The sequence below is a fragment of the Mirounga angustirostris genome, unplaced genomic scaffold, assembly GCF_029215605.1.
Source record: "Mirounga angustirostris isolate CCGP_5_RB_7025 unplaced genomic scaffold, mMirAng1.0.hap1 SCAF_1, whole genome shotgun sequence".
NCBI lineage: Eukaryota > Metazoa > Chordata > Mammalia > Carnivora > Phocidae > Mirounga > Mirounga angustirostris.
The window spans coordinates 85677435-85937567 of NW_026991709.1; the positions used below are offsets into that span (position 1 = coordinate 85677435).

General features: G+C 37.7%; 5 protein-coding genes, 2 long non-coding RNA genes and 1 other non-coding gene across 25 annotated transcripts; 4 read left to right on the forward strand and 4 right to left on the reverse strand.

The window, feature by feature from the left end:
• Positions 1-1518: 1518 nt before the first annotated feature.
• On the reverse strand, positions 1519-33234 carry MFN1 (mitofusin 1). Of its 3 annotated transcripts, XR_010409532.1 has the most exons (19): positions 32826-33231; positions 31787-31905; positions 30507-30642; positions 28978-29140; positions 26328-26452; positions 23985-24093; positions 22522-22629; positions 19575-19728; positions 19393-19460; positions 13116-13237; positions 11380-11506; positions 10989-11093; positions 10609-10711; positions 10237-10466; positions 8219-8371; positions 6612-6808; positions 3928-4062; positions 2245-2360; positions 1519-1700 (listed from the first exon to the last, which is right to left on the reverse strand). XR_010409532.1 is itself a non-coding variant. In XM_045903340.3 (18 exons), exons 2-18 carry the CDS (start codon positions 31896-31898, stop codon positions 1619-1621), a joined length of 2229 nt encoding a protein of 742 aa, XP_045759296.1. In that variant the 5' UTR covers positions 31899-31905; positions 32826-33230; the 3' UTR covers positions 1519-1618. The 3 variants fall into 3 exon arrangements, 2 of the variants coding, with proteins under 2 accessions (XP_045759296.1, XP_064441091.1); XM_045903340.3 differs by lacking the exon at positions 2245-2360 and having other exon boundaries at positions 32826-33230; XM_064585021.1 differs by lacking the exons at positions 1519-1700; positions 2245-2360; positions 3928-4062; positions 6612-6808; positions 8219-8371 and adding an exon at positions 8707-9193 and having other exon boundaries at positions 32826-33234.
• Positions 7190-8223, forward strand: LOC123863606 (NADH dehydrogenase [ubiquinone] 1 alpha subcomplex subunit 1-like). Its single transcript, XM_045903342.3, has one exon. The coding sequence runs from the start codon at positions 7369-7371 to the stop codon at positions 7579-7581; it is 213 nt and encodes a 70-aa protein (XP_045759298.1). The 5' UTR covers positions 7190-7368; the 3' UTR covers positions 7582-8223.
• Positions 33235-45498: 12264 nt separating the features above from the next.
• On the reverse strand, positions 45499-56513 carry ZNF639 (zinc finger protein 639). 15 transcript variants are annotated; one of them, XM_045903347.3, is made up of 7 exons: positions 56205-56513; positions 52157-52228; positions 51304-51366; positions 50781-50849; positions 49322-49432; positions 47134-47268; positions 45499-47020 (listed from the first exon to the last, which is right to left on the reverse strand). In XM_045903347.3, the coding sequence occupies exons 4-7, from the start codon at positions 50836-50838 to the stop codon at positions 45849-45851; spliced, it is 1476 nt and encodes a 491-aa protein (XP_045759303.1). In that variant the 5' UTR covers positions 50839-50849; positions 51304-51366; positions 52157-52228; positions 56205-56513; the 3' UTR covers positions 45499-45848. The 15 variants fall into 15 exon arrangements, with proteins under 15 accessions (XP_045759303.1, XP_045759306.1, XP_054360288.1 ...); XM_045903350.3 differs by lacking the exon at positions 56205-56513 and adding an exon at positions 55984-56133 and having other exon boundaries at positions 45499-47002; XM_054504313.2 differs by lacking the exon at positions 56205-56513 and adding an exon at positions 55984-56133.
• LOC123863608 (uncharacterized) lies at positions 56127-100328 on the forward strand. Its single transcript, XR_006795593.3, has 3 exons — positions 56127-56268; positions 98119-98272; positions 99065-100328. It is a non-coding gene; the product is annotated as an uncharacterized LOC123863608 (long non-coding RNA).
• A 24955-nt stretch (positions 100329-125283) lies between these two features.
• Positions 125284-139702, forward strand: KCNMB3 (potassium calcium-activated channel subfamily M regulatory beta subunit 3). Its single transcript, XM_045903354.3, is given in 4 exon segments — positions 125284-125767; positions 129553-129704; positions 129707-129750; positions 130926-139702. Coding segments are annotated over 4 exon segments (843 nt in total). The 5' UTR covers positions 125284-125519; the 3' UTR covers positions 131325-139702.
• PIK3CA (phosphatidylinositol-4,5-bisphosphate 3-kinase catalytic subunit alpha) lies at positions 137174-224885 on the reverse strand. Its single transcript, XM_045903352.3, has 21 exons — positions 224495-224885; positions 176339-176766; positions 175592-175801; positions 173990-174240; positions 173138-173383; positions 172335-172420; positions 158432-158537; positions 157765-157917; positions 157539-157673; positions 153518-153642; positions 152548-152629; positions 152072-152236; positions 151746-151849; positions 150170-150341; positions 147764-147870; positions 147122-147243; positions 146193-146271; positions 142421-142591; positions 141745-141862; positions 141485-141636; positions 137174-140667 (listed from the first exon to the last, which is right to left on the reverse strand). Exons 2-21 carry the CDS (start codon positions 176688-176690, stop codon positions 140397-140399), a joined length of 3207 nt encoding a protein of 1068 aa, XP_045759308.1. The 5' UTR covers positions 176691-176766; positions 224495-224885; the 3' UTR covers positions 137174-140396.
• LOC129045374 (uncharacterized) lies at positions 176863-222672 on the forward strand. Of its 2 annotated transcripts, XR_010409577.1 has the most exons (5): positions 176863-177017; positions 198318-198374; positions 199347-199400; positions 201004-201169; positions 222366-222672. It is a non-coding gene; the product is annotated as an uncharacterized LOC129045374 (long non-coding RNA). The 2 variants fall into 2 exon arrangements; XR_008505032.2 differs by lacking the exon at positions 176863-177017 and having other exon boundaries at positions 197692-198374.
• LOC123835096 (U2 spliceosomal RNA) lies at positions 190024-190219 on the reverse strand. The gene has a single exon (XR_006788649.1). It is a non-coding gene; the product is annotated as a U2 spliceosomal RNA (small nuclear RNA).
• Positions 224886-260133: the final 35248 nt, after the last annotated feature.

Genomic DNA, 260133 nt, shown 5'->3' on the forward strand with positions numbered 1-260133 from the left:
TGGATTCAGTAGGTCAGGGGGAGACCCTGCAGTATGCACTTCTCAGAAGTTCACAAGTGATGTACAGTTAATCCAGGGACCAAACTTTGACAGCCACTGTACTACTACTAAGGAGGTGATACCAAACCACGATGCTATTTCAAAAAGTTCAAGTACTTTCACATAAAGATTAAGGTCTTAAACTTGTAACCTAAATTCGCAGTACCCAGTCTTAGACATCAGTTTTTCACGTGGCAGTTGCTACCTAATTCCATTTGTTGGTAGCTTGTACTGTTTTTTGGTTATAAAGCAACAACCAAAGCTATAAACTAGTTTTTGGATTTTAATACTGTATCCCAGTATATGATCTGCATAAAAACATATTTTTGAAAGGCTTCTGTGACCTAAGTAATGTAATTTTCTCCTTAAAACATCCTGGAAAACAGTGTTGCACCTGCTATGAAAAGACTGAGTGGCATCCAGGAGCCTTGAAGGCACAAGAAAGGATATATCGAGTATTATGGATATAAAAGAACCTAACATGGTATTGCTCTGTGGAGAAGCAGAAACCATCCCTGGCCAAATGCACTGTCGTCATGCATCTAACAAGCATCTAGATGCTGCTGCTTTGGTGATCCTCAGACTACATTTTGCGTAGCAAAGCCCTAGAATGCCATTTTTTATGTTTCCAAATAAGTTTCTATTAATTTTTACACAGAAACAGACACAGTACTTGAACTCATGAACATTTCACTGTTAAAAATTTAGTATTAACAGTGCCCTGGCAAATTCATTCAATAAAAATAAAGGCCACCCAGAGGGACAGTCCAGCAGTATCCTTGGCGAATACCTTCTGAAGAATAACATTTGTTCATGACCATAACCACCGAAAATTCAGAGCTCCCATATCTTTAGCTATTTTTATCAAACTATTCCTAAAACTGAGTAGAAAGGTTTCCTTGCCCTAATCCTAGTTGAAGCGGAAAATGTTTCTTTAGAAACTATTCAGACCCCGATACTTTTATGAGAGACTTTATGATACCAAACCTTTATACTATTTTACATCAGTTTTAATGGGAAAAAAGAGGGAGTAAAAACAGTATATTAGTGGTTTACATACCTGCCAGGACGGCAAAAGTGATTGTAACTTGCATAAACAATATACTCAAGAACATTCCACACTCCTCCTTGATAGAGCAATACAGTTTATAAAACAACAAAAAACAAATGACTATTCCCATTAAGGTAGGCATCAAAAATTAGTTTTAAGATGAAAGGAGCATTCTCTAACTCCTGGATGCCAGGAAGCAGAGTTTTTCAGAATCAAAAACAAAGAGAGCCCTAATTAAGAATGAGGCCCCACCCCTCAGGGGTCACATAGTTGGTTCTGTTGCTTTTAACTAATTCATCATTTTAAACACAATTTAGCCTTTTCTTTACCCAAAATTAAAACTAAAAATACATCATAACACTCTTCAGAAATGCAAACACCCTGAGACAGATCATTACCAGAATCTACACAAGGATTTGCAATTTAGGTACAGTTAGTATAATTCATATTTAAAGTCATTTCATAAACAACTGTCCCCAGTCTTCCAAGTTCCATTTTCTCCTATGATGATCACCAAAGCAATCTCTGTTAAGATTCTTCTTCCTTGCTTGAATGTAGAAACTGCTTAGTAAAATTCTCCAGCTCATTTTCAAGTTGAACAGCTTTATTTCTAATTTAAAAAAATGAATAAAACACCAATCTAATTATCATAAAAGCCAATGAGAAAAAAATGCATTCCATCCAATCTTAAGAAAATCACTAGTCAGGTGCTGCTCTAATATCTGAACTCAGATTAAACTATTATCAACCTTTTAAGAGTATGTATATATGCTATTATAGCTTTGCTGTAAACACAGAATCCAATGTCCAGAACTTTAAAAAGGTACACTGAGATAAAAACCAAAAACTTAAGAATGAAAAGCCTAAGAGACAACGGAATCCTGTTACCTTACATGGGAGTTATATTCTAAGTCACAGTCCTAACTGTCCTTGAATTCCCCTTTAAGTTAAGCACATAGTGTAGAATAACATTTTCTGTATACATAAAGTAGCTGTCAGATGTCAAAGGACATGGTATACCAAAAGTTTTTTTAATACTAGAATCATACCTGATGCAGCCAAATACCCTAACAAGAGGAAAACAGGAACTAACACTGACAGAGGAACACAGACTGTGTCTCCCATTCTCATACTATGCCAGGGCACGCACATACTTGAATGAGCTGCTCTCTTTTCTCTTGGTCTTGTACTGTTGCTCGGTGCATATGGTCAAGGTCATATGAGTTAATGTACATATGGACTCCACTGTATGCGTCTTCAGGCAACTGTCCTGAAGCATGAGGTAAATTAAATTTTATCTGAATCTCTGAGCCTAATCTAGTAACAATGGAGGTTCTAAACATTATGGTATTTGTTATTTTAAACTTTTCTGTTAGGAAAAGGATTAGCAGATCAAAACTATTCATACTTACCCAAGTCAGTCCTGTCAAAATCAAACAGCTACAGCAGGTGCCAATAGTACCATTTACATTTTACTCTAACAAGATGAAACACTACTAAAAAAAACACCTAAGTAAAAAAAAATTCTACTAAATTTGAAAGACATTGAGATGATCTAGCTTAAAACAGGCGGAACGGAATAAAGAAATTTACTTGGGTGTGTTTGTATGTATAAGGAGGTTGGGGTCTAAGTGACAGGCGGTTGTCTTTTCCAGAGATTATGAAATTGAGGAGCGATGACAAATGTCACTGCGGATCAGATTAAGACACCGTGGATAGACTCGACTGCACGTTTTTTAGATGTATGTCCCAAAATTTAGCTCAATTTGGAGACACTGCAAGCTGCTCTTACATGGGCAACTGTATGTAGCACACGCCCTGGTAAACGGCAGCAGGAATTAACTGACGCTTACTGCTACTTGGTGAGCTAGCTAAGGGGTAAAAGCTGAAGTCAGGAACTACCAAGAAGTAGTCACCTTGGGCGCCCGGGTGGCTCAGATGGTTAAGCGTCTGTCTTCGGCTCAGGTCATGATCCCAGGGTCCTGGGATCGAGTCCCGCATCGGGCTCCCTGCTAGGCGGGGAGCCTGCTTCTCTCTCTGCCTCTGCCTCTCTGTCTCTCTGACTCTCAAGAATAAATAAATAAAACGTTTAAAAAAAAAAAAAAAAAAGAAGTAGTCACCTCATGTGACACTCCTGGTCAGGTTCCCAAAGGCAAACTTTACTTAGACCCCACAGAATCCATGAGAAGTCAATATTAAACCAAAGAATTGCGCGTTAGGATATCTTGTTTACTTCTGTTACTTCAAATTTAAGCACACCCAACAGTCCCCCAATGAAAATGGAAGTTAAGGGTCTTGAATACACAGGACTAAAAACTCACATTTTGGGGGCGCCTGGGTGGCTCGGTCAGTTGAGTGCCCAGCTCTTGCTTGGTTTTGGCTCAGGTCATGAGCTCATGGGTCCTGGGACTGAGCCCTGCATCAGGCTCCTGGCTCAGCAGAGAGTCTGCTTGAAGATTCTTTCCCTCCGCCCCACCCCCCAACTCACACAGGTGGTACAAGTGTGCAAGCACGCACCCACTCTCTAAAATAAATCTTAAAAAAAACAAAAACAAAAACCTTGCACTTTTAATTATAAAACTTCTGCTCTGAATGGGGACTAGTATGGCTTAAAGTTTTAGATAAAGATCTAAAAAATTCCTTTTAATCTTTTTAGATTTGCTTTTTCTTGTTGAAATTAGGTTTCACTGAAAATGGAAAGCATATGGAATATGGACAATAATAATTTAAGCCAATGTAGAAAGTTTTAATACAAATTCACTAGTAATTTTACATAATTATATTCAGGTAATTAGACCAATAAATGTTCGTATTATTGGGAAAAAAGGTTTAAATACCTTAAGAACTTTGAACTGTTTTGTATTTTCTCCAGCTGATCTATTTCTTTGGATAATCTAGCAATTTCTTCTTCCAGATGTCTTTGTGTAATATCAACTTGTTGGCATAGGCGAGCAAAAGTGGTTGCCATTTCCCTTAAAATAAAAAATGATTTTTTCAGCAGTCATGAATGTCTTTTAAAATGAACGAAGCTTTGGGGCGCCTGGGTGGCTCAGTTGGTTAAGCCACTGCCTTCGGCTCAGGTCATGATCCCGGAGTCCCTGGATCGAGTCCCGCGTCGGGCTCCCTGCTCAGCGGGGAGCCTGCTTCTCCCTCTGACCCTCCCCCCTCTCATGCTCTCTCTCTCTATCTCATTCTCTCTCTCAAGTGAATAAATAAAAAATCTTTTAAAAAAAATGAACGAAGCTTTAATTTAAAGCTTATATAGAAAGATTGCAAGTTTAAAATATACCTAAAACATAAGATATCAAAGAACACTGTTAAGAATGTTATGAGGGAGGGTATGGCACTTGTAGGCTTAATTTCATCTGGCCTCAAGACAAATGCTCAACAGGCAGTATCAACCTCTAATATGTGGTTGTGAATATAAATAAGCTATAAAAAGGCATGAGATGGGTGTATTTCTTCAAAAGCACAATAAGCCTCACTCGTCCCTTGTCTACAGAAATAACAATTACTGAGAACAAGCAAGAAAATTTCATGAGCTTATGTGACTTAGACAAAAAAATACTTTAAATCATAGCAATACTGAACCATGTTTCTACAACCAAAGGGCTATACTTAATTTGTGTGCCAGTTAATATGGTAGCTTTGGCAAACATGTTATTTTTGCAACTGGGAGCATGCCTAGTATGTGAGTACCTCTGGAATACGATTAACTGACTTATTTTTCTCTGCAACTATTCTCCTGTGTATATTCATATTTCCCATGGTCTTTTTTCCTATCCATTCTCAACCCATTCCACCATATATCAATATTAGACAACTTAAGCATCTTTCATTATTTTCATATTTCATTAAATCAACATTTAGCTAGTATTATTTTACCTGAGTAATTATTCAAGGCTGCCTCCATAAGGATGTAAAGTCTTCTAAGAAAGAGATCTAGTTATCTATATTTCCTACAACCACCTCTAGCATACTTATTAGCACACAGCAGGCAATTAACAAATGATCAAGTGAATAAAAAGCTTCATTAACTTTGTTTTTACATATGTAACCTCAGCTGATTTCCTTTGGAGGGCTAGGTACCTCCACTAGAGAAAAGATCTTAATATAAATAAAACCTACTGTGTAAGACAGGAGCTCAATAAATATTTGGCAAATATCCTCCAATCTGTGCCCTCATTGTTTCCATTCTCTGCAGCTCTAACTATGTCAGTACAGGCTTTGATCTTGTGTCTGAAAGTTTAATCTCCCTGCAACTCTTGTCTCCTTAGCCTAAACCATTCAATACACCATACCACTGCAGTTATTTGTTCTAGAGCTAAATGTCAAAGACATCACTCCCAGGACTCCCAAATATCCAAGCTCCTGTCCTAGTATTAGGTTTATATTCGAATGTACCCCCCTCATATACACATCTACCACACTGAAATTTTCTCATGTTTCCAAACACATTTCTTTCCCCACTATTTTCTTTCTTTTGGTTTGGGGTGTTTCCTCTGCCTACATCTTCCTATTCCACACATTTAAAACTCATTAGGCTACTCTTCCTGTGGGAAGTCTTTTTTGACCCACTATCCTTCATGATTTAAAATTCTAGAGCCTCAGGGCGCCTGGGTGGCTCAGTCGTTAAGCGCCTGCCTTCGGCTCAGGTAATGATCTCAGGGTCCTGGGATCGAGCCCCGCATCAGGCTCCCTGCTCCACGGGAAGCCTGCTTCTCCCTCTCCCTCTGTCCCTGCTTGTCTTCCCTCTCTTACTGTGTCTCTCTCTGTCAAATAAATAAATAAATCTTTAAAAAATAATAATAAAAAAATAAAATTCTAGAGCCTCGTATTATGAGGCTTACTTACCACTTACATTACTTAACACTTTTCAACTTTTATTGTAACTATGTACATGGTATTTCTTCCATTAAATCACAATCATCTTCAGCTCAGAAAACATTTTAATTCAGCTCTCAGCAGCATCCAAATATAGAGTATTATGCATTGACTTAATTGGAGTTCTATGTATTTTTATTAAATCAATGAAACAAATTTTAAGATATATAAAAGAAACTAGTGGACCCCAGTATATTATAAAATTCTCTTGAGTTCTAAAAGAATTATGCCTTTAAACTTATAAATCCGGTGGGGCACCTGGGTGGCTCAGGTCATGATCCCAGGGTCCCGGGATCGAGCCCCGTGTTGGGCTCCCTGCTCAGCGGGGAGTCTGCTTCTCCCTCTTCCTCTGCCCCTACCCCTGGCTCCTGCTCGCAAGCTCTCTTTCTCAAACAACAACAACAAAATTTAAACTTGTAACTCTGGGCTGTGACAGTAAAAATAAATTACACTCACCATCACACATTTTTGATCCCACTTGTTTGATATCATTCTGTTTTTTCACCTTGGTGGTGATTACAGAATGTGTTCACACTGTGATAATTCTTTTGAGCTATACTCTTGTTTATGCATTTTTTACACGTCATACATCAATAATCCTTAAAAACAAAAAATAAAGACACATCTTTTAACTTACTGTTGTACTTGATGGCTACAGTTTGCACTAGTGAAGCTAACAATCATCTGCAGTTTTTCAGTTGCATAGTTCACAAACTGCTGTTTAAAGGCTCTCTCCTTGGCATGCGTGGTCCACGTTAGCCTCTCGTAAAGATACAAAGCTCCATACATACTTAGTGAAACAGATATGAGTTTCCACCCTACAGTTTTCCAAATCTGTAGGAGAAATTCACAGGTTAGAGAAAGACTATCACCACTAGGGAGATTGTACGTTAAGGCATTTTAACAAATTCATCAGCTCCCCACAGATCTTTGACTCAAATCCATATTTTAAAAAAATGTATTTCCTTCTCTGTGAGAAAATCTGAAGTGGAAATCAATCAAGATGAAAAAGGAGCAGTACATAACTATCAGGCAAGAATTTTTATAACCTGCCAGACATTTGCTAAGTTGATATAATGTATCTCAAAAAGGGATGTGTATTTTTTTTAGGTCAGAGATTTTAAAAACCAAAACAAGTAAGGCCTATGTTGTTAATGATGTCAAAAAAAAACCTTTAACAGTTAAGAAAAACTACTAAAAAATAATGTTTAATACTTTCAGGCAGATCCCTTTGGTCATAAGGATTTGAATCATTCTTGTTACTCCAAAGTACAAATATCATTTCTTTATGTGCTATGAAGTGAAAACAGGAAGCATTGTTTTAAGGACTAGATGGTTGGTGGTATTTTTTTTCCCTAAAGAAGTATTTGTTGGGCTCTGGCAACCGTGCTGTGATGTCGTTCGAGATCCTGCCCGGGATCGGCGCCATGGCCGTGTGCTTGGTCATCCCCGGCATAGCCAAGGCGCACATCCACAGGTTCAGTAATGGGGGCAAAGAAAAAAGGGTTGCCTATTACCCATATCAGTGGAGTTTGATGCAAAGAGACAGGTGGGTCTCTGGAGTTAATCGTTACTATGTGTCAAAGGGTTTGGAGAATATCGATTAAGGAAGCATTTTCCTGATTGATGAAAAATAACTCAGTCATACTCATCTACCCCTTCTAGAAGGTTATGCAGTGTATGAATGTAGTACATAATAAAAACAACAAAAAAGTAGGAAAAAGGGCGCCTGGGTGGCTCAGATGGTTAAGCGTCTGCCTTCGGCTCAGGTCATGATCCCAGGGTCCTGGGATCGAGTCCCACATCGGGCTCCCAGCTCAAGGGGGAGCCTGCTTCTCCCTCTGACCCTCTCCCCTCTCATGCTGTTTCTCTCTCGCTCGCTCTCTAAAAAAATAAATAAAATCTTAAAAAAAAAAAAAAGTAGGAAAAAAAAGTATTTGTTAAAAATGTATACTGTGGTAATCATTCTGCAATATATGTATATCAAATCATTATCTTATGTGCCTAGAATACAATGTTATGTTGTTAATTATATTACAATTTTAAAATAAATAAATTTGTATTTTTAAAAACTTAAGATTAGACCTGTGAAACTCATCTTTATTCACTAATTTTAACCAACAACTTTTCATGTCATTTTATACAGTATCCTGGAAATAAAAGTAAATATACCTTTCTTTTTGTGATCTAGCAGACAGCTTTGCAAAAATTCCAATTTTAATTATACTAAAATGGACTTCTTACCACTCCTCCAACAACGATGATGCCCATAGAAGTTCTAGATGTGAGAGAAGCTAATCCTGTTACTAAGGTAACCATGAGTTCTTCCTGTGATGCATTGTCTGGCGTTGCTGGATTGGTTGGAGCAGTGGGAGTAGAGGCTAAAGATCTGGGGAGCTGATAAGGTTGGGGAAAAAAGGATTATTACAATTAAACAACTACAAATGGAATAGTTACATTTATAAAGTTCTATTGTATTTCTTGTATAATTACAGTAGTAAATCTATAAAGAGAATGACTCCAATGAGTTTACCATAAATATATGAAGAAAATAAAAATGGTCTGAAAATTATTTTCTATGATCAATACTGAACCAATGATACCATGATGATGATGAATTTTCATATTATATGATTCTACCTGTAACAGTAGGCCCTCAACTCTCAAGAGGAATTAAAGCTGTATTTTAAAATTCTCACACCAAAGACACATCCTTAAAAAAATGTATTTTTTTAAATTACTTAGAAATTAAAATCTTCTACACTTCAAAATACACTGTGTAAAAATTAAAAGATAAGCCACAGACTAGAAAAACGTACTTGGAAATCATGTATCTGACAAAGGACTTGTATCTAGAGAATATATAAAGAACTCCTACAATAAGAAGCCAAATAATACAATTAAAAATGGGCAAATGATCCTGAATAGACATTTCACAAGATATAAGAATGGCCAATACAAGCACATGAAAAGATGTTCAAAATAATTAGTCGTTAGGGAAACACAAACTGAAATTATATGAGATATCTCTTCACATCCACTAAATAAAAAAGACAGACAATAACAAGTCTTGATGAGAATGTTGAGAAACAGAACCTTAATATACTGCTGGTGGGAATGTAAAATGGTGTAGCTGCTTTGGAAAACAGTTTGGCAGTTCCTCAGAAAGTTAAACATGGAGTTACCGCATGGCCCAGCAATTTCATTCCTAGGTATATACTCAAGAGAAATGAAAACAGATGTCCACATAAAAATAGTACATGAGTGTTCATAGCAGCATTATTCATAATTGCCAAAAAGTACAAACAACTCAAGTGTCCATCAACTGAATAAAATGTGTGATATCTATAATGGAGTATTATTCACCTATAAAAAAAGGAGTACTGATAAATGCTACAACATTCATGTACCATGGTGATGAGCCTTGAAAATACTATGCTAAGTGAAAGATGCCCCAGTCACAGATGGCCATATTTTTTATTATTCCATTTATAGGAAATGTCCAGAAAGGCCAAAATATGATAGTTACAGGAAGCTGACTAGCAGCAATAGGGCTGGAGGTGGGAATGATGATTACTTGCAAATGGGCACAAGTGTACCATTTTGGGGTGACAGGTTCTTTTTTTTTTTTAAGATTTTATTTTTATTTTTCGACATAGAGAGAGACAGCGAGAGAAGGAACGCAAGCAGGGAGAGTGGGAGAAGCAGACTTCCCACCGAGCAGGGAGCCCGATGTTGGGCTCGATCCTAGGACCCTGGGATCATGACCTGAGCCGAAGGCAGCCACTTAACGACTGATCCACCCAGGTGCCCTAGGGTGACAGGTTCTAAAACTGGTTTGTGGTGGTGGTTTTACAACTCCATTGATTTTCTGAAAAAGTACTGAATTGATAAATTCAAGTTTTTTTCTAAATGCTTGCATTTACTCTAATTTAGTTGAAGTCAAAACTTCAATTCTATTTGAAAACAAAAACTTAAGGAATAAAAACCATTTCAAAAATGAATGTACAACAACCTCCAACAGTACTGAATGAAAACGCTGGAATTGCCTTTCCCTTTGCATTGTATACCTAATTCAGAAATGGTTCTACGTGATAGATATTAGCTCATAAATATGCAAATTGGACACAACGAGGTCTATTAGAGAAATCACATAAGCAAAATAAAAAAGAATCTCAACTGGTAAAATCAAAGATACATAACTGTGTAGTAGGAGCAATAACAAAATAAAAAGCTCAAAAAAAAAAAAAAAAAAAAGATACCTGGAAGATGGGTTCTGATAATCCTAGCAGCACCCTCTGGGCATTCACTGGGCCCAAGAAACGATGCACAAGGGAAGACCAGCCCAGGGAAAAACGAAATACAATATCCTCTTGAAAATCTGAACATAACTTGTGGCAATTTAGGTCATAGCTGAGATCAAATTTCTTGCAAGGAATCAGTGTATGAAGTTTATTCTGTATACCAGTTGGAAGTAATGGCTTCAAATTTTCTAGACAAAACAAAATCATGATTTTTAAGAAACAACAGTTAAATAATGTTATACATTTTATAAAACACCTAAAGGAAAATAAATCCTTTCCCAACAAAATGAATAAAAAAACCACACATGAACTTGTAGACATAAACATTACCAATAATTTCTTGCTGGGACTGAAGCATTGAAGCATTGACTTCATTGGTGCATCGATCGGCCAAATTTCTTCCCATACCATCTTCAATGTGCTTATTTAACTCCTGTTAACATGGTACATGGGCCCATTATTTTTTCTCTAGAACATGTACAAATTTTACGAAAGCTTAAAAAGTATAGTAAATGATCTTATTCTAAGAGGATAACGTTGTGTACTTTATATACAAGATAGTTTACACTTATTACAAGAGTGCACAGGAGATATGAGTTCAATCATGTACTGACTGCTATGAAGACACTAAAATGGCTAATCCACTAAATAAAAATGTAGAATAAGGTGAGAAAAACTGAGTAACTCTCTTTAACAACAATTTAACTTACATTTTTATATACTTTCAATACACTTGGAGTAGGATGAAACTCAGAACAAAATTCATCAACCAAAACAGACAGTCGACAAATTTCATCTGTCATTGCACAGGAAACCTGAAAATATAAAGTTAAAAAAATTAGACAAGATTAGCACCTACTCAACCAAATTGTAAAAAACTTAACAAAATGTGCCTTTAGGGTAACAGGGATAACATTTTTAGGATTATCAAAAATATTTTCATTTCCAGAAATTTATTTTATTTAAAGATTTTATTTTTAAGTAATCCTACACCCAATATAGGGCTCGAACTCACAACCCCAAGATCAAGAGTGGCATTCTCTACTGACTGAGCCAGTCTCTCCATTCCCAGAAATTTTAATCATAAAGTGACCAACCCACCTTGTTTGCCACCTCTTCTGTAACCGCCCTGATTTTTTTCTTAACATCCAGTGTTAAAAGGTTCATCTGGTTTCGGATAAAGTCCAGTCTATCAATTTGATCTTCCCTCTCTTCCATTGAATAAACCCTATTGTAGTATGCAGAGTAATTAATTCTCAGGATACACTGAAGTCCCAAAGCAATTAAGCTAGGGCATTCACTTATGTAATGAACCAGCTGTTAGCATGATATGCAGGGGGAAAATGAATCTTGTATTTCAACATCTAAAAGGATTCAAATAATATTTCATTTATAAAATATTTCCTAGATGACTGTATATAAACTACTTTGTCTCTCTGCACATGTGGCATCTGAATCCCACAAAGAATAAGGATTCTCCAAACACAGATATGAACAGTCACAATAAAAATCCTGACTTCATTTAATAAAAAGCCAAATCCAGCCAGCTGTTATTTTTTGTTACGGTTTCCATGACCATTCATATGCCTATCATCTGTATGGCTGGCTGTCTTTGCCCTAAAACTGCAGAACAGAGTAGTTGCAAAAGAGAAAGTACAACCCACAAAACCTAAAGTATTTACCGTCTAGCTTTTACAGAAAATTTGTCAACCACTACAGGATATAGGAAAACAAAGACCTGAGATTCTTTTAAATTATCTTTAGCTAAGAGAGTTCCAAAGACATGATTATACAAACCATCCTCAAGTCACATCTTCTTTGTGCTATGTTTAGTTCAATGTCCTGTATTTTTCAAATCAGTAATATTAAGGTCAACCTGTGGACCAAATACTCACTTTGACTACTATGATAAAGCAACTGAGCTGGAAGAGGTATAAATGACACTACACTCTCATACAGAAACAGTGCACAGGGCCTGAGATCAGACTCTGAGTTCTCACTCTTGTGTTTTATATATTACAAATTCTCTAATTTTATACATGATGCATTCCAGCAAAAGTGTCAAAATCAGGCAATAGATTTAGGTGTATTTGTTCCCTGTAAGATCAAATGCATTTAAAATTCCCAATTTAATGTCCTCAATCTCTGATACTTTGTATCTTTCCCTTGATTGGCTTAAGCCCACTAACAGTTCAGTCAAGGCTTAACATCATTACATGTGTCACATCTAATAATATCCACAACCTTGTTTTAAGTGCACCAGGTTTGTGAGAACTACCCTTTTCTTCAATGTTAGCAATTTCATGTATTTACTTTCATCTTTATAAGGTAATAAATAGAATAACAGCGCAGTACAATGACATATAGGGTAGTGCTTACCAAACTGACTTTCTGGCTGGCAGGTATTATCACCTTGTTTGCTTACCAGTTGATAAAAACCCACAACTGGCATCAAAAGAGATTTCAAGGTACCAATGTATAAATATATGAAAAATGGGTCATAGGTTGAATGCAACAAAAAAGAGGGCCACCTCCTTTGTGGACTTCTTCAAAAAATTCCACTTGAAGAAATAGTCCTTCCACTGCTTTAAAGATATTTTAAAACTATGAAGCATGTTAAAATCATAGCTCATGAGAATACTGAGTTCCGGGAAATGTAAATGATGTATTTAAGGTTATAGAATATTTATAATTTCAAATACTCATTTAAAAACATGCAAGTAGGTTGCTGACTTTAGTGTGTAAGTATTTAAAATGTAACAATTTAAGACCTCAGTCTAAGGAATTTATACTGACACGAACTGACATTTTTATTTTGCAATAAAATGAATTCATACCTTTTCTCTGCTGCTGCCACGTTTACTGAATCCATTATGTTTTTCACAGTATCTAGTATCTGTTTAGCTCTGATAGTGTGCTGTTCAAACTTTGTTTTCACTGCTGACTGCGAGATACACTCCTGCGAGGGCCCAAGCCATAACACATTACTGTAATTCCATCCCAACATTTTCAGGAATTTAAACACAAAAACTTGCTGTTTGTAATGATAACCAAAACATAAATAAGAGCAGAAAATAAACGCATGATAAACAGAACTTAAAATAACAAAGGTTAAAAAACCTACAAGAAATCAAAAGTAAAAAGGGCATTAACAGCAAGTTCATATCATCTTTGTGTAATTTTACACAGTAATGTGCAATGGTTTTTTGACTATATTTTTAAAAATAAATGAATAAATAAGCAGGGTACTGTTGTCAATGTTAAAGCTTTCTCCATTAAAATCACCAATTTTATCGGGATTGCCTTTAATCTACTCCTAGTCTGTCTTGATTTTTCTCATGCTTACAATACCTAATGAAGTTCTTAACTGAGTTATGAATTAGAATTCCACAATTTAAGAAATTAGTTGAATGACAGGATTCACACAAAGTCATTAATATTTGAACTTGAAAAATACTCTTTAGCAACAACCTACAGGATATTTTTAGAAAAAAATCTACAGCTATTTCAAAGATAATCCTGTTATTGTCCTTGCTCTATAGTTTGTGCATACAGTTCGAATGATGCCCTATCTCATTTGTTTCACCTTCAAGCTAATTATAGCTCATAAACCATTCACAGCTATACAAATCAGGTTTCACGACCAGTGTTTTGTTTTTTTTTTAAATAGAAGAGAATATATTAGAATGCGTCACATATAATAATGGATACATTTATACTATAAAATTTGTTTCAATTTCAATACATGTGCATACTACTTGTTATTTAAAATATTTACTGTGAATTCATCATTGAAAGCTCACAAAATTATTACGTTAAAACTGTCCTGTCATTCTTACTTCATAGAAAGTTAAATTCTGCACTGACATAACATCTAAAAACAACTACAAGTGTTTACAGAGGAAGGCCATCTGGTCTTCGAACAATCAAGAAATGCTTGTCTGGGTCAAAGCAGCAATAACTACAATAGGTATTTTGTAGGAAGCCACATTTATTCGCTGTGATGAATTTTTAAAAATTAGGGATATACCCTAACTCTCCATGATTTCCATGAATTCATCTTCTTGAACCTCTTTTTTATTGTAACCAGTATAAATTGTGGTAACTATCCTTCGCCACAATAAATGGCTTTCAAGCTTTAAAAGGTATTCACTTAATACTATAGTATTTGTTATACTGAAATCATTAGTATGTTACATTCATTCAATACACTATTTATAACCTAGAGCCTTCACATCTCTAAAATGATTACCTGTTCAACTCAGATAGAAAAAACTTTTAATTCTTTTGACATTTTAGCTGTCCTCTTCAGTACTTTGAGGTATGAAAAATAAAACCGACTCACTTCTTTAGCTATAGGACATGTGAGGGTAATTCATTTACTTAACAATTTATAAAGCCTTAACTCCAGCCCATTACTTTCTTTCACTGTATAGCCTAACTTTTGTTCATGGTTAAACTTATTTATACATCACTCAACATCACTAATCCTGAAGAGATTAGTTGTAGGAAGTTACTGTATTCCCCGTTCTATTTGTGCCTACAGAAAAACCACCAATAACTACACAATATTAAACAGTTAAAGTATAAACTGCTTATTTTTAACAACCAAAACAAAGCTTTGATTTTCTTTAAATAACTGTATCTCATAAACTGACAAATTAACCTCCATAAAAATGATAATAAAACCATGAAAATTTAAAAGAAAAAAAGGTTAAAAGAAATTCTATGTTCCTCGATGAAGCAGATCTAGATATCAGCAATGAAGACCCAAAATTTATAGATAACAGCACAGTATTAGAGCTAGACCAGAAAGAAAATATTTTCAAAAGTTATTAGGCAATATAAAAGTCATTCCTTATTTAAAAATATATAATCACGTCATGAATAAATATAAAGAGAATAAGCAATCTTCTTCTACTTAGCAAGTATCCCACACTGATGTTCCACTGATCACAAAAATATCAAGTCAACCTGCAAAAGAAATACTCTATTCTGAGTTGTGGGAAATGTTAATTTAAATACAGATTTTTCTTAAATTGAAGTATGTCTCAGAACCCTCACTACACTAATATGCTTATGAATCCCCATAGAGAACATACATAGTGAGCAGCAGTTTCCAGACTTACTTTATCAGGAACTCTAATTTTCCAAGGAGAAGGTTAAAATACTACATCAAACCATTTTAAATGCCATCTTGTCCGATTATCCTATAGACTATCTTAAAACTTATTAAGGATTTAGAGCCAAAACAATAATCACATCTCAGTGAAGATAGTTTTCTAACTTTCTAATAATATCTAAAGAAGCCAGCTGGTAGTTAATTACAGTTATAGATTTGTAGATATTAATATTTATGTGTAATTAAGACATAAAATGACTTTGTCAAATCCTCTTAACAGACCCCAAACATCCCATAACATGCTATTCATCACTCCCAACTTACTATTTTGAAAGATTTTAAATTGACAGGGCAGTGCAAGAAAAAATACTAATATACAATATACGTTTCCAATTTGTTTTCCTTTCCTTCTCCCTCTCCATACAGATATATCTATATAGATATACATATATTTTTATAGATATTTTTTTTTCCTGCTGAACAATTTGACAGTACTTTGCAGCCATCACAACTTTACTACTAAATATATTAACATGTGTCCCTAGGAATGGGATCATTTTCCTGTACAACCAAGAAACAATTACTGCATTCACTGGGGCAGTACTATTAACCTAACACACAGTCCATTTTCAAATTTCACCAGTTGTCCCAGAATGTCCTGTACAACAAATTCACTGACATTTTAGAGTAGAATTATTTTATACCTGTTTTCCATCTTATAATCAAATTAAAAACAGTTAATTGCCAAATATTTGAGCAAAGATATTTAGATTTCTAAATTATCTTTAGAATATACACTTGTTCAAACACAGGTTTAAAACAGTAAGAAACGTATTGACAGAATTAACACTGATTTTCTTGATTGATTTTAACAGATTTAATTTTCAAGCATTATTTAAACTTGGTACTCCAAATGTTCCTGTACTGTTTTGCTCATAAGAACCAAATGAAACCCAAAAAGTCTATGGCAAAGATCAGACCGCTAAAAATGAAAGACTTGGTACTTTCTTTTCACAAAAATTATTTTCTAAGACTCCAAAAAAAAAAGTGAATTCTAAAAACAAAGAGAAAATGTATATAAAGGACACATTCTGTGATCACAATGCAAAGAAACCAAGAAATAAATAACCAAAAGTTGGATGAAAAGAATCAAAACATCTGATTCTTTTAACTTTTTTTTTTTAAGATTTTATTTATTTATTTGACAGAGAGACACAGAGAGAGAGCACAAGTACGCAGAGAGGCAGGCAGAGGGAGAGGGAGGGCAGGCTCTCGCTGAGCAGGGAGCGCGACGCGGGGCTCGATCCCAGCACCCTGGGATCATGACCTGAGCCGAAGGCAGCCACTTAGCTAACTGAGCCACCCAAGCGCCCCCAAAACATCTGATTCTTAACAACTCCTGTATTGAATAGAAAATGCCAACAACTACAATTAAAAACTATTAAAGACAATGAAAACTAAACTGGATACCGAAACCTATGGTGTATGTCCAAAGTTACATCACAAATTCACAGACCTAAATTCTGTCCTGAAAAATAAAAAGCAAGACAATTCCACTTAAACAAAGGTATAAAAAAAGGCAGAAGAAACTATGTTTAAAGATTAACATAGAATTTAATGAATAAAAACCAAAAAATGCTGGGCGCCTGGGTGGCTCAGTTGGTTAAGCGACTGCCTTCAGCTCAGGTCATGATCCCAGGGTCCTGGGATCGAGTCCCGCATCGGGCTCCCTGCTCTGCAGGGAGCCTGCTTCTCCCTCTCCCACTCCCCCTGCTTGTGTTCCCTCTCTCGCTGTGTCTCTCTCTGTCAAATAAATAAATAAATAATCTTAAAAAAAAAACAAACAAAACACCAAAAAATGCTATTTATGAATGGAAAAATTAACCAAAGGCTGCGGCTAGGTCTTTGAAAGATAAAGCAGAGTAGTTAAATCACTGGCAAATCCAATTAAGGTTAGAATATATACACGTGTGCACAAATATGTACGTATGTCTATAAAGAACTGAGAAAGAATACAGAAGTTTTTAAAAATGAACAATTTTATCCTACTAAATTGTAAATTCTTAAAAATGTCCCAAGTTATATGAAATCTTAAATTACCAAAATTGATTTAAGAAGTAACACATTCTACTCTGGAAAAAAAGTTGAAGAGTTGTCAATGTAATCATCAAAAAATGCTTTGGCCACCAAGACAAGACTTTTTGCCCATCTGATTATTTTTTTTAGGTAAGTTCGAATAATTTCTAGCTGATTCTCATATTAAATCTATCATACTTTTAATTGAACAAACATTTCAAACTCTAAGGTCTGACATTCTCCACAACTTTATGTAAAAGCTCTTGCACATAGTTTTTTCTGTACATAATTCTTAGATTCCCAAATGAACTATTACAATAAAAAACTGCCAAGTTTCTTCTAAAAACATTAAAAAATGGTAATTCCTAGGTCTGCCTGATTATTGCCATGACTTGGGGAGCTTTGAATATATGCGGATTCCTAGGTCCATCCCAGCCCCACTCGATCGGTCTCTGGGATAATTCAGGAGTCTGCAGTTCTCTAAAGCACCTCATGTGATTCTTATGATCAGTCAAGGTTTAGGAACCAGTGCTCTACAGCACAGCTTTTACTCTTCTCATTCCCACTTCTTCAAGGAGATATTCTGTCTGGGTAGCAGGAACCAAGATGAAAGAGGTTATAAATGCGTAAGAGAACAATATGATCTGGTAGGAGAAATCAATGACAAATATCTAACACACAAAGAAAGAAGGAAAGAAAGAAAAAGTCAATAAATAAGACAAAGGGAGACAGAACAATACATCCTCTCCCCAGTATTTTCCCCATGGATGAAATAACTGAGAAAGAGTAAGGAGAGCACTGAATCTTGTGAAAGCAAAAAGGAAAGAATATAAACAATGGTCTCTGAGTGACTGGGCCTTCATGTAATCTACGGATTAGCTTGGGACAACATATGCTAATATCCCAGGGGCCTCTGACTTTAGAGAGATCTTACCAAGATAGCCACTAGTGGGCTTTCCCTTCTTTATGTTTTCATCTACATAACAGTCTATCTCCAACTCACCAAATTAAAGATGGGAGATAGCAAATGTTTAATTTAAAAAATCCTGCCAAGTACATTCAACATTCATGTCCTTACTATTAAAGCTGTTACGACTTAAAGGAAGAATAATTACAGAAAGAAGTTTTTTTAAGTTCTGAAGTCTTCGTGTTCATTCATGGGTGAAAAGGGGATATCAATCTAAGCAGAGCTAGATTAAATAGGGCTAAATAAGAGTTTGGAAATTAACATCTAAAGAACTTTTCACTCAAATGTAGGATGTTTTAATGTCTCTGAATAAAATGCCTACACCAAAATACAAAGAAGTATCCTTCCTTCCCAATGCTGCAAATACATTAGCTATTCATGTGCGCCAGTAGTTCCTACCAGATTCCTAAACTATAGGATACCCTGTATCATAATTATTTTTGTATTCTTTCATTTAGGACATTTGACATAAAATGTGGAGAATAAATAGGTGACAGCACAGTTTAAAATGTAATAAACTTTTGTCAAATGACGTTAACTACATTCTCTATCAACAGTATGGTACAAAAGAAAAAGATAATCTTCACTTTGCTCATTACCCATTCCAACAGCAATTACATTTATTTAATCTTGCTTCAAATTACTGAATAAAGAGAATTTCACTCATTGCACAACACATGCAATATCAGAAAAACAGTTTCCCATTTAAATACAACTACATAAGAAAAAATGAGAAATTACAATCTTTAATTCTCAATTCTTACGGATCATCCATTTTGCAGGGACTTCCTTTCTTCAAACTTGCTTCACTAGCTGTAGCAGTAACTATACTAAATAACAGCAAGCAAACGTTATTTGACAAAGATAAATAGTGGAAACAGAAGATTATGATCATTCTCCAACCAATGTTAGGGTTTTATATTAGTGAATACATTCACAAAATTCCTACCTCGAAGATTTGTTCAAAATTCTGAAACTCCTGTAATCTTGCCTGGAATCCTTCAGCAAGTGCCCCACCTATAATATTTACATGAAGAGTTTAAAACCTAGGATACAGCAAGGTAAGATTTCTAGCATGTTATTTCTATAACTATACTTGTATTTCAAAAGACAATCTATAATAATACATACCACCTTCTGGCATCCCCTGTGCTTTGTGCTTTCTAGCACTAAGAACTTCCTTTGCAGAAACAAAGAAAATACGATTCTGTGCCTCTAAAGGATCCACAACTTTAAGCTCCTCCACCAAGAAATGTAGACATCTTTCCATGTGCTGTCTGCGTACCTAGAGAAAACAGGGTACTGAAATAATTCTAGTAATTAAACAAATGTAACTGACAGCTATCGGCCTATACTAAACTCCATTTATAGTGATATTATAATAAGTAATAGCTCCCATATTACTTAACAAATCCAAAAATTCTAATAAATAGAATACTTTCTCTTAAAGTAATGATCCTTCTTTGACCATTTAAAATTCTGATGGGCCACCAAATACTATGCAGCCATTTTCCAACATATTGTAGACATATAATATATTAGTACTTACTGCCATGGGAAAAGGTTCTTATTTCTGTGTTATTGACATATATGACTATACTACAAAAAAGAAATGTGTATATATATCTCTGAAAATTAACAGGTGGCATGCAGGCAACAACCACAAACCAGGTGGCATTTTTATCTCTTATGCTTATTTTCCAAATTTTCTTACAACGAAGCTATTAATATCTTTGATACCAGAAAATAAGTGCTACAATTAATTTGCTACAATTAAGCTATTTTTATTGTGAAATCAGAACATAAATGTCTATTTTTCTTAAAGCACTGAGAATTAAAGTTGGGGAGAATGCATTAGCTAGGGATTAGGGTTGCAATGTTAGGTTTAAGATTAGCACTTAGGTATTAAAATTAGAACTAAGAGGGGCGGGTGCCTGGGTGGCTCAGATGGTTGAGCATCTGCCTTCGGCTCAGGTCATGATCCCAGCGCCCTGGGATCGAGTCCCGCATCGGGTTCCCTGCTCCTTGGGAGCCTGCTTCTCCCTCTGCCTCTCTCTCTGTCTCTCATGAATAAATAAATAAAATCTTTAAAAAAAAAAAGAACTAAGAGGGGCACCTGGCTGCCTCAGTCAGTACAGTATGTGACTCAATCTTGGGGTTGTGAGTTTGAGCCCCATTGTAGGGTGTACAGATTACTTCAAACTTTAAAGACATAAAAAATAGGACTAAGGGTGAAACTAGTTAGGGTTTAGTACTAGCCTCTAGGATTGTGGCTACGATAACAGACCTCTATCTTAAGACTTCAGGATATAAAACTTCATATGAAACAAAATTCCAATTTTGGGGGTGGGGGAAAGAATGAAAGCAAATAATCTAACATGTTAACAGTGATAGGATAGTGTAAATTTTAATTTTTTTTGTAAAGAAAAACTATGATCAAAATCAGAAAAAGAAGTTAATCAGGCAAATTAAATATTTTTTATAGATCACAGACCAAATTCCAGATACTCTATTCTTCTCAATTTTTTTTTTTAAAGATTTATTTATTTATTTATTTGACAGAGACAGAGACAGCGAGAGAGGGAATACAAGCAGGGGGAATGGGAGACGGAGAAGCAGGCTTCCCACAGAGCATAGAGCCCGATGTGGGGCTCAATCCCAGGACCCTGGGAACATGACCTGAGCCGAAAGCAGACACTTAACCGACTGAGCCACCCAGGTGCCCTATTCTTTTTAAAAAGAAGTTTCTAGGGACGCCTGGGTGGCTCAGATGGTTAAGCGTCTGCCTTCGGCTCAGGTCATGTTCCCAGAGTCCTGGAATCAAGTCACACATCGGGCTCCTTGCTCGGCAGGAGCCTGCTTCTCCCTCTGCCTGTCACTCCCTCTGCTTGTGCTTGCTCTCACTCTCCTTCTCTCTCTGACAAATAAAATAAAATCTTGGAAAAAAAAAAAAAGTTTCTAAAACCACCAGCATGACTAAAATTTAAAACAACCAAAAATACCAAGTGTTGGCAAGGATATATAAATCACTTGGAACTCTTAATCTGCTTGGGAGTATAAACCAGTACAAGACTTTAGAAAACTCTTGGGCTGTGTCTACTGAAACAGCATATTCTCTACCTATAGTCCAGCAATTCTACTCCTAGATATATACTCACAGATTACTGATCTCTGCAGTACTGACATTTTGAGTCAGATAAATCTTTGGTTGGGAGGGCTGTTCTGTTATGAGACTTTTAACAGCTCTTAGCCTCTACCCAACAGATGCCAGTAGCACACTCCAGAGCTGTGACAATCAAAAATATCTTCAGACATGGCCAAATATTCCCTGGAGATCAAAACTGCCCAACCCCTCAGGTTGAGAACCACTGGTATATACCCAACAGAAACATATACCTATGTGCATCAAAGAGACACATGTAAGAATATGTACAGCAGCACTACTCATAACAGCTAAATACAGGAAATTTACCCAAATGCCCATCACTAGCAGAATGAGTAAATTAAATGTAGTTATTCGAAGGCTGGAATATTGTACAGTAATGACAATGCACTTCAACTCTGCACAAGAGTATGGATGCATATCACAAATGTAATGCTGAGTAAAAGAAACGTGACACAAAAGTAGATACTGTATGATTCCACTACATAAAGTTGAACAACCAAAAAAAATAATCAAAGGTGTTAGAAGTCATGGTAAGTGCTCATTCTTGTGAGGGAGGACAGAGACTGGAAGAGGGTGCTGGGAATGTTCTCCTTCTTGAGCTGTATCCTGACACAGGTGTGTTCAATTTGTAAAATTCACTGAGCTGGACACTTAGGATCTGCACACTTTTCTGTTACGTTACACTTCAATAAAACACTTAACAAAACAGAGTTTCAATATCTAAAATGATTATATAGTACTTCTATAACAATTTTCCTCCAAAGCAGCTTAATATTCTGGTCTCTATCACATAAGCCTTTTCTCAAGTAAAAGAACAACTACTTAGGACGTTCTATTCTATAAGGTATACTGTTTTCTCAGATAATAACACACATGACTATATTTCACAACTTAAAAGAAAAAATAACTTACGTCTTCCATATATTCTGGCTCTGATGCAGAGGCATCCCAACGATTATTCAAAATGAAAATATTAGGCTTGGAAAGTCGCTCATTTACCTTGTGAAAAAACTGCTTTTCCTAAAAAACATCAAATACCCAAGAGTATGTTCACTTTTAACAGCTATTTTATATTTACATTTATAGTTGAAGCTCTAATCTAAAAGTTTGAACCATTTAGACAACAGTGATTAATACCCACTGATAAAGGATCCCAAAGCACTGAACATTACACTTCTCAAAGATGAGAAAATTAAATTATAAGAAGGCAAAACTGAAGATTTTCCTGCTCCTGCCATGAGTCTTTTCTGAAATTCAATTTAACAAATATTTATGTCTCTACTATTGTGCAGAACACAATCGATATTGGGTATTACAGTCCATATTTTCAAAAAGCTACCTCAAATCTTTCTAAAGATTTAGGCTAAGTAAATTAATAACAGTGTAAGACCTATGTACATCATAATAAGCAACAGAGAAACGTATGTGCCTTAAATGCTATAAATACATGCTATGCTTATTTAAAGGAAAGAGACACCATATCTAGCTGGAATTAGGAAAAACTCCATAAAGAAGGGAATGGTGATAAAGATGTGCTTAAAAGTACTGATAATGGCTTTCTGAAAAATAAGAAGCTGGGAGCGGGGGAAGAATTGTGGGCAAAGAATAGCATAAACAAAGACACAGAAGTCAGAATGTACATCAAAGCTTATTTATCAATATCCAAATAATGAGGTTGTTCTAAAAAAGATTTAAAACATTAATCATTTCTCATGAGATTATAAACAACTGTCCATGTTGTCACAGCAGCCTGGTCCACGTGATATAGATCAGGTTATACAAAAACGAGTAACAGTGGCAAAACAGAGGTCCTTGCTGGTAACATCTAGGTTATAATGGTGCTTGGCCACTAATATGCTTTTGAGGAATAACAGTTTTAAAAAATCATACCATAGTTTTGGATATTAGATATCTATAAACTCTGAAGTTTATGTTGGATGAGTCTGGCTCTAGACATCCTGGATAAATAATCTAATCTATTAGGTTTGACAGTGGCGTAGAACATACACAGGTAAGCTGGAACCTAGAGTGTACACACGTAAAGCTGCGAAAGGTTGACAAGACTAGAAGTATGAAAAGCCTAACAATTCTGGTGCCCATTCCTTCTGAAACTGGCAAATAACCACAATCAATGGCAACACCACACATGTGTCACACCTTGAACTTAAAGATTTACTAGAAGCTAGAGCCATCAAACCCTAGATTCCCAATGGGAACACTCAAGAAGACCAGCATCAGCTTTTCCAGTCCCATGGAAACACAAACTCCTTTGTTCACCCTGGATTCTTTTTAATCCATGATTTGGATTTCCCTCACTTTTCAGAATAGACACTCATTTCCTACCACTCAAACATAGTAATGTGATTAAATCCTACCGTGTTCATTAGTGTTGATTCAGAGTTTGCAACCAAAACGAAGACATCAGCATCTAAGCAGAACTTATCAATCCAGCTATCCAGCTCTGTAGTGACATCTGTACCTGGACTAATGGGAGTAAGAGAATACTGTATTTTATAATATTTTTTAAAAAGAAAATTTGATTACAGAAAGACATTTTTTTAAACTTTTATAAATTGAAGTCTAAAGGACAGGATTTCTACCAGTTTTTAGCACAAAGCCTAAGAGATTTACTTTTTCACCTATAAGAGAGCACTTGTGGCAAGCTGATTCTGTGTTTTATAAACTTCAATATTTATTCTGCTGACAAAGAAATCTCAGAGCCTATCCAATTGACAACAAATGCTTAAAAAAAAATAGTTTATTTACTAAAAAGAAATAAACTTGGGCGCCTGGGTGGCTCAGTCAGTTAAGGTTTGTCTTCAGCTCAGGTCACGATCCCAGGGTCCTGGGATGGAGCCCCATGTCATCAGATCCCTCAGTGGGAAACCTGCTTCTCCCTCTCCCTCCGGCTCTCCCCCCTGCTCGTGTTTTAATAAATAAATAAAATCTTTAAAATAAAAACAAATAGGGGCGCCTGGGTGGCTCAGTCGTTAAGCATCTGCCTTTGGCTCAGGTCACGATCCCAGGGTCCTGGGATCGAGCCCCGCATCAGGCTCCCTGCTTGGTGGGAAGCCTGCTTCTCCCTCTCCCACTCCCCCCTGCTTGTGTTCCCTCTCTTGCTGTATCTTTCTCTGTCAAATAACTAAATAAAAATCTTAAAAAAAATAAAATAAATAACCTTGTGATTTTTGACAAAGTAAGTAACATGGTCAATATTTTAATCTTTTAAATCCTTATGCTTTGGATGGATGAAAAGTACTAAAAAAACCAAAACCGGGGCGCCTGGGTGGCTCAGTTGGTTGAGCGACTGCCTTCGGCTCAGGTCATGATCCTGGAGTCCCGGGATCGAGTCCCGCATCGGGCTCCCTGCTCGGCGGGGAGTCTGCTTCTCCCTCTGACCTTCCCCCCTCTCATGTGCTCTCTCTCTCTCTCACTCTCTCAAATAAATGAATAAATAAAATCTTTAAAAAAAAAATAAAAAATAAAATAAAAATAAAAAAAATTAAAAAACCAAAACCAAACAGGCTAATATATAACCAAAATCAAAGGTGCAAGCAGCTGTGTCCAGTACAGCTCAGAAAATATTTAAGTGCTCATGAGCATAAATAATAAAACACCCTCTGCTAAGACCTAAGTTTAATATACTATCTATACTATAAAAATTATAGTGCAACTATCTACACACTGGCTTGATGTATCCTGTGACAATGTGGCAAGATGAGAGGCTGCGGTCATGGACATAGTCTGGCCATGAAATAAAGCAAAATTAAAAGCCCATCACCAAAACCAAAACGGTTTCCATACAACATTGAAATTTTAACCAAGAAAACAAAAGAGCATACCAAAATTTTGAAAAATCATTTAACTACCTTTTTTAGTTAAGGACATTGCTTAGCAGATGTACATTATCATTTTACTTAGCACCAATGTAGTAAAAGAACACATAATAAATGAAGACTCATCAGAAGAGTCAAAACAAAATTCCAGAAGTATTCAATTAATTCTTGAACAATGAAAAGCTATGTAAACTGTCCAGTAAGTTATTTTGGGAAACAGGTCTCAGCATAAATTTATTACTAGGGTGCCTGGGTGGCTCAGTCAGTTAAGCGCTGGACTCTTCGTTTCAGTTCAGGTTGTGATCTCAGGGTGGGGAGACCAAGCCCTGTATCAGACTCCAAACTCAGTGCCAAGTCTGCTTGAGATTCTCTCCCTCTGCCGCCCCCCTCCCCCACTGCATAAGTGTGTTCTTTCAATTCTTAAAAAAAAAAAAAAATGTATTACTAGTTAAGAAAATTTACCTAATCAGAGTTACCTACCTCGTTATCTAGAATTAGATAATCTCTAAGGCCCAGCTACTTACCCAAACTACAATCTAGAGGGGAAAAAAAGTTTCACTATCCTTGAAATTTCTCCTAATAGAATTAGACTAAGAAACTGGCACTTTATGTAACCAGTAAAAAACATAAACCAACACCTTATCTGCTCCTTAACAATCTAACAAATGAGAACAAAGCATCAACTAAACATTTAAATTTTTATGTATTATATGCTAAAGCAAGCAATACTATTTTTTAAATTTTTTTAACATATAATGTTATTATTTGTTTCAGGGATACAGGTTTGTTATTCATCAGTCTTACACAATTCACAGTGCAAGCAATACTATTCTATTGAATAAACTTTTACAAGGAGAAAATGCAATTCATATGTAATTTTACCTGTCCACTAAAACCAGGTCATCTCTCAAGAGGGCACATTTTGCCTTTGGCCAAAATACATGTACAAGACAGCCAGCTTTCAAGTCTTTGTCCATATGAAGGGCATGGGCCAGCTGATTAACTGTCTAAAGTGGAAGGGAAAGAAAAAACAAAACTCTGCTTGTAATAAAACTCAATAAAAATTAAAAACACTATGATTTGGTATATTTATTTTTGCAAAACATATACAAAAAACAGAACTTTAAATAATCTGAAATAAAACCATCTCAGCAATCTTGAGAAACTGAGTTTTAGAATTACCAAGGGGGGCGGGGGCGGGGGGGGGGGGGGGGGGAGGAGATGTCCTTAAAACAGTTTACTCATCCACTCTGCAAAAATAAGCAGAGCTGGTAACACTCTATAAATGCCCAATAAGTGAATTCTGGCAATGGAATCCTATGTAACACCTGAAATTGATATTATATGTATGAAAACAAATTTACAGTATATTAAGAGAAAAAAGGCAAGTCAAAATAGCACACATGAAACCATTTTGTTTACAAAATACAAACACATTTATCTCTATACCACAGGGAAGTTTCCACTGGCTTTAGGAAGCATGTGAGTTTTGGAGTTTCTTTTTGCCCATTTGTATTTTCTGTCTCTTCTAAAATGTACTACTCAGTAGTAAGGGGTGAAAATAGAAGAAACATTATTAAGATAGTTTAAAAACACCAGAATAATAAGACTAAAACAATACAAGAGAAGCTCAAGACATATCCTTTTAATAAAGGATTTTTCTCAGTAGGCAGTTATTTACTTACATAAGCCTGCTTGACATCAATGACTATGCCTTCTCTTTCCATTTGAATTCACTAAAATATTTCTGTTTCTCAAGATGATTTCTGACATATGCTAATTTATTAATGTGTTACTTTAATACCGTTCATGTATGTGTTAAATATACAATAGATACAAAGGGCTTAATATAAAATTAATATTCAAGGAAAGGACACCAGCACACATACAAATGAACTGTAGGGGTATCCATTTTTAAAGGGAAACATCTATTTTCAAATTGGCACAATAGTCCTGATCAGGGTTGAGGTGAATCTCCATAGTGACAATGTTAGCTAGGTTTTATTTTTGCTTGCTTTCATAAACTTTTTGATAGAATTATAAACTTGTACTAAAATCTTGATGCCTGGTCTATAAAATTAAGATAATAAAAGCACCTATCCCTGGGTGGCTCAGTTGTTAAGCATCTGCCTTCGGCTCAGGTCATGATCCCAGGGTCCTGGGATGGAGCCCCGCATCAGGTACCTGCTCCACAGGAAGCCTGCTTCCCCCTCTCCTACTCCCCCTTCCTGTGTTCCCTCTCGCTGTCTCTTTCTCTGTCAAAAAATAAATTAAAAATCTTTAAAAACAAAAACAAAAAATAAATAAAAAATAAAAGCACCTATTTGACAGAGTTGTGGTGAGGTTTGAGTTACTGTAGGTACTTAGAATACTACCTGGTACTTAGTAAGCTTATTAGCTGTTAATATTCCATTTCTTTTACTAAGTAAACTACTACAGTACAAGACTCAAAGTCTGTACCTTAAAGCAGGCCACAACTTGAGGTAAACAAATTGAAATTTTGGAGTTGGGGAGAGGAGCAAAAGAGCATGAAGGAAGTGGATTGGAAGTAGAGGGCACAGACCAAGAAAAAGGAGACGATTACTTTAAAATATCATATACATTTTACTTTAAGGATCTAAGGCCAGTTTGAATTCTGATTTGGTAAAAATCCTGATTAAGAAATAAGTGATTCCGTCATTTGTATGGGTTAAAACTTTGAAAATATTTTCTTAAGCATCACCTCCTTTATTCCTCGTAATCTGAAGGGTATTACACAAATTGAGTTACCGGAGTTAAATCAAACAGCAAACTCACAGAACAATTAACTAGACCAGTGAATTCAACTCAGTTTTGCAAAAACTAAAATGGCATGGATTTTAAACACTGAACTACTGCATTTGTGGGAGAGATCTTAAGACTTAAGAGAAACTGGGGGGGGGGGGGGGGGCGGGGAAGACTTAAGAGAAAGTGATAATACTGAGAAACACTTTTTTCCCTTCTTTTGGCTAAAGGAACCTAGTGGCACTGGGTTCCTTAAGAAATTTATGGAAGGTAGGGAATTGCCATTGGCCCTTTCTGATAAAACTGTTACATTTATTCATGAATGTGCTCATAAACGTTCCAAAGATAAAATAGTTTCAAAAGGCACAGACATGCATCAAAAACATTCCAGAGCCAAATTTTTAAACAAAGTTTTCTTTCAAAAGATGAAATTAGATTTGAGATTAAATAGCAACAATACAACTCAATAATGTTATTTTCACTGGGAACATTATTTTAAAATGTAATAAACTCTTAACTCTAATTTACTTTAAGGACAAGTTTTATTTTTCTAATAAGGTATGCTTTAAGATACATTCTTCTAATGATTTAGCTCTGAAGCAAAAACATTTTAGAGAATTCAAAATATTAGTGATGGCTTTAAAGCTACAAATAGAAACATTAATGGTTCTTCTATCTCCAGCAATGTAGACATCTTACAATTTTTTTTTAAAAAAGAACAAGGACATTATTTCAGGTACATGTGGTTGCTAATAGTCAAATATTATACCTTCACACTCTTTTTTTCATCTGATCCTTCTGTCATAAGATAGGCTTTATCTCCATCAGTTCCTTCAACACTCAGGAAGCAATTGGTTGTATGGCCAATCCCACTAGGGAGGACTTTATCCCACAACATTGCATTGATAACAGAACTCTTCCCACTGCTTGTCCTGAAGAATATATAAAATCATGAAAATAAAACATAACAGTAAAAACTTTATTCTTTCATTGGGTTGAAGGCCAACCTTTTTAGAATTCAAACTTTGTAGAAATTTCATCAGATTGCATTTTTTACAAAAAAGTTGCCAACCTGATCTACACAGATATTAGGAATGTACATATCAGAAAAATAGAGGAACACAAATCCCACCTTTCCCATATAGCTACCCTTGCCTTTTTTATCTTTCTTGCTTCTTGTGACAATTTGAAATCACAACCCCAAATTCTTCCCATCACAAGCTGTGGTCTAAAGTCCCCATCTCCTTAAATCTGGGCTGGATCTTTTTCATATCCAAAGCTATTACCTATTTCTCCTTCTCAAATAGGACAATGGAGTCATCACCTCACCAGGAGCCCTCTTCCTTCTCATTCCCACTCCACCCTAATCTGAGTTAGGGCCTATTTATGGACCTACCTCATACTACACTCTGTAAGGCCCTGAGAGTAAGGTCAAGCAGGAGAAGCAGACAAAAACAAACAAACAAACAAACAAAAATACACAAAAACCCAGCACAGCTTTGTGGAAAAGGTTTAAAGGGCATAAACAGGGCACTTTAGAAGAGAATAAATGAGAAGGAATACTTTAGATACAACGGTCAGGGAAGGTTTCTGATGTTGTAACATTTAGGATGAGATCTGAAGAGTGAGAAAGAGCCAGACATAGATAAAACAAGGCAAAGGGAATTCTAAGTATAGGAAATCACAAGTACTAAAAAAGCCCTAAGATGGGCTTAAAAGTTAGTTTAGTGAGTAAATGTTTCTGTTGATACTCAGCACATGATACGGGCCTACTCATCTGTCTTCGAATCCCTAGTGCCTAACAGAGTGCACAGTACACAGGAAGTTAACAAATGATTCTTAAATGAACATGAGCTGTGTCAGAGGTCGCTCTATCACTCCAGATAGTTATGTTAACAAATGGCGTTTCCTATTCTCCCTCTGGGAATCGTGAGGCTGAGAATCCTTTTGGAAGACACACATGATTATTAAGAGAAACTTTATAAAGTCACAAGTTATGCATATCATTTATCTGTATTTCTATTCTTTGGACTGGCTAAGAAGCTAATTTTTAGACATCAGCATCCTTAAAAAGTAAAAATACAACTGACCTTTAGAAAGTTTCATTTTATACCAAGAGCTAAAATGAACAAATGCTTTCTCATGCTAATAGCTTTAACATTTAGCAAAGGGAGAAACTCTTTGTGGCGCAAAGGGGTAGGAATACCACTTGCTGAAATATCAGAAACAAAGTTGGAGATATGACTTAGAAAAGCTGATTTCTGGAAACTACCCTTGAGAGAAACAATAAAGGATTACCTGCCAAAAAATGCCACTTTCATATGTCTCCGAGACAGCACCTCACCAATGATGGAAAGCTTGTTTCTGTAACCCTGTATTTCTATCAGATCATCCTCAGTAGCTATTTGATCAAGTTCTGGATTCCTGTATGTTGCTACAAAATTGAAATGGTGTTAGAAAAAGTGACAAAAATGAATATTGGGTTAATTATACAAGGGAATATCTAAGATATGCACACATTTCGCATATTTGGCTCTGCTCTACATTAACATGGCCATTTTGAAAAGTAAAAATGCCACAGTATCTGAATATTTGATAAAAGGTGAATGCCTTGTTGCAACAGGTCATAAGAATCCGGCCCCCAAAATATCAAAATGATTAAAAATTACAGGGGCTATCCTCAAAAAGTTTGACTCTACCAACCTACCAAATGTTTCCCCAATGTCACTGAAGTATATAGAATCCCTCGCTTTTCATTGTACCCTTGACAGTCATGTAATCTTAAGAACCAGAAAAGATTTCAACAGTTACCTCCAAAGCAGTATTCCCCAGTAAGACATCCCTCACCAACCTTGTTTGAACAGTTACACTCACTTTAAGAAAACTTTTTTGTCCCTTTCCCCCACCACATTCCAGCCTCATCTGAGAAGATAGGTCTGAGATCTAGGCTGACAGCCGACTTGGGGAAGAGATAAGTATAATGGCTTAAATGTGCGCTGCCTGATTTTTAGTCTGGGCATTTACTAGCTAGGTGATCTTGGGCAAGTTGTTTAAATTTTCTGTGCCTTGGTTTCTTCATTTTTAAAATAATTGCAATTAGGGACGCCTGGGTGGCTCAGTTAAACGTCTGCCCGTGGCTCAGGTCATGATCCCAGGGTCCCGGGACAGAGTCCCACATTGGGCTCCCTGCTCAGCGGGGAGCCTGCTTCTCCCTCTGCCTGCTGTTCCCCCTGCTTGTGCCCTCTCTCCCTCTCTGACAAATAAATAAATAAAATCTTTAAAAAATAATAAAATGTAATTGCAATTAAAATCTGTCCCAGCATTGATTTGAGGATTAAATGCATTATTAATATAATAAAGAGCCTAGTGGTATCATACATACAACCACTTATATCTTAGGTTATCAATACCACTTAATCTTCTTCCTTCGGAGGGCAGAAAAGGATTTTATTTGTTAGGGCATCTCTCCAAGAATATAGAGCAATGCCTCGTATAGGTGTTCAGTAACTAAGGGTGAAAGGATAAAGTACCTGCATATACTTTCAACCATATTCTTTTCAAAACTTAGAGAAACTAACCTTCAACAAAATGGGATCCTTCAGTAACAAACTCCAGTAACTGGTCAAAGATTGCAGTAATTGCCCTCTTGGCCAGCACAAAGTGCTTCAGTGGAGAAGCAGTTTCTGCCATTATGTTACTGGGGGAAGAAAATTAAAAGTTAGAAAAGTACAAATTAGGGGTGCCTGGGTGGGCATCCGACTCTTGGTTTCCGCTCAGGTTGTGATCTCAGGGTCCTGAGATCCAGCCCCACGTCAACCTCCATGCTGGGGGGGGGGGGGTCTGCTTTCTGCTTAAGATTCTCTCCCGGCCTTTTCCCCCCTCCCACTCTCTCCCTGTGTCTCTCTCTAAAATAAATAAATCTTTAAAAGAAAAAAGAAAAACACAAGTTAAACTATATGATAAAGACATGCAAATTAATGACACCATCCTACCACATTAACTCCCCAGGGAAATAAACTGTCAAAATACTTTTGGATAATTTTTTGAGAAATGTTTTAGACTACTTTTCAGTGACAGCCCATTAAAATAACTAACTCTACTGGCCAAAATCTTGGTTGCAATTTCTACCTATTTCCTTTTGGTGAAGATGAAACTAATAGTGGAAAACTGTAACAGGGTTAGTGAGATAAAGCAAGTTCGCAAACAAGTTTCTCAACCTGGAGCTCTGGCGGGTGGAGGTGGATACCCAGAGTGAGGAAACAAAATTCCAGAATCATAATGTAATTCCGACGTTTAAAAAAAACTAGTTCTCATCACAACAAACAAGCAGGCAAGGCTTAAAGCGAGCATGAACGCTTCCAGCCAAAGCACCAAGAACTTCAAAGAATGTAAGTTATAACAAATCTCCTTTTCTGGCAACTTCTCATGAAAAAGACACCAAACAAAAACGATTACGCGCCAGTCTACTGCCGGTATGTATGCGTGTGAAATGGAGCAGAGCGGCCACAAAAAAAAGGCCGAGCCTTCCAGAGGGTCAGGAAATGACTTGGTGAAGGAGCTGCGTGGGAAAAGCGGGGAGAGGGCAACGACCCGGTTCAACCGGCTGGGAACACCTACCTTGGGGAAAGGCCTTCCACACCGGGCGCTGGAGCCCCGCCCGCAGAGCTAGGGACCGGACCTCAAACCGGCTCGCGAGCGCCAGCCCCAGACCCGGCTCCCCAGGCCCCGGGCTCCGGCCTCGCGGGCTCCGCGGGCTCGACCCGGCCGAGGGCCCCGCTCGCAAATCCGCTCGCTAGCTCCTTTCCCGCGGACCCGCGGCGGCGCCTCGTCACAGAGCTCCGGCGCACGACTCCCCGCCCCCTGTCCCTGGCCGACGAAGGTCACCCCGAGCGAAGTGAACGGGCCGACGGCCGAGGCAGCGAGCACTCCCACTGTCCCGGCTCCAACTTGTCACCCGGCAACCGTAGACCAGCCTCAGCCCCCAGGCCTCCTCATCCTCCCAGGAGAAGCTGGGAAAAGGAGAGGAGGTGGGAGGAGTGCCAAAAGGGCGGTCACTTCCGGTTTCTTCTCCGCCCCGATTTTGTTTGGCTCCGTGGCCGGAAGTGGAGCTACGCCGGCAGCCATTTTTCTTAAGGGCAGAAGGCTGGGCTTGTTGAGGCGAGGGAATGATACCAGAATGGTTTGCGTTCTCCCCGTGTGTCGGCCTCCCGTCTCTTCTCCCATCAAAGTCTCCAAAGCTCTGCCTAGTTTAGGCATCGCAAGCTTCCACTTTAGTGAGGGAGATCTAAAAAGGAGGTGGGGTGAACTGGGACGAGGTGGGGTTTGGGCTGCCAGGCAAAAGGGATTTCTGCTTGCCGCAGCAGCCCCAATAAAGGAAAACCTCTTGACTGCTCCAGTACTCTCTTCCGTTGTGTAATTGGCTTCCTGTACTCTCTTCTGTTGTGTGATTGGTTTCCTGGGCTTGGAGTATGGCTCTGTGTGTGTGTATTGAATTAATTACTTTAGAGGTGAGACTTAGGAAATTGATACATTGTTGAGTGTTTTTCAAATTTTATACTTAAGAATCACCTGTGATCTTGTTAGACCTGGACTTGGAGTATGGCTGTGTGTGTGTGTGTGTGTGTGTGTGTTGAATTACTTTAGAGGTGAGACTTAGGAAATTGATACATTGTTGAGTGTTTTTCAAATTTTATACTTAAGAATCACCTGTGATCTTGTTAGACCTGGACTTGGAGTATGGCTGTGTGTGTGTGTGTGTGTGTGTGTGTTGAATTACTTTAGAGGTGAGACTTAGGAAATTGATACATTGTTGAGTGTTTTTCAAATTTTATACTTAAGAATCACCTGTGATCTTGTTAGACCTGGACTTGGAGTATGGCTGTGTGTGTGTGTGTGTGTGTGTGTGTGTGTGTTGAATTACTTTAGAGGTGAGACTTAGGAAATTGATACATTGTTGAGTGTTTTTCAAATTTTATACTTAAGAATCACCTGTGATCTTGTTAGACCTGGACTTGGAGTATGGCTGTGTGTGTGTGTGTGTGTGTGTGTGTGTGTTGAATTACTTTAGAGGTGAGACTTAGGAAATTGATACATTGTTGAGTGTTTTTCAAATTTTATACTTAAGAATCACCTGTGATCTTGTTAGACCTGGACTTGGAGTATGGCTGTGTGTGTGTGTGTGTGTGTGTGTGTGTGTGTGTGTTGAATTACTTTAGAGGTGAGACTTAGGAAATTGATATATTGTTGAGTGTTTTTCAAATTTTATACTTAAGAATCACTTGTGATCTTGTTAAGCTGCACATTCTAATTCACTGGGTCAGAGATGAGGCCTGAGTGTGCATTTCTAACATCCTTGGAGAGGGGCTGCTGCTGGTCTATTCCCGGCTTAACAGTTGGTCTGGAGGTTTCTTTCCAGAGCTAGTAAGTGAGATGCAGTTTTGCAAGTGAAGTCACTTCATCTTTGTGAGCTTCAGGCACTTCATCTATAAAACTGGAGTACTAATAATACCTACCTTGTAGGTTGTGAAAATTAAATGGGTCGATACTTGGCCGGTGGGAGGGTTACAGTGTGTATCAGTCAGGATTCAGAGGGCAAGAAATTTATCACAAAGAATTGTCTTCTGTGATTGTGAGGGCTGGCTAGGCAAATCCAAAATTTCTGGGGCAAGTTGTCAATAAGGGCAGAACGGAAATTCTTCTTCCTTCCTTTCTTCTTTCTTTTTTTTTTTATTAAGAGGCAAATTCAGTGGCTCTTAAAGGAGCAGAATGGAAATCCTTGGGCAGGACCTGATACTGCAGTCCACAGGCACCATTCCTTTTTAGGAAAACCTCTATTCTCCTCTTAAAGCCTTTTAACTGGTTGGGTCAAGCCTACCCACATCATCCCAAAATAATTTTCTTTACATAAAGTCAACTGCTTGTAAATATTAATCACTAATACTTTCCCAGAAACACGTAGATTAGTATTTGATTGAATAACTGGGTATTATAGCCTACTCAAGTTGACACATAAAATTGTCTATCACATTGTTATGGACTATTTGGGAAAATTATTCAAAATTTATGATGTGTGGGACGCCTGGGTGGCTCAGTCGGTTAAGCGGCTGCCTTCAGCCCGGGTCATGATCCCAGGGTCCTGGGATCGAGTCCCACATTGGGCTCCTTGCTCAGCAGGGAGCCTGCTTCTCCCTCTCTCTCCCTCTGCTTGTGCTCTGTCAAAAAAAAAAAAAAATCTTCAAAATTTATAATGTGAAGATCTTTTGACGCAGCAATTCTAGGAAAATAAGTGGACAGACACTTAGCTATAAATATATAACCAAATATAAATATATTTAAAAATACAAATAAATATTTGGTAAAATATTATTTAAAACCATGAAAAATTGTAAACAATCCAAGTGTCCCCCCAAAGGAGATGGGTTAAATAAATTATGGTATGTGGACAGTATGGAATATGATGTAGTCATTAAAGTTTGTTTTAGAAAAATACTTGACACAGATATATTCACCAGTATATAAAAATATTTTTGTAAATCGTGCAACACATATATTTTATTTCTGGATGATGATATTACATGTGATTTTTTTTACCTTCGTAGTTCTCTGTTTTCACATTTTCTATATTAAGCATGTATTTCTATATTGAGAAAAATATAAACATAGTTTTTATTTTTATTTCTTAATAAAATATATACATGTCTAGTAACAATTCTGACTGATAAGCACTACAATTTACAATGTTGTTAAGGCATTAAGCAAAGAGGAATGAAATTTTAAGGACGAATTTCAAACATCAACCAGCACGTGGAGGTTGAAAGCATTCACCACCTTTAAGATCTATTCATATGTTCATGCAACAAATACACGGATTGAAGAAGAAATCTTTTTTTTTTTTTAAGATTTTATTTATTTGATAGAGAGAGACACAGTGAGAGAAGGAACACAAGCAGGGGGAGTGAGAGAGGGAGAAGCAGGCTTCCCGCAGAGCAGGGAGCCCGATGCGGGGCTGGATCCCAGGACTCCGGGATCATGACCTGAGCTGAAGGCAGACACTTAACGACTGAGCCACCCAGGTGCCCCAGAAATCTTTTTTTTTTTTTAAGATTTTATTTATTTATTTATGAGAGAGAGAGAAACAGCATGAGAGGGGAGAGGGTCAGAGGGAGCTGAGCTGGGAGCCTGATGTGGGACTCGATCCCAGGACTCCAGGATCATGACCTGAGCCGAAGGCAGTCGCTTAACCAACTGAGCCACCCAGGCGCCCTGAAGAAGAAATCTTTTAATGTAGAAGTGTGGAACTCGAAATCTGAAGACCTCAGTTCAAATCTAGACTATGCCACTTAATAGCTATGTTAAATCCTTAACTATTCAAATCAGTTTTGAGCATAGGGAATCTCAAAAGGAGCTTTTGCTTTATTCATATTGTTTGAATTTTTAAAATCATGACGGTGTCCCTTTGTTAGTTCTGTAAGTAATAATTACATGTTTATATAATTATTGTATTTTAAAGTAAAAACGAGTTACAAATCACATAACAGACATTTTAATATAATAAGTAATAAATAATTTAATCCATTTTTTCTTTTAATGGAATAGACTTCATAGGCAAAAACCAGCAGAGTAAACATAAAGAAGAAAAGAATTAAAATATAAAGACTAAAACAAATACAGATTAACAAAAACTGAAGCGTAATTATTCAAAAAACTTATAAATTTGACATACCACTGCCAAATCTGTTCAAGAATGTCAAAAACAAGGAAGACACAAATCAAGGGGAAAATAATTCTAGATATATACCATAAAGCCAATAAATTTGAAAACTTAAATGAAGTGTAAAATTTCTGGGAAGCCATCAAATACCAAAATTATCTTAAGAATAATTGAATAAGTTAATAATCACTCAAAAAACTGAAATGGCAATTTCCAATTTAAAAGCCAGGCATAGATGATTTTAGAGGTGACTTTTTACCAAATCCTTTAAAAAGCGATTAATCTTATCTTATACAGGTTTTTGCTGAGAACAGAACAAGAGAGGAAACACCGAACTCACTTACAAGAGTAGAATAACCTTGATACCACACTGGAGAGGAGGTACAAGTAAGAAAAATTACATTTATGAATGTAGAGGCAAACATTCTCTATGAAATATTAGCTAACTGAATCCAACATTGTATTAGAAAAAAGTTTTTTTCCAAACAGGGTCTTCCTGGAAATACAAAGATAATTTAACATCTGAAAATCAACCAGGGTAATTTATTATATTAGTAGGCTAAAGAGAAATCCCACATATTTATCTTAATAGGTGCAGAAAAAGTCATTGCTTAAGTTTAATCCCTATTTAAAATAAAAGTTCTTAGAAAACTAAGAAACCTAATAAAGACTACCTACCAAAACCTACAGTAAGTAAACTTACTGGGGAAACTTTAGGAGTTTACATCTAAGACTAAAAACAAAAAAAGGAATGCCTGCTATTGTTAGTTCTGCTCATTAATAATGGAGCTAATTAGTAATAATAGTGGAAATTACAACCAAATTCTGTGATAAGAAAAAAAAACTATTAAGGACATTTAATTCCTTAAGTTTATGTCACTCAGAGCAGATTATATAATTATTTACATTAAAAATTGAGCAGGGGTGCCTGGGTGGCTCAGTCGGTTAAGTGTCTGCCTTCGGCTCAGGTCATGATCCCAGGGTCCTGGGATCGAGCCCCACATCAGGCTCCTGGCTCAGCGAGGAGCCTGCTTCTCCCTCTCCCTTTGCCTCTCTCCCTGCTCATGCTCTCTCTCTGTCTCTGTATCTCTGTGTCTCAAATGAATAAATAAAATCTTTAAAACAAAAACAAAAACAAAAACTATAAAAAAAATTGAGCAAAGATGGCTATTAGAACTAAGAAGACTAGAACCTGAAAAGGTGTCTATATACAAAATCAATGTTTATATATATATATATTTTAAAGATTTTATTTATTTATTTGACAGAGAGAGAGATAGCGAGAGAGGGGAACACAAGCAGGGGGAGTGGGTGAGGGAGAAGCAGGCTTCCTCCTGAGCAGGGAGCCTGATGCAGGGCTCAATTCCAGGACCCTGGGATCATGATCTGAGCCAAAGGCAGACGCCTAACGACTGAGCCACCCAGGCGCCCCCAAAATCAGTGTTTAAAACCAGAAGCCTTCTTATGTACCTGTAATAACCCATTAGAAAATAAGCTTGTTAAAGAAACCCAAACTGTAAAGAATCTAGGCATTGACTTAACAAAAACTACAAATGACCTTCATGAAAAAATTTAAAAGAACATTAAAAAGAGACTTGAGTAAATGGAGAAATATATGATATTTACAAAAGGAAAGATTTTAATGTTGTAAAGATGTTAATTCCCTCTAAAATGATTTAAAATTTTAATGCAATTACACCAAAGTTCAGATGGAATTGGAACTAATCCTAAATTTACATGGAAGAAGAAAAAGTCCACCAATAACTAGTACAGTTCTCTCAAAGAGTAGAGGGAATAAATTCACACTACCTGATATTAATACACATTGCAAAGCCCTAATATTTTAAGCATACTGTAACTATTTAAGCCTGGAGTACTGTTGCTAGAACAGAGGAATATAATGAGTACAGACACAGACCTATATGCCAGTTATGCCCATGGGCAGTTGATCTGTGATAAAATTGGTATGAACACTGAGGGAAGATGCATTAATTAACAAATAGTTAGGGAAATTGGCTCACTTGAATAAAACAACAACAACAACAAAACAACAACTTGAATCATACCAACAAAGAAAGAAACTCAGACCTGGACATGCAAGGTATAAACAGAAAATTATTAGGAGAAAATGTAGGAAAATAACTTTATGACATTGGGGTTAAAGAGGATTCTGTAAACAAGATGCAGAAAGCACAACTTGTAAAGGGAATATGTAATGGATCTGTCTACGTTAAAGATTTCTGTTCGGGGCGCCTGCGTGGCTCAGTCGTTAAGCGTCTGCCTTCGGCTCAGGTCATGATCCCGGGGTCCTGGGATCAAGCCCCGCATGGAGCCCCGCATGGAGCCCTGCATTAGGCTCCCTGCTCCACGGGAAGCCTGCTTCTCCCTCTTCCACTCCCCCTGCTTGTGTTCCCTCTCTTGCTGTGTCTCTCTCTGTCAAATAAATAAATAAAATCTTAAAAAAAAAAAAAAAGATTTCTGTTCAACAAAAGACATTAGTAATAGATAACAATCTGTTTTTGTTTTTTGTTTTTTTTTTGCGGTGTATGTAGGAAACAAAGGACTGATATTTAAAATTTATTAAGAACTTTCGAAAGTCAACCAGGAGAGGCAGTTCACAAAAAAGAAACCAAAATATCCCATAAGTATATTAATATATTTTCAATCTTGTTAGTAATCTGATAATGCAAATTGAAACAATAATAATGTACTACTTTATGACCCCCAGATTTACAGAAAATTAAAAAGTGGTATGATACTAATTTTTGGTGAGGATGTAGGGAAATACGATTTGCTAATGGGAATATAAACTTTAGCCATTCTGGATAATATTTTGGAAGTATTTAATCACAAGTATACTATGTGTATATGTAACTCAACCCACCCACACACCCCCAAAGAAAACCAAAACAAAGCCAAAACACCTCAACACATACAAGAATGTTCTGGTAGCCTTAACCAGTTGAGCCACCCAGGCGCCCTGTTCTGGTAGCCTTGTACATAAAACAAATACTTAGAAATGCAAAAGTCACTCAGTTTGATATTTAACTGAATTGACTTCAGAAATGTGAGAGATGAGTTTCCTGCATTATACGGTAAATCTCTTTGAGGACAAGAACCATAGTTTTTTATCCTCATATCACTGAGCACATGGCTTGATAATAGATATTCCATAGCTATTTGTTAAATTGAAGAGTAGTGAAATAGAAGTTTTTAAGGAATTGAAGAGACTTCATGGACTATTTGAGAAAAATTTAGTAACATTATGTCCACTGTTCATGGTTATAGTCATATGATTTATAGTTAGCAAACAGATTAAAAATCACTCATGTTTTGGTCCAGTACTCTCTAATCTGTCATTTACTCTCTTCAGGTGTCTAGTATAACATTCTGTGAAAAAAAAATAGGGCACATTTTAACTTTAGAATCTAAAGAAATTTTTTTAAAGAGTGATGGGGAAATTAGAAGTTCCATTTATTCTAGCTTAAAAAGCATTTGACTGGGGCATCTGGGTGGCTCAGTCAGTTAAGCGTCTGATTCTTGGTTTTAGTTCAGGTCACGGTCTCGGGGTCATGGGTTTGAGCCCTGCCTCAGGCTCTGCACTCAACATGGAGTCTTCTGGAGATTATCTCCCTCTTCTCTGCCTCTGCTCCTCCTCCTGCCTCACACGCTCCCTCTCTCTCTAAAATAAATAAAATCTTAAAAAAAAAGCATTTAACTAATGATATTAGATAACCATTTTTCTAAGCTATAAACAAGCTTAGATCAGAATTTTGTATTCTCAAATTTTAGTCTTTCATGTATCACCTACCCAGCTTTTTCCATGTCTATGTATTATTTACTTCATATTTTTCTTCAAATCAATCTTTTTTCTTAAAAAAATGAGTTTTGTCCTAAGTAAAAATATCCATGAATCAGATTTGATGTGATTAACATATAATTTATAACCATGAAAATAAAACTTGTACCACATACAATTATTTTTATATGTTGTACACTTTATGAGTCTGGATTAGATGACTTCTGAGGTCCCTCCCAGACAAACATTTCGTCATTCCAGGTTAGTTCCTATACCTCAGTATTTTAATTATTCAGTAAAGAACACTGATCAGTGCCATAAGGAACATAACCATAATCTTGTGGCCGTAAAGAAGTATTTATTAAGATCTGTGCCATGATAATCTGCTTCTTAAAATCCAAGATAGATACACCGGAATTTATAAATTCAGCGCGGCCAACTGCTGTTAGACAGGAACATATAAAATATTTATAGGGTACAGAAACCAGTGATGTGGTATATGGAGTGAGGGAAGTAAGTTATTTTAACAGTTTGGAGTATAGAAGAATTAAAGAAAACAAATTTACTCTCACCCTAATTGGGAAAACTTTAATCTTATGAAACTTTCTGGGGACTCAAAAGAGGTACAGAAGAGTTGCAAAGATGAAGGTAATCAACCACAGATTTTATTTGAGGAATATGTTTTAGAAATATGAGTAATGCCATTAAAAGAAGAGGTAACCCTAAATAAAATGAACAGGGTAGGCAGGAAAAGAGAATCAAATAGTCTCAAACTCCAGTCAATTCAAATTCAGAGCAGAATGGTGAATGGCCTTTACATAGAGGATTAAATAAAGAAAAACAATTACCCACCAGAAATTACATTTGATGGGTATGATTCCAATTCCTGCTCTCAGGTTATTCGAAAAAGAAAGGCAACTATGTTTTTTTGGTAGTGGACACTACCTGGGTGGGGTTAAAAACTAGGAAACTTTTAGTTTTCATTCAAAACATACTTTTCATTAAATTTCTCAGGGCATAAGTCATTTAGCTCAATATTTTTAGCAAGAAAAAGGCTATTCAGGTTATATTCACTTGCCTTTTTAAGACCAAAAATAACACACTTTTAAAGGTTTTGATAACAAAAATTCCTTTAAAAAACTGTCTAAATAATCATCCTTCTTAAAATGTGGGAATAATATTAGTAGATAATATAATATTCCTATGTAGCAATGTGAGAAAATTATTTATTTTTTTATTTTCATTTTTTTAAAGGATTTTAAGTAATCTCTACACCCAACATGAGGCTTGAACTCACAACCCTGAGATCAAGAGTCTCATGCTCTACTGACTGAGCCAGCTGCCCTCCAAAATTGTTTCTTTTTAGAATGAAGAAATTACTTTTCACAAATGAGATTTATTTTGGATTTGGGTAGTTACCAGTTTAACACCAAGATTACTAAGGAGAATGAACTTAAGGAAGTTGTGATGACTGATGCTTTAATACAGGAAGTCTTTATCCAGAAAATTATTTTCAATGGCTAGTATGAAGTAGGCTTCAAACAACACGGTCTTAAAATTTTTAGTTTTTAAACTTACAAATTGAACATATAACTTCATACAAATATGTAAATTACGTGACAACTTTTAGCTTTGTGAATATGTATTTTACAACACAAATGTACACATTTCTTTCTCTTTGATTTGAATGTTGTCTTAAAAGATTAATTTATGGAAAGCTAAACCAATATTAGGAGTATATGTAATTCCATAACCTAAATGCCTTGAACAAAAATTCTTGTAGATATTCTATCTTCAGTCATCAGAACTGAAAGTTACAGGCAAACTAATATATATCCCCAAATTTCATCTTAATTTATAGGAATGAGACTGTGTTAATTATAGGGTAAACCTGACCAATCAAATTGGCTTCTCCATTGGGATGTTTGGTCTAACTATTTGTTTTCACTTAAATTCTTAACGAGTATTGATTTTTTGGCAAACCAATCTGCTTCCCAAGAGGGTTGTGGCCATTTGATTTTTATTAGCTTTTTCAAATTTGTGTAAGTCATAGTGCTTTTTAGGCATTAAAATTCCATTAAAAATGAATCATAGTCATTTGGGAAACATATTAAACGTCTTGCAAAAGGTAGTAATACTGACAAAACAAGCAAAAGTAAGGTTAATGGTAAAGTGTCGGAAATTAAGTAATACAATGCTTTCCAAGTCAGATTTAAAAATTAGGAATAGTGTTAGTCTATTAAAAAAAAACAAAAACAAAAGCCCTACATATACTACACCTGCTAACAACTCAGCAATCACCTAACAACAGGCTGTGGGCCCTGTGAAATGGAGAAACTGGCTAGTATGTGATGACACACACTCAGGAAATCTAAGAGAGGTGATTTAAAATGGTAAAACTGGCAAATTTACAAGCAGGAGGAGAGGCTTTTGAGTAGTGCACAGACACTTTCAAATATTGGAGTACAGGGGAATTTGGAATTCCATAAGTAATAACTCATTGCAAGGTGAAGATAAAAAAAGTAAGAAAAAAAAATGACCCAATACTGCCAAGAATTCTTGCTGCCAAGAATTCTATTGTAGTGCTAATAAACATCACTATCAGTTATGTATTCTCAGACTTGAACTGTGCTTCCAATCACAAGAGTTCAGTGGAAATGTTTGTTTTTGAGGGGGAAAAACCCAGAAGTAGTTAGAAAAATCTCTTTTTAGTTAGGGTTGTTTTTCTGAAGAAGTTCTTTAATAAGCTAAAAATATAAACCAGCTACCCAAGCAAATTATGGTGTCATTGACTTATTTGAAAGCTGGGTCAAAGCAAAAAGTTTTTTTGTTTTTTTTAAAGATTTTATTTATTTATTTGACAGAGAAAGACACAGCAAGAGAGGGAACACAAACGGGGAGTGGGAGAGGGAGAAGCAGACTCCCTGCCGAGCAGGGAGCCCGATGAGGGGCTCGATCCAGGGACTCCAGGATCATGACCTGAGCCGAAGGCAGTCGCTTAACCAACTGAGCCACCCAGGCACCCAAAGCAAAAAGTTTTTACTGGACAAACTGTCAGTGGGATGTGGCCTCAAGATGCAGATTCATCAAAAGCACAAAATTATATGGTTCTAAAACTTGAATTAATATCTCTTGAGGTTTCCTTACAACTACTTTGATTACTAATGTGATCAAATGTAAAGCAATAAAATACAAAATTGAAAAAAACCTACCAAGGCATTAGTTTGTTTCCTAAAAATAAAATTCTTGAAGGTGTATGTATATAAAAAAGGCATAAAAACAGAATTACCAAGAAGGTAGCCGAACAGCTAGGTTAAGTAATCATGAAAAACGCCCCAAGGACAAAGCTTATATTTTAATGTAACATGGTGTAATGGAAACATTATTAGACTGGAAGCCAAATAACTTGGATCCCACCCCTGTCTGCTACAACTGGTTTTGTGACCTTGGCCTATTTCTGTAAGAAACTTAGAGAACTAGAGGATTTAGACCAGATGGTTTCTAAGATTCTAGTCCAGTTTAAACCACTCTGATATTAAGTTTTCTCAGAAACATTTCTATCGGGCGCCTGGGTGGCTCAGTTGGTTAAGCGACTGCCTTCGGCTCAGGTCATGATCCTGGAGTCCCGGGATCGAGTCCCGCATCGGGCTCCCTGCTCGGCGGGGAGTCTGCTTCTCCCTCTGACCCTCCTCCCTCTCATGTTCTCTGTCTCAAATAAATAAATAAAATCTTTAAAAAAAAAAAAAAAAAAAGAAACATTTCTATCAGGTAGCCCTGATGAATTTCTAGGAATATAATTATGCATATCTGACAATAAGAGTTAAAAATGATTGGCTTTGAAAAAACTTGTTGCTGCCACCATTCTCAAGATAGATTAAATTTCCACGGTTCTTGTAGTGGGAAAACCACAGATCATAAATTGATCTCTTCAACTATAGCAATATTCCTGAACACTGCCATTGTTAGCAGCAGTGTTTATTGGAGTTCATTGATAGACCAAATCATATCTTTGTGATACCGCTATTTAAGAAGCTGCTATTGAATTGTGGTTATGTCTCTTTCTCCCATCTCCCAATTCAAATGTTCAAGTCCTAAGCCCCAGCACCTCAAAATATGACCGTATCTGGGGACAGGATCTTTACTAGGTTAAAATAAGGTCATCAGGGTTAACCCTAATCTGGTATGACTGGTGACCTTATAAAAAAGGGAAGTTTGAGAAATAGACTTGCATACAAAGAGAACACCATGTGAATGAAAACGGCCATCTATAAGCCAAGAAGAAAGCCAGAACCCCTTATCTTCCACATCTTCCTAATTCTAGATTAATACCTCAGTGGGTTTTCGCAGTCAATAAATGATTTGACATCAGCATCTTGGGCTTACTTTGCTGTCACATAACTGAAAATGAATTGTGAAAAGGTTGAGCTATGAAATGTTACAACTGGTTTTATTGTCTAATCCCTTACCAGTTCTTCCTCACTCCCATCTTAAATCATTTAACTCACAGATTGGGGCTAAAATTGAATGAGAATTAAAAAAAAAAGAAAAAAAAAGACCGCCAACAAAACTAGATCTTCCCTTCCTACTGTAACACTTGCCTCCTAGTGTTGTTAAAAGAATTACACAGATGGAGCGTCCACCGAGTCTTGGGGATAATTCCTGATGGGGATTATCTAGGTTTGGGTTCTTAATGGGACTATCAGTGGACTTAATTGTATGGTACATTGCATTTAAGTTCTGATAATGCAGTTCTTTAATGACTTCATACATGAAAAACTGAGTTCATCTTGAGTTTAAAAAATTTAATAGCACCCATGGTTACAGAAGGAAAACTGTAGTCTAGTTTCTTTAGTACATCTGTTTCTCATCAATTCATGAAATCAGAGCTTATGTAAGAAACAAGACGACAGATAGCAAGAGTGGTTAAAACTACCATGCACTGAAAATACCACATTTAGGATACCATTATATACTGAAAAATGTAGCAATGCCAAGAAAATTGGACAATTAAAAAAATCTTACTTGTTAAAAGCAATTCTCATAAGTTATGTTTAAAATCATCCATTTTCACATCTCCAAAAAAGTCAAATTTATTATTTTACATTAACATTACGGCAGTTAAAGAAAATCATCAAGTTGTCTCATGGACTGGAAGGTGACTTATTAATTCCCTCTCATTTCCAAACCTCATCAAGCAGTCACTACATTTATGAGGTAAGTCAGCTGAATGCTTGAAATCTAGATGAATTTTAAGATCTTCAATTTGTCCGGTTGAATATTCACAGTATTGACATAAATAGATCCCTTCAGATAAATGTGAATTTAAATGTTTGCAATATTCTAGCATACTTGAAAAGCCTTTCCCACAGTCATCACAAACATGAGGAAAAATTTTAGTATGTTCAATAGCAACATGCCTATTAACATTTGTATGAAGTCTACTCCGAAAACCACATACTTGACATACAAAGAAGTTTTTACATTTGTCAAAGGTAATTTTGCTTAAGAGGCTGTACTGTCCATGTTCTCCATTGTTATACTTATCACTTAACTCAATCAATTTACATGCATGTTCATTTACCACATGGCTATGCAAGTCTTCTGGATCATTTGTTTCATGTTCACAAAACTGACACAAGTACTGTTCATCACAGCTGTGCTCCTGGAAATGTAGGTAGAGTTCACTGCTTGAGGAGAACTGTACATCGCACTGCTCACACCAATAGAGGTGGTCACTAAAATGGGTGTCTGCAATGTGCTGACTGAGGTTCTCAAAAATCACTGTTTTATAATCACAGTATTTACAAATGTAGGGATCCTCTTCATGCAGTTTGGCATGTTCAATCAAAAGCATGTTGGTAGAGAAACTTTCCTTGCATACTCGACACACATTTGAATCAGTACGCTTATGCTTCAGGATCATATGCTGCTTTAAATCAGAAAAATATTTGCTGTTGAACTCACAAAGTTCACACTTATAGAGGCCACTGCTATTGGCTCTCAGTAAAGGCCACTTCTGTTGGGCAGTCACATTCAAAGCTTGGCTCTTGTCAAGAATTTTGCAAAGTTTAGCTGGTGGCTCCTCATCAGTTTGGTCTTGGAGACTTTCCGAGGAATTGTTTTCTGTCTCTATATCATAATCTTCAGAAATTGCATGCACTTCTGCAGCAATTGGAACATCTTCAGCAGTGTGAACTTCTATAGGACTCTCCTCTTGAGTTTGTTGGTTGACTGACTCAGGTGAGTCACACTCTTCATCACAAATTTCAATATCAGCAGATTTTTCTGAAAAATATAACACGTCTATTATCACTAAATAAGACCTACTGAATAAATTGGCAAAAAATTTATTTTATCCCTTATTTTTTCATTAATCTATATAAAATAAATAAATGCTATCAACTGGCTTCCCTAACCTGTAGAAAAGGCAGTGTGGTCTAGAATTCTAAGTACAGGACTGGGAACCAGGTAGTTCTGATTTCTATTTCTGGCCTTGATTCCATCTGTAAATTTTGGCAAGTCATTTGATGTCTCTGTATCAGAATCATCATCTGTAAAAAGAGATTTGGAAAAATACTTATTATTTATATCAAAGCATTAAATATTAATTATTACTAAACAAAGCACTAAACACTTTAAATATAATTTTGAATTCCAACAGGAACTAAAGGACTCAGATTTAGCCAGGAAAAGAGATGTTATCCAACAGACACACAAAAAAACCTGTCCAAACAAGCAACTGCTTTTGCGTCTGTGCCCCATTTGGACTAGAATATACTTTTTAAAGTTACTTAGGAATTTTCAGTTTAATGAAAGTCTGAAAAAGCTTTATTCCCTCAGCCCAGACCCAGTGTTTTAAAGTTAGCATGGGGAAACTAAAATACAGGTCAGCAGAAAAAACTGGGCTTCAACATCATGTCACTGTTGTTTAAGACTTTATTTTTTAGAAGTTCTCAGAAAAAATCTGAGAAGATAGTACAAAGAATTCCTATATCCTGAATTCTCAGTTTCTCCATTCTCTTACATTACATTTCAGTATCTCCATGCTCTTAATATGATACATTTGTTCCAATTAATAACCAATACCGGTAAGATGGTATTAACTAAAGTCCATACTTAAGCAGATTTCCTTAGTTTTTACCTAATGTCCTTTTTCTGTTTCAAGATCCTAAGATTCCACATTACATTTAGATGTCACCTTTCTCTAGGATACTGTTAGCTGTGGCAGTTTCTCAGACTTTGTTTTTGATGACCATGACAGTTTTGAGGAGTAGACGTCAGGTATTTTGTAGGATACCCCATGATTAGACTGGGATTATGAGTTATTAGAGGTAGACTAGAGAGGCAAGCTGCCATTTTTAATCACATCACATCAAGTGTACATAGTACTAACATGATTTATTACTGTAGATGTTGACTGTGATCACCTGGGTGAAGTAGTATTGATCAGGTTTCTCTGCTGTAAAGTCACGCTTTTACTTTCCATACTCTATGCTTTGGAACAAACTCCCTGTATGCAGTCCTCATTTAAGGAGTGGAAAGTTATGTTCCACTTCCTTGAGGGAGGAGCCTCCACATAAATAATATGGAATTCTTCTATACAGTTTCTTCCTAATTTATTTATTCATTCAATCACATCAGTATGGACTCAGGAATATTTTATATTTTGGGTTATAATTCTTTTTTTTTCCTCAAATTGTTTCAGCTTTGGCTACTGGGAGCTTTTTTAGTTGGCTCCTGTGTTCCTTTGAAGTACCTGTATTTTGTGCGTGTGTTGAGTTCTTATTTTCTGGCACTACAAAATGCTCCAGGCTCATCTTATGTATTTCCCCGCCTCAGAACTAGAATCAGCCATTTCTCCAAGTGCTAGTTCTTTTTGTTGGAGAATGGTTTTAGAAACCAAAATCTGGGCTCACTTCTACTGGGGCGTCATTTCTTTTAGGCCCTCTCAGCTAACAGAGTAAAAACGTTTGTACACTGCTACATATACACAGACGTATCTATAAATATCTCTGTATGTAACCATCTGTGTCTCTATTAAGCCAAACATGAGTTCATAAAAATGCCTCCAACTCCTTATGCTTTTTAAAAAATTATGTTTCTGTGCCTCTGATAGGAGCTCAAGGAAATTGGCAGTTTTGATGGTTGCAAAGAAAGAAGAGAGCAAATGCAAATTTTTATCATATACCCAATTCTCTCGAAAAGACTCAATAAAAGATGCAAGACTGAAAAACACCAAATCCTTCACCCTCTGTTCCCTCCTTCCATTAGCCCTCTAGACTACAGCTGAGTGGAAGAACTGTGTTTAACACTATCCTAACCTTTCATCATAAATGCTCCTAACTCTAGGTCAGTCCTGATTTTCTACCAATTCCTTGCCACCTAAAATGGACTTAGGAGAGTGTGCTTTTTATTTATAGGTCTGAAATAATGTTAAAAATTAAAAATTCATACTTGCTTTCTTACAAAAAGCCTTATTTCCTTACATTTAAACAAACAATACTTGCCCATTTAGAAGTCATAATTTTCACTCACATTTTCAAGTAAGAAATAAAAATACATCAAAAGCAACTTAAAGGATATTTTGGAAAATACGATACATACCTTTGTTGTCAAAATATTTTAAGTCTGGTTGTCTCATAGAACAAACACTATAACAATGATCAGAAAAAATTCCATTGAATCCATCTGCAATTCTGCTTATTCCAGAAGAATCTGAACATAAGAGCAAAATTTTAAAAATTTCAAGTAAACATACATACATTTAATAACAGCCATCCCTTTATCCAACATATATAATATTTGTAAAAAATATTAATATTTCAATTCTGAAAAGATACTGACATTGAACTTCATGAAAGAACCACAAATTACATGATTTACAATACAACACTTGAAGTGCACAAAGATAGATCTGCCTTACTGTCAGAATTGCACAAATTATAAATATGTGATAAATGTATTAACTACAAAAAACAATGAATTGACTACCAAGAAGATCTGACATGTAGTGAAGAGAAAGCACAAGGCATAGGGGAAATGGTCTAAGAACAAATTAGGGCTTCTGAATAGTCATTTCAAGTCTTGTCTTGGAGGGGATGGGGGCAGTAAATCAGGCTTAATTTCCTCAGATATGAAGAATGTGTAGCTTGGGTGGGCTAGCAGGTATGCCAGAGACTGTCTCAAATATAGATATGTGAGATTAGTTACAGGTGGCCACAGAGGGACCTCTCTTTTTTTTTGCACCAATATATACTTTATTATTTTTTTAACTTAAATTCAATTAATTAACAAATAATATATTATTAGTTTCAGAGGTAGAATTCAGGGATTCATCAGTCTTATATAACACCCAGTGCTCATTATATCATGTGCCCTCCTTAATGTCCATCACCCAGTTACCCCATTCCCCACCCTCCCTCCCCTCCAGCAACCCTGTTTGTTTCCTATGATTAAGAGTCTCTTATGGTTTGTCTTCCTCTGATTTCATCTTGTTTTATTTTTCCCTCCTGTCCCCTATGCTCCTCTGTTTTGTTTCTTAAATTCCATATGAGTCTTCTTAAGACCTCTCTTATTGCCAGGATAGCAGAGCCAACCTCAACCAAAGGACCTAAAATAACACAATCAAAATAAAGTTCACATTTCTGAAAATAATGTATAGGATAAAAAATTTTTTCCCAATGATCCAAATATCTTCCAGCAAGGTTAATGTTGTGCCTTAAGGACAAGCTTGGGAATCACACAAGCAAATCTCAGTTATGCCGTATAAGCATGCAACCCTGGATATCTAATTTTAAATATCTTTCAACCTTTAAGTTGTAAGTATTAAATAATGTCCGTAAACTTCTGATGTGTGCCTAGCACATGGTAGACAATGAGGAATATATATTCAGAGGAAATTGGCAGTTTTGATGGTTGCAAACTTAAAGAGAACTTAAAGTTTTCTCTTACTTAAAAATTGACCCACATATTTAACTGTTATCTGATAATTTATGAGAAAATGGATAAGAATACAATTGCATGGGACTTAATCCACGGCCCAACTTTAAAATAATCCACTGACCTGAGTAACGAGAAGGGTGTAATGTCTTCCTTTTTCTTTTTTTAGGATATTCATTCATATCTTTTCAATCTAAAAATGGAAAAATTTAATAAAAATATCACAAATAAAGATTGTTAATATTTTATAAAAATTCCTTCTAACCAAAGAACTTACTGGTAATAAGAAATGTATGCACCACTTGAAAATCTACTTTGTAAGAGAAGTGTTAAACAATGCTTCCATTTGGGGCGCCTGGGTGGCTCAGTCAGTTAAGCGGCTGCCTTCAGCTCAGGTCATTATCCCAGGGTCCTTGGATCGAGTCCCGCATCCAGCTCCCTGCTCAGCAGAGAGCCTGCTTCTCCCTCTCCCTCTGCACCTCCCCCTGCTCATGCTCTCTCTCTTTCTGTAGCTCTCTGTCTCAAATGAATAAATAAAAAAAAATCTTAAAAAAACCCAAACACCCCCCCCCCCCCAAAAAACCCAATGCTTCCATTTATATTTGGATTTATTTTTCTGATCAAATTTAAAGGCAGGACACCAATACCTGTTTTTTTTTTTCTTGGTGATGTTGAGAAGTCCATTTCACATGTTGATGTAATTTTGAAAACTGTATAATTACAATAAATCATACTCTTAAATTACTTTTTATTAAAAAAATTGTTACGGTACCGTATTAAGAATAAGACAGGTACATTTCTTTTCCTTTTTTAAAGATTGTATTTATTTATTTGACAGGGAGAGAGAGAGCACAAGTAGGCAGACACACAGGCAGAGGGAGAGGGAGAAGCAGGCTCCCTGCTGAGCATGGAGCCCGATGCGGGACTTGATCCCAGGACCCTGGGATCATGACCTGAGTGGAAGGCAGCCGCTTAACTGACTGAGGCACCCAGGCACCCTAAGACAGGTACATTTCTTTCTTTTTTTTTTTTAATGTTTTATTTATTTATTCATGAGAGTCAGAGAGAGAGAGAGAGGCAGAGGCAGAGGGAGAAGCAGGCTCCCCACCTAGCAGGGAGCCCGATGCGGGACTCGATCCAGGACCCTGGGATCATGACCCGAGCCGAAGGCAGAGCCCAACCATCTGAGCCACCCAGGAGCCCGACAGGTACATTTCTTACAACTGGCAATATTTTGATACAGTTTTCAAGCTAAAGGTGGATATATTCCCTTAAAAAAATATTTACACAAGTCTATATTGATCCCCTGACTTCCAGAAAATATACTCATCACATAGAAGCTCAGAATATAATTTTCAAGAAAAAATCCTTTTCTTACTTACAAGATCACATTCAACATTCTATTTGGAACAGGTAGCAACTTTTGTTTAATCATTAAATGATTAAATTCCCATCGACTGTTATAAAATTGACTAATTGGTTTTACAACATTCCACTTACTTGGTATAATTCTTAATACTGCAGTGAGGAGAAATGAATTACAGGGAAGTTTTCACAGATGGTAAAAAATGCCTGTAGGAAAAACACAACAGAAGTCATATAAGCAAAAATGTAGTTCACTTCTGAGACTCAAGAATACAATGGCACCAGGTCTTTAATTAACTGCAAAGTTATATGGAATTAATTCAAGTATAAATAATCTTTTGAATATACTGTTTTAAACACTAAAAACTGATAAATATGTATACATATAAATATACATATGTCATTTCTTTATATGTGTATACATATACTATATGTTTAATAACACATATGTTTAATAATACATATTTATATGTATATGTTATGTGTATAAATTTATATTTTATGCATATATGTATATTTATATGTATATACACATGTATATATGTATATATACATAATATACATATAATACACACATATAAATACATACATGTATACATATATACATATATAAATACCTATATGCATGTGTCATTTCTTGGAAATGAATTTACCTTCTAAAGCTATAGGTATATTTTAACACCAAAATAGGAATATAAATCTGCTTATTCTGCCATAATGAAAACAAATACAATGAAAGCAAACCAAATCAGACTTCAAACTGTTTAAGTCCTTATAGATAATTTAACAATATAAGGACAGTGACCATTTATTGAACACCAATCATGTGCCAGGCTGTACACATGCTTTATCTTATTTAATCCTACAAGATGAAAAATATACAACACTCTCTCAAAATTGATTATTTACCCCTTGTTATTCATGAGGAAACTGAGGCATAGTAAAATTAAGTCAAGGCAATTCTTTTTTTTTTTTTTTTTAAAGATTTTCTTTATTTATTTGAGACAGAGAGAATGAGAGACAGAGAGCATGAGAGGGAGGAGGGTCAGAGGGAGAAGCAGACTCCCCGCCGAGCAGGGAGCCCGATGCGGGACTCAATCCCGGGACTCCAGGATCATGACCTGAGCCGAAGGCAGTCGCTTAACCAACTGAGCCACCCAGGCGCCCAAGTCAAGGCAATTCTTAATAAGTGGTAGAGTTGGAATGTGAATAAAGATCTAATTTTAAAGCACATGCTTTGGAAACAAATAGGGAGATAAAGTGATCACCCGAATTGAAGTAACAGATTAGTGTCAGAATCAGAATCACCTCTTCCATTTCAGGTTAGTGTTCTTTCATTGCAGAAGTGGGCAAGTCAGAAAAAGAAACGGACATTTTCTCCACCAGCTTTCTATGCTACTTTTCTTTTTTTGTCAAAGTGATACACATACCAGGTAGAACTTGGTATCATTACTGAGATCATCTTGTTTCTAATGGTAAGGCACCTAAGGTGCACACACTGCCTTTGCTGCTTCACTAAGTTCTGGACATATAAATTAGCACTGCAGGTGATGTGATCATCCAGTAATAAGACAGTGTTTAGTTTATTGAGCATTTTCCTCTTATTTTATTTCACAACAATCCCGTGACATACATAGAGGGGATACCACCAAACTCACTCCAATTTTACTGATGAGGAAGCATTCAGTGAAAGTCAACTCAACTAAGTGGCAGAACCAGAGCTGAAAAATCATGTCTTCTGACTCTTGAGTTTTGAACAACTAACTCTGTAAGTAATTTTCATTGCTATTCACTATTACCAGCAAGTTACATTTTCCAGTTCTTAGTCACCAAATGGGAGGAAGGGAAGGGAATCACTCAAAGAAACCAACAGCAATGAGATTTACAGAAACAGTACCTCTATATATAATGCCTTATCTAACACAAATAGCATTCCTTGAACCCTTCCCAATCAAGTGCACTCAAAAATCAAAAATTTCTTATTATGTAATAAACTAAAATCTCAAGACTTGTTCCTAATACCTCTTCTGTACACTTCCAGAATTTATACAGCCCAGAGTACTACACTTCATGTTTTAAATGTTCTAAAACTATCAGGGAGAACAATGGAAACTATCAGCCAAACATTAAAGTAGCCTCTTGCTATTTCAGAATATACTTTAAATTCTTTCCAACTTCAAGAATCAAAAAGTAAGGAAAGGAAACCACACATGGCATTAAAATTAACATTGCAAGCTGGCCTGGATTCAGACTGTCAGGTGAGAGGAATAGGATCACCTTGATCAGGAAAGGTCTGACTCCTACTTAGAGCTGAACAATATCCAAACATTTATCAGACACCCTTTCAGCATGATGCTAAGATCCTACTCAAGACCAGAAATGCTGGGGCGCCTGGGTGGCTCAGTCGTTAGGCGTCTGCCTTCGGCTCAGGTCATGGTCCCAGGGTCCTGGGATTGAGCCCCATATAGGGCTCCCTGCTCCGCGGGAAGCCTGCTTCTCCCTCTCCCACTCCCCCTGCTTGTGTTCCCTCTCTCGCTGTGTCTCTCTCTGTCAAATAAATAAATAAAATCTAAAACAAACAAACAAAACAAACAAACAAAAAAAGACCAGAAATGCTAACCATCCTTCATTTCAGCAAATATTCTTATGTGCTTTTTGTATACATAACTGCCCTGATGAAGTTTGGCTTTTTACTCAAAGAGGTCATATGAACATTGCTCACTAGTCTTCCTCTCATGGGGACAATTCTGAATCACATGCACCTTATCATTCACTCCCTCTTCCCCACTTAACAAACTACCAACGTAATACATGTCACTGCAGGGAAATTAGAAAAAAGGTTAGAAATTAATTTAAATTAATTAAATCACCTTTAATCTATTCACCCAGAAAAACCGCTGTTAACATTTTGGTATATAGACATCTAGACATTTTCCTATGCTAAGGTATACATGTATATTTTACACTTACAAAAATGACATCATGCCACATGAAAGATTAAAATTTTTCAAAAAAGCAACTTACAAAATACATACCAGCATCCTTCCACCTGTCATTTTTTTCAACAAGAATGTCTGTACAAAATGCCATATAACAGGCAATCAGTACCTATATCAAATAGATCAACATCTAAGGCCTTTCATGTAATATAAATATTCTCTAACTGGTATACAAATAAGGCAAGTATAATCAAAAGCTCCCTTTTTGCAATGAGGTTTTAAAAGCGAGTTCTTTTTCACACTCCTTTCAAATAAGTATATACTCTCCAGACTTCAAAAGAATTGAAACAGAAAAAAAATGTTTCAGGAGAGTTTTTGAACTAGAACCCACGGTACGTCCAACCTGAGTGTCAGTCTTTGCTCAAGTACAAATTTTTACCTCTCTGCAAAGAGATAAACTGCCCCGCATGACTCGCGTCCCTAGGTTGTACTAAAAGAGAAAACCCAAAGGCGTGTATGAGCCCCGAAGGACGGGCCCAGGCCACTGGCCGGGGACGAGAGCGCCAGGACGCACGCCTGCTTTCTGCGGCGGTGGCTCGCGGGCGAACGAGGGATGCGCTGCCGCGGGGTTCCCAAGCCGCTCCGCAGCGCCGGGGCCAGCCCGGCACCGACGGACGTCGAGAGCCCAGCCGCCAGCGGACACGCCGGTCAGAGGGGCCGCGCAGGAGCCCCCCGCACCCAGCAGCCTCCACGCCCGCGCCGCGCGCCGGGCCCAGGAGGGCCAGGCGACCTGCGGGGACGCCCAAACTCCGACCCCAAAGGCGCCATAAGGAAAACAGCCGCAGGGGGCCGAGACGTCCTCCGCGGAGGGGTGGCCCTGCCTCCGGGATGGGGGAGGGGCCGCTACCCCGCCAGAGAGCGGAGGCAGGGTTTCATTTTAAAAGGCGCCGTCGGGTCTTCCCTGCCCTCTCCCGTGGGAGGCTGCGTCCGCACGCCACGGGCCCGCTCCTCGCTCACGCTCACCAAGACCCCGGGGCCCGCCCGGCCAGCCCAGGCACAGCTCCGAGGCGGCGGCGGCCGAGGCGCCCGAGTGCCGGCGGAGCGGCCGCGCGGCCCTGCCGGCGGGCGGCGCCGCTGTGGCCCTCGCGCTCCCGGGCGCTGCCCCCGGGCCGGCCCTGCTCCCTCCCGCGCGCCTCACGCCCTGCCCGCCAGGCCCCAGGCCCAGGCTCGGCGGCCGCACTCACCGCCTCGCTCCGCGCCTGCGCCGCGCACCTCGGGGACCCGCCGACTGGGCGGGGAGGTGACGAGGTGAGAGTGCGGGGGGGATGGGGGGCGACAGGGGATCCAGCGGCGCGGCCACGCCGCACACCGGACCTGGGAGGGACCACCGCTCTTTGGCCCCGGGGGTGGCCCGGCGGCCCGCGCCTCCTGCTGGTACTTCTGTGCCGCCGCAGGCTTCTTCCGGCCTGGGTACGGCCTCTCCAGAGCCGAGCGGGTGATTCCACTCCCTAGAATTGCTCCCCGCATGGCCGCCGAGGGAACTTCCCCCCTCCCCCGCCCCTGCGGGCTCCCGGCCCTTCCTCTCGCCTTCAGAGAAGTGGGAGAAGCGCCGCAAGCTAGCGGCCCCTTTCCCACCCGGCTCCTCCAGGGGGCGTGCGAGAGTCGTCTTGCACGAGTTAGGCATGGCAAATGGCATTTCAACCCCCAGAGTGGCCGCTGCTTGCTGGGGACGTAAAGGGCGACGGCCGTGTTAAGGTTTTACCGAGGCCCCACCAAAGAACTACGCAGGGCTGCGATGCTGTTCACAGGGCAGGAGGGTGAGAATCTTGAAGATCGCGAGTCGTTATTAAGCTTCAGCCGGATTCCTTGATTCAAGAAATCCCGGTGGACTGAATGTAAAAGTATAGGGTATTGGATTAGATTATTTAATTCCTGTAAGGATTTAGAGCTCCTATGAGCAGATGTGGAGAGGATTAAATTGAACGAGCGTAAATAAATCTGTGAACACGGTTTCAAAAATGAACATCTCTGTACAAGGGTAGTATATGCTTAATGTTTTATAGTAAATTGAAGTTGTCAGTCCCAATTTACAAATTAGAAAAGCGAGGGTCTAAAAGACCAGGTCTTACTCATTTTTGTAACCTCAGCACCCGGGTTCAAGTAATTGTTAAATAGATGAATGGGGCCCATGTGGATTATCACGTGCTCAAGGTCACTCGGATAGTTAGGGCTGCAGTGCATGTGTTTTCATCCACATCCACTGTGCTTTTTCTGATTACCACATGCTACCCAACCAACCAAACGCTGAAGAGTAATAATCGCAGATCTTACTCCCATTCCTTCACCTTTATCCCAGAAGATAAAGCCGTATTTTAAAGAGACACCGGTTTGCGATGCTCAGTTTTTATGACCTCAACTTCTGTGTGTGTACTCGGCCCAAATAAGTGAATGTTTACGAATGCTGGCATGGCCTGAATAAAGTACGAAGAGATTTAGTGGTATATTTTAATCCTAGTATAGTTAGCACCTGCTAGCGAATAGAGAATGGACACGTGTTTGTTGAATTTATGCAAACGTATGCATGGTTCCGTCCTCTCGGCTGGTTAGGCTGTCTCCCGATGTGACACAGTGGAAGCCACAAGGGGGTGGTATGGGACCATTTTAAGTTACTGTTATGCTCATGCGTAGCCTTGTGCCAAACAAAATCTTTACATTCTAGGCTAAAGTTTTATTTCAAAACATTCGGTAGTGAGAGCAACCCCCCCCGCCCCCGCCAGCCCAGCCCATTACTTAAACAAACCCACACTATTTTCCCTTACCCAGAGAAATAATTACAAAGAGCATCACAATGTTGACATGTCCTTTAGCGTAATCACAAATCAGAGGCTACTTGACGTTCTTTGATTAGCTGGAGTAAGTTTTCCAGTTTCATTTTTGCGTCCCCCTTTTCCTTTCCTTCCTATTAACGGAGGATAATGGCTCCGGGGATGAAACCCTCAAATCTCAAAAGAGTACCGAGTTGTAGAGTTTGCTGTCTTCTAATACAATTTTGACCGAAGGGGTATTAGTCTTCATCATTTTCTCCAACTTTTTATCACACTTGTAGTATAGCTCAATTTTTTCCTGATTAGAAAAGGGATACATCTTTATCACACAATGGAGACAATAGCAAAGTATGAATTGCAAAAGAAAAAGTTATCATAATCCTACAACCCAGAGCTAACCGATGGTAACATTTTGCTCAAGGGCTGTACATTATTTTTTTTTTTAATCTGTATCCATTTAAAATTGGTTTTAAAAGTTTGGCTAGTGTTATGTTATTCTGTAGCAGCTTTTTCCCCCCACTTAATATAGCATGAATATACCTTATGCTATAAATATTAATGGCACCTTGGAATTCCACTATAAATAACCAACCATACAGTTAAATAGTGGATGAATAAGTTGTTTCTATCTTTAAAAAATGCTCTGTTAATTTGGTAAATAAAACATAGTATTCCATCATAATTTGTATTTGTTTTTTTGTGAACTTGAATATTTTCTCATGTGTTTACTGGCCACTTGTATTTCTCTTGAGAATTTTCAGTTTATGTCTTTTATCCACTTTTCTACGGGCTCTTTATCTTTTTAAAGGAAAGTTAAAATTTTGAGCTTTTTACCCGAGATACGTGTCGCATATATTTCTTTCTAGTTTGTTGTTTACTTTTCAATTTTATTAATGGTACAAATGTTTTAAATTGTTGTGAAATTAATCTTTTCTTCTACCCAATATCTGGTTGCATTTTTTACTTTAACTTTTTAGCTTATCTGGAATTTATTTTGGGGTGTGGGATGAAGAGAACTCATTCCCCTTCTGTCATAATCCTTTTTTTCTCATTTCTCTCCATCTTGTATAATAGCCTGAAATTAAATTTGTAAGGATAGCTTCATCTGATGCTCAATTAACTTCTTAAGGCATGGGTTTTCAAACTTTAACTGCATCAGAATCACCAACAGGTCTTGTCAAACTATAGATTTCTGTGCACTAGTTCCAGTTTCTAAATGGGTAAATCTGAGCTGGAGCTGAGTGATGCTGATGTTGTTGGCCCAGGATCACACTTTGAAAGTCACTATCCTAAGGCTTTCCCCACCCAAACCTACACTGGCCAGTAGCGCTTCTCACTATTCCACAGATAGGCTCTAGGTCTTTCTCACCTGTGTGTTTTAGCATGTTTTTTCCACCTGCAATGTCTTTACCTCACTTCTATCTGTAAGGTCAAGCTCACAATTTATCTCTTCTGTGAAAGCTTTGATTATCCCCAGCAGAGATCTCTGATCACTCTTCAGAGACTCCACAGTATTTAGTACATTGGTCCACCTATCACCAGAGATGCATTTACTGTGAAGGAAACAAAGCTTAAGTTTCAAGTCCCCTCAATTTCATGAACCTCTTACAAGATGAGGTATTTATAATTTGATATTCTTGTATAATTTTGTATTTAAATAAAATTTTGTATTTATAATTTTATATTCTTTTTCTTAACAATTTAAATCTCCCAATTTGCATAAGCTTCACCTCCTCACAAAAACTGTCTTCACCCCTGTTTATTATATTGTTTCTTTACAGACTTTGAATTGTGGTTTTATTATATTCCAGTCTGCTCCATCTCCCTGCTTAGCAGTGTCTTGTATAGACTCTCATTAATTTTTTAAATAAAATATTCACTGCAGGGGTGCCTAGATGGTGCAGTCGGTTAAGCGACTGACTCTTGGTTTTGGCGCGGGTCGTAGATCTCAGGGTCATGAGATCAAGCCCCGCATGGGGCTCGGCGCTCAGCCTGGAGTCTGCTTGAGAGTCTTTCTCCCCCTCTCTCTGACCCTCTCCCCTGCTCTCTTTCTCTCTCTCTCTCTCTCAAAAAAAAAAAAAAAATCACTGTGTATGGGGAGGGGGAACAAAAAAATAAAATATTCACTGCATATGTACCTTGGGTCCAGCACTATACTGGGTATTAGGGTTACAGTGTGATCAAGATAGATATAGCCCTTGCCTTGCTGCTCCTTATAATAGAGTGGGAAAAATAGCCAATTAAACAGCATGAGAATGTGATGACCAAACTTATATAAAGTAAATACAGAGTGTTATGGGAGCACATGACAGGTGGCCTAGCTTGGTCTAAGGAGGATGGGGCAGGTAAAGAGTCTAGGTATTTAACTTGTTGAATGAATTGGTAAACTCTGTCCTGGCCACTAACTTGCTAACACTAGTGCAGACCCGGCTGAGCGACATACTACTGACTCAGACATGAGGCAGCTGCATGCCATAGCCTTGAGTCAGGGACCTCACATCCCCAACAGAGACACCTGGACTCCATAATTATGAGCCACTCAGAGAGCAGACGTCCTCCAAGCAGCCAGCCCAGTGCTTTCAAAGCCAGCAAGTCTAGATCTCGCCAGCTAGTCAGCCCACTCAGACATTGATTCCTTAAAATGGAACAGAGTCTTTGGCTTTAAAAGACTTACTCCATTTTCCCTTCCTTGACCCTTATCACTGAGAGTCTACCTAGACTCTATTCTGGATCAAGTTCCCTGTTTGACTATCAAACTTATTCACTCAGTGCTGAATTTTCAATTGCTATTATTCTTTATTTTTTCTTTAACCGAATAAACGAACGAATGAATAAAATCTGACTAGACTTCCTTATTAGAATATTAATAGTAATTTCTACATATATGACACTTTTTATTTTCTAGAGTGCTGATTTTATTTTGAATGAAGGTCACATGTTGTATCTGTTTGATAGGTTTAGACTTAGACATATATACCTGCAAAGATCTGAAGCCTGAGCCATGTCAAGGGAGATTGAGATTAAAAGATGATGAAAAGGAAGCATGTCCCCAGTAAATAAGTATATTTGTTATCCCTAGGAAGAAAACGAATTGATTGTTTAGGTTTGTGGAAGGCATTACTACGGTTGCACAATATCCAGTTTCTGGTGCTCTCTGCTTTCAGGCATACAGAGGATTATACTCCCTGTACTGTTTGAGGTCAGGTAGAGTCACATGACTTGTGTGGGCCATGAAAATGCCTGTACAAGTGTTAATGTGTGACTTCTAGGTGGAGGCATTACATTTCCAGCTCCTGCTTCTCTAGCCCTCCCTTCTGTGTGTGGAGAGCTATCAGCATCCATAGCAGACCTGACATGAACAAGAAACACACTAAAGCCATTAAGAAAAGAAAAAAGATTTAAGAAGGAACATCATAACGAATGCAGGTCTTGATTTTTCTGCCTTTCGCAGATGTAAAATCCCTTTGTTTAAGAATTTTTAGGAGACTAGTTAAGATGACAGAGTATAGTAGGAGGACCCTGTGCTTGCCTCCTCCCTCAAACACACCTAGATAAATATCAAATAATTCTGAATATCCAAGAAATCAATCTGAGAACTAAACAGAACAAATTGCACAACTAGAGGGAGAGAAGAGACCACATTGTGGAAGGTAGGAGGTGTGGAGACATGATTCGGGGGAGAAAAGGTTTGAGGGTGCTGCAGGAGGGAGGGAGCCCTGATCATGGAGAGAGGAGAGAAAGCCGGGGTGGGGAGAGAGAGAGAGAAAGCAAGCAGTGCACAGGGGATCACACAAGGAAAGTGCTTTCCCAAAGCTATGGACTGGGAAAATGAGAAGGGCTGATTATCGTGAGTTTTAACAACTAGTGGAGCTCAAAAGACTGGAGTTTTAGAAGTCCATGCGGTGGCTGGTGTTGAGCTTGTTGGGGAGTGCAGTGCTCCTGTGGAGAAGGAGGGCAGGGGCCCAGGAGCAGACAGCCATAATCTGAGGATCCCCTGGGGCACACTGAGAGAGATGGTTACCCCTTCTTGGAGTACATCTAGGAGAGTTGGCATTGCCTCTCAGAGACAAAAGAGCTGGCAGGCACCATTGTGCTCCCCTGCCCCTTAAGCATAGGGGCAGAGACTCCTGCTGAGGACAGCTAACCTGGACTTAGGCACTGCACTCTAGACTCCAAGCTCCTGCATGTTGGTGCAACTGCTCTTCTGGGACAAACCAGCACCAGCCAGAGTGTGGAGAGACTCTCCACCAGAAGACCAGGACAGGTCCACACCACACCCCTGACGTTTGGAGTTTTGAAACTCAGCTGGCATACCTGAGATAAAACACATGGGCATTGCACTGCCAGGTGGGCAGATGGCCTGGACACAGACAGGGTGAAGGCAGGGATCTGAGGGAGGCCTGGGACAAATGAGGAGTGATTGTTTGCCCTTCTGTGAGGGCTTCCCAGAGAGTGGGCATGAACTCCCCTCTCTAGGGAGGACGGAGAAGACTGGTGCCATTTTTCTCCCCCACCCATCAGCACAGACAGACTTCAGCTAGCAGTACAGTGTCCACAGTAGGGGCCTGAGCTGCTTACACTGAGCCCCACCCTTCTGTGCTCTGCAGCTTCTTTTTTAATAGTGCAAGTGTGCCTGAGAGCCAGAGCAGCAGTGGGCCCCTTCCCCCAGAAGACCAGCACAAGCCCCCCTCATGCTCCAAGTCTACTGATCATAGAGTACTGCAAAGCTTCAGCTCTAGTGGAAATAGGATCAGGCCTCTTTTGACAAGGGGGTCAGGGCACACCTAGTTAAAACTCACCACACTCTGGACAAGGTCCAAACACTCCCCACTGCAGGCAAGGAGAAACTCGCAGCAGACTGACCTGAGGGATAGAGCAGCCATAGCACAGCAGCAGAATGCATGCAGCTTACACCAGAGACACTTCCTGAAGGGCCAGACCTGGGACAGTATATGACCTCTTCTTAATAAAGCCATTACTCTCAGGAGCAAGAAACATTATAACAGGCTTTCCTAATACAAAGAAGACAGAGACCTAGACAAAATGCTAAGGTGGAGGAATTCATCCTAAAAGAAAGAACAAGAGGGGCACCTGGGTGGCTTAGTTGGTTAAGTGATTGCCTTCGCCTCAGGTCATGATCCCGGAGTCCCACATTGGGCTTCCGGCTCAGCGGGGAGCCTGCTTCTCCCTCTGATCCTTTCCCTTCTCATGTTGTTTCTCTCTCTCTCTCTCAAATAAATCAATAAAATCTTAAAAAAAAAAAAAAGAAAGAAAGAACAAGAAAAGGTCATGGCCAAGGATCTAATCAAAAACAGATATTTATTTATTTGACAGAGAGAGAGAGACAGTGAGAGAGGGAACACAAGCAGGGGGAGTGGGAGAGGGAGGAGCAGGCTTCCCACTGAGTAGGGAGCCTGATGTGGGGCTTGATCCCAGGATGCTGGAATGATGAGATCATGACCTGAGCTGAAGGCAGACATTTAACGACTGAGCCACCCAGGCGCCCCCCCAAAACAGATAAAAGTAATATGTGTAATCCAGAATTTAAAACAATAATCATAACTATATTAGCTGAGCTTGAGAAAAGCATAGAAGACACCAGGGAGTCCCTTACTGCAGAGATAAAAGACCTAAAAAGTACTCAGGCCAAAATAAAAAATGCCATAACCGAGATGCAAAACTGACTGAATGTAATGACCACAAGGATGGAAGAAGTGGAGGAACGAATAAGGGATATAGAAGATAAAATTATGGAAAATAATGGAGCTGAAAAGAAGAGGGAAAGAAAAATATTGGATCATGAATGTAGACTTAGGGAATTCAGTGACACCATAAAGCATAATAACATTTGTATCATAGGGGTCCCAGAAGAAGAAGAGAGGGGAAAGGGGCAGAAGGTTTATTTGAGCAAATTATAGTCAAAAACATCCTTAATCTAGGGATGGAAACAGACCTCCAAATCCAGGAGGCACAGAGAACTCCCGTCAAAACTAACAAAAGCAGGCCAACACCAAGATATATTGTAGTAAAATTTGCAAAATATAGGATCAAGGAAAAAAATCCTAAAATCGGCAAAGGAAAAGAAATTCCTAAGTTACAAAGGAAGACAACTAAGGGTAGCAGCGGATTTTTCCACAGAAACTTGGCAGGCCAGAAGGCAGTGGCATTATATAGTCAACATGCTGAGTGGGAAAAATCTGCAGCCAAGAATACTCTATCCTGCAAGGCTGTCATTCAGCATAGAAGGAGAAATAAAGAGTTTCCCAAATAAACAAAAACTAAAGGAGTTTGTGACCACTAAACCAACCCTACAAGAAATATTAAAGGGACTCTTTGAGTGGGAAAGAAAGACCAAAAGCAGCAAAGACTAGACAGGAACAGAGAAAATCTCCAGATACAATGACTTAAGTAACACTTTAACACTAAATTCATATCTATCAATTATCACTCTGAATGTAAATGGAATAATGCTCCAATCAAAAGATACAGGGTATCCAAATGGATTAAAAAAAACCAAGACCTATCTATATGCTGCCTACAAGAAACTCATTTTAGACCTAAAGACACCTGCAGATTGAAAGTGAGAGGATAGGGAAAAATTTGTCATGCTAATGGACATCAAAGGAAAGCTGGAGTAGCCATACTTCTATCAGACAAACTAGATTTTTTTTTTAAGATTTTATTTATTTATTTGTCAGAGAGAGAGAGAGAGAGCACAAGCAGGGGGAGTGGCAGGCAGAGGGAGAAGCAGGCTCCCCACTGAGCAAGGAACCCAGATGTGGGACTCGATCCCAGGACCCTGGGATCATGACCTGAGCCAAAGGCAGACTCTTAACCAACTGAGCCACCCAGGCATCCTGAAACTAGATTTTAAACCAAAGATTGTAACAAGGGTTGAAGAAGGGCACTGTATCATAGTAAAGAGGTCTATCCAACAAGAAGATCTAAGAATTGTAAATATTTATGCCCCCAACTTGGGAGCAGCCAAATATATAAAACAATTAATAATGAACATAAAGAAACTCATTGATAATAATACAATGATAGTAGGGGACATTAACAACCCACTTACATCAATAGACAGATCATCTAAGCAGGAAATCAACAAGGAAACAATGGCTTTGAATGACACACTGGACCAGATGGAATTAACAGATACATTCAGAACATTTCATCCTAAAGCAGCAGAATACACATTCTTTTTGAGTACACATGGGACATTCTCTAGAATAGATCACATACTGAGTCACAAATCAGGCCTCAACAAACACAAAAAGATTGATATCACACCATTCATATTTTCTGACCACAACACTATGAAACTTGAAGTCAGCAACAAGAAAAGATTTGGAAAGACCACAAATACATGGAGGGTAAAGAACATCCTACTAAGGAATGAATGGGTTAACCAGGAAATTAAAGAATAAATAAAACAAATACATAGAAGAAAATGAAAATGAAAACATGACAGTCCAAAACCTTTGGGATACAGCAAAAGTGGGCATAAGAGGGAAGTATATAGCAATACAGGCCTTCTTAAGAGGCAAGAAAAGTCTCAAATGCACAACCTAATCCTACACCTGAAGGAGCTGGAAAAACAACAAATGAAGCCTAAAGTCGGCAGAAGAAGGGAAATAATAAAGACTAGAGCAGAAATAAATGATATAGATACATTCCCCCCCCCCCAGAACAAATGAATGAAACCAGGAGCTGGTTCTTTGAATTAATAAAATTTATAAACCCCTAGCCAGACTTATCAAAAAGTAAAGAAAAAGGATCCAAATAAATAAAATCATGAATAAGAGAGGAGAAATCACAACACCACAGAAATATGAACAATTATAAGAGATTATTTTGAAAAATTATATGCCAATAAATTGGGCAATCTGGAAGAAATGAATAAATTCCTAGAAATATATAAACTACCAAAACTGAAACAGGAGGAAAATTTGAACAGACTGAAAACCAGCAAAGAAATTGAATCAGTAATAAAAAATCTCCCAACAAACAAAAGTCCAGGCCAATGGCTTCCCAGGGGAATTCTACCAAACATTTAAAGAGAAAATACCCATTCTTTTCAAGCTGTTCCAAAAAATAGATCTGAAAGGAAAACTTCCAAACTCATTCTATGAGGCCAGCATTACCTTGATTCCAAAACCAGATAAAGACCCCACTAAAAAGAATTACTGGCCAATATCCCTGATGAACATGATGCAAAAATTCTCAACAAAATACTAGCAAATTGAATCCAACAGTACATTAAAAGAATCATTCACCACAATTAAGTGGGATTTATTCCTTGGCTGCAAGCGTGGCTCAATATTCACAAATCAATCAACGTGATATACCACATTAATAAAAGAAAGAATAAGAACCACATGATCCTCTCAATAGATGCAGGAAAAACATTTGACAAAGTACAACATCTGTTCTTGATAAAAACCCTCAGCAAAGTAGGGATAAAGGGAACATACCTCAGTATCCCAAATATGAAAGACCCACAGCTAATATCATCCTCAATGGGGAAAAACAGAGCTTTTCCTCTATGGTCAGAAAAAAGGGATGTCCACTCTTCACCACTATTATTTAACATAGTACTGGAAGTCCTAGCTTCAACAATCAGACAACAGAAATAAATAAAAGGCATCCAAATTGGCAAGGAAGAAGTCAAACTTTCACTATCCACAGACAACATGTTACTCTATGTAAAAAACCTGAAAGACTCCACCAAAAATTGCTAGAACTAATACATGAATTCACCAAAGTCACAGGATACAAAATTAATGTACAGACATCTGTTGCATTTCTATACACAAATAATGAAAAAGCAGAAAGAGCAATCGTGGAATCGATCCCATTTGCAATTGCACCAAAAACCATAAGATACCTAGGAATAAACCTAACCAAAAAGGTAAAAGATCTGTATGCTGAAAACTATGAAACACTTAGGAAAGAAATTGAAAATGACACAAAGAAATGGAAAAACATTCCATGCTGATGGATTGGAAGAACAAATATTGTTAAAATATCTATACTACCCAAAGCAATCTACACATTTAATGCAATCCCTATCAAAATACCACCAGCATCTTTCACAGAGCTAGAACAAACAATCCTAAAATTTGTATGGAATCACAAAAGACTCTGAATAGCAATCTTGCAAAAGAAAAGCAAAGCTGGAGGCATTACGATTCCCGGCTTCAGGCTATATTACAAAGCTGTAGTGATCAAGACAGTATGGTTCTGGCACAAAAACAGACACACAAATCAATGGAACAGAAAGGAAAACATAGAAAACCCAGAAATGGAGCCACAACTGTGTGGTTTACTAATCTTTAACAAAGTAGGAAAGAATATCCAGTGGGAAAAAGTCTCTTTAACAAATGGTGTTGGGAAACCTGGACAGTCACATGCAGAAGAATGAAACTGGACCACTTTCTTATACCATACACAAAAATAAATTCAAAATGGGTTAAGGACCTAAATGTGAGACAGGAAACCATCAAAATCCTAGAGGAGAACACAGGCAGCAACATCTTTGACCTTAGCCGTAGCAACTTCTTACTAGACACATCTCCGGAGGCAAGGGAAACAAAAGCAAAAATGAACTTAGGACATCATCAAAATAAAAAGCTTTTGCATAGTGAAGGAAACAATCAACAAAATAAAAGGCAACCTTCAGAATGGGAGAAGATATTTGCAAATGACATATGTGATTAGGGTTAGTATCCAAAACACATAAAGAACTTATCAAATTCAACACCCAAAAAAGAAGTAATCCAGTTAAGAAATGGGCAGAAGACGTGAATAGACATTTTTCCAAAGAAGACATACACATGGCTAACAGACACATGAAAAAATGCCCAACATCATTCATCATCAGGGAAATACAAATCAAAACTACAATGAGATACCACCTTGCACCTGTCAGAATGGCTAAAATTTACAACACAGGAAACAACAGATGCTTGGGAGAATGTGGAGAAAGGGGACCTTTTACACTCTTAGTGGGGATGCAAACTGCTACTGCCACTGTGGAAAACAGTATGGAGATTCCTCAAAAAGTTAAAAATAAAACTGACCTACAACCCAGCAATTGTACTACTAGGTATTTACCCAAAGGATACAAAAATACTGATTCAAAGGGATATATGCACCCTGATATTTATAGCAGCATTATTTACAATAGCCAAATTATGGAAAGAGCCCAAATGTCCATTGACTGATGAATGGATAAAGAAAAGGTGGTATATATACACACTCAGCCATAAAATTGTATCCATGTCACTTGCAATGACATGGATGGAGCTAGAGTGTATTATGCTTAGTGAAGTAAGTCAGAGAAAGACAAATACCATATGATTTCACTCATATGTGGAATTCAAGAAACAAACAGATGAATATAGAGGAAAGGAAAGAAAGAGGGAGGCAAATCATAAGAGACTCTTTTTTATTTTTTTAAAAAGATTTTATTTATTTATTTGACAGAGAGAGAGATAGCGAGAACAGGAACACAAGCAGGGGAGTGGGAGAGGGAGAAGCAGGCTTCCCGTGGAGCAGGGAGCCCAACGTGGGACTCGATCCCAGGACCCTGGGATCATGACCTGAGCTGAAGACAGACGCCTAATGACTGAGCCACCCAGGCGCCCAAGACTCTTTTTTTTTAAATTTTATTTATTTATTTGACACACACAGAGAACAAGCTGGGGGGAGCAACAGAGGAAGAGAGAGAAGGAGGCCCCCCGCTGAGCAAGAAGCCCGATGTGGTGCTCGATCCCAGGAACCCGGGATCATGACCTGAGCCAAAGGCAGACACTTAACCGACTGAGCCACCCAGGTGCCCCCATAAGAGACTCTTATCTATAAAGAACAAACTGAGGTTGATGGGGGGTGTTGGTGGGGGATGGGTTAAAATGGGTGATGGGTATTAAGGAGGCACTTGTTGTGTTGAGCACTGGGTGTTATGTGTAAGTGATGAATCACTAAATTCTACTCCTGAAGCTAATATTACACTGTATGTTAAATAACTAGAATTTAAATAAAAACTTGAAACCTTAAAAACGTATTTTTTAAAGGGATGTATCATTGATTTGCTCATAAAAATGATAAGGTTTGGTATATTTAAAGGGTAGTTTATTTAGATGAGAATCTCACTTAAATTTATTTTTTCATTTTTACTCTGCATGCTCTTTGGGTATTTTTCATAGCTTTTATAAACTTTTTCAAACATACAGTAGAGAGAATAATAAATGAACCCTCATATACTCAGCATCCCATTTTCAATAATTATCAAGCCATTCTTTACTTGCTTTCTCTCTTTTCTTTTTAAAGATTTTATTTATTTATTCATGAGAGACAGAGAGGCAGAGGGAGAAGCAGGCTCCCGAGGAGCAGGGAGCCCGATGCGGGACTCTATCTCAGGACCTTGAGATCATGACCTGAGCCAAAGGCAGACACTTAACCATCTGAGCCACCCAGGCGCCCTACTTGCTTTCTCTTTTCTCTTTTTCCTTTTGCTCTCCCACCTTCCCTTAATTCCTTTTATCCTTTTCTCTCTTATCTCAAGCATTTCAGGAAGATCACAGGTCATTTCACTTCTACATAATTCTCTATAGAATATGGACATTTTCTTACACGAACACGATGTCATTTTCACACCTAACAAGAAAGAACATTAGGGCACCTGGGTGGCTCAGTTGGTTAAGCTACTGCCTTCGGCTCAGGTCATGATCCTGGAGTCCCGGAATCGAGTCCTGCATCCGGCTCCCTGCTCGGCAGGGAGTCTGCTTCTCCCTCTGACCCTCCCCCCTCTCATGCTCACTCTCTCTCTCTCAAATAAATAAATAAATAAAATCTTTAAAAAAAAAAGAAAGAACATTAATTCCTCAATATCATCAAAAACACACATTTCTGTCTTCTATACATCATTTTTCAGTTGGTTTGTTAAAAAACAAGATCCAGACAAGGTCCATAATGAAAACTAGTTGTCATGTCTCTTTAGTCTCAGTTAAGCTAGAGAATTTCCTTCCCACATGTTTCATAGCATTGATTTATGAAAGATGAATTTATGTTTTTTACTTTCATATATTCAAATTTTGTTACAAAAAGAACTCCAAAAATTTGCACTTTAAGGAATCTTTTCTGCTCTTAGTCTTTACCAGTTTACAAAAAGCAGGCAGAGTTTCAAAACAAAATAACCAGCCTTGTGGTGAGAGAGGGGTTGGGAGAGAGGGAAATTACTGTTTTTATTAATTTATTTGGCTTCATGATATTAAGCAGATTCAGAAATCTCATTTTCCAAGGAGAAACGAAACATTATTGGGTGCAACATACATAATTCAGTCCCATTTCAGTCCCATTTTCCCAGCTTATCACTATTAACACTTCTTGCTTCTTTGGCTGCTTCATTTTTATCTCTGTAAGGACCTTTGAAAATGAAAGGTTAAATGGAAATCAAGATAAATTGAGACTGAGATTTTCAGTTCCCTATTTTGCCTTCTCCCTTATGAAAGAAATTCTGACTTGACGTGAGGCTGAACTGTGTTTTCCAGACTTCCTTGAAGATAGAGGTAGTATTAAAATACATCTGGCCTATGAGAAGTAAGAAGAGGTGGTTGTGAGGAGAAACAAGGAAAGCTTTTATTTTATTTTATTTTATTTTTTTAAAGATTTTATTTATTTATTCATGAGAGACAGAGACAGAGAGAGAGAGAAGCAGGCTCCCAAGGAGCAGGGAGCCCGATGCGGGACTCGATCCCAGGACCCCAGGATCATGACCTGAGCCGAAGGCAGACGCTTAACCATCTGAACCACCCAGGCGCCCCAAGGAAAGCTTTTAAAAAATGGAGACAAAATGGTTCACAGAGAAAGAAATAGAAATGGCCTTTAAACATATAAAAAAATGGGGCGCCTGGGTGGCTTAGATGGTTAAGCGTCTGCCTTCGGCTCAGGTCATGATCCCAGGGTCCTGGGATCGAGTCCCGCATTGGGCTCCCTGCTCCTTGGGAGCCTGCTTCTCTCTGTCTCTGTCTCTCTCTCTGTCTCTCATGAATAAATAAATAAAATCTTAAAAAAAAAACATATAAAAAATGCTCAAGTTAATTCATAACAATATAAATACAAATTAAAACTACCTCTAGCTATCATTTCTCACTGTGAGATTGGCATAAATCCAAAAATTTGCAAGTAAACTCTTTTGTAGAGGTTTGTACGGAAACAGGCAATTTCATGAATACAAAACAATACAACACCTGGGGGAAGACCTGGACAATATTAGCAAAATTACAGATAAATTTGCCGTTCAATTGATAAGTTCCACTTCTAGAAATTTACCCTTAAAACATACCAGCGCAACTATGAAGTCACATATGCACGAAGTTTGTGTGTGTGTGTGTTAGCTTTTTCCTGAGTTTCTTAAGTCATATTTGATTATTGAAGCAAAAATCATAACATTATCTGATGTGGTATGCATCGTATGTAAAGGAAATACACAAGATTACTATATTTAAAAAGTGGAGAGGGTAAAAGGACCCAAATGAAATATGGTTTCTACGTTTCCCTCAAAGTGGTAAAACATTCATACCAGTAGTCTATGGTAATTTGCATATGTATATTCTAATACACAACACTAAGAAAACCATACAATGCAATATACTAAAAAAACATTTCAAATAAATCAAGAAGAAATTCTATGTGTCCAAATAATCCGTAGGAAGGTAGGAAAAGAGAAACATAGGAATGAGAAACAGAACACAGAGCCTAGATGTCCATCAACAGATGAATGGATAAAGAAGATGTAGTATAGGGCGCCTGGGTGGCTCAGTTGGTTGAGCGACTGCCTTCGGCTCGGGTCATGATCCTGGAGTCCCTGGATCGAGTCCCGCATCGGGCTCCCTGCTCAGCAGGGAGTCTGCTTCTCCCTCTGACCCTCCCCCCTCTTATGTGCTCTCTCTCATTCTCTCTCTCTCAAATAAATAAATAAAACCTTAAAAAAAAAAAAAGAAGATGTAGTATACACACACACACAGGAATATTATGCTGCCATCAAAAATGAAAACTTGCCATTTGCAGTGAAATGGTTGGAACTAGAGGGTTATGCTAAGCAAACTAAGTCAATCAGAGAAAGACAATTATCATATGATCTCACTGATATGTGGAATTTGAGAAACAAGACAGAGGATCATAGGGGAAGAGAGGGAAAAATGAAACAAGACGAACCAGAAAGGGAGACAAACCGTAAGAGACTCTTAATCTCAGGAAACAAACTGAGGGTTGCTGGAGTGGGGGGTGGGGTGGGAGGGATGGGGTGGCTGGTAATGGACAATGGGGAGGGTATGTGCTATGGTGAGCACTGTGAATTGGGTAAGACTGTTGAATCACAGACCTGTACCTCTGAAACAAATAATACATTATATGTTAAAAAAAAAAAGAAAGAAAGAAAAAGATAGTAGGAAGGGAAAAATGAAGGGAGAAAATCGGAGGGGGAGACGAACCATGAGAGACTATGGACTCAGAAACAAACTGAGGGTTCTAGAGGGCAGGGGGGTGGCGGGATGGGTTAGCCTGGTGATGGGTATTAAAGAGGGCACGTTCTGCATGGAGCACTGGTGTTATACGCAAACAATGAATCATGGAACACTACATCAAAAATGAAACAAGATGAAACCAGAGAGGGAGACAAACCATAAGAGACTCTTAATCTCAGGAAACAAACTGAGGGTTGCTGGAGTGGTGGGGGTGGGAGGGATGGGGTGGCTGGTGATGGACACTGGGGAGGGTATGTGCTATGGTGAGCGCTGTGAATTGTGCAAGACTGTTGAATCACAGACCTGTACCTCTGAAACAAATAATACGTTATATGTTAATAATAAAAAATACATAAAAACAAATGTAAACTCCCGAAAAAAATAAATGTGGGTGGTTTTAAAAAAATAGAAATATCATTAAAAGACTGGCAGTATGGCTTCAAATTGTCTTTGATCCCTGGGGAGTGGGACGGTGGGCAAAATGGACGAAGGGGAGTGGGAGATACAGGCTTCCAGTTATGGAGTGAATAAGGCACAGGACTAAAAGGCACAGCATAGGAAATATAGTCAGTGGTACTGCGACAGTGTTGTACGGTGACAGATGGGAGCTATACTTGTGGTGAGCATAGCACACTGCGAAGAGAAGTTGAATCACTATGTTGTACACCTGAAACTAATGTAGCGTTGTGTGTCAGCTACACTAAAATAAAACAAAATTCGATCCAATAATATGCTGCTTATAAGAAACTTACTTCAAATTCAATGGCGTAAGTATAGGCTGAAAATGAAAGAGAAAGTAAAATGGCCAAAAATATTTATTTGATTTTTTTTTTATAAGCTTTTGCTGACATTATTTAGTGACGTTTCTTTCCAAATTTGTGTGGGGAGAGCAAATTCAAAATTATTATTTTCTGCCAAAGACCTTGACCCATTTTTAAATCTTTTTTTCCCAGCTTTATTGAGATACAATTGGCATATAATATTGTGTAACTTTAATGTGTACAAGATGATGATTTGCTGTATGTATATATCACAAAATGGTCACCACAAGAAGGTTAGCGAACACATCTATCACCTCACAGTTACCTTTTTTTTTTTTTGCATGTGTAGTGAGAACTTTTAAGATTTACTCTTTTAGCGACTTTCAGGTATACAATATAGTATTGTTAACTGTAGTCACCATGCTGAACATTAGATTCCCAGAACTTATTTATCTTATAAGTGACAGTTTGTACCCTTTGACCACCTTCACTACTTCCCTCACTACTTCCCCACTGGTCCCTGAAAGCATCAGTTTATTCTCTGTGTCTGTGAGTTTGGTTTTTTTAGATTCCACATATAAGTGAGATCATATAGTATTTGTCTTTCTCCATCTGACTTAATTTACTTCGTATAACACAATCAAAGTTCATCCCTGTTGTTGCAAATAGCAGGATTTCCTTCTTTTTTATGGCTGAATAATTCTTTATCCATCACCCATGGATGGACTCTTCAGTTGTTTCCAGGTCTTGGCTATTGTAAATAATGCTTCAGTGCACATGGTAGTGCAAACATCTCTTCAAGATAGTGATTTCACTTCCTTCAGATATATATACACAGAAGTGGAATTGTTGGATGAAATGATAGTTCTATTTTAAACTTTTTGAGGAACCTCCATAGTGTTTTCTGTAGTGGCTGCACCAATTTACATTCCCATGAGCAGTGTACAAGTGTTCCCATTTTTCTACATACATGTAGCCCTTGTTATGTTTTTTTGGATAATAGTTATTCTAACAGGTGCAAGGTTATAGCTCTTTGTGGTTTTGATTTACATGTCCCCGGTGATTAGTGTTATTGAGCACCTTTTCATGCACCTGTTGGCCTGTTCACATCTTTTGCCCATTTTTAAATCAGATTATTTGTTTTTTGTTATTGAGATGAATTCTGTATATATTTTGGATATTAACCCTTCAGATAGAAGGGTTTGCAAAGATTTTCTCATATTTCTTACATTTCCTTTTCATTTCATTGTTTCTTTTGCTCTGCAGAAATGTTTTAGTTTGATGTATTCCCAGTTGTTTATTTTTGCTTTCATTGCTTAGCTTTTGGTGTCATATAAAAAAAAATTATTGCTAAGACAATATCAAAGAGCTTGTTAAGGCAAGATTTCATTCTTTTTCATGGCTGAATAATACTCCATTATATATGTTTGTGTGTATATGTGTATACACACAAACATATGTATATAAAAACACACATCTTCTATATATATACCACATCTTCTTTATCCATTCATCAGTCAATGAACACTTGGGATGCTTCCCTATCTTGGCTATTGTAAATAATGTTGCTGTAAAAATAGGGGTGCATGTATTCTTTGAATTACTGTTCTTATATTCTTTGGGTAAACATCTAGTATGCAATTGCTAGATCACAAGGTAGTTCTACTATTAACTTTTTGAGGAATCTCCATACTGTTTCCTACAGTGGCAGTAGCAGTTTGCATTCCCACCAATAGTGCATGAAGGTTCCTTTTTCTCCATATCCTTGTTGATACCTGTTGTTTCCTGGGTTGTTGATGTTAGGCATTCTGACAGGTGTGAGATGATATCTCATTGTAGTTTTGATTTGCATTTCCCTGATGGTAAGTGATGATGAACATCTTTTCATGTGTCTGTTGGCCATCTGGATGTCTTCTCTGGAGAAATGTCTGTTCATGTCTTCTGCCCATTTTTTAATTGGATTATTTGTTTTTTGGGTGGTGAGTTTTATGAGTTCTTTATATGCTAGTAACTGTTTTGATTACTATAGCTTTGTAATATCATTTAAAACCAGAGTAATGCCTCCAGCTTTGTTCTTTTCTCTGAAGATTGCTTTGACTATTCAAGGTCTTGTATGGTTCCATAAAAATTTAAAATTGTTTTTTCTACTTCTGAAAAAAAATGTCATTGGAATTTCCATAGGGATTGCATTGACTCTATAGACACAGTAGATGGTTTTGGCAGTATAGACATTTTAACAACATTCTTCTGGTTCATGACCATGGGATATTTTTCCATTTATTTGTATCTTCTTCGATTCTTTTCATCAATGTCTTATAGTTTTCAGTGTTTAGATTTTTCACCTCCTTGGTTAAGTTTATTACTAAGTATTTTATTATTTTTGATGCTATTGTGAATGGGATTATTTTATTTTTCATGTTGTTCATTGTTAGTGTATAGTCTGGCTAAATGCCAATTTTTTTTAAAGATTTTATTTATTCATTCAAGACACAGAGATACAGAGAGAGAGAGAGCATGAGCAGGGGGAGAGGCAGAGGGAGAGGGAGAAGCAGGCTCCCCACCAAGCCAGGAGCCGGACGTGGGCCTCGATCCCAGGATCCTGGGATCATGACCTGAGCCGAAGGCAGACGCTTTACCATCTGAGCCACCCAGGTGCCCCCTAAATGTCAATTTTATCTTTTCAAAGAACCAACTCTTAAGTCTCATTAATCTTTTCTATTATTTTCTTATTCCCCTTTTCATTTATTTCTTCTCCAATGTTTATTATTTCATTCCTTCTGCTAATTTTGGGCTTAGTTTGTTCTTTTTGTAGTTTCTTGAGGTTAATGTCAGGTTGTTTGAGATCTTTCTTTTTCTTAATGTAGGCATTTATAGCTATAAACTTTCCTCTTAGACCTGCTTTTGTGGCATCCTGTAATTTTTGGTATGTTGTGTTTCCATTTTTGTCTCAAGATATTTTTTGATCGCTTTTGATTTCTTCTTTGATCCATTGATTGTTCAGGAATGTGTTGTTTAATATCAACATATTTGTTAGTTTCCCAACTTTTCTCTTTACTGATTTCCAGTTTCATACTATTGTGGTCAGAAAAGAGACTTCAGGGGCGCCTTGGTGGCTCAGTCGTTAAGCGTCTGCCTTCGGCTCAGGTCATGATCCCAGGGTCCTGGGATCGAGCCCCGCATCGGGCTCCCTGCTCTGCAGGAAGCCTGCTTCTCCCTCTCCCACTCCCCCTGCTTGTGTTCCCTCTCTCACTGTGTCTCTCTCTGTCAAATAAATAAATAAAATCTTAAAAAAAAAAGAGAAAGAAAAGAGACTTCATATAATTTTTATCTTCTTGTATTTGTTGAGACTTGTTTTGTGACCTAACATATGATCAATCCTAGAAAATGTCCCATTTGTACTTGGGAAGAATGTGTATCCTGCTGCTGTTGGAAAGAATGTTCTGTATATGTCTGCTAGGTCCATTTGGTGTATAATGCTCTTCAAATCTGCAGTTTCCTTTTTGATGATCTATCCTTTGTTGAGAGTGGGGTGCTAAAGTCCCATCTATTACTGCATTGCTGTTTATTTCTCTCTTTTTTTTTTTTCATTTAGTATTTGCTTTATATATTTAGGGGCTCCGATGTTGGGTGCAAGAATATTTACAATTGTTATACCTTCTTCAGGAATTGACCCCTTTATCATTTATAATGACCATCTTGTCTCTTTTGACCATTTTTAACTTAAGGTCTATTTTAGCTGAAGTCTATTCCTTCTTTCTTTTGGTTAATATTTGCTTGGAATATCTTTTTCCAGCCGTTTACTCTCAGCCTATATGTGTCCTTAAAGCTAAAATGAATCTCTTGTAGGCAGCATATCATTGGATCTAATTTTTTTTACTTTCTAAAAATTTATTTATTTGAGAGAGACAGAGCATGAGCGGGGGTTACAGGGAGGGGCAGAGGGGGAGGGAGAAGCAAACTCCCCACTGAGCAGGGAGCCAAATACAGGGCTTGATCCCAGGACCCTGAGATCATGACCTGAGCCAAAGGCAGACACTTAACTGACTAAGCCACCCAGGCACCTCTGGATCTAATTTTTTTAATCCACTCATCCATTCTATGTCTTTTTAGAGAATTTAATCTGTTTATGCTAAAGTAATTACTGAAAGGTAAGGACTTGCTATTTCCATTTTGTTAATTGTTTTCTGGTTGTTTTGTAGATCCTTTGTTCATTGCTTCCTTTCTTCTGTCTTTCTTTGTGATTTGATGAGTTTTGGTGGCAATATGCTTTTACTTCCTTATCACAGTCTTTTGTGTATCTATGATAAATTTTTCCTTTGTGGTTACCATGAGGCTTACATAAAATATCATACAATTATAACATCCTCTTTTAACCTGGTAGCTATTATTTATAGAATGCATATTAAGTGCCTGTGTTTATGCTACTCACTGGGGAATACAAAGTTGATACCCATGAAAACCTGGTAGTCTTTGGGGCTAGACAAATGTTTTCTGGGCTGGGGAGTGCAGGGTAGAAAGGGCTTCTTGGAAGATTAGCAGGAATCAGCCATGTGGTAAAGAGGGGAGAATTTGTTGGCCAGAGGGAATGCATATACAAAGGAAATGAGAAACATGTTTTGGCATTTCTGGAAGAAAAGGTTAAATTTGAAGGTGGAAGTGTTTTTAGACTGGAAAAATGGACAGGGACCAGGTATGGGAGGGTTTTGTTTGTCTTACCAAGAAGCTTAGCATTTATGCTGTGGCCAATAGGAACATATTGATAAATGGTAGCATAAATATCAGGTTTGCATTTTAGCAAGAACAGCATGGAAGAGGGGGTGCTTCCCTAGAGATAGAGAGATAAGTTAGAAGCTATTGCATCGTTCTAAGTGACAGATGATAAAGACTTTGAAACAGGGCAGGAGCATTAGGGACAGAGGAACAGAACAAATTCAAGATGTATGTAGGAGGTAAAATTGTCAGGACTTGGTGACAATAGGATGTTTGGAAGTGAGGAAGAGGGAACAGTTAGACAGAATTCCCAGTGTCTGCCTTGTGTAACTGATGGAATGGTAGATTAAATGGCATAAGCAAGGGGGAGGGGAGCAAGCCTGGTGGCAAAAAAGGATGAATTAAGTTTTGGTCTGGCTCAATGCAACATACAGTTGGAGTTTGGTCGGCAGGTCTAACACTTTGTGGAAGGACTGGCTCTGAAGATACGCACATATGGTCAGGATTCAACGCCATGGTTTACATGCCCAGCGTGGGAGATGCTAGGTCAGATTTGTTCATTCACTGATTCCTGTTTCAGTATATTTTCCTCCTTTAATACTGTCAAGAACCTGTTGCAAGTGATAGAAATCCAATTTGAAACATCTTCAGCAATAGTGTTGGTTGGCAATAAGCAGGCAAGAGATAATACAACTTGTGGCAACCTCAGAGAGAGGTCAACATTTTAGAATCTGGAAAGTAGATACCTGAGGGTTAGCTAACTTAGCAGACCACAAAAAGCTGAGTTCTGTCAACATTCACCAGAAATGACCAGCAACATACCTGGAGTTAAACAAAGTTATGTTTATTTAGTTTTCTGCAACAAGGGAGAACACACACCAGAGGAATCTTGGAAGCATCTCAGTACAGGAGAATTGGGAAGGATTCTTAGAGGGCTGGTTTGTGCTGCATGATTCTAAAGGGGGATTAGGAAAAAGGATGGGCTATAGTTGAGAAATAGGGGAATTTCAGCAATTGAATATCTTAGATATCTTTGTTCAGGAAACTGAAGGAATAAAACCAGACAGGGCACTGGTAGCAAAACAGCAGTTACAAGAAAATATTGTTAGTCATTTTTGCAGTGGTGGTATAGCTTTGTATAGAAATACTGTAGCTTTGTATAGAAATACTGTTTATGTGCTCTTGTCCAGCCCATTGGAAACATTGTTTATGTTCTGTTAGGAATATCACAGTCTGAATACCACCAGGGCTGATTTTCATTTTTCTCAAATCCAACTGCCTACAAAAGGGTAACTCCAAGAAGCAAGCCAATTTTCACAGCAGTATCCTGGAAAGGCTTGAATTAGATACAGCAGGCATAGGAATGAATGGGATTGAACATTTGAGAAAGTCTATATGAAAATGAAAGTCTACATAAGGAATCAGTTGCGGGGGGTGCTCCTGGGTGGCTCAGTTAGTAGAGTATCTGACTCTTGACTTCAGCTCAGGTCATGATCTCAGGGTTGTGAGATTGAGCCCCACGTTGGGCTCTGCACTGGGCGTGGAACCCGCTTGAGATTCTCTCTGCTTCTCCATCTGCCCCTCCCTCACTCACTCTCTCTCTCAAAAAAAAGTTAAGCTTTATTATGGACTGAATATTTGTGTCTACCACTGTCCCTGCCCCCCAAATTCATATGTTGAAATCCTAACCCCTAATGTGATGTTATTAGTAGGTGGGGCCTTTGGGAGGTGATTAGGTCATGAGGGTGGAGCCCTCATGTTTGGGATTAGTGCCCTTACAGAAGAGACCACAGAGAACTCCTTTGTCCCTTCCATCATTTGAGGACACAGTGAGAAAACAGCTGTCTCTGAACCAGGAAGCAGGCTCTCACCAGCCACCAAAACTGCCCATGTCTTGGTATTAGACTTCCCAGCTTCCAGAACTGTGAGAAATAAATATTTGTTGTTTAAAACACTCCGTCTGGGTGCCTGGGTGGCTCAGTCAGTTGAGCATCTGCCTTCAGCTCAGGTCATGATCCCAAGGTTCTGGGATCGAGTCCTGTGTGGGGATCCCTGCTCAGCAGGGAGTCTGCTTCTCCCTCTCCCTCTGCCCCTCCTCCTCGCTTGTGCCCTCTCTCTCTTTCTCTCAAATAAATAAATAAATAAAAATCTTAAAAAAAAATAGAACAGTCTATGCTATGTTTGTTATAGCAGCCTGAACAAATTAAAAAAGCCTCTAGAACTATGTCTCTACATACCAGGCTCCAATTCACTACCCCAATAGAAAACTGAGATTTTACTCTGTAGAGAGGTTGAATTAGAGAGCGTTGATTTGGGAATATGAGAAGTAGCAAAAGGAAGGGAGATTCTACTGGGAAGTGAGGGAAAGTTTGCATAATTAAGAGCTGGACTCTAGTCTCCTGCCCCAACTCAGCTGTCATAAGACTAATTTTTAGGCTTACAAATGGGAGGATTCCTCTTTTGGGGACCCAGTTAATCCAAAGAAAAAGCTTACAGATATTGGCTGTAGGGAAAGTGGGCCCCAAGGGAAGTAGCTGGGTGCCAGCCTGATCACCCTTTAGTGAAACCCACATTTAGCTTCTAACCAGCTTTTTTGGTGCCTTACTCTTAAACATGGAAAGAACCTGAGAACCATGAGAAGCTTGAGAAAAGTATTTAATATGAAAGAGAAAATGAAAAAACATTTAAAAAACCTAGAGGAAAAGAGACAATCCAAGGTGAAGATGTTATTGAATCTATACAATAAGAAAAGGGTGCTCTAAAAATGAATATTCGGTGTTCAAGAAAGAGGTTTTTGGAAATTAAAAACACATTAGCTAAGCTAAAAATTAATAGAAGCTTTGGAAGGTAGACTTCTTCAAAGTGGGGAAAAAAGAGCTAAATAAGGAGAGAAAATATAAGGAAATAGGCCCATTTTATCAGAACCCGTCTTCAAATAAAGGAATTCCCAAAAGATAGAACATAGAAAAGAGAAGAGGAAATAATCAAGGAAAAAAATACAAGAAAATTTCTCAGAAGTACACGAGTCTCCAGACTGAAAGAGTCCACTGACAGCCCAGCAAATTGAATGAACAAAAACAACACAAATCCTACACGAAGACAAAGCATTGTGAGATTTTAAAATATTAGCGTTAAAAGAAGATTCTAAAACTCTAGGGATGCCAGGGGAAGAGATCACAAACCAAGGAAAGGAAAGCGGCACCACTATAAGGCAGTGCCTTCAAAATTCCAAGGGAAAATGAAATCCAATCTCGAGTGCTATAGCTACCAGTCAAACGTGAGGGTAGAATAAACCAGCAAGACCAGCAAGAAAAGACCAGCAAGACTTCAGAATCTTTACTCCAATGTGCTCTTCTTCAGGACGCTCTGGAGATGTACTCCATGAAAACAAGGGAGTGAATCAAAAGTGGAATATGGGGGCTCCAGTAAATCAGGAACACAACATCAGAGAAAGGAGAGGGATGATGGGATGGGTGATGGGAGAGAGAATTCCCAGAGCACTGTAGCACAGCAGGCCTAGAATACAAACAACTCAGATTAGAGCAAGAAGGGGCAGAGCTTGAGACAAAAGTACATTTAAAAATAAGTAAGTAGATAAACTAGTAAATTGTTATTTTTTAAGATTTATTTATTTGAGAGAGAGCAGGGGCGGTGGGGGGGAGGGGAGGAGAGGCAGAGGAAGAGGGATTGAGCTCTGCATCCCTGCATCCCTGCTCAGCGGGGAGCCGGCTTCTCCCTCTGCCTGACACTCCCCCAGCCTGTGCTCTCTTCTCTCTCTGACAAATAATTAAGATCTTTAAAAAACAAAAACAAAAGGGTATGGAGAGGGGTGGAGGAAGGGACTGTAGTTGTATATTAGAAACCTAATAAAATGATTTAACTTTTAAAAATATATACATATATTACTTTGATAAGTAAAACATTACTTTAATAAAGACACCATAACTTATACACATGAAACTAATATAGCACTGTATGTTAATTATACTGGAATTAAAATTAGAAAAAAAAGTAAAATCAGAAAAACAAATGCAGAATTATAAAAAAAATGAAATTGGACTGGCCGATTATTTCTTATGTTTGAACACATTGAAGGAGTTTTCATAGTTCTGAGATTTTGTAATAGGTAAATAAGAAATTCCTAAGCAAATATCAATGGTTGTTATTCTAAATTAAACCCAAAGAATGCATATATAATTGTGGTACTTTTTTCTCAGCATATTATCACAGTATGTTATTCAATATCTGAGAATGTTATTTAATCATGATAATGTAAACACTGGAGAGTGAAATTTTTTAACAATGATGTAATTCTTCCAAGAAGATAAGAAGAGGTAAAAGTTATGCATAGTGAAATGAGTTTTTGAGTGCCGAGTCCTCATCCATTACAGAAAGTTAATAAATAACCTCTAAAACTGACTCAAAGATGGTAGTATAAATATATAGAAATAGGGAAGTAAAAATAGGTCAAGTAGTGAAAAGGCAGTAAGAAATGGGACTTAGAAGTGGGGCATGGTAGAGCAGGGATTGCTACTTTTCTTTTTTAAAATCTAAAGTACTATTTGATCTTTTAGGAACATATACATCTATCACTTGGATAATAATCAAAATTAAAAATCAAGTCCAATAATTGCAAGAATTAAAACAAAAATAAGTACTGAAAATAATTGAGGACTTATGTGAAAAAATCATAATAACTGAGAAAGGAAGGTAGATAGATGAAAACAACTGGAACCACAAAGTAATCTCTCTGTCCCTGTCTCTCTCTGTGTGTCTCTCTTTCTGGTCTGATGCTGTCTGTGCATCTCATTCATTTTCCCCTCACTGCAGATCAGAGTTATTGGTGCTCAGTGGGGACAGAGGGACTAGAGAGATGTGGCTCCTAGCAGTTCTGGACTCATTATTCTCATAGTTTTGCTGGTTGAGAACAAAGGATTCTTCCAACTCTTGTTAAAGAATGACTTACGCTTTTCTCTCTACAGCTCTCTTCTGTATCTGCGAAGGCTATTTTAGTGTTGGTGATTATGCAAATATTTGTAAATAAAGATTTTATTTCTTGTATTTGCAAATATATTTCATTTTCATAAGAGCTTAAAGTCTCATAATGCTTTCCAGTAATAGCTGTTGCTATTACCACTTTGGTGAGGAGATAAAAAAGAAAACGAACAAATTAGTGACAAGTTTTCTTGGACATAATAACCAAAGCACCTGCTTAAGCGGTACCACATCTTTTTAGTCTAGCAGTGCTCCTTTCTTGACAGAAGTTATTCCTTGCTATGGCTGAGATCTTGTTAGAAATGCAGAATCTCAGGCCCTAGAATCTGAGAACTGTGTCAGAATCTGATTTAATTAGCCTGGGCTATTTTTGTTTTGTTTTTAACACCCCACGTAACTAGGTTGTTAACTAACGGTCTGAACAAATCATGATTCTATTCCTGCTTATTTAATATTTGTGACTGGGTTAACAGAGTCAGTGTTTTTCAAACATTTGTGTTCATATAGGTCACCTGGGAGTCTTATTTTTTAAACTTTTTATTTTGAAATAGCTATAGATTCACAGGAAGCTGCGAAGACAGTACAGAGGGCCTGTACCTCTCACTCAGGTTCCCCCAATGGTTACATTTTGTGTAACGCTAGTATACAGTAGCCAAACCAGGAAATCCATATTGGTACAATGTGTTTATGTTGTCCCATGCCATTTTGTTACCTGTGGAGATTACTGTAACCATCGCTGCTGTATAAATGGAAGTATGGAACTATTCCAGAACCACAAAGATCTCCCCTAAGCTATCCCTTAATAATCACATGTCCCCCTTTTCCTCCACTTACCATGTAACCTCTGGCAACTAATCTGTGTTCCAGCTCTATATTTTGGCCAGGTTGAGAATGTTGTATAAATGGAATCATACAGTATGTGGCCTTTTGAGATTGGCTTTTCTCACTCTGCGTAATACCCTTGAGACCTATCCAAACTGTTGCATGAAGCAATAGTTTTTCTTACTCCTTTTTATCTTGAAATAGTTATAGATTCACAGGATATTGCAAAAACAGTACAGAGAACCCCTGTTTCCCTCAATGGTACCATCTTAGATAACTAGGTACAATATGAAAACCAGGAAACTGACATTGGTACAATCCACAGACCTTATTCAGATTTTACCAGTTTTCTGTGCACTCATTTGTGTGCATGTGTGAGTCTATATAGTTCTTTTTTAAAGATTTTATTTATTTATTTATTTATTTATTTATTTATTTATTTATTTATTTATTTGACAGAGAGAGAGAGCACAAGCAGGGGGAGCGGCAGGCAGAGGGAGAGGGAGAAGCAGGCTCCCCGCTGAGCAGAGAGCCCCATGTGGGACTGGATCCCAGGACTCTGGGATCATGACCTGAGCTGAAGGCAGACACTCAACCGACTGAGCCACCCAGGTGCCACAAGTCTATATGGTTCTATGTAATTTTTTTTTTTTTTTTTAGTGCATGGCGGGTGGGAGGGGCAGAGGGAGAGGGAGAGGATCTTAAGCAGACTCTGTGCTGAGAGAGGAACCCGATGGGGGCTCAATATCACGACCCTGAAATCATGACTTGAGGTGAAATCAAGAGTTGGATGCTTAACCGACTGAGCCACCCAGGCGTCCCTGTTCTATGCAGTTTTAACATATGTAGATTCATGTGCCCAACACCACAATCAAGGTGAAGAACTACTCCATCACCACACAGATCCCTGTGTTACCCTCTTATAGCCACACCCATCCCTCTTCCCTCTTCTACCCCATCTCTAACCCCTGGCAACCATTTATCTGTTCTCCATCCCTATAATTCTGTCATTTTTAAGAATGTCATATAAATAGAATCATGTACCTGTAACCTTTTCAGATTGACTTTTTTTCCTCCCACTCAGCATAATGCCCTTGAGATCCATTTAAGTTGTTGCTGGTATCAATAGATTGTTCCTTTTTATTGCAGAGTGGTATTCCATGGTATGGAGGTACCACAGTTTGTTTAACCATTCATGCATTACTGGACATTTTGTTGGTTTCCATTTTGGGACTATTACAAAGCAATCTACTATGAACAATCATGTACAAAAAGTGTGTTTAAAAAAAAAAAAAGCCCAGGCTGCAGACTAAATCAGGATCTCCATGGTGAAACCCAGGAATCAATTTTTAAAAAGTTTCCCAGAGAATTTCATGTGCATCAAAGATTTCTGAAGCCTAATTTGGAACTTAAAACCAAATTAAGTTTTAGAAAGCTGTAAATTCTGTAAAAATCATTTATTAGTGACAGTATCATTATTCACCTATGAGATGCTAGGCATTATACTCATTTAAACCTCTTAACAACCCTGTGGGGTGTATATTATGACTCTCTCTTTACATATGAGAAGGCTGAGGGATGGGTGAAATGGGTAGATGTGGTAAAAAGGTATAAACTTCCTTTTATGAAATAAGTTCTGGGGATGTATTGTACAGCATGGTGACTATAGTTAATCATATTGTATTGTATATTTGAAAACTGCTAAGAGAGTAGATCTTAAAAGTTCTTATCACAGGAAAAAATTTGTGACTTTGTGTGGTGATGGATGTTAACTAAATTTACTGAGGTAATCATTTTGCAATTTATACAAATGTCAAATCATTATGTGGTACACCTGAAACTGATATAATACATGTCAATTATTTCTTAAAAGAAAAAAAATCTTTCCTTAGAGATATCTGTTAAACATCCTGTATCATAAATTAATTGTGGTCCAAGAGAGAAAAATTTCAAGAGAGATTTTCTTTTCTTCTTTTAACTCAAGAAAGTATTTTAGGATAAGACTTCGAAGAACCTTACAAGGAAAAAAATCCCACAACTTATAGATTATAAAGAAAAAAGAAGGATTTGTCTTTATTTTATTTTTTTTTAAGATTTATTTATTTATTTTAGGGAAAGAGGAGAGATACAGCAGGAAGGGCCAGAGAGAGAGGGAGAGAGAGAATTCCAAGCGGACTCCCTGCTTAGCCCAGAGCCCAAGGCGGGGCTTGATCCCAGGCCCTTGAGGTCACGACCTGAGTCGAAATCATGAGTCCAGTGCTTAACTGACTGAGTCATCCAGGTGTCCCAAGAAGGATTTGTCTTTAAAACAATATCTTACACAATTTGGAGCCAAGTAAACTTAATTACCACGTGAATGATCCAGAGAGGCAAATTAATTGTAATAGGATAAATTTTGCTCTATATCCAAATTTTGGTTCTCTGTATCCATGCAACTCAAATGATATGTGGAAAAAAAAATGGAAATGATCTCTATCTGGGGATAGCCACATTCATTGAGCAAGCTACCTTACTAAAGTGTGTGGATCGGAAGGAAGTGAAGGAGATAGACTTACAAATTTCTTTGAGGAGTGCCTGAGTGGTGCAGTCGGTTAAGCAACTGACTCTTGATTTTGGCTTAGGGCTGTGGTCTCAGGGTAGTGAGATTGATCCCTGCCATGGGCTCTGTGATCAGTGGCAAGTCTGCTTAAGACTCTCTTTCCCTCTGCCTCTGCCCCTCCCCTCTGCTCTGTGTGCGTGCTCTCTCAAATTAATAAACAAATCTTAAAAAAAAAAAGAGAAATGTCTGAGTAGAATTTTTGAGAAGGCTATTATAGTGCTTGACAATACCAAATGCCAGGGATACCAAATGCCATCATGGAATGTCCACTGAATAATTCGATTAGTGGCCCATTGTCAGATGGCCTGAGGGAGAGAGAGAGAGAAAGAAAGAGAGAAAAATGATGGCTTCAGCCTGCACCTGTGAAGTTCAAAGTTTGAGCCTGCCAGATCTTCCCTTCCTGATACTCTCTGTCTTACAGATTTTGAATTTGCTTAGACAGCCCTCATAATCAAATAAGCTAATTCTTTGTGATGAATCACACACACACACACACACACACAGAGAGAGAGAGAGAGAGAGAAACAAAGGATTGAGCTGGAAACATAAGTTTTGGGAATCATGATTATAGAGATGCTTATTTTAAACCATAGATTTCACTAAATTGGTTGGGATCACCCAAGGAGAGAGTATATAGAGAAAAAATGAGAGGAACAATGATTGAGCCCTGAGTGGTCCAACATTTAAAGCTCCAACAGAGTGAGTGAAACCAGAAAAGAACACAGAAGAGGAGTGGTCCCTGAGGTAAGAGAGAGTGAGGGGAGTGTCATGTCACAGAAGCCACCAGAGTACAACTGTTTCAAGAAGGGAGAGGCCACATGAGTCTAATGCTGGTAAACTGTTCAGTAAAATAAGGTGACCATTGGATTTAATAATAACAATGACTCAGTGTTTATGTAATACATTTTGGAGAACTTTTATGAAAACTGGAATGTCAGGTTTTTCTCACATGAGTCATCGGGAGGTCATTATGGTCATTATTATCTTTTTTTTCTTAATGAGGAACCTAGGCTCAGATTTCAGGGAATTGTTCAAGCTTAAAGTAGCTGGTTATGGCAGACCTGGGTGAGAACCAGATTTCCTCATTCCAGCTCCGTTTTCTGATTCTAAATCCTGGTTGGCATAGGAATCACCTGTTGAACTTTCTAAAAATGCAGATACTCCAAACCTACCACAGAAAGGCCTCAACAAGGAACTCCGGGATAAGGGCTGGGGAATGAGCATTAAAACGAAAAGAAATCAATCCAATGAGAAGTTTTAATGAGAGGCAAGGGTTGAGGATGTTCCGTGTTCTGAGCAACCTTTCAATTAGACTTCCTAGGATTAAAGTCTATGCAGGGTTTGGGTAACCTAGTTCACAAAGCTCAGCTGAACCGTCTTTGAGTTTCCTCAGGGTGGAAATGCTAATTAACCCAACATGTTAACGCGTCAGTTCAATCTCCTAAGGTGTTTTCTTCTAATTAGTCTCCTGCTCCTGAGTGGAGAAAGCATTTCCCAAAAGATGGTTCTTTCCTTTGAAATTGAACTTCCACATTAAACTTAGTTGTCTCATCAGGTGAATTTCCATGACCAGGTCCCCCAAGTTAAGAATCATTTGGTATAAAAAATACAACTGAAGGGCATGTGCAGAGATAACTACCTAAGTTTATGAAATAAGAATGGTGTCCAAAACATGAGTTTTTTACCTATTACAAAAGAGAAAAATGTGTTTTAAAGGTAATTTATTTTTATTTTTTTATAGGTAATTTAAAACAAGGACTCAACTTGATTACATTCTGAGCTACTTTAAAAAAAATTTTAGCAACCTATGCTCACTGGGCATTTCCAGCCCTTCTGTAAGAGGTCCTGCTGTACCTCTTCTTTTTCCTGGAGTAGTCAGTCTACACTAGAGCAACCTCGGGACCAATCCTGCTTAGACATGGCACCTTAGAAGGACCCTTTTGCCTTTGCCTTTCATTCATTATTCTGCAATGTCTTTTCCCACGTCTTCCTCTAAGGGTTTTCTGCACATTAGAATCACCTGTGAGTTTTAAAAAAATTGATGCCTACGCCCCTACCTCCAGGAGTTTAATTTCCTCAACTGCTGTCTCTATTACCCTGTGTTTGGACTTGTACAGTAACCTCCCCACCTTTAGTCTTTTAGCTAACTAATCCATCCTACATATTCCTGACAAGTGAATCTTTCTAAAACCCAACTTGGTGCATTTAAAAGATTAAAGATAAAAAAAGATCTTCTGCCTCTCCTCACCATGCACAAAAGTTAACTCAAAATAGATCAAAGACTTAAATGTAGGAGCTAAAGCTATAAAATTCTTGGAGGAAAACCTATGTATAAACTTTGTGACCTTGGATTAGACAATGATTTCTTTTTTTTTTTTTAAGAGGGGTAGGGAGGAATAGGGGGAGAGGGAGAGAGGAAGAGAGAGAATCTTAAGCAGAGCCCTACGTGGAGCTGGATCTCACAACCCAGAGATCATGACCTTGAGCCAAAATCAAGAGTCTGACGCTTAACCGACTGAGCCACCCAGGCACCTAGACAATGATTTCTTAGATAGGACACCAAAAGCACAAGGAATAAAAGAAAAAATGGATAAACTGGGCATCATTAAAATAAAAAACTCCCATGTCTCAAAGACTGGAAGAAACATTTTGCAAATATACACCTGATAAGAGACTTGCACCTGGGGGCGCCTGGGTGGCTCAGTTATTAAGCGTCTGCCTTCAGCTCAGGTCATGATTCCAGGGTCCTGGGATCGAGCCCCTCATCGGGCTCCCTGCTCCGCGAGAAGTCTGCTTCTCCCTCTCCCACTCCGCCTGCTTGTGTTCCCTTGCTCTCTGTGTCTCTCTCTGTCAAATAAATAAATAAAATCTTTTAAAAAAAGAGAGACTTGCATCTGGATATATAAAGAGCTATTACAACTTAATAAAAAGATAACTCAATTTAAAATAGGCAAAGGAAGAGGCATTTCCTCTAAGAACATAGACCATGGCCAATAAGCACATGAAAAGGTGCTCAACATCAGGGAAATGAAAATCAAAATCACAATGAAATATCACTTTAACCCACTAGGATGGCGATAATAAAATAAGATAATGACAGGTGTTGGTGATAATATGGAGAAATTGGAACCCCATACATTGCTGGTGGGATTATAAAATTGTGCAATTGCTTTAGAAAATGATTTGGCAGTTCCTCAACAATTTAAACATGGAACCATAACCCAGCAATTCCACTCCTAGGTATTTATACCCAAGAGAATTGAAGACCAGCATCCACACAAAAACTTGTACCCAAATGTTCAGAGCAGCATTATATTTTTTTTAAAGATTTTTTATTCATTTATTTGACAGAGATACAGCGAGAGAGGGAACGAACACAAGCAGGGGGAGTGGGAGAGGGAGAAGCAGGCTTCCCTGCTGAGCAAGGAGCCTGATTCAGGGCTCGATCCCCAGAGCAGCATTATTTTTAATAGCCAACATGTGGAAACAATCCACATGTCCATCAACTGATGAATGGGTAAATAAAATGTGATATATCCACACAATGGAATGTTAGCAAAAAAAGAGAAATGACGTACTGATACATGCCACAACATGGATGAACTTTGAAAACATGGTAAGTGAAAGAAGCCAGTTCCAAATGACCATATGTTGTTTAATTCCATTTATGAACTGTCCCAAAGAGGCACATCTATAGAGATAGAAAGTATATTAGTGATTATCTAGGGTTGCAGGGAGAGGGGGTATTGAGGGGGTTATGGTTAGGGGTGTGGGGCTTCTTTTTAGGGCAACGAAATGTTCTAAAATTGACTGTAATGATAAATACCCAACTGTATGAATACACAACAAGCTGCTGGATTGTACATTTAAAGAAATTACCTTCTGAGTTTTTTGAATGCCTTAGCCTGGTTTTCACTATTATCTACGGTTAGGGCTTCTACTCTGTTCTAACTTTTAGTTTTATCTCCTTTTATCCTCCTCCCTGTGCTAGGTGACAGCCAAACTGGTCCTCTCCAAGTTTCTCCAACAGGTCTTGCACTCGCTTTCCTCTTGTAATGTCCCGCCTGCCCCCTTCTGCCTGCCATACTGTATCTTCCAAAGTCCACAGGAAACACCTTCTCCTCCATCTCTGCCCATCTCAATTCCCATGTGAGTTTTGCTCAATCTTCTAAGTGCTTAGTTATGGCAAAAGATGGGAAACCTTGCCTCTTCCACCTTCTTATTCCCCAGGGTATGTCTATTTAATTTCTTTCACTCTCTCTTCTTAATTATTGCAAAATATGTGAGAAATACAGTCCAAATTCCCTTGGTAAGAGGGGGAGAGTTCAAAGTACACTTTCATTTTGGGTAAGTTGTTTGTGAAAATGTTCATACGTTGGTTAGTGTGCATCTAGAAACTGACCGTCAAGGTCAGGTTGCTCCAACCAGAACATAACTGTGGGGAGAGAAACCTGGGCATGAGTCAAGATTCCAGGTGTCAGCTTATAACAAGTCCCCTCTTTCTGAAGGGAGTGAGATGGCAGGCACACAGAGACCGTTCCTCAGCGAGGAGTCCTCCCACACCATCTGCTGCTCCTGGTCACAGGAGTCCGTAGGCAGCTCCCAGACACAAGAGGAGGACTGCCCCTCGATTGCTTGCCTACAGTGTCCTCTTCTTCCTTTACTCAGGATACGAGAGGTACTTTTCCAGGTGGTGTTAATAAAGTACAAGAGGGACCTAATTATTTGTCTTTAATCACATGTTAGCTGTGAAATTAGAAATTGAAGAACGGAAACAGGAACACAAAACCCTGCTCAGGAATCAGAAAGAAAATTTGAAGTATGTCAAGTTGGGCAATTTAAGACCCCAAATTTTTACAGAAACTTGAGAATTCAAGAGTTGCTTTGGTTGAATTTCTCTTTCCATTCTAAATGTTCCTAAATTAAGATTTTGGAAAGTTATAATCTCAGGTTAAGATAATCTAAACTGAAGTTTGCCCTACATTCCATAGTATTATGCTTTTTTTCTCATTAAAAATTACTCAAGGGGTGCCTGGGTGGCTCAGTCAGTTGGGCATCTGCCTTCAGCTTGGGTCATGATCTCTGGGTCCTGGGATAGAGCCCTGCATTGGGCTCCCTGCTCAGCAGGAATTCTGCTTCTCCCTCTCCCTCTACCCCTCCCCCTGCTTATGCTCTCTTGCTCTTTCTGTCAAATAAATAAATAAAATCTTTTTAAAAAATTGCTTAAGTAATACATGGTGTAGTAAGAAATTCCATCCCTAAGGAAGCAAACATAGTTCAGTAACTGGTTTGTATGTATAGCATTTAACTTATCCTCTCTTGTGTTCTGTAAATGGAGAGGCACCATACCATGTGTAAAAAGCATGGGCTGTGGGGTCAGGCAAGGCTAAGCTCTAGGCTACTGGATGTTTTCCCTGAGGTAAATTGCTTAATCTCTCTGAGTCTGTTTCTATATCTGCCAGCCTCCTGAAAGGATGGTTTATGAGGATTAAATGAGATAATTATGATTTAGCATATAGTGTTTGGCACTTGGTTAAGTCTCAATAATTGGGAGCCAACTAGAGAAGTGCATACAAATGTTCTTTTTTACTCAGTTATAAGCCCTTTCAGGATAGCAACCAGGTTTTATTCCCACAATGCCTAACAGAGTTGAGACTCAATAAAGTTTGTTGAATGAATGAATGAGTGAGTGAATGAGTGAGTGGAGTGATCTTTATTGGAGTCCTTGATATAAATAAGCAGTAAAACTTTCAGTAGTGAGTTTTTGTTTTGCAATTTTTTTTTCTCCTGCATGGTTTTCTTTTTTCTGAAGTCAGTCTGCTTGCTTTTTCTTTTCTTTTCTTTCTTTTATTTATTTATTTTTTTTTAAGTAATCTCTACACCCAGTATGGGGCTTGAACTCAGACCCTGTGACATTAAGAGTTTCATGCTCTTCCAATTGAGCCAGCCAGGAGTTCCTGCTTGTTTGTTTTCATAGAAGATTTGATTGAAGTCTTTTTTTTTTTTTTGAATGAGGTTTTATATGCTCTGAATGCTTCACTTGCAAGTGTTCTTCCCCCACTATTTTCCCTTACTGAGGAGTGATGGAGATTTAGAGAATGCAGGGATTTATATCACAGACTTCACAGTGAAATTAACACTAGAATATTTAGGCTTCAAAGACATGGAATTAATTCTTTTTTTTATTCCGCTAAACTCTCTTTTCTTCTGCTTTTCTGTTATGTATAGATAATCTATTAGATAAAAATCATCTCTAAAGTTCTTATTTCTACTCAAAGAAAGCACTTCCCAGGTGAGAAATGGTATCCCTTAAACAATATTGTGCAGTTTTTGCCTGTTTTAAAACGGTGTATAAATCATACTGTATATATTCTTCTGTGTCTTGCTTTTCGCTCAACATTTTGTTGTAAGTCACCCATATTATTGAATGTAGTTGAAATTCATTAATTTTGTTGCTCAGTGATATTCCTGCATGAATATTCTATACGTATATATAATGCATTCTACTGAAAATAGATTCCTTCCTATGTACATTTTCATGTATATGTACATTTCATATGTATTCTGGTCTATATGTACATACTTTTTCTAGGATATATACCCAGGAACATAATTGCTACATCCCTGGGTAGGTAGATCTTCAACTTTACTAGATACTACCAAGTTGTTTCCCACAGTGATTGTACCAATTTACAATCTCACTAGCAACGTATGAATAGAGTTCCATGGGTTCTGCATCTTTATCAACATTTGGTATTTCTTTACCCTTTTCCCTTTCTTTTCCTTTCCTTCTTTTTGTAGCAATTCCAGTGTCAGTATAGTGTATATCATTGTGGTTGGAATTTGCATTTCCATGATGACTAATGAAATTTAGTACCTTTTCATTGGCAATTTGGATTTCCTGTTTTGTGAAGCATTTGTTTAAGTTTTATTCATTTTCTTTATTGAATTACATACCTTTTTCTCAGTAGATTTGGCCTGTCCTTACTTTCATGAGTAATGTAGGTGGGTGTTGACAGAGTGGAGTTTTGTGGTCATAGACAACCTTTTCGAAAACTGCCAAAAGCAGTTTAAGTTATTGGGGAAGAGGTTGTAATCAGTTCTCCTTTTTAGATGTTATCTCCAGGTGGTACATGAGCTTCTCTGTCCTTGAGCCTGGGCAAGTGACTCTCAGTAAGATTTGAGTAAGTGCCATCAAGGGAGGACTCAGGAAGGAAACTTTCCTACTCACTGCTATCAGGAGATCATTTAATGGAGGACATCAGAGGGTGTCCATTGCTTGGGGAAGGCCTCCAGTTAATTATTACCTAGAAGCTGAGAGCAGAACATGGTCCGCTCAATCCCCTAAACTGGCGAGTCCCCTTTAATCAGTGTTTTGAAAACATTTAAATTCCCATCAGACTAATTAGTTCATCTGGAAACTAATGTTTACTTGGAAATGAGCCAAATGAAGGGGATTCTTTGAAATGATTTCCTGGAGGAATGTGTCTCCCCTCTCCTTACATAAAGGTAAAGTGAAGGATAGAGAAGAAAGCAGGAGAGAGTTAACTGCAGTTTCTAACCAATAAGTTGCTGGAACATTTCTGCATGTCTTTCCAAGTTGTTTTAACAGCGTCGATGGGCTGATTCTGCAATATAATGACTGGTAGTTTCTACACGTGAACATTTTTGTCTTTCCAGGGGATCAATCTTATGAAGAGTTATTTGTTTGTTTTTAAATAATGCTTGAGCTGGTTGGAATCTTGCAAATCCTTTTTTCTCCGACAAAAATGGAATTACAGCTTTTGATAAGCTCCACAAGGGCAGGGATTTGGCTCTTTTGTATTTACCATGGTTTTTCCAGACCTAAACCTGCCATGGACAGGCACTCAAGTATTCATTGAATGAATGAATGAACGAATGATTTTCTGGCACTAGAGATGTATTGAAAGCTAATAGCCCCGTAACAGAAGGAAACAAAGATGATGCTTGTCACTATGTGAACATATGCAGGCACACACACTCACTGCTTTGATCTGACCAGGTTTATGACTTTCCAGGGAAAGAGATGCACAGCCGCCGCTCCTTTGAGGATAGTGTATATAAATAACTAATGTCCATGAAAATAGTTTTATCGTCATAAAACACAAGCAATAGACTTAAAGATAAGGTTTTGGTTCTTGAGGGCAAAAACTGCTTTCCTCTCTTCTATTTCTAAGGATCCTCTGACTTAGAAATGCCTACCATAGGCTCTGTGCATAGGAGGTTGTCAAAAAAGTGTGCAAAGGGTAAACATTGTTTCAACACAACTTACCTGGAATTGTAATTTAATTTACTGCCAATCAGCACACTTTTTGCAGCATTTTTTTGCCTGTTGGAAGTAAGCCCTGAGGCAGGAAGTGAATGGGTGGGGCAGCAGCATCTTCATCTCTGTGTTCTTAGTGTATATGGCCAGGTATATAATAGGACTCAATCACGTTGGATGAATGCATGCACCAATCCTATAGAGAGGAGTTGAGGAACAGAGGGTGATTAACTTGGAGAAGGAGAAGTCTCGGGCAGGAGACAAGATCGCTATCTTTGGATATCCGAAAGCCCAACCTGTGGCAGAAGGAGAGCAAATGAGGACACTATGTGGAAGCTTCGCATAGGCAGATTTTTGTTTGTAGCATATCCGCAGAGGAACAGCTTGATCTTCAAACCAAATGTGAACGAAAACAATTGCATTTATTTTTCCTGGAGGAATTTCCAAGGCATTTTTATGAGGCACCTCATTTCCCCCTATTACTCATTCCCTTATTTTCTCTGAGGTTCACTGTATGGGTTCCTTGATTCTGCAGGACAATTCCAGCTCTCACACAGCATATCTGCTTCCTGGAGAAAGATGATTCTCTCAGGGTCATTACATCCAGGTTTCAAGGCTTAGGATTCCATGGCTACAATCAGCTAAGAACAATGCAGTTCTTCCTTTGCCTAGAAAAATAGAGATCTAAGACATGTGGTGAGGTATAAATCAATTTCAGGACTGACTAGACCTCCAGATTGCTCCTGATGAGTATCATACTTGCTAAGGACTCCTCTTAAATCAACATGAAAAATTAGTCTCTGTAGACAGCGCTGTCTGTTGTTCTTGGTATTATTTGTGCATTACTTTGTTATTAATATGCATGGCATCTTGAATTAAATACACTAGTTTTACCTGGATTTTTGTTGGGCTGATAAGAGTCTCAATTACTGGGCTATTACACATCAATCTCTTCTGCCTTAAATTCAGACCTCATTCCTCGTTTGAAAAATACAAGTAGTATAAAAGAAATGCTATGACTTAGAGAGAGAGACCCAGAGAAGAAATAGAGAGTGTGCCAACCTGAAGTCTGCTCTGAATTCTTATATAATCTTAGGTAAATTGCCCAACTTATTAGCATCACATTCTTCTATCCATATAGTAATGTTAATAGGAGACATTTACTATATTCTTCCTGTTGAAAGATGGAAGTATGCTTAAAAAATTCTTGACATGTAATATTAAATTGCCCCTGAACATAGTGATAAAATGACTAACTTTGAAGTCATTAAGTCATATATTAAAAAAAAACAACCCTATATTCGTACTTCTGACTTTCTTTACCAACAGGGCTACATGGGACCTGGCTTGGGGGCACTCAGGGGTTGGGGTTTACAGAGTGAATCACGGTGGCTCATACTGTGTTCAACTGGATAGTGATGGGTTAGATGATTTCAGAAATATAGCCTATTGTTCTAGGTTGCTATTGTGAAAGTTCAGCTCTAAGTGCCTTCAAGCACGAATTTCAAAGACTTTAATAAGAGAGTGTGAGTTGGGCGCCTGGGTGGCTCAGTCGTTAAGCGTCTGCCTTTGGCTCAGGTCATGATCCCAGGGTCCTGGGATCGAGCCCTGCATCGGGCTCCCTGCTCCGCGGGAAGCCTGCTTCTCCTTCTCCCACTTCCCCTGCTTGTGTTCCCTCTCTCGCTGTGTCTCTCTCTGTCAAATAAATAAATAAAATCTTTAAAAAAAATATTTTTAAGAATAATATTTTGGGCGCCTGGGTGGCTCAGTTGGTTAAGCGACTGCCTTCAGCTCAGGTCATGATCCTGGAGTCCCGGGATCGAGTCCCGCATCAGGCTCCCTGCTCGGCAGGGAGTCTGCTTCTCCCTCTGACCCTCTTCCCTCTCATGCTCTCTCTATCTCATTCTCTCTCTCAAATAAATAAATAAAATCTTAAAAAAAAAAAAAAAAGAGAGTGTGAGTTATAAGCCCCACTTGCTACCTGTGTGATTTGGGGCAGCTATGAAACCTCACTGGGCCTCCGTGTCCTCATGTGAGGAATAAACACATCTATCTCCTATAGGGTTGTAAGGGTTAAATGAAATAGTACATGTAAGGTGCCAAACCAAGCGCCCGTGACCCTGTTGAAATAAATTTTCCCCAATCTTCTCTCTGATTGTGAGGAAACCAGGACATGAGGGTTTTAGCACAAGCTCTAGCTCTTTTTTTTTTTTTTAAAGATTTTATTTATTTATTTGAGAGAGAGAGAATGAGAGAGAGCGAGTACATGAGAGGGGGGAGGGTCAGAGGGAGAAGCAGGTTCCTTGCTGAGCAGGGAGCCTGATGCGGGACTCGATCCTGTGACTCCAGGATCATGACCTGAGCCAAAGGCAGTCGCTTAACCGACTGAGCCACCCAGGCGCCCAAGCTCTAGCTCTTAAAAAGAACCAAGGTGCAAAGAAGTTTAGGCGGTCACAGGAAGTGGGTGGCTTTGGAAATGCAAGTCTGCTATCCTCAGGTTTGATCCTTCATGTGATCCAGGTGCTCACTTTCTAGAGCCGTGCACACTCATTGTCTCTCCCCCTTTACTCTTGCCCTGATGGTCTTTCTAGTTAGTTGTAGTCCAGGCTTTTGAAGCTTCCTGCGCTCAGGATGTAGGAATGTTGAAAGACATAATAAGACTATTCTGGAAAGAAGACATGTCCCCTCCTTTCCTGGGTATAGCTGTAGACCATGGAGGTTCCCTAGGAAGTAGGTGAGAAAAAACACTGTAGCAGGTGCCAGGGGCATCTTTGCAGGGGCCCCTCGTGTCTCTCCACAACCCTAATCACCAACAGCGTTCCCCAAGCAGAATGATGAAAAAGAAAAAAAGGCAAAGAGTCTACACACTTTAGGAAATGGGGCAATCTGAAATGTTAAGGATAATAGATTTATGGCGCACTCTTGTTTTATTTCATCAATATTTATTCATCACAAGTTTTAATTTTATTTTGTCAATATTGATTATTCATAGTGATGAGGAAAACAAGCTCTGGGGTCAGGAAAACCTGGATTTGGATGTTAGTCACAATACTTACTACTGTAAGTAGTAAGTGACCTCCCTTCTCTGAGTCTCAATTTCCTTATGTGATGATGAGGGCTTGAGAAATGGTAGCTATTATTATTTTGATCTTGTAATATTTAAGATTATGATTTAATTATTATTTAACAAACACATAAAACTAGTCTTTTTTGGAGCAGGTTTTCATCTCTTGCCTGATTTCCGTTAGGGTTACTTTGCTTCTTTGTTTTTCTGTGTAATCTATTTACTTTGATGTGTAAAGCAAAGAATTATAATATAAATCAGGAAAGAAAATATTCTCACTTGTGACTTGTGACTCTAAATATTACCTTGTCTCAGAGGGTGCTTGTTTTAGCTACGTTGCCCCCGTGGGTGGTTGAAGTGGGATTCTTTTGTGTGTCCCCTGAGTCAGCTAAGGCATCTGACATTATCTGATGTCCTCAGCCTACTCCCCACGGCCCCAGCAGTAGAGAGACTCAAAAGGCTCTGATGAACTTGGCACTCAGGTTTCCCTTCTAGAAAATGGGGAGAAATCACCAAAGGGATTAAATTTAAAAAAACATTTAACCACCTGTTGGTTTTACTCTTTAACACCAGCCGATCAGTGGCAGAATCCTGGGAAGAAAAGGCAAAAGGAGGAATCAGTGTTTCGGATTCTTGAGTCACCTGCTCTGTGGGCTATGGAGCATCTAAAGTCAGCCCCACACATCACTACTGCCCAGGATCTGTGCTTTGGGAGTGGATCTAGAAGGTACAAAATCTTCCTTTCCTCTGGTCTGAATTGCTTTCTAAAAGCTCTTCCTAGATGCACAGGAATGTACCATGCAGGGAGGTCTTTGCCCATCCCAACCCTGGGTCTGCTGTTCCTTAACTTGGGGCGCGTGGTGGATGTCGAGCAGGATGGATTGAGCCATTTCATTACTTGAGCAGGTTCCCACGAGCCCTCGCACATACCTTTATTTCTACGCTTGTCATACGTGATTATTTTTTTATAGCTTTGTCCTCAGCAGGAAGATGAATGCCTCTGGTAATGTAAACTCCCAGGGGCACCATTCGCATGGTAGCTGGTGTGAATGGCGCCTCCTGGAGGTGTGCAGGGCACAGCCTGGGCAGGCCTTTGGCGGCTCTGCCTGGCGATGAGTTGGAGTGCTTAGTTAGTAGCCTGGCCTTGTACATCTTTTATCCTGGCATCTGGTACATGACAAATATTTGCTCACCAAACATTTTTTGAAGGAATGACACTGGCCCTACCATTTATTTTAAGTTGATGTGACCCATTTTCCTGATCCTATGATCCTATTATTATGAGCCCCCGCTTCTCCCCATCCTAAAGGATTGATGTTACTGGTGTTTTTTTGTGCATAGAGAGGTGAGCTCATGCCTGGAGGGAGCTGGGGGTATTCAGGCTGCTTGATGCCCTTGGGGTCTCTCCTGCTGGAGGGGGGGGTGGGTAGACCTCGGGGCTAGTTTGGTCCAGGCTTGACACACTTTTGATGCTGAGAAACAACTCAGTGACCTTCTGACCTCATTTTCAATGTCACAGATGTGGCCCTGGAGAAGGACCAAGTTTATATCTTCAGAATATAATAGCGCCGAGTTGGGTCACAGCTGCAGCAAAATCAGCCCGGAACAGACACACAGGATGTAAACAAAGTGGGAACGAATTCCGTCCGTTTTCCAAATTTGGAGTTTGGAGCTGAAGAGTGAGATTGTGGGTGGATGATCTGTTTTGGATTCTTCTGACTTCCTGGATTCATACTTCAGTGAGGTGAAATTCAGCCCAGAATGCTAATGGCACCAGGACGGGAAAGCCCTCGGATTGTGCCCTCACCCCTGAGTGCTCCCGTTCAGGTGGGTAAGAAGTTACAGAGCCCTCCCCCGGGGCCCAGGCTTCGGGTGGCCTGCGGGATTTTCACTTCCTCTGCTCCTCTCACCTCACACTGCCAGTCTTGTGTTGTAGGGGAAAATCAGCCACATCCTCCTATGGTTTTCAAGAAATTAAGCTTCTGAGTTCACCTGACCTGCTTCATTTTTGTTGAAAAGGAACATAAAGGCATTTAGCAAATCCTTTTGTCCTCACAAAGCCTGGCTTTCCAAATCTACTGTGTCCATCCCAAATCACATAATTGGATGTCAGAGACTGAACACTGAGTCCTTCCTCATGCCATTCCTGTTGTAAAAAAGAAGAAGAAGAAGGTAGCGGGAGGGGAAGAATGAAGCGGGGGAAATCAGAGGGGTAGACAAACCATGAGAGACGATGGACTCTGAAAAACAAACTGAGGGTTCTAGAGGGGAGGGGGGTGGGAGGATGGGTTTGCCTGGTGGTGGGTATTGAGGAGGGCACATTCTGCATGGAGCACTGGGTGTTATGCACAAACAATGAATCATGGAACACTTCATCTAAAACTAATGATGTAATGTATGGGGATTAACATAAGAATAAAAATAAAAAAACAAAAACCCTATGCCTCTTGCTCTCTGCCGAGGCGCCCCGGAATGCCTGTAGAGAGATCACGCAGGTGAAGAAGCAAAAGAGGAGCTTCCATTATTGGGTTTTCAAAACGTTTCTTGTAATAACAGAATCCATGTCAAGGCAAGGGGCTCAACAAATCCTCGGCTTCTTAGAAGACAGAAAACATTAAATGAAGGAAAAGGAAAGAGACCCAGTACCGAGTGTCAGGACGCGAGAATATGGTTTTCCTTCAAATTTCTCAGGCAGTTTGTGCTGTTGTGCTACCCCTGACCCCTTACCCGAAGCATCTCAGTTACCTCACCCGAAATGGAAGCATAGCCGGGCGCATACCAGGTTTGGAAATCCAGCTTCTGTAGTTCTCTTCCTGAGGAAGAGAAATGGAAATTCATTTAGTTTATTAATAAAGTGTTAGTAAGATTGACAGGCCCTGCTACAAAACACAGTTTGCAGTAAGTATATCTTCGCATTTGGAGCTTGCCATCCAGGCCAGGATTACGACTTGTGGGGTTTCCTTTGCAGCTCCCCCCCACTTTGTTTTTAACTTGGTGGAGAAATAGGGCCTAGATTTCTCAGCTTGGATGAATGAGATAGGGTGATCCATGAAGTTGCTGATTGTCTTTGCCCCTGTGGCTGCAAAGCTGGGCACCTAATTGTGTGCTCTGGAAATAATCATGGTGTAATATGTCCTTACAGGGGGGCCTGCTTCCTTATTGCCCAAATCACGGATGTATGATAATTTAACTTTGCCAATATTGGTAGATAGTTATGGGCTTCAGTTTATGATTAATAATTGGCACAAAGAGCAAATTTGTTTTTCTAGAAGCTTATTTGCTCCTTTGTGGATCATTAGGCATTTAAAGTGGGTTAAGCTGACATGCTCTCTTCATCATCTTTACCAGTTTGTGAATGGGTCAGGTCTTCCGTAAAGGAAAGCAGAAAATAGGAATGCTTACTTTAAATGGCTTTCTAAGTGGCTTAGAGATCGGCAGAAACTCAACTCCCTAGCATCAGCAAAAAGTGAATCTATTGGGGTGCCTGGGTGGCTCAGTTGGTTAAGCGACTGCCTTCGGCTCAGGTCATGATCCTGGAGTCCCGGGATCGAGTCCCGCATCGGGCTCCCTGCTCGGCAGGGAGCCTGCTTCTCCCTCTGACCCTCCCCCCTCTCATGTGCTCTCTCTCTCATTCTGTCTCAAATAAATAAATAAAATCTTTAAAAAAAAAAAAGTGAATCTATTTACTCATATCCGGGGAAATGTAGCCAGGAGTGGATAGCTTCAGGCACAGCTGGATCTGGGGGTTCAAACCCTATCATCCAGGCAACGTTCCTCTATCGCTTTGCCTTGTCTGTTTTACAGGCAGGTAAGATGGGTGACAATAGCCCAGGGCCCATATTCTCCAGCTTAGCAACCCTGAGTGAATATAGAACGTTTCTCTTCCATTGCCCTGACATTATTCTCAGAGAAAACACTCATTTGCTCAGGTTAGGCTTTGCATTCATCTTTGAATTCATCCCTGCGACCAGAGGGATGGTACATGTGAGCTGGACAGTCTGGACCAAGTACTCATCGCTGTGGTGGAAATGATGGGCACTAATCCCAGAAAACGTTCCTTTTGTCTAATTGGCTCTAACTTAGTCACAAGCCCACCCCTAGTCACACAACTGACCAAAGAGTGTGATGTTATTTATTTTTTTTAAAGATTTTATTTACTTACTTATCAGAGAGAGAGAGAGAGAGAGGGAGAGAGAGAGCACACATGAGAGAAAGCATGCACAAGGGGGAGAGGGGCAGAGAGAGAAGCAGGCTTCCCGCTGAGTAGGGAGCCCAGTGACGTGGGACTTGATCCCAGGACCTTGGAATCGTGACCTGAGCTGAAGGCAGATGCTCAACAGAGCCACCCAGGCGCCCCAAGAGTGTGATGTTCTGATTGGCCAAGCCTGAGTCACCTGTGTCAGGGGAGACAGAGACATAGGACAAGAACTGAGAGTGAAGGAGGTGTGGTGCCATAAGAAAATTGGGGCACCGGCAGAAGGGAGAATAGAAGTTGGCTAGCTGAAACAACAAATATTAAGAGACTTCAATAAAAGCTTGCCTTTTTAATTAATTAAATTATTTTGAAAGATTTTATTTATTTATTTGACAGACACAGCAAGAGAGGGAACACAAGCAGGGGGAGTGGGAGAGGGAATAGCAGATTCCCTGCTAAGCAGGGAGCCTGATGCGGGGCTCGGTCCCAGGACCCTCGGATCATGACCTGAGCCAAAGGCAGACGCTTAACGACTGAGCCACCCAAGTGCCCCAAAGCTTGCATTTTTTAAAAGGAAGCTCTACAAAAAAAAAAAAATAAATAAATAAAATAAAATAAAAGGAAGCTCTACACCCAATGTGGGGCTTGAACTCACGGCCCTGAGATCAGGAGTCACATGCCAGCCAGGTGCCCCAGAAGCTTGCACTTACCATTTAAAACTTTTGAGGTTGGATTTGTTTTCTTTTCTTTGCAACACTATCTTGAGACCTAAGGAAATGTAAGTTTGCCCTGACTACAAATACCTATATTAATAGAGTTGTTTTTTTGTTTTTGTTTTTGTTTTGTTTTTTACACAGTTCTTCCACTAATCCTTATAACAACCCCATGAAGCTTGTAACTGGTCTCATTCCACAGGTGAGGAAAGGAAGGTACAGAGAGGTTAAGCAACTAACCGCACACTATGCCCCAGTAACCAGAGAGGCCAGCGCTCAGACTCAGGCTGTCTGACTCTACCTCTGCCTTTTCCTCTCTGCCCCGTGAGAGAGAAAGAAGACTCAACGAAAGCAGGTCCAGTGGGAGTGGGAGCAGGGCACAGATTCAAGAGATTGTTCAGAGGAGTTAGCAGCAGGCTGTAGTGACTCACGGATGGGGGGTGAGGTAGAGGAGATGACTCAGCCTTCCAGCTTGGGTGACCGATGGAGGGGGATGTTGCTGCCATTAATTCAGATTGAGCTCACAGGCGGAGATGGTTCCCAGCCTCTCAGGTACATCCCTCTTCTCGTGTCAGTTCTTGAGCCTCCACTGATGAGACCCGGGAGTAACCATCCCCCTTTCTCCAATGCCTGCCCCTATCTGGTGGGGCTCCTTCTGCTAGCCCCGGGATCCAGTGGTCTGCCTGGATCTAGCTTTTATGAGGGTCGGATGGTCTAGCCTTTGTGTGCCTCCAGGACTCAGGTTCGGACCTAGGGCTTGATGACCCTGGGAGTGAGTCCTGGGGCTTGGGTGGCCTGAGTTTCAGAACACAGTAAGCTGCCTCACCTTCTCCTCCCTAGTCCTCATACTCTAGTGCTGCCCTGAGAACTGGTCTAATGGCTGGGCCCTGGTGTCCTGCTCAACTTTTGCAAGCCCCTTCTGTCTGCCTTTCTGGCATGTTGGTCAGGGCCGCACCTCACATGGACAAAATCCCTCTGTGACGAGCTTGACTCCTGGATATCGGCCACAGAGGGGATGCCCCAGAGTGTTGCTTTGCTTGACTATTTGCATGGCCAGGAGCCAGTAGGCTTGCCTCTTCCAACTCTGAGATCCTGCTTCCCCCACTTGGGTGTCCCGGCCATAGTCGCCAGGTTTATTCTTGTTCCTTCTGCTGACCCAACTTCCTCCCACCCTGGAGCCTTTCCCCTGGCTGTGCCCCTGCCTGCCATGCTCGGCTCCCTGGTCTCCTTGGCTTCTCTCTGCCTCGGGCCCCAGCTGACCTGCCATGTTCCCATTCAATGTGGCCTGCCCTTCTACCCGTCTCTTTCTACATCATCATCCCCATTTCTCTTTCCTCATCACATATTTGGAATTCTTTCATTTGGGTCCTTGTTTCCTATCTGTTTCCTCACTAGAATGAAAGCTCCTGGAAGGCAGGGACCTCCCCTCCTACGCTCACTGTTATATTAGAGGGTCTGGAACAGCGCCTTCTACACAGAGGTGCTCCATAAATGATTCATGGAGTGTTATTGATTCTTGATTGTTGAGACCACATCTGGTCTGGTCTATGCTGGGGAAGAAGACTTGATGGATTTTGTGCGGGCTGAGTTGGAGGGCTGGCCCCTTGGAGCTGTCCAACTCCCTCAGCCCAAACTGCCCACCTGGTCTGCCAAGCAGACTCTTAGATTCAGTTCAGAATTGTCCTCTCGAAAACCCTCCCTTGCCCTGACCTCCAAGCACTAGTCGTTCCTCTTCCTTGCTCTCTTAGTACCTCGTTTCAATCTTTAATTACACACCTTCACACAGCATTGTGTCCTTGTTTGCGTACCTATCTTTCTCCCCAGTTAGGCCGTGAGCATTTTGCCAGCAGGAATTCTGCAGGGTTTGTCTTTGGATCCCTAGTGTCTGACAAAGACTTAGAATTCAATCCCACAATTATTTGTGTGGAATAGACAAGTTGGTGGGTGCATTGGGAAACTGGATGTGTGAATCTGATATGCAGGAGTGAAGTCAGGGTGGGTGACGCAATCATTAAATTAACCAATTTAACAGCCATTTATCCAAAAACCATGCCACTAAAGAAAAAAGTCTTTGACACTTGAGCCAGTCAGTTGCAAAAGAGTTCAGATCATCCTTATTGTGTCAAGTTAAGTTTATCTGAGCCATCCTCGCATTCACATCCTGTTCACATGCTCCTATTCACAAGCCTGGGATACAAGAGGCTCTCTTGGGATAAATCCAGAGTCATGGTTCTGACGTTCTTAGCTCTTGAATGACTCTATTTTCACCTAACCTGAGTTACAGTCACTAGCTCTTGTGAGACCAGCCTCATTAATCATAATAGTATCTGTGCTGGGGAGGATGACTACTTCATCCCCCGCCCCTCCACAGGGAGACTCAATGACGTACAACATGAGGGTTAGCTCAGGCTCATTCTATTCACTTTTGATTCATTGCATCCTTTGGTCTGCTGTGTTATCACAGATTTGAGATCCACAACCATAATTCAGTTGGTAATTTTATGTAATGCCATCCCTGGGGTGAAATTTTAATTGTGAAAAAAAATTAGTTGTTTATTCACTAACCATTTGTAAGTTGTGGATTACATAGCAGGCCTTGTGCTAGGGGCTGAGGACAGGGATGTGTAAGATCAAGTCCTTGTCTTTGAGGAGCTGACAGTCTAAAGGGCAATTCAAGATAAGAGGGCAGATGATTTCAATCTGATTTGTGAGGGCCATAGTAGGGTAAAGTCTTGGGGGATGAACACAAGCGGGTCAGACAAAGGATAGGGGCAGAGAGGGAACAGCAAGAACAAAAAACAGGAAGGCATGGACACGGAGTGACATGGGACCAAAGCAAAGCAGTCTCTGGGCCATGTAAGGCTCTTGAATTTTAACCTACAGACTGAGTGTTTTCTGAAATATATTTTATTTATTTATTAAAAAAATATTTTATTTATTAATTTTTAGAGAGAGAGCGAGAGCATGCATGAGCTGGTGGGGGAGGGGCAGAGGGGGAGAAACAGAGAGAGAGAGAGAGAATCCCAAGCAGGTTCCATGCTCAGCTATGGAGCCTGACGCGGGGCTTGATCTCATGACCCTGAGATCATGACCTGAGCTGAAATCAAGGGTCAGATGCTCAACTGACTGAGCCAACCAGGCACCCCTCCAAAATACATTTTAAAGGATACTTGTTTTGTGTGATGATAATGACTTTTGCATAGTAAAAGGGTTTTATGATGAGCTACTTTGGGGGAACACTGACTTAAAAGGCAGTATTAATACTGTCCAGTTGGTACCCATTTTTCCTGAGCTCTGTGCATCATCCTGTGATAGGCAGGGGGGGACACGGGGAGAACAAGACATACTGTCCCATGCTCATGGGGCTTGCAGGCCAACGAGGAAAGTAGGAATTAAACAAATAGCTACAAATGATATGTTAAGTATTTACAAGTGAGAGAAGTCCCAGAAAGAAGAATGTGTTATAGGATACAGATAGAATGGTTAATAAGAACAAGAATTAACACTCTTTTAGCCCATGCCATGACCCAGACATTGGGTTAAAGGCTTCACAAGCATTATTACATTTAAACGAAGCTAATTGGAACAATATGCTAATGTGTGTTTTGCATTTCCTAATGCTGGACTAGTAATAGGGCATTTCCCAAGCAGATTTGACCATGAGATGTTTTTTTCATAGAACAGCCTTTCAATTCTACGGCAGATTTGGCACGGGGAGCCATTGAGGTGTTCTCAACCATGGAGAGATATGGTCAGGTTTCATTTTCCAAATGGCAGAAAACATTTACTTTGTGATCTTGGTGACTTGGAAGGCGGCAGAAATTTTAGAAAAAAGTTTAGGAATTGTCAAACTTGCCAGTAAAACAGAATTACCTTCACTTTTCAAAATACTGACCTATTAAGTCTGAGTTTCCTAAAGCAGTCTGTATTTTGTAAAGGCTCCTGGGTACACAGGAAACTGGTAACATTTGTTGCCTCTGGGGAGAGGTCTGGGCGGCTGCATGACAGGGACAGGAGGAAGACTCCTTATTGTAAAGTGGTGAGCCATGGTTACATAATACCGTTACAGAATAAATGTGTGAATTAAAAAAATCTTTATGGGTGATCCAGATGTAGACAGGATGGAGAACCACTGGTGGAATTAATTAGTGAATTCAAAACAAAATGATGTGAAACAAGTGATTAAAATTTCCTATTACAAGTAAGATGTGCTAGATAGGTTTGATCATTAACCTTAAATGACTAAAGAAAGCAACTTTCTATGACTGGGGAAGGGAAGTCAGAACATGAGGGGTTAAAGAGACAGAAAAAGGGGGAGTGGAGGCCAAAGACTAAAATTCTCTGGTGGGCAGAAACAGGTGGGCTGTCAGAACTCTGACCCTTCTACTCACTAACTGATGAGCTGTGGGACTTGGGGGACTTGGGGACTCAGTCCCCGCCCCCTCATTCCTCACTGTAACATAGGAATAATATTAGCTGCCTTACAGGGTGCTTGGAAAATCAAAGGAAACAATGAATGAAGGTTTTACACACACACACACACACACACAGCATTTAGCATAGTGCCTGGTGCAAAGTGAGAAGAGAGGGTAGACCTGGACATTTTTGTAAGGAGAATGGAAGATGGAAGTTATAAAAGTGGAGACAGATCAAGATCTTGCAGGGGATAGAGAGGGAGGCGAGCGAAAGTGCAGGCTGAGAAGGTTTCTTGGAAAGGAGGAGAACCCTTTTCCTCTGGGAGGGAAAGGAAGGAGAAGGTGGGCAGGTAAAGAGGTGGCAACAGAATTTTCAGGAGGGAGGAGGGAAGCTGAAGGAGATGAGGCAAAAAAATCTTACTCTTCATCTCTGCAAAGAAAGAGGCATGGTGGAAATTTCATAAAATGTTTCAAATACTCACAATATTTGATGCACAAAAGCCATGGTTTTTTGGTTAAAATAAATTGGCGCCAGTCTGCGTATCTGATGAAAATATAGGCAGCCTCCCTACTACGTCATCTCTCTGCTTCTTCTTTTTCAATGTGTTACCTCCAGCACAAATACCTTCAAGAGGCCATTTATTCATTCAAACCTTTTATTTTGAGCCTACTGTGTGGCAGGACCTGGAAGACCAGGGAGGTCCACACAACAAGGATAGCGCAGGGTGGTAGGGATGAGGAGGGGTGGGGAAGAAAAGCACAGCTTAGCTATTCTTATGTCCGGTGTGTGAACTTAGAAACTCAGAGAAGGCTGCGTGTTTGCAGTGCAGGAATTAGGTGGGTTTCTCTTCATATAGCACATTGAAACGGACTTATTTCCCCAAATGAGCCAATTGACATAGGGTATAAATCCACTTGAGTAGACATGTTCCATGTGGCCCAAGAAAGATGCTGGCACACTGTACCAAAAACTGTGGAAAAGAGTATGCTGAATCAAGCTTAAAAAATAATTTCTGCCACCTAATTGTCCACCTTCTTAACAAGGACAACCGTAATGTTCAGTCCCTTCAGACCCAATGCCTCCTTCATAGCAGATAACTTTCCTATTCTGAAATGAGATTCATAGAGGACATAACCTGCCAATACATTTAAAAAATAACATAATGCCCAAACTTTATTATACAGGAAAATTAAAGTTAAGTAAGTTACCATTAAATATGTGATTCTCCATGTAAATACTGAGCATGGTTACATCATAGTACAATGAAGGCCACAGAGAGTGACATCTATATGGACAACCACTGTGGACGTTGCAGCTGCAGACATAGGCCAATTGGGGGATTATATTGTATTGGTAACTCAAATACCAACTCAAACAGCTTTGCTGATGGTGATGTGATTTTCTAGACTGTGAAGAACTATTTTTTTTAAAAAAGATTTATTTATTTATTTGAGATAGAGAGAGAGAACTGGGGGAGGGGCAGAGGGAGAGGGAGAGAGAGAATCTTGAGCAGACTCCCCACTGAGTGCAGACCCTGATGCAGGGCTCAGTATCAGGACCCTGAGATCAAGGCCCTGAGATCATGACCCTGAGATCATGACCTGAGCTGAAATCAAGAGTCAGAAGCTCCATCCACTGAGCCACCCAGGCACCCCTAAGAGGTGAAGAATGTTTGATGATGTTCTGAACAAAGCAAGTACATATTTCTCTTAATTTATAGAGTAGATGCATTTTTGGAAAATTCAGTGGATATTGAAAAAAATGCAGATATACTCAAACACAGATACTGTGTGTTTATATGTAAAATGAAGTTAGGTTTTAGCTCAGATCATTATAAACAGGCTTTTCATCTACATGAATGTCTAGTGGGACATGGAAAGTTCCATGGCACTCAGGGCAATTCTTTGTTGTGTGGGACTGTCCTGCAGACTACAGGACATTGGCCACATCTGGCTGTTCACTCCAATCATGGGGACAACCAAGAAACACGCTACAGATTTCCAAAATGCCCACCAGGGGGTGGCACCGAACCACTGTGGTGGAATACGTGAATGTAGTTGAACTCTGCACTTAGGAGAGGCTCACTAAGTGTTTGTTGAATAGAATGATTACGAACCTTGCAGATCCTCACAACCATCATTTTGTTTTTCGTTTTTCCTTTTTTTTTTTTTAAAGATTTTATTTATTTATTTGACAGAGAGAGACACAGCGAGAGAGGGAACATAAGCAGGGGGAGTGGGAGAGGGAGAAGCAGGCTTCCTGTCGAGCAGGGAGCCCGATGCGGGGCTCGATCCCAGGACCCTGGGATCATAACCTGAGCCGAAGGCAGACACTTAATGACTGAGCCACCCAGGTGCCCCGACAACCATCATTTTGAACTTTAAGTCACAATGTGGAGAGGCTGTAGCTATACATGGAAGATCTAGACAAGGAGAGCCAAATGTTCTCATCTTTCAAGCCTACCCCAATGGGTTGGAAGTAGTTGCCCTCAATATCATATACAGAATAATTTTGGGGGTAGTGTCCAGCTTATTCAATCGTTTCAGCACTATTTACTGGGCATCTATGCTAGGCACTGTTCTAGGAGCTAGAGATACAGTAATGAATAAAACAGACACAGATTTGGGCCCTCATGGAGCTAACATTTTGAGCTCAGGAAGAGCTGACATTAAAGGTGTCTGCCATGAGATCAGGAACCCACTAGCCACAAGTGTGTCTTACTTGAAACAGAAGAGTTACTGGAATCACTACTAATCCAGGAACTCTCCTGGAATTTTATTTTTAAAAAATTCAGTTTCTAATACTCGTTCATTTTCCTGTCATTTGTCTTTTTCTTCTCAGAAAGAGAAATAGAAACAGAACAAAACAACCCAAACAACTTCTAGTTAATTGATAATTCTGATTGAGTTCTCGTGAACACAGTTATTCTATAATTTGTAAGGTTGTATTAGAATTAATGAAGAAATATCACTTGCCAAGAAATGGAGATTTGGTCAGGTTGGGAACAAGAATTGATTTGAAAGTAACTAGGACACCCCCAATACCTAGCAAAATTTGTGAATGTCCTCTCTGTGTGAAGACCTGGCCACCAACATTCTTGGGCAAACCTTAAGAATAAGACACATATCCCCAGCCACTGGGTGAGGACCCGCCCCATATTGGTGTGGTTTTGTGATTTGGGAGTTACTCGTCCTCTCTGAGCTCTGTGGCCTCACCTACAGGGATATGTGAAGTACTACCTCTTCGGGTCATGTGACTGAGCAAATAATGTTCCCAAAGCCCTGAGCATGATGCCTAGTGCAGGGTGATCATTACTCCCGGCAGATGCGGGGTGAGGATGGGTGGTTGGTTCTCTTCTTTCTAGGTGAGTGGGGCTGCTCACCAGCTCATGTGGGGACTTCTTACATTCTTGTAACTCCAGGAGAGGAGATCACATTTTCTTGCAAACAAACTTATGGTTTCATAGATTTCATTGAGTCTTAAAAGTAGAAAGTACATTAACTCATCTGCTCCAACCCCCACACTGTACTGAGGAATAAGCTGAGATCCAGGGAGGTTGTGTGATCTCGGACTAGACATAGTGTTTAGTTTTCTAAGGTCAGGCCTCCAAGACCTAATTAACCCATAATGTGATGTGGGGTTTTCCAGAGTATGAATGTAGGACCACCTGTATTAGAATCATATGAGGAGGGGCTCCTGGGTGGCCCAGGTGGTTGGGCATCTGCCTTTGGCTTGGGTCATGATCCCCGGGTCCTGGGATCCAGCCCCATGTTGGGGTCCCTGCTCAGCAGGGAGTCTGCTTCTCCCTCTGCCCCTCTCCCTGTTTGTGCTCTCTCTCTCATATAAATAAATTTTTAAAAATCTTTTAAAAAAAAGAATCATACGAGGAGCTTTTTAATATGCAGTTCCTGGGTCCTACACCCAAACTATTTTATCAGAATCTCTAGAGATGGCACCTGGTAACCTGCATTTCATAGCAGGCCACACTTGAAGTCAAGTACCACTCATGTAATGATCAATATTGGTCATTTATGATATTATAAAGTATGCCCATACCCAGTGCCACCTGAAGACTTGGTCACAGTGGATTCGAAATAGGAACCTAAACCTAGGGCTGTTGAACTATCTAACAATTTCAGCTATTATTTCTATTAGTTTCTGCTTCAATTATCCAGTGAGTTGTCTCTATGCCAGGATACGCTCAGTTCTGAGGCTCCTTGAAATCGCATAACTCAGTGTGGCTCTCTGCTCTTGCAAAAGCCCAAGAAATGACTCAATACATGTAAAGCCTTAGAACTGTGAGGGGCTCACACTAAGTGCTCAGTAAATGTTAATCATTAGTATTATTTCTCATTAGAGCAGGAAGAGCATCTGCAGAGAGGTGATGCTGGTTTCTCAGACATGAACTTAGATCATAGGATCAGTGTCCATTTGACTAGCAAAGATGGTTGGAGACAATCATTAAGATAAAGGAAATGGAAGATCCCATCAAGACTCTCTAAGTGCAGGGTACAGATCATACCACCTTGTTGTTTTTACCTGTGAAGAGAATGTAAGATCAGATATGACTTTACTTTTGACAGTTTAAATTGTTGTACGCATCAGCAGAAACTACTCATGTTGGAATAATGGTTCAGTTAGGGATTTATTTATTCTCCTACACACAAATACACAGAGAACACACAAGTACATAGGCTGTTGTATACTTTTTAGGTTGTTGTAAATTATTTGTGCGTGTCTCAATTTAAAAAGAGAGATACAGTGTTCATGAACACGGAGAATTTTAGCCATAAAAGAATTCTTAGCTGTCATAGGTAGTATGTAATTGAGAGAATGTGAAAAGATGAAGAAGTAGTTTCTCCAGCATGATGAAAGAGGAAGGTGGTTCTTTTTTCCTTGAGCAAAGCATTTGTTAAATGCAAAAGAAAATTACTATGGACTCTGGAACCCGGAATCCATGATGCCAGCATTTTGCAACGACATCCTCTTTCATCTATAGATCTCACAACAGTTTATAGACACTAATTAAGTCTCACTGTACTCACACACTTCACACCGAGTTTTCTTTACTTCCTTTTTACTGAGGAAAACCAAGGCAGTGAATGTTTAAAGGGTTATGTGAAGTTACAAAGCTGGGATTTGAACCCAGTATCCAAAGCTTCTGGCCCAGAGAGGAAGGGGACCCACATGGTGGGTTTGACAGTTGATTCATAGCTGATATTTTGTGGAGCAGGAAGTGATCTCTGGCAATTCTGAGAGGAAGGAAAAAGCTTGGAGCTCTGGGATGGTCTCGGGGACCAAGAGAGGGGACCAGAGATCCTGATGTGCAGCAAAGGCACATGCACTGATGCCTCTTACCACCACACTCCTTCTGCCTTACTTGCCATGATCCTGAATAGACACAGTGGGATTGCAGTTCATACTGACTACTCTAGATTTTTGAGACTGTGAGCCTTGAGGGAAGTATATGTGTGCCAGGGGGGAGTGGCCTGGTATTGGTGGGCAGAGGTGAGTCACTTACCAAGTGAAGCCGCAGTAGGAGGGAAATCAAAGGGCAACAGGTTATGTTACTCCCTCTCACTTGTCATCTTGGCCCTCTTTAAAAAGGAAGAGAAAACAAAGCACAGGCTAGGTCTGAGATCAGTCTCAGATGGCCAGGTATGACAGCTACACCTCAGACACATTCAGGCCCTGACTTGTCCAGGACCTAAAATAAATGTCTGGGTCTATTAGAACTCTTGAATGGAGACTAAAAATAATTTGAAATAACTCACTTTCTCTCTCTCTACCCTCTCGAGATGAATGTTTAAAGATCATGCAGGAGTATTTTCACATAAATGGAATAAGCATCAGAAAAGGGGGATGACCAGAAAGCCCCAGGAAAGGCAGATGCAAGTGCTGGGAGCCAAGTAGGAATCTCACAGGCTCAAAGAGTATTATGTTTCTGAGACTGAATCAAATCTGCAAAAATAGTAGCAAATTATTTACCTCTTCAAAGAGAGTTACATACCAATTTGCAGGGGAATTTATTAAAACATCTAAATCTGAAAAAGAAAGGTTATATAGATTTACAAGGCTAAGTTGCAAGTAGGGAGCAGAAGGGAAAAAAATTAGTTGCTATTAGTTTTTATTCCAAATTGCATCAGTTCCTCAGAAACAAATAGTTTATAAAGGGCTTAGTCCATAACTCTAATAGAAAAATAATACAAATCAGAAGTATATCTATCTATATATATTTCAGTAAATGATATTAAAATAGCTATAAGCAGCAGTTAATCTGGCTATATAAACATGGATATTTACAGACAAGATTATGCTTACATTCTTGCTCACACTGATGTTTTGGAAAATGGTAAGATGATATTATCTTTACTAAAACCATACAGCAAAAAAGGTCTATCTGACAATCTATTATCCAGTTTTAGTAAGCTACATTATAATGGTAATTGATGTTCATGATATGAGGGTATTGAAAGATTTCCAAATCCAAATGTCTTCTGGGTTATTAAAGAAAGATAAAATGTTATTTCATACAGTTCTTTAAAACTTTGATATAGTTTTAATGGTGAGTTATTGTATGGCCCTTGAAAATTTGGGAAATCACATATGGCATAAAAACGAATTCTCTTAATCAGAACATGCAATTAACTTTCCCTAAGCTTGCACTCTAAGAGACAATTTGTGAAAAAGGAAAGGTGGTCAGGGTAAAACATTTCCTCTTATTATAAACCTTGAACTGGGTATGTCCCTCACCAATTACATAGGGTCCCTTGGGCCTCAACTTTCTGCAAGCAGTTGGGTGTCAATGGCAATGCACCGGGCTGCCGAAGCGGAACGCAGGGGACAAGGCGGAGGCAGGCGCTGGGCAACCATGGGGAAGTCTGGCTGCGCAAGGCTGTGCAGGGTCTTCCTGAGCGTCTAGGCTCGACTGCTCTGCCTTGCCAAGAACCTGCAGAAATCCTGGGCCCGCCTGCCTCGACTTCCCTCCTCTCCTGGTAAGCGGGCTCCGCACACCACCCCGTGGCGCCCTGGAGGCGAGGGCGCTTCTGATGCCTGCCTGCACTGGGACTGGTGGCTCCCGGTGGGACCCCACTTCCGTTGATGCGTCAGCTTCACCCTTCCTGCGCCCTCAGAGGCGATGACTCAGGTGAAGGGAGTCCATTTTGCCCAGCCCCCTGGTCTCATGTAGCTGTTCAGCATCCCCTTTCAAATTACACTCCAGGGTGGCCGGTGGCGTCAGGGGAGGTAAGTCACCACTAGAATCTCTCTTGCTGAGTAAGTGGCTGAAGGGTGGCCATGACGAGTTGGCGGTTAGGTTTGGTCTTCATCCTCTGAGGGTGCCCACTGGCCATGCCTCCCAGGGGACCCTGGGGGCATCTTCCCCAGAAGTCCTGACATCAGGGGGCTGCAACCTTTCTTGTTGGTTTCCTTCTCCATTTGGCTTGCAAGTTCCTGAAGGCCAGGGACCTTTTTTTAACTCACTCATGGTTCCCTGGCACTAGAACATGGCCCAGAACATGTTTGGTGCTCAGTAAATATCTCTTGGTTGAATGAAGGGTCGAGGACATTACCACCAACATTTGGTTCCCCTGGTGAAGCATGCTTGGGCCCTGGAATCACAAGCCTGGATTCAAATCTCAGTTTCACCCCTTAACTAGCTATATGACTGTGGGCAAGTCATATAATCTCTGTCGGCCTCATCCCCTTGTCCATAAAGTGGGGATAGTAATAGTCTCTACATACTTTCTATGTACTACTCTCTACACTATTCCATTACCCTCTCTATTTTAACCATTGTTATTAACCATCCATGTCTACTCCTTAAGGAAGTGAGATAGGCTATCTTAAGGACCTTAAGGACCTCCCCAGAGGAATGCAAAACAAGGGGACTGTGAGCCTTAAACAAAGCTAAGGTCCTTCTGTCTGCTTCTGGGTTTGAGCCGGTGGAGTTGTCAGAACTGGATGCCAAAACTGAGAGAGGAGCCTTGCCTGAGGGTGTTTGAGGAATAGAATATTAAAAGCTTGCCAGGGGGGTACATTTCTCAGCCAAGTTCACACACTCTACCTGGAAATGTGGATGGTTTGTTAGTGGCTCAGGTGGAGTTGGGAGCTGAGTTGTGGAAAGAGTAAAGACCACAGTGGTCATCACAGTACCCACTTCCATCATCCTGTGATGACATGCATGGGTATTCGAGAAATGAAGGAAAGTGAGATAGAGGGGTTTGGGCAGAGGTGAGGGTCGGAGGATGAAGACACAGACAGATCAAGGGGGAAAGAGAGGCAAAAATACTTCTCTCCTTGAAAGGCACTAAATGCTTTTCTGAAAAGACAATTAAAGCGAATTACTATATGGCAGAAGATCAAATGACGAACAGGCAAGGGAACAAGTTTTAATGCCCTGTTCATAACACAATTAACTAGATATAAGAGCAGTTGTGTTCTCCCCAAAGCAATACAGTCTCCCACTTTGACTGGTGAGATGCACAATTTGGATTATTGCCCTTGCCTCTTGCTGAACTCAATGAACCATGCTGACTTTACTCAACCTCGTTTGCTATTTCAAAAGAAGTTGTTAAACAATTTTGTAATTAAAAAATAGGAGGATAAAAATAATTACCCACCTCTCCTCTGTAACACAAACAAATTACAGGGAAATATGAATTTAACATCCCAGTGCTTAGAAGTTACTTGCACGTGTGAAAGGAGTGCCAGACGAATTACCAAGCTTTGATGAACGGCAGTGTCTTTCTAAGGAACACTCCTTGACAAGTTACAGTGTTGGAGGGATAGGCTGCTGGTTTCGGCAGGGATCACAGCCAGAGAAGCATGTTCAAGCTTTTGAAATCATTTGCCTGAGACTAAGCCAGAAGGTGCCTGGAGCGATGTGTGCGAAAGGGCTGGTGGGAAAGTCAGTTCTGTCTGCAGGGAAGCCGCCGAAGGGGGTGGGTACTGACTAGACTGTGAATAAAACATCTCCAGGTAACACATTGGTTGGAAGTGGAAATATATTGCTGGCAATAAGGAATAAAAATGCTATTCACTCATCTCACTGGCTAGAGAGCAAAATTAGATCATTCTGAAACACTTTGAGGTCCTGGATGAAAGGCGCTTGTAAATACCACAAAGTTAATTACAGGGATGTTTATGGTCTCAGAAAACTGGAAAAACCCCAATATTCAACAATAAAGAAATAGGTAAGGAATTTATGTCATATCCAATTGATGGAATATTATGCAGCCAATAGAAGGGTCACAAAGAATTGCTCATGATATAAGAAAGGGCTTATTATGTTAAGTGAAAGGAGAAGATTAAAAAAAACCCCACTATATCCAGAATGATCTCTCCTATTTAAAACAATAGAGAAGAAGGGGATAAGTCAGTAAGTGAATAGAAATTATCTCTAAGTGGTAGAATTGTGGGTGATTTTTGTTCTCTTCTCTCGACTTTTCCACATCTTTCAAGTTTCATAACATGAGCATATAAAAAGTACGTTACCCTCCCGAATCCTTTGATGTTTCTTGAGGCTTTCCTTACAGCTCGGTTTGTGGTTAGGTCTCATAACTGTTCCTTATATGTTTGAGAAGAATATATATTCTGTAGGGGACAGTATTTTATATTACCATTTAGATAAAGCCCATTACTTATTTTGCTCAAATCTTTTCCTCACTGATTTATCGGGTTGAGCTATCAATTACTGAGGGAGTATGCAAAAATTTCTCATTTGTCAGTGGATTTTGTCTATTTCTTCCTATAGTTCTTCAGTGAAGCAATGCTATTAGGTACGTATAAATTAGTATTGTTAGCTCTTCCAGGTGACTCTTTAATCAATAGCATTACCTTCTTTACTTCTAAGAGGCTTTTTAACTTGAAGGTTCACATCAGCTTGCTTTTCATTAGACTTTGCCTGACAGACTTCAGCCTTTCTACATCTGCGTGTCTCACGTGATTTCTCTCAGCATATTGACAATATTCCTGTCTTCTGGTTTCCATTCATGTTATGGAGAAGTGAGATCTCAGCTGGTCATTCCTTTGAGGTTGATCGTGGTTGCTTTTAAGATTTTCTATTGTGGGGTCTGTTCAATATCTCTGTGATGGGTCTAGGTGTGGGTTTCTTTTTATTTTATCCCACTGGGCTTCTGGAATCTGAGGACTGGGTTTTCATCAATTCTGAGATTTTATTATCTTTTTAAAATATTGCCTCTGACTTATTTCTCTTATTTCTGGAATTCTGAATAGACCTTACGTTAGATCTTTCCTATTTATTTTCCATGTTTCTTCACTTCTCTTTAGTATTTTCCATTACAGAAATTCTGTGTCTTATACTCTGGCTATATTGCAGGTCCATCTCTCTGTTTACTAATTATCTTTTTGGATGTTTCTAATCCACTGTTAAATCTGTCCATGGAGTTTTTATTTAAATTATTATATTTTTCATTTCTAGAAATTATATTTGATTCTTTTAAATATTGGCCTGGTCATATTGCAAGTCTTGCTCTTTTTGATACTTCTAATCCTTTCTTTATTTCTTTAAACATTATCAGATACACAGATAAACATTTAAACAGATACACTTTTATATACTGTCCAAATACCTGAAGTTTTTTGTGGATCTGAACTGTTTTTTCTCACTCAAAGGTCCTTTACTGTGTTTCATGACTTTTGAATGAGAACACATGCTCCTTGAAACTTCATAGGATTCCTTTGGGCCTAGATTCAGTAGATTGCCTTCTCATTTTATTGAAGGTTCCCTTTTCTGTGCAGAAAGCTTTTAGTTTGATGTAGTCATGTTTGTTTATTTTTGCTTTTGTTTTCCTGGCTTTTGGAGTTAGATCTAGAAAAATATCATTAAGACCAATACTAAAGAGCTTTCCACCTATGGTTTCTTTTAGGAGTCTTATGGTTTCAGGTCTTACATTGAAGTTTTTAATCCATTTTAAGTTAATTTTTTGTATATGGTGTAAAATAGTGGTCCAGGTTCATTCTTTTGCATGTATTTGTCCTGTTTCCCAACACCATTTACTGGGGAGACTGTCCTTTCCCCACTATATATTCTTGTCTCCTTTGTAATAAATTAATTGACCATATAAGCCTGGGTTTATTTTTGGGCCCTCTATTCTGTTCCATTTATTTATGTGTCTGTTTTTATGCTAATAACTTTAGGTTTGCAGCATAGTTTGAAAGCAAGCAGTGTGATAACTCTAGTTTTGTTCTTCTTTCTCAAGATTGTTTTAGTTATTCTGGATCATTTGTGGTTCCACACAAATTTTAGAATTATTTGTCCTATTTCTGTGAAATATGTCATTGGAATTTTGATAGGGGTTGTCCTGAATCTCATTGCTTTGGGTTTTTGTGGACATTTTAACCATACTAATTCTTCTAATCCATGAGCACAAAATATCTTTCCATTTATTTGTTTCTTCTTCAAGTTCTTTCGTCAATGTCTTATAGTTTTCAGAGTACAGGTCTTTCATCTCCTTGGTTAAATTTATTCCTAGGTATTTTATTCTTTTTGTTGTGATTGTAAATGGGATTGTTTTCTTGATTTCTCTTTCTGATAGTTTGTTACTAGTGTATAGAAACACAACAAATTTTTGTATATTAATTTGTATCCTACAACTTTATTGAATACATTTAATAGATCTAAGAGTTTTTTTTTGATGGTCTTTAGGGTTTTCTATATATACTATCATGTCATCTGCAAACAGTGACAGATTTACTTCTTCCTCTCCAATTTGTATGCCTCTTATTTCTCTTTCTTGCCTAGTCGCTGTAGCTAGGACTTCTAATATTATGTTGAGTAGAAGTGGGCATCCTTGTTTTGTTCCTGATCTTAGAGAAAAAGCTTTCAGCTTTTCGCCATTGAGTGTGATGTTGGCTGTGGGCTTGTTGTATATAGCCTTAATTATGTTGAGGTACTTTCCCTCCATATCTACTTTGTTGAGAGTTTTTATCATAAATGGATTTTAAATTTTGCTGAATGCTTTTTCTGCATCTATTGAGATGATCATATGGTTTTTACCCTTCGTTATTTAACGTGCTGTATCATATTGATTGATTTGCAGATGTAAAACCGTCCTTGAATCCGTGGAATAAATCCCACTCAATCATGGTGCATCATCCTTTTAGTGTTTTGTTGAATTCAGTTTGCTAATGTTTTGTTGAGAATTTTTGCTTCTATGTTCATCAGGAATATTGGCCTATAATTTTCTTTTTTTGTGCCATCCTTGTCTGGTTTTGGAATCAGGGTATTGTTGGCCTCATAAAATGAGTTTGAAAGTATTCCCTTCTCTTCAATGTTTTGGAAGAATTTGAGGAGGATAGGTATTAGATCCTTGAATGTGTCGTAGAATTCACCAGTGAAGCCCTCTGGCCCCAGACTTTTGTTTGCTGGGAGGGTTTTGATTGCTGTTTCAATCTCTTTATTAGTAATTGGTCTATTCAGATATTTTATTTCTTTATGATTCAGTCTTGGAAGATTGTCAGTGTTTAAAATTAATCCATTTCTTCTAGGTTGTCCAATTTGATGGCCTCTAATTGCTCATAGTAGTCTCTTATGATCCTTTGTATTTCTGTAGAAACAGTTGTAACTTTTCTTCCATTTCTGATTTCATGTATTGGAGCCTTCTTTTTTTTTTTTTTTGTAGCTAAAAGTTCATCAATTTTGTTTATATTTTCAAAGAGCCAGCTCTTATTTTCATTTATCTTTTTTATTATCTTTTAAAAAATGATTGATTGATTGATTGATGTATTTTATTTATTTATTTTTAAAGATTTTATTTATTTATTTGACAGAGAGAGACACAGCGAGAGAGGGGACACAAGCAGAGGGAGTGGGAGAGGGAGAAGCAGGCCTCCCGCTGAGCATGATGCAGGGCTTGATCCCAGGACCCTGGGATCATGACCTGAGCTGAAGGCAGACTTTTAATGACTGAGCCACCCAGGTGCCCCTATTTAATTTATTTTAGAAAGAGAGAGCACACGTAGTAGGGAAGGGTCAGAGGCAGAGGGAAAGAAATAATCTACAAGTAGATTCCCCGCTGAGCACAGAGCCCAATGCGGGGATGGATCCCAGGACCCTGAGATCATGACCCAAGCCAAAACCAAGAGTCTGCCGCTCAACTGACTGAGCCACCCAGGCGCCCCTACTTTATTGTCTTTTTTGTCTCAATTTTATTCATTTCCACTCTGATCTTTATTATTTCCTTCCTTTTACAACTCTGGGCTTCGTTTGTCCTTCTTTTTCTATTTCCTTTAGGTATAAAATTAAATTGTTTGTTTCTTGTTTCTTGAGGTAGGCTGTATTTGCTATGAACTTCCATCTTAGAACTGCTTTGGCTGCATCCTGTTGATTTTGGGTATGTCTTATTTCTGTTTTCATTTGTCTCTAGGTATTTTTTTTATTTTTCCTTTCATTTATTCTACGATCTAGTAGTTATTCAATAACATGTTGTTTTATCTCCAAGTATTTGTAGTTATTTGTTTTCTTCTTTTATTAAATTCTAATTTCATACCATTGTGGTCAGAAAAGATTCTTGATATGATTTCAATCTTCTTGAATTTATTGAGACTTGTTTTGTGGCTTAACATGTGATCTATCCTAGAGAATGTTCCATGTGCACTTGAGAAGAATGTATATTCTACTGCTTTTGGATGGAATGTTCTATATATGTATCTATTAAGTCCATGTGGTCTAATGTGTGGTGTAAGGCCAGTGTTTCCCTACTGATCTTCTATCTGGATGATCTAGCCATCAATGTAAGTGGGGTATTAAAGTCTTCTTTAAGTTAAGTTAAAGTTAAAGGCTTCTACTGTTATATCATTGCTGCCAATTTCCCCTTTTTAGGTCTATTAATATTTGCCTTGTAAAGTTAAAGGCTTCTACTGTTATATCATTGCTGCCAATTTCCCCTTTTTAGGTCTATTAATATTTGCCTTGGTTTAGCATATGCATTTATAAATGTTGTATCTTCTTACTTGATTGACCCCCTTGTCATTATGTAGTGCTCCTTTCTGTCTTTCATTTAAGTCTTTGTTTTAAAGTTTACTTTGTCTGATATGAGTATAGCTACAACAGCTTTCTTTTTATTTCCATTTGCATGGAATATCTTTTTCTGCTCCCCACTTTCAGTCTGTGTGTGTCCTTACTTTTGAAGTGAGTCTCTTGTAGGCAGTATATAGATGTGCCTTGCTTTTTTTTTTTTAATCCATACAGACACTCTGTATTGATTGGAGAATTTAGTATGTTTACACTTAAATTAATTATTGATAAGTGTGTACTTACTGCCATGCTGGTAATTGTTTTCTGGCTGTTTTTGTAGTTTTTCTCTGTTCCTTTCTTCTTTTTTTTCTCTTCCTTTGTATTTTGATGATTTTCTTTAGTGTTGTGTTTAGATTCCTTCTCTTTTGTGTGTGTGTGTGTGTGTGTGTTTACTATCAGTTTTTGCTTTGTGGTTACTATGAGGTTCACATATAACATCTTATGTATATAAGTCAATTTTTAAAAAGATTTTATTTATTCATTTGACAGACTGAGAGAGAGAGCACAAACAAGGGGAGTGGCAGGCAGAGGGCAAGGGAGAAGCAGGCTCTCTGCTAAGCAGAGAGCCCAATGTGGGGCTCCATCCCAGGACACTGGGATCACGACCGTGGCCAAAGGTAGAGGCTTAACTGACTGAGCCACCTGGGCACCCCTATAACAGTTGATTTTAAGCTGATTGCAACTTTAATTAAATTTGAACACATTCCAGAACTACTTTTTTACTCCCCTCTCCAGAGCTAGTTTATGTTTTTGATGTCACATTTTACATGTTTTTATTTTAAGTATCTCTTAACTAATTATTATAGTTTTAGTTAATTTTACAACTTTATAAGTGGTTAATTCACTACCTTTACTATATATTTACCTGTTCCAGTGAGATTTTTTTATTTTGTATGTTTTCTTGTTATTAATTTGTGCCATTTCTTTTAAGCTTAAAGAAATCCCTGTAACATTTCTTGTAAGACCAGTTTAGGAGTGATGTACTTCTTTAGCTTTTGCTTATGTGGCAAAGTTTTTATCTCGCCTTCAATTCTGAATGATAACCTTGCTGGATAGTATATTCTTGGTTGGAATTTTTTTTCTTTCAACATTTTGACTCCCTCCTGGCTTGCAGTTTCTGCTGCGAAATCTACTGATAGCCTTATGGGGTTTCCCCATGTACATAACAATTTGCTTTTCTCTTGCTGCTTTAAGATTTTCTCTTTACTTTGAACTTTGGACATTTTAATTATAATGTGTCTTGGTGTGGATCTCTTTGGGTTCATCTTACTTGGAACTCTCTGGACTTCCTAGAGCTGGATGTCTGTTTCCTTCCCTAGGGAGGTTTTTAGCTGTTATTTCTTCAAATAACTTTTCTGCCCCATTTTCTCTTTTTTCTCCTTTTGGGACCCCCCTATAATCTGAATGTTACTCTACTTGATGTTGGTCTCTTAAGTTGTCTTCATTTTTTAAAATTCTTTTCTTCTTTTTGCTGCTCTGTCAGGGTGAGTTTTATTGCTTTGTCTTCCAGCTTGCTGATGTGTTCTGTTTCATCCAGTTTGCTGTTGATCCCCTTAAGTATATTCTTCAGTTCTATTATGTTCTTCAGTTCTGTGACTTCTGTTTGGTACTTTCTTTTTTTTTAATTTTTTTTTTTAATTTTATTTATTTTTGAGAGAGAGAGAATGAGAGGGGTGAGGGTCAGAGGGAGAAGCAGACTCCCTGCTGAGCAGGGAGCCTGATGTGGGACTTGATCCCGGGATTCCAGGATCATGACCTGAGCCGAAGGCAGTCGCTTAACCAACTGAGCCACCCAGGCGCCCCCTGTTTGGTACTTTCTTATAATTTCTCTCTCTTTGTTGAAGTTCTCACTGTGTTCACTCATTCTTCTCCTGAATTTGGTGAGCATCTTTATGACCATTACTTTGAATTCTTTATCAGGTAGATTACTCATCTCTTTTTCTGAGGTCTCATCTTGGTTTTTTTTTTTTTTTTTTTTGGAAGGTATTTCTTTGTTTCCTCATTTTGCTTGACTCTGTGTTGGATTCTATGTATTGGGCAAAATAGCTCCTTCTCTCAGTCTTGAAGGAATGGCCTTGGGTAGGTGATGAATCTTCTTGTTCACCCTTTCCCTAGCTCTTGGTTGTCTCTTTGTGGTTGTCTAAACTGCCTGATTTATTCTTTACGTGTCCCAGCTGTTGAGGGTATGTCAAGACCTGTTAGTGTTCCAAGGGGAGGAATTTCATTTAGTACTTAGCTTAAGGCTGATTGGAAGACCCTCAGACTCTCAGGCAGCAGCTGTAAAAGTATGCAAATATATACAGTCCCTTGGGGGCAATTGGAAAACTAGCTGACCTTTAGACTGGGTGATTTAGAGGTGTCTCCTAGATGAGAGTTGCAAAAACTAGGGCTCCAGACAAGTGTATAAGCTCCTTTCTGGGAGGTCTTATTGAGCTATAGCAAGACCAAGAGGGTGTGCAAGGATTGTGTCTGCCTGCCGATGTTCCCTGGGAGTGCCTCTTAGCCTCTAGATGTATGGGAAACCTGAAGCCTGTACTTCAGCCTGAAGCTCCAGGCTAAGTAAATAGGCCTTTTTTACAGGAAGATTGTGTGTTTTTGTCTGCTATCTGTGCATTGCCCTGGGGTGGGGGTGGGAGGTGGCCTGCCAAGAACTCTTTCTAATTGTTACATTCTTGTGGAACTCAGGAACACCAGTGTCTTGGCCACCAGGGTCAGGTGATCAAAGGTTATCCCCTGTGTGGATGCTGTCCATGCACACTGAAATTATGCCAGTTTTGCATATCAACAATTATACTTGGGTTTATTAAATCAATATATTGCAAGTGCCAGAGAGACCTCATAATAAGCCTCTTCATGCATGGATTACATGAGTATCTTACAACCAACCTCCAGGATGACTTACAATATGAAGCAACTGAAGTTCAGTTTCAGAACATGAAGGAAAAGACAGGGTATTGGGTACTGGAAACCTACAAAATATCCAAATCTTACTCCATGGGTAAAACTCTTCTCTTTATCATATTTGTTTATGAATTATAAAATGTACTGCCTCAAATTTCATTAAAAAAGTTGTTTTCCCTGCCCATTCTCTGAGGGTGGAAAGATAGAGGGTGAATAAAATATCAAAGGAGATTAAAAATCCTCAAACCACATCCTTGATTCCCAAAGTAATATTAACCCGGGAGTGCTGCCATCCTCTGAGGCTGGTGCTTCCCACTGCAGCCTCCTAGAACATCGTGGATTTCTTGACATTCCCCTCACTGTCTTTGAATTCTGAAGATGTTGCCAGGGAGAAAAGGAGCTAGGGAAAGGAAGGGGAAGGATGTGGGATAAAGTATAAAATATACGTTTGGAAGAAAACAACTAGCAATTTCCTTTACAAGGTTTTTGCTTGGCTTTAAATTTTAGTAAGCTTTTTATGCAGTTTGATGGTGTCTGAGTTTCTACCATTATAACTGCATTTGTTTGGCTTAAGATTTTGTTAAGACTCTTAAAGTGGAAATACCTCTGGGACTCATATGCCTACTGAGCAAGGAACTGCAAATCAATGACATTGACCACAGGAAGTGGTGGGACTATGGTAACTAGGAGAAGGCATGCCAGTCCATAAGGACAGCCTCTGCTTAGCTTGGCCAGCTGTTCCTAGGCAGGAGCGTGGACCTTATGATTTTTTTCCAAAAGTGATCAGCATTTTTATGAGAAATTTCACAATTTTTAAAGTGTTAGCAACTAATCCCACATTAAAAAAACACACGAGAAGGCCAACAAAACACATCTGTGGGCTGGATGCTGTCCATGGATCACCAGTTAGCAACCTTTGTTTTGGACTTGACTGTTCACTGGACCCCCACTGTGAAATAACTAATCACATCCTTTGTTGGTACAGAGCAGAAAGAGGGAGAGGAGACATGTAGGGTCATTCACACAGAGCTGTGAGGGAACAGAGAGGAGGAGAAGGGGGTGAGGGGAGAGAAGACAGAAGTGAAACCTTCATTATTCTGAATGGACTGGCCATGGGCCACCAAGCCCCATGGTAGATAAGCTGCCTTTCCATAAAAAAGAACAATATAAAAGGACAAGTCAAATCCTACTATTTCTGGATGTTGTTAATTCTGAATCTGAACTTTTTGAGTCATTCTTTACATATGGAACTCATAAAAGAATGTAAAAATTATTTTCAGGGGGAACGTGCAGTATCCCTGACAGATAAGCAAGTTCATAGCACTTATTTACATAACACAAATGAAAACTACTTATAGGTAATTCTTTTCTAGCCCTTGATTAAACAGATCTCTAAAGACTTGCTCGGGCTCCCTGCTCAGTGGGGAGCCTGCTTCTCCATCTCCCTCTGCCCTGCTGCTCCCCCTGCTTGTGCTCTCTCTCTGTCAAATAAATACATAAAATCTTAAAAAAAAATAAAGACTTCCTTACTGTTGCGTTATATGTAAAAATATTATGTTAATTATATTTTATAACACATAATTTTAGCTTGTTTAGGTGGGCTTTTAATCAAGCTCTGAACATGGGATTTCATTGTGTTGTTCTGAACCTGATCACAACCCTCAGGTGGACGGCAAATGGGATCATCCTTCCACCCACCAGGAGTTGGTAAATGTTCCCATTTCTCTATGAGCTTATTGAAATCTCTTCTTCCTACTTCCTCCAAAGGACAGCCTTTTCTGCCTCAGGGAGGAATAGAAATATAGACCACAATGATGGAGACCTCCCAGATGTGCACAAGAAGCTGCCCTTCAGCGCTGGAGAGGACCGAGCCATGCTGCTAGGGTTTGCAATGATGGGCTTCTCTGTCCTCATGTTCTTCTTGTTTGGAATCACCATCCTAAAGCCTTTCTTGCTCAGGTAAGAAGCAGAGAAAGGAGACCCAGAATTTTCAGTTCAGATCAGACCAAGCACAAAGGTAGAGAAGAGGCTGGCTTTGGCTTCTTCAGCCGTCCTGATCATTGTCTAAGGGAAAATAGAATCACCTGTTTGTCTCTCAGTGCGGGCAGGAAGCGGGGTAAGAAAGCGAAGATATTCCTTGGCCACTCCCCCTCTTCAATCTGAAAAATACTTTCAACAACTAATCCATACATTCGATATGCGTGTAGGTAATAAATTCTTCCTTTAACAAGCAGATATCAGGGGCGCCTGGATGGCTCAGTCGGTTGAGCGTCTACCTTCGGCTCAGGTCATGATCCCAGAGTCCTGGGATCAAGCCCCACATTGGGCTCCCTGCTCAGTGGGGAGTCTGCTTCTCCCTCTCCCTCTGCCTGCCACTCCCCTGCTTGTGCTCATGCTTTGTCTCTCCATCAAATAAATAAATAAAATCTTTAAAAAATCCAAACAAGCAGATATCACAGGGAATAGTTAATTTAAGTCTTTTACATGAGCACAACAAAAGTTATTTGAGTTTTTTGAGTTTGACAATGTCTAGCACATAGTAGTTGCTCAATAAATATTAGTTTCCTTCCTTTTGTTTTAATTGGTTTCCTTATTAAATACATCTAATAACAATTATCATTTATCAATCATATACTATATGCCAAAATATACTATATTTTATCCTATTTAAGTCTATAGCAAACCTATGATGGTACCATTATCATTTTAATTTTCCTTTTATAAATAAGAAAGCTGAGACTCAGAAAGGCCAAGTAACTTGCCCAAGTTCACCTAGCCAGTAAAGAACTTGCCTGTCATTTTGTATAAGACTCCTAGCCTCCTAATACTTAAATGAAGTTTGCAGCAATAGGGAAGATGGGAGATTTCATTAGGGCAGGGGAGGAGCTGTATAATTTTGGAGGATGGCTTACACAACATGGGGTACTTTGAGGGAGGGCAGTACTGCATAGGGGTAAAGCAAGGGACACTTTCCCTTTGGTTAGCCAAAGAATGATAGAAAGTTTGGAGAATGGGGAGAGGGAGGCCTAGGAGTTCAGTGAAGAAAAAGGGTCATAGGATAGGAAGTGGGTGGCCTGCTTTTGTTACTTATCTGATTCATCTCCTGCCATTCCTAAGTTACATTATTAGGGCAATAATGTGTAGGTCTCCATCGCTAGAGCACATAGCGCCACTATTAGAAGTGCCCAGGAGATTTTTCCCTCTGCTATTAGCACTGGGAGAATATGTTCTTCTGATCAACCAGCTTTTATTCAGTGGACACCAGGAATCTTCTATGTAGTTGTATTTCCTTCATTGCTTTGGCTGCTAGGAAGCTCAGAGCCAAATTTGTGGCCCAGTTCTCATAACTTATGGTCTGCAGGATACATGATTGTACCTCACTCTTGATTTCTAGCTTTCTACTTCCCTTTCCTATTACTCCATCATATATATATATGAGGGGAGATCTGTATCTATATCTACCTATCTGTCTAGCTACATTACACATATCTATGTAAACTGAATAAAGTGTGTGCGTGCACACACACACACACACACTTGTGTGCAGGTCCAGGTCAGATTATTTTTAAAATGTGATAATTTGGGAGATGGTTCAAGGATACCTTCCACAACCTGATGCCAAACTGTGGCTTATATTTACATTTTACTTTCCTAAGCATTTCTGGAAATTGTTTGCTTAAAGTAATTAAGCGGATGCTTAAGAGTGATGCGTTCTCCTCTGTCTCTTGCCTTGTGATCTTGTGGCACCTCACAGACTGGTTTTGCTCCACAGAAGATGACCTGGATAGCTCGTACCTTTCCCCACTCCCTTAGACTCTCATCTCTCAATCCAATGATGGACTTTGCCTGCTTGTAGACGCAGACACACAGTGTTATTGAAAGAACACGCTCATGTTTTCAGCTCTAAATACATCCCTGGTTCTACTGGAGAGACCAGGCCTGGTCCTTGTGCATGGAAATTCAGAGAGCTTAAGTTCTAACACAGATAAACAGGCAACTCTGAAGTATGATTTTAAGATACTTAGTCTAAATAAGTAAAGAATTTAATTTTGTGAAAAAGCAAGCTAGTGTTAAACCTGTGAAAAGAACCTTATTTTCCATATTTGTATTCTCACTCGCCCAATATTTTGTTCTTCTTAGGCTCCATCCAGCGGTTTTTTTATGCCCCGGCCCTGAGATTATTTTAAACAGCACCGTCTCCCAAGTTTATTAAAGAAAATCCTTACTCATGAACAAAGATCTCAATGGGAGTGCAGTGTGAACCTAGTTTCAATGAGGGTTTTCAAACATTGACTTTAGAATTTGCTAATCTCACTTCTTGTGTTTAAGTCACCAGGAAATAAACACAGGGACCCACCTACATGTATGAGGGTGCATGAGGGGCTGGTCCTGTACATTCAATCAAGCATTTCCTCTCACGTTCATTTACTCTTAGATTTGTCCTCTAATCATTTCATACATATCTGTCTTTTCAACACCACCACAAAATCGTCATGGGCAGGAATTTTGTCTACCACTTCTCATAGCACCTAGAACATTCCGTGTGTGTAGTACATGTGCAAATTCTCAAAGGAACGTTTTCCAAGTAAAACTTAATTCAGTGTAACTTATTGAGCCTCTACTATGTGGGAGGCATGGTGCTTCATGCTTTGAGCAACATAAAGATGAATAGGATGTATCCCCTAACCTCAAGGAACTTACTGATAGTAAAAACATAGTAAGCTTTTTTTTTTTTAAGATTTTATTTATTTGACAGAGAGAGACACAGTGAGAGAGGGAACACAAGCAGAGGGAGTGGGAGAGGGAGAAGCAGGCTTCCCACTGAGCAGGGAGTCCGATGTGGGGCTCAATCCCGGGACCCTGGGATCATGACCTGAGCTGAAGGCAGTCACTTAACGACTGAGCCACCCAGGTGCCCCAAAACATAGTAAACTTTTGAATGAGACATTCCTTCTATGATTTCTATTTGCTCTTTGGAAGTAGAGAGAGTATATGGAATTGTACATTGTTACTAAGCTATATTGACCAAGGGCCACAATGACTGTGGTTGGACCCCTTCCAAAGGCACATTTCTATCAGGACAATCTTGAGATGATGAGGCATGAAAGAGGATGAGATTTCTGAGTATGTGGTTACAGTAATATCTGTCAAAGCATGGCTTGCCAAATACCTGCATCTTAAATACAGCTAAATATAGATTCTTGGGCTTCAACTCAAATCAACTGAACCCAAATCCCTAGGAGTGAAGCCATAGAATCCACAAATTCTTCACTCTAACAAACTTGCTCAGGTGATTCTGAAGTTTGAAAACCATTGATCCAAAGGTTGGTGCATTGAGAAATATGCCAAGAGGGTCATAATTGAGATGAAATTTAGCAATTTGCTGTTTATCCCCTTTCTCAATGTTCTCCATGTTCCCTAACCCTTATGTACCTTCTGTAATGGTTCTACATTACCTTGAAATAGACAAATGCCTTGGGTTATCACATTAGAAATATAAAACTAGGGGCCCCTGAGTGGCTCAGTTGGTTGAGCATTTGACTTTGGATTCGGCTCAGATCATCATCTTGGGGTCTTGAGATGGAGCCCTGTATTAAGTTCTGCTCTGGGCATGGAGTCGGCTTGAGATTCTCTCTCCCCCTCTCCCTTTGCCCCTCTCTCCACTTGCTCTCTCTCTCTCTTAAAAAAAGAAATATAAAACTAAATTTATAGAGGGTGAAGATAATTTTTTTTTCCAACTGAAGCACTCAGAGAGAAGAATCAAACTGCACTATCATCCACACTCATATCATGGATGACTGGATAGACTGTGCTTTCACCTGTGGTGTGGACTGCCGAGGCCAGGGCAAGTACCCATGTCTTCAGGTGTTTGTGAACCTCACGCATTCAGGTCAGAAACTCTCCTACATTATAATGAAGAAGCTGTCCAGATAAACTCCAAGGTAATGTAAAGTTCATGTAATTAAAGAGTTCTAATTATAGCCTTCCTTCCATGCCAGACTGTCCCCAGCGGAGTGCAGTCCCCAGGACCATCTCTGGGGATAAAGCTGTTTCCCTCCAGTGAACGCCTCTATGGTGGTCTAATCAGGATAAAGGAAGCTAAAAGCATTCTTGAGGAAAAAATGGGGTATATAGAATGGAAAGGAATTATTCCAATTTCACAAACTGGTGTCTAGAATTTACAGGCTGAGCCAGTGAACAGAGTCATTTGTGGGCAGTCTTACTTTTGGAGGTCCCACTCTCCATCGTATCAAAAATGTTAAAATGTACTCACAACCCACCTTAAATCAAGTAAACAATTTTTCTTATCAAAGAAATTTAAAGAATTATTATAATTTTGATTTTAATAGGTTATTAAATTGGTTCATATGTTTTTAGTGTATATTTACACCTAACTATGAAAATTAGGTTGTATTAGATTAGTTGACATGCTATACTTTGTTGTCTTTACTTAGGCACTAATCCATCTGATGATTTCTCTTTTCTGTTTTGGATGCAATAATTTTTAAGGTCTCAAACATTTCTGTAGGCCCTAAGCCCAGTGCTATGGATGCCTAGTGGATATGCTGAAAAACCTCAAGCTTTTTTGGAAAAAAAAAAAAAAATCACCAGCTGACAGATCCCTTCACTGGTTCTGCCTTCCAGGAACCAAAACCTATGTAGGACCCCTCTCTGTGGGCCTAGGGCAGAAGTCACAACATGCTACCCTTTAGGGAAAGATTTTACTATGGGAAATCAAGACAACTAGGCTAGAGGCATTCATAGGTGTTGAAAGCACATGGTGAGTTCAATAGATATTTGTTGAATGGACAAAGACCGAGTGCCTGTATGTGGAGGGAGCATGGTCCTTATGAAGCTGGTCACTGCCTCTTCAGCAATGTCTGTATTTTAAAGAATTCCTTCCCACATTTCTGCTTAGTGCCTGGAAATGGCCATTTCACTTGGTGCCCTCCTGCCCACCCTTCCCTATGAGCTCTGCAACAGGTTTCATCACCTTCTGAGATTGAAACTCTCCACGAATAGCTTCAGTTTGAAGCTCTTTGAGAATTAAAACTGTTGTTTAAATGCTTGGTTTGGGGACAGTGTCCTCATCTTTCTTCCTCCTCCATATTCCTAGTGCTTTTACACACCCAAAGGCCACCAAGACAGGAGTGACTTGCTCAACAGTGCTCTGGACATAAAGGAATTCTTCGATCACAAAAATGGGACACCCTTTTCATGTTTCTACAGTCCAGAGAGCCAATTTGAAGATGTCATTCTCATAAAAAAGTACGACCAAATGTTTATCTTCTACTGTTTATTCTGGCCAGCGCTGACTCTGCTAGGTGGTGCCCTGATTGTTGGCATGGTGAGATTAACACAGTACCTGTCTCTACTGTGTGAGAAATATAGCACTGCACACAGAGATGAGGTAGGTGGCAAAGTACCTTATATGGAACAGCATCGATTCAAACTGTGGAGTGTGGGGAGGAGCCAAGAAAGGGGCAGAGAAATCTCACGATGGTGGCCAGATTAATTGAGCACTTTTGGCCTTCGGATGCTTGGCAATTTTTGCGCCTGAGGACCTAATGGTGCCTGCTTGCAGACTAACCATGTAGAGGCAATTCAAATTAAGTATGATATTTCACATGGGAAACAACATTTTTAAAAAGCCTCATTATGTATTCCATCTATTCTATAAATACACACAAACTTTTCCTCTACCCCACATTTCTTTCCACGTGAGCCAAAGCAGCACTTTTGTTCCTTCATGGCAACATGGGCTCCAGGTAGCTGTGCTTGATCTAATTTCGGCTCTCGTGGAACCCGTCGGTGTGGAGTACATGATGAGGGAATCTACCTACTACTGACCACTGAACAACCAGCCTCGCTGTCGGCAACAGAGTTCACATCAAAGTATTTCTCAAAACAATCTTGGTGAAGAGCAAGTCATTCACTGTTCGGAAGAGAATAATCTGATAACTTCAAAAAAATGTGGGCCTACCATTCTACCTCCCCATTCATGATAAAGGAAGAAAGCAGCTGCCTAGCAAATTCGCTAAGTTTAGAGCTATTCATACTTAACCTTGCCATGTACCATGTAATTTTGCTTTCAGCCACATTTTTCTAGTTAATTACGCTTTCCATAAGCTCATTTTATTCTTTGTGCACATTCTGGTGGGAGTGGGAGAGACGGCCAGAAATGTGAAGCGGGGAGAGGCTGTACTGGATGGAATTTAACATTCATGTCAGATGATCCGCATTGTAGACAAGTCCCACGTGGATAGTCAGCAAATGTCCATACTTTAATTAATGACTCAACGTGGTTATTAACTAATGAATGTCACAAGGCTCTCCCAACAAGTGCTTTCCAGAGTAAGCTGAATAGGAGCTGAAAACAGAGTTTGTTCTGAAAACCTATGTGCCTTAAAGTATCTTTAAATTTTACTACAAAGTCATACATCACGGACAATAGAAAGAATGAGACTTTTGAAGCAACTTTTATATGCAGATGTAATCAAAACAGAAATTTTGCTTCTAAGTCAATTATTATGCCTTTCCGCAGTGAATTTCAAGTCACAAATGACTAAATAGACTGGATAATTAGAGCAATATTGACTTGACAAGTAATGAACAATTTTGGTGCTTTCTCCTCTTTCGAGTGTGGAATGGTAGAAAAAAACATGTGTCTCAGAGAATTTTATGTGAATTCGTAGGCCATAATTACACCTTTTCAGGTATGTATCCTTGGGCAATTCAGCTGAACCGAAATGAAGGTTCACGCCTTTCTCTTCTCATTTAGAAAATGAGGATAATCTCTTCCTTCATGGGGTTAAGGAATAAACAAGGTAGAGTATGTAAAACACCTCGCTCAATTTCTGGCATCTAGTGAAAGTGCTCAAAAATGTTAGTAGATAAAAAATTGTTTGCTAAGTTTCAATATTCAGCCAGCCTTATCCCTCTTTTGGGTATATACCCAAAGGAAATGAAATCAGTACCTCCAAGAGATAATCTGCGCTCCCCAGTTCAGTGGAGCATCATTGACAATAGCCAAGATATGTGTCCATCAACAGATGAATAAATTGTGATCTTACACACACACACTGAACACACATATACATGAGGTATGTATTTACATACAATGGAATATTATTCAGACTTAAAAAAGGAGATCCTGCCATTTGCAATGACATGGACAAACCCAGAGGGCATTATGTTAAGTCAGACACAGAAAGGGAAAAAACCTGCATTTCCCTTATATGTGGAATCCAAAAATGTCAAATACATAGAAGCAGAGTAGGATACACATAGAATAGGATGGTGATTACTGGGCGTTGGGGAAATGGGGAGATGTTAATTAAAGTGTACAAACTCTGTTATAAGATGAGTAAGTCTAGAGATCTCATGTACAGCATGAAGACGATGGCAAGAATACTATCTTGAGTACTGGAACTTTGCTACAAAAGTAGATTTCAGGTGGTCTCATCACACAGATATACACACACAAAAGGTAACTAGGTGAGGAGATGATACATTGATTAGCTTGACTATAATTATTCACTATACATGAATATCAAATCATACTGTACACCTTAAATATATACAATTCTTATTAAAAAATAAAATTCAGTCAGCCTTGGTACCTTTCATTGAACAGCTGGTTAAAATGGCTAGTGTAGGGAGCTGGAGAAGAGGATTCCTTCCCACCTTCTCTTGACTAAATATAATATACATTTAAGGTCCAGAACATGCTGTTTAAGAGGTTGTGGTAAATTATTTTGTATACCAAAGACTTTCCTGAAATAAAATAGATGTATGCATACATATTTTAAATCATTTTGCAAATTGAGAGTCTATAGATTACTTAAGGGCACGTCTTAGTCCATTTCTTAGTTTGATACGCATCTAACAACGTGCAATTCTTGGGATTTTTCTCCTAACAAATTCAAAATCACTGATTTAAAACCTAAAAAGTGGAAGTGTGAAACCTGAAATGTTTCAATTACTACAGTTTTCCACTCACAGAGTGCGGCTACTTGGTTCATCTCCTAATCTCATCTCAGGAAAGAGAGACATTATGCTTGGAGAACAAAGTCAATTTAGAACAATGTTAATTCAAAGTCATGCAAACCATTTGGCAAAGAAACAAAATTTAAGCTATTACTTGCTGTTAATTGCTTAGAAGTACAAAGTATCAATGTCCACATGTGTTACTGGTTCAAGAAAAGCCCAGACTCCCCTTTTGCAAAGTTTATGATAACTGAAAGCAAAACCAGTTTGCTTCTAGCCTAACCTCACTTATAGGTTCTGGTCTTTAACTGACTTCTGTCTGCATATAGACAAACACATTCATACGTTTATGTGTATACATGTATTTTTGCTTGAAATACAAACACGTAATTCCTTATACTTAAAGGAAGTTAAAATTCAAACAGATATTTCTCTCAATATTCATCACTTTACTGGGGCAGAAAAATTGGCTTTTAAGGCATAATAGTTTCAGGTTTTTAATCAACTATTCTTAGTCATTATTGGTAAGAACTCAAGTTCAGCTAAATTCTGATTATTAGCAACACCGGTTTGCTTTTAAGTATTCAAAAAAAGGCAAAATATAATTATCACTTTTTTTTTGTTGTTGTTTAAAATACATAGTACACTAAGGATTGTTTGGACACAAGTCATTTTTTTCTTTTTCTTTTTTTAATAAACAGCGTGAGGTTACAGACTGCAAAGTTAAAAGAAAAGCAGACATTGACAGTTTCTGATGAGCACAAACAGTAAGTGCAGTCACAGGCCAAACTTCTTGCTAGGAACAGCAAGACTGGGAAGCGGTCTTAAATTTAGTGACACTGTATTATTCTATATTCTCAGTACAATAACACATGCATCTTGCTGTGTCAAATACTTTCGGGGCCATCATTAAAAGAACATTTTTAAAAACATTTTTCTCCTAACGAATGCATTATACCATAGGACTTCAATTCATAGAATGACAAAATATAGAGAAACAGATTTGCTACAATAAAAGGGGCCAAAAAAGGGTGGTGGGGGCTTCTTCTGGAAGCTTCCAAAGTCAACATTTGATGTGTTAGTAGTCTTCTTTTGGTAGGGCCACATTCTCCAAGATATTAAAAGTGTTAGGTTCCAAAAGGATATATTCTTTTAGATTTTATTCAACCCAATTAAGCCCGAGGACTAAGTCACATTGAAATTATTAATTGTATTTGAAACTTAAGTTCCATAGCCAAAAACATTTCTAGAAACCACATGAAGTCCAAGCCCTCCAACCACTCTTTGGAACAAAAATTAAAACAGATAAGGGGCTTTTTCTTATGAAATTGATAGATCATGACACATTTGGAAATTCATACTAGAATTAAGAAGTTTAGTCTTATTAAAGATATTTTGAGAAAATATAAAACAATGAAAGTTTTCTGCCTCCTTGCTTACTCAGAAGGAGGAACAAAAGTAAGAATCACCTAAAAATATACATGGCTCTTAGCATAACCACAAAATTATTGTAGTGACAGATTAAATAAGGTTTCAGATAGATTTATAGACTTAACTGGCTTACAAAATGCATTAAAAAAAAAACCTTTCCATACTTACCAACGTGAAGAATGGAGTCTACTGCTGGTAGTGAAAATCAGTTACCTAAACTACACTAAACGTACAATGGACTGATTCCCACCCACCACCCCCAACCGCCCCCAACCCTCTACTAAAACTCATATGTAGTTGTGTAAAAATTAAGTCAGAAAATTTCCTTATGGCTCATAACTGTCACTTTATGCTAACTAGCATGGCTGTAATATTAACATGTCTAAAACTAAGGAAAAAGAATGGCGCTTCATGAATAAAAAGGAAGTGTGAAACCTTAATCAAGTGGAATACTCGGATGAAATAAGCTTATTTAAAAACTAACATCCCAACTTGGGAAACTCCTAATAAATTCTAAACACTTTTGAACTTTAGAACCTGATGTTTACACCTTTTATAAAAGATGCCTCTTGACCAGGGCTAGCAAGCAGTGTGTACACAAATAGAAATGTTCGCAAATATACACACACTAATTTCACTAATAATAAAGAAAAGAGAACACAACTAATTTCGAATGCCGAATTCAAGAACCTAGTACCATAAGCCTCCTGGAGCTACAGCCTTTTCCGTGGCTGGAGCAAGGATTAAATTTTAACTGAAAATTTTTCTCAAGTCTCCAATGCCATTAAAAATAAGGCATGCCAACTCTGACTTTTTATACGTCTCAACTACAGTGCTCTGGAAATTTCTGTAACGTAAGAGCCTGAAGCACTGAATTGTGACTCATTTATTTATTTTTTCTTATTAACCTTCTGAGGTAGAGTTACCAATCCAATTTTATCAGGACTGTAGTTATCTTGAGCTAAACCCCATAATCTTTTCAGAAAGTGAAAGTAGCTTTTGAGAGAAAAGAAAAAAAGGCTTCCCAGGCCATGGCACATAAAATACACTTATAATTTTAATGTAATAATTAAAAAATAAAAATGGTTTGTGTTTATATTTTAAAAAACAGCCCAGCTGTATTACTCTGTCACCAAGAATTGTTATCTAAAGATCCCGTCAGTGCTGAGTTTTATAGTTCAGCCTTCACAATCCCATCCCTGATGAAGAGTTAGTTCCCTCATGGTATGCACAATATACTCACAACATTCGGCCTTCTCTTAGAAGGCTCCATCTAAGGCTTCCTTTAGAAGTGCCCCTTCTGAGCAGGATGGATATGAAGAATGTGATTCATTCAAACAACTCCTCCCTGTTCTGTTCCCTCCTTCAACATTCCCCTCTTCTCAAAAACATCTGAAGTATGAAGTTGTTTTTAAATAGTAGAAGCACCACAATCCATTAACACCACATATGGTCTTTAAACTGAAATATTTTAGGGATGTCTTGGACATCAAAATTGATTTTTAAGGTGGATTCTGAGTGTGTGGGTCCAGCCCAGGTCTGCAGTTTGTGCAGACACAGAAACAAAAGAAAGTTAAAACATTCAGAAAAAGTTAACCTGTTAGCTGGCTTTAAAATAATGCTGGAAATCCAATTTTTTCAAAGAGTTGGCAAGCATGGGCTATTGGTCAGAATATGAATTACATGGATTTACAAAATCATTAAGAAACAAATCCAAGTTTATGTGCTGTGAAATTTCCATGGTTCCTTTAAAATAGATAGGCTGCTCGTAATTTTTTTTATGTTAAATCTCTCAATTTTTGATGGAAAAAGAATACAGATGGACTGTGTTTTACCTATGTGAAAATCACCAATCCACTGAAAATAAAATCCAAGAGGGTATATACATTCTAATCAAGTCATTGATTATTTTCCTGATTAATAAGAACTACACTTTACACAAAATACTTTATCAGCAGCTGTTTTCATCAAAAAAACCAATATTCAGTTTCACAGTTGAAAAAATTACACATTAAAATATTTTACAATTCATTGTATATTCACCAGGTTCCCATTTCCTAAAGGGCTTGTAATATAAAGCAGATTAGAAGGGAAAACCTCAAAGTTGATTCCTTTGACACTGAGTTTTACAGAGGACACTAAGAACCACAGAAAGCTTAGGTTCTATCATAAAATAGTGACCAAATTCCATTCTTCTTTAAAAAATCCAATTAGAAACATCTTTTTTAAAAACCAAATTCTACAATATGATTAACAGATTTCAAATTAACAGCAGTCTAAAAATCTTCAAAAGAAATGATTTTGTTGTATACTGAGAATATGATAAAAAGTTAAAACATGATTTTCAGATTATACCTTAGTAGAATGTGTTTAAAATTAGGTTTTATTTTCTTTAAACCTGCTTGGTTTTTCTTTTTTTCCTCCAAAATAGTCATTGAAGGAACTATTTCTCAAGTGACCAAATGAAACCGTAAAGTCAAGTTAGTTATACCACATTCAATGATAAAGATGGTTGGCCACAGGAACTGACCAATCCATGGAAGTGAAAGGACACTGAAGTACCTGGAAACAGCTTGCCACTGACTTGACAGCCTAGTCACCCCATGTAGCATTCAATTTTTGATTCTTTGCCTTCTGAGCACTACCTGAGCCTTTTTTCTTATTTTTAATGTTGTTTGCTTAAACTCTGCTTGGATTCATTTAAAATTTGCTTTGCTTTTAGCTATATCACTTAATCTACATTCTTTGTAAAATTTGTCTACACCTCTTCAAATAGAATTAACTTGGTTGTAATAACTGTTGAAAATAAATGTAAAAGAAGAAATAAGCTATGGGGCTGTGTTTTAATCGTGGAGAGGTCCCAGGGGAAGAGGACTAGCTGGACTGATGTGAGACATGCAAAAATCATGTAAATTTTGTGCAAGGAAGCTCAAAGCTTTTTTGGCACTTGGGTAAATGCTGTTCTCTCTTAAATTCTTCAGTTTCCACCATCAGAGTTTCAGATTTGTACCATTTCATTAAGTTTTCCTGTAATTAATCCCTGATATAGAAAAGACTGGGATGTTAGTATGTATTAACTGAATATATCTAAAAGGCACAAAATGTTAAAGAAGTTTTAATAAGTTATGAAATCTACATCTGCAAAAGAATCTATTTGGCTTCCTGCTTAAAATGGGAGTTTAAATTCTTCTTAACTATTCCAAGACAGTTTACAGAAATAAGTTCCCCTAATCTTCGAATTTATTTTTTTTGTTGGCAATACTATATACATGCTTTAGTACCTAAGTCTCCAATAATTAGGCCCTTTAAGGGCTCTAAAATAGCCAAATATTAAGAGTATTTGTATTAGAGTCCCTTGTTTACTATTCAAGACTTCTATTATAGGTAACTGATTTCATAAATGAATATAGTTTAAGTGATGCTGTTTTACTAGAGTATATAATGTGCACTTTTTATAGAGTTTTGTATTCCAATAATATGCCTAATCTAGAAAACTGTCAGTAAATTATTGCACTTTTTCTGGTGTGGCACCTGGACATTTGCTAAAGCTATTTCCTAGGGCATTAATCATCCATTTCAAATACTGAATAAAATATGAGATTCTAGAGTGGTGATTAGCATTAGCCCCTACACCTTCAGTTAATGTTTTCCAAAGTGTTTAAGAATGTATCCTGCACTCAAATGCAATTTAATAAAGTTGGACAGTGAGCCCTAATAGCTTGGAAATGGGACATGATCTTAAAATGGTTTAAGGTCCTACTTTTATTATCCAGATATTGCATAAATAGCCTAAAAAGGTAAAAAGTTCATGGTTTCTATTCCCCCATATTATAAAGTATTATTCATGAGCATACCTTGGTAGAGGGGTTGAAGCAATCAGGAAGATACTCTATATTGTGTTAATTTTGGTAACTAGTTTCCTGACTGAGGCATTATCGACTATAAAAGAAGATGGAAAATGGGGGAGTCATATGAAAACAGAAAGAAATAAAACTAAAGAGGATGAACTTTAATCTGTTTTCCTTATGCAGTTATACACTTGTCACTGGTATAAATGGGATAGTGCCTGAGCCTCACCCACAGACCAAGAGGAAAGCTGACCATGCTGCTACGAACAATAAAAAATTTGGGGTGCAAACAATGCATGACTATGGGACAGATCATGTAAATAAAGAATATATATTAATGATAGTTTCTATAATATAAATAGCCTTTAATAAAAAAAATAATCTTTTTTAATAACATTAATACTCACTTCTATTTTCTGGAAACATGCATGAAAAATGTATTCAATTCAATTGCAAAAGGAGAAAAAAAAATCATCCTACGGTGAATACTGTACAATTCTGGAGCAAGAACTAGTCCTGCTCATTCTTTCTCTCTGATGATTATTGTACTTTGTGGGAGCCCAGAATTTCCCTGGGAAATAAGAATCAGATTCTTGTAAATACTGTCCAGAAAAAAACCCAAAAACACCACCTTATAACAGGTCTCATTTGTGACTGCTTCCAAAACTTTGCAGATAAGACCCCAAATCATCAAAAGGTTTGATTTATTAAAAAGGAAAAGTCTCTGGTGAAATCTCAAGAGTCCCTTCCACCCCAAACATTTTTTCTTCATTAAACAAGGAGTCAAAAAACCCACTTCAAACTATAAATTGAACAGCAATGGAAAAATAAGAAATCTTCATTATTTTCTAATCTCAATGTAATTTAACACCAAACTTCAGTTTCCTTGGACCTAATGCCATAATAGACTTTGTTGTGTCCACAATTTCAAAACATAGAACATTTGCAAGACAAAAAAAGAACATCATTCTTTTTCCTTCTCCATCATTTCTATATATTTTGGGGTTTTTTTGTTTTGTTTTCTTTTTTAAAAAAAGATACAAACAATCTTCAAAGTTTACCTTTTTGGACTTAAGGCATAACATGAAATTGCGCATTATTCTAAAGCTTAATTTTGAAATGAACTAGTTTAGTGCTCTCAAACCCTGTTTGCGTTTACATTATTTAAATTATATAGTATTTTATTTCTGTTCTTGTGTAAATTCTAATGCTGTTCACGGATTGTGCAATTCCTATGCAATCAGTCTTTGCCTGTTGACAGTTATTAACAGTGCAGTATAGAATCCAGATAATGAGCTTTCGGTTTCTCAGTTATCATTTCAGTTCAAAGCATGCTGCTTAATTGTGTGGAAGATCCAATCCATTTTTGTTGTCCAGCCACCATGATGTGCATCATTCATTTGTTTCATGAAATATTCCAAAGCCTCTTGTTCAGTTTTATCTAAAGCTAGGGTCTTTCGAATGTATGCAATATCATCAAAAGATTGTAGTTCTGGCATTCCAGAGCCAAGCATCATTGAGAAAAGATTTATGAAGAGATTGGCATGCTGCCGAATAGCTAGATAAGCCTTGTAACACATCTCCTGAAACCTATAAGTAATAAGAATAGTTTGATCAGTATGGAGCAAATGGGGTTCATACCTTGAGGTCTCTGCTCAAATGTCACATCATTAGAGAGGTCTTCTTGGGCAAACGTATAAGAAACAGCCTTGCTCTCCCATTCCCCTTACCAACACTTTCTGTTTTCTTTACCCCACACTAGAATGTAAACTCCGTTAGTCCATAAGGATTCCGTTTACTGCTTTATCACCAGCACCTTAGGATAATGCCTGGTACATCAGCAGTTTACTAAGGATTTATTAAATGTAAGAACTGGTCCATACTAAAGCCTTTAGGATTTAGGCTAGGGCCAGGACAGAGTTGCAGATAAAATGGAATTTTATACAGGGTTTCTGAACGTACTTTAAGGTTTAAGATAGACTGATTATATACCAGAAAGCGGTCGGAAAAATTATAAATAAATGTGGTAATTATAGCTGACTGATTTCCTCAAATTGTAGGACTAAAAAATATTGTCTTAAGCACTATACATTATTTATCAGTATACAGAAGGTGTAGTCCAATATTTAAATAGTAGTAAATAAAAACCTTTAATATATTAAGAAGTTTAAGAATCACTTTCTTAGGCCTTAAATCATTTCAGGCCTTCATTAATAAATTGGTTTTTCTTTCCATTTTTCTTTATAGCATTAAAAATAAATACAATAAAACAAGAATAAACAAATACATTAAAATGCTCAGGCCAGAATGTTAATAAAACATATTTTAAATTGCTTGAAAAATACCAATTACTTTTGATAGAGCAGCAAGAATTTTGTACTTTGTATTTTTGATTTCTTGAACTTACCTCTCAAATTCTCTTGTCTTTGTGCATTCTTGGGCTCCTTTACTAATCACTATTAAGAAATCTTGTGTCAAAACAAATGGCACACGTTCCCGTTTATAACCAAATTTTTTCTTCTTGTGATCCAAAAAGTGTCCAAAATCTATATGAAACAGCTTTCAAAAATAAAGAATTATATTATAGCTTGACAAATGCAGAAGTACAATATCCTGAATTAATAAATTTAAGAATGTGAAAACATCTTAAAAAGAGAAGGCTATTACTTGTCCATCATCTTTAACCATGATGTTACTATTGTGACGATCTCCAATGCCCAGAATGAAGGTAGCAACACAATAACCAGCACATGAACGTGTGAACAGGTCAATGGCTGCATCATATCTATAAAGAAGAAATAAACACTTAATGAGTAGTGTGGTCATATAGAGTAATCCAGTCCAAATGGGGAAAAGATGGTCAAAGTCTGTACTGAAGAGTGAAAACAATCACTGACATTAAGAAGAGGAAGTAATTATGTCCAAAGATTTGAGGTAGAAAGGACATTTCTGGATATCCTCTGACTAAAGCATAAGTCTTATTATGGTGAAAAAATACTGCAGGTGTCATGAAAAAAATTTTCTTCTAATCATTTTAACAATGAATCAGAAGTAAATTTAGAAATGTTCAATGTTGACCTTGAAAAAAAAGAATAAGCAGAAAAACACATTTTCGATACCTAAAATTGAATGTATAAGTTGGGTAAATAGGGATTCACCAAAATTATAAGTAATTCTGATCATTCAAACACAAAATCTCAAATATTTCAAAAGGTAAGCATATTTTTTTCCCAAAGTAAGTACAAATGTTTTCTATGGTCTCAAGAGAAATGTACGCAACCATTCAAAGACCCGTCTAACAAAACCTTTGATTGACATAGGGAAAAAAGACTAACAGACTCACATTTCTCCTTTGTTCTTGTCTTTGAGCCACTGATGGAGTGTGTGGCTGTTGAACTGCAGAGCGCCTTTCAGACCACCTTTGCACTGAATCTGCATAATCGTGTGAGAATTTCGCACCACCTCAATAAGTCCCACACAGTCACCAATTGACAGACAACCATAAGGTAACATTCTGAAAAGGATCAAGACATTTGCAATTAAGTGACGGAATTTTGAAACAACAAATATTTTAATAGGCAAATACCGGAATATTCTTTATGCAAAGTTGTCATGCATAACCTTTATTCCTTTAACTTTGGTTTTCTTTTAAAATTAGAAAAATACTAGAAAAATCCTAAAATTATCTGCCATCATTTGTTATAACCTTCAACTGAGAAAGCACCTAACTGTATGAGAGAAAAGCACTAAGATTATTGTGGCATTTAAATTTTATCAACATTTATGACTTAAAAAATATGGGTGAATTTCAGCTTGTTTAGCTGACATCTAAATAATACTTTAGGGCAGCAGTTCTCAAATTTTTGGTCTCAGGACTCCTCTATACTCTTAAAAATTACTGAGATCCCAAAGAGCTTTTATTTATGTGGGTTATATCTACTGATATTAGCAATTAAAAGAGAGAAAAAATTAAAGTATTCATTTGAAAATAACCAACTATTATGTGGTAATCTAAATAACATCTTTTATGAAACAAAGAACCTTATATTAAAAAATATTCTTGGGGTTCCTGGGTGGCTCAGTCGGTTAAGCATCTGACTCCTGGTTTCAGGTCAGGTCATGATTGGGGTTGTGGGGCTCTGTGCTCAGCACTGAGTCTGCTTCAGATTCTCTCTCCCTCTTCCTCTGCTCTGCACTCTCTCTCAAATAAATAAATAAATAAAATCTTTAAAAAAGAAATTCTTAGTAAGAAGAGTGACACTTTCCCATATTTTCAAATTTCTTTAATGTCTGGCTTCATAGTACTGAACTGGATTCTCACATATACTTCTGTATTCAATTGAATGCAATGTTTTAATTGAAGCATATGAAGAAAATCTGGCCTCATTCCATTATGTAGGTAGAAAAAGGAGGAGTACTGTAATACCCTTTTCAGATAATTGTAAATATTTTTCTTTGATACTATTCCAAAACTTGACAAAACGTAGTTTCTCAAGTTGCAATACGGAATGTGAAACCGTATCAATCAACTCGTCATACTATGTTACATTAAAATCTGTCTATCTTGCCTCTGAATGGGACTTTTACCCACATGTGACTTGATCATATCCTGCACTGGTCATTTGGAAGATATTAGTTCACTGAGTTACAAAGATCTTTCAGATGGTGATACTTTTCATTGTACCAACTAAAAAAAAAAAAATCACAACTGTTAATATTACCACTGATCTCATCAGAAAAGTCTTTACTTTGGGGGAGCTCTTATGGTGGTACATACAATTTTTTCCAAATTCTAATTTTTGCTTGAAAGCTCAAATTTGATCTTTGACAACAAATACCATCAGTTGTTCACCTTGAAGAGATAGGCTTGTATCATTCATTTTCAAGAAAATGTCTGCCAAATACCCATGTCTCAATAATGAAAGCTTATCTATTAGTTATTCTTTAAGTAAAAATGGTTCCATGAAAAAAGCAGTTAGTATGGCTTGCAACTCTTTAATAACCCATAAATGCCTTTTCTTGATAAAACCATACTTGGGTATGCAGCAGAAGTGCTATATGGGTACCTCCTATTCATCACAGGGTAGTAAAAAGGACATATAGTCAAGGGAGGTGTAAGCAGTTAAACACACAATGAGAAAAACATCCCAACTGGCACATAAGTACTAAAGTATGGTTTTTCTTGCTCTGATGCTCTCCTAAGCTACTGTCTATGCTTTCCATCTTTCTTTTACTTCTTTTTTTAAAAGATTTTATTTATTTATTTGAGAGAGAGAGAGTGACAGAGACAGCAAGATAGAGCACAAGCCGGGAGGAGAGGGAGAAGCAGGCTCCCACTGAGCAGGGAGCCCGATGTGGGGCTTGATCCCAGGACCCTGGGATCATGACCTGAGCTGAAGGTAGCCACTTAACTGACTGAGCCACCCTCTTTTACTTCTTAAGCCACTAAAAGAGTAACAGTCTTCACTTATTTTCATTTTCTCAATTCCATGTAGCATTAACTTCTATTGCCTACCACTCTACTGACTCAACTCTTCTTACAGTTAACCATGAATCATCAAATCTAAAGGTTTTTTCATAGTCCTTATGCTCTTACAACCCATGAAGCACCTGCTACTATAAACTGTGAATCTCTTCCCTTTTTTGGGTCCTGTGAATTACTTATTCTGGTCTACCTATCCCTTTGACCATTTCTTTTACGGAATCTTTCCTTCTACCTGCCCTGGTAAATGTAGGAATTTCTTAAGGTTGTACTCCTGCTCATTCTCTCTTACTTTACATTTTAATTTTATTAATGTTGAACATGCTCATAGTTTAGAGAGTCACGCAGTCCTATAAGGCTTGTGACATAAAAAAACCAAACGAAACCAAACCAAAACAAGCAGAAAATCCAAGTTTTGACAATAAATAAAAATGCCCTGACTTTTTTAAAATAAATTTTTTATTTAAAATCAAACTTTAAATAAAAATTTTTGCTTAAATTACTTAAGTTAAAAAAATTTAGAAAATATTCTAAGACTTAAAAACTTCTTGAAGATCCAACTTACTTTCCAGTGATCTAGCTTAACTTTAAATGCTTTTTAACACAGTCACTCATTTAAAATTAAATACTGCAATTACCAGAGTTATATAGTTAAATCCTTTACTCTGTCTAGTTCTGCATTCTCTTTTGTTTTATACTTCCCTGGAGGCAGTGGTAGTAATGGAATGTATATCTCTCAGACACAGACAATTATACCAAAAGAGGAAACTTGATTCATGTAACACTGTTTTTAAACAGGAAAGCAGAAGGGACAAAGCAAAGAATCAGGAGTTAAAAATTCGAAGTTGATGACCTAATTTTGTGCTTTAGCAAATTACTTGACATGTCCATTTTTTTTCTTTGCAACAAGATGATTCTACTATGTGTCACTGATATATTTTTACATACTAGTTACCCTCAATCTTTAATAGGCATACAAATAAGCCCTAATCTGCTCTGCTGGTGCAGCTAGAGTTGACTCCTATGCCTACTTATGGACAAAAATTCTTTTGGAGAGAGTGGCCTTTGCTGGAATGACTCTAGATTTGCAAAGAGACGAGAAAGAGAAGGGAACACTGTGAGAGCAGAAATGACAAGGACAAGATGAAGCATGACTGAAAACTTAAGACATAACTGCAGAAGGTCGGGCAGAAACCAACAGAATGGCAAAAGCTTTAAGATGAGTTCTTTTCATAAATTTTGCTGTCAAACTGATTCAAGATTAAGAGGCTATATAAAGTTTTAAAATTAGAAAATTTATATTATGAAAGAAACTTTCTTTTAATCACTTCTGAATGAAAATAGGGGGCTTTTGTGCCTCCTATGTCCTGTCCTAAAAATTGACACTCCAGATACAGCTGCAGTCTTTGCCAACTTATGAGAGATAGCTCTTCTTGCCTAGCGGCATCTCTTAGCTATTCTATGCCAAGGAAGAGGAAGACAAATGAAAGTAGTGTAATCAACTAGTATTAATTACTACTCCCTACATTTCTTCATAGATACATGCCCCTTTATGCTTTATAGCTGATGTTTACTAATAGTTTACTTTTTCAGGATAACTTTCAACATATATGTTGCCTTACTGGTTACCTACCGAAGATCAAGACCTTGGTTTTGCCAGATATTTTCCATAATGCGAATTATTTGAAGTGTTAGCATATCTTGCCGTAAATCTGCAATTCAAATAATATGTATCACCACTTAATGCCATAAATGCAAACCTGGGTGTTAGGTCATCATGTTACTTTCAAAAGAAAATACATACAGCTAAATTTACTTTCAAATTAATCTGTAAAGAAGCAGTATTTTGATTCTCTAGCCCATTTCTAAGGTATCTGCATAACCCCATCTGTATAACAATGTAGATAAGCTAGCATGTATTTCATAAAAATTTTATATATATATAAATATATGTTTATATTTAAACATTTAAAGTACTTATTTTTTTGAATCCTTAAATTTGAACCTGTTTATAAATATTGGGGTTAACAGAATTCAGTGCTGAAATGTCATTTCTCAATGGAAACCCATCCCTGATCCTCCCATTGCTTCCTGCCACAGCCTGTTTTCCAAGTACATTAGGACCTTCTTTTATATTTCTTAGCAGACTACACATTTCTTTTTACCGTATTGTAATTTTATTTTTGTAATTATTTGTTTAATGTCTCTCTTCTCCCTGCTAGACTGTAAACTTTAAGAGAGCAGGGACTCTGTTTTGTTTATTCTTACAATTTGATGGCCTAGCACATCAAGTATTTATGGAATGAATGGATATTCACACAGCTAAGTAAATAATAGTTAGAAACTTATTTCAGGCCTTTCGATTCTAAATTTAGTACTTCTTTTCTTTTTAATAATTACAATACATTTTCTAGAAGTTAAGACATCTGTTTAATATTATATATTTTACCACATGCATATTCCTTAAACAGCTTTCGATAAGTCTTCGTGATTCATAAATATCCTGTGTATAAAAAGATAGCTAAATTCATGCATCATAAGTTCATTAATACTCTTCCTTACCATCCCCATTTTTAAAGATGATCTCATTGTTCTGAAAGAGTAACTCTGACATGATGTCTGGGTTCTCCCAATTCAACCACAGTGGCCTTTTTGCAGAGGACATAATTCGACACTCTTCAAGCCTTTAAAATAGTTAAAAACTTTACTAGGCACCTTACTTTTTAAATTCTTTTTACCTTCAAATTTATTTTAAAATACAAAGACAATATAGTTTTTTGAAGTGTTATAAAAACTTAAAACCTTCTCAATTTCATTTATGAATTCATTTCTAAGGGAGTATAAAAAAATAAATATTAAGCTTAAAACTTTCTTATATAATAGCATATGAATTTTCAGCAAATATAGGGATATGCCATTCGTTTTACAGACATTACATTTCATTTTTGAAATGAAACCAGAAATTCTGGCCAGAGAAAAGTTTTAAACTCTGTTATTAAAGTAATAAAAACTCATTCTGACTAAATGCAGTTCTGAACTTAAGAAATCTGAACAACTTATTTTGCAAGGTAGGACAATGGCAGGGGGAAGTATATGTAATTGAACATTCTAATTATAATGGACCATTTTAACTTTTCTTAAGATTTTCTCCAGGAAGGGTGCTTGTTTAAATATAGCAATAAAACTTCCAATAAGGTACATTACCTGAGATTTCCTAGTTGATGAGCAGGATTTAGAGGAGATAGGAAACCTTGTAGAGCATCCATGAAATCTGGTCGCCGCATCTGCTCAACTAAAAACTTCATCTGTACCTGATAAATGAGCATAATCACGTTTCAAAACTGATTTCGTGAAAGGTGAAACTAGCTGCTAATCTCTTTTATATGTTGGAACCTCAGTATTGTATAGTGTAGGAATCCGTATCGTGTATTCTGATGAGAAAGGTTTCTTGGACACAGAGCAACACACCACAGGCAGCGGCAGGAGGGGCAGCTGTGTCCTGTCCTGTAAGAACTCTGCACGCTGACACAGGCATTGTTTTGGCTCTAGAGCAGGGCTTGGGCAACTACGGCAGTTTCTGTAAATCAAACTGTACTGGATACAGCCAGGCCCATTCATTTAGATACTGGCTGCTTTCACACTAGAATAGCAGAGTTGAGTCATTACAACAGAGACTGCATGGCCTGTGAAGTCTAAAATATTTACTATCTGGCCTTTCAAGAAAAAGTTTGCTGACCTTTGTTACAGAGAAAAAACTATGGAGATATCAGGTTAGCTTAGTAACTTTACTTTTAAGCTTTGCTTTGAAAACACCATTTCATTTCCTCTCTGTTGGGTAAAAAAGGTCTAGCGAGGCTAAAGGCAATTGTTTGGAAAAGGACTTCTAAAAACATTTGTCACACCAAGTCGCACACTATACTCAGGTTCCGGTATATATGCAGAAACATCTCTTTAATCAACTGAAACCAGAGCCCAGACTGCTGAGCTATATCATGCAATAACTGCCATTTCATTTTAGGAAATCTTCATCTATCTAAGATATAAAAGGTAAAGTGGGGGACAAAAGAGCTTAGAAGCTAGGAATTCATAATAAATTAATTTTCATGCTGTAATTTTAGTAATAAAGTTTTCTTTTTGTCCTTTTTCACTGTGGCTAAGTGAGTAGCTGGAAAATCTAGTTATCACTGACTAGAGCAGCTCTTGCTCATGTAAAGGCATTTCTTTTTCTATCACTATCAACCCTAATGTTAGCACACTGCTTCCAATGCTTTATCACTATTATGATAAAGCATGAAACCACCCAAAGAAACTGTTCTTGTTCCTATGGCATTTTCAGTTTCCTATCACAATCCCATTTAAACCAATAGTAATGTGAATAATGACTTTCACATTCCCAATTAATCCACTGTATCAGAGCCAAGCTGTGATATGAAAATTCCAGCTAAAAGAAATGCCTATATTTGCAAAATAACTGATATCTAGTTTCTTTTTTCTTATCTGTTACAATATAAATATGGTAAGTTTTATTCTTTCAAAGCAGTCTAGTCCCCTCTGGCTCATGATTCCAGCATCAGAAACGGTGTAATAATAATTATTATTTTAAAATTTTTTTTTAGACAGCACGTGTGAGCAGGGGCGGGGGCAGAGGGAAAGAGAGAATCTTAAGCAGGCTCCACGCCCAGCACGGAGCCCAGTGCCAGGCTTGATCTCATTACCCCGAGATCATGACCTGAGCCAAAATCAAGAGTTAGATGCTTAACCAACTGAGCCACCCAGGCGCCCCCACAATTGTTTTCTAATATCATTATTTGAACTTATATTCCCCAAGTTCAATAAAATCAACTCAGTTACTCACTCTATGACACTTAGATTAATACAGTAACTTCCTTTAAAATTTTTTTCATGCAGTATCAATGAAGATGTTGGAAAAATTCATTCAGTACTGCTAATTTACATTCTTTGTGCTTGGGGACTAATATATTGGGATTTTTTTTTTCCCATTTCATTAGAGGTGAGGAATGATCTCACTTTTTACTACAGGATGTGGTAGATTGAAAAAAGGACAGAGAGGAGGAAGAGGTCATGAAAACATATTCCTCAGTTACACTAGGCTAGATTACAGATCACCAGTGTGTGATAATGTTCACCGCATGACTGAGAGTCCATTTTAAACTTAGAAATGTACAAATTAATTTCTTTACACTTATTTTCAGGGTCATTACTGAAAGATAATGACACAAAATAAGGAAAAATAATTTTAAAAGTCAGGGTTGTGTAAAGAGAAGGAAGGGAAAGAAGAAAGGACTAATATTTACTGGGCACCGCCTGCGTTCTGGGGACTGTGATATGTGTACTTCAGTGCATCTCATGTAATTTAATTCTCACAACTACACTATGTAGAAAGTATCACTGCCATTTATAAAGGAGGAAAATGGATCTCAAAGACTAAATAATGTGTCTAACATTACACAGTTGAGAGGCGGTGGCACTTGGATCCAAATCCTGATATGCTTGATTCTAATGCCCACAATCTGCGTCTACACCGGGCTCTCAAATTACCCTGCCCCACCGCAATGAAGGGTTTCAAAAACAAACTAAAGATTCACGTACCTTTTGTGTTTCATCCTTCTTCTCTTGTTTGAGAATGTCAGTTAAGTTAATGAGCTTTTCCATAGCCTCAACTTGCCTGTTTAGGTGCTTCAAATACATCCCACATGCACGACAATAGGACTCCAAAAGAAGGCCAAACCTCTGACTAACAGTTTTATTGTGCATCTCAGACCTAAAAGAGCAGCATAAGATTAAAAAAAAAAAAAAAAAAAAAAAAAGACCCACATACACACACGCACGCACACACTGCATTACATATATGGTCTTAAATAAGTATACGTATATAGTCTTTTTTTCTAATGTTATAATCATACTAACAATAAAATGATTTAAAATCTATCATTTGGAAGCAAAATAATCAAGAATTTAAGATAGTTCCTGGAAGTGTAAATTTAATAAACTAGCCTATAGGCCTATTTCAACTACTTTTCATTTACTAATCTTAGCACAAGATATATTAACTATAGAGAACAAAATGATGGTTACTGGAGGGGAGGTGGTTGGGGGCTGGGTGAAATAGGTGATGGGGATTAAGGCGTTCACTTGCTTTAATGATGAGCACTGGGTGTTGTATGGAAGTGTTTAATCATTATATCGTACATATTGTAATACTAATATGTAATACTAATATTATACTGCATGTTAACTAACTGGAATTTAAATAAGAACTTAAAAGGAAAGATATATAAACATGAAACAAGTAAATTCAGGACAAAAGTAATAAAATGAATAGGGAGGGAGTGAAGAGCGAGTGAGTACTATTTGACTCTTGTGGCATACATGTCCCTTTTCTATATTGTCTTTGAATTTATGTTATTTTAAACCTAGCTTCGAGATTCCATTTTGATTCATTTTAACATTTAAAAAATCAAGTTAATTATTAAAAAAGTCAAATTAATTATAAATCTTTCTAAATTTAGGAAACAGTGTATGGCTTATGATCTCACTTTGAGTATTAGATAGATCATATTCTACAAAATACTTTTAATTCTTTTATTTATTTATTTGAGAGAGAAAGAGAGAGCAAAAGAGGGGAAAGGGGGGAGGGTGAGGGAGAAGCAGACTCCCCGCTGAGCAGGGAGCCCGATGCGGGACTCAGGGATCATGACCTGAGCTGAAGGCAGTTGCTTAACCAACTGAGCCACCCAGGTGCCCAAATACTTTTAATTCTTAATTAGCTTGTTTTCTGAAACTTGAGATTTTTGTCATTATTGTTCTGAATTCCAAGGCAGGATTTTTTTCTTCCCCTTTATTCTGGGTATTTTAATCCACATATAAGTGAAACCAACTGCAATATTAACCAATATTAATCTAGCATATTTTGCTTTGCTTAAAGTAAAATCAAAGTCTTTAAAAATATTTCAGCTCTCATTTCTGTATAAAATTCAGCTTTGAATTTTACTGCTTATTTAATATTAAAGAGAAAAAGTTGAAGGGAAGCTTACCACTGGTACAATATACTTTCATTATGGCAAACTCTTTCAAACAAAAACAACAGTATATAATATTTATAGATCTGTTAAGAAAGCAAGTAATATATATCTAAAGAATTTACTGGGAAAATAATGTGACTTACTTTAAATGCCAAAAGAAAAAGTGCCCAATCCTTTGATTAGTCAATGCTTTCTTGAGTAAAAATCTCACAAGCAGGTTATCCAAATACTGTTCATATTTTAGGACCTATGTGATTAAACACAAAGATAAAAACAATGTTGCATCAATCAGGGTCAATTTTTGTATGGTTGGATTTAAAGAAAATTTTTTAGAAAGTAAGTAGGTACTACTGGTAATAAAACTGATTTTAAAAAAGGCATAAAACCAGTGTAGATAAAGATCCACAGTTTGGATAAAGTTGCATGGATTTAGAATAGAACATTATTTTTCTATTTTACATTATTTTACCTGTACTAGCTGAATTAGGTACTGAGAAAGCTTGTCATCTGTTAAGTATTTTTCCAAGCACCGAACAGCAAAACCTCGAACCATAGGATCTGGGTAATTACAGTCCAGAAGCTCCATAGCCTGTTCAGGTTTGATTGGAGGCCAGTCTTTTACTAAGCAGTACATCTGTTATGCGAAAGACAAATCATATTTAAAAAGGAAAGGCAATTGTGAGTGAATTCTCTAAGACATTGTCTTAATTTATTATTTTAAAATTAGTTAAGAGCTCTCCTTATGAATTTGGTGTTTAAAATGTTCAATTCTAATTAATTTTTCAGTGGAAGTGTTGTGAATGATATTTTTCTCCACTATATTATCATTACTAATATAAAACATAGTCTCTTTCACCTCTTATGCAGACTTTCTGAGAGAAAACAATTTGAGCTACACACCAATTGTATACAACAGTTATTCTGTAATCTCAAACATGCATTTACCTGCGCTACTTCATCTCTAGAATTCCATTTAACGGACAGAAGCAGTTTGGGTAGAATTTCAGGGATAGTTACACAATAGTGTCTGTATGGAAAAGACAAAACAAAACAAAAAACATTTTTGCATGTTATTCAAAAGGCCTAGATATCTAAATTTTCAACTATGTAATCTTTCCAAACACTTCCAAAACTTACCATTACTAGCCTTCTTTAAAATCAAAAGAAATCAGCATTTAACACTATAGTTGCATATTTATGCACATATACACTTAGTTATAATGTCAAGAAAGACAAAAGAAAAATCCAAATGGAAGACAGATACTTTGAACAAGTTATGAACTTATTTCATAACACTGTAGAGCTCCTTTTATGTACCTACTTACCCCATAGAAACCATGAGAAGAGTCGCCACTTCTACTGTAGTCACTGGACAAAATTTATGTTTCAATGGACTTTCTGTAGAAATGCACTGCAACTGCTTTATTTAAATAAATCAGTATATAATTCCCAAGTAGTGGGGTAATTTCTTCGTAAGTGAAAATAAAGCACTGCACTATCACTTTGAGGAAGAGTTAAGAAAAAAATGGAAGGAACGCCTAAAAATTGAAATATCTAGACCAACTACATCACAACTAAATTGATCTAAAGCTGTAGGGTACTTTTTTTTTTTTCAGATCTTGAATTTCATTTTAAAAAGCCCCCAAAATAAAATATTAAAAAAAGTCCTATCAGGGATTTAGAATTTTAAAAAAGCCTTCAAGGCTTGAAGGTGGAAGGTTAGCACCAATGCAGCATGATTTTCTAGAAATACTGATCTTTATCCACAGTTTAAAAAAGAATAATGTTTATAATAAAAAGTCACGTAAATTATGCTTTATGTACTTTAATAGTATGGTAGAACCTGCAAGATAAGCCAAGATCCGTTGTTCCTTCTGTAACAGAAGAAACAGGGAATCTCCATCTTAATATTTACCTGTGGCTCCACAGAAAATCTTTCTCTTGCTCAGTGATTTCAGATAGAGGATCTCGGGTACAAATTGCTCGGAGCTGTTCTTTATCATTTTCTCTTAATTCATTGTCTCTAGCTAGTCTGTTACTCTGCAAAATAAAGTAATATCTTATATGATTTCCTTTGCCATATTTTTTCCTGGATTCATGAGTGATCTATAAAAAAAGACAATGGCCAACAACTCTATATTGCTTATTAACTGTTGTGAAACAGTTTATTCTCATCATAAGCCTTTATTTTCAGGGATAGGGGAGAATCAACTTAAGGCAGTATTTGCAGAACAAATCCAGTATCTTAGTTAACATTACCACCAGCCATAGAACAGTAACTACCAAAGTGAGTCAGGGATAAGACCCGACTGGGATACTTGGGGGTAGAAGTGAGTAACTGATTTCTCTTCCTGATGAGGCCCCTACCTAGTATTCTATTAACTAATCTGCTCATGTTTCTGGAATAATATGAAATAGTAAAATAATAAAATAAAAATGTAAATTCTTTCATAATCTTTGCTCGAATACATCCTTATAATCACTGCAAGGCTTTCAAACTTAAAAAGTAAAAGTAAGAGAAAAAAGGAAAAGAAATACCCCCGTTAAAACACTGGACATTAAATGTTTGGAAACTAAAATGAAAATACCATAACCTTTGGTATAATTCCAAGATTCCAAGTAACATATTTATTCCCTTTAAATACAGACATATTAACTGCATAATGAGTAATTATCAATGTATATTAATATATTATGAAAACAAGTATACATCCCTTGGAATGGGTTACACATATTCCCAATGGCTAAAAATGAAAGCAGGTATCCATGCCACTTGGTTTTTATTAATATTTTTAAACATTTTATTAACATTTAAATATTAATTTATCCAATAATATAAATAAATATTATTGGCACATGTCCATCAACAAATATTTATTAAAACACATAGCGTGTGCCTTGTTTTGTTCCTACTGCTGGGGGTCTTAAATAGTAAAAGAACCTGCACTAACAGGGTCCCCATTATAGTGAAAAATTAAATGAACAAATAAAAAAATTGGCAAGTTGATACAAATACTTTGGGTGATGTAATGGAGAATGACTGAGTGGCTATACTTTACACTGGGTGTTTGGAAATGGCCTCTGAGAAGGGAATATTTAATCAGTGATCCAAATGACAAGACAGAACCACCCACACTAAGATCAGGAAAAAGACCACTGCAGATGGAGGAAACAGTGAAAGTGACCCAAGGAGAGAATGAGTTTGGAGTGAGGGCGGAACAGGAAGAAGACCTGTGAGCCTGAAGCCCAGTGGATGAGGGGAGCAGTGATGGGAGGTCAGAGCACGTAAAATTTGCAAGTCAGGGTAAAAGGTTTGGATTTTATTTTTAGTGAAAGCTATTTAAGGGATGATTTGATTTATGTTTTACAAAGATTATTCTAGCTGTTTTGTAGACTGAGGAAGACCATTTAGGAGGCTATTGTAATACTCCAGGTAAGAGATAACAAATACTTAACCCTTGATTCACCAGGAAAAGCAGTCATTATTATTTATCATCTTGGTCCAAGTGACTCTTAATATTATTGGCTTATTTTTAGTTGTTTTCATTTTTAACACAAAATAAATGTGAAAAAATTTTGTGAAAAACAATTGTGAAAAACAACTTTATTAGACATCTTATTAAGAATTTATTTATTTATTTATTTATTTAAAGATTTTATTTATTTATTTGAGACAGAGAGAATGAAAGAGACAGAGAGCACATGAGAGGGGGGAGAGTCAGAGGGAAGAGCAGGCTCCCTGCCGAGCAGGGAGCCCGATGCAGGACTCGATCCAGGGACTCCAGGATCATGACCTGAGCCGAAGGCAGTCGCTTAACCAACTGAGCCATCCAGGCGCCCCCTTATTAAGAATTTAAACACGGGCGCCTGGGTGGCTCAGTCGTTAAGCGTCTGCCTTCGGCTCAGGTCATGATCCCAGGTTCCTGGGATCAAGTCCCACATTGGGCTCCCTGCTCGGCAGGAAGCCTGCTTCTCCCTCTCCCACTCCCCCTGCTTGTATCCCTGCTCTCGCTATCTCTCTCTGTCAAATAAATAAATAAAATCTTAAAAAAAAAAAAAAAGAATTTAAACACAGCAGAACCAAATTCATAATCCAAAATGGGCAACATCCTTTGAATGCCATTAACTGCTTGCTCATCAACTGCCATGCATGAGCCTGGAACATACACATCTTATAGATACTGATTCCTGACTTCAAATGCATATCTAATAAGTTCTAGCTTATCATTACTCCTGGTTTTTCTTCTTGTACCTGAACTGTCAAAATGTAATACTTTTGAGAACTTTTATAGTAATCCAAGCAATTTTGTATTTCTACATCACCTTTTTCCTTCCACTCATCTTTTCATACACACCTGCCTGTGATGTTTATCCACTCAAAAAATATATCAAGTAAATTTTGGTGTAAGAGCAGCATTAAAACTGGAAAGAAAGATGAGGTATGGTCCAAGTTCTCATCAAAAAATGTGTGATGAAGTTATTCCTGTTGAATGACTAACTGAATGTGAATACCATATTCCTTTTTGTCCTTGGAAATACATTGTTCATTCATTATATCTTGAGTTTGAGAAAATTCATCTAAGATATTATTTGATGTTTTCCCTATACGATCAATTTGACTATCATCATTAGAGTCTGGAGTAATGATTCTCAAGTGGTGTAATTTTGTCCCCTCTACCTCCTAGGACCTTTTATATTGTTTGTATCTTAGATTTATAAAAGTTTATAAAAATAAATAATTTTTTTTCTTTAAAGAAAAAATTCTAAGAAAAAAAGTCATAAAATATCAATCCTTACAAAGAGTTAGAACTGCTTAAAAAAGAAATTCAAAGCTAATTGAGACGGACTCTGATGGTAAAGTGAATGTATGAATAAAAACAGGAGATAAATGAGTCTTAAAGTAATGATTTTAAATTAGTTCATACTTATCCAAATACCTGCTACATATCTCTGAAAGTATACTGGCAGCAAGGTTATGATTATTACTAATCAGTTTACAAAAGGGATTTGATCTGTAAACTCCTTACTGAGAACACAGCTATAAACTAATAAAGTTCCTCAGTGCAGGATTCCAGCTGCCCCAGGGAGGCATATTTCAGACCTCCTGGCCCCATACTCATTGGTTGGTCTAGCTATAATGTATCACCAAGCCAAAGAAAAAGTGATAAATTGGAAACTAGGGAAAGAGACAACAAAGAACAAAAATACCTTCTTCTCTTAGCACTGACGCCATTGCCCTTGAGAAATAAGAGAGTTAATTGTCCTCGAACCCAGTTATACTGTGGGTCCAAAGTAATGGCCAAGATCAGACAACTTGATCCATATTTAAACTCCCATTTTATATGTAATCTTTTCTAGGGGATTTGGAGTATGGTGGTAACAAAGCTCTCCTCTACTTCCAAGCTCAACTAACAACATACTCATACTTTCGTTTCAACTTTAAGGTTACTATCTCAGAGAATTAAAAAGTTCTTTCTTTAACCCAGTATATATCAGCTTTTCACCCCAACCGTCTGTAATCATTCTTGGCACACTACTGGTTTTTCCATCCTAGCACCTACTGTGATTTATAATCTTACATTTCTTTTACCACTTTAATGTCTATTTTCACATTAGACTATATACGCAATGGAGGTCTCTTTAGGTCACAACTTTATTACCCAGTACCTCTCATACAATAAATACAAACATAGCTGACATTCAATAAACATTTGTTAAATGAAGGCAGGCTAGGGCTCTGAATAAACTAAGAAGAGGCAGAACTGCAGTAACAATATTAGCATATGGAGAATGTGATTCTATCGCAACTCTGTCCAGAGCCCATAGGAGCTATGCCAGTGTAACTAAAACACATGAACCCTTCTTCAAACAAAGAGGATAAACCCAAATCCACCGATTATGACTGATACTTAAGAAAACTCAGTGATCTGCCTTACCAGTCCTGCATGGGAATAACTAAATCCTGCTTCCCGAGACACCGACCAGTTGGCATGCTCTTCAATCACTGACATATCTGGGAACTTTACCACACTGCTGAACCAGTCAAACTCCAACTCTAAGCATGGGGTTTCCTAAGAGATAGAATAAAAGTTATCATATATATTGTGTTTAACTGTCATAAAAAAAGGAAAAAATTCTAATTTATGATAATAAAAAGCTTACTTTATTTGGATTTGACCCAGTAACACCAATAGGGTTCAGCAAATCTTCTAATCCATGAGGTACTGGCCAAAGATTCAGAGCCATTTTTCCAGATACTAGAGTATCTGTGTAATCAAACAAGTTTATATTTCCCCAGGCCAATGGACAGTGTTCCTTCAAAAACGAACAGAAAAATATTCACTACTCTGTGGATTAAATTACAAAATGCATTTCAAAACACTTTTCTTCCCCAGAAAGAATTCAATAACTGTCACTACAATGATTATCTATAATAAGCCACATCAATTTTTTTTTTTAAGATACAAGCACTTTCTGTTTTCCTATCTGAAATTACATGAATTTGTCTTTAATTATAAATAGGAAATATGAACCAAAGCAAGCCAGGCAGATATTGGCATGTAGTCACCTAACAGATATTTGTGGGTAGTCACTCTGCATGTTTAAAAAATTGTGTCAATGCAAACTCAGGAGATACTCATTGTAAATAAACTCAGGAAGCTCTCCTGAGGTATTCTTCTATGACACATTTATTTATTAAAAATTTAAAAATATTTGACTAATTTTTTTAGATAAAGAAAAAATCCATTTCTTGATAAAAATTCAAATCAGCAGTATAATTAGGGGTTTTTTAGAAGTAAATATAATTATTCCTTCTGAAATACTTCACCTCTTTAGCACCCTTTCGGCCTTTAACAGAACAAATGGAAAGGCAAAGTCGAGCAGCACGAGGAAGATCAGGAATGTATATATCATAATTTAGCCATTCATTCCACCTATGTAAGATTTTAAAGAAAAAAAGAATTTACCAAAAAAAGGCTTTATCCAGAGTATATAAACAACTCCTACAAATCATCAAGAAAACAAAAAATCAAAAACAGGCCAGAGATCAACTGGAATAGACATACTTCACAAGATCATATCCAAATGGCCAATAAACATAAAAATGTAGTCATTATTATTTGTCATCCAGAAAATGCAAAATAAAATCTCATGGAAATATGACTATACAAGAGATTGGCTAAAACTATAGAGGCTGATGATACCAATGATGATACCAAGGGAGGGTAAGGAGCTGTAGTAACAGGAAATCTCACACATTGCTAGTGATTAGTATTTGCAAATATCCCCCAAGTGTTAACAAACCAAATGTCCAAAAGTAGAATATATTGCAGTATATTTGTATAATGGAATACTATACAGTAATGGAAATAAACATGTTACTTACAATATGGATGAAATCTTACAAACATGAGTGAAAGAAACTAGACATAAAAGAGTATCTATTGAGTACATTTATATAAAATTCAAGAACAGTTCAAACTGAAAAATAATGTTAGATGTCAGGACAGTTGCTGCCTTTGGGGAGGTGAGAAGGTTAATGGGAAGTGGCAATGTCATATTTCTGGTAAATGTTCTATTTCGTAACCAGCATAGTGGTTATATAGGTATTAACTTTGTGGTAATTCACTGAACTTTATGATTACAACTTATATACTTTTCTTATTATTATGTTATGTTAATCACCATACATCACATCATTAGTTTTTGATGTAGTATTCCATGATTTATTGTTTGCGTGTAACACCCAGGGCTCCATGCAGTACGTGCCCTCTTTAATACCCATCACCAGGCTAACCCATCCCCCTATCCCCCTCCCCTCTAGAACCCTCAGTTTGTTTCTCAGAGTCCATAGTCTCTCATGGTTCGTCTCCCCTCCGATTCCCCCCTCTTCATTCTTCTCTTCCTGCTATCTTCTTCTTCTTTTTTTTTTTTTTTAACATATAACGTATTATTTGTTTCAGAGGTACAGGTCTGTAATTCAACAGTCTTACGATTTATATAGTTTTAATGCATTTGTGCTATACTTCAGTAAAAAAAAATAATTAAAAACAAACTAGCTTATAGAAAAGGCACAGGAAAGAAGGAAATTAAACAAGAAGAGTGAGATTTCCTATTATTATAATTATATTTACTTTTACATATGGTGTAGTTTTATTCAGAAGAACCCGTTAAGTATGTAAGTAAAATGAAGGATATGTAAGCAGAAAGTATTTGAAGTTGAGAATAACTACTTCACAAGAGATAACAGTTAACATTTATAATAAGGAAAGAATAAAAAGTTGCTCTAGAGAGTGATGACAAATATTTATGATAAATTCCTTTCAATTTACTGGATATTGTATGTGAAATTATATCTATATTTGGTGGACATATTTGTAAAGAGCCAATTAACAATACATTGTTGTTTTTTTTTAAAGATTTTATTTATTCATTTGAGAGAAAGTACAAGCAGCAGGAGGGGCAGAGGAAGAGGGAGAAGCAGGCTCCCCACTGAGCAGGGAGCCCAAGGTGGGGCTCGATCCCAGAACCTGAGATCATGACCTGAGCTGAAGGCAGTTGCTTAACTGACTGAGCCACCCAGGTGCCCCACAACACACTGTTTTGTCTTGTTTTGAAACATTATAGCAACAGTTACCAGTATAAAGTCAGAAGTTAGACTACCTAGAGTAGATTCCTGCTCCTACTATTTTATTAAATGTATGACCCTTTGTGATGTGATGAGCACTGGGTGTTATCTGCAACTAATGAATCACTGAATACTACATCAAAAACTAATGATGTACTACTATATGTTAAATTTAAATTAAAAATATGTGTGACCCTTGCTTTTGTCTGTTTTCTCATCTGTGAAATAAGACTAATAATAGTACTTACTCCATAAGGCTGTTGTGAAGATTAAATGAGATAACACAAGTAAAGGGGTGCCTGTCTGGCTTGGTCAAATAACACAAGTAAAGTGATTAGAATAGTAACTGGTCCACAGCAAAAGTTCAAGTGCTAGATATTAATCTAGAAAATCTCCTCAAAAGGCTTTTTCATAATTCTATTTTTTATTATAAATAAAGACCTAACAATAAAATGGCATAAAGTTCTATTTTTAATTAGCCAAACTAAGATATGAACTTTATCAGTAAAATAAGTTCTACTTATGGACAGAGATAAAAAAAAATATGGTCCTTTGATGCAGACAATGCTTACATTTAAGTGGGAGAACTTAGGAATAAGAAATTCTAAAGGGGAAAGAAACAATAAATGCAAGTAGAAGAAATACTGTGGGATCAGATAAGGCCACAATAATTTAAGAAAAACTAAAGATACACATACTCACATGTACCCAAGAGTTTTATTACTTCTAAAACTTTAGAATTGCTTATAATTAATGAGAAATATTCTATACACTTTCTAAGAAAGCTATGTCCTATAAATGTAGTTGTTTAATACTATGCTAATTGACCAAAACATGTTTCTCTCTTCCTCTAAAGTCCATACAGACACATGCGTGCACACACATCAATTAAATTATTTTTAGGCAACGGTTTGATATATATATTCCAAATTTATTCTGATTTTGGGAGAAGACTGGTAACATCTATGAAGAAATCATTAAGTGGCTACTTTACCTAGCATATGGGAAGTACGGATATGGAATAATCACTTAATCTCAGTAAGAATTTTTTTTAAATCAACTTTTCTACCTTTCTAATAACTTCATATTCTTTTATCCTTGATTTTAATTTTGTGAATACAGAAAAGTTAAAAAATCTACTTAAATCCTCATACTATTACCATAGGGATTTTACCCTTTAACTAGAGATTTCTTTTTTATTAAGTATTTTAATTTTAATTCCAATATAAACTTAGTTATATTAGTTTCAGGTGTACAATACAGTGATTCAACAATTCTATACAGTACTCATCATAAGTGTACTCGTAATCCCCATCACCTACTTTTCCTGTCCCCCCATAACCTCCCCTCTGATGACCCTCTGTTTGTTCTCTATAGTTAAGAGTTTCTTGGTTTATTTTTTCCCCCTTTGTTCATGTGTTTTGTTTCTTAAATTCCACATGACTGAAATCATATGGTATGGTATTTGTCTTTCTCTTACTCATTTTGCTTAGTATTATAACTCTCTAGCTTCATCCATGTTGCTGCAAATGGCAAGATTTTTTTATGATTGAATAATATTCCATTGTGTGCGTCTCTGTGTGTGTGTGTGTGTGTGCACACAGCTCTTTAGCCATCCATCTAGCAATGGACACTTGGGCTGCTTCCATAATTTGGCTATTGTAAATAATGCTGCTATAAACTATAGGAGTGCATGTAGCTTTTCAAATTAGTGTTCCGTATTCTTTGGGTAAATACCCAGTACAGGATTACTGGATCATAGGGTAGTCCTTTTTTAATTTTTTTGAGGAACCTCCTTACTGATTTCCATAGTGATTGCACCAGTTTACATTACCAGCAACAGTGCACGAGGGTTCCTTTTTCTCCACAAACTCACCAATACTGTTGTTTCTTGTGTTTTTGATTTTAGTCACTCTGACAGGTGCGAGGTAGTATCTCCTTGTAGTTTTGATTTGCATTTCCCTGATGATGAGTGATGTTGAGCATCTTTTTTTGTTTTTAAAATTTTTATTGTTATGTTAATCACCATACATTACATCATTAGTTTTACATGTAGTGTTCAATGATTCATTGTTTGTGCATAACACTCAGGGCTCCATGCAGTACACACCCTCTTTAATACCCATCACCAGGCTAACCCATCCTCCCACCCCCCTCCCCTCTAGAACTCTCAGTTTGTTTTTCAGAGTCCATCGTCTCTCATGGTTCGTCTCTCCCTCTGATTTACCACCTTCATTCTTCCCCTCCTATCTTTTTTTTTTGCTTAACATATATTGCATTATTTGTTTCAGAGGTGCAGATCTGAGATTCAACAGTCTTGCACAATTCACAGTGCTCACCAGAGCACATACCCTCCCCAGTGTCCATCACCCAGTCCCCCCATCCCTCCCACCCCATCCCCCACTCCAGCAACCCTCAGTTTCTTTCCTGAGATTAAGAATTCCTCATATCAGTGAGGTCATATGATACATGTCTTTCTCTGTTTGACTTATTTTGCTCAGCATAATACCCTCCAGTTCCATCCACGTCATTACAAATGGCAAGATCTCATTCCTTTTGATGGCTGCATAATATTCCATTGTGTGTGTGTGTGTGTGTGTGTGTGTGTATACCACATCTTCTTTATCCACTCATCTGTTGATGGACACCTTGGCTCTTTCCACAGTTTGGCTATTGTGGACATTGCTGCTATAAACATTGGGGTGCACGTACCCCTTTGGATCCCTACATTTGTATCTTTGGGGTAAATACCCAGTAGTGCAATTTCTGGGTTGTATGGTAGCTCTATTTTCAACTTTTTGAGGAACCTCCATACTGTTTTCCAGAGTGGCTGCACCAGCTTGCATTCCCACCAACAGTATAGGAGGGCTCCCCTTTCTCCACATCCCCGCCAACATCTGTCATTTCCTGACTTGTTAATTTTAGCCATTCTGACTGGTGTGAGGTGGTATCTCATTGAGGTTTTGATCTGAATTTCCCTGATGCCAAGCAATGTTGAGCACTTTTTCATGTGTCTGTTGGCCATTTGGATGTCTTCTTTGGAAAAATGTCTGTTCATGTCTTCTGCCCATTTCTTGATTGGATCATTTGTTCTTTGGGTGTTGAGTTTGATAAGTTCTTTACAGATTTTGGATACTAGCCCTTTATCTGATATGTCATTTGCAAATATCTTCTCCCATTCTGTCAGTTGTCTTTTGGTTTTGTTGACTGTTTCTTTTGCTGTGCAAAAGCTTTTTATCTTGATGAAGTCCCAATAGTTCATTTTTGCCCTTGCTTCCATTGCCTCTGGTGATGTTTCTAGGAAGAAGTTGCTGCGGCTGAGGTCGAAGAGGTTGCTGCCTGTGTTCTCCTTTAGGATTTTGATGGACTCTTGTCTCACATTGAGGTCTTTCAACCATTTTGAGTCTGTTTTTGTATGTGGTGTAAGGAAATGGTCCAGTTTCATTCTTCTGCATGTGGCTGTCCAATTTTCCCAACACCATTTGTTGAAGTCTGTCTTTTTTCCATTGGACATTCTTTCCTGCTTTGTCAAACATTAGTTGACCATAGAGTTGAGGGTCCATTTCTGGGCTCTGTATTCTGTTCCATTGATCTATGTGTCTGTTTTTGTGCCAGTACCATACTGTCTTGATGATGACAGCTTTGTAATAGAGCTGGAAGTCCGGAATTGTGATGCCACCAGCTTTGCTTTTCTTTTTCAACATTCCTCTGGCTATTCGGGGTCTTTTCTGGTTCCACACAAATTTTAGGATTATTTGTTCCATTTCTTTGAAAAAAGTGGATGGTATTTTGATAGGGATTGCACTGAATGTGTAGATTGCTCTAGGTAGCATTGACATCTTCACCATATTTGTTCTTCCAATCCATGAGCATGGAACGTTTTTCCATTTCTTTGTGTCTTCCTCAATTTCCTTCATGAGCATTTAATAGTTTTCTGAGTACAGATCCTTTGCCTCTTTGGTTAGATTTATTCCTAGGTATCTGATGGTTTTGGGTGCAATTGTAAATGGGATCGACTCCTTAATTTCTCTTTCTTTTGTCTTGTTGTTGGTGTATAGGAATGCCACTGATTTCTGTGGATTGATTTTATATCCTGCCACTTTACTGAATTCCTGTATGAGTTCTAGCAGTTTTGGGGTGGAGTCTTTTGGGTTTTCCACATAAAGTATCATATCATCTGCAAAGAGTGAGAGTTTGACTTCTTTGCTGATTTGGATGCCTTTTATTTCTTTTTGTTGTCTGATTGCTGTGGGTAGGACTACTAATACTATGTTGAATAGCAGTGGTGATAGTGGACATCCCTGCCATGTTCCTGACCTTAGAGGGAAAGCTCTCAGTTTTTCCCCATTGAGAATGATATTTGCTGTAGGTTTTTCATAGATGGCTTTTATGATATTGAGGTATGTACCCTCTATCCCTATACTCTGAAGAGTTTTGATCAAGAAAGGATGCTGTACCTTGTCAAATGCTTTTTCTGCATCTATTGAGAGGATCATATGGTTCTTGTTCTTTCTTTCATTAAATGTATTGTATCACGTTGATTGATTTGCGGATGTTGAACCAACCTTGCAGCCCAGGGATAAATCCCACTTGGTCGTGGTGAATAATCCTTTTAATGTACTGTTGGATCCTATTGGCTAGTATTTTGGTGAGAATTTTTGCATCCATGTTCATCAAGGATATTGGTCTGTAACTCTCCTTTTTGATGGGGTCTTTGTCTGGTTTTGGGATCAAAGTAATGGTGGCCTCATAAAATGAGTTTGGAAGTTTTCCTTCCATTTCTATTTTTTGGAACAGTTTCAGAAGAATAGGTATTAATTCTTCTTTAAATGTTTGGTAGAATTCTCCTGGGAAGCCATCTGGCCCTGGGCTTTTGTTTCTTGGGAGATTTTTGATGACTGCTTCAATTTCCTTAGTGGTTATAGGTCTGTTCAGGTTTTCTATTTCTTCCTGGTTCAGGTTTGGTAGTGGATACATCTCTAGGAATGCATCCATTTCTTCCAGATTATCTAATTTGCTGGCATAGAGTTGTTAATAATATGTTCTTATACTAGTTTGTATTTCTTTGGTGTTGGTTGTGATCTTTCCTCTTTCATTCATGATTTTGTTCATTTGGGTCATTTCTCTTTTCTTTTTGATAAGTCTGGCCAGGGGTTTATCAATCTTAATTCTTTCAAAGAACCAGCTCCTAGTTTCGTTGATCTGTTCTACTGTTCTTTTGGTTTCTATTTCATTGATTTCTGCTCTGAACTTTATGATTTCTCTTCTCCTGCTGGCTTTAGGCTTTATTTGCTGTTCTCTCTCCAGCTCCTTTAGGTGTAGGGTTAGGTTGTGTATTTGAGACCTTTCTTGTTTCTTGAGAAAGACTTGTATTGCTATATACTTTCCTCTTAGGACTGCCTTTGCTGCATCCCAAAGATTTTGAACAGTTGTGTTTTCATTTTCATTTGTTTCCATGAATTTTTTTAATTCTTCTTTAATTTCCTGGTTGACCCATTCATTCTTTAGTAGGATGCTCTTTAGCCTCCATGTATTTGAGTTCTTTCTGACTTCCCTCTTGTGATTGAGTTCCAGTTTCAAAGCATTGTGGTCTGAAAATATGCGGGGAATGATCCCAATCTTTTGGTACTGGTTGAGACCTGATTTGTGACCTAGGATGTGATCTATTCTGGAGAATGTTCCATGGGCACTAGAGAAGAATGTGTATTCTGTTGCTTTGGGATGGAATGTTCTGAATATATCTGTGAAGTCCATTTGGTCCAGTGTGTCATTTAAAGTCTTTATTTCCTTGTTGATCTTTTGCTTAGATGATCTGTCCATTTCAGTGAGGGGGGTGTTAAAGTCCCCCACTATTACTGTATTGTTGTCGATGTGTTTCTTTGCTTTTGTTATTAATTGGCTTATATAATTGGCTGCTCCCATGTTAGGGGCATAGATATTTACAATCGTTAGATCTTGTTGGATAGACCCTTTAAGTATGATATAATGTCCTTCCTCATCTCTTATTACAGTCTTTGGTTTAAAGTCTAATTTGTCTGATATAAGGACTGCCACCCCAGCTTTCTTTCGGTGTCCATTAGCATGGTAAATGGTTTTCCACCCCTTCACTTTCAATCTGGGGGTATCTTTGGGTCTAAACTGAGTCTCTTGCAGACAGCATATTGATGGGTCTTGTTTTTTATCCAGTCTGATAGCCTGTGTCTTTTGATTGGGGCATTAGTCCATTTACATTCAGGGTAACTACTGAAAGATAGGAATTCAGTGCCATTGTATTGCCTGTAAGGTGACTGTTACTGTATATTGTCTGTGTTCCTTTCTGGTCTATGTTGCTTTTAGGCTCTCTCTTTGCTTAGAGGACTCCTTTCAATATTTCTTGTATGGCTGGTTTTGTGTTCGCAAATTCCTTTAGTTTGTTTGTTTGTTTGTTTGTCCTGGAAGCTTTTTATCTCTCCTTCTATTTTCAATGACAGCCTAGCTGGATATAGTATTCTTGGCTGCATATTTTTCTCATTTAGTGCTCTGAATATATCATGCCAGTCCTTTCTGGCCTGCCAGGTCTCTGTGGATAGGTCTGTTGCCAATCTAATGTTTCTACCATTTTAGGTTGCAGATCTCTCGTCCCGAGCTGCTTTTAGGATTTTCTCTTTGTCTCTGAGACTCGTAAGTTTTACTATTAGATGTCAGGGTGTTGACCTATTTTTATTGATTTGGAAAGGGGTTCTCTGTGCCTCCTGGATTTTGATGCCTGTTTCCTTCCCCAAATTAGGGAAGTTCTCTGCTATAATTTGCTCCAATATACCTTCAGCCCCTCTCTCTCTTCTTCTTCTGGGATCCCAATTATTCTAATTTTGTTTCGTCTTATGGTATCGCTTATCTCTCGAATTCTGCCCTCGTGATCCAGTAGTTGTTTATCTTTTTCTCAGCTTTTTTATTTTCCATCATTTGGTCTTCTATATCACTGATTGTCTCTTCTGCCTCATTTATCCTAGCAGTTAGCGCCCCCATTTTGGATTACACCTCATTAATAGCCTTTTTGATTTTGACTTGGTTAGATTTTAGTTCTTTTACTTCTCCAGAAAGGGTTTCTCTAATAACTTCCATGCTTTTTTCAAGCCCAGGTAGTATCTTTAAAGTGATGATTCTGAACTCTAGATCTGACATCGTACTAATGTCCGTATTGAGTAGGTCCCTGGCAGTCGGTACTACCTCTTGTTCTTTTTGTTGAGGTGATTTTTTTCCATCTTGTCATTTTGTCCAGAAGAGAACAGATTAATGAGAGAACAAAATGCTAACAGGGTAACAACGTCCCCAGAAAATATACTCTAAACAAATCAGAAAAGACCTGAAGCAGGGGGAAAAGAAAGGGAAAGAGAGAAAAAAGAAAAAGAAAGAAGAAAGAAAAAGAGAAAGATAAAAACAAACAAAAACAGAAAACAAAAAAAACAGAATATGATCAAATATGATCAGGCTGGTACATAGATCAGTGCCACACACCAGATTTTGGGTGTATTTTGGTCTGTTAGAAGAAAGTGCCTCTCAAAATTTTAAAGAATGAAAAACCTATATATGTACAAAAATAAGTGTTGATATGATGAAGGGATGGAATATGACTGTAAAGATGAAAATTATAAAAAATTTTCTAAAAGGAATTGATAAGAAGTTTGAAAAAAGAAAGAAGAGGATTTAAAAAAAGAAAAAGAAAAAGGGAGAGAATGTGATCAGGCAGGAGAGTAGAAAAAAACCATACACTAGAGATTTAGGGTATATTTTGATCTTTAGAAAAAACTATCTCAAAATTTTAAAGAGAGAACAACTTATATATATATATATGCCAAAAATACGGGTAACTACTGTGAAGGGACAGAATATAACTCTAAAAATGAAAAATAAAAATGTTTTTTAAAAAAGGGATTGATAAGATGTTGGTTGAAAAAGGGGAAAAGAAAAATTAAAAAAAAAAAAAAGACCGTTAAAAAAAAAAAATTAACTTTGAAAGACTAAAGAATCATGGTAAAAAAGCCATGGATTCTATGTGCAGTATTCCCCTAGCGCTGGAGTTCTGCTGTTCTCATTGATGGGTAAACTTGGTCTTGGCTGGCTGTTCTCGCTGATCTTCTGGGGGAGGGGCCTGTTGCCATGGTTCCCAAATGTCTTCGCCAGAGGCGGAATTGCCCCGCCCTTGCCGGGTCCGGGCTAAGTCATCTGCTCGGGTTTGCTCTCGGGAGCTTTTGTTCCCTGCAAGCTTTCCGTACAGCTTTGGAGGCAGAGAGTGAAAATGGCGGCCTCCCTATCTCCGCCCCGGAGAAGCCGAAAACTTGGGGCCCCGCTCCTCAGTGAGCCCCCAGAGAAAAGCAGTAAGTCACTCCCATCTTCCCGGTCTCCGGCCGCACTCCGTGCTCACCCGGCCTGTGACCGAGCGTCTCTATCTCTGGCACCCGACCCCATGTGGAGTCTCCAAACTCAACAGATCCCTGCAGTGCGCTCCCGCGCTGCTCCTCCCAGGGAGGAAGGGGAGTCTCTCCGGATCTGCCGCTTGTTGGGTCCCTGCTGGAGGAGGAGTGGCCCAACTCTGCCCTGGATCATGGTTTATGGCAACCCCAAGCTGAGAGCCCGCTCCTTGGCTCCGTCTCTGCATCCGGCTTCCCCGCTCCGATCCCTGGGAGCTCTGCCACACTCAGGCACCCCCGGTCTTCCTGTGACCCCAAGGGTCCTGAGACCACACTGTCCTGCGAGGGTTCCACCCCCCGCTTAACCACTGGAACGATGTCCCTCAGCGGAGCCGACTTCTAAAAGTTCCGACTTTGTGCTCTGTGGCTCTATCACTTGCCAGAAGGGCCGGTGATGGAGGCCCCCTCCCCCACCGTCTATCCTCCCGAATATCACCTCAGATTCACTTCACCGCACGTCCTATCTTCCAGAAAGTGGTCGCTTTTCTGTTCAGAGTTGTTGCTATTCTTTTCTTCGATCTCCTGTTGAGTTTGTAGGTATTCAGAATGGTTTGATCCCTATCCAGCTGAATTCCTGAGACCAAACGAAATCCAGGTCTCCTACTCCTCCGCCATCTTGCTCCGCCCCAATGTTGAGCATCTTTTCATGTGTCTATTGGCCATCTGGATGTCTGACTTCTTTGGATATGTCTGTTCATGTCTTCTGCCCATGTTTTAATTGGGTTATTTGGTTTTTGGGTGTTGAGTTTTTTAAGTTCTTTATATATTTTGGATACTAACCCTTTATTGGGTATGTCATTTGTTGTCATTCAGTAGGCTGTCTTTTAGTTTTGTTGTTTCCTTTTCCATACAGAAGTTTTTTATTTTGATGTAGTCCCAATAGTTCACTTTTGCTTCTGTTTCCCTTGCCTTTGAAAACATGTCTAGCAAGAAGTTGCTGCCTGTGTTCTCTTCCAGGATTTTGATGGATTCCTGTCTCACATTTAGGTCCTTCATCCATTTTTAGTTTATTTTTGTGTATGGTGTAAAAAAAGTGGTCCAGTTTCATTCTTCTGCATGTGGCTGTCCAATTTTCCCAAAACTGTTTATTGCAGAGACTGTCTATTCTTTCTTGTTTTGTTGAAGATTAGATGACCATAGAGTTGAGGGTCCATTTCTAGGTTCTCTATTCTGTTCCATTGATCTATGTGCCTGTTTTTGTGCCAGTACCATACTGTCTTGATGTTACAGCTTGAGGTCTGGAATTGTGATGCTTCCAGCTTTGTTTTTCTTTTTCAACATTGAGTCTTTAGGATTTTCTTTTTCTTTTATTTTATTATATTATGTTAATCACCATACATTACATCATTAATTTTTGATGTAGTGTTCCATGATTCATTGTTTGCGTATTAACACCCAGTGCTCCATTCAATACGTGCCCTTTTTAATACCCATCACCAGGCTAACCCATCCCTCCACCCCCTCCCCTCTAGAACCCTCAGTTTGTTTCTCAGAGTCCATAGTCTCATGGTTCGTCTCCCCCTCTGATTCCCCACCTTCATTTTTCCCTTCCTACTATCTTCTTTTTTTTTTTTTAACATATAATGTATTATTTGTTTCAGAGAGTCTTTAGGATTTTCTAATAGAGTATCATGTCATCTGCAAATAGTGGAAGTTTTACTTCTTCCTTACCAATTTGGATGCTTTTATTCTTTTTTCTTGTCTGATTGCTGTGGCTAGGACTTCCAGTACCATGTTGAATAAAAGTGGTGAGAGTGGACATCCTTGTCCTGTTCCTGATCTTAAGGGGAAAGACTCCAATTTTTCACCATTGAATATGATGTTAGCTGTGGGTTTTTCATAGATGGCCTTTATTATGTTGAGAGTTTTTATCATGAATGGATGTTGTACTTTGTCAAATGATTTTTTGCACCTATTGAAATGATCATATGGTTTTATTCTTTCCCTTATTGATGTAGGATATCATGTTGACTGATTTACAACTACTGCCACCCTTGCATCCCAGGAATAAATCCCACTTCATTGTGGTGAATGATTTTTTTAATGTATGGCTGGATTTGGTTTGCTAATATTTTGTTGAGAATTTTTGTGTCATGTTCATCAGAGATACTGGCCTGTAGTTCTAAACTAGAGAATTCTTGAAGAAAAGATAATCAAATTTAAGTCTTCTCTAAATAGCTAATTTACTAAAATTTTGAGCTTTTAACCTTATATTATTAAACAAATTTACATTTTGCTTTTATAAAACTAGTTTACTTTTGGTACTTGAAACAACTAGGATATATCTACCCAATATTATTTTGGGGTCTTTGGTTGGGGCTTGTTGAACTCCTTAGAATGTTTATAGTTTTCAACAAATTTGGCAAATTTTTGTCCAGTATTTCCTCAAATATTGTTTTTCTGTTTCTCACACAAACACCCCACCTAATCTGTGATAGACATGTAGTATGGGTGGGAAATAAACTTTTCCTGTTACAACAAAAATTTAAAAAGATCCTGTAGTTGTTTGTTTCACAGTGTAACTTCTAATTTAAATAATGTACCTTCTGACTGACAATAGTTCAGATAGGGTAAAGAACTATTTTACTATTTACTATTTTACTCCTGGTAGAGAAGGCTATCACCTCTTTGAACTTCACCTAGGCTCTAGAATGGTGGCCATATCTAGCAACTTCATTACAAGACCAGAACTTTTTCTTGACTCTTCCAGAACTCAGTCTAAATTCATTATAAAATTTACTTCTGGACGTTTTACTAGTTGTCTCTATTGCTAGTCTACAAAATCCATCTTTAATTTTTAGTAACAATTCGAGTGCTCTTAAAATATTTCTATAATGTTCAGGGTAAATTCTTTTTTTTTTTTTTTTTTTTAAGATTTTATTTATTTTTTAGAAAGCGAGCGAGAGAGAAACAGCATGAGAGGGGAGAGGGTCAGAGGGAGAAGCAGGCTCCCCGCTGAGCTGGGAGCCTGATGTGGGACTTGATCCCAGGACCCTGGGATCATGACTTGAGCCGAAGGCAGACGCTTAACCATCTGAGCCACCCAGGCACCCTGTTCAGGGTAAATTCTTAATTCCCAAATGATTCTAGAAAGAGCCAAAGAAATAGCAGGATGGCAAACTGTTGGATTATATTACCTTTTTCTTCCTCATTGTATTTCTAGGCAGTAATAATTTAAAATGTTCCCCCAAACTCCCTCTCAGAAACTGATTTGTTCCCAAAGACTCTTTATTTGAATGTCATAAAGATCTACTCTTGTGAGTGATGGGAGTGCCTCATAGTCTGGCTCTGAAGTTGTTTGCCAACTCTCATTCCTTAATGTAAGTGTAAATGGAGGTAAGAATAAAATACTAGGTTAATGGATCTAATGTGGGGAATCATCAGCACAGAATGCAACTATATTCTGTTCTCTACTTGATATAATGGAAAGAGAGACTCAGAAAAACCCTTCGGATAAAATTTTACGAAGAATTAACAAAATGATCCTGTGATAGATACTCATTTGCCTGAAAGTCCTTAGGGTCTATATGTAAATGTTTGGTAATTTAAATTACTTGTATAAAACTAAGGATGCAAACAAAATTTAATACTTTTATTGATTACATTGCTAAATACTAACATGGCTTTTGGAAATATAAATCCATACACTTCCTTACCTGGGATTGGAACAAGGTACTCTTTGAGTGTTCACATTATCGCATAAGGGTTCTCCTCCATGATAGATACCTGTTCGAACATAGATCTTAAAAAAGAAAAAAAAGTTTGTGTATATAAAGACATAATACACACACACACTACAGAACCAATATTAAACAATATTAAAATAATGTAACTGATATGAATGACAGAATCCATTAAAAGTTTCTGTTCAGATGTAGCTTTTCTGTTCTTCCTTCACATATATAATAAGTTAATAGTGATGCAGATTCTTCACCAAACAAAATGTGTTGCTGCCTTTAGGGGGACATCACACTATAAAAAAATCAATATAGACTCACAATCCCTTTAGGCCAGGTATGTAATTCAGAGTTTTTCATATTTTAGAAAGATAAATTGGTACATATACTAAATACTACTTCATATTCTTAGCTGCTGGAACAGCACTCCATAAAGACATTAATATTTCTGCAATAAAACACATGCATATTTACACTAAATGGGATATATAGAGACTATAAAAATTCCCACTTCAGGTTAGGTCAGGTTTTGCTGCCACATGAATTCTGTAAAACTCATGGTTTTAAGAACTTAGATATATGGAAATTAGAATTATGAGAATATTAGAATTATGGATATTAGCATTACAGACAAAGAACTGTAAGCCGTGCAACATCTGAGGGAGAGGAGTGGTTTTCTAGCTATCTGAAAACAGTGCAGGTCAACAGATTATTATACATAGTTCAATAAAAAAGTCAATGTAAAATAATTTATATAAATAAGCGTCAACACTTGACTTTACCTTGTCAATGTCTCGAATATTTACATTCACATAGGTCGCACAAAGGATTTTTATTCTGAGTGCACTATTTATAACCCAAAGGGATTTTGTAGATGTTTCTCCATTCATATATGGTGTAGCTGTGGAGATGCGTCTGGAATATGAAGGCATTGTGAAACAGTCCATTGGCAGTTGGGAGTAAAGGCTTTCTTTAGCCATCAGCATCAAATTGGGCATCCTCCCAAGCATTATACAGCTTCTTATGTACTGTAAAAGATTAAGAGGGGAGGGAAAAAGCCATTTCTTATAAGGTGTTTCATTTTAAAAGCAACAAACATGTAAGCAAAAAAAAAAAAAAGGAACAAAGGAATTAAAAACAATGACCAGAGGATACTCATTATGAAAACACTGTTTGTATCTGAACAGTGTTAATCAGCTTATCCATATATCTACAGTCAGGCCCCAAATATTAAATATATAAAATCTAAAGGAAAAAAAGCATCTGTTCTCTCAAATTCAATTCATCATGAATCTCTCAAATTAAATATAGTATATATTTTTTTAAACTTTAAAAAATTTATTTATTTGAGAGAGAGCGGGAGAGGGAGAGCAGAAGCAGAAGGAGAGGGAGAAGCAGGCTCCCCACTGAGCAAGGAGCCCTATGCAGGGCTTGATCCCGGGACCCTGAGATGATGATCTGAGCCGAAGGCAGATGCTTAACCACCTAGGTGCCCCAAACAGAGTATTAAAAATAAACTTATGAAGCTATTCACTAATATTAATCACTGAATTTTCAAAAAGTTATGTCCTAAAAATACAGATACTTGTCCCCAACTTTTACATTTCCTAATATTTTTGAAGCTTGTTACTCACCTTATACTGACTTAGAGGATATTTTTCAAGGAAGTATTCATCACATCCACACACTTTTAAAATATACTTGCCCTGATATTCTAAAACACAGAGTTTTAGTTGTTCAGATGATAGCAACATGCTTCTAGTTTTTTTCCTGATTGCTTCAGCAATTACTTGTTCTGGCACACAGTCATGGTTGATTTTCAGAGTATACTTCTGCTTGTCATTATTTGGAGAAACTATTACCCAAATCACCACTATTATTTGCCCTATAATAGGAAAACATTATTAGATGCAATCACCATATATATTTCATTTTTCAAGAGACAAATTTCAAAAAGTATGTACTACCATTATTCTAACCATAATCAGAAATGACTTATAATCAAACTAATTAAATACAGGTAAGTATCATGTAGAAACCACAAATCTTCAAATATGATAGGGCTGCCAGGCCATGCCCAAATCTCGTGTTTTATGGCAAGCACGCAAAACTGTGACGAGAGTCACAATACCTGAGGCCAAGCTGATTTCCATTCTAAACTGCATCACATACTTCATGAGTACAACTCCTGTGAAGAGTGACTCATGATGGTATCAAAGGTTCAACAGTACCTAAAGTAGAAGAGTTTTTGGTAACTATGGGAAAGAATCATGGAGACTTAATGAAAATGCTGAATCAGAAGGAGAGAAAAGATGGTGGAAGAAGGGAAAGAATATGAACTTTTAAATGTTTTCCTTTTAAGATCAATTACGCGGGGAGGAGGGGTGAAGATGATGAAAATGGAAAGATTAAAACTATGGTAGAGTGGTCCAGGTGTTCACAGTACAATTCTTTCAACTTTTCTGTAGGGAAATTTTCATAAAGAATGTTGGTCGAAAATGAAAAGAGACTTTCATTTTAAAAGGTATGCTAGAGTAGAAAAGAATTTCAAATGAACATTTTATGTTATACTGCATGAAACTAGTGTGAATAATATGAGTGAAATAGTAACAAGATGTCTTAACTTATTCTATCAACAGAATTTTAAATTTAAGAGTGTGTGAAAGCTAACTTACTCTAAAACTTTAAATTGAAACCTTCATTTTGTTATGTTGAAAAATACAGATATTCATCTGATACAATGATATTTTCATTTCCTAAACAACAGAGTGTATAAATTTCCATGTTCACTTAATTCTAGAAATTGATACAGTGTCAAAAGTCATTCTATATATTATCACTCATGATAAGACTTAATTATTCCATTTACTAAGAAATTTATTTTTCTTTGTATATATATAACAAAAATGTGCAAAGTTTTCCCAAAATTTCATAAAGTATTTCTATTTATACTTTTTTTATTTGTAAAAAGATAATCAGCTATAACTGTATAATAATGAATTTCAAACTCAAAGTTCTTTAGTTTTATTTTAAGATACACAATTCACCGGGATCAACACTGTATGTGCACAATTCATTCAATCAATAATTTATTACATGCATATATATTTGGCACTCAGCTATATCTTGTCAGTATAAGCAGTCCCTGTCTTCCAGAAGCTTATCATGTAGCTGGGATAAAAAGAGAGAAATTTTTACTACAGTAACCAATTATGGTAGATTGACAATTTTCTTACCTTTATCTAATTTATTATATATGTGCTTTGGCAGTTCTGGTGAAGATTCTACATTTGGAGGATAGACATACATTGCTCTACTATGAGGTGAGTTAAGATCCCGAAGATCCACAGCTTCTTTACAAACATTCAGAATATTTCGTCGGAAGTCCTGTACTTCCGGATCTTTAACCATATCAAATTCACACACTGGCATGCCAATAGCAAAACCTTAAAAAAATCATATAAAGAATATAACATTCTATTAAACATATAGTATGAACATGTCTCTTACAAATGGGGAACTTGACACATTTGGAAGTTCACAATAAAGAAGTGTCTCTGTGTTTAAAGAAATTTTGATGAATACATAAAGTAAGAGTTGACAAAGACTCAAATATTTTTAACATATAATATATAATATATTCAGCAACTTGGAGGAAAGGCAGCAAACATCCATGTAATTTTTTTTTTTAAAGAGTAACAAAACAAAACTGGGATATAACAAATCTAAGTCAACCCTACAAATGATATTTCTTAAAGAAAAATTTATAGGATACTACGAAAGTGTTAAAATAGTTCCTTAGCCAGGTAGTCAAAAAATACTTTCAATTTGTAATGGTTTTTATTTCAAAATCTATTTATTTAAGGTTACAAAGGTAGTTAACTGATTCAGACAGAAATATTTTAGTAATGAGAAAATAGTTAAGTTTCATGGTTATTTGCTTTTAGAACAACAATGCCATTTAGTCAAAAACTGAGTCATACCAATTTCTCGATTGAGGATCTTTTCTTCTCGGTTGCCTACTGGCTCAATTACTTTTAAAAAGGGTTGAAAAAGCCGAAGGTCACAAAGTCGTCTTGTTTCATCAAAAAATTCTTCCCTTTCTGCTTCTTGAGTAACACTTACGAAAATGTAAGAAGATTCATCTTGAAGAAGTTGATGGAGAGGGTACTTTCTTGCTTCTTTAAATAATTCATGCTTTATAGTTATTAATGTAGCCTCACGGAGGCATTCTAACGTCACTATCATTCCATTTGGTAGTAAACATTCAACTAGGATTCTTGGGGGCATCAAGTGGATGCCCCACAGTTCACCTGATGATGGTCTTGGAGGCATTGTTCTGATCCTTTACAAGTTTTACATATAAAACTATTTTAAGGAATTAGATGTGTGGCTGTCCCAAAGCAGAAATCTAAACCAAAGGGGAAAAAAAATATGTTAAAAGAAAAACTACAGAAGAATATATTTATGGCATTACTAAATGTAAAAACTCATTTTCTGTAGTTTGAATTGATTAGGGTATTAATAATTTATCTTAAATATTTTGATGGAGACTCTTGCTCCAAATTAGGCTGAAAGAATTGATTCCAAAGCAGGAATTAGAAAAACACTTGGACTGGAAAGGATCTTTTAGATCATGGGTCCATCGCTCTCATTTTAAAGGTGAGTAAAGGTGAGAGAAGTCAAATCTTCCTTTTCACTCCCTACCACTACCCTGTGGTAATGAGAAATTACATGGCTTGGTCTTTTGCTTAAATTAATCTTTGTATTGATTATTGTCTACGTGACATCTTAGACCATTCTGCTTCTAAAGTATAATTTATGTATATATTCACTATAATATAAAGTGTCATCAATACATCCTTGAAATATGATGACGAATTTGAATGATCCATCTACTTTATCAAATAACCCAACCCTAATAATTGATTGAAATGATCTACACACAAATGAGACCCACTGACTCTCTTTGTTAGTAAAATATTCCAACAGTGTTAAGTACTTGTAATATTTTTTAAAATACAAAGTATTATTATGATTTGAAGCACTCATTTTTTTTTTTTTTAGATTTATTTATTTATTTGAGAGAGCGAGAATGAGAGAGAGTACATGAGAGGGGGGAGGGTCAGAGGGAGAAGCAGGCTCCTCGCTGAGCAGGGAGCCCGATGCGGGACTCGATCCTGGGACTCCAGGATCATGACCTGAGCCGAAGGCAGTCGCTTAACCAACTGAGCCACCCAGGCGCCCGAAGCCCTCATTTTTAAAGATGTCAATAATCTCCAGGATTCTTTAGAAGATACTGCAAAATCCACAAAGGCACAGGTTTATTTTTTGCTATTTATATTTATATTTTCTTTTATTCAGCAAGCTACACTGTAAAGGCATAAAAAAAGGTAAGGTGAGAGACATTATAAAAAAGAAATGAAAGTTAAGCTAGAGAAATGAATCAAAAGGGCCCAGATAACTTACTATATTTGATTATTCTATCGGGCACTGTGGACAATAGTCATAAATGACACTTTTTTTATTCACTAAAAATGTACTGGAGCTAAAAAAAAAATGTACTGGGGCTTTTCCACAGGACCATGTTAGGTCCTGGGAATATGATAATGAAGAAGACAGGCATGGCCCTTGCCCTTACAAGGCAAAGTCAAGAGTGTGAAGATTATGGGTTTGTTGGGTATAGGATAATTAAATTCACAGGTAATTAAATCCAGAAACCTATCTTCTCTGACTCCTGTATGTCATACCCATCAACATCTAATCCATCAACAAACTTTGTTAATTCTATCTCCCGAATCTGTATACTCCACTACCACTCTTAGTACCTTGGGTCAGGCCACTACTATTTCTTGTCTGGACCACTGCTAAAGCCTAAATGGTCTCCCTGGATCTAGGTTTGCCCCCTACGATCCATCTTTCACTTTATAGCCAGTGTGAGCTAGACAGGGCAATAGGGTCTACTTTGAGCAGACACTTTTGCTATCTTACTTGCAAACAAGTACTTATAGTATGCTTCAGAGTTCTAACACATGAAGGAGGGGAGAAATAGAAATAGCAAAAATTTCAAGCCCTCCCCCATCTCTAGAAATATAGAAGACAATAGAGAATGTAAAACAATTTTTAATAGTTGAAAATCTTTCTTCAAATTTATAAGAGACCCACTGAAGTTATAGGATTTAAAATATAATTATTCTATTTCCTACACTTCTAAATGAAAATTCATTGGTTAGTAAAAAGACCAGATGGATCAATCTGTGTGCATAATTATAGAAGTGACTTAAGCTAAGCTTTTTAAAACATACAAAAATTTGAAGAATGCAAGGGAAATGCCAAATGACTACTTTTAAATGATGATCTGACTGCATAAAAAAGTTCAAATAAAAACAAAACCAAACCACAAGCCACACCAAAACAGCAGCTGTGTTTATAGTTTTCTTTGTTGAATGGCACTAACAGGTCCATGTTATGGAGTCATAGGGGCAACTATATAATAAATAACATCTCAGAGTCTCATATGTCCCCTAAGAATTAGCAAAAGAGAAGTCTAGTATAGTAGAGAGATCACTGGTTCTAATCTTTATCCTACTATAGTATATTTATGGTCAGTTAACAATTATTAAATATTCAAGACACACGTTCTCATTAAGAGAATAAATGTGATCATAGCCATACAACACTTGGGAGATCCTGGAAGGCAGGCACTGGTTGACACTGTGGTCGTACTAAATAGAAGAGAGAGGATGCTAACTTTCTTGTCTTCTTATGTCAGGCCCTACTCTGTACAAACCATTACCTCAGAGTTCACATGAACAGAAGCGTAGAAGAGGGGAATGGAACTAACATTGCTAGTCAGTATATATCATGCACTCAGGTGGCAATAACCCTTTCAGGATAGGATTTACCATTTTACATATGAGGAAACTGAAGGTCAGAAAAGTGAAGTTATTTGCCACCAGTAAATGTTAGATAACGGATTTTGAATCCAGGGCTAGATGATTTCAAAGTGCACACTGTAACCATGCTGCTCTTTGGGCTTCAGTTATGGCCAGGTAATACTCATTGGTGGTGAATAAGAAAATGGGCTCTAAAGTTACACTGGATTCAAATTCTCACTGCCTTAGTAAATAGCTGCCTTGAGCAGTTTAATTCATCTCACTGAACTTCATTCTCCCCATCCCATTTTGTTAAGTTGGGATAATGGCAGAAAATTCATCAGATTGCTGTATTAGATGAGGTAATATATGAAAAACATGTAAGCAAAGAGATTGGCATACAGTAAGCATTCAATAAATGTTAAATATTAATAAACCTGTAAAGTACACCCACACTACCTTTTCAAGCTATTATGAATTATCCAGGGCGGGCACCAGATAGGGATGGGAAAAAGAGGTTTGAGTTCTTTTACAGAGGGAGGCAAGTAAATAAGGAGTCTTATAAAGGAGTGCTAGTTTTAAAAGCTGAACTTTGAAGGTAGCACTGGTAATGCAAGGCTCACAGCTGCCTCTAGTTCCCTGGACTCCTAATATTCCTATTTAAATGGTACAGCTATCTACAGCTGAAGTAAGGAATCCCTTGCTAACCCCCTCCACCTTTTTTTGGAGAAATATCTACTTGTGCTGGGCTCTGAGCTAAATATGCTATGAAAACTAAGGTAAATAAAATGCTTTCTCTTCGGTTGTTGAGGGACTCATGGTTCATTGGGGAATGAAAGCCAAGAACAACTTTGACAATGGAAGATTGTAGGACAGAATATGAACTTTAGTAAAGTCACAGGAAATCTCCAACTGCTTGAGGAGGTTAGGGAAGGCATCAGAGAAGTAAAATTTAAGTAGAATATTATAGATTAGTAGGGATCTTGCAGGGAAGGTAAGGGGTAGCTTGGACATGGGGGAGCTAGATGAGGAAAGTGTTTCAGATTGCCACAAGAGTATGTGTGCAAAGTCACAGACCATGAGAGAACGCAGCCTGTTACCAGCAATACAAGTTGTTTTTTATTACTTGAGTCTGAAGTGCATGGGAATAGGTAGGGTGTGTGGCAAGGAGAGGGGAGAAGTAGGCAGGGGCCAGAAAGGTGGGCAGACTCCTTGTTAAGGAGTTTGAATTTTATGTAGTATGCTGTAAGTAAAGGGAGTCTTCTAAAGTATTTTGAGCGAAAGAGTGACATGACATTTTTTTCATGATTTTAAATTTCATATTAAAAACTATTTCTCTTCAAATACAGGATATAATCAAATAAGCATTAAACCAAGGTGTAAAAATGGTATCTTCTCAATTCCTCTAATTTGGGGGGAAAAAATCCCTAAAGTTAAGAAATCAGCATATATACATGTAACATTTTAAATAAAAGGGCCTTTACACTATAGAAGAAATTAAATGCTGATAAAGAAGGTGGAATTACCCAAATGTAAGTGCATAATCTATTTACAAAGGAACTTATTTGAAAAGCAATAGAGGGGGAGAGATCACCATAAAGTTAATATTTAAAATAAGAATCTCTGCAATTTGGCAGTTTGAAGTCACAAACATGTATTTACTAAAAATAAAATACTTTAAGAGTAAGGAACTACTCTATTGTTTTTTTCTTTTCTTTTCTTTTTACAAACCCTTGTGTTGAGAGCTGACTTTCCACAGACTGCAGCAAGCTATATTCCCCTGCTATGTGGGAAACCCAGACCCAGAAACAGGGTCTGCCAATTGGTTAGCACCAGGTTCCCCATGAATGTGTACTCAGTGACCCGTGAGGGACCAGAAAGTGAGGGACCACTTTCTGGCTGTGCCTCATTTTCTGGGACAAGGGGCTCTGCATGGGACCCTGGCCTTGACACTGCTGGCCTTTTGAGTTCAGAATGCCAGGACTAAATATTCATATACTGAAAAATCACAATTATTCAGGACTCTTAGGAAATAAATCGGTTTTACTTATCCTAACTTTTTATATATCTAATGATAAGCTATTTCAATTGGGGTGTTCCTGCTTTCTTAAAAAGTATATATAACTCACAATTTCCCCTTTTCTTGATGAATTACAGTCCTCATTATAAAACCAATTACTTTGCTACTCTGAAACACAATACAGCAAAGCACTTCAGTATTATTGAAGAGTCTGAGTGTATTTTTGGCCCTATCCCAGTGACCCCAGGTTGGAGATGATGCTTTTTAAAATGCCCCCCCCCCCCATCTTTTGTTTTCCAGTAGTCAATGGTCACTTTTCAGCTGTGGCTCCCTGCCTGTGATAGTAGCCTCCTCTTCTTCAGTTACTCATTTCTATAAGCATCAACACTGACTACCATTTTATAAAAATCTCTAGACTAGAGACCAACAGACCAAATGGTGACTGAACTTAGGAGCACAACATATGTAACAGATAGCTTGCTGGTCAGAGATTTTGTTTACTTCCTTGTTCTGGTATTAACATTACTGTTAAAAACTGTGTTTGGGCAGGAGACACTGAAAGTCTTTAGTGCTTAGAAGGCTTGAACCCCCATTCGTTTCTTGGTATGGGCTGGATCTGCATTAGCAGTCCAAGTGAGGGCAATGGTATTGCTCAGCTGGAGTAAAGACAACTTTAAGCACAAAATAAGCAGCAGAAATGAACAGTAGAAAACAGTCTCAGACTCGCCACTGTCACTTGACTTTTGTAAGTTGAGGGTTTCTTAATTCATTGGACAATTTAATTTAAACATCTAATGTGTGCTCTTTCAGCCCAAGAAGACAATGACATTTTGACAATTTGTTTTTTAACTCCTAAATTCAAAGCCTTTCCTTGCCCACATGCCAAATCCAGCTCACCACCTGCTTTTGTTAAATAAATTTAAATGGGAATCCCACCAATAAATTGTGTTCATATATTGTCAACGATGCTTTCCCACTACAACAACAGAGTTGAACAGATGCTATAGAGACGTGGGGCTTAAAACATTTAATATCTGGTCCTTTACAGAAAAAGTTTGCTGGCCTCTGATAAGGTACCAGAATTACCCAATAAATCAACCTGAGAATTTTCTTTCTTTTTTTAAGATTTATTTATTTATTTGAGAGAGAAAGAGCATGTGCGTGAGGGGAGAGACAGGGAGACGGAGAGAGTCTCAAGCAGATTCCCTGCTGAGCACGGAGCCCAATGTGGGGCTCAATCTCAGGACCCTGAGATCATGATCTGAGCTGAAATCAAGAGTTGGATGCTTAATAACTAAGCCACCGAGGTGCCCTCACTGGAAAATTTTCTAAATGGACATCACTTAATAAATCATCCCTAACCCTGCCTTTTGGACCACAATCCTACACTTTCACTCGAAGTCCTTCAGGGCTGAGGTGGAGAGGAAGCATTAATTTTAAGCCAGTGAAGTTAAAATCCTGAAATAGGAAAGTATCTCAGAAGTCACTATACTGAATATTTTCAGTGTTGGGAGATCACTATCTGAAATAGAAGCTTTTGTGGAGCACTTCTAAAGTTATCCCAAAACATTATTTCTAAACTTCTTCATTCCATCATTTCTGCCTTTTCTATCTCTTCACATGCTTGTCAGCTATTAGAATTTTCTCTGGGTCTTTTTACCCCCAATTCCTTTAACCATAATTCAAGCGATAGTGTACCATCATCTTTGCCATCACTTAAAGTGTTCTTCTGCTCATTAATATTCATCTCAAAATGCAGCAACCAAAATCTAGTGTGTACCTATGAATTATGAGTCTCTATAAATACATCCTAAGACTGCAGAAACCTTTTCTAACTTGATTACTTTAAAATATAATGTATACTTTAGATATTTTAATTCAGGTTTCAATTTCAAAAGTGTATTATATTTAAAAGTTATTTGTTTTTAAAGTAATCAATATTACATCTGCATCACAAAGTCATTAAAATAAGAAAGCTATTTTGAAGTGTACACCTGGAAATTTAGGGGGGATATCTATACTGACTCCACTGGCAGCTTACTCACCTCAGACAGCCTTAATCTGTTAAAATAAGCAGCCTGTGTTTTCTAGATATCTGTGTTCCACAAATATAGAAACTTCGTAAGTATTTACTGAATGAACAAAAGTTTTACAAATACTTATTTCTTATTTAACTGATACATTTCAACCAATGTTATTTGAGTTAATGGACACATTACTAAAGGAGTATATTTAGATATATGTTGACAAGGTATTTTCCACCCTCATTCTCAGAGAGGTCAATGGGAAAACATTAACATGTAGTTTTGTTGCTAATCAGTTGCACCTTTTTATTTGCTCATTAACTAGAAAATATACTTTCCTGTTTTTTTAAATTACCAAATGAATCCTTACTTTATTCTGATTTAGAACAAAATAAAAAATTTGCCTCTATACTTGCTAAAGAAATAACATGATAAAAATCTGGATTAATAATTCTATGATCTGGTTACTTTCTTTAAAAGCTATTTTATTTTATTTTATTTTATTTTTTTTAAGATTTTTATTTATTTATTTGAGACAGAGAGAATGAGAGACAGAGAGCATGAGAGGAAGGAGGGTCAGAGGGAGAAGCAGACTCCCCGCCGAGCAGGGAGCCCGATGCGGGACTCGATCCAGGGACTCCAGGATCACGACCTGAGCCGAAAGCAGTTGCTTAACCAACTGAGCCACCCAGGCGCCCCTAAAAGCTATTTTAAATATTTCCAGTTAATTACTCTTTCTTAATGTTGCCTCTTAACATATATGTCTTTGATTGTACCTTAATACATTCTTGTTAAAATTATCTATTTCCATATTTGACTTCCTACTAGACTATGAACTTTTTCCGGATAGGATCTTTTTGGGGTCACTACAGTCCTACAGCATAAGAAGTAGGAAATCTAAATTGTAAAGTTATCCCAGGGAAAGTTCCAGGACCTGAAACAAACAGAAGTAGCAATAGTAATAGAAGAAAGAGATGGACGAAGACAGCTTATAAAGAGAAATCAAAAGCACTGAGAGACTAACTGGGTTTGAAGGATAAGAAGCATAATTTTAAACCAATTTCACTGCAGTGGAAATGCATGGGAAGCAAGTGTTTTTCGGTACAATTTTTCATGAGCCCCAGTTAGGGCCTCTAAAATTCTCTTCCTCCAAGAGTCACTGAGCTGTTGTTGGAGTGAGTCCAAAGGGACAGCTGTAATATACACTAGTGCTGGAAGGATGCATTTTATCCACTTCTTTCAAAATGCTGTCCTTCACCGACCTTTACAAGCTGACCATGAGAAAACAGATTTAACTCATTCTCTTAGTTATTCAGAGAGAGACCTTAACAACTTCAGGGTGGAAAATCAAGTTCTCATGACTGGTATGTAGAAAATTAAAATTCCTTTAGAAGGGGATATAATTTATTTTCACTATTAAATTCACAGTGCTGTGAAATACACTTCAGAGATTTAAAAATACATTTCAGAGATTTAATGATTTATTTAAAACAAGGGTTCCCAAATATGAGGTCCATAGATGAGCTTAGGAAGGGTCTGTGCTACTGAATTTTTAAAAAAATGACAAACAAGGTCTAAGTCAGTAATGCCTATGTCAATGTAGACTTTTTTTTAAAAGACTTTATTTATTTATTTATTTATGTATTTATGTATTTATGTATTTAGAGAGAGCACGCGCACATGAGTGGCGGGGGGGGGGGCAGAGGGAGAGGGAGAAGCAGACTCCTGGCTGAGCAGGGAGCGCAACGCAGGGCTGATCCCAGGACCTTGAGATCATGACCTGAGTCGAAGGCAGACGCTTAATTGACTAAGCCACCCAGGTGCTCCTGTGGACTTTTGATTATCAATAAATTCGTGAACAAGGGCTTTATTGAGGTGGGTTAAAAGAATCCACTGTGGGGGCGCCTGGGTGGCTCAGACGGTTAAGCGTCTGCCTTCAGCTCAGGTCATGATCCCAGGGTCCTAGGATCGAGCTCCACATCGGGCTCCCTGCTCAGCAGGAAGCCTGCTTCTCCCTCTCCTACTCCCCCTGCTTGTGTTCCCTCTCTCTCTCTGTCTCTATGTCAAATAAATAAAATTAAAAAAAAAAAAAAAAGAATCCAGTGTGACTAGCAGAACTGAATGGGATAAATAAGCATAAGCGTCACTAATGAAGTATAGATTAATAAATACCTGATCTTAGATTATTAAATAATGAATTTAAATTCTATGTTTTATATAGATATAAAGAAACCTTACCAAATCTCAAAATATGTAGTCACTAATTTCCCCAATTTGAACTTCAAAAATTCAAATTTTAGTGTGGATAAAATTTCTTAAAATTTAAGCTCAAAAAGAGACTAAATATTAATAGAGGTGATAGAAATATAGACAGGATTATGAGGAAAAGCAAACATAGTTAAACAATGTAGAAAATACAACAAAAGATATTTCATAATATAAAACAATTTAATAAGACAAATGACTCCACAGTGACATAGAGTTTTCCAGAAAATATTTCTTTTCTCTTTGTGAGGGAGTCAAGGCAGGATTATCATATTTTCACATAAAACAAGCAGCAGGCAGTCAAAAGTCAATAGTAAATTAGGCAACTCTAGAAATGCCATTTATTTATTTATTTATTTATTTATTTATTTTAAAGATTTTATTTATTTGACAGAGAGAGACATAGTAAGAGAGGGAACACAAGCAGGGGGAGTGGAAGAGGGAGAAGCAGGCCTCCTGCGGAGCAGGGAGCCCGATGCGGGGCTCGATCCCAGGACCGTGGGATCATGACCTGAGCCGAAGGCAGATGCTTAACGACTGAGCCACCCAGGTGCCCCGATTTTTTAGATCCAGATGGCAGTATTTGGTAAGTTATGATCTCAAAATATAGAACTGAAAGAATGACTAGTACTTCAAATGAAAAATACATTAATATTTTGCCTTATTTTTCTAGTAGTAGAATACTTTTGCTCTAATTCTTTGATTCCTCCTTATTAACCAGCCCACCTTGTGACTGATGGCATGTATTGGTAAGACAGGTGGACAGAATTAAGGGTGCCTCTTTCTGCCCAAAGAAAAGGACAAAGCTAATGATTCCATAAGGAAAATCTAACCAGTGACTTGAGCTTTAACATCTTAATACCGGGAACAAATAATCAACGGAGCTGAAAACATTTTAGAAACCTCTACATTTTTTTTCAACTATGGTATTATTCAGTGTTTAGTAGCAAAGAAAACAACATATATGAACCCAGTCTAGTTCTAGGGGTAGAGCAGAAATGGTTTAACCAGTGTTTTTGCTTTTGTTCAGATCACTCCTCCATCATCTTCAGCTCTACTGACCCTATGGAGAACTCTGCAATTCTTTTTTTTTTTTTTAATTTTATTTATTTATCTGAGAGAGAGCAGGGTGAGGGGTGGAAGGGACATAAGGATAGTGAGAAAGAGTCCTAAGCAACTCCGCCCTAAGTGTGGAGCCCAACATGGGGCTGGATCTCACAACGCTGAGACCACAACCTGAGCCGAAAGCAAGAGTCCATCGCCTGACTGCCCCATGCAGGTGCCCCAAGAGAACTCTGAAATTCTTTTTTTTTTTTTTTAAGATCTTATTTATTTATTTGACAGAGAGAGAGACACAGCGAGAGAGGGAACACAAGCAGGGGCAGAGGGAGAAGGAGAAGAAGGTTTCCCATGGAGCAGGGAGCCCAATATGGGGCTTGATCCCAGAACCCTGGGATTATGACTTGAGCCGAAGGCAGACGCTTAACAACTGAGCCACTCAGGTGCCCCGGGAACTCTGCAATTCTTTAGACTTCTCCAAGAGTTTCCTTATTTCCACAAAGTGAATAAAAATAGTTATTACCTCATAATGATTGAAAAGAATTAAGTGAAACAATACATGTAAAATTCTAGCATACAGTGCCTGGAGCATGGAAAGTCAATAAAGGTTCCCTCTCTTATCTATTGGATCCATGCTATCTAGATCCATGGGTCCAGAAAGGAGCCAGAACTTTAGTGTTTCAGGATTATTTTATAATTATTAAAAAATATTTTGATGCAGAATATTTTACTTATGTCTTTGAAGTCTGTACAAATGTCTCTGTCCTCATCTTTATATTTGTTTCTGTCTTCTTATTGAACTGCAAAATTCCTAAAGGATGAAACCTTTATCTGTTTTTTTTTTTTAAGATTTTATTCATTTATTTGAGAGAGAGAGCGAGCACATGAGCAGGGGAAGGGGCAGACGAGAGGGAAAGCAGACTCCTGGCTGAGCGTGGAGCCCTCTGGGCTTGATCCCAGGACCCTGAGATCATGACCTGAGCCAAAGTCAGATGCTTACCTGACTAAGCCACCCAGGCGCCCCTGAGGCCTGTCTCTGTTTAAATCAGTTTATACACTCTCAGTAGAGCATAAGCATTAAATGGACATTTGATATATTTCAATGATAAAACATAAAAACAATCAAATACAAATCAACACGAGACATAAGAAAATAGCAGAAGAAATATATACAAAAATTCTTATTTTAGAATTATGCTATACGTAATTGGCAAAATCTACTTCTTTACATGTACACATGAGATTATACTGATTTTTTTATTTAAAGAAAAAGAGGGAAAATGCAATGAATGTTAGAGATAAAAATGCAAAGTCATAGTAACAAATATTTTTGGTTCTTGGACTGAAAACAAATGACCAGTTAGGAAAAGAGAGAAGTGAAAGGGTATTACATAGACCATACCACTGATTTTCTCTTCATATTAAATAAATGCCTTTTAATCATATTTGGTTTGATTGAAAATAAGCAGGAATGATTTTTTTGGGGGCTAAAAACCAACAACACAGCTCATCTCCTACATTAAGTAATATACTATCTGGTTCACTGAAGCAATACTTAAAGGAAATTTGGCATAATGTGGAGAGTAACTTTTTAATGAGAGAAAAAAACACTTTCTTTATAAATCATTACAAACTATTCTCTTTTATATAGAGAGAGAAGTAACCCTAAAGTATTTAAATTTTACAGCTGTATCTGCATCTTGAGGGGCCAAAAGTATATTTCAACAAAACAGGGAAAATAGAACCCCAATTATGTATCTGGTTGTCTCCATGAAAATTTAACCAATATGAGATCATTGAAGAGACCAGCCCAGCAAGAAAGGAAGGAAATGCAAAATATGGAGGGGGTTCTTGAAATGTTACTATTTTCTGCTAAACAAACATCTTAGTTCCCGGGGAACATAAAGAGAAAAGGACCTGAAAGCTCAACCTTTTACAAGTAAGTTTATAACCAAACTTATTACTGATGATAACTAAAATATGGGGCTCATAGTCCTTTGTAATTTCTCTTTACAAATGACACTCATGTACCATATACTTCAGGAACAAAAGCAATTTATTATTTGGTATTGCACAGATGGTGCCAGCCACACATTGTTTCTTTCTTGATTTATGGGTTAAGAAAAAAAGTATAAAAGGGATCTACTTTCCAGCTTAAAATCAATATGAAAACTAACTCTCCCTGTTTTTCTTTCAAAAGCCTGGGGGCTTCACCAAAAAAAACTTCATTCTTTCTTGCCCTAAAGAAGCTAACACCATCCTGGACTTGGTTGATTTGTAAAATTGTTATTTCCTGGCTGCTAATGATAGAGAAAGAAGAGACAAAAAGTACATCATCCAGGTCCTAGCTAGATAAATTCATTGGGAAGCTTAAGAGTATCTAGATTAAACATCTTAAATAAGAACATCTAGAAAAAGGTAACCGTAGCAATGTGTCTTCCAGCTCACTTGGCTATTCTTTTAAAGACCTGTAACAAACTGAAGGCAAGATGTTTCCATAAGCCACCAGGAATAAGAACTTACTTCTCTTAAGTTTATCAAATGACTTTTTCTTTTTTCTTTATGTTTTTTCTTGTATAGTGCAAATGCCTTTGTAAGCCTTTCCATGTCTTTGAATACCTCAACAATCTTCTTCCAAGTCTTCCTGCCACTATGGATTAGGGTGGATGAACTTCTGGAAAACACTTGCATCACACTATTCCCTTTTGTTTTCTCTATTCATCAAGAATGAACAGCTACCTTATTTCCTTATATCATGGAATGAAGACATAGTTTAATTTCTACCGGGGCTTCTAGTCAAGTACTATTCCTTCTGGTGGTAGCTCTCTAGTGTCTAGATGCATTAAAACTTATTTGCATTCCACTACTGATTAACCTTATGGTTTTTCTTCACAATGATGAAAAAATGAGTCTTGTATACCAACCTTCTACTGCCATTATAAAGTGAAACTTGGGTTAGCTACAGATTTCTCAGTAGATCCAGTTGTTCTCTCTTCCTTGTACAGAATAGGTAGTTTGTGTCCACAAAGAGAAAAGAATCCCAAAATGATAAAATAGTAAATGTTCAGTCTAGTCCAGTCCCATAAAGACAGCTACCTTTGACTGGCGGTACTAGCAGACAATAGATTCACCTAATTGAATCCAGACATATTTCATAGAAAGTCTCTTTGCTTTGGACTATTATTTTCATTTTTGACCAACTCAACATTCTAAACTCAAAATCTGCCATCTGCTCCATTTTCTGACAATAACAGAATATTTAGTATTTAATAGTAATGGTGAAAAAAAAATGGTGAAAAAAAATGCAAGTAATTATTGACCAACTTTAATAGTGATTTATCATCCTTCAATATTTGATCTCTGATAAAGGGGCTACTTCACTAAAGCAAAATCTGAAGTAATGCTGAACAGCTGTTTGGCAAGCCAAGGACACAGATCTCCCAGAAGTGCAATGAGAGAGAGAGGAGCTTATTTTCAGCACAAGCACCACCTAGCTAAGATGTGAACAGGAGAGTTCTATGAGTGATAGCAACAGCAATGTGGAGGCATGTAAACACAAATATTTTAAACTGATAAGAACAGATACTACACTTGATCTTAGCCAAAAGGCCGAGAAGCGATAAAACACAAATATTTTAAAAATCAATTTTTTGGGGGGGCCTGGGTGGCTCAGTCGTTAAGTGTCTGCCTTCAGCTCAGGTCATGATCCCAGGGTCCTGGGATCGAGCCCCACGTCTGGCTCCCTGCTCAGTGGGAAACCTGCTTCTTCCTCTCCCACTCCCCCTGCTTGTGTTTCCTCTCTCGCTGTCTCTCTCTCTGTCAAAAAATAAAATCTTTAAAAAAATAAAAATCAAAATCAATTTTTGTAAGCCACTACAATATGGGCAACAGTACTTCAGAATCCACTTAATGATGAGAGAGAAATAGTAGATGGTCTTCACTTTGCCTCTTTAAACATTTACTGTTCACTTATACTTAACATGGTGTAATATACCATATCTGAAAAGCTATGGTTATATACCTTAAAATGACAGCAATGAGAATGACAAATCGAAATGGGAGTAACTGTGTAAAAATAGCAACATAAGTTATCAGTAAGTAGAATATTTCTATTTTATTCACTGATGTTCAATATGTCATCTGTTGACCACTTAAGGCATATTATTAAACAATAAATTACCTTATAATAATTCAATAAGTTAAAGTGCTTCCTTAAAAATGTATCACCTGACAAAAACTTATAAACCAGTTATTTAACCTAAGTCATTAAACTATTATCCCAACAATTGCTTCATACATTACAGTTTATTACATAATCTTGCTGAAATTAAAATAAAGGCACAGAGTGAGATGTAAGAAAGTTTGAAACAGAACTTAAAGGAGCTAAAGTTCTAAACCTTCACTACGGAGTAATAACTCAAGAAAGCGAATGAATGTAAAGATTAAAGTGAAGAGAGAAGGGAATGCTCTGGAGTTGGAGAGAGATCTTGTGGAGGACAATAATGGAGACTTTTGAGTCTGTGCTCAATAATGGAGAATGCTGATGTGAAAATGTGGAAAGCATCTATTATGGTACATAAAGAGTACATTCAAAGCTCTATTTCTTAAATGGCAAGGTTAAGGTTAAACTAAAACTAGACCATAAACTTTTATTTACTTATTTATTTTAAAAAGATTGATTTATTTAAGAGAGAGCAAGTGAGCATGAGCGGGGGGGGGGGGGGGGGCAGAGAGAGAAGCAGACTCCCTGGGAGCAGGGAGCCCAATGCGGGACTCCATCCCAGGACCCTGGGATCATGACCTGAGCCAAAGGCAGATGCTTAACCGAATGAGCCACCCAGGTGCCCCTAGACTATAAACTTTTAGCTTCATCTAGTCAATACTAATAATTTCTATTACTTGATAGTTGCCTAATGGTCTAAGGAATCACAATCTGATAATCTCATACCAATTTGGTGGGGAATAAGAAAAAAAGGCAGAGCAAAAATTCTTTAAAGAATTCCCACTATCAATACTGCAAGTCAGAAATTCACCTTTTGTCACAAAGACCTCAAAATGATAAAGTTTTTTTCAAAGATAAAAGTATGGGTTCTATATTTATAGCATAATTAATGAAACCAAAATAATTAGCTTACTAGGTTAAAAAATCTACTTTCATATCTCTAGGAATCAGCTAATTAAAACCTGTGCTTGGTTCCTTTGTTCCAATTGGCTTTACAATACTAGTGTTCTTACCCATCACTAGTCTACTCACAATGGTATCATTAGCACTAAGATCCAAATAACAGTGCTGTATTTATGACTGCACTTTAGTTTACACAAAAGCAAAATTCTGAGAAGAGCATGAGTCATTATCCCCAGGGTAAAAAAATAATGTTTCTTTGGTCAGAATATGAAACTTATTACTGAAACCAGTAATTTAGCCTAGAAATTCCTTTTCTGAATAAATGGAACAGAATGTTTCTTTTCTCTATTTGAACACTCCAAAACTAGCAGAACTGTCCATCTGTCTGCTTTTACTACTCTACATATCTGGTGTGTGGTGACAGAAAAACAACCTTTAGTCTAACTATTTTCAGTACTGCTCTTTTGTTTTGTCCTGTCAGAATGTCATCTTCCCAGGACAAAATACAGAGAGACACACAGACACACACACACAAACACACACCCCTCTCCCTCACTATTTGGGTAATCTATTACTAAGTCACTGTAAAATATATAGAGAACATTCTAAAAGTGGATATTTATTTCCATAATGTTAAATGTTAGAAACTTCTCAGGTTCATATTTTATATCTCACCTTAAAATATCTTCATAATTAAAAGGTAAAAGTGAAAAAGATAAGGAATTATCGGGGTGCTTGGGTAGCTCAGTTGATTAAGCATCTGCCTTTTGCTCATGTCATGGTCCTGTGGTCCTGGGATTGAGCCCATGTTGGGCTCCCTGCTCAGTGGGGAGTCTGCTTCTCCCTCTGTCTGCTGCTCCCCCTGCTTGTGCTCTCTCTCTCTCACTCTCTGTCTCTAATAAATAAAGTCTTTAAAAAAAAGATAAGCAACTATTGATGTTTTAAATGATTTAAAGTTTTTCCCCAAATTTTCCCAAAAACAAGTCAAAATAATCTTTCTAGGATATTTTTCTGGCCGCCTTCAATTGTTTCTTTTGTTGGTACCTCTTACTTTGTTTATTCATGATATCACCACTCTCTCAATCTCTAAGGTTGGACACTTTGGAGATCTCAGCTCCTTTTGCATGATATCACTTCCCCCATTAAACCACCCACAAACTCATCACTTTTGGGGGGAGCATCTCTATCACTACTAAACTCTAAAGAGTTCTCATATGGAACAATGATAGGTCTCTAATTCAAGAAGCATTTGTAAAGCCACTGCTATCTACAAGACACTGACAAAGTGAAGAGGGGAAAAAACCATTCACATGTGTATATAAGTGAAGATGAAAACCTTTATTACCTTACAATCTACAAGGCAGAATATAGTAATTACAGGAGAAAGTGTACATATGTGCTTGTTTAAGGGAAAGAAGCTTAATGACTGGTAGGATTTCTGATAGGCACAAAATGAGGAGCAGGTTAAGTGTACACTAAGAGCTGAGGCAAAAAGCCCTGAAAACACAGCATTCAATCCCCTCCCCCAATTGCCTATCCAGTGTCACTAAAACTGGCTACCTAAAACATGTATCTAATCATATCACTACTCAATTAAAATAATATGGTGAGTTTCTGTTATCTAGAATATACTTCAAACTCAAAGCCTCATCAACCATTACAACTATGCTCTGTCCTTATGCTTTTTCCCCACACTCCAAGCTCTAATCTTTCTAGATCAATCTTTTTCCTTTACAGTTTTCTTTGCCTTTGTAAGGGTCCATGATGTTTCTTCTACATCTATTCCCATTCACTGCCATTTCAATCATACCTTTCCTTTAAATTCAGCCCAATGCCTTCCCTTCTGTCCCTTCACAGTCTCACTAAACTTGGTTTATAATTCCAGATTAACTTTAGAATCATTTTGTGAAATTCAAAAATAAAGATCAAAGCAAGCTTGTTTGTATTTTGATTGAGAAACTATGATTTGTACTAATTTAGGGAGAACTGACATTTTTACAAGCTATCTTTCCTATCCAAGGATGTACTTACACTTATCTAAGTCTGTTTTTCAATGTTCCTTAGTAGTTACTTTTTAATTGTACTATAATTAACATACAGTGAACTGCACAAGCACTTTTTATATCCATGTAACCACCATACAAAACAAGATATAGGACATACTATTAACCTGGAACATTACCTCATGCTCTTTTCCAATTCATTTCTCTCTCTGCCCCTAGATTACTGCATTTTGATTTCTGTAATCATAGGTTACTTTTACAGGTTCTTGACTTCATATAAATTGAATCACAGTGTATACTCTTTTGTGTTTGGCTTCTTGCTTAACATATTGTATCTGAGATTTATCCACGTTGTTAATGTATCAGTAATCAATTCTTTTAAGTTGCCATGTAGCAGTTCAAAATATATTTCAATTTGTTTATCCATTCTCCAGTTGTTGAATATATGGGTTGTTTTGGCTTTGGCCATGAACATTCTTATATTAGTTTTTTTGTTTTTGTTTTAGTGGACATATACTTTTTTTTTTTTTTTAAAGATTTTATTTATTTATTTGAGAGAGAGAATGAGACACAGAGAGAGAATATGAGAGGGGGAGGATCAGAGGGAGAAGCAGACTCCCTGCTGAGCAGGGAGTCTGATGCGGGACTCAATCCCGAGACTCCAGGATCATGACCTGAGCCGAAGGCAGTCGCTTAACCAACTGAGCCACCCAGGCGCCCCAGTGGACCTATACTTTTATCTCTTTTGGTAAATACTTAGGAGTAAAATTCTGGGTTATATGGTATGCAGACTGACTACTTATCCTTAAGAAGGCCTGCTTGCAAGGTTGGCCCCTGGTTGGTGTCTGGGAACTTGGATCATGGATTTTGAAAGACTTTCCACCCCCTATGTGATAAAAGTGGCTCACTGTGCCTGAATTATTTATGAAAACAATATGTTTTATGTTAAATACCTGCTTGCCTTCTGGAATTTGGGTATGTGCTGGGCAGAGGGATCAGCCTCCAAGTATTTGTGTACTAAATCTAACAAGCTTCCCTGGTTGTCTATGTTTCATACATGTTGTCTCAACTTCTTGCTGGGGAAATTAAGTGTATCTTGTGACTCCATTGCAAGAGGACCCTTGGAACCCTGCACCTAATCTACCCTGAATTTCTCCCCATGCACCTTTTCCTTTTGCTGACTGTGGTTTGTATCCTTTTGCTGTAATAAACCATGGTCATAAGCATGATTACACAGAGTCCTATGAGTCCTCTTAGTAAACCATCAAACCTGGAGGTGGTCTTGGTGACCTCCCAAATACATAAGGTAAATGTTATGTTTAACTTTGTAAGAAACTGCCTACCAGTTCTCCAAAGTGACTGCCCATTTTGCATTCCCACCAGCAATAAATGAGAATTCCAGTTGCTCTCTATCCTCATAACTAGTTAGTGGTATCAGTTTTTCTATTTTAGCTATTCTAGTGGGTATGTAGTGGTGTATAAAAACACTATGGTTTTAATTTGCATTTACTGATGACTAATGATGTTGAAATTTTTTCATGTGCTTATTGGCCATTTGTTTATCTTCTGTGAAATGTCTGTTTGAGTCTTCACACATTTTTATATTAGGTAGTTGATTTTTTTTAAATGTTGACTTCAGAGGTTCTTTATATATTCTGGATATAACTTCTTTTGTCACTTATAAGTACTGAGAATATTTTTTCCCATTCTGTGGCATATCTATTCATTTTAATGTTGTCTTTTAATGAGCACAAATTTTTAATTTTAATAAAGTTTTATTTATCTCATTTTCTTTTATGATCAGCACTTCTTATGTCTTGTCCAAGAAATCTTTGCCTTCTTAAGTCTTAAAAGATTTCTTCATGTAAATTCTGCTACGCCTTACTAAGTTTATCTCTTAGATAAGTGATCTTTTTGTTAATTTTATAAATTAGTTCTTCTCTTCCATTATATAATTGGTTATTGTTCATATAAGGGAAAACTATGGTTTATTTATATATTAACATTATAATACCAAGAAGACATACAGGAAAAGGTGGATAAATATGACTAAAAGTAAAAAATCTGGTTTGGCAAAACTACCACAAACCAAATGAAAAGACCACTGGCAAACTGGTAATGATATATTTGTAATACATAGGACAAAAGGCTAATTTTTTTGGGTAATTTACAAATAGCTCAGATAAGTCAATTAGAAAAATATGAATAAGAAAACAGTACAAATACAGTTTGCAGAAAAGGAAATTTAAATGGGATAAGCTTAAGAAAATAATTTAAAAATACAAATAAAACAATGATATATTTCCATTTTTTACTTATCAGATTGAAAAACATTAAGCTTATTAAGTGTTAAGTGTCTGCCTTCAGCTCAGGTCATGATTCCAGGGTCCAGGGATGGAGTCCCACATTGGGCTCTTTGCTCAGCAGGGGACCTGCTTCTTCCTCTGCCTGCTGCTCCCCCTGCTTGTATTCTCTCTCTCTCACCCCTCTCTCTTTGGCAAATAAATCAATAAAATCTTAAAAAAAAAAAAAAAAGAAAAACATTGGAGCTTGATGAAACCCATGACTACAAAGATAGTACTCTTAGAAAGTTGGTGGAAATGTAAACTTTCTAGAAGACAATTTTGACAAAATGATTCAAAATTTAAAATGTACGTATTCTTAGACTAGGCAATCCCACCACTAGGAATTTGTTATATGGCTATGTTTGTAAAAAATTCACCAAAAAGTAGGTTAAAGAATATTTAATGAGGCAATGTTCATGAAAGCAAAAGTTAGAAATAACCTATCAACAGGGGAATGGTTATGTAAATTATAGTAGTGCATTTCATGAAATACTATGCAGCTATTAAGATGAATGATATAGAACTGTATGTACTGATATGAAATGATCACCAAAATACAGTAAGGAGTCAAGAAAGAGCAACAGAGCGGTGTGTTTATAAAAAGGGAGGGAACAGACTTTTGATTTCAAAATATCAATGTAAAGACCTTTGTGCCCCAACTTACTCCTAAATAAGGAGAGTAAGAAAAACACCTTCTTTGATAAAGCTAGAAAACTGTCACCTTAAACCATAATATACAGACAGGGTTAAAAAAAAAAAAAGAATGATAAATGAGATGAAGAATATTAAATTAAGTGCCTATAGATAAAAAGGAAGCCAATTGTCACAGAACCTCAGAAAGGTTTGGGACTAGGAGATACTTGGAACTATTAGCATTCCAGGTCTCTAACTCCACCTAGTACAGTCAATGACTTCCCAATCCTTCAGAAATCAGAACGTGTAGTTTCTGGAAAAATTAAACCCAACCGACTTTGGATTTAAATAGACACAGAAGTAGATAAGGGTAAAGCTGTGACTAAAACCAGAAGATTACATGAAGTTTAATGAGACTCAAAGCCCCTTTCTTCAGTATACCTCTAGAACACAAGCAGGTCTACATAGGAGGTGGTAAATTTTCCCCAGAAAAGGATCCAAAACTGATTAACCTAGAGAAAGATCATGACATTTAGGGATTTCCTGCAGCACAGTCCACCAACAGACAAGAGTTCTGCCCTCAAACTCCACTTTCCACCAGCTTTTAATGATGTTTAAATATAAATGACATGTCGTCAAGGACTTTTATGCATTTCAGGAAAGTCTCCAATATTAAGGACAGAGACTAAAACATCATGGGAGTGCTGAGAAACAGAAAAAAATATCAAGGAAACTAAAATAGTCTAAGAGAAACTATTGTCTATCACTAACCAGATGAAGAACCAGTAAGAAAAGAACAATTAGACAATAAAAGCTGAAAAAAAGTTCAATAAAAGTTTGAAGTTATAGTCAAGGCAATTTTCCAGAAGGCAGAATAAAAAAATGAGTAAAAGGAGGGCAAGGTAAAAATATAGAAAAAGAAATCCAGGAAGTTTAATACCTGATTTGTAGGAATTCCAGAAAGAACAATGAAAACAGAGGTGAGAAAAATATCAAAAAAGTAAGGCAAGAAAATTTCCAAGAACTGAAGGATGTTAAGTCTGCAGAAAGCAAGGACCTACTTAGCGCACAGCACAATAAATGAAAAATACAATACCTTAAAACTTCAGAACACTAGGCACAAAGAGAAGATAATAAATACTTCCAAAGAGAAAAATAACTAAAAGGTCAGGAGCCAGAATGGCACTGGACTACTAAACAGCACAACTGGAAGTTAGAAGGCAGTAGAGCAACACTGCAAAAATTCTGAGTAAAAATGATTTTCAATCTAGAATTCTACACTCACCTAAAATATCACATAATTGTAGGAATAGAAAATGACATATTCAAGCATGTAAAATCTCAAAAAATTTACCTCTCAGTTATCCCTTTTCAGGAAGCCATTAGAGGATATGCTCCTGTAAATGAGGGAATAAACCATGAAGGTATGGGGCACAGGAAATCAAGGCTCCAACACAGGAAGCAGGTGTAGGGAATTTCCAGGATGAGAGCAAAGAGAAGTCTTATGACAACAGCTGTGAAAGAGACCTAGGGAGCAGTCAAGATTAAATCAGAAAAACTGAAGGCTCTAGGAAGGATATCTTAGGAAAATAACCAAACTAATTATCTCACAGGTGAAAGATATTACAAAGATGGATTGAAGTGTGTGGGAAGAAACTCAGATAACAATGGTAAGTAAGCAAAATTTTTTAAAATGAGGTAATTATTTAATAAAAATAAAAAACAGAAAAGATATAACCACATGCACTATTTGCTTCATTACTGAATAATATTTATACGGTCATAATAATGAAAACACTAAGTGTGTATTTAACCAGTAATAACTAAATATATTAGGATGTGAGATAAGGCAAAATAAGGCATAAAAAGGATTAAAATCATGTTACAAGAAGAAATGAATGTCAAATATTGGTGGACCAAGAGATAGTGCCATACCCCATTATTATAAGCTAGAAAATATGAGCTGAAATAGTTGAAAGTGGTTTTCCTGAAGAATTACATAAGGCAAGACAAGTTCAGGGGAGAGGATGGGAAGAAGGAGTAGTAGCAAACTTTTAAATTAATCTTTCAGTAGTAATTTAAAATCACATAATTATATTTTTATTCCAGTTTATTTGAGGTAATTCAAAATTCCGTTCAATGTGTCTTGGTAAGTGTGTAACAGTTGTGAAAATTACACCATAATCAAGTTAAAAACAGTCAATTATCTATCCCTAAAAATTTTCTCCCTTTGTAGTCAATCCTCAATCCCCATTCTTACCCCAGGTCCTAGGTAACTACTAATCTGGTTTTTGTCACTGTATATTTTTCTAATTCTGGCATTTTATACAACTGAAATCATTCAGTATGTAATCTTTTGTGTCTAGTTTCTTTCACTTAGCATGATGTTTTCATTTTTAGCATTTATATTTAGGTCTGGATCCATTTTGAATCAATTTTGGGGTTTGGTGTGAAGACCTTGTTAAGGATCTTTTTTTAAATTTCTCCAAATGGACATCTAGTCATTCTAGAACCATTTTTTGACAAGATTCTTTCCCCCTTGAATTACATTAGCATCTTTGTAAAAAATCAATTATCCTATTAAGTATGGTTCTATTTCTAGACTCCAAATTTCTTCCATTCATCTATATGTCTCTCCTTAGGCTAATACTGAACCATTTTGACTACTGTCGCTTCACAGGAAGTCTATACATCAGGTACTGTAAGTCCTCAGATTTTGTGCTTAAAATTTTTTTCTGCTACTTTATGCCTTTGCATTTCCACATAAATTTTAGAATCATATTGTCAATTTCTATGAAAAAGACTAGCAAGATTTTGACTGGGATTGTACTGACTCTATAGATCAAATTTTTTGAGAATTGCCATCCTTAAAACATTTAGTCTTCCAATTCAAAAACATGGTATATCTCTCAATTAATCTAGGTCTTAATTTCTGTCAGCAATACTTTGCAGTTTTCAGTGTACAGGTTTTGCATATCTTTTGTTGAATTCATTTCAAGGTAATTATATAATGCTACTGTGGTTTTGTTTTTGTTTTTTAATTTCATTTTTGGATAGTTCATTTCTAGTATATAGAAATACAATTAGTTCTTATTTATTATCTTGTATTCTACAGCCTTGCTAAATTCACATCATTAGTTCTATTAGTTTTTATTTTTCTTGCAGATTCCTTACAACTTTCTATATACATGTCACCTGACAATAATAGTTTTACTTCATCCTTTCTATTCTGTAAGTCTTTTCATTTCTTTTTCTTGTCTTAATGCATTAGCTAGGACTCCAGTGTAATGGTGAATAAAGGTGGTGAGAGTAAACGTCCTTGCCTTGGTCTTGATCTTAAATGGAAATACATAAAATCATTCACCATGAAGTATTTTCCTTTTTTTTTTTTTTTTTTTTGAGAGAGAGTGCAAGCAAACGTGGGGGGTGGGTGGGAGGGGAGAGGGAGAGAGAGGATCTTTTTTTTTTTAAAGATTTATTTATTTTAGAGGGAGAGCAAGCGAGCGTGCACATGCGCCGGAGAGGGACAGAGGGACAGAGGGAAAGAGAATCTCAAGCAGGCTGCCTACTGGGCACAGAGCCCCACTCGGGGCTTGATATCACAACCCCGAGATCATGACCTGACCTGAAATCAAGAGTCAGACGCTTAACCAACTAAGCCACCCAGGCACCCCAGTATATTGTTTTTTCTTAAGCATCCTTTATTAGGTTAAGGAGATTGCCTTTAATTCCTACTTTGCTGAGGGTTTTTGAGTTTGTATTGAATTTTGTCAAATACTTTTCTGCATCTACTGAGATAGTCATATAGGTTTTCAACTTTATCTTAGTAGCATGGTATATTACATTGAATTGATTTTTGGAAGTTCAACCAACCTTGCATTGCTAGGATAAATCTCACGTAACTATGATGTATCATCCTTTTTATACATTACTAGATTTAATATGCTAATATTTTTTAAGGATTTTTGTGTCTATGTTCATGAGGAATATTGTCTGCTCGTTTGTTTTTTTTTTTTTTTTCTCACAATGTCTTTATTTAGCTGTGGTATCTGGGTAATACTGGCCTCATAAAATGAGTTGTGACATTTTCTACTCCTGTATTTTCTGAAAATCTGGGTAGGACTGTTATTTTTAATTCCTCCATTGCTTGCCAGAATTACTAGCTATGCCTTTGGGGGCTGGATTTGTTGTTGTTGTTGGAAGGTGTTATATTACTAATTGAATTTCTTTATAGAAGTCTATTTAGATTTTGGTTTTTCCTTCCTTTCTTTTTTAAAAAGATTTATTTATTTATTTTAGAGAGAGAATGTGAGTGAGTGTTGGAGTGAGGGGCAGAGAGAGAAGAGAATCCCAAGCTGACTCCATGCTAAGCACAGAGCCCAATGTGGGGCTGGATCCCAGGACCCCCAGATCACGAGCTGAGCTAAAACCAACAGCTGGATGCTTAACCAACTGCACCACCCAGGTACCCCAGATTTTCTATTTCTTCTTGAGTCCATTTTGGTCATTTGTATTTTTCACGGAATTTGTCCACTTCATCTAAGTTGTCATATTGGTTACCATACAGTTGTTCATGATATTCTTTTATTTTTAAGTATCTATAGTATCTTTAATACTATCCATTTTTTCATTTTTAATATTGTTAGTTTGCATCTTTTTTCCTGATCATTCTACTTAAAGGTTTACCAATTTTATTGAATTTTTTAAAGAACCAGCTTTTAATTTCATTGATTTTCTTTCTATTATCTATTTCCTTGATTTCTGCTATGATATTTATTATTCCCATTCTTCTATTTACCTTGGGTTTAATTTACTTTTTCTTTTTTAGCTTCTTAAAGCAGCACGTTAGATATTGATTTTAGACCTTTCTTCTCAGAAATAGATCTTTAAAGCTGTGTCTTAGCACTGTTTTAGCTATATACTGAATATTTTCATGTTGTATTATTTTCATTCAGTAAAAGTATTTTCTGATTTGCCCTGTGAATTCTTCTTTCACCTATGGGTTACTGAGAAATATGTTATTTATTTTCTACATATTTGGGGATTTTCCTTATTTCTTTCTATCCTGATTTTTTTTTGGCATTGATTTTTAATTTAATTCCTTGTGGTTGCAGAACACACTGCATAATTTCAATTTCCTCATATTTATTAATACATTTTGTTTGTGGGTCAGTATATGGCTCATCTTGATGAATGTTTCAAGTCCACTTTGAATGTGTTGTTGGGTATAGTTTACTGTAGATGTCAATTACATTGACTTGCCTTACTCAAGTCTTCTTTATCTTGTTTTTCTGCCTACTTATTCTATCAACCGTTGAGAGAAGGTTACTAAAATCTCCAACTCTAAATGTAGAATTATCTATTGCTCCTTTCAGTTTTTGTTAGCTTTTGCTTCATGTATTTTGTGTTTCTCTTACATTTATATATACTTAGAATTTTTTTTTTTTAAAGATTTTATTTATTTATTTGAGACAGAGAGAATGAGAGAGAGAGAGCACATGAGAGGGGGGAGGGTCAGAGGCAGAAGCAGGCTCCCTGCCGAACAGGGAGCCCGATGCAGGACTCAATCCCGGGACTCCAGGATCATGACCTGAGCTGAAGGCAGTCGCTTAACCAACTGAGCCACCCAGGCGCCCTATACTTAGAGAATTTTTATACTTTCCTGCTGTATTCATTTCTTTATAATTATGAAATGTCCTTCTGTGTGTCTAGTATCACTCTTTGTTTTACAATATATCTTCACGGATATTATTATAGTCATTCTAACATTCTTATGCCTGTTTTCTATGGAGGAGAATCACCCAACCTCATCATGCTGTCATTAATGGAAGATCCAATTATTTTAATGATGAAAATTAAATACAAATTTAAAAAGGGAATATAATGGTAGACTCAGAATATATTTTTAAAAAGAAAATGTTGATTATAATTCTATACTAATAAAAATATGGATTAAAAATATATGTAAATATACTTTCCTTTATCCTCTTCTATTTCCCCCCCTAGAATTAGTCACATGCTCTTAACACTGGCTGTACTTTGGAGTGTAGGATATGATTGGGAAGTTAGGAGATGGAAATGGATATACAAAATGGAAACCGAAATTTGCAAATCATGATTTGTCTCCTCCTTTATTATACTCATTTTCTTTCCCTTGTTTAACTCCATTAGTATTGTACACCAACACAAATGAGAAGAGTTATTGATTGTTCCTTGTTATTCATAACGTGAATGGAGTGTGAATCTTTGATTATTAAGCCCGACTGAAGTTTCTGGTTTGGGATATATATTATTTAGTATGCCAAGGAATAGCTTTCTATTCATATTTTACTAAGGTTGTGTGTTTTTGTGGGAGAGAATGTGTGTGTATATGTGTGTTACTGATAATCCTAAAGTTAAAATGATCCACTGTATTTCTAGCATAAATGCCATTTGATTGTGGAGTGTGCATGTGTATGTTTTCACGAACTACTGAATCCATTAGCTAATACTTTAAGATAAATAATACCTGAAGTGAGGCAGTTCTGTAGTTTTCTTTGTGTGTGTATGAGATAGAGCCTTTAATATAGTGTAAGAAGTTTTATAACAGCTTTTTTTTTTTAAAGATTTTATTTGACAGAGAGAGATACAGCGAGAGAGGGAACACAAGCAGAGGGAGTGGGAGAGGGAGAAGCAGGCCTCCTGCCGAGCAGGGAGCCCAATGTGGGGCTCAATCCCAGGACCTGGGATCATGACCCGAGCTGAAGGCAGACGCTTAACGACTGAGCCACCCAGGCGCCCCATAATAGCTTTTAATATACTGAATGTTTAAAAGAAGAATAATGAGGGGACACTAGCCTTAACAGACATTAAAGCCAAAAAACAGTATATATAATATTGGCTGATGCAGATCCAGGGAACAGAACTGACTACAGAAATGAACTCAAGTAGTTGCTGCAATTTTGTATGGGAAAAAAACCAGAATCTCTAAGTAAAGTAATAGGATGTATTCTTTAATAGATGATCCTGGTAGAAGTGACTAGCCACTTGGAGGGGGGGAAAAGTTTAATTTTTACTGCTTTAAGATAAAGAAAACTTTAAAATGTTCCTGTATAACATAAACAACTTGAAGGAATGGAAAAACATATCATATTCTTGTATAGGAAGACTTAAGTTCATAAAGATGTCCATTCTCCCTTAAATAATTTATACATTTAACATGATATCAATTAATACTAGTATGATTTGTGTGTGCAGAATTTATCATGCTGACTCTAATGTTCAAAAATAAAAACAGAAATAACAGCAGAAAATCCAGGAGAAATTAGGGGAGGGGGAAAAAGAAAGGAGAGAAAAGGGTCTAGTCCTACTAGATATTAAAATATATTATAAAAGCACAATAATTACAATAGTAAGATATAGCTCATAACAGGTCACACCAATAGAACAGAAAATTTAAAAATAGGCACAGAATGTATTATATAATAAGGGTGTCATTCCAAATCAATAGGGAAAAGACCATTTGGAACAACTGGCTGGACACTTAAAGAAAAGAGTGGGTTCCCTATTTACACCTTACATTGAAAGAAATTCTCCTTAGAATAATAATCACAATGTAAGGATAAAACATAAAAGTACTATAAGAAAACATGAGATGATCTTTTTTCATATATGTGAGGAAGTCTTTCCTAAGTGAAATTAAGATGCCATAAAAAGATGAATAAATCCAACTACACAAGAAACAAAAATTACTTCATGTAGGGGAAAACTACCATAGGCAAAGACAAAAGATAAACTAGTAAAAATTATCTGCTACTCATATAACTGACGATGGGAGAAATCCCTACGGTATAAATAGGAACAACCCAATAAAAAACGGACAAAAGCATATGAACTGAGAGTTCATAGAAAAAGAAATATAAGTGACCAAAAAACATATGATAATTACACATCTTTATTCATAATAAAAGGTAAATTAAGTGATATATTTCACCTACCGGATTTTAACTAAAAAAAAAAACTGCTGAAACACAGAGCAAAAAGAAATATATTGAAAATTAAACAGATATATAAGATGAGTCAGAGGTCCAACAACCAAACATTTATTATTCCAGAAGAAATAAGAGAAAAATGGAGAAAGAAAATTAAAGAAATAAAAAGCATCTGAGCTGGAGAGACTTTCATGTTTAGATTAAAAGAGACAACTGAGCGGATTAATGTAAAAAAAAAAAACAAAAAAAAACCCAACCAAAACCCTCCATACTAGACAAAAAAGATAAAGATAAAAGCCTAAAAGCATTCACAGGGGAAAATAGGTAATATGTAAAGGAACTGGCAACACTCTTCTCATCAATAATAACAGTAGTGAATACTGTACACCTCAAACTAATATAACACTGCATGTTAACTACACTGGAATTAAACTAAAAAATAATCAGTAGTGAAAAACTCTGCAGTAATTAAAGTCTGTTGGAAAATAATTTGACCAGGATTTCTATACTCAGCAAATATCATGTGTAAAGAAAAAATAAAGGTATTTCCATGGGTTTTACTTCCATGAACTGATCCCGAGGCACCTGATTTATTACTCTAGCCAACCAAAGATGGAGGTCAAGAAAGAGGAAAATATCCTATACAGAAATGGTGGAACTGACCCGGTGATCAAACAATATAAATAATAAGAAAAAGCAATTCTAGAGTAAAGTTTTATCAATTGTAAGTAATAAACCCCAGCTAGCAGATGAAATCTATATGGCCCAAGTAAAAAATATTCAGGACAAAGAATACAACTGGCTCTAAGCAGCAGATAAAGGAATTGAGAAGTTACGTAGTCTTAAAGACACATATATGAAGAATGTATATGATTATTTTCACAATAGAAAAAAAGGCAACTGGAAACTTTAGGGAAAAGCCCCCCAAATATACAATAAAATCGTGCTCAAAATGTGAAACAAAACAGCACAATTTTGAGCAATTTGTAGAGCGTATGAAAAGAGGAACCATGTGACTGAAATGCTAAAAATATTCTTTGTATGGTTCATGATGTTGAACACAGAGAAAGAAATCTAATCCTAGTGTTCTACTTAGTTGTGGAATAAAACATTTTTACATAATCATATTCATGTAAATAGTATGTTTCAACTATTAAAATCTACCTATAGTCAAAACATAAGCAGGTTAAAGTATGGTTATAATACAGAATGTAAATGTTACCATTACTTGACAATGTAAAAATTACATAGTATGTGGTGAAAGGGTAGAAGACTTGAAAGGAAAAATGGAGTAGTATCATTGTCTAACATTGTGTGGAATCAGGACTATTACTGAAAGTTGATGTGATAGAAAATGGAGATTTGAGTATGTTCAAAGTAGAAAGACTTTTGTTCAAAGACAAAAGCTAAAGAAAGGGAGAATGGAAGGACAGTGTGATGCTGATTAAACATGGTAACAAAATTAAGAAACAACAAAATTTCAAAGTGAAATTAAAATGCTCAAATTTACTTTAATAATCTTCAAGTCCAGTGGCTATTCATAGAGGGAATTTTTCAATTCTCAAATGCTATTATTTACCAATGCATATTTCAGCTTAATATTGGGGTTATTATAGATATTTGTTTTTTATAAATATCTTTGAGACACTGACTGAGGAACTCTATTTGGAAATCTTTATAAGATATAACAGTTTTTGAAGTGTTTAATGTATTTCAAAGTATGATACCCTAATTTCCATTTTCTTGATTTCAGTTCCAGAAATATTGGCAGAAAGAGTAAAAAGCTGACAGCTGGGTATAAGGATATTATAAGATGACTCTAATTATCTAAAATGTTTCTTTTAAAAGAACAGTTGCTACTAAGTATTTCATTGCTAACATTTGGTTCAAGCCATAGATACATGTATTCTATGGCATACTGGATCTGAACTTTGCAGCTGGTGGTTGATTTCCATCAACACCTTAAGGCTGAAGTCTATAGTAAGGCTAAACACATTTAAACTATGAAAATGGAGCTTTAAAAAATATGGTGGAAACCTACTTGAATACTTAGACATATATAGCTTTTTGTCTTAACTGTTGCAGAATAAAATGTTACCTGCATAAATGTCAGCTGAATTTAATTAAACCAGCATTTGTGGAAACCCCATTAGGTACTATAATATGGTTTCTGCAAGGGATACAAGTAAGCATCACAAAGTAGAGCACAGGAGGTTGGATGTGAAACTGAAAGACAAACAGTTTAATATCTAGTAATCAGTTCTTGCTCTGGAGGAATAGGTTTTATTTTATAAAGAATGAATATGATAAGAAAGTTTATTAAAACGCCTTCTGCCCCAAACATAATCAACTGATAAACGAGTGGAGGGAGCTAAAAAGGGGGTGTGTTTGTGTGTAACTTTACTGTGACAGTCTACCTTAACGGTAAGGACCAAAACAGAAAAGAAGCCAGGTATCTTGGGTGTGTGAATCTCAAGTCTATACTTACAAGCTGGGTAACAGTAAGCAAACACTTAACTTTTTAAGACCTCATTTTCCTCACTGAAAAATGGGACTAATCACTCCTTCCCTGTCTTCTTCATTGGATTGTTAATTATATGACACACATTTATTAAGCAGTTATTATGGACCAGGCTTATGCTAGAGGTACAAGATAAATAAAATGACATCCCTGACTTCAAAAGGCTTATAACCTATGAAGGAAGACAGATGTGCAAATAAGCAAGAAAAACTTAGTACAGTGTGTATGTGCTGTAAGAAACAGAGGCTATGAAAAACAGAGGAGGGAGAGATTGACTCTGGTTTAGGAGAGTGGGTCCAGGAATACTTAATGCAGATTACACAGAAGCTCAAGACAGTGGGTCAGGTCACGAAGTTATTGGGTAGGAGCAGCCACCGCGATAGGGGCTCTGAGCAGCAGAAACAGCACAAGCATGGTGAGCACAGAAGTTCAGAAAGGCCTAGGTGAGTTTGAGGCAGTTCACAATGGCTAGATTGCAAGGTGTTCAGTGAGGGAAAGTATAGAAACTCCATACAGGAAAGTAGGCTGGTGCCAAACTGTGATAATGATTGTAAATTAATGAGATTGCACTTTATTCCAAGATCATTGTTCCTCAAAATTCTGTCCTGGGATCACATGTAAAGGACCAAGAGTAGGAAGCCTTGTTAAAATGCATGTTCCCAGGCCCACAAATGCACTGAATCAGATTTTTTAGAGTCTGAGATAATTTACATTGTAACAAATCCCCCTGATGACACCCAAAGCTTGAGAAGCAGCAATGTAGGCCACAAGGAATTACCAAGCTTTAAGCAGATCAATTTTGTATTTTAGGATGAGTGGTATTTTGGCAACAGTGTGGAAGCAGTGTCAATCTCTCCCCTGTTCTCTTCCACAGAATCTATTTATTATAGCACATTCATGAAATTCTGCTAGTTATTTACATGTCTGATAATTCTGGCAGCAGTGTGGAAAGTAAAAGAAAAGTGGAGAGACTAGTCAGGGTACTTCAGTGAAACACGAAAGAACTAAAATAAGGCAGTGACTATGAGAAGAGGTGAAAATGAAATCAAAAGACATTTCTCCAATAAAGAAATACCCAAGATTTGGTGATTAGTCGGATTTGGTAGTTCAGGCAGGATAGAATAAAGGTTAACAGAAATTTCTAACTTAGCAAGTAATGATATTATTAAAAGGATCATATGAAATAGAATTGTGAAAACATTTTGAAAACTGGAAATCTAAGTGTAAGATATTATTAATCAGGTTCCTTTCTAGAGCACTTCCCACACTTCTCCTTTTCTTAACTTAGATGTGGATTGTTTTCATATTTCTTTTAATGTAAAAGTAACTCATGCTTATTATAGAAATTCATTCACTTAAATACTGACTGAAGTGTCTATTAAGATCCAGGACTGTGCTCTGTGCCTACTTAAAATGCAACAGTGTATGGATGAACAAAGAAAACAAAACAGTGAAAAACGCATCTGAGACAACCATTACTACCCTTTATGATGTTCTCTCTTACGGCTTTTTTTCTACGAATATTTTAGTTTGTTTCTTTGGTTTATATAGTTTTGCTCATATAGTATAATGATTTTTTTTTAAAAGATTTTATTTATTTATTTGACAGAGAGACACAGCGAGAGAGGGAACACAAGCAGAGGGAGTGGGAGAAGGAGAAGCAGGCTTCCCACGGAGCAGAGAGCTTGATGCGGGGCTCGATCCCAGGACGCTTAATGACTGAGCCACCCAGGCGCCCCTATAGTATAATGATTTTTATCTTGCTTTCACTTCAGAAACATTTCCTCAAACTACTGTAAATTCTTCATAAACAATAGTGTTCTATACCACCTATTTCTATGGGAGATATAGCAGTTTACTTATAGAATACTTAAGCTGTTTTAAATTTTTCATTGTTATATATAATGCTGCAAATGAAATTATGGGATCACAAGGTATGTTAATTTTAAAGGCACAAAAATTCCTGACTTGCTTTCCAAAAGGGTTCTATCAGTTTAGACTGCCAACAGAAATATATGAACAAGCACATTTCATGGTACCTTGATCAGCAACAAAACCATTAGAAAAAATTTCTTGCTAACTCAAAAAGTAAAAATATATCACTACTTCTAAAAGTTTCCCTTCTTTGATTATCTGTCAGGGAGAAACATTTTCCCATTTGCTTTTATTTTCACTTTAGTAAATGAACCTGTTTTCTCAAGTTCTTTGCTCATTCATGTACAATGACTTGGTGCTTTTGAAAGCATTTGTAGAAAGACCTTAAAATTTAAAGATAAACATTTCGCTTTCTGCAACTGTGAAGCTGGGGAGATCTCAGCCTGGCCCAGTGCATGGGATCTCATTGGTCTCCCAGCCCTTCAACCTTTCCTTCCCTGAAGCCCCCCAATAAAATGGTTTGATCCAAATAAATAAACTAGAGAAAACCTCTCTGCTACATATTTACAAATTTCTAATCCTGCTCTGCACATCTTCAGTTTGTTCATTAGTACTGGGGGAAGGGGGGTGGGAGAAAAGGACATAATAAATGTCAATGTTCTGAGTCAAATGTAATCAACTTCCCTTCCTGAGTCCTTCATGCGGCAGGCAGTTCTTTAAAGTTTGGAAGGTATTCCCCCATCCACATAAGTATCTTATGAGACTAGCATAAGGATATTTATATTTACTCTATTTCATTTAACTCCTCAATTTACCTGGAATTTATTTTGGTATATAAGATGACATAAAGATTCAAACTTATTTTGAACACTATTTAACACCCTCAAAAACATGCACTGAATGTCTTCCTTTTTCTACTAATTTCCGAGGATTCCTTTATTATATTTAGCATATCTATTTTTGAGATCTCGATTCCCTTTTACCAACTTTACTATCAATGCTATGTCAGTATCCAACTCTTTTGTTTATTATAGTTTTATAGTATGTTCTGTTATCTATTAGGGCTATAGTGGTTAGTTCTCTGTCACTGTTCTTGGTTTTTCACTTATCTCACTTTTTTCCTCTTTAGTCTCTTGGACAAAACTAAGAATCATCTTATTAATTTCTCAAACACATTTTTAAAAAATCAGAATTCTGCTGAAGCTGTAAGTTAACTTCAGAAAAATGGGTATTTGTAATAGTTGGGACTTCCCATTCAGGCACATGATATTCTTCTCCCTGCACCGCCCCCCCGCCCCGCCTGTACCCCAGTAGTTCAATTTCTTCTTTTTTAAAAGATTTTATTTATTTATTTGTCAGAGAGAGAGCGAGCGAGCACAAGCAGGGGGAGCAGCAGGCAGAGGGAGAACCAGGCTCCCTGTGGAGCAAAGAGCCTGATGCGGGACTTGACCCCAGGACTCTGAGCCACCCAGGCGCCCCTCTACCATACTTTCTAAATGACTACTGCTATTATAAAGGTGAACTACTGAATTTAAAGTATTTGCCTTAAATCTAGCTACTCTATATTCTTATTAGTTGTAATAACTTCTCAGTTGACTCTTGGTTTTCCTGGAATGTAATCATACCACACCAAAAATGAGATTGTGCAGTTTTTCAGTATTTATTCCTCTTTGTTCTAATTCATGTCTTACTATATTGGTCAGAACTTCCTGAAAAATGTTAATATAATAATGTAGTGATAATGGGTTTCTGAGTTTTTAATAGTCGTTGCTTCTCTAGTGTTTCACCATCAATTATTATTTTAGCTTTTAGTTTGATATGTTTTGTTAGGGAAATTTCTCTTCATTCCTGGCTTTTAAAGAGACAAAAGGAAATTATTAATTTCTTTTCCATGTTTGCTGATATGTTTATTTTCCTTATCAGATTCATTGACCTATGCATTATAAAATTTCATATTTAGCCATCTTTGCATTCTTAGATGCTTGATAATCGTAAAGAAGACTTAATGTACTGTTGAATTATTTTTATTTCTATCTTATTCATAGCTGCTATTTGAGTTCTACATTCTTAAAGTTTGCACAAGCTCACTTCTGGGACACAGCACCCTGGAAATATCTCTTTTAGTCACTAGCCATCTAGTGACAACTCTCCAGGCTCATAAAACCTAAGTGGCTTGTTCAGGGTCACGTGGTTGGCAGGCAGGTTAGATATTCTGGTTCTGATCTAGAATTATAAGCAAATGTCCCATTTCACTGCGCCAACCCTTTCTTCTCCCCCAGTGTGAGAGAGATCATGTCTTCTTGGCCCAGTAGTCTTATCTTCTGGCCAGCTAGAAAGATTGGCACATGGCAGTGCAGGTTACACTTTTCTCTTTCCAAGGCTCTAGGGGAAGTTCTACCTTCCTGCACAGATCAGATAGGACATTCAAAAAGTGGGTGTCTGTACAAAGGGAATGAGTATTACATAAGGAGGTTAGAGTAACATGTAGACCTGTCCCCTTATTTATATGTCCTATCTTTTAGTTTTTCCATTTCTCTAGGCTCAAGAGTTAGCAGAAACCAGGGCGCCTGGGTGGCTCAGTTGGTTAGGCGACTGCCTTCGGCTCGGGTCGTGATCCTGGAGTCCTGGGATCGAGTCCCGCGTCGGGCTCCCTGCTCAGCGGGGAGTCTGCTTCTCCCTCTGGCCCTCCCCCCTCTCATGCTCTCTCTCTCTATCTCATTCTCTCTCTCAAATAAATAAATAAAATCTTTAAAAAAAAAAAAAGAGTTAGCAGAAACCTACTCAGAGTTTTCATAAAATAATTCTGCATAGTATGGCTGAGTTTCCTTTAGCAAATCCATCTATATACATATAAAAGAAGGGATGGGAGAAAGGAAAGAAACATAAATAACGCTAAGTCCAGTGGTCATATCAGGACCAGATGTTGTGAGATAGCTGTAATTTCTAATATTCTATTTCCATACTTTTCTAAAATGACTTAAGACTAATTCATCTGGGGTATGAAGCAGATTTTTCAAAAGCTTCAAAATTTGAGCTGAGAAAATATGATCACTGCATGTATATTTATATATAAAAAATAAGTAGCTAAGTATTAAAGATTTTTTCCCAGTGATGCAATAAACTTGTGCTTAGCCGTGTGCTAGACCCTGGGTATTTAGTGGCAAACAATACACAGTCTGGACGTACAGAGTCAAAATTTTCCTTGAAAAATCTCTTAAATCACCCATAAATTACAATGGACACATTTTTTGTATACCACCTTGTACAGAAACATTTTGCATAAAGATAAAATATATTTACAGCAATCTAGAACACGTAATAAAATTATATGTGCAATATATAAAATATGTATTTAAAAGGGTGTGGGTTTATGCATGTGCATGTATGTACCAGAGAGGATGCACAGGTATAGGTGGCCATATCTGCAGGTCATCTTGCAAATCAACACAATTGCTCAGCAAGTCTAAAACAGCAGTTTCTCTTCCAGCACTGGAATAAATTGCTGTTTCTTTGGTTAAGCACTACAGGTCTGGCATTAGAAGCCATGTTGTATGAACATTACATATGACTAACAGAATCACACTCAACACTGTGAGATGTTCACTACACACTGAGATCAGTTGAGGTGACAGAGATTCCCATCTTTAATCTCATGTCTATTCTGAAACAAAAGTTCAGTAGTGGGATGTGACTGCATATTTAAATGATTACTTTTGTCATGATTTTACTTTTGGCTGAGTGTACATAGTTGAATTCACGTAAATTAAGTGTGATGAGACTCCACTGTACTGATTAGATGTGGAACTTTAGTTTCCTACTGTGTGTAGTGGAGAGACTACATGTGTACGGAAGTGCTATTGTGAGGACTAAGGGAGATAACATATACAAAGCCCATAATATTCCTCTTTCCCAGATTCATGATATTAAAGTTTGGGTTTGAGGTAACTCAAAGTATACATTTAGAAAATCAAGGAAATTTTCTCACACAGGTTGTCAGCTATGACTCTCCATGATGCCATTTTAAAATAAGTAGTTAATTCTTAACTTCAGTGCCTAGGTTAATCATAACCACATAGTACGGCAATAAACTCTTGGTCAGTACTAGAGCAGTCCACTGCCGTGTTTTATTTAGTTTTTGTTTTTTTCATTGCACGTACCATTCCTTAAAAAAGATTAAATTCTATAGAGTTTTACAAGTATAAAAAAGGTTTAGAAGTATGCTTAATGATTCTTTAAAAAGTAAAAATGAAAATTTTGAATAACTGTGCCCAAATTATAGATTCTTTCTAAAGCAATCTCCATATAAATTAATAATAATAATGATATATATATATAGTTTTAAAAAGTACATGGTATGAGAGATACAGGTGATGGGGTCATCAGATTGAGAAGAATAAGTTATGGTGCGGGACCATCAAGAGAAGTCTAAATTGCTAAAAAGTAGGAGGTGAGAAAACAAACACACATATTTACCAAAAATTTAAATATGAACTACCAGTCTGTCTCATTTATGTAAGGTGCCAACAAGATGCTGCTGCAAAAACTTGTATCAATGATGCTATATAGGTAACTTAGTAATTAAAGGCAAAGAATTAGAGACTGAACTCATGGAAAAATCAAAACACATGGCTGCCTTCCTTATTTTCACATAAATGACTTCTAGTTTTATACAATTTCCAATGAGTGTAAACTGGGTATCAAAATCATATACAAAAGAGTATATTGCATACAGTATTTACTCTTTTTGTGTAGATTTTGATACACATAACAAGTGTAATGGGTGAGATACAAGCAGCTTTAAAACATGACGAGAGTTCTATAAAAGCCATGTAACATAGGGAATATGTGACAATATGACACCACTATGGTCTTTAGTACATGGAGGACAGGGAAAAGAAATGCCTAGTAGCTTGAAACAAGTACTGCTTCAATGGCAGAGTGCTATTAAGATACCTGCTGGGGATTCTGAGATTCCAGGAATTCACAGGGAAAAATAATCCATAAGAAGATCAGACTAGATGTGAAAAATGTACACCCATTTACTTGGTAGCTTCCGTCTATCAAAACCTCATTCGTCTCAAGCTAAATCTCCATATGCTGACTTCTCTTAGGAGTAAGTATGAAACAGAATTCAGGTTCCTAGAGCTAGAATGAAATTTTAAGAGTTGTAACAGAACAAAAAGCAAGCAGTGATCAAGAAGTTTGTTAGAAGGCAACCTTACTGTTCACTCTCCAGAGACTGGATCCATTAGTAAATCCTCAGAATGGACAAAATTCGATTCACTACAAAATGTTAAAGCCCCCAAATAAATTGATGAATATGACATAGTTTGTGCTCTCAAGGAGCCTATAAATATTTACTGAGTGCTTACTACATGCTAGGCACTGTTCTAAATGCTTTAACATATTAGTCACTTAATCCTCATTACAATGTTATGATGTAGGTACTGTTATCATCCCTCTTTTACAAACAAGGAAATGTGTATTAACCCAGAGAATATTTAACCCAGACAGGTTAAATAACTTGCCCTAAAACTACTAATCTCAATAGTATGGCTCCATAGCACATGTTCTTAACCATTATGACATATATTTTGGAGAAAGAAAAGAAAATTAAAGAAGCCTAAGTACACTGACCATATTTTGTGGATATTCTAAGACTGTCCTAACTTCAAATACTCTGTCCTATTGTCAAGTTACTTACCCTCATTTTGGTTGGGAAAAAGATTATTTGCAAGAGAAATGTACTAATTTATATGCCTGATTGTTATACTCAACAAAAAAGACCACAGCTGTGCCTTAGTAGTTGTACATTAGTAGATACATTTAGCTACACATTAATAGTGCCTGTGAACATAGCATGGCTGTAAAAAATGCTGCCTTTTATTGCAAAGAATTAGTCAAAATTATTCAAAGTGATTTTGAAGAAATCTGGAGCCCCATAATACCACTAAGAAACTTGAAATTTGGTCATTTTTAGTGAAGAGAAAACAACCAACCAGTCTCCACACTAATTTTATAGTGTTACTATATTACTAATATTCCAAACTACTTTGAGTGTTACTACCATTATAATTATCAAGTATAGGAGCTGCTTTGGAAAAGTCATGTTCAACTTTTACAACTGCTATATAGTTAGAGAAAAAATACAAATATCTCTTTCATAAATATATTAAGATGCTGCCTATTGGAGTCTCAAATGCAAATAATAGCTATTAGATTTTAAGAAGATGTTCATATGGAAAATAACTTTAAAATGTTACTATTAATATTTATGATAAGTAAAAAATGACAGTATGAAACACAGTTCTGTCATATATGGTTTGATTTCAGATTGGCCTTTAGTAGTCCTACTTTCAATCTTTTCCCCCACAATTTTTCCCATTAATGATGATTTATATTTGATGATGTGCTCTACAAATCTATATTCACAGAATAGTAGCTTACTTAGCAAAAAACTCCAAGATTTTAATTTTTGCACCTGCCAAGAAGCTAACCTCCTAAAGAAAACACACACACACACTCTTCACTCACTTTTAAGCTAGAGGCAATTAATTGTTTCAAAATGCAATAGTACTTTCAGATCTAGACCTGAAATAAGTCCATCAGAAAAGTACTTGGAAAAGTACGATCTCTAAAGAAAAATAAGCCACAGAAATGCGCTTAGCTTTGTTGAAAAATGAGTACATACTCAAAATAACTCTAAATAGGGGCGCCTGGGTGGCTCAGTCAGTTAAGCGTCTGCCTTCGGCTCAGGTCGTGATCTCGGGGTCCTGGGATCGAGCCCGCATCAGGCTCCCTACCCAGCGTAGAGTCTGCTTTTCCCTCTCCCTCTGCCCCGCTCGTGCTCTAACAAATAAATAAAAATCTTAAAAACAAAACAAAACACTAATATCTCATAACTTGAACAGTTTGCCGGTTAAAAAATATTCAAACCCTATAGGTGAGTAATTTGAATATTTACAGAAACAACAAATCAGTAGCATAAATACCAATGCTTCCCAATCAAGAACAATGATTTTTGTCATCTTTCCTTATATTTGTCTGCACAAAAAGGATAGATCTAAAAAAAAAAGAGGCTTACTGTGCCTCTGGAATTATATTCCTAAAATTAGAACACATTTTCTGAAAACCATCTAGTGGGATGGGTCACCAAAGGAAATTGTGGAACATACTTTCCTAGAAGTCTTTAACAAGTAAGGATGGTGACCAGTGGCTATTAAGGGTGCTGTGACAGGTTTGCTGGCCTTCATAACCCTGGCAACTGGTGTGCAAATGGATGACCTACTCTCAATGCTTGTTGTCATGAATGTCACTGAATGTTGTCAGTCATTCAACTGTTCTCAGTGCCAGTAACCAAAATGGCCACGCAGGCAGTAAGTTTGATTCTCCAAAGTCACTGATGGTTTCAGAAAGAAAAAAAAAATCTTTCCAGTCCATTCTTTTCTGGTGGCAGCTTGTCTATGCCACAGAATTTCACACAAGGGACTTCAAATATGTAAAAATTTATAAACAGGCAGACAAAAAGATTTTAGTTTCTGAAAATACAACAAACTGATACAGACTGTCTTCACTTTTTAGGGAATGGCTTACTTACTTTTCCCTGAAATAAAAAATAGACTTTATTTTATTTTTTTAAAGATTTTATATTTTATTTATTTGAGAGAGAGTGAGAGAGAGTGCGTGCACAAGCTGGGGGAGAGGCAGAGGGAGAGAGAGAGAGAGAAGCAGGCTCCCCGCTGAGCAGGACCCTGGGAATCATTACTGAGCCTAAGGCAAGATGCTTAACCAACTGAGCCACCCAGGCACCCCCCAAAATAGACTTTAAAATACTAGGAATCTCACAGAATTTTGGAATTGTAAAGAACATTAGAAATTGTGTAGGTAAAAGGAACAAGTGCTAAAAGGTCAAGATCTAAAACCAAACAATTAATAGTTTAATGTGGAATTCAGATTTTAGATTTCTAATCCAATGTTCTTTTCACCATAGCACACAGCCTCTCCTTAACCTATTAATCTTTGTTAAAAATATCTCCAAATAGCAATAGAAATATGCAACTAGTTAACAAGTTAACAACTTACAGAAAAGTGTTTCTGATATACTTCAGGTCTGTACTCAATAAATGATCAACTAAGATTGGCCCAGAGCAATTTACTTGCTTTTCAGATAAAGTATATAGCTACACACTGATAAAAAATAAGAAAATTATTTTGATTCTCAATTATGGTTCTACTGCAAAAGTATCAACGCATATTGGCCACTTACTTTTAGGCACTATACTAGGTACTGAAGATAACAAGAATGAACATGGTTTCTTCCTGTTAAAAAATTTATGCTTAAAATTATCTTTATAATATTGTTTTAAATTTCTATAGAACTTTGTAAGATGCATCTCTCCATTGAGTCTTACTAACTCCTGAGTTAGTATTGAGTTTGGCAAGAGAAATTATGATCAGATTATATGATTCTATCCTGTTGCAGCTTTTTTTCAAATCACAACACTGACTTTTTTGACTTCCACTACACAAATATTTAAAATCTGGGGGCGCCTGGGTGGCTCAGTTGTTAAGCGTCTGTCTTCAGCTTAGGCCATGATCCCAGGGTCCTGGGATGGAGCCCTGCATTGGGCTCCCTGCTCGGCAGGAAGCCTGCTTCTCCTTCTCCCACTCCCCCTGCTTGTGTTCCCTCTCTCGCTGTCTCTCTCTCTGTCAAATAAATAAATAAAATAAAATAAAATCTGAACTGTACCAGTTAGGTAGGATCTGTAAGAATTCTATTTTTTTAAATCCCACCTTTATTTCAAATGGTAATGCTGGCTTTGATACAAAGACTCCTTCGTAACAATTCCAAGTATATGATAAGAGTTACTAAAAATTTCTAATAAATGACAATTTTGATAAATTATCAAGGTAGCTACTAAAATAATCTAGAAGAAATGAGTAATTGTTAGGCTAAATATGAAATATGTTATTCTTGTAGTAGATATAAACTTAGAATAATGATTAGTATGAATACATTCTTCCTTATTAATTTTATGTAATTTGGGATCACTTAAATTATCTCATTAATTATATAAGTTACTTAGCAAGCAACATAATACAATTCCTATCCTATCAATGAAGAGAAAAGAGGCAAAAATTTGATATATCTGCCTCTTCTTCCCCATACACAAACACAAAGTAGCAGTTTGGGACTGGAATTTAGTCCCTTAGCCCTCTATATCAGAGGTCTATAATTTACACTAAAAACAGCTTCACCTTAAGAAATATTAAACTTGAAAAAGCTCTAAGCTACCATATTTATTATAAACTTACAAATTCTTTATTGGCACATTTTAACTTTAAACTCCCCAAACTATGTATTTGGGGAGAGGGAGAAAGAGCACCTAAAAATTCCTTAACAAGGATCAATCAGTTCACAGTAATACTTAATAAAGTATTAAATGTGAATAAGATAGAGCTATAAAACATTATTGATATATCTAAGGTTTAATAACCTTTCCCAGTGATGGAAATCTCAAGCCTTCAAGTCGAATCCTCAGACTTCACTCTGTGAAGTATTAAGTATTAGTATTTCTTTTTTATGCCCTAACATTTTAGTTTCTCCTCTCCAATTTTTAATTTTTATCATAGTATTTTTCCCCAGTATAGTTGGTAATAAAATTCACTTTATTTTTTTAATTTTTTAAAGATTTTATTTATTTCTTTGAGAGAGAGAGAGCATGAGGAAGGGGGAGGGGCAAAGGGAGAGAGAGAAGCAGACTCCCCGTTGAGCAGGGAACCCCATGTGGGACTCAATCCCAGGATCCTGGGATCATGACCTAAGCCGAAGGCAGACGCTTAACTGACTGAGCTACCCAGGTGCCTTAAAATTCACTTTAAACATAAACTTAAGGGAAAACTCAGGCACACCAATTTGATTTATATAAAAATAAAACTGGTATCAAGAAACTTCAGCAAAGGGCGCCTGGGTGGCTCAGTTGGTTAGGCGACTGCCTTCGGCTCAGGTCATGATCCCGGAGTCCTGGGATCGAGTCCCGCATCAGGCTCCCTGCTCAGCAGGGAGTCTGCTTCTCCCTCTGACCCTCCCCCGTCTCATGCTCTCTCTCTCTCTATCTCATTCTCTCTCTCAAATAAATAAAGAAAATCTTAAAAAAAAAAAAAAAAAAAAGAAACTTCAGCAAAGAGGGGCGCCTGGGTGGCTTGGTCGTTAAGCGTCTGCCTTGGGCTCAGGTCATGATCCTAGGGTCCTGGGATCAAGCCCCGCATGAGGCTCCCTGCTCAGCGGGAAGCCTGCTTTCCCTCTCCCACTCCCCCTGCTTGTGTTCCCTCTCTCATTGTCAAATAAATAAATAAAATCTTAAAAAAAAAAAAAAAAAGAAACTTCAGCAAAGAGGTATTATTACACTGCATGTAAGGTTACTCTCTATTACTAAATAAAGGCTAAGATAACTACATATTTAAAAACATGGCTTCCAAATAGAGAAAAATATCAATAATTTCAGTCTGTTGATATCTGAAATTGCTATCTGACATCAAGAGCAATTTTATCTTATGGATTTGGTCCTGACCAGAGGTATATTTTCTGTATCTCCTAGAAATTACTAAATAATGATCCCTGAATTTTAAGCTTTGGTGAACAGAGAGTTCACCAAAATTTCTGGGTCTTCTTTTATAAATCACCCTTAGTTTTAATTTGTCTCCTTTTGGAATGGTCAGGTCTGATTTCACTTATCTTTGGAGATGGTATAAGGTTTCCAGACTCTCTCCTCCTTCATTTTATTTACTATAGATGTACTGATAGCTTGGCACTTGATATTCTGTCATGGTTGAAACTTCTAGGCACAGTTACTTCCCAAGTAGGCTAACACCTGGTGTTTGACAGTGCAATGGGGTTCTAAAAAAATGAAACGAAAAGCCAGTGTGGTTTTGGTCCCTAGTTACACCTGTGTGTGATGCTAGCAGTTAGCAAAGTGGCAAACAGGATTACATTAACTATGCCTTTCTGTTATCTCAGGTAAGTCCACTCATGAGATCTAACACCTCCTAAGGGGAAAGGAAATGAACATTTATTAAGTAATACAGGACAAAAACTCTCTTGGATCTAGATTTCATTTAATTCAACAAGAACAACTCTACTGATAGTAATTACTCCCATTATGCAGATTAGGAAATCTGTCCAAAGTAATCCTGCCAGTAACTGTAAGAGCCAGGTACTGAACCAAGGAGCTTCAGATTCCAAAGCCAGTATTTTTAGTACTTATAAGATTTATTTTTTTTAAAGATTTTATTTATTTATTTTACACAGAGAGACACAGCAAGAGAGGGAACACAAGCAGGGGGACTGGGAGAGGGAGAAGCAGGCTTCCCGCGGAGCAGGGAGCCCGATGCAGGGCTCAATCCCAGGACTCTGGGATCATGACCTGAGCCAAAGACAGATGCTTAACGACTGAGCTACCCAGACGCCCCAGTACTCATAAGATTTTAAGGCTAGACCACAGAGGAGCATGTAGAGCACCTGGTACAATCTCTCTGTGTTACAGAAGAGGAAACAGAGGCCCAAAAAGATTGAGACTTGCCTAAGGACCTAATGCTTCTGGTGAAACTGGGATTTGAATTCAAGTCTCCTGATTTTCAGTGCAGTTCTGTGCATAATAATGATCCTTATTTTTGCTTGTGTGTGTGTTTGGGGTTGAGTCATGCTTGGTATAATTTATACATAATTTATAATGTCTTGACCCTCCAAATGAAATTATATGCGTGTCAAGTTCAGAGATATACATTTTTAGTGACCAAAGATATTAAATGTATTTGGCAGGAATAAAAACTTAATTGGTATTTGTAAATTATTACATGTTGTAAAGAAATCTGTTGCCAATATACTTATTTATTCAGTTAATAAGTGCCTATTATGTACTGGCTACTGTGCTTGGCAATAAGAATACAACTGTGTATAAAATAGAAGGATTCCCTATCCTTCTCATGGAATGTATATCCTGATGGAGGATACAAACAAATAAATAGGCAATTACAATGCAGTGAGTCAATGCTATGACAGTGGGAATACAAGATGCTATGGGAACAGGAAGCAGGGATACCTAACCCAGACTAGACTTTTCGAAGGAGGCAGTATGAAAGACGAGTAGGAGTCAGCTAGTTAAGGAAGAGGTATGGAGTGCGCAAATATTTCAGGAAGAGCACTTGCACAAGACATCAGGGAAAGGCCAAGGAAGCTGTGGGAGGAGAAATGAACCTAGAGAGACAAGCAAGGACCAAATCATACAGGTCCTTGAAAGAAAGGGCTTTATAATCTTATCTATTACTATTACCTGGGGAACTTTAAAACAAACAAATCACAGATGTCTGGGTCCTATCTCAGACCAATTACATCAGAATCTCTGGGAATGAGACCCTGGTATTGGTATTTAAAAAAAAAAAAGCTAACTAGATGATTCTAATGTGTAGCCAGGATTGAAAACTACTGTTTAAGCTATATAGGGAATTTAAAATATATACTTATTACTGGAAATAAAGAAAAAGGTGATCTTAAGTAATTAACTTCTCTGGCCCTTAGGATGAAGCAGGTTAGAGGTAGCTTGATATAGTAAAATGAGTCAGAAAACACTGGTTTTGTCAATGAGTCTGTCACCTAACACCTGTGACCCTAGATTAAAATGTCATTTCTCAGAGATAGTAATACTGCCTGCCTACAGGAGTGCTGTAACTCAAGACAACACTTAAGAAAACAGCCTGATAACTGCTAATAAAATATGAACCACAATATTCCATGATTTATGCTGCTAAAAGTGCACAATTTTTTTTAATAGATTTTATTTATTTATTTATTTGTGAGAGAGAGAATGAGAGAGAGCACATGAGAGGGGGGAGGGTCAGAGGGAGAAGCAGACTCCCTGCAAAGTGCACAATTTTAAAGATCATAAATATTTTTACCAAAGATGAGATCTTTTATGATGCTTAAGGAACGCATTTCACTTAAAGAATCACAACTATCTTGGAATTCAAGATATTAAAATAATAAAATAGAGAACCGATCCTTTTAATGCTACTCTACTTACTAAAGAGATCAACTGGGATTAAGTTAGCTCTTTTCAAATAAACAGATCAACAGAGCAAATGCCCTTTAATGGTAACAACAAATGTTAAAACTCTTTGTTCAGTAAAGGGCTCTAATCAGGAAAGTTACACACAAACTGTTTTAGGAAAAATGTTACTATGATCTATCTTCTTAGCAAGTATTTTACTTATAAACCTAGGTGTTTTGTTTTGTTTTTAAGGGACTACTTATTTGGGATGGAGAGGATCTTATCCTGACAGGAAGGAAGCTCTGCCTCCAGAAGGACTGTTCCATACACAGAGCCAGGCAAAGTCACTGTTCTTTCAGTCTCCCTTTTACATATATCCAGCCCCAGGAGAATATACACATTCATGCAGTAATCTTCCAGTTCAAGTACAGTATTGTATCAAGTGACATCTTTCATGCTATATCCAATTTATTTAAAATTTAAAAACTTTATATAAAAACACTGTCCTGCATTTACATGTGGTTCATTTTTAATTCTTCAAATAAAACTGACAGAAATGCCTTTCAAACTTTATACTTGCAGTCAATTGGATATTAAGTTAATATTCATTTACTTTCTTGCTATTTCCTCCACGGAGCTATTACTATTATGATGTGCTATCATTTCTTTCAATCACCTATCTTGTGAAGAAATTTTATAAAGATAAAAAATGCACAAGAAACTTTTGAAAAAAGTTATGGATGACATTTTGATTTCATCGCAAAACACGAGACAAGAAAACTTAAAAAACAAGCACCAACACACACACACACACACTCTCTCTCTCTCTCTCCCTCTCTCTTTCTCTCTCTACTGGGCCCTCTTCAGATAATTTTGGTTGATGACACTGCAGAACAGTTAATCTGATAATTGAAATTTTCCATAACATGTGATGTTTAGCTAGAGATCTATGCTGTCAACCAGAATTCAACACTTCAGTTAAAAAATCTTAAAACTTGAATACACAGACATACTAACAAATTCTTACACTGCAGTTGCTTCAAGGGCCTCTTAATAAAGACAAAGTATTCTGATTTATCTAAATTAAATTAGCAACATGGTATCTTAAGTGTTTTTCAGGTCTTTTCTCAACATCATCACACAATCCAGCATAAAAGCAAATTTGTAAACAAATACCTCCGAGAATCTATTATCTAAGGAGGAAAGCATGCGACCAATACTGCCTGCAGTGGTTCAAATGTGGCCACTGAAATCATCCGACTTGAGTTACCAGGAGTTTATCTACCCAAGTTTTCGAGGGGTTCTCCCAGGCCCCACAAACTAGATTGAAAACATCATCTCGAAAACCCATGTACCGAATGTGCACAAAGGCGCTGGAATGAGGAAGCTTTTCTAAAACGAAATCACAACTCTTATCATTAAAGAATATGCGGGCTGTTTTCCTCAAAGCCCCCCTTGTTGCGCTCCCTTATCCTTCGTATAGCTATGTAAACAGTTCCCTAGTTATTGACATCTAAGAAAATGGCTTTCAATTCCTAAGTCTGGGAACTAGCCACCATCACCACTATTCCTTTAGCATCCTAAAATAAACCCCTCAAGCCGCGGTCAAAACACAGGCTGAACGTCTGGTGTTTACATAGTCCAATCCTGGGCGTACCCTACCTTTCTGAACCACTTAGGAGCTATGAAACGGGCATCAATAATAGACTTAGTAAAGACACAAATCACGAGACAATGTCTCAGGTCTATGAATGAAGATCCAATAGGTCTGATTGTCTCGGTTAAAAGGAAAAAAACAACCTCGAGAGGAAGGGTGGGAGGGGAACTGCGGGGTGGGGAGAGCGGTTTTCCTTCCCTGCCCCAGCCGGGCGATTTAAACTCAGCGTGAGGCAAACGCAGGGTCGCCGGGCTGGCGGGGCCGGAGTCCTGGGGCATGACAGCCCCTACGGAACAGCTCGCGGCTCCGCCAGGGTCCCTCACGCCGCGGTGCTCGCGGCAGCCCCGCCACCCGCGGGCCCGGTGGGCGTGCAAGGGTGAGGGGGACCGAGCTACCGCGACCGGGGCGGCGGCCCTGGGTGCACTTCCTCAGATTCCAGCCGCCCCATCCCAAAAAACGAGGGAGGAAGGAAACCTGGAGCGAGGCGGCAGCCAGGGGGGAAAGGAGAGTAAGCGGCGAGCCCTCGCCTCTGCATCTGGGTGAGGCCAGCGGCAGGCGGGGAACGGGGAGCGGCGATCACAGGCGAACTCCGCCGCGGGCCGACGCTGAGAGACGACCCGTGGGTAGCCCCCGCCCAATACCACGGGCGCGCCGGAGAGGCCCCCACACCGACCCGTTCCCATCCCGGCCGCGCCCGCTCCCGGCAGGTCCGCGCTCTACTCACGCTCGGGGCTCCTCCAGGCTCCGCGGCTCCAACCGCATCGGGTCCCAGCCCCGCGGGCGGCGGCGGCGGCGGCGGCGCCGAGGGAGAGGAGAGCGGGCGGCACGGCCCCCGCCTCCCGGCCCCTCTCCCCCGCCGCTCCGGAGCTGCCCGGCCGGGCCCGAGCCCTGCCTCGCCGGCGGCCCCAGCCCCAGCGGCCGCGGCAGCAGCAGCCCAAGACCTCAGCGGCCGCAGCGGCGGCACCGGAACTGCCGCTTTCTCCTTCTAGCTCCCTCTCCTCTCTAGCCCCCGCCACACGCCCCCGCCCCCGTCTCCTTTCTCTGTCACCCTGTTTTTTTTTCCTTTTGTTTCCAGAATAAACTTTATTGGTCTCTTTTTCCGCTCACATCGTGTAAACAAACAACGAACTCTTCCCCACCCCCTCGACTCCCCCCCTCCTCGGGCAGAGGAGGGTTAGAGCTGAGGAGGGGCTGAGCCTACAATACCCCGGAAGCAGATGTCCAAAGGAGGGGAAGTGAAATTGCTGAGACCGGGAGGGGGAAGTGGGCAAATCGGGTAACAGTGTGCCAGTGCGCCTGCGCCTTGCTTTTCCGCCCGAAGTTCGGGTGGCGGAGGGGTGCTTTTCTGTGGAGCTTGGGTTTATGCCCCGTCTTTTGCAGCAGTGAGACTGTTGTGTCATCCTAGGACGGCATATGTGTTGTGTATCTGTTTCCACGGGAACTAGGCAGGCTAGGGTAGAGATATAGGAGTATTGGGATCGAGTGAGTTGCTTCACTTTCACTCCCGTAGAGGAAATGAGATTTCCTCTTGTTTGGGGGAGAGAGAAGGGGCCCCGGTGGTTCACCGCCGCTGTCAGTGGCTAACGCAAACTGGTTATGGAACTAGAAAGGAGGCATTTTAGGAATAGTTGCTGCGCGTCCTTCTGCCGATGTAAAGTTAAGTTACAGCCCAAATCGGAAGAGGAATACACTGCCATTGCCCTCTGCCATCCTTTGACTCACTCCGGGGAGACCTTTTGCAATGCTTTTTAATTCAGATCTGAATCAGCTTGTAGGATTCAATTCTGACTTGAGAAGAAGAGCTTTTTTCGTGTAGTGTCCGAAGTGCACGGAGACTTCAGAAAAGCCATCTTAGCTATAGATTAGATTCAAGTTTTGGTGCTGCGTGCCGCAGAAGCCCACTCCTCCACCCCTTTCTTTGAAAGTAATGGGATCTGTTGCCTTTTGAGATCCCGGCTAGTAAGGGTCCAGTGTTTTGAGTGTTTCTCCCCCTGGTGGTTTTTCATTGTATTGAAAAGACACAGGAGCGTGATTGGAAGTCTGCAATACAAGTCCTAAACATCCGTTCTTGAATTTTTAGGTAGAGGACTTGGAAGTGATCCACCCTAGAGAGGTTACAGTGTCATTTGTCATCCAAGAGCAAAAACCTGACCAATAAGCAATTTTTGCTCGAACACCACACGTCCGTACGCAATCGTAAATGAGATTCATTCCTTTATATTGTCAAAGTTTCATTTGACTATTTCTTGTTGTCTTTCTTTTCTTAAGCTCTGGTTTTCATTTCACATTCCAGGGGTCTATGTTTCTAAATATTTTCCTTGAACAGGGGTTTGTTTTTTTTCCGGCAGTTTCAGGACACGATGTTACTTACTCCAGAGCAGGGAATTTAAGGGCGGGGGGTAGGGGGGGAGAGTGAGAAAATAACATTGAATCAGGAGTCAAAGTAAACCCTAAGGCAGCATTTCGAAAACTGTGTTTCCATTCCAGGCACAGAGTTTTGTGAGATATTAATAGGTAGTCTTTGCTAGGTATATTTTTCCTTCTAAAATTTATTTTTAAACAAGAAAATGCTAATTACATTGTATAATTTTTGTTATGTGATGATAGACACTTACGAAATCGTATCATAGCAGAAAATGCCATACCTGGTACTTGAATGCATGATTATTCACTTTGCAGTAATACCATTTATTGCCCGATTCTCAGTTGATGCATTTGGTTTATTTGGTGACTAATGATCTATCATGTGTTTTATCTTGCTTTCAAAGGTGTTTGCACTATTATTCAGGTATACGGTATGTTAGACATCTATATGACAAAACTCATTGCTCATGTGTCCTGTAGCTATAGGAAGAATTTTTTTTTTTTTTAAAGATTTTATTTATTTGACAGAGAGAGACACAGCGAGAGAGGGAACACAAGCAGGGGGAGTGGGAGAGGGAGAAGCAGGCTCCCCGCAGAGCAGGGAGCCCAATGCGGGACTCGATCCCAGGACTCTGGGATCATGACCTGAGCTGAAGGCAGTCGCTTAACCAACTGAGCCACCCAGGCGCCCAGGAAGAATTTTTTTAAAAAGATTGATTGATTGATTTGACATAAAGAAACACAGCGAGAGAGGGAACACAAGCAAGGGGAGTGGGAGAGGGAAAGCAGGCTTCCCGCCGAGCAGGGAGCCCAATGCCGGCTCCATCCCAGAACCCTGGGACCATGACCTGAGCCCAAGGCAGACGCTTAACATTGAGCCACCCAGGCGTCCCTGTAGGAAGAATGTTTTAAAGGAAAAGTTGAAGTAGCAATTCTCAGACTGTCAAACCAAAAATGGAATACTTCAGAATTTAAGAATTGCATTCTAAGTTTTTCAAAGTTAGAAGGTGAAATGTCCAAGATGAAACAATTATTTTATTCTAACATATAGAAAATGTAACAGCTACTTGCCTTTTGGATTTATTTCCATTGAAAATAAAGATAACTGATACTCAGAAGTGCACCAAAACATTCTCTAACAGCGCTTAAGTCATTGCTGAGCTTTGAAGTCACTTGAAAACAAGAATCAGTTTGGTTGTTTAACAATGTACTCTGGATGTATAAAATTGCCAAGTTCAACAGTGAAAACGCACCAAGGGATTACAAAGTGAGCTACTGTATAGCACTTTTCGATTCAGTTATGGTCAGAAAACATAAAATTTAAGTTCTTTTCAATTTGTTAAGTTTGTTTTGCCCCAAAATATCTTACTGAATGTGCCATTTGCACTTATAAAAGATCATTTTATGTGCATTGTTGGGTGGAATGTTCTATAAATGTCAATTATATCAGGTTGGTTTATAATGCTGTTAGGTCTTCTATATGCTTACTGGTTTTCTCTACCAGTTCTATCAATTTCTGGGAGAGGACCATTATGTCTCCAGCCATAATTGCGGATTTGTCTATTTCTCCTTTCACTTCTATGTATTTTTGCTATATATTGTATATTTTGAAGCTCTGCTGTTAGGTGCACACACATTTAGAGTTATGTTTTTGATGAATTGACTCTTTTTAACATTATGTACTGTATCTCTTTGTCCCTCATAATAGCCTTGTTCTGAAATCTATTTTGTCTGATATTAATATAGTCACTCCAGCTTTCTTTTGATTAGTGTTCCCATGATATATGTTGGTCTCTCTTTTTATTCATCTATGTTGTTATATTTAAAATGGGTAACTTGTAGACAACACATAGTTGGGGCTTTTTTAAAAAAATTTATTCCAATCTGAAAATATCTTTTTATAATTGCTATGGTTAGATGATTTACATTTAATATAATTGTTGATATGGTTGGATTTTGGCCTACCATTTTATTATTTGTTTTCTGTTTGTTCTTTATGTTTTTTCTGTTTCTACTTTGCTGCATTCTTCTGAATTATTTGAATATTTTTAATTTTACATTTTAATTTGTATGTTGTCTTTTTGGACATCATTCTCTCTTTTGTATTTGCTCTATGGCTTACCATATATGTACATAAACTTTCACAGTCTACTGAGTGTTAGTATTCCATCACTTCAAGTAAATTGTAGAAAGATACTTTGTAGCCATATAGGTCCTCTCCCCTGAATCATTGACTTTTATTTTATAGTTGGTATATCAATTATATTTATATATATGGACACCCCTCCGGATAATTTTTTAATATTTGCTTTCAACAGTTATACATATTTTAGAGAATTTAAGCAGAAAAACAGTCTTTTATATTTACTCACCCATTTCTATTTCTTTTCTTTCATTCCTAAAATTCCATGTTTCCTTCTGGTATCATTTTCCTTTAGCCTAAAGAACTTCCTTTAGCATTTCCCTTAGAATAGGTCTACCCGTGACAAATTCTCTTAGCTTCCCTTCCTTTGAGGATATGTTTATCTTGTTTTTGTTCCTAAGGGATATGTTAGCTGGTTATAGAATTCTGGGTTAACAGGTTTTTTTCCCCCTATGATTTTAGAGATGCTTTTCTACTCTCCTTTGGCTCTACCTGCAGTTGTTCAAATAGTTTTCCCCCATATGTAATTTGTCATTTTTCTCTAGATTATTTCCATATTTAACATTTTTTCTTTCAGTGGTTTATGATGTGTCTAGGTGTTTTTTTCTGAGTTTATTCTACCTGGGTTTGCTGAGTTCTTGAATTTGAAAATTTATATATTTTGCTAAATTTGGGAAGTTTTCAGCAATTATTTCTTCAAATATTTTCCTACCCCAATTTCTTTCTCCTCTTCTGGGAATCCAAAGACAAGAATGTCAGACATTTTGATATTGTCCTACCTGTCTTTAAGGCTCTGTCCATTGTTTTCAATCTTATCTATCTCTCATATTGGATAATTTCTATTGATCTGTCTTCTAGTTCACTTACTTTTGTCTCTGTTATATCCATTTCTCCATCTCTCATATTGGATAATTTCTATTGATCTGTCTTCTAGTTCACTTACTTTTGTCTCTGTTATATCCATTTCTGCTCGGGAAATTTTAAAATTTCAGATATTATATTTTTCAATTCTTAATTTTCTAACTGGCTATGGTTTCTATATCTCTGCTAAGAACCTGTATTTTTCCATTCATAAATTTGTTTGTCCTTACCTCAGGAAGAATAGTTAGTAATACCTTGCAGATATTTTTATGAGGTTCAGTGGGAGAAATAGCCCTTAAGGGAAGAATAGCCAATTTTACTGTCTTTAAAAAAATCCAACATTGCTAAGAAAACAAATTTTGCACCTTGACCACAACAGAGACAATTTTCTTTTTTTTTTTTTTTTAATTTTATTTATTTATTTGAGAGAGAGAATGAGAAAGAGAGAGCACGAGAGGGGGGAAGGTCAGAGGGAGAAACAGACTCCCCGCCGAGCAGGGAGCCCGATGCGGGACTCGATCCCGGGACTCCAGGATCATGACCTGAGCCGAAGGCAGTCGCCCAACCAACTGAGCCACCCAGGCGCCCCCAGAGACAATTTTCTTATACTCAATAGCTATGGTTAAAATTAATTCTGTAGTTGCTAAAGATATTTTCAATGCCATTGTATAGTCTAAGGATTTGCACACCACTCTGCTAAAATATTTTTACCTAGGAAACAACAAGAATATGTGTATTTATGCTACCCTTGTAGTTAGTCAAACCAGTTGTGTAGGAAGGATAGGATTGTGAGGTTCTGATAGAAGGGCCATTTCAATGTCAGGTAAAACAAATCTTTTAATTTAACCAAGTAATTTTTAGTGTTCCTTAACTCCTACATACCTGAATATTGAAAAACCAGCAGTTTATTTTCTTCTTCCCTTTGGTGAAACATTCTCACGTGAAACAGAATTTTTACATTATGTGACAATAAAAGCAAATTGTAGAGATGAACTTGAGATTGCAATGAGTAAGAGTGTCCACTTCAACAAACATCATTCCTGGCAGTTAGTAGGTTATATGATAATAAGGCAGAAACCTCTGTTCTTATTAAAATGTTGGGTTTTGACAAATGTAGTTTTATAAGAGCTTCCTCATTCAAATGTTATTTTTATTTCTTTAAAAATAATACATAACAATAAAGAAATGTTTAAAGAGAAAAAAAGTATTCCTAAAAGATAAAAGATGATTATTTTTACTTCTGTGTGCATCTTCCTAGTCTTTTTTTCCCAATGTATACCCACCAAAATTATTTTCCAAAGTAAGTAACCAAAAATTACAAACAACTTAAATAGTAATCAGCAGTAAAAAGGAGCAAACTACTGATACATGCAACAATTTGGATGGATCTCCAGAGATTCACCTTTTGTAGATGATTTATTGTGCCTCTTTGCCATTTTCCTGGTCTCTTCATTTATTTGAAGTGCTGTATTTTTCATGTAATAAATTCCTATATGTATCTGAATCTGTTTCTGGATTTACTGTGTTCCATTAATCTCTGTCCATGCTAGCGTGGCAGTATTTGAATTATGGTAGCTTTATTATTCATTTTGATATCTGATAGGTCAATTCAGTTCTCACTATTCTCTTAAAAAATGTATTGACTAACCTTTTTGAGAAATTTTAAATTCAGTAAACTACAAAAAAAAAAAAATAATATAACAACACCAATTTTCCTGCTACCCAGAATTAACAATTGTTTAACAGTCTGTTATACTTGAGTGAAATTAATTGTTTTACATCAAAGAAATAAACATTGCAATAAAGCTGAAGTATAATTTGACCCCTACCCAAGTTCCATTCCAATTTCTCTTCCCCAGAACCAAACACTATTTTTAATTTGGTATTTTTCCTTCTTAGTTTTACCTGTATTTTTCATACTTTTGCCTACCTATATCTAGGAACAAGAAAAAGTATTATCATGTGGTACTTTTACAGCCTTTTTTACTCAACATTATCTTTTTTTTTTAAAGATTTAATTTATTTATTTGACAGAGAGAGACACAGCGAGAGAGGGAACACAAGCAGGGGGAGTGGGAGAGGGAGAAGCAGGCTTCCCGCTGAGCAGGGAGCCCAATGTGGGGCTCGATCCCAGGACCCTGGGATCATGACCTGAGCCGAAGGCAGATGCTTAACCACTGAGCCACCCAGTCACCCCTCAACATTATCTTTTTGACATATATGTTGATCTAGTTTACCTATTTTAAAGGCTTGGTACACTTATCTCCTCACCCTCAACTCCTATATTCTCTTGGCTTGCTCACTTATTTTTTTTAAGTCTTTATTCCAAATGTCAGTATGGATTTCCCTGTCCATCCTTTGAAACATACACACACTCTTTCCCAGGGCTCCTGTTATCCCTTCCCAGCCTTGCTCTATCGCTCATATTACCATCTAAAATATTATTTACTTCTTAATTTATCATGTCTCCCATGAGCATGTAAGCTGCATAAAGGCAAGGATTTTTGTCTGTATTATTAACTGCTGTTTCCAGTTTTCAGAACAGTGCTTGATGCATAGCAGCCGTTCCGTAAATATTTGTTGAATGAACAAATGAATTTTAGTGATATGTCAATCAGTAGACAATTAAGTTATTTTCAATTTCCATATTATTTAAAAATTTCCATATTACAAGCAATGCTAGGTAGCTATCCTTCTATGTCTCATGTATGAATGTAAATTTCTAGGTGGTAGTGTGTGCACATTTTCAATTTTAGATTGCTAAATTGCTTTCCATAGTCACTACACAAATTTACTATTCTATCAGTTGTGAATTTCCCCTTATCTTTCCTAACTATTGATAATGTTAGAGTTTTAAACTTTTGCTAATTATCGAACAAAAACTGACATCCCATCACCAATTTGTTTTCTTTTAACATTATTGCTGTTGAGTTTCCTTCTGTTCTTTTTTTAAAAAAACTTTTAATACAGGGCGCCTGGGTGGCTCAGACGGTTAAGCGTCTGCCTTTGGCTCAGGTCATGATCTCAGGGTCCTGGGATCAAGCCCCGCATCAGGCTCCCTGCTCCTTGGGAGCCTGCTTCTCCCTCTGCCTTTCCCTCTCGCTCTGTCTCTCATGATTAAAAAACAAAACAAAACAAAAAAAACCCCACAAAACGTTTAATGCAGTTACACATGCACATAGTTGAAAAGAATATAATACAAAAAAGATTATATAAAAAAAACAGTAGTTCCCCATAACTTCTATTTTATTTTTGAAGACAAATCCATTAAACTTTTCAGTTATTCCAGAAATTCATATTATAGAACTATTTTGCAATTTCTTGTTTTAGCTCCTTTGAGTAGACACAAATATACTCTTCCCTTATCCTATACTCTCAGTATAATTATAATTTTCAGTTAAAAATTAATATTTACACTATGACTATATTAATATTGTTAACTTCATAGCTAAGTAGTACATGTTTTTCTGTCTTGATATGCCTTTAATTTTCTTGAAGGACATAATTGCATCATTTATCATATGTATAACTTTTCTATATAGCTATTGTTACGTTTTTTCCCCCACTTACACAACAATTATGTCATATGCCTAGTACTAGTTCTCTTCCTCATTGCTCAGATATATCAGATAATACATCAGTTCCACTTGGTCCAAGACCTCTTCCTGGAGCCCTTCATCCTCTTGCTCCAGTCTGGACTGGTTACTTCCTAAGCTCCCGCTATCTGTCATCTGGGACTGCCCTTTGCTATTTCCTATTTTACTGTCTGTGTTTCCTGAGTCCTGTGTTTTCCTCTTTCTCACTACTTCCTCATTTCAGAGGAGTACTCCTCTAGTAGCTTCTTGAGAAAGGGTGAATTGGAAGTAAATTCTTTGAGACTTTGGATATCTGAAAAGGTTTTTATTCTATTCCAGTGGTTTTCAACACTGGTGAATATTAGAATTACAAGGGAGAGCCTTAAAAACAAAAACAAAAAAACCTTCTCAGGCTCTGCCTCAGACCAACTAAATGAGGAGTCTGATATTAGGATCTAATAGTTTTTGAGGAGACTCTAATATGATACCAGAGTTGAGAAACAGATTGCCTTCAACTTGAAATGAAGGTTTGGTTGGATGTGATAAGCAGAATTCTAAGATGGCCCTCAAGATTTCTTCTCCTTAGGGCGCCTGGGAGGCCCAGTCGTTAAGCGCCTGCCTTTGGCTTGTGTCATGTGGGATCGAACCCCCGCGTTGGACTCCCTGCTCCGCGGGAAGCCTGCTTCTCCCTCTCCCACTCCCCCTGCTTGTGTTCCCTCTCTCGCTGTGTCTCTCTCTGTCAAATAAATAATAAAATCTTAAAAAAAAAAAAAAGATTTCTTCTCCTTGATGTACATGACTTGCATAATACCCTTCAATTGAGTGTGGGTGATACTAGTACATATAATGGGATATTATTCCATGAATAAGTTGCTAATCAGTTGAGAGATTATCCTGGTTGAGTCTACCTAATTAGGTGAGTCTTCCAAGAGAGGAATTTATTTATATTTTTCAAGAATCCATTTAATGTCATTTTAATTTTTTTAAATCTTTTTAAAAAAAGATTTTATTTGAGAGAGAGAGCGCGAGCGAGCGAGAAAGTACAAGCGGAAAGAGGGGCAGGGAGGGGGAGAAGCAGGCTCCTCGCTGATCAGGGAGCCAGACACTATGACAGCGGCTGGCCCCATGTCAGGACCCCAGGATCATGACCTGAGCCAAAGACAGATGCTTAACTGAGTCACCCAGGTGCCCCGATTTAAAGTCATTTTTAGATGGGAATTTGGAGGGAGAGGAATTAGACTTCTATAGTCAATGTGCCATCTGGCTTCTATTTCAATGTATTATTCTTCTTGATAGGAATTTATAATCAGTTTTCTATGTTATTCTAACTGACCTACCCATCTACAGACATGGGAATTTATTTAGAATTGCATTAAATCTATAGGTTAATTTGAGAGGAACTGATATCTTTATAATACTAAGTCTTTTGTTCTGGAATTATTTATTTATTCAAATGTTTTTTGATTTAGTTCAGTAAATTACCACCAGCTTCTTCATATAGAGCTTGTATATGTCCTGTAATCTTGATAGATATTTCATCTTTTTTTTTTGCTCTAGGGGATAGAACCTTACTCAAACCTCCCCATTACATTTTTTAAACTGATTATAGAAAAGATTTGTATATTTATTTTTTATCTGATCACCTTAATAAACTACTGCAAGTTCTAAAAAATATAGTTGATTGTTTTATTTAAATGTGTATAAACCTAATTTGTAAATGTGTATCATGTTTTATAATAAAAATTTGAGATGAAAGCTATTTTACTAAGCTTGATAAATTTTGTTAATAAATATTATTTCTTTGTTTTCTTGGAGCAATTATTATGTGAAAATTTTTTTCTGTTTCCCTTTTATGAAAGTAAGCATTATACATTGGAAGTTCCTCTTGATGGAGATATATTCACATACCTTCATTTGAGAAATATTCTGTAATCAAATAAATTTGAAAAATGCTGTCTTGAAATACTCAACACCTAATACAGTGCCAGGCACTTAGCAGTAGCTCAATAAGAACTTACTGTATAAATGAATGTATTCAGACTCCTAACCATCTTTCCTTCAGGCTTATTCTCTAAACTCAGACAGATGGGATATGTTTTCTAAAAACTCTCCAAGGTGAAAATTTTATAACATCCCTAGATCCTATGTTAGTGTTTAACAAACCTCAATGTCAGGAAACTTCCTTACCCTAGGGCTATTTTGCTGTAGTTTAAGTCATTTCCTTTTATTCTTCCTTTAGTGCTGTTAGAGAACAGGTTACCAATCCTTGTGTATAAATCTCAGAAGAATGTTACATGGAACTAAAATTTAGTTTAAGATGTGCTTTAAAAATTCTTTTCTCCTCCCTCCACCATGACTCTATAAAATGAGGAAAATTCTGCCATACATTTTAAAAAGTGGATTAATTTATAGCAGAATATTAGAAAAATATGTCCAACAATTTTAGAGAAAGGAGATACTTAAATATGAAGATGTTTATCTCATTCTCCTCAAAACTCTTTAAATCAATGATTCTAAGCTTGGCTAATCTTTAAAAATGCCTGAGGAACTTAATAGGTATAAAGATTTTTAGTCCCCTTTGCAAACATATTGAATTTGAATACCAGATGGGTGGTGCTTGGAAACTTGTAATTAAAAAAAAAAATCTATTCTAGAAGCTTTCAGTATCTCTTCTTTATTTCTAGTGTTACCATGTTTTCGTTTGGGTCATTTTTTATACTTTGTACTAGGCAGTAAGGAAGCCCTTTTATAAAGTTGGAGATTTGTATCTTTTGAGTCTGGGAAAATTTTGTCTTTAATTATTTTCCCCCTTTTGTTTTCTTTGTTTTCTCTTTCTGAAATTCCAACTAGTTGGAAATTTGAGCTTCTGGATTAAAGCTCTATTTTTCATCCCATTTTTCATATGGTAGCCATCTCTGATTTTTGTCAATTTTTCTCAACTTTACCTTTTAGTGCTTCTATTGAATTTTTATTTTGATGGTCATACTTTGGTCATATTTAATTTCCTGGAGCTATTCTTCTTCTTGTGTGGTGATTTAAAGTATGTCCACAAATTCTTTGATGCTCCCCTCAGAAAATAGAGCCAAATAATACTACCTGTGAATATGGGCTGGACTTAGTGACCTGCTTCTAGTGAGTAGAAAAAAAGTACAAGTGATAGTGTGTGACTTTTGGATACCAGGTCATAAGGGCACTATGGCTTTCTTATTGTTCTTTTCTGGATTACTTTCTCTGGGGGAATCCAGTTGCTATGTTGTAAGAACACAAATGGTGTTGTGGAAAGTTTCATGTAGTGAGGAACTGAGGTCTTCTGCCAACAGCCATGTAGTGAGCCATCTTAAAGAGGATCCTCTAGCCCCTGTCAAGGTCTCAGAGAATTGCAGTCCCAGTCGACAGCTTGACTACAATCTCATGAGGGACCCTGAGCCAGAACCATCTGCTAAATTGCTTCCAGATTTTTGATCCACAGAAAATGTGTGAAATAGTAAATGTTTGTTGCAAGTTGCTAAGTTTTGGAGTAATTTGTCATGCAGCAATAGATAAGTAACATATCTTGCCTCTAAGTGTTCCTTTTTATAGCATCCTATTCTTGTTTCATAAATGCTTATCTTCTATAATTTTGCAGCACATTAATAATTTTTATTTGTTTATTTTAAATTTCTTTTCCTCACTTCATTGTCTCTTTTTTTCCTCCAAGTTTTTGTTTAAATTCCAGTTAGTTTACAGTGTAATATTAGTTTCAGGTGTAGAATTTACTGATTCAACACTTACATACATCACCCAGTGCTCATCATGGCAAGTGCAGTCCTTAATATCCATCACCCATTTAACCCATCCCCCTACCCACCTCCCCTCTGGTAACCATTAATTTGTTCTCTATAATTAAGAGCCTGTTTCTTGGTTTCTTTCTCTCTCTCTTTCTCCTCTTTTTCTCTTTGCTCATTTGTTTTGTTTCTTAAATTCCACATGTGAGTGAAATCTATGGTATTTGGCTTTCTCTGACTGACTTTCACTTAGCATAATATTCTCTAGCTCCATTCATGTTGTTGCAAATGGCAAGATTTCATTCTTTTTTAAGGCTGAGTACTATTCCATTGTGCACATATATATATACACACATACATACACACACACACACACACACCACCTCTTCTTTATCCATTCATCGATCGATGGACATTTGGAGTCTTTCCATAATTTGGCTATTGTTGATAAAGCTGCTATAAACATTGAGGTGCATATATCTGTTCAAATTAGTATTTTTGTATCCTTTGGGTAACTACCTAGTAATGCAATTGCTGGGTTGTAGGGTAATACTATTTTTAACTTTTTGAGGAAACGCCATACTGTTTTCCAGAGTGGCTGCCCCAGTTTGCATTCCCACCAACAGTGTAAGAGGGTTCCCCTTTCTCTGCACCCTTGCCAACACCTGTTTTTTTCCTGTGTTGTTAATTTTATTTATTTATTTTTAAAAGATTTTATTCATTTAAGAGAGAGCAAGTGCAGGGGGAGGGGCAGAGGGAGAGAGAATCTCAAGCAGATTCCACACTGAGCATGGACCCTGAGGCAGGGCTCTATCCCAAGACCCCAAGATTGTGACCTGAACTGAAATCAAGAGTCTGAGACTCAACTGACTGAACCACCCTAGTGCCCCTCCTGTGTTGTTCATTTTAGCCATTCTGACAAGTGTGAGGCGATATCTCATTGTAGTTTTGATTTGTATTTCCCTGAGATGAGTGATGTTGAGCATCTTTTCGTGTATCTGTTGGCCATCTGGATATCTTCTTTGGAGAAATGTCTATTCATGTCTTCTGCCCATTTTTTAACTGGATTATTTGTTTGGGTGCTGAGTTTGATAAGTTCTTTATGGATTTTGGATACTATGTCCTCTCCCATTCCGTAGATTGCCTTTTAGTTTTGTTGATCGTTTCCTTTGCTGTGCAGAAGCTTTTTATCTGGATGAAGTCCCAATCTTTGCTTTTGTTTTCTTTGCCTCAGGAGACATATCTAGTAAGAAGTTGTTCCAGCTGGTGTCAAAGAGGTTACTTGCCTGTGTTCTCCTCTAGGATTTTAATGGTTTTCTATCTCACATTTAGGTCCTTAATCCATTTTGAATTTATTTTTGTGTATGGTGTAAGAAAGTGGTTCAGTTTCATTCTTCTGCATGTTGCTGTCCAGTTTTCCCAACACCATTTGTTGAAGAGACTGTCTTTTTCCCATCGGATATTCTTTCCTGCTTTGTCGAAGATTAGTTGACCATATACTTGAAGGGCCATTTTTGGGCTTTCTATTCTGTTCCACTGATCTATGTGTCTGTTTTTGTGCCAGTACCATACTGCCTTGATCACTGCAGTTTTGTAATATAGCCGTTAAGTCTGGAATTGTGATGCCTCCAGCCTTGCTTTTCTTTTTCAAGACTGCTTTGGCTATTCAGGGTCTTTTGTGGTTCCCTACAAATTTTAGGATTGTTTATTCTAGCTCTGTGAAAAATGCTGGTGGTATTTTGATAGGGATTGCATTAAATGTGTAGATTGCTTTGGGTAGGATAGACATTTTAACAATATTTGTTCTTAAAATCCATCAGCATGAATGTTTTTCCATTTCTTTGTGTCATCGTCAATTTCCTTCATCAGTGTTTTATAGTTTTCAGAGTACAGATCTTTTACCTATTTGGTTAGGTTTATTCCTAGGTAACTTATATTTTTTGGTGCAACTGTAAATGGGATTGATTCCTTGATTTCTCTTTCTGCTGCTTCCTTACTGGTGTATAGAAAACTGCAATGTCTCTAATTCCTTTGAGATTTATTTATTTTTTTTAATTCAGGATAGTTGACAAAAAGCCAAAGAAATGGAAGGGGATACAGATTCTAGGAGTGAAGTAGGTGGTGGTGGGGGGGTGGAGAGGAGGCAAACAAATGGCAAGTGTCTTCTACAGGAATCAAGAAAAGTAAAGTTGGAGGAAAAGATTGAATATCCTATAAGAGAAAGAGATATATGAATATATTCTAGAAACTTTTTTGTCTGTTTGTTTTGCTCATAATTTCATCACCTATCACTGCATTCAAATTCCATAATCCACACCATCTTTGGCAAAGATTTTTATTATAGTGTAAGTTAGAAGTACTTAATGGTGATTTTACATTATTTTACTTGAATTTCCCTGTTCCTAAAGCTGTATGATTGAAAAACCAAGAAGTTACATGGCTCTGTTAAGAAAATCTACATGTTATTTGTATAATAGATCGGGTGTTGAATTAGTATGACAGTGGTTTCCAGACAAAGCTAAAGGTCAGTGGAATCACTGGAGACCCCATCACTGTCTATGAGTTTGAGTAAGTTTCCCAAATTTTAAGAGCCTCTTTTGTAATATGGGAATATTAATGGTATCTACTTTAGGGGTGTTATAAAGATTTAATCAAGTAATCCTTAGAATAGTGTCTGGCACAGTGTTCTGTGCCTGTCTGTTCCCCTCTTCTCCTTTTGCTTTCCCTTACTCTCTTCTTTCTTTTCCTCCTATTCTCATTCTTCTTCTCTGTTTCTGCTTTTCTTCCTTGACCTCATATTTCTCTTCAGTATTAATATTATAAAACAATGTATTCTTATGAAACTTGAATCTGTCTTGCAGGCACTTCTGGCTTTTTGGCCACTTTCACAAGTCTTATCCATATGTTACCACATCACATTATAAAATATTGGTACCTATTTGTAAGTTATAATCAGACCTCTAACATAGAAGCTTGATTTCCTGTAACACACCCAAATCTCTTAACAAAATTTTACAGAAGGCCTACTCTGTGAAAGAGACTGTGCTGGATAGCTGCTATATAAAAACACTGCTCATAGTCTAGTGGAGGAGACAGTCAACTATAACACAGAACTCTCCACGATTACAGGCATTCTCAGAATTCTGTGACAACATGGAAGAGGGACCTCTGCTTTGCTTGTGATGGTCATTGAAGCCTTGGCAAAGAGAAAGCACTCGAAAGGGGTGATAGTGGAGTGTGTATGTGGGGCATTGGACATAATTCCAGATATAGAACATCATATACAAACTACAGAGGTATGAACTCTCGTGTTGTGATTGGAAACTAGCAAGTAACTGAATGTGAAATCTGAGGACCTACTATATATCAGTTATATAGTAAACAGGGAGTATTCAAAGACCAAAACATTGTTCTTGCTTGTAAAGAGCAACAAGGAGTCCTCTTATGCTGTTTGAGGATTATAAAATCAGCATGAAGTATTCCCATTGCCCTTTGTAATAGTCAAAGTATTTGTTAGTGTTTTTTTTTGAGTGAAGGAATAAATAAATGGTAAATCTTAAAGAATGTTCAGGAGTCAAGTAGAAGTTTTATTTTTCTTTCTCAAATATTATCATTATTTCTTTATTCACTCCCGTGCTTCAAAATTTATGTGATACTCAAATGTTTTCTTTTATTTGGTCCTTCTAATTACTTGCTGCCACCTAGTGTAATAAAATTGATGTTGTCATTTTTTCCAGTTTTACTGAAAAATAATTGACATACATCATTGTATAAATTTAAGGCATACAGCAAGATGGTTTGATTTACATATATCGTGAAATGATTACCATTGGTTCAGTTAACATCCATCTTCCCATATAGATGCAATAAAAAGAAAAGAAAAAAGGGAAAAAATGTTCTCCTTTTGGTGAGAACTCATAGGACTTGCTCTTTTAACAACTTTTCTATGTATCATACATCAGTGTTCACTATAGTCATCATGTTGTACATTACATCCCTGGTACTTATTTATCATATAACCAGAAGTTTGTACCTTTTGACCACCTTCCTTTATTCCCCTCCGCCACTCTGCCTCTGGGAACTACAAGTCTGATTTTTTTCTATGAATTTTTTCTTTCTTTTTTTTTTTTAGGTTCCACACATAAGTGAGATTATACAGTATTTGTCTTTCTCTGATTTATTTCACTTAGAATGATGCCTTCAAGTTCCACCCATGTTGTCCCCAATATTAGGATTTCCTCCTTATTTTTTATAGCTGAATAGTATTTCACTGTGTGTGTGTGTGTGTGTACAATTTCTTCATTAATCCATCAATGGACACTTTAGGTTATTTCCATGTCTTGGTTATTATAAATAATATTGCTAAGAACATAGGGGTGCAGATATCTTTTTTAGTGTTTTTGTTTCCTTTGGGTATAGTCTCAGAAGTGGAACTGCTGGCTTATATGGTAGTTCTATTTTTAATTTTTTGAGTATCTTCTATACTGTTTTCCATTGTAGCTGCACCAATTTACAATCCCACCAAGAGTGCACAAGGGTTCTCTTTTCTCCATACTCACGCCAACACTTTCTTGTCTTTTTGATGATGATCATTCTAACAGGTGTGAGCTGATATCTCATTGTGGTTTTAATTTGCATTTCTCTAATGACTGGTGATGTTGAACATTTTTTCATGTACTTGTTGGCCTTTTGTATATCTTGTTTGTAATGTTGTTTTTATTTTTTATTTTTATTTTTTTAAAGATTTATTTATTTATTTGAGAGAGCGAGAATGAGAGAGAGAGAGAGAGTACATGAGAGGGGGGAGGGTTAGAGGGAGAAGCAGGCTCCTCGCCGAGCAGGGAGACTGATGCGGGACTCGATCCAGGGACTCCAGGATCATGACCTGAGCCGAAGGCAGTCGCTTAACCAATTGAGCCACCCAGGCGCCCCTGTAATGTTGTTTTTAATCAACATGATTCTCTGTTGGTTATTGAGAAGTACTGCCCTTCATAACTCATTTTAAAATTTAAGCCCTAATTAAAAATTTTTAAAAAGTAGGAAAGTGTCATAAATGATGGTGTTTTTTGATAGTGTGTAATGATGAGTTTTCAGATTAGAGGCTATGTATTAAAGCTAAGTCAGTAAAAGAATTTGATATAAAATTCAAGGGATGGTAGATACAGAAAAACTAATATAATTTAAAAAATTAAGAACACTCTAAAGTAATATAATGGAATATGATGCAATTTGGAGTAACCTTCTGTCCTGTGTTGCTGTCCCCTTGGTTCCTGTACTCTGTCTGTTCAAAGTTTGTTAATGTTTTCCTAATGATAATTTTTAATGTTTTTATTTGTTTGTTTTTAGAGAGAGAGAGAACATGAGCAGGGAGGGGCAGAAGGAAAAGGAGAGAGAATCCCAAGCAGGCTCCACACTCAGTCCAAAGCCTGAGGCAGGGCTCAATCTCACGACACTGAGATCAGGACATGAGCCGTAATCAAGAGTTGGATGCTGAACCGACTGAGTCACCCAGGTGCCCTGATCATTTTTAATGTTTAAAAATTAGGTAGATCATGTAATTTTTTTGATAATTGAACATCCTAAGTAAATTAAGGTCAGAAAAGGCCATTTAATTTATTCCCTGGCTTTAATTGTTATATATCTATCACACTGTCATTTTCTATTTCTCCCTCCATCCCCTCTCCTTTCCTTTTGCATTCTGTGCAAAGGAAAATACTGTTTGGGTTTTTATCTCACTTTTAGAAAACTTGTGGCCCTGAAGGAGATGTTGGCTGGGTAGGTCTGCCACGACATCATTATTAGACTTTCAAGACAAGTGTAAAATTAAGTTGTTCTGAAGCCATCACTTGCTCTGATGGAAAAGACTCAGGAAGGAGGACTTCCTGCCCTTCCAGGCTTAGGGCCCCTCAGAGTTTCCTCTCAGAGGTACCAAATCAGAATGGGATTGCTTTATTCGAATATTTCATCTTCCCTCTTTTTCCCAATTCTCTCTTCAGTTGTACCATTAACCTCATGGATTCCTACACAGGAGAAACTCTTAAGTTGATGCCAGGAGACCTGGAATTCTAATCTGGCTCCTGTAGTGAGTGGTGGTAAGACATTAGTTAAGACACATGGGCTACTCTGGGCCCCACTTTCCTCTTTTAGAAATTCAAGTAATTAGTTTAGACTTTTTTTTTTTTGGTCCTTTCCATCTTCAAGATGCAGTGATTTTTCTTACCATTTACTAAACTTTATTTATTTTCCAGACTTGAAAGGAATGCAAACCGTGATTAGAAAACAATTCCTGAAGAGGGAGGGATCAGCAGTGGAAGAGCTGCTGGAGAAATAAGGAACGTTAACTGGTTGTCATTCCTCTCTTAGGTCCATCTGTTAAAAGGTAGCAGAAGAGTTTTAGACATCCGCTCATGATTTAAAAGCCTGGTTGGATGAAGTCTGAACATGCATTTCTGTTAGTAGAAGGATACAATATGCAGTGTTGGGAAAGGTGTGAGTTCACACTATGCAGTTTATCACAGAGAGCCTAGCGCTCAAGTGAGATAAAATGGAATGGAAGGCACAGGACAGTCCTGGAGGCATGCTGAAACATTCAAAACTCCACAGGAGACAGAGAATATCCTGACTCCTCACTGATAAGTTGCAGGCTGTAACCATCTACTTGCATTACTTGTGGAAACTGGAGCTCTTTTTTATGAAGTAATTACTGATTTTCTGGAGTGGTTTATGAAAATTGGTCTTATTATCGGCTCATAAATAGGATATTAGACTTAATGAACACATTCTTCAGATTATCTGAGAACAGAAAGAATTTCACCTTTAAAAGTGAGGCAATTTTACTTCATTTGGAGATAGCAGCATGGAACCACTTGACCTTATAAAGAAAATAAAGAATTGTGTGTCAGACTGAGAGTCTATCACCGTTAAGAACCTTTCCTAGGAGCTCGTATTATGGAAAAGAAGATTCAAGCCCTTCACTCTCTCTTTTCTATTTTCTTCTTTTTGGCTTCTATAATCTATCCAAAAACATTTATTTAGCACAAGTGGTTCCCCATTATTTCAAGGGCCCATTTTAAAAACCATTAAAACAGGGGCGCCTGGGTGGCTCAGTTGGTTAAGCGGTTGCCTTCGGCTCAGGTCATGAACCCAGGGTCCTGGGATCGAGCCCCGCATCGGGCTCTCTGCTCGGTGGGAAGCCTGCTTCCCCCTCTCCCACTCCCCCTGCTTGTGTTCCCTCTCTCGCTGTCTCTCTCTCTGTCAAATAAATAAATAAATAAAATCTTTAAAAAAAATAAAATAAATTAAAACCATTAAAACAATTATAAGATGAGTTGGTTAAGTGTCTGCCTTCAGCTCAGGTCATGATCTCAGGGTCCTGGGACAGAGCCCTGAGTCGGGCTCTCTGCTCAGCGGGGAGTCTGCTTCTTCCCCTCCCTCTGTGCTCTCTCTCTCTCAAATAAATAAAATATTTAAAAAAGCCTCTAAAACAATTATGAGATGTTCCTCTCATAGTAATGATATTTTTGTTTCTAGTAATTAGAAGATGACACCATATGTAAAAACCTGCCATGAATTTAGACCACTTTAATGGAATTTGATTAATTATGCCTTCCGATTCTACACATTTGAAACATAGTGTATATGTTACCTGGAGATACTCTTCAGACTATAGATCATGCTAAATGAGCAGAAGGATTGGAAATCTCTTGTATTGTTTCTAAGGTCCAAAGTTAGGAACCTGTCTACTGCTTTGAAACAATGAAACTCAACCAGGTTGGGGAGGGGAAGCCCTGAGTTGCAAGTTGGTTAAGATTTTGCTTCTGTAGTTTGTGTTATGAAAATAAAGGTTGTATTGAAAGTATGTATGTTCTTCCCCCTCAGACATTCCTTCCCCTGCCTTGAGATTTGTGCACTGCTTTTCCAACTCCCTCACCATCCCTCAATACTTCTCTAGGAACCCAGGTTCCTGCAGAGCGGTTTCACACACTGGGAACATTTAATAAGACAAAACCAAACAAAACCACATAAGTGCTAGGAGAAATGAGAAAATGGTATGATTAAGAATATTAAAAAAAAAAAAAAACAAACCCATACCACAATACACTATCATTATATTTTAAAAGAAGATGCATCAAGATTATAAAGAACATAATCTTGGGGCGCCGAGGTGGCTCAGTGGGTTAAGCTTCTGCCTTCCGCTCAGGTCATGATCCCAGAGTCCTGGGATTGAGTCCCACATCGGGCTCTCTGCTCAGCGGGGAGCCTGTTTCTCCCTCTTCTCCCTGCTCATGCTCTCTTTTGATATCTCTGTAGCTATCTCTGTCTCTCTCTCTCAAATAAATAAAAAAATCTTAAAAAAAAAGAACATAATCTCAACATAAACAAGTTTATTTTTTTCAAGTTTTTATTTAAATTCCGCCTAGTTAACCAACAGTGTAATATTAATTTCAGGTGTAGAACTTGGTGATTTATCACCTACATACAATACCCAGTGATCATCACAAGTGCCCTCCTTAATCCCCATCACCCATTTAACCCATTCCCCTACTCACTTAACCTCCAGTAACCATCAGTTTATTGTCTATAGTTAAGAGTTTGTTTTCTGGTTTGCTCTCTCTCTTTTTCCCTATGTTCATCTGTTTTGTTTCTTAAATTCCACATATGAGTGAAATAATATAGTATTTGTCTTTCTCTGGCTGACTTATTTTGCTTAGCATAATACTCTCTAGCTCAATCCACATCACTGTAAATGGCAAGATTTCATTCTTTTTATGGCCGAATAATATTCCATGTATATATATATATATGTATATATATATATATATACACACACCTCTTCTTTATCCATTCATCAGTCGATGGACATTTGGGCTCTTTCCATAATTTAGCTATTGTTGATAATGCTGTTATAAATGTTGGGGTGCATGTGCCCCTTCGAGTCAGTATTTTTGTATCCTTTGGGTAAATACCTAGTAGTGCAATTGCTGGATTGTAGGGTAGTTCTATTTTTAACTTTTTGAGGAAACTCCATACTATTTTCCAGAGTGGCTGCCCCAGTTTGCATTCCCACCAACAGTGTAAGAGGGTTCCCTTTTCTCTGCATCCTCGCCAATACCTGTTGTTTCCTGTGTTGTTAATTTTAGCCCTTCTGACAGGTGTAAGGTGATATCTCACTGTAGTTTTGAATTGTATTTCCCTGATGATGAGTGATGTTGAGCGTGTTTTCATGTATCTGTTGGCCATCTGGATGTCTTCTTTGGAAAAATGTCTGTTTATCAACATAAACAAATTTAAATTGAATAAATTTAATTTAATGGAAAATGACTGTATTGCCCTCATTTTTCTTGTTTTCTAGCGGACTGGTGAAAATATCTCTTATAGACTGGTTATTTGGAATCATTATGCAGAGGATAAAAATGTAATCTTTGTTTCAAATAACTTATAATTTGTGAATATTTTTATTTTTTCCTAGAACTTATATTCAAATCCTTTAAGAAAGACTCAGATAATAACTTTGTTGCTTCCATGTTGAAAAAAGCTTCAAGCTTGGGTCTAGCTGCAATGTTTATTTATTTGTTTGTTTATGTATTTATTTATTTATTTTTCCTTATTCTGTTAACTTCCCCTGGTTATAGTTCTTCATTTCGTCATAAAAAATACTTTGCTTGATTCCTAAAATACTGTTTGAAGTGGCTTATATCATATATTGTAATACAATTAAATAAATAGAAGAGGAAATTGAAATAAGTGAAAAATGAAAATAAGGAAAGAATATCAAAACACAAAAATATATGTTGAGAGTCCTGTAGAAATTTCAGAGGTGAGCCTCATATTTGAATTTAGGATTCCTAACAGACAAAAAGAGAAGCAGATTGATAAACTATTATTGTATAACAGATTACCTCAAAATTTATCTGCTTAAAAAATTTTTTTTATTACCTCCGAAATCCAGGAGTGGTATAGCTGGAGGGTTCTGGCTCAGGTTTTTCATGAGGCTGAAGTTAAGATGAGAGATGGAGCTGCAATTGTTTGAAGGCTTGACTGGGGCTGCAGGACCTACTTCCAAGAGAGCTGATCACATGGCTGTTGGCTGAGATTGATGGCCTTAGTTGCTCAATGGCTGCTAGCAGAAGGCATTAATTCCTCACCACATCTCTCTCCACAGGGTTGCCTAGGTGCCTTTACAACATGGAACTGGATTTTCCAGAGTGAGTGATTCAAGAAAGAAGTCAGGAGACATATTGCCTTTAATGATTTAGTATTGGAAATGACATACTATTACTTCTATGGTATTCTGTTTGGTGACACAGACCAACTCTATTACATTGTGGGATGCAACTACATGAGAATGTATCAGGAGATGGGGATCATTGGGGTTATCTTGGTGGATGACTCCACCGTTATCAAATTAAAGGATTCAATGTTACTAATTTAAGAAACAAAGCAGTTTTGTGGGGAAAAGTTGTCCCCTGAGATATAAAAGAAATTTATTTCATGGAACTACATAAAGGGGACATTATGTGAAATTATAAAAGATGGTCTCAACAATCTAAAAGAGCTCTAGTATGAGTTGCATATGAATGTTTTTTATGGGAACTGAAAGATTTCGTCCTCCCAAAATGCATATGTTAAAATTCTAACCCCCAGTGTGATGATATTAGGAGGTGGGGCTTAGAGGAGGTAACTAGGTTTAGAGGAGATCATAGGGATGGGCTCCTCATAATGGGAATTGTGCCCTCATGAGAAGAGACCAGAGAGCACTCTCTATCAGCCAAGTGAGGATACAGCAAGAAGATGGCTGGCTATCTGCCAACTGGAAAAGGGGCTCTCACCACACACTGAGTCTGCTGGAATCTGGATCTTGGATTTCTCAGCCTCTAGAACTGTAAGAAATAAATTTCTGTTGTTTAAGTCACCCAATCTATGGTATTCTGTTAAAGCAGCCTGAACTAAGACAGCCCTTGGTGTAAACAAAGTATCACTAAGTGAAAGCACTGGTATGAGAAATCTATACAGTCAAGACTCAAAGTGTTCAAACACATAATACAAGGACAATCTTTAGGTAAACTAGAGTGATGCTTCTCAAATTGGGGTAATTTTATCCTGAAAATCATACATACCAGTGTGTTGGGGATACTTGAAACCAAAGAATTAACATGTCCCGTCTTTCTGAAGCATTAAATTTACATAAATATTACAGAGAAAAATTATGAATATTTTTTATTAAAACATTTTGTCACATAAATCTACAAGAAAGATCAGCAGTTTATCTTGTTTTATGTTTTTACATGTGTGTGTTTTATCAATATTGTTTTACATATATTCAATTTTTGTTTGTTTTAATATATTTACGTACCAGGAATTACTGGGAAATTTGGACTTTTGTGTCATTAAAGAAATCTGATTTATTTGTTCCTTCCCTCCTCCCAGTTGGGTGCATTATGACTGTGAGCCCACCTCCTCCCTGTTATCCACCCTCTGGCTCTTCCTCCAAAGTAGTGCTTAGAACAGGACCATGTGATTTTTCAGCCTGTGAAGGTTCACACATTAAGGGTTTTTTTTTTTTTTTTAAGGTTTTATTTATTTATTTGAGAGAGAGAGAGTACGAGGGTGGGGGGAGGAGCAGAGGGAGAGGGACAAGTAGACTCCATGCTAAGCGTGGAGCCCAATCCTGGGATCCATCCCACCACCCTGAGATCATGACCTGAGCCAAAATCAAGAGTTGGATGATAATAGACTGAGACATCCAGGGGCCCCCACACATTAAGTATTTTGAAGAACAAGGTGGCCTCTTTTTAAACCCCTACATGTATTTGTGTATTTATTTATTTCTGATTTTAATCATAGAAAATAATTTTCTCACAAATCAGCTCAACTTCCTTACACAATTTCCTGTAATCAAGTCTTTGTTTACAAATATAAAACTTCACTTAATGTTACTTCCCATGGGAGTGAGTTACTTTATAATACAAATATACCTGAAATTCTGCTTTAAAATGACTGTAATGCCTCTCTTTGTCTTCTTAAAAATGTAATATTTAAAACTGTATTCAATTTCAATTCAATTTCCAATTGAGTTGAAACTATTCGTGGTGGCAAATGAAAATTTTGATGATTAAGCTTAAAACCTATGGATATGTAAACTGTTTATACTCAAAGAAAGTAATGGAAATGATCAAAGCTTGTGAGCAAGTGGCATTTTCCTTAAAGACTCCCTCATTGGCAGAAAAAATAAAGCATTACTCCAATCATAGTAGTGAGTCAGCTGCAGTAAGAAGCAGCAGTTAATAAAAAATGTAGAATATATTCAGAAGCTAGGTTATATGTGGTAGCAAATTAACCTCAAAATCTTATGGACTTAACAGACTTAACAGTGGCTATTTATCACTTGATCCCAGCCCAAAACTAGTCACACAGGCTTACCTACCTGCAAATGTATCAGGAAATGTGGATGAGAACATGTATATTTGGTGAACAGTTTATGTCTCTGTCATGGATACATCTCTATGTATGAGTATTACTATTATGGAGATACAAAATAGCTTGAACCTTAGTATGACTTACAGGGATAATTTTTTTTTTTTTGAGTACATAAAGCCACCCATCTTTCAGTGGCTTTTAAAAACAAACTGCATTAATCATGAAGAAAAAAATCACTAAAAAAAGTTAAACAAAAACAAAATATAAAATCGGTTTCAGAATTCTTGTCGGCACTGAAGCTGCCGAATAGGAGAAAATTTGGTGAAGATTTGGTCAAAATGTTTTGCTTCAAAAATTGGTATCCAAGCTGAAACAATGGAATTTTTTTAACTATATCATCAAAAGACAGACTTTGATATGCTTAAAACATGTAGTCCAACAAACATAACACCATTATGTTGAAGACAAGTTATTGATCTACTTTTCATTGATTTTTCTTTACTATTATTTGCCATGAGAATATTTGTGAAATCATCTTTATTTGCCAAGGGCAAACAAATATATATATATATATATTTTAAAGATTTTATTTATTTGAGACAGAATGAGAGAGAGAGAGAGAGAGCACGTGAGAGGGGGGGAGGGTCAGAGGGAGAAGCAGGCTCCCTGCTGAGCAGGAAGCCTGATGTGGGACTCGATCCAGGGACTCCAGGATCATGACCTGAGCCGAAGGCAGTCGCTTAACCAACTGAGCCACCCAGGCGCCCCGGGCAAACAAATATTTTTAACAAGATATGTGAATTTTAAGTGAATAGAGGGGCAACTGAAAAAAATGAATAAATGGATATCACACATAAAGCTGTAGGAGTGTTTATTTCCTGAATTTATTAACTAATCCTGCATTATTTACTGAGAACATTTCATCTGAAAAAATTTGCCTCTCTACTTAGCATGTTTAACAGGATGGCAGAAATGACACGCTGTGAACATTTTTATCAAAAACAGTAGCATTGGGATGCCTGGGTGGCTCAGTCGTTAAGCATCTGCCTTCGGCTCAGGTCGTGATCCCAGAATCCTGGGATCAAGCCCCGCATCGGGCTCCCTGCTCAGCAGGAAGCCTGCTTCTCCCTCTCCCACTCCCCCTGCTTGTGTTCCCTCTCTCACTGTCTCTCTCTCTGTCAAATAAATAAATAAAATCTTAAAAAAAAAAAAAAACAAAAAAACAGTAGCATTGCTTCAATGAAAAATGATTTTTGAGAGTATGTGAAGAAAGTTGATCTTGAGGATCATGAACCATTTGAGACTTAAATTTACATGTGATAAAAATTATAGATTTAATGGTAAAAGCTCACTTTCTTCATTGAAAATATCTTTTGACAATCCCAAAATTGTAAAAGGTACTGACCCTGGATTAAGTCTTTCTTATGTAACTAGGAACATGTTCTCATAGGATGCTTGACATTAGCCTGGATTTCTGCTTGCATCCTATTATCTTGGTAGCTGCATTCTGAGTGTCTCCTCTTGGTGATTTCCCTTCATAGCTTGTGATGTAGTAAAAACAAACATACAAATAAACATTTTGTCAGGCTCTGTCCACAGATTTATGGGATTCTAGGGTCTCCAAAATATTGTTACCTCAAGAGAGAAGAGAAACTGACAAGAAATTGAAAACATGTTTGGTAGGAGCTTGCTTCAATCCTATTTTATAAAATCGATGCATTCACTGCTATAACATTTTGTCCACTTACCACAGGACATGCTGTTACTCATCCCCCCTTCCCCCCCCCCGCAGTAACTAATTTAAAACATTGTTTCTATATTCAAACAGACATATTATAAGATAGGATGCAAGAGTTCTAATAGCGGTTTTTATCCTGCCCATTGGGCTGATTAAGACTTTCAGATCTGCATTGTCTCTTGAAGACTTTCCTGCCTAGTCCTGCTTCATTCCCTTTAAATTTCAGACGTTAACCTCCAATAAATCTCTTGCCCTCCTAATATTACCTTAGTGCCTGCCTACTCAAGCACCTGAAGTGATGCAGTAAGGCACCAGCTGTGAAGCCTGGGGATTAGATCATTTACCATTTGGCTGGCAATGACAGCCCCATTCTAGGTGGTATATGAGGCCAAGAGAGTTTATATACAAAATGGCAGCCAAATTGCAACAACTTCCACCAGTGGTGATCTGGGAAAACGTTCTTTTGGAGGTGAGCACCTTCAATGGTGCAGTAATTCAGGTTTTTGAAAAGTGCCTGGTGGTGGGTAGACAGGCCTACTGAAACTGGTTGACTGTTACTAAGTTGCATTGCTGCCCTGACAACAGAGGGATAATGGAATGTTGAGGGCAATTAACAAACAATTGAAAACTAGGTGTGCGGTCATAGGGCCTCTTTGGTAACTCCTAAAGGCCTTATTCCCTGAACTGAGAGAGCGGAGATTGCTGAAAACCATACTGGAGGGATTTAACATTTTGATCACCAAGCTACAGAGACAATTGAGTACTCAGCTAAAGCAGGATTGCTATGCTACAGTCGGGGCTGTGGTTGGGAAGCGTGGGTCCCTGACACATGGGGTGGGAACATTTGTGCGGATAACCCCAAAGATTTTGAATCCCCAGATTCCTCTGAACTCTCAGAGCCAGCACAGGTTGCCCTCCCTATTAAGAACTAGCACTCCCATCTCCTATTCTCATGGCCCCTCCTCTGCGAGGGGCAGCAGAGGCTCCCTCAAGCTCTGCCCTTGCTTACTCTCCTGGCTTTCAGGCCAATAACTAAGACTGAATCACAGCATAGCCAGTCCAGGGACATACTAGACTTGACCAAAAAGGGGAAGGAAGATCATACCACAAAGGAGCTGCAAGAATTGGCCAGTAGGTACTGGCAGGACCCAGGGAAAGTTCTTGATCAAAATGGCTAAAATTTAAGACTGGATACGGAAGAGGTTATTGACCTGGGACCATTGTCTTGGGATATGAGATTTAACATCATGACAAGGACCCCAGAGCATGATGTAAAGTCATTGCTAGGGTGACTGTAAGAAGCTTGAAGAAGACAAGGGCCCATGCTGAATGAAATTGAGATGCCTGAATTACTGTGGCTAATGGTGGAGGAAGGGATTAAAAGGCTTAGAGACGGGGCATGCCAAAATGTTCACATTATATGCTGCCAGAAAACTCACCAGGGAATTAAGGTCTAAGACCCAGAGGACACACTATTTACCAAGGCCATCATGAATGCACAAGTGAGAGGGGCATCATTAACTAGGTCAGCGGTGGTTCTTCTTTGCAGTCTATGATCAGTGGTAGGAGAGGCTATCGCATAGCTTGGCTCATGGTAGAAATGGGGACAATGGGGCCTCAAAGCTATAGAGCCCAGGGAGTAATGCTTATGTGCCAGAAGCTGAGGAGTTCCAATTATTGTAATGTCCAGAGAGGCTGGAGTGGCAGCTGTCTTGCTCAGTTTGGGTTGCTAAAACAAATACCATACACTGACTGGCTTACACAACAGAAATTTATTTCTCACACTTCTGGAGGCTGGAAGTCAGCAATCAGGGTGTCAGTATGGGTCGTGGTTTCTGGTGAAGGCCCTCTTTTTGGTTTGCAGACAGCCTTTTTCTTGCTGTATCCTCACATGGTAGAGGGAGGAAGCTCTGGTCTCCTCTTCTTGCAAGGACACTAATCCCATCATGGGGCTTTCTCTCACGACTTCATCTAAACGTAATTACCTCTCAAAAACTCTACCAAATACCATCACATTGGGTTTTAAGGCTTTCAACACACAGCTTTTGGGCGGACACAAACATTCAATTCAGAGTAGCAGGCTTGAGCTACAGAGAATTGAGGAGATGGTTAATAAAGCATGATATCCCTAGGGACAAATGTAATATTTTGTGAGATTGAAACATCATCTTGCTTGATGCATATGATTTAGAGACCTCCAGAGGGCACTGCGTTCCCAATAGGAAGTACACATGCACCCAGGATCCAAGGGATTGAGATAGGACCAAGCCTCACTTAACATTATTCATAATGATCCATTGGAGGAAATAGTGCTTCCTATCCCTGAAATCCTCCTGCAACTGTGAGATAGAGGTCCTGGTCCCTAAAAGGGATGCACTATCCAGGGCACACAGCTATAATCTCATTGAACTACAAGATATGGCTATTGCCTAGGCACTTTGGATATTGTTTACCTAGGAATCTGCAGATGAGAAGAGCAGTCACCATCTTGACAGGGGTAATTATCTCTGATCAGTAGGATACTGTTATATCATGGGAAACAATATGGGAAGAACAATGTGGAACTCAAGCCCAATTGGAGCTGTGACTGGAGAAGTACAGCAACCATAGCCTGAAAAGTGAATGGTTACCCAGGGCTCAGACCCCTCAGGAATGAAGGTGTAGTTCACACCTAAAGGTAAGCCATCAAGACCTGCAGGGATGACAGGTGAGGATGAGGGAGAATGGAGGAGGTTAGAGGATGAAGATCAGTTGCAGTCTGGAGATTACCTATAAGAAAGGGGCTGTAGTTTGTTCTACTAACATCCTTCCACTAATTTTCTCCATTAGCAAGAGAGGAGAAGCTGCTTCCTAAATGAGTGTGAAATAGTGGATCTACTGGGTGCAAGGGAGGGACTGTGGCAGACTTGAAGTTGGGCTACTCAGATCTTCCTTTCAGAAAGAACTTGCCATTCAACAGTGAGGTGTGCAGTTGGCTGGCAGCCTCCACTGCAGCAGCTATGGAATCTACTGCAGCATTTGAGACATAGGCACACTCTTTAGCCTATGACTAGGTGTGTGGGGATACTGGTTGGATTTTTTCGCTGCCTGCTTCTGTTGGGCAATCCCTGCCTTCAAGTTTCTCCTTGGGTTGGATGATGAGACTTATTAGATCTGCATTGTTTTATGAGAATGTTACATCTTTTGTAGTTGTTCACAGCCCTTGGACATTCTGTTTTGTTTGTTTTTTTCCCCCCACAGTCTTTTTTCTCTTTGCTTTTCAGTTTTAGAGGTTTCAGTTGTGATATCCTCAAGCTCAGACATTCTTTTCTTTGGCATGTCCAGTTTCCTAATAAACACATAAAGGCATTCTCCATTTCTGTTACAGTGGTTTTGATCTGTTAGAGCCCTTAGAATATTAATCATAGTTGTTTTAAATTCCCATTCTGATAATTCCAACATCCTGCCATATCTGAGTCTGGTTCTGATGCTTGTTCTTTCTCTCCAAATTATTATTATTATTATTATTATTATTATTATTATTATTTTGCCTTTTAGTATGCCTTGTAATTTTTTGGTCTTGGTATCTGGACATGAGATCCTGGGCAGAATGAACTGCTATAAATAGGCTTTAATGATGTGGTGGTAGGTGAGGAGGTGGGGGAAGTGTTCTATAGTCCTCTGAGTCTGTCTTAGTCTTTTAGTGAGCCTGTGCCTCTAGACTGTGAACTTCACACATGCTTCTTAGTCACACTCACTTCTTTTGCACCCCTTAGGTGTTACAACTTGGCTAGAGTGGACTGGAGTTGGGTTCTTCTCTTCTCCCAGGCCAGTTAGGCTTGGTTAAGACCCTGGCAGGTTAGTCTCTGGTTAAATAGTATCTCCTGAGGGCAGATCTTATTAAGGACAGAATGCTCTTGCATATTTCAAAAACAGTTCCTTTTACCTCCCTGCTGCTGGAAGAGCAAGAGGATTTTTCTCACTTTGAGAACCTGGTAGAACTCCAGGAGCTAAAACTTACAAAAGTGTGCCCCTCCCCATCACCCCTTCACTGGGTCCTCCTGGAGTTTTTAACTCTCAGAATGGTCTATAGCAAACTTCCGGTAATTTGTCAATTACAGTTCAGCTTTGCCTACTCCAGCCACTAGCATCCAAGGAGGTTTTTGATTATGGGTTTTTGCTCCACTAAGTTGTGATTCTTTGTATTCTCTTGTTGGTCTCTCTAATTTTAGGGACAGTGATTTACCCTTGACCTCATTTATCTTCAACTCTGAGGAGAGTTGTTGATTTTTCAGTTTATTGAGTTTTTTACTTGTTGTTAGGGTGAAGTGGTGACTTCCCAGCTTCTTACGTGCCAGACTGGAAACCGGAAGTGCTAATTTTTAAAATCATAAATAGATCTTGCATTTTTAATCAAATGCTTTTCCTGCATCTATTGAAATTATCACGGATTTCCTCTTTTAGTTTGCTAACATGCTTAATTACATAATTGGTTTTCTAATGTTAAGCTAATATATTTTTGGAATCAATCCAATGTGGCAGGCCATTTTTTAAAAAAAATTTTTAAGTGATCTCTACACTCGGCCCTCGACATGGGGCTTGAACTCACCACGTCAAGATCAAGAGTCACACGTTCTACCAAATGAGCCAGCCAGGCACCTCCAGGCCATTTTTCACACAGTTAATAAAGTGATCATAAAAGTAAGAATCAGATCGTGTTATTCTCTGTTCAAAAGAATTCAACCTTCTCATTGCACTTAGCATAAAAGTCAAATTCTTTCCGTGGCTTCCATGATCTGGCCTTGTCTCTTTTTCCAACATCATCTTCTATCACTCCCCTTTTAATTCGTATTGAACTTTTTTCTATTTCTCCACCACATCATACTAATTCCTGCCTTAGGCTTCTTGCCTTCTGACTGTAATGTTTTTCTTTTAAATCCTCAAATGACAGACATCTTCTGCTTATTCAGGCTTCTGTTCAACTATTAACCGTCTTAGAAATATCTCCCCTACTGACCCTTCTCTCAGGTTTCTTCTGTTATGCATTCTCTAGTCACTTTTTTAAAAAGACACATTTTCTTCATAGCACCATAGCCTTTTGATATTATTTTATCCATGTCTTTATTTTGCATTTATTATTTATCTTCTTTTTTTTATTAGATTTTTTTTTTTTTTTTTTTTTTTTGAGAGAGAGGATGAGAGGAGAGAGAGAGCACATGAGAGGGGGGAGGGTCAGAGGGAGAAGCAGACTCCCCGCCGAGCAGGGAGCCCTATGCGGGACTCGATCCAGGGACTCCAGGATCATGACCCGAGCTGAAGGCAGTTGTTTAACCAACTGAGCCACCCAGGCGCCCGCATTTATTATTTATCTTCTTAATTAGCATGTAAGTACCAAGAACTCCGGGATCTTGTTTGACTTCTTCTCTGCTGTATCCCCAGCACCTAGAACAATGTCTGAAACATAGCAGACTTTGACTGATGTTTGTTAAATGAATGAGGTGACAGAATCCTTTAAAGTAATAGCAAACTTCTTGGAAGCTAGTTGGCAGGGTCTTTTCTTTTCATACCTTTCCAGCTGAAACTTCAACCATGGATATGTTTTTCTTACTTGTGGTGATTGTTTGTAGGCCCCTGCTTGTAAAGCAAAGGGAGGGTGGGGTTGTCCTGCTCAAAAATAAAAACTAATTTGACAGTGTAGGCCAGGGACAGGTGATAACAAACCACAAATAGTTGTCAACTTTGAGTGCACTCTCCTTTCAAAAGCAACTTGTGAGCCACACTGACCGATGTTAAAGAACGCTAGCCCTGGAATGAATCATTGGGACCTCATCAGGTGTGCCTGCCATCCTTTAATCACTTGGAAAATACTAATGGAAGATGGTGCCATTTGAGAGATTTTTTCTTTTTCCAAAAAGCTAACAGTTAAACTGGAAGGAATTCTACATTTTTTATCACATATATGTATAGACTCATAAAATCTTATATTTGGATATGAGCTCAGATCTCTAATCCAAAGGACTTATTATAAAAATAAGGAAGACAATGCTCCAAGCTATTAAGTGATATACCCACAGTCACTTAGAAAACTAGTGTCACAACTGGGACGAGTACCTAGGTTTCTTCCAGTTCTTTCCTTTGGCACTAATGTCTTTCACTGTAGTCATCACCAATTGACTTAATGAAGTAGCTGGTACTTCACTAGCAATACCTTCTTCTCTGAGCCCCTGCCCTTCTGACCAGTGGTGTTGGATTCAAGGGTGGACATCTGACCCACTCTGATCCAAGAAAATTCTTTTTCAAGGGTTTTAAAATTTGGACCCGAAAGATAGAGCCTAGATTCAGCCTTCTCTGATGGTGGAAATCTTAAGCTGTAATGTTTGGGAACTATTGGTATCCAAGTCTCCTACCCATGGGACACAAGACTGCAGTGAAACAGTGTGAATCCCATTTGCCCTAGGAGAGAAACGGATCCTAGAGAGAGATCCCCAGCAGCAACTGAGTCCTTGGTTCCAGGAGCCCAGCTGCCTTTCTTATAGTTGGACTACTAGGAAATCCCCAAGATCCTTCCATTCCTTCTGCCTAAATCAGTTTTAGTTGTTTCTGTCATTGACACCAAGAAGTACACCTATTGAACAGCTATAAATTTTATAGCAATATTCTAAGTTCTCAAGAAGAGGCAAATCAAGGAGAGGCCTCTGTTATTTGTCACATACTGGACATACATTATCTTTTTATCCTAACAATCCTGTGAAGCTGGTCTTATTTTCTCCATATTTCAAACTAAGGAACTAAGGTTCAGAAAGAATCTATGCTAGGTTAGAAGGCTGTTAAGTAACTGCACTAGAATTTGAGTTCAGATGATCAAATTCCAAAGCCTATGCTCCTTCCAATGAGTCAGATTGTCTTAAATTCCGTGCAGTCTGTTTTGCTACTCAAAGTGTGGTATAGAGACTACCACCTGGGAGCTTGTTGGAAATGTAGAATCTCAGTCCTTATCTCAGACCTACAGAAACGTTATCCGCATTTTAACAAGATCTTCAGGTGACTTGTGTGCATATTTAGAGTTTGAGAAGCTCTGATTGAGTGGAAATCAAGACTTTGGGGTCCAAGAGATCTAAATTGAACAACCTTGAACTAGAATCCAGGGTTTCAGAATCATTTCCTTCATCTATAAAATGGATAAATGAATACCTACCTCATTGGAGTTGTTATAAGGATCATAAAGCCACCCATACAGGGGCTGACATAGTAGGCTCTTATTTCCCATTAGTGTCCTTCCTTTTCAACATTAAATAAATGTACCATTCTTGCCATTATTAGATATCACTGATAAGCACATACACAAAATGGTACAGATAAGAATATGTGGATGCACAATGATTTCTCCCAAACAGAATAGTGACTGCAAGGGTGAAGGGTCAGGAAAAAGTATGGTTTGGCTTTTTCATAATGGGTGTGCAAAATTGAGATCACATTAGTGATGTCAGTGACAAGAAACAGATGGAAACTAACTGGTCAGAGTAAGAAAGGCATTTTTATTTATTTATTTATGTATTTATGTATTCATGTATTTTTAAAGATTTTATTTATTTATTTGAGAGAGAGAATGAGATAAAGAGAGAGAGCATGAGAGGGGGGAGGGTCAGAGGGAGAAGCAGACTCCCTGCTGAGCAGGAAGCCCCATGCAGGACTCGATCCTGGGACTCCAGGATCATAACCTGAGCCAAAGGCAGTCACTTAACCAACTGAGCCACCCAGGCACCCCAAGAAAGGCATTTTTGAAGCAAAAGTTAACTCTAGTATTTTTTAGAATTGACAGAGTAAGCTATATAGATTGTGAAAGGAGAAGGATATTAGGCGAGGGCAGAAATATGGAGTTTTTAGGGCGCCTGGGTGGCTTAGTCGTTGGGCGTCTGCCTTCGGCTCAGGTCATGATCCCAGCGTCCTGGGATCGAGTCCCACGTCGGGCTCCCTGCTTGGCAAGAAGCCTGCTTCTCCCTCTCCCATTCCCCCTGCTTGTGTTCCTGCTCTCACTATCTCTTTCTCTGTCAAATAAATAAATAAAATCTTTAAAAAAAAAAAAGAAATATGGAGTTTTTAGGTAAGTAGCCAATTATTTCTGCTGCTTGTAGATTTTAAGACCTAAATTGGATAATCTTAAAACTCACAGGATACAGAAAAGAAATATGATTGCCATGATATTTAAAGTATTCATTTTCTCTCTTGTATATTGATAAATCTACCCACAAGGCAGAATGTACAACTCTAGTGATAGCACAAGCAGATAATAAAGTTACTTAAATGCTTGAGTATAATATAAGGCTTTGCTAATTTTTCTTTTTTTTTCCTTCTGCTAATTTTTCTATATACCAGCAATAATTACTAAGAGAAAATAGGTTTCATTCAGTAAAACAAAATGTGTATTTCACTTATTTCAATAATTGTAATAATACATAAAATAATGTACCTATTGATTAAAAAAATCACAAGATCTTAGTGAAGGACATACAAGTCTTGAATCATTGTAGAATGGCTAGGAAGAGAATGCTGTAAAATTTTAACTTCTCCCCAAATTAATAATTAATTAATTAATTAATTGGTTGATGCAGTTTGGATTAAAAGCCTAATGGGGTTTGTTTTTTGGGGGAATTTGACAATGTGATTCTAACATTAATCGGGAAGTATAAACAGCAAAGAATAATAAGCAAGAAAACAACACCAAAAAAGAGTAGTGAGATATATATTTATATATATATAAACTATATATAGTTTACAAAATTTTTAAAAGGGGCAGGCTTATATTGGTTATCTTTGCTTAACAAATTAACCAATTTCAGCAGCTTAAAACAGCATTCATTATATCACATGGTATGATTATTAATTTTATGTGTCAACTTGGCTGGATCACGAGATGTCTACATATCTGTTTAAAACATTATTTCAGGGTGTCTCAAGGGTGTTTCTGTAAGAGATTGGCATTCGAGTCAGTAGACTGAACAAAGCGAATTCCTCCCAACCCTGAAATGTGGGTGGGCATTATCCAATATATTGAGGACTGACTATAACAAAAAGATGGAGGAAGAAGAATTTGCTTTCTCTCTTCCTGACTGCTTGAGCTGAATATTAGTCTTCTCTTGCCCTTGGTGCTCCTAGCTCTATAGAGATTTCTTCCTCCTGGAGGGAAATGTTAATCTGCAGGTTAAAGACTTTAAAAAATACTCCACCCCCCTTCTTTCCCTGTCCCCATTTTGCTGTGTAATTTAATCTTAAAGAAATCAGGTCATTTGTCCTATGTCTGGATTTTGTTGAGTGCATCCCCATAATGCAATTTAACATGTTTCTCTGCCCTCTGTTATGCCTTGCTAGTTTGGCATTGAATCTACAGGTTTGATCAGGAGCTGAAGGATGGGTGGTTTAAGATACATTTTCAACTTCAGGCTTTAGAGCTCATTCTTCTCTTTTCCTCATGTTATGTTCACCAGGCTCCTGGCTTACTTTCTGAGATCTCCTGGCTCCTTCCTC

What these genes read in the sequence shown, in the direction of transcription:
- PIK3CA (XM_045903352.3), bottom strand. Translation starts at nt 176,690, where the DNA reads ATGCCTCCAAGACCATCATCAGGTGAACTGTGGGGCATCCACTTGATG. An exon ending in ATATAATAAATTAGATAAAG is followed by an intron (nt 174,241 to 175,591) that starts GTAAGAAAATTG and finishes TTCCTATTATAG; the next exon opens with GGCAAATAATAGTGGTGATT. An exon ending in GCCGAAAGGGTGCTAAAGAG is followed by an intron (nt 157,918 to 158,431) that starts GTGAAGTATTTC and finishes TCGTTTTTGAAG; the next exon opens with GAACACTGTCCATTGGCCTG.
- LOC123863606 (XM_045903342.3), top strand. Translation starts at nt 7,369, where the DNA reads ATGTCGTTCGAGATCCTGCCCGGGATCGGCGCCATGGCCGTGTGCTTG.
- MFN1 (XM_045903340.3), bottom strand. Translation starts at nt 31,898, where the DNA reads ATGGCAGAAACTGCTTCTCCACTGAAGCACTTTGTGCTGGCCAAGAGG. An exon ending in AGCCAGAATATATGGAAGAC is followed by an intron (nt 19,729 to 22,521) that starts GTAAGTTATTTT and finishes TGTTTTCTCTAG; the next exon opens with GTACGCAGACAGCACATGGA. An exon ending in CAGAAGAGGTGGCAAACAAG is followed by an intron (nt 11,094 to 11,379) that starts GTGGGTTGGTCA and finishes TTATATTTTCAG; the next exon opens with GTTTCCTGTGCAATGACAGA.
- ZNF639 (XM_045903343.3), bottom strand. Translation starts at nt 50,838, where the DNA reads ATGAATGAATATCCTAAAAAAAGAAAAAGGAAGACATTACACCCTTCT. An exon ending in AAAATATTTTGACAACAAAG is followed by an intron (nt 47,269 to 49,321) that starts GTATGTATCGTA and finishes CTCTTTTTACAG; the next exon opens with ATGATGATTCTGATACAGAG. An exon ending in CCACACTGCCTTTTCTACAG is followed by an intron (nt 47,021 to 47,133) that starts GTTAGGGAAGCC and finishes TAGTGATAATAG; the next exon opens with ACGTGTTATATTTTTCAGAA.